At 44.7% G+C, this 288358-nt stretch overlaps 1 protein-coding gene across 1 annotated transcript; it reads right to left on the minus strand.

Moving 5' to 3' along the window:
* Nucleotides 1-3386: 3386 nt before the first annotated feature.
* TAB2 (TGF-beta activated kinase 1 (MAP3K7) binding protein 2) lies at nt 3387-110045 on the minus strand. Its single transcript, XM_088451754.1, has 8 exons — nt 109704-110045; nt 43247-43293; nt 32261-32450; nt 28110-29541; nt 9729-9889; nt 9079-9172; nt 7753-7848; nt 3387-5621 (listed from the first exon to the last, which is right to left on the minus strand). Exons 3-8 carry the CDS (start codon nt 32360-32362, stop codon nt 5476-5478), a joined length of 2031 nt encoding a protein of 676 aa, XP_088307880.1. The 5' UTR covers nt 32363-32450; nt 43247-43293; nt 109704-110045; the 3' UTR covers nt 3387-5475.
* Between the last annotated feature and the right edge of the window lie 178313 nt (nt 110046-288358).

A 288358-nucleotide genomic window follows, 5' to 3' on the forward strand; every position in this document is an offset into this window, starting at 1 on the left:
TTCTTCGTACAAGGGAGGGTTACCTTCCTAAGGTAGTGTCCCGTTTTCATGTGAATGAAGAAATTGTTGTTCCAGCTTTTCAGGCTCCAGACCTTTTTGTAGGTGAAGCCTCCCTGGATGTAGTTCAAGCTCTCCGTATCTATGTGGAGCGTACAAACTCTTAGAAAATCAGATTCTCTTTTTGTATTATATGGTTTTCGCAAATGCGGATGGCTAGCTAATAAGCAGACACTGGCGAGATGGCTACGCATGAGATATATATATATATATATATATATATGTCAGGTCCATAAATATTGGGGCATTAACAGAATTTTCAGATTTTGGCCTCTATTCACCACCACAATGGTTTTGAAATTAAACAAACAAGATGTGCTTTAACTGCAGACTTTCAGATTTAATTTGAGGGTAATTACATCCAAATCGGGTGAACGGTGTAGGAATTGCAACAGTTTCAATATGTGCCTCCCAATTTTTGAGGGGCCAAAAGTAATGGGACTATCAACTCAAAAGCTATTTCATGGACAGGTGTGGGCTATTCCCTTGTAATTTCATTATCAATTAAGCAGGTAAAAGGTCTGGAGTTGATTCTAGGTGTGACATTTGCATTTGGAATCAGTTGCTGTCAACTCTCAATATGAGATTCAAAGAGTTGTCAGTGAAGCAAGCCATCATTAGGCTGAAAAATCAAAACAAACCCATCAGAGAGATAGCAAAAACATTAGGTGCGGCCAAATCAACTGTTTGGAACATTCTTAAAAAGAAAGAACGCACCGGAGAGCTCAGCAACACCAAAAGACCTGGATGACCACGGAAAACAACTGTGGTGGATGACAAAAGAATTATTTCCCTGGTGAAGAAAAACCCCTTCACAACAGTTGGCCAAATCAAGAACACTCTCCAGGAGGTAGATGTATATGTGTCAAAGTCAACAATCAAGAGAAGACTTCACAAGAGTGAATACAGAGGGTTTAACCACAAGATGCAAACCATTGGTGAGTCACAAAAACAGGAAGACTAGATTAGAGTTTGCCATTACAGTTCTGGAACAACATCCTATGGACAGATGAGACAAAGATCAACTTGTACCAGAGTGATGGGAAGAGAAGAGAAGGAAAGGAACTGCTTATGATCCAAAACATACCACCTCATCATTGAAGCATGGTGGTGGTAGTGTCATGGGGTGGGCGTGTATGGCTGCCAATGGAACTGGTTCCCTTGTATTTATTGATGATGTGAATTCTGAAGTGTTTCGGGCAATATTATAAGCTCATATTCAGTCAAATGCTTCAGAACTCATTGGACGGCGCTTCACAGTGCAGATGGACAATGACCCGAAGCATACTGCAAAAGCAACCAAAGAGTTTTTTAAGGCTAAAAAGTGGAATGTTATGCAATGGCCAAGTCAATCCCCTGACCTGAATCCGATTGAGCATGCATTTCACTTGATGAAGACAAAACTGAAGGGAAAATGCCCCAAGAACAAGCAGGAACTGAAGACATTTGCTGTAGAGGCCTGGCAGAGCATCACCAGGGCTGAAACCCAGCGTCTGGTGATGTCTATGCGTTCCAGACTTCAGGCTGTAATTGCCTGCAAAGGATTTGCAACAAAGTATTAAAAAGTGAAAGTTAGATTTAGGATTGTTTAGTTTGTCCCATTACTTTTGGCCCCTTAAAAAGTGGGAGGCACATATAGAAACCGTTGTAATTCCTACACCGTTCACCTGATTTGGATGTAATTACCCTCAAATTAAATCTGAAAGTCTGCAGTTAAATCACATCTTGTTTGTTTCATTTCAAAGTCATTGTGGTGGTGAATAGAGGCCAAAATATGAAAATTCTGTCAATGTCCCAATATTTATGGACCTGACTGTAATATATATATATATATATATATATATATATATATATATATATTCATGATTCTTTTGCATACTTGCTTACTCTCCTGGAACGTCCAGGAACTCCGGAATTTTTTAACAGTTATGTGGACTCCTGGAAGAGAAGGTGACCCCACTGCATCCTGTCCACTTCATACTGAAAGGCGCAGGGTGGGGAGCATAATGCTGTGAGAATTAATGGTCTGTCATTTTGGCTCTACTTCCTTCTCATAGACTTGCGATTCATGGCACTATGCTCTGTGGAGGCAGGGCAAAATGATAAGCGTCCTGGTCTCCATCAGCTGCCTCTCTCCTCGGGGCACACTCACCCGGAGAGAAGAAAATAAATTTCCGCAAGTATGTTATGTGCCAACAAACATGACGTATAGATTTGAAGCCTACATTTGCAAGCCTTAAAAAGGCAGTGGATAGTTGTTCAGTTAATGGTGAAACAATCTCACCAGTTCTGCTGTAGAGCACAACAGTCTCTCATCCGGTTAGGCAATGGGTGGCACTGTAGCTGCTGTGGAACTACACATCCCAGCATGCCCTGCCAGTTTTGTGGTCAGAAATGTCCAAAATGGTGACAAGGCATGCTGGAATGTGTAGTCCCACAGCAGCTGAGTCTCACATTTACTACACTGCTGTCAGACTTCTACAAAACTCACAACACATTTTTGTTTTAGGTTTTTGATCGATTCCATAAATGTCTGTCTGACCCATTTGAACTATAATTTGCTCCTAAACAAATTACTTTGACGACTGACTTGGGCTTGATTTACATAATTTTCTTGAGTAAATGTTAGCAGAGACAGATTAAGATTAAAGCTGCAGAGCAGAACTGTACCGCAGAGTTGAAGTGGTGAGTCCGAGCAGGGGAGAGGCTACACGACAAAAAGTCTGTGCAAGCTGCATGGGAAAGAGGAGCAGACCGGATGTAGTTTGAATCCCGGCTGTGGGAATCCCGACGCCAGCATCCTGACGGAAAGTAGTGGGATTAGGTGGAGGGTTAGGGATTAGGGACTAGGTGGAGGTTAGGTTTAGGCTGCAGAGGGGTCTAGATGCCGGCATCCGGACTCTGATCGCCGGGATCGGGAGCCTTGGCATCCCGTACTCAGTGTGTACTCCGAGTGATGTGTGTGTGAAAATGTGTGTATTTGTGCATGGCTGTATATGTATACGTGCGTGACTGTTTGTATGCATACACCACCAATTTTGGGAACAGTTAATTCAACTAAAAGGTATACAGTAGATGCAATTTTAAAACGTGGTTGTCTACTTGTGCCGCCTATACATGACGTTAAAGGACATGTTGTACAAGTGTAAATCTTGCATAAACTACTTATTTATAATTAAGAGATTATACCTGCTTAATAACAATTTTAAAGAGGACAGAGTATTATGCTTTGATTGTTGTTCAATGAAAAACAAATCCACAAACCAGGACTAGTTAGAATATATATTTTTTTAATTTTTATAAATAACTTATCTGTTACAAAGACTGTTTACCCAGCTAAATCACAAAACCATGAACTCAAGATATCCAAATTAAGTTTTATTAATAAAACAAGTAAAAATTGATTTGTCAATCTTCACAGAAAACTGCAGATGAAGCTGAAAAATGGTCTTTTTAACAAAAAGTATTGCTTGTAAGTGCTTTGGTTCTGCTGTCTAGCCCCATTACAGTGCTGGAAGGCCTAAAAACATCACAAGCCTTTGCAGCACGGGTTACCTAGAAATGTATTCTGCAACACAAGGAAGAGTCGTAGAAGTAAAGCTTATCACATTTTAGTTTACTTGTACAAAACCATAAAAACAATGAATTTAAGATGTTGAATAATTTACAGTGGATGACTTCAGTTATCTAATGGCTATTTCAATATAAAAAGTTTGATAGGAAATGGTAGCCACTGATTATTGCTTTTTTATCTCAATATTTAAATAAAGCAGCAAATATGCACATTATCTGAGATGCCAAGCAGTGTATTTGTTCATTTCAACAACTGAGAGTTACTTGCAAAATGCGTGATATTCCGCAAGCTTTATCCTTTAAAAATAAAAAAAATAAAAAAAAATAAATAGGCCATGCCTTTTCGCAACCATTACTAAGTACTTTGCTGGGGATGAAATAATTAGAATGACCTAGCTGTATGGTAGATTTGGAACTTCTGTTTCAAAAGCCAGCAATCCTCTTGAAGAGGAATGTTACAGATTTCAGACCATTATAACATGGACCCATGTGTATCGGACAAGTAGGCCCTGTACTATAAAACTTAGTTAAATATACACAGAGCCTCTATAATAATATTCAGCAAAATAGTTACGTTGATAATGAGATTACAGTACTTTTAAGTGCACTTTGAAAAGTGGGCAATACAGATTTCCATATTAAAACCTGCATAATTACAGACATCAGCAATGGGGGTTTATTGCGTTCAAATAATCAATTTGGTCTAAGATATGTGATTATTAAATGTACTACGCCTTCGCTACTATTGCATAACAATTGGCATTCACTGCTTACAAAATAAAACAAAAACACATCGACGTGAGGTTTAGGAGATAAACATTTTTTGCTTGAGAGCCACCCACTGTAAAATTCAATGTGTACAGAAAATGATTGGTATACTCTCTCAAAAGACACATTGTGTCGTTTCATAGACATCAGCATATACAAGAGAAAAGTTCTGTTGGGAGAGATAACTACAATACGAAACTATGCACAATGCTTTAGTCCCTCCCACCACCCACTTAAGGCACCATTGTTTTGAGAAAATCTTTAAAAAGGACATTGATTGTGCCAAAAATTTAAAAAGGAGAAAAAAAAAAAAAAAAAGCTAACAAAGAACCCTATTACACTATACATACAGAAATACAGAGAATTAATAAAGGCCAGAACAATTTAAAAAAAAAAAAAAAAAAAAAATCAAGCCGGCTTTAGAGCTATGTACAAAATGGAAACAAACAAAAAAGCTGTGGGTAATTTCGCTGTATCGTACAGACAATGCATGCAGTTTTTCTTTAGTTTTCTTCGTTAAACTTGATTGTACTGATACTGGTTTCACAAGCCAAGGGAGGTTCCAGAGAGGCACTTAAGCCAATGAACTGTGAAGTCCTTCCTCTGTTCATGTGGCGGCAACAGGTCACAGCAAGTTGCAGTTCCTCTGTACTGTTTTGTTTTTGGTGTTGTTGGTTAGTCTTACGGACAAATAAAAAGCTGACCAAACTCTCACTTCTCTTCTCCACTGAATATATTCAAAACACTCCAGTAACTTTTGCAGAGAGATTAGCAAGAGCCCAAAACACTGGGCACAGTGAGAATTCTTCTTAAAAAGGTTAATACTGTACATGGTACAGGTGGCAGTTGGGAACCAGGTGTCTCAGTTTTAGACTGATCAGAGAATTTAAGAGAGGCAAAAGCCCAACTGCACACAATACAACACTGAGGTATTATTCTGTGGGCTGAAGTTTACCATAAGTAAACAACCAGAAGCCACACATTCAGACTTAATTACTCCTATCATTTAGAATAGTTGCGTTTGATTTTTTTCCCTTGAATTTCCAATGACACAAAAGGTATAAGGGACCTACTGGCTCAGTAATGCCTGGGCATGTCACACTGTTCACAACGGTTTAAGGCAGGGTGGTTTAGAAAAGTACATGCAGTGCAATTCCACTGAGACCCCTCATCTTCTTCCATGTCTGGAACATTCTTTGGTGTTTTGACAGTGGACCTTTGTTCTGTAAGGGAATAAAAATTGAGATGAGAAAACAATGACAGTTTGCGGGTATCTACTGTACCTATTTGAATCTACCACAAAGCAAAAGAATGGAGACAGGCCTCATCACAGAATATATTACTTAATTGTAAGGTCTTATAATTACTTCTTGTGTTAAAAATGTATTTAAGCACAAATCTAATATTTAAGTATGGAATATTTCATGTGATTTGTAGAGATAAACTTTTCCATACGTGTCTCTCACTGTTTTGGCAGTTAGTTTGGATAATTTAGTGTTTGTAATGTAAAAAAACATCCATAGCATAATTATTATTCTATGCCAGGGGTCTTCAACCTTGGCCCTCCAGCTGCTGTGGAACTACACATCCCAGCATGCACTGCCATAGTTGTAGCATGCTGTTATATCAAAAAGGTGGCAGTGCATGCTGAGATGTGTAGTTCCACAGCAGCTGGAGGGCCAAGGTTGAAGACCCCTGTTCTATGCTGTCTACAAAATGCAAATATGCTGGATCAGCTTGGGGGCCATCTTACATGATGCTCTACATTCACATGCGGCCGCTCCCTACAACCCCTCTGCCTTGTGATCACTGGTGAGGCAGGCAGGCTGACGTAGAAAGCAAGGAGTGAATATATGTGGCAAAACAGACTGACCCAAACACTACATTGACATGCAACACGAAAGAAGCAAAGACAAAACATTTTTTGCACTAATTTACAGAGTACAGGAGGCACTATGCAAACCAGAGGTGGGCAATAAGCACCCCTCCAGCTGCTGTTGAACTACACATCCCAGCCTTCCCTGATAGCAAAACTGGCACAGAGCTTGCTGGGATGTGAAGTCCCACAGCCCCTGGATTGCCACTTATTGCCCATCATTGCTGTAAACAATGAATTATATAAAAAAAATAATTTGAAGATTAATGGTCATGTGTATATGAAATGTCTTTCTAAAAATAAAACTACAGTAACAGGGAAAAGAAGGGAAAAAACATTTTGGCTCCACATTTAGTTGTGTGTGCCAGAAGTCTTCCATAAGGCACTAAATGGAAAGCAGTATATCAAGTATCTGGGTTTCGGCTGTGCTCTGTTTTAGGACTTTGGAAACTGCAGAGAACTAAAAACTAATGTGTGAACATTTCCTGGTGAGTGGGGTTGGAAACAGAGTAAAATGTAACTTGCAGAGTGACACTAGAAAATGTAACAGGTACTGTACGTTACACGTAACAAATACCCTTTATTAATCAGTAGGTCTTCATTTTAAACTTTAGAGTCTAACAATTTGGAAACAATTATTTCAGCCACAAATTGTCTTGTGGAAGATTAGTCACACTTTCAATGTTACAGGTTGCAATCCTGTCACTTGCTAGATAATTCAACTGTAATTGTAACACTATAAGATCTTGTTTGGGTCTCAGTTATGTATGTATATTTTTTACACAGAAAATGCAGTACACACTTCATTTCTATTACAGGGGAGGATAATGCATAATGTGTACCTGCATGAAAAATGCTATATGTACCTTTAGAAAAGTAAAAACCTTTATTGACTTCAATCAAGTCTCCTTGTGAACTCAAAGTGGCCGACTTGAAAATGTTAGTGAGCTTTAATGTTGCTCATTTGCACTGTGGGCACGAAGCACAATTATTTTGGAAAATATTGCCTTCTATGGTTATACATTCGTTGGAAGACAATAGATAATGTATAGGTGTGTGAGAATGTATCTATGTTCATAAATGCTAACATGATTGATGTATGTATGATTGCACTGCTAGATATTTACAATATACCATTTCCAGCCAACTGCTAACATTTCTGGGTTGTGTAGGTCAGATTATAATATACAAGTAAATATATATATGCCATGCCAGTTACCCACAAACTAAAGAAACCACATACATGTGTACAGGTGTGCTAGTTTACTGCATATACAGATGTTGTGCAGGCACAATGCATTACATCTAAGAGTGAACCAAAAACTTATTTACATCTTTACTCTAAATACAAAGTAGAAAATGAGGGTGTGCCTGGGTCTGATCAGATCATAGGTCTCAAACAGGAGTTCTTTGTTACCATCCAAAATCAGTTTTATCTGGTAAAACACTAGATCATTAAATACTTATGTTGAACTTACCAACAGATGCTGTACCTTTAGGTTTGGGCGGCACAGGGCCAAGAAATCCAATGTTATCATAAAAATTATGAATGGCACTGGGATCAAAGTGTGGCCCTAAAACGGAAACAAATAAAACAGATAATCAAAAAACTTGTGGAAAGATATAAAATGCAATCTGAAATATCTTTACAAGCAGAATGATAGCTAAAAAGATTTATTGACAAGTGAATGTTCTTATAACAAGTGTTCTAAATTGTAATAAAAAAGAATTGCAGCCAAAACGTAGATCTATATATGAGCTAAAAGCCAGACAGTGGGACAATACAACCATGGTACTGCCAGCATTACTAGCAGGTGTCCCTAACAGAACAACAAACATCTACAATGTGGTATATTTCCAACTAATAACATGGTGTATTTCCAACTCTTCTACTGCCAATTGCTTCTTCTTTTCCAGTTCAATATTCTTACTAGCATAAAATATTAAGTGAACTAAAGTTCAAACCTCTTATGAATTTGGGTTAATGCAGCAGAAAAAATAGCCCCCAAAACTACAATCTGGAGACCTAAATGGGGCATTGGATTTTCAACATGATTAAATGGAGGCTTTGGTTTCCTCTTACTTCATCCCATGTTGGGAGAAAGTGTAGTGTAAAATATAGCCAATAAAAAATGATATTTTAATTGTTACTTTTATTTTGTTATTAAGGACTTAATGGCACACATATATACGTGTGTACATGCACACACATACTATCTCTATATTCATAGATACACACAATATATGGGTTGGTTTTGTGATGCAGTCATGGACTTAGTTATGTCAGTGTATTTTGTCAGTTACCTAGATGTATACCTGTATAAATGGCTTGTTGTATTGGCAAAATATTAACATATGAATTCTTTATATAGAGAATTTGGCCAGAATTAAATAAATAGATCTGTGTACATCTCCCTCTCTAGGGGATACGTGTGCTCCCCAGAATTATTTTTACAGATGGGGGCATTATGAGGTACCCGGAGGACGAGTGAAAACTCAGGGCAGAGCAACCCGATCACAAGAGGTGAAGACCAATGTATTGGTTCTTCAAAATTGAGTTTTGATATTAATAAAATTAATTAACATATTCAATAGTTGAGTATTTTAATAGAGGCGATATGAAGTGGTTTCAAATCAATCATCACACTAGTGTCTTAATACAGCACTGTTCCTTTATTTCAGTTCTTATGAGAAGAAATAAGAAATATATGCAACAGAATTGCTGGCAAAAATCATATTCTCAAGAGCCCTAGACAGTGTATAAGAAGAGCAGGCTTCTCTTTACCCAAATGCCAGGAACTCACCTCGTGCCTGAAAAAGATCTATTTCTTTGGTGAGACAGTCTATATCAATCTGCAGCTGTCTGTTACAACTCCTTAACTGTTGCATTTCTTCCAGCTTAAAAGAGAAAGTTCAAAATATTACACAGCTGAGCTAGAAACATTTTAAAAATGAGGCAATTGTGACAGGGTATGTTAGTAGTCCCACCAGGGTACTCGCAGGCAGAAAGGAACGGGCTCAACCTTTTAGGGACTAATTCAACCAGCCGCAGAACCCACCAGTTCCACACGTTACCTGCAGAAGGGAGATTCAGATGGCAGCCTATGGAGGTGCAAGCAGAATCTGCCTACCGTAATAGGCGGATAAATGTGCGATGTGAGTTGCCGATGGCAGCTTGCGGCTAACGGAATTGGCTCTTAAAAGTTAATGCAGCCTGTTTCCTGAGAACAGAACATTATCCTGCATAGAAGTTCATAAAACATCCGATACAAACTTACTTTGGCCAGAAATTAAAACAATTCAGTGGTAAAGAATTTTGTTTATATATCTTTCTACACACAACCCCCCCACACACTAATATGTTATTTTACTGGAATAAAACTCAACACTTGGGTTACTACTGTTAAATCTTACAAATTTAACTGGAATTTTAAACAAAGTAATTAAAACTTACTGATGGAATTTGGGAAACCGAATTAGACCTATTTAGGCGTCTCCGAGTGAGATTATTTTCCATTTCATTGACCTCAGTTTTAAGTTTGTTCAGCTTTTTCTTCTGCACTTCAAGTTCTCGATGAAGTCGCTCCATTCTCGCCTTCTGATGTACCAGTAAAGCTGCAAAATAAAGTAGGCTTATAAAAGTAGGTAGAAAAGGGTAACATATACAGAATTTGTTTTCAATATTTTTTTTTTTTTTGCTAAAACATAAATGATCAATGTAATAGCCATGCATGTTACAATGTCATCTGAAATTAGTCAAAGAACAAATGTCAAATATCGAAATTAATTCGTAGTAAACCGTTCAGGAAAAGTGCAGATTTGGAAAATAGGTCCACATTATTTATTTATACTCACCATGATTACGGTTTTCTCATTAAAGTCTATGTTAGATGTAACTAGTGATTACGACATCAGTTACTCAGAGTGCAGCACCCTATTCAATGCAGGTCTAAAGGACAAAACCTTTAGGCAAATGTCGACAGCTCACTAACAGAAATTGCTTTCACAAATGAACATTTTTAATCATATATTACAATAAAAAAAAAATTCTTCAGACTGCAGGTGCCAATCAGGTGCGTACTAAAAGCAAAAAATGTCTGTTTATCTGTGTATAGTCTCCGGTAAGTGCTTTAACATGTGTTTGATCAAATATCCAAAGGATGTCCTGGTTCCTTGTTATTACTTAATCAACTCATGAAAACAAAATATGATATACATAGCTTAATATATTTAAAGAAGAGGTACATTTACTACACAGACAAAAACATATACAATAGATAAAAGTAAAAACAGCTCATCTGTAGGGGTAGATACCCCTTCCAAAGTGTAAAGGTGGGTACACAATAGACCACAGGTTCTCAAACTCAGTCCTCAGGACCACAAACAGTGCATGTTTTCCAGGTCTCCTCTCTGAATCACAAGTGAAATAATTATCTCCACCTGTGGATCTTTCAAAATGTGTCAATCAGTAATGAATACACCTGGGCAGCTGCGATTAACGCACGCAGTCTCACTGCGATAGCATGCTAATCCACTGAGATCACTGAGCCACTGTACCTACCCGCTCACTATCATTCAATACTGAGTAAAACTATGGCAGCAGAAGTCAGCGACTTGTAAATGCACAGTCTTCTCTCCCTTTTCTGCTTGCTTTCACACACGTGGTTAAGCCTCTTCATATACTTGAATTTCAGAGACTATGCAATACCAGTGATGTTTGTTTTCAGTCATTATTATTCATTCTCATCTATGTGGCTATGCTAGTCCTTTATATATGTATACAGCTTTACATGTGTACTAGCATTTATTTACCTTGTTTGAGCCGTAAAATATGAGATATGGTAAGAACTTACCCTTGTTATCTCTATTTCTACGAAGTCCATAGGGTTCCACAGGATACCTTGGGGTATAGGTGATGACGTCAGGCACGGACACCACAGAGTAAAATTTTCAGCCTCCCAGGATGCACCAGGGTCCCTCTCCTATACCCCACCCCCAAGCCAAGGCAATTCAGTTTCGTAACAAGCCACAGGCCGGAGGAGGAGAGCAAAGAGAGAAGAAAGTCTGGAACACAGAAGAATCACATTCTCACCAGAAGGAGACGGAGAAACCGGTGACCAGATCAAAGCCCATCTGCAGTACAGGTGCGACAGGGTGGGAGTCCTGGGGAACCTTATGGACTTCGTAGAAATAGAGATAACAAGGGTAAGTTCTTACTATATCTCATTTTCTACATCAGGGTCCATAGGGTACCCACAGGATACCTTGGGGATGTCCCAAAGCAGTATCCTCTAAGGGTGGGGACGCTCCTGTGCTGTAAGGAGAATCCGCCGCCCGAAGGAAGCATCCTGAGAGGCGAAGGTATCAAAAGTATAATACCTTACAAAAATATGGATAGATGACCACGTGGCTGCCAATCACCGCTGAACCGCTGAGGCGCCACGTCGAGCTGCCCACGAAGGACCCACAGACCTAGTGGAAGAGCTTCAACAGAGGATGGAACAGGAAGACCTGTGAATCCATCCTGCCAAAGTTAGCGTAGTGGCAGGCCAACCCTTTTTATGGAAACCAGAAAGGACAAAACCGAGAGTCTGATTTCCGAAATGGATTGGTACGGTCAACTTAAATTCTTAGAGCCCGAACCACATCCAAGGAGGCCTCACCAGCAGACAGGACTGGGGAAGTAAAGGCTGGTACTATAATTTCCTCATTGAATTGGAAACTAGACACCACCGTAGATAAAAAACCAGGGCAAGTGCGAAGCACTGCCTTGTTCCTAGGAAAGATGAGATAAAGGGAGGTCTACATGACAGAGCCCCCCATTCTGAGATCCTACTAGCCAAATCAGTGGCCAGAAGGAATACAGTCCTAGCCGTAAGCCATTTGAAATCCACTGAGCCCAGTGGATCAAATGGCGGTCCTCGGAGAGCCTTAAGGACCACAGCCAAATCCCAAGGAGCCACAGGTGGAACAAAGGGATGCTGAATATAACGTACACCCTGCACAAAGGTGCGGACATCAGGAAGAGTAGCAATCCTACGATGAAACCATACTAACAGGGCAGAAACCTGCACCCTCAGGTAAGCAAGGCGAAGACAGTTATCTAAGCCCACCTGTAGGAAAGCCAACACTCTGGATATCCGGAATACCCGAGGAGCATAGCCTCTAGGGCGACACAACAAAGAAAGTATGCCATACCCGATAATAAATTCTTGCAGATAAAAGCTTCTGAGCTCTTAGCAAGAACAGAGCCCCTGTTAACTATAGAGCTGGAAAAACTCCTAGACCTTAAGAGGGCAGTCTCCACCGCCACACCCTCAAGGGCAGACAACCCAGGTCTGGGTATCAGCCAGGACCCAGAGACAACAGGTCCGGGCGTAGAGGCAACAGCTTCGGAGTGTTAACTGAGAGGCTCCGAAGATCTGAGTAATAGTGCAGTCAGGCCCACGCTGGAGCTATCAGCAGGAGCGTGCCTCCTTCTTGCTATTACTGGAGGAAGAACGGATAATGGAGGGACGAGCTACACAACTTGGAAGGCCCACCGAACCTACATACGTCTACCAGAAGAGTCATCTCTGAAAGGCTCCACTTGTTCACCAGAAGATTGAACACCTCCTGATGAAGAGGACATTTCCCTGAATGCAAGTCTTGACGGCTGAGAAAGCCTGCTTTCCATCTGACGATTCCTGAATGAACCCTGCCGATTATGGCAGGGATATAGCCTTCCACCCAAGCCAGAATTCGGGACACCACTCAGTGTCGTCTGACTTCGGGAACATCCTAGGTGGTTTACATAAGCCATCATGATGGCGTTGTCAGACTGTACCTGCACGGTATTTCCGTGGAGGACCTGTCCTGCATGCTGAAGAACCTTGAATACTGCTCAGAATTCTCAGATATATATGGGAAGCGCATAATCTGCTGGTGTCCACCTGCCCTGGAACAAGTGTGGACCGGTCACTGCTTCCCAGCCACAGATACTGGCGTCCATCAACAGAAGGACCCTGTCCGCAATCCCAAAGGGGGTAACCCTTGTTTAGGTGAGCTTTCCGCAGCCACCAGGCCAGAGAGAGACAAACCTCCGGGGAAAGCACTAATAACTTTATCCTATGGGGCAACCCATCCCATCTGGAGAGGATCAATTGTTTCCAGAGGTTTAGAGTGAAACTGGGTACTCTCCACCATGTCGAACAGTGACACCCTGGAACCCAGGAACCACATTGCCGAGTGAATAGACACTCGGCGACTCTGCAGGCAACTGCGTAACTTTGCCTGTAATAGAGATCTTTTCCTCAATCACAAAGATCCTCAGATGTTGGGATATGGAGTATCCTCTGTGAGGAATCAGAGAGGACCATTTCCAGTATATCAGTCAGCCGTAACGTAGCAACATAGATATTGTCCGTTGCAGATGGCACCGAAGTATCTCTGGAGACCCTGGTAACAAAAGGGGGTCACCCGGATAGGGTAACAAGCGAACCCCCTACATCCGCAGGTGGGCTGCCATACCTGCCATGACCCTAGTAAACCGTGAGGCGCAGAGGCCAGACCAAGGGGCAATGCCAGAAACTGAAAATGCTTATCGACCACTGCAAACCTGAGGAAAACACTGGTGTGCTAAGAAAATAGGGATATTCAGGTAGTCACCCTGAATATATCCAACAACACCACAAAATTCCCAGGCTCCTTTGAATGATGGAATGCAGGGTCCCCCTCCTGAACCGAGGAACCCTTAAGAATTTGTTGAAGGATTTGAGGTTGAGGATGTCCTGGTAAGACCCACTGGGTTTCTGTACCAGAAAGAGGATGGAGTAATACCCCGTTCCCCTTTGGGGCAACGGAATAGGTACTATAACTCCTGCCTGGAGCAGAGAGTGTAACACCCTCAAAAATTACAGGGCCTTGTCTTGAATTAACAGAAGACCTGTAACAAAAAACCGTCTGGGAGGCCTTTACCGGGAGGAGAGGACATACCTTCAAGAAAATACTTCTTACCCCAGTGTCTGTGGTGGTCAGACACCAGCACTGGGCGAACTGGAGAAGCCGGGCTCCAACTCTGGGGTCCCCCGAGAGGAGGCCCGTCCCGTGAGGCTGAAGGCTTATAGTCCAACTTGGGAGTAGGACGTCTTGTACTCCAAAAGCCTGTTCTTATGGCTGAGCAGATTTCCTGGCTACTGACTGTCTTGGAAAGCTGTATTTTAGACTTACCCTGGCCTCACAGGGCCGAAAAGACGAAGCCCCAGACCCCGATGGGACTGTAGCCGATGGCAGACACGCAGACGTAGCTGCTGCCTGAGGGGCCACAATTGTGTCCAGATGAGGGACAAACAGGACCTGTCCCGCAAAAGGCAAAGCATTCCAAATGGAAACTGCATCCGCTTTCCAAGAGCGCAACCACAGGGAGCGGCGAGCCGCTACTGCTGCAGAGCCACTACTGCTGCCAAGGAGATTCTGGAAAGGAGTATGGCTATATGTAAGACTGTCTCATGATGAACGTGGCTCTGAGAATTTGCCACTATCCACCTGCTCTGCTGGAGTCAGTGTGCAGAGATCCAGTTACCGACCCAGCGCTCCATGTCTCTGGCCCCTCAGAACTCGGCCATAACCGGCCTGGAAGGGAATAATCGGATTTTAGATATATTTGCACCTTGCAATCTGTAACCTCCTTCAAGGAGGACCTGGAGGGCATGGGCAACGTAGCACTCCTCACTAGGCGTGTAACATGAGAATCTACCCGTAAAGGTAACGCCCATTCGGAAAAGTAATTATCCGCAAAGGGGTATGCAAAAAGGTCAACCGTTTTTGAGGCTGGAACCGCTTACACGGATTTTCCACGCCTCATCTAAATGATCCACCTGACCAGATAGAGGAATTACAGTGGCAACACCCTTATCCTTAAAGAAGGCATATTTGGATTTAGGTTGGGGGATATGTAATAACCAAAGCCGCACGGACTGCCCGTATAAGGCCAGGTATATAAACTTTAGACCCAGACTACGCCTCCGCTGCACTAAGGGGCTAGAGTCTGAAAAAGCCAATAATGTCACCGTCATCAGACGTCATGTCCTAATTGTCCTTAGCCGTCTAAGACCCGAAAGGCCGTTTAGAAGGCCAAAATGGTGACTCCCCCTGTAAAACGTCCATCAGGTGCAATACCATTTGGACAATAAATTCACCCACACAGGCTCCTGCGAGACCTGGGGGGGGCGAAAAACAGGATACACTGGGGTACCATCAACTGCCCAGGGACCCCTGCATGTGATGAGACAACCACTTGCTGCGATAACCCCTATGGGGAAACGCAGGGGGCGTTGCCCACAAGGGCTGTAAGCATCTTAGCCAGCCGAGGGCGGACCCTTTTTGTGCAGGCACAGTGACAGAAATGGGGCGTGATATATAATACAACATGCCCTCCATAAACCCTCAGCATCTACATATCCCTCCGCTAACTGCACATTATATCAGTACATTATAGCTGGAAGAGGACATCCTCGTTCACTTTCCGACATGAGGAGTGTGAACGGAGCATATGTGACGTCCCACACAGAAAAAAAACACGTTTACTGTGAGGTAATAAACACCCTGCAACACCGCACCGCAAGGGCTATAGCAGAAGAAGAACAGGGATAGGAAAATGGCTGACAGTCAGAAATGAAAGTACAGGCAAACAGCGCTAGCATTTAAGTCACATACAATGCAAAGATAACATCCTGCATTACAAGCACCGGACCGCAATGGCACCTGTATCAGCTTCCAGCAGCGTTTGCCATTCCCAGCACATGCAGAGAGAAAATGGCCACCGAGGAGCAGAGAGGAGGCGGGCCCGGGGGAGGAGTGCTGACACAGCCCGCTCAGACCGCTGTGGAATGGCACTGTGCAGCGGGGGGGGGACGCCGGCTGTGAGACAGGGAAGGCATTCTCCCCTGGCCTGCTATTAACCCCTGGGACGCCGCGCTTTACCGCACATGCTGCGGTCCGCTGTCCCTGGTGGTCTAGTGGAAGGCGCAGGATCAGCGCAGCCGGTTCCCAGATAGCCCCCCTGCCTGGGGACCAATAAGGACTGTTACCGGCGGGTGCCCACCGCGGGACCCCTCCGCTTACCTTGTCCCCCATACATCCGGCCACAGTCCAGGTAGCCGGGGTCACCGCTAGCTGTGACCCCAGCTACCTAACAGTATCCCCGGATCGGTACCGGCGGGGTGTAGGAGCGACAGCATGGACGTCAGTACTGACTGTCCATGCTGTAAGGCTCATCTTGTGAAGCCACAGCTGCACTCTGAAGAAATCTTCTGGGGCTATTACAGCCCCCTCTGTGAATGTGATCCGACCTCTGGCCGGACACCCACGAAACTGAATTGCCTTGGCTTGGGGGTGGGGTATAGGAGAGGGACCCTGGTGCATCCTGGGAGGCTGAAAATTTAACACTGTGGTGTCCGTGCCTGACGTCATCACCTATAACCCAAGGTATCCTGTGGATACCCTATGGACCCTGATGTAGAAATAACAGCTCATAAACAATATATGGGAGAGCCATTGATGTGATTCTACACATTTATATAGGCTCTGCTATATTGAGGTATCTACAATCCCACACGCTACTGAGTTACCACAAGAGTGAGATTTACTATGATGGTTTAATACACACACACACACACACACACACACACACACACACACACACACACAGTACCAGTCAAAAGTTTGGACACCTTCTCATTCAATGGTTTTTGTTTATTTAAATTATTTTCAACATAGTAGATTAATACTGAAGACATCAAAACTATGAAAGAACACATATGGAATTATGTTGTGAATAAAAAAAGTGTTAAACAAATCAAAATGTGTTATATTTTAAATTCCTCAAAGTAGCCCCCTTTTGCTTGGATGACAGCTTTGCACACACTTGGCATTCTCTCAATCAGCTTCATGAGGTAGTCTCCTGGAATGCTTTTGAATTAACAGATGCGCCTTGTCAAGAGTCAATCTGTGGAATTACTTGCCTTCTAAAGGTGCGTACACACGTAACGATTTTTTTAACGATTTAGCTATAACGACGTCATTATCGTTCAGTTCCTGAGTTATAACAATCAATGAAAATCGTTCAAGCGTGCAATGACCAACATAACAATTTTCATTAAGGGAAGGAACATTTTTAGTTCATAGTTGTAAAAATCGATCATTACACTTAAAATCGTTCACTTTTCAAGGGAAAATCTGACAGAAAAACGTTGGTTACAAAATCGTTACGTGTGTATGCACCTTTAATGTGTTTGAGACCATCAGTTGTGTTGTGCAGAGGTAGGGTTAGTATACAGTGGATACCACTATTTGACTACTGTTGTAATCCATATTATGACACCAGCCACTCAAATCAGTAAAGAGAAACGACAATCCATCATTACTTTAAGACATGAAGGTCAGTCGATATGGAAAATTTCAAGAACTTTGAATACATCCTCAAGTGCAGTTGCAAAAACCATCAAACGCTATGATGAAACTGGCTCTCATGAGGACCGCCCCAGGAAAGGAAGACCAAGAGTAACCTCTGCTGCAGAGGATAAGTTCATTAGAGTTACCAGCCTCAGAAACCTCAGATTAGAGACCACAGAGTTCAAGTAGCAAACAAATCAGGCCTTCATGGTCGTATTGCTGCGAAGAAGCCACTACTGAGGATGAACAACAATAAAAAAATAGTTTGGGCCAGAAACACAAGGAATGGACAGTGGAAATCTGTACTTTGGTTTGATGACTCGAAATTTGAGATTTTTGGTTCCAACCGCCGTGTCTTTGTGAGACGCAGAGAAGTTGAGCGGATGGTTTCTGCATGTGTGGTTGCCAATGTGAAGCATGAAGGAGGAGGTGTGATGGTGTGGGGGTGCTTTGCTGGTGACACTGTTGGCGATTTATTCAAAATTCAAGGCACACTTAACCAGCATGGCTACCACAGCATTCTGCAGCGCCATGCCATCCCATCTGGTTTGCGCTTATTGGGACCATCATTTGTTTATCAACAAGACAATGACCCCAAACACACCTCCAGGCTATCTAAGGGCTACTTGACCAAGGAGGAAAGGGATGGAGTGCTGCGTCAGATGACCTGTCCTCCACAATCACCCGACCTAAACCCAATTGAGCTGGTTTAGGATGAGTTGGACCGCAGAGTGAAGGAAAAACAGCCAACAAGTGCTCAGCACCTCTGGGAACTCCTTCAAGACTGTTGTAAAACCATTCCAGGAGACTACCTCATGAAGCTGATTGAGAGAATGCTAAGAGTGTGCAAAGCTGGCATCCAAGCAAAAGGGGGCTACTTTGAGGAATCTAAAATATAAAACATTTTGATTTAACAGTTTTTTGTTTACAACATAATTCCATGTGTGTTCTTTCATATTTTGATGTCTTCAGCATTAATCTATGTTGAAAATAATTTAAACAAAAACCATTGAATGAGATAAGAGTTATGGTAAAACCTCCCCCAGAACTACAGGTGCGTCTGGGTGGGTGTCCTGTGGACCCCATGGACCTCGAAGAAAAAGAGTTAAAGGAATGTCATACCATAACTCTTTCTTCTTCGGGGTCCATGGGGTCCACAGCCATTACGTTGGGGATATCCCAAAGCACTAACCCTACGGGCGGGGCGCTCCTGGCTCTCGGAAGAGAGGAGAATCCTACGCCCGAAGGAGGCATCCTGAGAGGCAAAGATGTCAAAGGAATACAATTTGACAAAGGTATGGATGGAAGATCATGTGGCTGCTTTGCATAATTGTTCAGCAGAAGCACTCCAGCGGGCCGCCCATGATGGACCTACCGCCCTAGTAGAATATGCAGTCACTGAATCCGGCACCCGCATACCAACCTGTGTATAAGCCAATGAAATTGCCATGCAAATCCACCTGGCCAGTGTCTGTTTACTGGCTGGCCAGCCACGCTTATGACAACCATAAAGCACAAAAAGTGAATCGGACTTCCTCCATTTGCTCGTGCGTTTAATATAAATTCTCAAAGCACGGGCCACATCCGGGGAAGCCTCACCTTGTGAGAGACTTGTGCCCTGAAATGCTGGAACTACCATTTCTTCATTAATATGAAATTTAGACACCACTTTCGGAAGGTAACCCTCCCTAGTACGTAGCACTGCTCTATCTTGATGAAATACCAAGAACGGCTCCCGGAAAGAAAGCGCAGCTAAATCAGACACTCTACGTGCAGATGCCATAACAAGGAGGAATACCGTCTTTGCTGTTAGCCACTTGATGTCTATTGAATTTAAAGGCTCGAACGGAGGAGCCTGTAAAACCTTCAGAACTAGAGTCAAAGTCCCACGGAACAACCGGGGAAACGAAGGGAGGCTGAATCCTCAACACCCCCTGAAAAGAGGTCTTTATATCTGGTCTCAGAGCAATTTTATGTTGGAACCAGACTGAAAGAGCTGACACCTGTACCCTTAAAGAGGCCAGGCGGAGCCCTTTTTCCAGACCACTTTGAAGAAAATCAAGCACTCTGGATATCAGGAATTTCTGTGAATCATACCCTTTCAGTTCACACCACTGAAAGAAAATATGCCAAACCCTATAGTATATACGGGCCGAGGATGGTTTCCGTGCCTTCACCATCGTCCGTATAACAGACTTGGAAAACCCTTTCTTCCTCAAGACGGAGGCCTCAAGAGCCATGCAGTCAGCGATAGCCGATGAAGATCCGGGTACCAGCAGGGACCCTGTAGCAACAGATCCGGTCTCAATGGCAGAAGCCATGGAGTGTCTATGGAGAGAGACCATAGATCTGTGAACCAGTGCAGTCTCGGCCATGCCGGAGCTATTAATATGACGAATATCTGCCTGTTGCGAAGCAACCTGCATATTCGTGATTGTAGGGCAAGGATCTTCTCCTCCGGCAGATATATTTTCTGCACCACGGAGTCCAATCTCGCTCCCAAATGACACATCAGTTGTACCGGACAGGGTGACGACTTTTCCAGTTTATGATCCAGCCGTGACTGTACAGACATGATACTATCAGCCTCAAATGATCCTGTACCTGCTGTGGGGACTGCCCCAGCTACAGTAGGTCGTCCAAGTAAGGCAAAATCCTGACGCCTTGGCGTCTGAGGCATGCCAGCATCACCGCCATCACCTTGGTGAATACCCTAGGGGCTGTGGACAGGCCAAACGGCAGGGCCTGGAACTGAAAATGTTCCTCCCCTACCGCAAAACGAAGACATTTTTGATGAGCCTGTGTGATTGGGATGTGAAGGTAGGCATCCTGTATATCTAGGGATACCATATAGTCTCCCTGTTCCATTGCCAACACAATCGATCGCAATGTTTCCATCCTGAACCCGGGGGCTCGAACAAATTTGTTGAGCTCTCTCAGATTCAGAATAGGCCGGTATGACCCATTCGGATTCTGAACCAAGAACAGATTGGAGTAAAACCCCTCTCGGAACTGATTCTCTGGCACCGGAATCACTACTTCTGATGCTAGCAAGGCAAGAATAGCCTTCTGAAGGGCAAAAGCTCTTTCTAAACCCACCTGCGGGTTTACACAAAAGAACCTTTGCGGAGGAGTCCTCCAAAACGTCAGGGCGTACCCTCGGGAAATAACTCCTCGAACCCAGGCATCCTCCGTCGTGAGGTGCCAGGGCTCTGAGAACCGAAGTAGTCGGCCCCCCACCCTGGGATCCCCCAGGGGCAGGCCCTTCCCATCAGGCCACTGGTTTATCCTGGACCCTAGATCCTGGACGTTTGTTCTGCCAGGGCTTCCTGGGTCCTACCTTTTTTGGTGGAAATCTCGCTCAGGGCTGACCTTTGGCCTTGCCCTGCGGCCGAAACCCCCGAAAGGACACCCTCCTCAATTTAGACGAGGTTGCTGGTGGCAAACCTGCCATCTTTGAGGCTGCCATGGAGGATACATTTTGTCCAATTCTGGACCAAAGAGAACACCTCCTGTGAATGGAAGGAATTCTAGGGCCTTTTTGGACCCGGCATCTGCCTTCCAATCCTTCAACCAGAGGATCCTACGTGCCACCACGGACTCTGCTGAAATCTTAGAGGAAAGTATCCCTGCATCCAAGGCGGCATCTCCCAAATAAGAAGCCCCTTCTCTAATAAAGGAGATCATACCCAGTTGCTCCTTAGAGGCATCTAGTAAAGACTCCGTTAGAGTTTTGGCCCACTCCTCAATAGCTCTTGCTACCCAGGCAGTGGCCATAGCTGGGCGGGTGGCCGTTCCTGCCAGCGAAATAATTGATTTGAGACAAGTCTCCAGTCTCCTATCCGTGGTTTCCTTCAGCGAAACTGCTGGGATTAGCAGAGTGGTACGTTTAATCAGCTGTGCCACATGTGCATCAACTGACAGTGGATTCTCCCACTTGGCACAGTCCTCTGCTGGAAAAGGATATAGAAGCACCATTCTTTTAGAAGAATGGCTTATCTTATCCGGACGGACCCAGGCTTCCTCCATAAGTTCTGATAAATGTTCAGACTTTGGGAATTCTGCCTTAACCACTTTCTGGCGCTTAAACAGGGGGGCTTTCCTAGGCGGAAGATCCCCTTCCTCGATATTTAACACCGATTTTACAGCCCTTATCAGAAAGGGGACATCGGCTACTAGGAAATGATCATCACCCTCCTCGGAGCTAGACTCCTGTGAAAAGTCCTGTGCCTGTTTCTCGGAGGAGGAGGCACTGGAGTACTCACCCATATGAGGCGATACATGGCGCCTAGATTTAGGCTGCTCTGGTTTGACAGCCTGAGGCTGAAAAACCCCTGAGGATGATGCCATAACCTTACCAGCACCAGAGTCCATCCAAGGCGGCCACATCATGGGCATAGGATGCATCTGCTGAGGCAAACCCCAAACCGGTGGTACCGGGGCAGCCAGCCGTTCCGCCACCTGAGCCATAACCTGATAAAATGATGCCCAAGGGGGCTCAGGGCCTGAAACAGGCAAACTTAATTGGTGTGGTGGCTGTCTGAAACAGTTCCCACAAAGCCCATTTTGTAGAAAGTCCTGTGGAGACAATCCTGCCTTGCAGGCTATACAGGATATCAGCAACGGGGCTCCCGCCATCTGACCCTCAGACTCCTTAGACATATCACTGCGCCACTGGTTCTGAGTTTCTATGTGCTGCTTTCTACGCTCAACCCACACACCTGTAGCAAGGGAAGGGGAGAGACAGTGACAGTATACAGGAATTACAGTTTTTTTTACAGAAGAAATAGTATCCATAAACAATCACATGTCATGCATAAATACTCCGCGAGCCATATGCATATAAGCTCTCACTACCACAATCAGCCTAAGCTTAGGTAGGATAGAGCCCTGTAAACACCTAAACCAGCAGTAGGCAAGGTATACAGGGAGACTGCCCAGCGTCCTGTAGGAGCAGCATTCAGAGAGCAACTGACATACACTCTGGCTGCCCTATATGGAGGTTGGGAGGAGCAATCCACAATCACTGCACCAGAGGACTGAACTAGCATGTGGATTGGGGGAGGGGCCGCCGGGGAAGCGTACCTCCCCTATGCTGCTTGGACCAGCCCGGTAAACTGACCTGGCCGCCGCCACAAGCCCCGGCTGGTCAGGAACATCATATCACGGCGGTCTAGGCTAGGAGACAAGCCATATGCCTCCTGACTGCAGCGCGCCTCCGGCCAGTCTCACCGACGGAGGCCGAACCGCCACGTGGTCCCGGGGGTCAGCGGCCGCCGCAACCATCTGCTTACCTGCCATCCCCTTGATCTGGCTGCGGTCCAGGGCCTGAGAGCCCCTGCCGAATCCCCTGCCATGGCTAGCGGTGCGGCGCCGGAGGAGGTAGTTGCAGCGCGTGGCTGGTGCGCCTCCAATCAGGCGCGAGGCTGCTTCCAGGACAGCTCAGACCACCCGCTGAGATAGAGAGTAAAACTTTTTTTTTTTTTGTTACACGTCTGCAGGACTGCCCACTGTCTATGTGGTGAACACACCAAACAGGAAGAACTGGATACCTGAGGCAGGGGGTGGGGTATATGAGGAGGAACCCAGATGCATCCTGGGAGCACAGAACTCGTTTGCGTTAACTGTTTGGTGACCGGGATTCATACCCCAACGGGCTGTGGACCCCATGGACCCCGAAGAAGAAAGTTGGCTAACGTAATACATGTAATGTGTGCAGCTGGACATAGGGCCGGATTCAGCAAGGATCGCAACTGCGATTGCAGTAGCGATTATGCACGCAGTCTCACTGCGATAGTATGCTGATCCACAGATCGCTAAGCCGTCGCAGCACAACATAAGGACGCCCACTTTACCTTACACACATCCGTAATACTTAGCAAGACTGGGAAAACCATCAGTAACAACAAGAAACATCGCAGCCTCACGCACACTTGCACAAGTTCTGACCATATTCAGAAATTGCTAACCTTGCGGTACGCAGTGAGAACTCAGGCTGCATATGGCATTGCAGTGGATAATTTACGACCACCCCCAGCACGGTACTTCCTGTCAATCACTCTGCGATGGGTCCAAGTTGCCACTGCAATCGCAGCCCCGATCGCATTGGCTGGTTCGTGCATGCGCAGTACACAACTACCAGCTGATTGTGCATGTATTAGCAGTTGCGATCCTTTTTGAATCAGGCCCATAGTGTTGAATTGAGTCTTCCCTACACATTCTCACCATCGATATGCAAAGAAGTTTTCTCCTAAACTTATAGAACAAAGGCGAATTATCTATTCCAGTGCTGTATTTTACAAAAGGGGTGCTCACATTATGCCCTCCGCAAGCCATGTATGGACCCTAGCTCCATCAGTCATATAGACCCACTTTACCTGATGGACTTTTTTTTAGCTAAAAATGATTCCATGGTTACAAGAGAGTCTTGTTATCCCCAAAAGCAGTAATGGTTTTTAACACAGATGAATGGCCTTTCCTGATGGAAATGTTGTAAATTTTGGTGTATTAATACATTTTTTAAATGGGTTAAAATTACTCCACTAGTCTCTGATGGGAGTTGTAGCGCACAAATGCTGGAGTTTGGACCCTTACCAATGTAAAATCGATCTGCACACATAGGAGGCAGTTTGACAATTGGGCCAAGTGTCAGGTCATTCCCAGGCCACACATATAGAATGTTCATGCAGTTTGATAAAGGTCACCTTCCAATAAAATTTAGGAACACAGCTGTGTTTTGTATTGGCTCATTCAGAATGTATTGTTTGTTGAGCAATTTATTCCCACTTGCTGCTGGACATTGGGGAAGTCTTGAACAACGTTGATCAATGACACTATTTTTATAGGGTCTATGAAAAAACCCACAGGAAAATTGCACATGGAAAAAACTCCAGTGTCATAAATGCTCACACGGGAATAGTGCTTACACAGAAACATTGCTCACGCAAGATAAGTATGCTTACTATATTAGGGATCGGTATGAAGGACCTACGGCCAGCGAATCAACTCCCGACGCCAGAGGACCGGCACCACTGATAATCCCGATAGATAAGTACACTAACTATACCTAACCTCCTCCCCCCCCCCTCCCTTAGGGTTGCATAAACTTAACCTCCCCCCCTAGTGCCTATCCCTAATCCCCCCGTTTCCGCAGCCTAAAGCTAATCCTCCTGTGGGATGCCTAAACTTAACCTCCCCCCCCTTCGGCGCTTAACTCTAACCCCCCCCCCTTCCCTTGGCAGAACCCCAACCTTCCCAGGGGTGGGTGCCTAACCCCAAGTCCTTCCCCCCGGGAGCCCCTAACCTGAACACGGCGGCTGTCCGTGCCCGCTGCCCGGCTTATCTTCGTTCGATATGCTGGGCGTCGGGCTCCTGGCGTAGGGATAATGATAGGCATCAGAGTTTCGAACCCTATAATTTGTCCCGTCAGGATTGCACAGTTTGGAAGCCGGCGGTTGGCATTTTCGACAGTCTGCTTCCTGACTGCATACCCTATATTATTGCAGAAACCGTATTATAGCAGATAAACAGTATTGAGTTAAATTAGTAAGTTATACATAATTTTTATACTATATCTGTTACATTTGGAATATGTAGTTTGTGTGTGTGTTATAGTGAAATATTTAACGTGTAGTTTATTCAGTTATACGGTGTTCAATGTAGTGTAATTTTAAATAGGAATAAATCTAGGCCACAGACTTATTTGTTTAAATTGTTGTTTTTAATATGTTTAAAGTAGCCTATTATAAGTCCCCTGTCTGTATAATCATTATTAGATTATTTAATGTCGGACCCCCATTTAATCATGGGATCCCGATTCATTCCCGGGTTTGTTTTCAACAGCTAGAAGATTTAAATATGGATAATTACCAGTTTGGTGTAGTTTATTTTTCTCTGCTATTGCAGGGCTCCTCTCTTATTATGGGTTAAAAAAAATATATATATATATATTTATATTAAATAATTGTTATTTCTATTATAGTTTTTCCTTCTGAATAAAGTTTGTTGATAAACAATTCACTTTTATTTCCTGTATTTCCCTTACAAACATTTACACTCAGGAGCATTAAAGCACTCTTCATACACAGGCCACTTTTGTATAGCAATGATTTAATAGATTTATAACTGGTCACGGTCACCGCTGCGGGTTAGCGGCTTGCTCGGCATTCTGAATGCTGACATTGGTAAGGCCGACATAACAGCTGTCGGCCTTACTATAGTCGGCATACACTGTTGACATGGTTTTCGTCAACTTAATAGTATCAAGAACAGTTGTCGACCTGTGGGCTTTTTTCATGTGCGTTTTTTTTCTGGTTATCATTTTTGTAAACTACTATATGTGGTAAATAAATATGTATTTTGTCCAACATGAAGACCCCCTTTCTAACTTTTGGACAAATTGCAATTGAGACTGTTTCTTTTTAGATGCTTGCTGCAAATGAAAGGTGTATGTGGTCAGTGCTGACTAATGGACAGATACACACACACACACACACACACACACACCTATCCTCAATATCAAATAGTCCTGTTTGCCGCACCACAGACTTAGTGACTTGGCCAAGCCTAGTGGCCAGCTATGTGCTTTTTGACAAAATAAGCAACTAATTGGCATCGCTAATGACAAAAGTACAGTGTACAAGTACCCTGAATATGAGGATACAAGTGTATGTATGTGTATATTAAATGATTGGTGAAGTGTTGCCCTCCAAGTTTACACCTGCAGTATTTAATGAAACCTCTAAAAATAAAACATTGAGGTGTTGCCTATAGTACAGTCTAGATGAGTGAAAGCTATAATCTGATTAGTTGCTAAAGGCAGCACTTTACCCCTAGGTGTCAGAAGTTTAAAAGCAGCCACTTGAATTTTAGGTACTACTATATATCTTAAAAGGGAGCATAACACAAGTTTCCTTAATCAAATATGGGACTAAAAATGTGCTTTGGTCTTACAAGTGGATTAAATTGTTTTATGGCACTGTACCTCCTGTCTAAAGTGACGGGAGATCGGTGTACAATATTAAATGGTTTTTAGGTGCCCATGTATATCGCGCCCAAATAGACAGGATTTAGCTGTGTAAATCGGATAAACCAGTCTTAAGTCCTGCTTTGCTTAATTATCGCACATCCCTGCTCGCCTGCCCAGGGGGCTGTAGGCAGAAAGGAGTACTCTCCCAGCTGAATGTGACAGGACGGAGCAACAATTGAATTGCTCTGTTGGGCGCCCGCCACCATCAGCCTCGGGCGAAAACAATTGAATTCCTCCCTATTAGTCTTATGCATTACCATTGCAATTTAAGCATCACAGTAGACCCAGTGGTTCTCAAACTCAGTCCTCAGGACCCCACACAGGTCCCGTTTTCCAGGTCACCCAGCAGGTGCACAGGTGCAGTCATTACTCACTGACACATTTTAAAACATCCACAGGTGGAGCTAATTATTTCACTTGTGATTCTGTGAGGAGACCTGGTAAACAAGACCTGTTTGGGGTCCTGAGGACTGAGTTTGAGAACCTGTGCAGTAGACCTAGCCTTATGTTCTCTTAGCTGTAATGTATACACTATGGGCCTGAGTCAGAGTTGTACACTAATGCCCCACATCTGCATTCATGTACGCAGCTACTGTGCGAAATGCTGCAGATGCTGAAGAATGTATGTGAAGGCCACCTGCGACTTTGCAAATCCAAGCATCTGCATAAAAAGACGCAACATCAGTTGCTGTTCCTTCAATAATCGGACTTCTGAGTAGCCCTATGATCGCGCAGAATAGCCACATGGACTAAGACGCCGGAGCCACTTTCACTGCATATGGGATCGCAGACGCAGGCTACAACACACCCCAAAAAAAATGTTGACACACCTGTGTTCTTTGCCGCTACTACCTGTTACCTCCCCCAAACACTCCCTGACTGCCAATCACACTGCAAGTAAATAGTCGCTGTGAGCGACTATGGTAACGTACCTTGACGCATGCACCGTGCGACTTAGACAAATGCACAGATTGTCGATAATTGCTCAACTGTGTAGACATAGAAATAGCGTACATCTCTGAAGCAGGTCCTTTGTGAAATAGAAGTGCCTAGCTTCAGAGGTGCACATTCTGTGCAATCTAGGGTTTAACAACCAGTAAAAAATAAAAACCATTCAAGATAATTGAGACTAACAAAGACCTGCATCTCTGTTATGCAAAGTGCTAATACTAAAGTGGGATAAATGTGGCTTCTATCTGGACAGCCTGAAACACAAAACAAGATATTCAAAAGGCAATCTCATACAGGAGTTGCTTTAGGCGAACTGGTCTGTGAAGATCACGCTGTGAATGTAGTCATTCTGCAGATTTTTTTTTTTTTTTTTTCAATTAAACACATTCTTCTTGTACAAATAAAAGAGAAAGTAAAGAATTTTACCTTGTGTATATGCTGCATCATCTGATCCAATGCTCGTTTTCCTTGAGTCATTAACTCGATCGTGTGCTAAAACAGGGTCCGTTAAACCAATACCTTCCGACTCTGCAAATGGTAGGAGATTTGTAGGCTCAAAGGTTGGGGATACAACCCCAGGGGAAACTGCAGGAGGTTTATTTGGGGACACTGTTATTTTAAATGTATACTTTGTGTTTGGCTGAGTCACAACAACACGAGGAGAAGTTGCGTTGTTTCCAAGTGCTCGGCTTTTAGGTGGATGATGGTGAATAAAAGCAGGACCCATGCTTACTTGCCCAGAGACATTCCTGGCTGTGGCTGCAGCACCAGGATTGGCTGAAATGAAGAGAGTAGGCTGATTCCTAAGAACCTGGTCATCACCACCAGGAGCTGAAATGTAGACCTTAGGTTGGCTGCGGCCAATCATCTCATCTGTGTTTGGTGGACTTGCAAAGTAAACAGTGGGCTGGTTCCTTGTATGACTGTTTAAAGAAGATGGGTTAGTGGAACTTCGGGAATTTGTGGAACGCAACATTGTTGAATTACTTCTTTGTGGTGGCTCAAGTTTAATTTCAATTTGGTTTTTCCTGGGACCAGTTGAGATATTTTGAATGTTGTACTGGGTGGAGGGTTGGGTGTTACCACCTGATGAATGAAGCACTGGCGCTTGAGGCGTAGTAGGTGAACTAATGGGCATGTACACGTGAGAGGTCTGGTGACCCTGCTGGTTAGATTGGGATGAGGTATGTGACGGAGTATATGAAGAAGGCAGAGTTGCCCAGGGATTGGGCTGTGACGGCTGATAAACTTGTGTGGGAATCTGAGACATCCATCCAGGCTGATGTGGTGTTTGCCGTGGTGTGCCACTTTGAGAAGTAATATAAGGTCTAATATAGATAGAATTTCCATGCGGACTGTTAAGTACAGGCGGTGGTCCACCATGTATGTGCAAAGAAGTAGGGGTATTGCGGTTAGATTGGAGATTTGGACCCAAGGTAACCATGATAGGATTGAACCTGGGTGTTTGTAAGCCTGAAGAGCTTTTGCTGCCTAAATGAAGTCCAAACTGATGGCTGGGGTTTGAAGCATGAATAGCATTCGCCATTCCAAAGACATTAAAATTGGAAGGCACATTAGCGGGTGCAGTCTGCGGCTCTTGTTGATATAGTTCATTGGACTGCCCTCCCTGAAGATGCCCATCACTTATGCTGTGAGTTAAAGTCCTACTGCTTCCATTCATTCTGCTTCCGTCCCTGCCATCATGGTATTGCGACTGCAAATCCAAATTAAGGGACGTCATGTGATTTCTTAAACCAATGGCAGATTCCTCCGAAAGAGACAAGTCCCCTTCACCATACAGGTATTTTGTACTTTCTTGTGATAGGACTGCACAGCAAGCATCCAGATTGTTGTTATTCTAGAAAACAGAATTCGTGATATAGGCATGTTAAAATTTAAATGTATTCCTTCATTACTTTCAACTGCAGGTAACGACGACAAAACAAAACACACAAAAGAATGCACATAAACAGCCACATCCAAAAACGACTGGGCAACCTCCAATCATAACTCATCTCTCTACACAGCTGCCTCAACAGTTCCAGCCTCATACCACTGACAAAGAATATAATAAGCAATATTATCATATTTTCATTTTAATTTATAATTGACAACTATACCCCTTTCGACATACAGCAAAAACCTGGGGCTTTGGCAGTGAACGCGCATCAACCCGGGTATTTGCTATGTTTGAAAAGAAACGACCCAGGTCGAAGTCCAGTGTCCATGAACCTTCGCTGTACCAGGGTTTTCCCTGGGTGGGACCCGGGTCGTCTCTAGTGTGAAAGCATCCAACCTGGGTTTTAAGAAAACTTTGTCAGTGGCTGTTCTGTGCACCTGCAGATGACAACTGCAGGCACCTGGATCATGTGACTGACGAGCAACCAGAGATAGTGGCAGCAGCAACGGACCAGCACCTTAGTATAGGCTGAATTTTTCTAAAGACTATACTCATAATTATCTTCTATTGTAATGTAAAAAATTTATTGGTTTTCAATTAAAAAAAAAAAAAAAAACTGGAAACAAAAACTTTGTAGTCTTTACTCCAAAAATGCAATTTTTATATTAGGTCGTTACTGTGGAAAAAAAAAAAAAAGCGTCTCCTTTAAATCCAGGGCAGACCCGGGTTCAGTGTGAATGCATCCGATCCGGAAATTTCTCGGGTTTTTAGTGTGTTAATGGGGGTCTCAGACTGATTACCCATGTATTTCCCAGGTCTCATGCCTGAAAGGGGTATCATTAACCTTAAATACTGAGAACAGTGTGTGAAGTGACAGGCAACCAACTCCCTACAAAAGAGATACATGGCATTGGCATCTTTCTAAACAAGTTAACCACGCCAACATGCCAAAATATGGGTAGAATATGGAGAATTTTTATCTGTATAATATTGTGGAAACCTCTTCTGTTTTATTTTCATCTTATAAAATGAGAGGCCTTGCAATGATGTTTCCCCTTTGCCCTTGTTTAATATTAAACCACATCCATGTGTCCTCTTGAGAGTTTGACAAAATGATTTCCAAAAGGGTTTTTTTTTTTTTAATGGGAATTGTTATTTGCAGGTATCCGGATGTGCAATGGGGTCAAACATGGTTCCATCATACGCAAATGCTTACATGTATAAGGTGGAGATATTTGCTTTACAGATCCTTATATATATTTTCTAATATTTTAATCTACACAAGGTTCACAGTTGACCTTTATCCTCATATAGAAAGGCACTCAAGGAGGTTTTAGAACTATAATAGCGAATCATAACCGTACCTGAAGTCTGGATAAATTTACGTTTAACATAGATCCATGTCAAATTAACTTCTAGATGTTGTTGTTACTAAATGTACATCTATTTACACATCAGTCTATACTGAGACCTCACATAGAAACACGCTGCTCTACCAGAATAATGGTCATCCAAATCCCTCAGAATGGGACTACCTTATTCCCAGTTGATTACAGTATAAATAATCTGTAGTGACACCAATATGGCCCATGATATGTTATATAATATATTGCTACATTTTATCATCGGGTTTCTTATTGAATTAAAGATTCGGACGCTGACCTTAACCTTCAAAATATTACCATAATGTCCAGTTACACCAGGAGTAAAAATCAGAGAGATAATCGTTTACCTCATTTGTTGTGTACGTCCTTGCGGACTTCGTTATGCAAGCAGAACGGAAAGTCAATTCAAGGAACGTACTGATTTACAGCGGTCAGCCATACGTGCTGCTCTGACCAATGGATTTAGCAGCCAATCAGTTGCACACCATTTTTTTTTCACTGCTGGCCATAACATCTATTCTTAAGTATCATATAAATGATTATATCTCCATACATTTTAGAGGACGTCACAGGTCCATGTCATTTACGCAATATAAAAGAAAATGGATCCATCGCTTAGGAACTAAGGAGTTAAAGAGTCTTTAGGACTCAGCTGCTGCGTGTACTGCCCTTGCATTATGCAATTTGTTTTTTTTATAATTTTTTTTTTCATTTGCATATTTTTTTTGTATATATCTTTTCTTTTACAATGTTTGATTCATTCAGTATGCTAATTAACATTACTTTGTCAATTGGAGAACTGCTTGTATTAAGATTACCTAGCACCACAGCATATTTCTACATTACCATGGTAATGAATGTGAAAGCATGACTACTACATAGCAGCGTGGTAAAAATGTCAGTCATACTTTTGAAGATGGTTTGCTTTCAGCCAATAAAGCGATCTGATTAATTCATGTCTTTAATGTGATGTTAATTGTATTTTTAGCCACTGAGTGTAACGAGACTGGTGGGGTTTCACATGGTGGGGAGCCAGGTGTCAGCATTGTTGCACAAGGTGAAGGGACTATAAGGGGACTCTGTTTCACAAAATTTTGAATACTTGAGAAAAATGTATTAAATATCAAAACATCAGAATAAACTCCTGCACTGCATAGCCTGTTATTTGGAATCAAGTGCTACCTCTCTGCCATGTATGGGTGCACCCTGCCGGGGTACTGTGGAAGGCACAGTAATAGATAAGAAAACACGCCTATACATACAAATAAAAAGGTTTGATAAGAAGCACTAACCTGTTGCATGCACCGAGAAACAACAACTTCAGGCACCTCAGGGAATTTCTGCCGCAGGTCATTTAAAACCTGAAAATCCACTTGCGAGCTTCCTTGGGCCATTCGTATATTGCCTGTGCAGAACTGTTCTTAATAGGACAGTTCTAGGCCTTGGTTGAACCCGACCTCATTTTGTCTTTGCAAGCATTTTCTGTAGAAGAGAATGCAAAATTAATAAGTAAATGGTGCAAGACCGAAGAAAAAAATAAAAATAAAGTTTCACATGCAATGAAACGTGTTATTAAATAATGATACATATGCAACAGTAACTTTACTAAAGTACAGTTATTAAATGTGAAAGGTGACTAAATTTCACAATCAACATACATACTGTATTGGAAGCCCTTAAAATTGTGCCTAAAAGTGACATTATGTGCATATTCTTTTTGGATACTGTCTTCTAGAATCTGGAGGCTGCAGAGTGTACTAGTACCGGGAACTCCTCCCCCAGAAAAACCTGAATGTTTCGTGGCATGGATTTATCAAGGTGGTTGGTTAGTGTCTGACCTTAGGATTCAAGATGCAGCATAAGCTATGGGACTACTGCACTCCAAATTGTGATTCATACACCAAAGTGTTTATTTACAGCATTTGAAATATACAGCAATGTTTTGGGCAGCAAATGCCCTTTCACAAGCAAAACGGCACTTGGCTGCCCAAAACATTGTAGTATATTTTAAATGCGGTTTAATAAACACTTTGGTGTTTGAATCACAACTTGGAGTGCAGTATTCCATAGCTTATTCTGCATCTACTATATCCTGGCACCCTTGATAAAACACTGGAGTGCCCATATCCTCAAGTTATTCATGAAGTAATAACATTGATTGGTGCCAGATAGCACAGGACACCTTCAGAGGTCTTGTGGCGTCCATGCCTCGAGGGGTTAGAGCTGTTCTGGGGGCACAAGGTGTACCTACACAGTATTAGGCAGGTGGTTTTAATGTTATGGCTGATCTCTCTGTCTATATATGTATGTATCTATATATCGCGTTGGAAGTTTAATGGTTCCTGATCACCTGCTGTTACTGCATGGATTAACATCTCTTTAAAAAATGGGATTTTGGTACCTACCGGTAAATCCTTTTCTCTGATTCCACAGGGGACACTGGAGGTGCTTACGCTGGGGTATAGAGGCGTGGATAGCTGGAGCCGGCACTTTAAATAATTTAGAAGTGTGAAGCTCCTCCCCCTCTATTCCCCACAATCCCTTAGTTTAGAAAATGAAGACCGAGAGGAGATGGGAGAACAGCAGGAGTGAAAAGGAGAGAAGATCACACAACAACAAAACCATACAACATATGAAACAAACTGAACAGGCAGGCGAAGAGTGCTGAGGTGGGCGTCCAGTGTCCCCTGTGGAATCAGAGAAAAGGATTTACCAGTAAGTACCAAAATCCCATTTTCTATTTCATCCACTAGGGGACACCCCAAAGTTTTCCCCACGGGCGGGAGCGCTCTGAGGAACCTGCAGAACAAGGCGGCCAAAAACTTGATGCAGAGGCCGCAAATGCATCATACCAGTAAAACATTATAAAAAAAGGTGTACCGATGACCAATTGGCCATACGGCACAATTGTAAGAGGAGGCACACCTCCTAGGTGCCCACGACGCACCCACAGAATGCGTGGAATGAGTCAAAGGATAAAGGAGGCTGACTATCAACATTGAAATAAGCCATCCGTCAGGCTTATTTCAACGATGATAGTCAGCCTCCTTTATCCTTTGTCAGTGTAATCCAATAAGCCAACGGCTGCGTGGATTCTGTTCAACCCTTCCGAACAGCAGCATAGATGAGAAAAAATTACTCCGACTTGTGGAAGGACGCCGTCCGAGTAACAAATGCGGAAAGCTTGAACCACATCAAGAGTAGGAGAAACACCCGAGGCCTCTACCAATAAGGCACCACAATAGGTTGGTTTATGTTGAAAACAGACACCACCTTAGGAAGGAAAGCGGCTACCGTACTGAGTTTCATCCCATCATCATGAAATACAAGGTAAGGCAGCTTATAGGACAGAGCCCCCCATTCCGAAACTCTGCTAGCCGAAGCCAAAGTCAGGAGGAGGACTGTTTCCCAAGGTAATTAACTCAATACCAACCTCCTCAAGAGGTTCAAACATGAAAGACTGAAGAAATAAAAATACCAATTTTAAGTCCCAGGAAGTGTACCGTAGGTGGTACAAAAAGGTGGCTGCACCGTCAAAACCTCTTGAAGAACCGTCTGCACTTCAGGTATGAGGGCCAACTTGCACTGAAAGAAATTGGGAAGAGCAGAAATTCCCAAGCGCAGGCCCGACTCTTATCCGGTTAGGAGAAAAAACAAAAAACAGGAAAACCGAAAAGTCGTAGACAGAAGTCCCCGACCTATACACCAAGTATTAAGAACGCCAGAGGTGATGATAATGCGCAGCCGAAACCAGGTTCCTGGTGCGAAGCATAGAGAGGATAACCAAGTATGGGAAGCCTCTGCGTCTTAAGATATTGCACAAGAGCCACCCCGTTAACACAGCTGCACTAAGTTAGGATGTATGAAAAGATCCTGAAGCAGAAGGCCCGGGCGAAGAGGAAGAGGCCTGGAAAGTCTGTTAGGAGGGACCGAAGGTTTGAGAACCAACTTCACCGAGGCCAGTTCGGAGCCACGAGAAGACAAGACCGACTCGTGATGTATTCTAGAAGACGAGGAATTAAAGAAATCGGCGGAAACAGGTGAACCAGGTTGTAGTTCCACTGAACTGAGAGTGCGTTGACAGCCTCAGACTGTGGGTCCCGGGTTCTTGACACGTATATGCTGGGAGTTGCTGATTCAATCAAGGCGCCATCAAGTCCACCTGAAAACGATCTCATTGATGTACTAATGCGTGGAACACATCTGGATGAAACTTCCCTGCTCCAGGATGGATATTCTGGCACCCTAGGAAATCTGCTTCCACTCCCGAGATGAGTACTGTCAACAGAATTACTGACTCTTGGCCCGCCGGAGAATCTGAGATACTGCCCACATGGCCATGCGACTCGAGTTCCTCCCTGGCAGTTGATGTAAGTGACAGTCGTCGCGTTGTCTGACTGAAATCTTACCGGAAGAGACCTTAGCCACTTGTGCTGCTTCTAACAGAGCATTGTAAAATACTCTAGTACTAACACATTTAAGACCCACCGTCGCTCCTGTGGGGACCAATGACCCTGAAAATGATAGTTGATGACCACTGCTCCCCATACTCGGAGACTGGCGTACATTGTCACTATTAACCAATTCCACACTCCAAATGGGATTGTTCCCACCAGAGGAGAGGAGAGCTACCCTGGTGGTCGGAGCTATCCCCTGTGATAGCTAGCAGGTCTAGCTGGAAACATCGCAAGTGTAATCGTCTGAATTGCAGTGCCTCGAAAGCAGCCACCATCTTCCCCAAGAGATGCAGACAACGAGGCAAGGACACACTCTTCAGTTTGAGGACTAGCTGAACCAGCAACCAGATATCCCGGCCTTGTCCTGCGGAAGGCAAATCCTCTGTATTGCTGTATCCAGAATCATCCCCAGAAACTGGAGTCTCTGGGCCGGACTGATATTAGATTTCTTGAAATTGATTTTCCAACCGTCAGTATTAAAGTCTAATATGTCAGAGAGGTTAACAGGTCATCCAAATAAGGAATTATGTTCACTCCTGACAACCGAAGGTGTGCAATCAGGACATAATCCTTATGAAAATGAGGGAGCTGAAGATAACCCGAACAGCAATGCCCGAAACTGATACTGCATTTTGCAATCTTGCAAAATCACTAAGGCCTAATGCGGTTCCCAAATGGGGACATGGAGATAGGCATCTTTTATATCCAGGTAAATTAGGAACTCCTCTGGTTCAAAATTCGCAAAGACAGAGCAAATTGACTCCATATTGAAATGATACATCTTCAGATACAGGTTTAAGGATTTCAGGTTTAAGATGGACCTGTCTGAACCATCCAGATAGGGCACCACAGAGAGGTTTGAATAAAACCCCATACCTCAAAGATGCACTGGAAACGGAACTAGCACTGCCGATTCTTGCAAAGACTGGATAGCTTCCAGCAGAATCCTGGCCCTGTGTGTATGTATTGGCAGGCTCGTGGTGAAGAACCGATTTGGTTCCAAACTTGTTGAACAGTCTGTAAGCGAGCTCCCACTGCAGAAGATCCCAGGTGGGATGGAAGATTGGCATGCCACCTTGTCTTGCAGCTGTATCAGAGCGACCCTACCTCTGCTGCCTCTTGTGGGAGCACCTCTGGGCCTACCACAAAAGGGCTGTGGTGTACGAACTAAAAGGAAATAGGAACCCGTGTAAGTACTTGTGGGAGCCAATGGCCTGGGATATTCCTTTGTCCAATTCTAGGCCAAAAAGCATATCACCAGTGAACTGTAAACCCTCAACAGCACTTGTGAATACTGCGTCCCCCTGCCACGAACATACCAGAGAACTCTGTGGCCAGAAATGGCAGAAGCGGATATGCGAGCACTGATGTGACCGATATCCCTGAAAGCCTCGCCCAGATAAACTGCTGACTCACGGATGTGTTCTGCTAGAGGACGTAATTCCGCTCTGGAAGCCAGAGTCCAAGCCTCAACTTATACTGTCTGGAAAACAGACATTTTGCCATTGATGGAGTTCTTAAGAACTGAATGTGTATAAATGGTTCATATTACCGTGAACATGAATGAGTAATTTTGTAGTATGCACTCAACCCCCACATGGTCTAATCTCTCTGTGCGTAATCAACTGGACTGCCCAGCATGTAACAGCTTTGGTAACCCAAGTGCTAACAAGTGTAGGTCTAAGTTGAGCTCCCGCTGCAGTATAAATAGATTGCAGTGTTGTCTCCAACTTAAGATCAGAAGGGTTCTTAAGCAACATTGCACCCAGCATAGGAAGCGTTGTATTCTTAGACGAGAAACAGACGCATCAACAGGAGGTGGTGTTTTCTACTTTTCCATCATGGATGACGGCAATGGATAAGGATGGGAAACGAAGGGGAATCTCTTATCTGGTTGTTTCCCGGTCACTGACAGCTGTTGTGAGAAAGGAAAAACAGCCAACCCTTTTATGGCTGGCAATTAATTCATTCAATAGGGTTGCAGGAACTATGTCCTCAGGTAGATTAAGAATCTGCCTGACAGACACAATTAAGGACTCCTTCCCTGTAGAGGTGGATTCCAAATCTTGGTGCGCATTATCGAAAACCTCCTTCAATTCCCCTTCCTCAGTATCCTCATGTGCGAGGAGCTCATAGTCTGACTCCTCTGACTGGAGGTATGTCGTGAGAGGCCGCTTATGAGAAGGCTTTGATAGGAAGCTGTGAATAGCAGTAGCCCCATAACCTATACCAGGCCGTCTAGAGACTCAGCCCTGCCACCCAGGGGGGTTGAGACTTACATGTCCAAGTCTGCTATAACCCCTATGTCAACAGCCCCTGGCGGGGTGGGTGCTGCAGTAATAGAATTATGTAAACAAGCATCCCATAACGTGGAGCCAATTGCATGTGGCTAAGTTTGTTTGTTGTTACACTTGTAACAAACATCTTTAGAAAAGCCTTTGCTTGTCATTTATACAATCCAGCCACACAGACAACTTTATGCAGAAAAGGAGAGACGGTATACATATACAGATATTGATAGTATACAGAAAAAACAGAAAGCTGATGTTGGGAAACAGAGGAGGACAATAACACCACACTTTCCCCACAAATTAAAATTCCCTGCTCACTGTATATACACCCTAGTTGTCTCACAGCCCTCTTTGCCAAGGATTCTGCAGTATAGGGATGGGAGCAGTAAAATTCAGCCTTCTGTAAGTATGCTGCACTCTTCCCGCACAAAGGAGAGATGCAGGCTTGTATTATCAACAAAAAACGGCAGCCCCGCTGTTTTACACAGCCGCTTGCCGCGTAGAGGAGAGAGCCCGCACTGTCTAGGCTCCGCCCCCTTCAAGGGCTGAAAAGATGGCTGCGTCTGTGGTCATTACCTCCCCCTCCGTGCTACACCGCCTGTATCAGCGGGGAAAGGGAGAAGGAGGAAGTCGCTCCAGCGCTCTGCACTACTAGTTAGCCAGTGCAGACATGTGTTAGCGCTGGACAGCGGGCGGGAGCCGGGGGATGCGCAGCTAAGTATTCACTGCGTGTCCCTTTGAAGTCTCTCTCGGCAGTGCAGCCTGTCGGCTTCAGCACACTCTTCTGTGTGTTAGAGATGTGCTGTGGCGATAAGGAGCTGTCAGTGCTTTTAGGATAAGCGCTGTGCACTCCTTCCTGATCCTAGCGATTCAGGGCGCCAGGTACCCAGACCCCACCTTTAGAGAGGTGGCGAAGGGTACCCAATAAGTGTAAAAAGATGCTTTAAAAAAATTTTTACTAAATAAAATAAATTTCAATGTATTGCTGGAGCACAGCAGATTGTGACCAGCTCCAAAGGGCACATTTTCTAAACTGAGGGATTGTGGGGAATAGAGGGGGAGGAGCTTCACACTTCTAAATTATTTAAAGTGCCGGCTCCAGCTATCCACGCCTCTATACCCCAGCGTAAGCACCTCCAGTGTCCCCTAGTGGATGAAAGAGAAACAATGTATTTGCAATCATAGGAATTCTAAACACCGTTACTATCAGACAAGTGCTATTACGTAACTGTAAAAAATATTTCACTATGGGCCATTCTCTTTTTCTCAATTTATGAACAATTATCTGAGAACATTCATTCCCAGAAGCGGTGCACCGCGATGAAAAAAAGTGAGCAGATTTTGCATGAATTGGGTAGAAATGTTATGGTACAAGGGGAAGGTATTTCTCTGAAGTGTGGGAAAGTTAAAGCTCCCCATCGACACCCAAAATCAGAGATGGCTGCATCACACCAGTCGATGACACTTCCATCTTCCATGATTAACCACCATAAGAGAGGGATTGTATTTCTGTTTTATTACTTGTCACTAACTGAATCTTGTAGGATTTGTTCTGGAATAACTGTAGATCTGTAGTGATAAATTAATGTAATCGTGTAAAGTTGATCGCTGAACTTTTATGAAGCAAATGTACTGTAAAAACAAAATTAAAGAAAACAAAAAAGGGGAGTAAAAGAACAAAAAAGAAACTGGGAGAATTCAAGTAATCGTATCAGATTGGACTTCTAATTAACAGTCATTCTAATTATTTGTAGTAGAACACAGGTTCTCTGACTCGGCCCTCAGGACCCCAAACAGTCCATGTTTTCCAGGTCTCCTCACAATCACAAGTGAAATAATTGGCTCCACCTGTGGATCTTTTAAAATGTGTCAGTGAGTAATGACTACACCTGTGCACCTTCTAGGTGACCTGGAAAACGTGAACTGTTTGAGGCCCTTAGGACAGAGTTTGAGAACCACTGTAGTAGAGGATAGTTTTTTCTCTTTGTTTTTCTAGGTTTAACATGGATCACAACAAGATTTTATTGTCTGCCACCAAGAGACTGATGGAAGCGCACTTAAAATTAAAATAAAACTGATTATTATTTCACAAGTCATTTTAATTCTATCTAATAAAGCTTCATAAGTATTTTTGAGGCCAGGAGAAAGATTTGACATTACTTCCTGTATGAGGACCCTCCATGGGACTTTCAGCTCAGAATAACCTAGGTATTGTTGGGCTTTTGTTTCACTGATCTCACCACACTATTAGACAGAAGGTGCTCTTGACAAGTCTTGGGGTGACAAAACGCCAATTTATATGAATCTATACTTATAATTAAATGGTTGTGTCTATATATCATTTATAGTGTTCACTCTAGCTCCGGCGGCAGGCAGGGCGCCGAAGCTAGAGAGGGCAACCTTGTGCGCGCGCCCAAAAAGGGGGCGTGGTCATGAAAAGGGGGCGTGTCTATAAGACGTGTCCCCTTTTCGTCATACTTGGGGGCGTGCCCGGCGCTTACGGACATGCCGGGCAGCCCCCAAGCGCTGCAGAAAGGGAGAATAGACGCCGGGCGTCTATTCTCCGGCGGTGATCGGGTCACCGCATGTTTGTCCACCCGCGGGACACTGCGTCCCGCGGGTGAGAACGGCACCCGCAGGCTGTGAGGGCAGGGCGCTTTTTGCCCTCCTCCTGGAGGGCAGGGTGCTCTTTGCCCTCCAGAAGGAGGGCAGGCGCCGCGCCCCGCTAAAACAGCCTAGCGGGAACGCTAATTTATTTTTGGAGAAATGTACTGCTTGGGACTGTGTATAAATGACAGAAGTTTTTTTTCAGAATTTTTGTTTGTTCGTTCCAGCATCAAGCAAAAACTACAGGATGATTTTGGATTGTGTTTTCAATATTGTATAGCTTAATCACCTAGACAGAATCTGAGGTATGTATCAATACATGACATCAGGGAGAGGAGAAAAAGGAAAAACCAGAGGTTTGACACGTGGATCTCAAGCCAAAAATGACTAGATGTATATAAATATTTTTTTGGGGGACAAATATACTTTTAGGGACTGTTAATGAACTATGGAGACAAAAGTCCAAATGGATATGATAGAGAAAATATACATATACACAAATACACACAGCGCAGGTAACATAAGTATTGAAGACATCAACATATTTACATCAAATGTCATCATCAACCCATACAATACATACATGCAAAGAAATCAAACCAAAGATATCCATAAAGTTATGTGTAATAATGTAAAATGACACAGGGAAAAAGTATTGAACACATGAAGAAAGGGAGGTGCAAAAAGGCATGGAAAGCCAAGACACCTGCTGAAATCTATCAGTAATTAGAAAGCAATCCTGCCCCTTGTCAGTGCAAAATAATATAAGCTGGTGAGCACTGTTGGGGACATAACCCGGAAGTGAAAAGATCATCATTTCACCATAAATCATCCACGCCTAGGTGCTCCACGCAAGATTTCTGACAGAGGAGTGAAAAGAATCACCACAAGAGTTGTCCTGGAGCCAAGAACCACTTGTGGAGAGATTCAGAGAGACCAGAAATTAGCAAGTACAATTGGTTCAAGAAAACAATAAGTAATGCACTCAAGCGCTATGGCCTGTATGCACTCTCACCATGCAAGACAACTGCTGAAGAAAAAGCATGCTGAAGCTTGTTTAAAGTTTGCTGCACAACATTTGGACAAGCCTGTGAAATACTGGGAGAATATAGCCTGGTCAGATGAGACCAAAATCGAACTCTTTGGATGCCATAATACACACCACGTTTGGAGGAGAAATGGCACTGCACATCACCCCAAAAACACCATACCAGTGGTTCCCAAACCTTTTTGAATCACGGCACCCCAGTGTATCAGCATTGTTTTCACAGCACCCCTAAGCCGAATTTTTGTTATTGAGAGATTCAGAATAAATATGTAGTTAAGTGAAGTAAATTGTGTTTACCTGTCATCCTTAGGTTCAGTTATGTGGTGGTGGACAGGTTTGCGCTTCTATTTGTCCACATATTTACATTACATTGACTATAAATAATTTGATTTGGTGCTGGACCACCAACCTGAGGCATCCCTGCAAGTGTCCCGAGGCATCCCAGGGTGCTGCAGCGCACAGTTTGGGAACCACTGCACCATACCAACAGTGAAGTTGGAGGTGGGGACATCATGGTGTGGGGCTGTTTTTCAGCATACTTCATATGATTGAAGGATGAATGGATGAATATTCTTGATAAAAATCTGCTCCCATCTACCAGGATGCTGGAGATGAAATGAGGGTGGACATTTCAGCACTACAATGATCCCAAACACACAGCCAAGGACACCTTTCAATTGGTTTCAGGGAAAGAAAATAAAGCTGCTAGAATTGCCCAGCCAATCACCTGACTTGATTCAAATTGAAAATCTATGGAAAGAACTAAAGATCTGAGTTCACAGAAGAGGCCCACAGAACCTTCAAGATTTGATGACGGTGTTGAAGAATGGGCCAAAATCACACCTGAGCAATGCATGCGACTAGTTTATCCATACAGGAGGTGACTTGAAGCTATCATTACCAACAAAAGGCTTTTGTACGAACTATGAAATACATTTCAGTAAGCGTGTTCAATACTTTTTCCCTATGCCATTTCACATTATTACACATAACTTGATTTATGGACATCTATGGTTTGATTTCTTTGCATGCGTGGATTGCACGGGTTGTTGCTGACATTTGGTGAAAATTTGATTACAATAGCCCAATTACAAAGATATTTAAATAGAAAAAAGAAAAATGTTGATGTGTTCAATACTTATTTTAGTGTGTGTGTGTGTGTGTGTGTGTGTGTCAAGACAAATACTACATTTCATAGTCACTGCTCATGTTACTTGCAACCTTTCAGTAGCCCCAAGCATTTTTGTGTGATAATCCCTGAAGTAAAAACTGCAAATATTGTTTCCAAAGACATTTTGTGATCAATGTCTGCAATATAAAATATACATCACAATATTAGATGCCACTAATGTCTTAATAAAATTAATTCTGCTGAGCAATAACAGACATCCACGCGAGTGAAGCTGCGGGCAAACGCTAGTAACACATAATCCTTTCTTCTGAAGAAAAGCCTGGAAAGTGCCCTCTATTTATTCTGAATAGTCCACAATTCATACATTTAGGCAGACAAGCAAAGTGAACAAAAATTTAAAACAAAATAGACTAAAAATTATAGAGTATGAATAAACAAACCCTAAAATTAAAAGTATTACTTGTACATGCATGTCAATCATTGCTTTTAGACTTGTATAATAACGTGACTTGTATAAACATTTTTCTTAATGTACAACAAATAAATACACACACACCTAAAATTAGAAGTTAAAGCACTAGAACGGAAATCTGCAATTCAGCTTAGTTGCCAAAGAACAGACATCGCTTAAACTCCTCTGAAACTGTACGGGTAGTTTGAGATGTACAAGTAGTTTGGGAATGAAGCCAAGCACATAACAAATGAGCATTTCACACCAACAATATTTAGGTTACAGAAGTTACCTCAAGTGCCCTTGCAGTCTTTCAGAACTGTGCCCTCACCGCATCTTCTGTAGAAAAAAACCAAACACAAATTAAAGCTTTATCATCTGCATTCCAAGCAAATATATTAACAGTAGTAATTCCACAACACACAGTCACATAGTGTACCTTAATTCAGCCGCACAAGGGTGTAAAAAAAAAAAAAAAAAAAAAAGGTCTTATCCAATTTGAAAAACCCACCCCTAACAGATTTATATCTTACTAGCTATTGCCCACAGCTTCGCCCACAATGAAAACAGCTTCTAACATGTTTTTATTTACTTAGAGGTGTTCTAGTTGCATTGCTTTGCATAGGGGTCCCTTTCGGGGAGTGGCCCAAGTGACCTGCAGTGCTATACAGACTGGTGGCAGCAGCAGCACCTTCACCCACCACTCACACCAATATCACTGTGTGTCCTGTGCACAGACTGCTATGTACCCTATCCTATTCACTTACCACTCACACCAATGTCACTGTGTGTCCTGTGCACAGACTGCTATGTACCCTATCCTATTCACTTACCACTCACACCAATGTCACTGTGTGTCCTATGCACAGACTGCTATGTAGCCTATCCTATTCACCTACCACTCACACCAATGTCACTGTGTGTCCTGTGCACAGACTGCTATGTAGCCTGTCCTATTCACCTACCACTCACACCAATGTCACTGTGTGTAATGTGCACAGACTGCTATGTAGCCTATCCTATTCACCTACCACTCACACCAATGTCACTGTGTGTCCTGTGTACAGACTGCTATGTACCCTATCCTATTCACCTACCAGTCACACCAATGTCACTGTGTGTCCTGTGTACAAACTGCTATGTAGCCTATCCTATTCACCTACCACTCACACCAATGTCACTGTGTGTCCTGTGTACAAACTGCTATGTAGCCTATCCTATTCACCCACCACTCACACCAATGTCACTGTGTGTCCTGTGTCCTAGACTGCTATGTAGCCTATCCTATTCACCTACCACTCACACCAATGTCACTGTGTGTCCTGTGCACAGACTGCTATGGAGCCTGTCCTATTCACCTACCACTCACACCAATGTCACTGTGTGTCCTGTGCACAGACTGCTATGGAGCCTGTCCTATTCACCTACCACTCACACCAATGTCACTGTGTGTCCTGTGCACAGACTGCTATGTACCCTATCCTATTCACCTACCACTCACACCAATCTCACTGTGTGTCCTGTGCACAGACTGCTATGGAGCCTATCCTATTCCAGTGAACGTGTGCCCAAAGAACCTCCCCCCACCCTTTACCAGCCACGTAAATGGCACACCTATGTCTTGCATTGATAATATCAATTTTATTTTTGTTATAGCTCAGCTTTAACCACTTAACTGATTATTTTATTCCCCAGTAAGACGCTCAGATTTTTTAATTATTTAATTAGGTTTAAAAATTATGTTTAATAGGTTTAAAAATAAAATCAAATCATATATTTATCTAGGGGATTTTACAACCCCCATCCCTATCTATAGGCCTCCATTATAAAAACTTCCCACCCCCTATAGGCAATATACTGCCCAGGGATCATAAATCCTAATAATAATACTCCCCACACCCACTAGTTATGAAAACAAATACCTGTTTTCTAAACCAACCATCCCCCCTGTAAAAAGACCATATTTCTTTGCCTCCCCTCCACCTACCCTGCGACTCATTTTTTAAAATTATTTTTCCCCTCCCCCACTGCTGCTAGATACACCCCCCTTGCTTATCCCACCAAGCCCATGGGCATACACCACCCCTCCCCCATATGTAGAGAGCAGCCGCGTGTCAGGGTGGACGGATGATCAGTCCCCCTTGCTGAAGCTGATCTCTGCACTTGTAGAGATCAGCCAAATAGTGCTTGGAGGGGAACCAAGTTCCCCTCCTCGCACTGTGCACGGTATTCCGCCCCACGTTTCCAGAAGGAATGTAGGGGGGTCCGGGGAGTCAGAGGAGATCCGTTCTGCACAAGTGCAGAACAGATCTCCTCTGCAAAAGCTGGAGGAAACAGCAGGGTGGCGTGGTCGCATGTGATGCGATGTTGCCAGCTGAAGCACTGCGGGCTAAGGTCGCATCACATGCGACGCCGCCAGTTAAACTTGATGGATGGAGATGAAACAAAGTGCAGGTTATTTTTAGGAATTTCCACTACAAAATGATGCAGTTTTTATGAAAATCAGTTCAGTAGCTTCTGCGCCAATTAAATTGTCCTGAAAGAAAGCCATGTATGTATTAAATTGAAGTTATATCTATAAGAAGCATTTGTAACATCACATTTATATGACAAAAAAAAGGACACGAAGCAATGTATAATCATGTAAATGAGGCAGATAAAAAAAAAAAAAGAACACACAGGCACACAGAAAATGAGTAGAACAACAACCAGAATCTAGAAACTGAAACAGCAGGCACCAAGAATATTACAATGATACAATCCACCCATATTATGTGAAAGCAAATGTAAGGGAGATAAACCTATTGAAGTGTGTAAACCTCCTATATCCCCTAATATTGGAAATCAAAAAAGTGTTGCAAGCAATAATACAAAAACCCAAAGGCACCAATCAATCCCGCACCAAGCGAGCTGGGGCCAACATTGTGTCTAAAGTACAAATGAGGATCACACAGAGATATGAGTTACACCCCAGAACAACACTAGATAGACTAAATAACAATTGGAGTGGATTAACTATCCCGATTCCAACGGATAGACAACAGCCAACATCAGGCAAAACTACAGTTAGATACTTAAAATCTGATATAAGCAATACAACTAGTGTTCATTTTAGCACCTTGCACCTGTCACAACCTGTGCAGTTACTTTTTCCTGCCTGGGGTGTCGCTCCCTGCTCTGGTCTTCTAGCACACTCTAGTCTGTATCTTAGCAGGTTGTTGCATCAGCCGAGTGCGCAAGAAGCACCAGAGCAGAGATCGATACCCCAGGCAGGAAAGAGGAACTGCATGGGTTGTGACAGGTGCAGGGTGCTAGAATGAACACTACAAGTGTTATGCTATGGACGGATGAATAAAAAACAAAGGAGATGTGCAACAACCCTACACTAAAGAGAAACTCGCCCTCCACCCTGTATACCAAACCCCAACCTCGGCATATCTTAAGCTGGGTAAACACTGGAGCAACCAGCAATCGGTTCAATGTTCAAAAGCGATATGCCTCCACCCTGGACTTAGCATGACTGCCAGTACACATTACTTGATTTACTGAATGATCACTTTTTTCATCCTTCATTAGTATGTATGGCGCTTCATGCAACATCATGTGATTGGCCATGCAGCACGGCCGATCACACGATATTGCACACGACTAGAGGAGTGGACAAATTGGGCATACATGCTGCACTAATGTTCCCACTAGTCTGTTTTAGCGGGGCTCTGCGATCTGCACTATTTTAATAGGGCAAAATGCGCCCTGCCCTTTTAGCGGCGCCCTGCTGTGTATTACCCACCCGCGAGTCACAGTGTCCCGCGGGTTGGGGAAGATGCGGTAACCGATCACCACCGAGTGAATAGACGCCATGCGCATGACATCTATTGACCGTCAGGGGAGAGCTTGGGGGAAGCCCAGCACCTCCGTAATGCTGGGCATTACCCCCTGGTAACATGACCTGGAGGCGTGTCACAGGTACACGCGCCTCATTGCTCAGCCACAACCCCCTTCTCGAGCAAGTGCACTTTCGGGGGGCGCAGAGGATACCCTACCCGCGAGTTTGCATCCTGCTCGCATTCTAGCAAAAACACTATGCACAATATGCCCAATTTTTCATTATGATTTTGCCAATACCGCTCCAGCCTGTACCCAGCTCCCAAACAAGCAACAATCTCCCTACTCTACCTAGTCAAAACCTCCCCCAACCTCCTCTAAACATGCTAAAAAAAATAAATAAAAAACAGAAGACAGAAAACACACACACACTGGCTGATACTTGATAGAGCTGTTCGATTATAGTTATCGAACACAAAAAAAAAAAAAAAAAAAAGGTACAGATAAAACATCAGAAGGTTACACAGTCCAGGCCCCTTAGCAAGCTCCACCAGGCTCTCAAGGGATAACAAAATAAAAAACAGAAATGAAAAATAAAATAACAGACCAGCAAGACTAGGGAAACACTCAGGAATAAACCAACAGAGCAAACACATAATGGCTGTGCAAATATCAAATATATAAGTACAATTACATTATGTAGAGAGGGGGGGTTTGGGTGGAGAAGGTACCAGGCAGGCTGGGTGGGCTACACACACACACACACGATGCATTTTGTCATATTAACTAGTTATACAATCTTGATCTTCAATTCCAATTTGCCCTCATATTTAGATAGACTGAACCGGTTGTGCTTCTGCAGAATTGCTTCCAAAAATCATTGATGTTAGCAGGAAGATGCCAAAAATGCACTACACTGGATATTTCACTTGTTCTAACTATTGAAGTTCAGACACACATCAGTTATGTAGAGTTCACTCATAAAAAGGTCTGTAACTGTGCAACACTGAAACCAGCCGCAAATAATATATTTATTTTCTTTCTTCCATTCTGTAACGAGATGGGTGTGTAAGGGGTGTAGCCTACCCTTCGCATTCAAACTGAGCTTAGCATTGCTTGCGTGGTATTATTTCAGCATGCACGTATTTTCTCCTTCATCCACCAGGGGACACTGGAGCCTCAGTACAATGGGGTATAGAAGTGTGTTAACTGGGAGCTGGCACCTTTAAATAAAAAACTACTGGTAGCTAGCTCCCCCCCCTCTATACACCCCCAGGTCAGTCTAAAAAATGTGCCCTGGGAGCTGGACGTAAGCCTCCTTAGGGCTCCGGAAATATACTGTACAGCATTGAGGACAGACAGGCAGCCTACTGCCCCTGCCTGTCTGCGCCGAGGGAGCTGCCGGGGAGATCCTCACCGCTGCTGCATGCGGTTTGCGCTGAGGTCTCCTGCTACAGAGACCTCAATCTCTAGGGTACCCAAAGACGCGCTGCATGCAGTGCAAGTCACGGGACCCAGTAGCATATGCCTGCCGCCGGCAGCACAGGCAGGGTGAAGGTTAGTGTTCCCTGGCTCCCTGGTTAGCAGAGGAGCCAGGACATTATTTAGGCGGGCATTCACAGTGCGCTCCGCTAGCGCTGAGAGCGCCATATACGGGGGGGGTGGAGCCTAAGTTTCCCTTCTGCTCCTGCCTCCCAGCAGCCTCAGCGCTTCCAGAAGGACGCTGGTGGCCATTTTATACACGCACTACAGGGTGGAGAGAGAGCTGTGCAGGAGTCAAGCTAGTACTCTGTATCAGCACTTGCATTTTTTATTCTTGTTATCAGCACTATTCGGTTAGCACTGCAAACATTATAGTTCATCTCCCTCTGTGCCCCTTTCAGATCTCTGTGTGGTATGATTGAAAAATCTGTTATTGCATTACTGTCCTTTTCTCTGTGTGTGTGGGTGTGGCGTCTGTACTAGAGACATGTCTACCAAGGGGTCTAAAGCTGCACAGAAGTCTTTCATGCAAGACTTGTGGTGAAAAATTCACACAGGGACAATCTAATGCTTCCTTACTCTGTGATAAATGTGTGTCTTTACCTCAAGATACTAATATTGAAGTCCAGCCTAGGTGGTTTGAACAATTGACTGCAGTTATATCAAATCTGTCATCAGAGCTGGGATCAGCTCGTAAGGACAGGGAGAGGCTGAGACAAACAGCAGCTGAACCAGATTGGGCTCGCTCTCTGGCCAGATCTGTTGAGGGACTTACAAAAGCAATGTCCCAGGCCCCATCTGCTGCTTCTTCTACTGGTCAAGTCCTTAGTAAGGGATTGATTCATAATCCCTTACACTGGGATGAGTCAGATGAGGAGTTGCAGGACAGTGAAGAGGGCGAGGTTCAGGAAGAGGAAACTTACATTCCTGAAGACCCCAAACCTGCATCTCAGGGCGTGGATGCTTTAATTTCAGCAGTACACCAGATGTTGCATGTAGAGGATTTAGAGGTTACTGAAAAACCATCTATTTTTGGTAAAAGATTTAAACAGTCTGTTACCTTTCCAGCATCAGAAGAGCTGGATGAGATTCTTTTTTCCGCATGGAAACACCCAGACAAAAAATTTCAAATTTCTAAGAAATATCTGTCTTATTACCCTTTCCCACCTGACAGTAGGAGATTATGTGAAACTCCTCCAGCAGTGGACCCGTCAGTAGCCCGTCTTTCCAAGAAAAAGGTGCTTCCGGTGCCTGGCGCGGTTTCCCTAAAGGAAACCTCGGATAGGAAGATGGAACACACTGAAATACTTGTATACAGTTGCAGGGGTTTTGATGCGTCCAGCGTCAAGGGTTTTATTCCAGCCTATTTGTGGTGCCCAAGCCAGACGGCTCCATGAGACCCATACTCAATCTCAAGGATTTAAACCCTCATCTTCGAGTTTTCAAATTCAAGATGGAATCTCTCCAAACCGTTATAGCGGGTGTCGACAGGAACGAGTTTCTGGTGTCCTTAGACATAAAGGACGCTTATCTCCACATCCCAATCTGGCCCCCCCATCAGGCCTTTCTTCGCTTTGCGGTCCTAGATTCGCATTTTCAATTCCAGGCCCTACCTTTCGGACTTTCGTCAGCTCCAAGAGTCTTCACAAAAGTTATGGCGGCAATGATGGCCCTACTGCATGGTCAGGTAGTCGTCATTGTTCCATACTTAGACAATCTATTGATAAAGGCCTCTTCGGAAGCTCGGCTGTTAAGGGACATTCGCTTAACTCAGAGCACCACCCTGCAACATGGTTGGATACTAAATTTCAAAAAGTCCTCCCTGATCCCCACACAGCGTTTACTATTCCTGGGAATGATACTGGACACAGTGCAGCAAAGAGCAAAGAATTTTCCTGCCTCAAGACAAAGCTGCCTCCATTCAGTATATGGTGCGCCTGGTCTTACAGCGCCGAGTAGATGGTGGCGGCCTTCGAGGCGATTCAGTATGGAAGATTTCATGCCCATCCTTTTCAACTGGATCTCCTCTCCCAGTGGTCAGGATCCCACCTTTTTCTCCATCAGAGAGTTCTCCTGGCGCCTCAGACTCGAACATCTCTCTTTTGGTGGCTGAACCTTTCCCACCTGTTGGCGGGGAAAAGGTTTGCAGTGTGGGATTGGACCCTCCTCACCACGGACACAAGTCTGGGGGGCTGGGGAGCAGTGATTCTGGGAAAGCATTTTCAGGGGCACTGGACGCAGCAGGAAGCCAGATTGCCCATAAATATCCTAGAGTTGAGAGCGGTATTTTATGCTCTCCAGCTGGTGCATCCGCTGCTGGAGGGGCAGGCAATCAGAGTCCTGCAGTGGCGTATATAAACAGGCAGGGCGGCACAAAAAGCAGAGCCGCCATGAGGGAGGTAACAAGGATTCTGCTTTGGGCAGAGGAATTCGCAGTAGCGATTTCTGCGATCTTCATCACAGGAGTAGAAAACTGGGAGGCCGACTACCTCAGTCGGCAGGACGTTCATCCAGGGGAATGGTCACTCAATCCTCAGGTGTTCCAGCAACTAACTCTGAGGTGGGGCTGTCCTCAAGCCGACCTTATGGCGTCAAGGTTAATCCACCAACTACCAGTTTACTACTCCAGAACAAGGGATCTATGGGCTGCTGCAGTGGACGCACTGATGGCTCCGTGGAAGTTTCATTACATTTATCTATTCCCTCCGTTTCCGCTCATTCCGCGTCTGCTTCAAAGAATCAAGCGGGAAGGGATCAAGGTGCTTCTGATAGCACCAGATTGGCCCAGACGAGCGTGGTACTCCCAGATACAGAATCTGTTAATAGACGAGCCGTAGCCACTGCCTCTTCAGGACGACCTCCTTCGTCAGGGCCCATTTGTTTATCGCGACTTAAGGCGGCTTCGTTTAACGGCCTGGCTATCGAAAGGGCCATCCTCAGAAAGAAGGGTATTCAGTCTAGTGTCATTCCCACAATGATTCGGGCTAGGAAAGAAGTCACTTCTCAACATTACTACTGCATATGGAAGACATATGTGGCTTGGTGTGAGAGACGTAATTCTCCTTCAATCTTTAAGGTATAACGTCTCCTTCTTTTTCTTCAGGCTGGTCTCACAGCAGGCCTTCGTCTGGGTTCATTAAAGGTACAGGTATCCGCGTTGTCCATTTTCTTTCAGAGGAAATTGGCTTTGCTTCCGGATATACAGACTTTTCTCCAGGGAGTTGTGAGGATTCAACCCCCCCTTTGTGCCTCCCACAGCACCATGGGATTTGGATTTGGTGTTGGCCTTCCTCCAGTCTGATACCTTTGAGCCATTACAGAGAGTGGAGATAAAGTACTTAACCTGGAAGGTGGTTCTGTTGTTGGCTCTCGCTTCCGCAAGGCGTGTGTCAGAACTCAGTGCTTTATCCTGCCATCCTCCTTATCTTATTTTCCATGAGGATAGGGCGGAGCTGCGTACTCAAAGGGCTTTTCTTCCCAAAGTGGTGACAGCTTTTCATATAAACCAGCCTATCGTGGTTCCGGTGTTTAAGGCTGACTCTTCTAATTGAAACTCCTTGGATGTAGTCAGAGCACTTCGGATTTACGTTGACAGGACTGCCTCCCTCCGTAAATCGGAAGCTTTGTTTATTCGGTTTGATGTGGCCCGTTCAGGTTGGCCGGCCTCCAAACAGACCATTTCTAGATGGATTCGCTTCACTATCAGACAAGCATACGTGGCGGCTTCCAAACAACCACCGGGTCCTATTACGGCGCATTCTACGCGCTCGGTAGATCCTTCATGGGCGGCTGCTCGCGGGGTTTCCTTAAACCAGCTTTGTACAGCAGCCACTTGGTCAGGCACGCATACCTTCCTACGATTCTATCGTTTTGATACTTTTGCGGCCTCCGCTTCGGAGTTTGGCCATGCGGTCTTGCAGGGCACTCAGCGCTCTCCCACCCGGGATGTAAGCTCTGGGACTTCCCCATTGTACTGAGGCTCCAGTGTCCCCTGGTGGATGAAGGAGAAAATAGGATTTTGGTCCTTACCAATAAATCCCTTTCTCCGATTCCACAGGGGACACTGGACACCCACCCTACGTTGTTCTGCCTGCATTGTTACTGTTTTTACAGGTTCAGACGCTAGTTTGCGTTTAATGTTGTCTGACTGACCTCTTCTTGTTTTCATGTATATGTGGTTTTCTTATGTATATGTTATTAATGTAGCTTTTCTATCACCTTCTCCTTACTTTCCAGCTCCCCTCGGGCACAGTTGTTTTTAGACTGACCTGGGGGTGGGGGGTGGGGGGGAGGTTATTCCGCAAATGGATTGTGAAGTCTCTTTGCTAGTTTATGTACCACTACCTGCCAAAAGCAGGAAGACATGGAGCTCAGTCACTACCTCCTGGGTAAAGGAATGAAGCATAGCCAATAATTAAAGAGTGAAATGAAAGTGACTTATAGGAGCCTGTCATTTGCAAAGTTGTGAATCCCTTGTTTGCACAGTTGCAAAATTTTTGTGTTGTGCATTTTTAATCTACTGTAATTGCTTAGGTGATTTAATGAACCTACATTCAGATACAAAGGCTGCCATGGGTGATGCTTAAGGCAGACCAGTTGGTTAAACAATAACTATCCCTTTAAATGGAATCAGTATGATTTACCGCCAGCCAGTTCAAATCCCGACAGCGGCAGCCCGACAGGGGTGAAAATCCTGATCGTCAAAGGTAAGTATTCACTAACCTAATTCTACCCTCTAACCCTCCCTTAGGGGTACCTAATCCTAACCCCTCTTCCCCGCAGCCTAAACCTAAGTCCCCCGGGGGGGTGCCTAACCCTAACCTCCGCCGGGGATGCCTAAGCCTAACCGCCCGTCCCCTAGCCTAACTCTAACCTCCCGGAGGGGGAGGTTAGGTTTAGGCTAGCTCTGATGAGACTATGCATATTTGCACCAAATCTAAACACTTAACTTCATGAAGTTCAAGATCTTCAGGCCAAGCAACATTAACTAGAGAGCAAAAGGAACGATGAATAAAAAAAAAAAAAACCCTGGCTGTTTGTAAGCTTACAAACCATAATTAATTGCTCAGAGTTTAATGGTGCATACACACTGTCAGATTTTTCCTTCAGATCTGAACGATAACGATTTAAAAATCGTTCAGTCGTTCATATGTGAAGGAAAATCTGAACGATGAACGATGCGCGTTCCAGTTTGTCATATAACGATATCGGACATCTGATGTGTTTGCAGTCAGACTTGGACGATTCCATTCATTTTAATGCAGTCAAAAATCGTTCAAAACTTTGGTAAAATCGTTCATCTGACAAATCTGACCGTGTGTATGCTCCATAAGCTACAAATATTGCCAGTGACACAAGGAGCAGTATTTTGTAAAATAGGTAATATTTTCGCTTGCAGGAAAGCCATGAGACTTTTAAACAAAAGGTATTAAGAAGTTAAGAATGCAATGGACTTGCGTCATTATTTCATACATCTTTACAAACTATCTGCTGATTACCTGAACTGTGAAGTGAATGACAGCTAGAGTTCCCTCAACAGGACAAGTGACAACTTCCTTCCCATAAGCTTAAAATTTCACAGACACCCATCTGCCAGTGAGAACCCGTCGGTATACTTACTACTGCAACCAATCAGATTCTACTTATTTATCTAGCACCTTCAAGAAAATAGTAGCGAGAATCGGATTGTTTGCTATGGGCAACAACTCCACTTTTAAAAGCCTGCACTAGTAAATATACCCCCAGATCTTTCATGTAAAATCCAGACTCCCACAAACGCACACTTTTTAAAAATATGAAAACAAATCGAAGAAATAAATATTTTAACATTTTATTTTTGTGTTGGCAAGAACACAACTGCTCACAGAAAGCAAGCAGAAAGGTCTGAACAGTTGCAACTGGCTCTGCACTACAGAAGCTCAAACTACAGCTAGGATAACCAACTATGCCCTACTGCAGTGGTGGCCAACCTGTGGCTCTTCTGTTCTGATGTGGTTCCCATGCCAGCTCTCCTGACTGACAATGACTGCCTCCTATGATATGCGTGAAGCTGTTCAGAGGCTCGTCCTTTGTTGCAGCAGTCTGCTCCACTCCAAAGGCATGGGCAATGTGGTGATGTCACGCCACAAACAGGTGGCGGAACTCAACTTGTGACAGGGTAAGAGCTGTGGGGTTTTTTATTTTAATTTAGTGAAATGTGGGGTTGCTGGAGTGGCCCGTGAAGTGGGATGGAGTGTGGGGGAAAGTGGCTGGAATGTAGTGGCCTGTAAAAGGTTCAAAAAAGGGAATACTGGAGAAGAGAGGACCAAATCCAAATCCCATGGGGCCGTTGGAGGTACAAACGGAGGTTGTAACCCGACAACCCCTTGAAGAAATGTTTGGACATCCGGCAATAATTCTAGTTTCTTCTGAAAGAAAATTGACAGAGCCGATATTTGAACCTTCAAAGATCCCAGACGAAAACCTGCTGATAAACCAGCCTGTAAAAAAAGCAGCAGCCTGGCTAAGTTGAATTCTGACGGTGGCGCACCCTTGCGTTCACACCAAGAGACATACGCCTTCCATATACGAGGATAGTGCTTTGAGGTAACTTCCTTTCTAGCCCTTAACATAGTAGGAATCACCCTGGAAGGGATACCCTTTCTTCTTAAGATAGCCCTTTCAACAGCCACGCCATCAAACGAAGCCACTTTAAGTCCCAAGGAGTTGTTAGAGCATCCACTGCCACCGCCTGTGAATCTCTTGTCCGTGAGCAGTAAAGTGGCAGTTGATGGTTCAACCTCGACGCCATGAGATCTACCTGAGGGAGACCCCAACGCTGAATCAGTTGTTGTAAGACCTGTGGATTGAGCATCCATTCTCCCGGATGAATGTTGTCGAATCAGGTAGTTAGCCTCCCAATTTTCTATGCCTGGGATGAAAATTGCTGAAATCGCTACAGCAAATTCCTCTGCCCAGAGAAGAATGCAGCTTACCTCCCTCATGGCGGACCGACTCTTGGTGCCGCCTTGTCTGTTGATGTACGCCACAGGCGTGGCGTTGTTGGAATGCACTCGGATGGGACAGCCCTTCAACAGAGGATGTGCTACCTGAAGAGCATAGAACACGGCGCTTAGCTCCAGAATGTTTATGGGGAGTACCGCCTCCAGTCGAGTACAGCGGCCCTGAAAGTGTCTTCCCCGAGTCACTGCTCCCCATCCTCTCAGGCTGGCGTCTGTGGTGAGGAGAATCCATTCCCACACTGCAAACCGCTTGACTGCCAATAGGTGAGAGGAGTTCAGCCACCAAAGGAGAGATGTTCGAGTCCTGGGTGACAGTTGAACTCGCTGGTGAAGAAAAAGGTGGGACCCTGACCACAGAGAGGAGGTCCAGTTGGAATGGACGGGCATGGAACCTCCCGTATTGGATGGACTCAAAGGTCGCAACCATCTTCCCCAGAAGGCGAATACACAGGTGAACTGACACCCTGCGATGACGCAGTATCAATCGCACCATGTGTTGGATGAAGGTGGCCTTTTCCCGAGTAAGAAATACCTTCTGCTCCACCGTGTCCAAAATCATTCCTAGGAAAGGCAGAGGCTGAGTAGGCTGTAGATGAGATTGTTGGTAACTCAGGATCCATCCGTGTTGTAACAGAAGACTCTGTGTTACCCTGATGTCCTGCAGTAATTGAGTGACTGACGGAGCCTTGAGAAGCAGGTCATCCAAGTACGGGACGCTAGTAACCCCTTGAATCCGAAGAAGGGCCATCATTACTGCCATGGCCTTCGTGAACACTCTTGGTGCTGATGAAAGACCGAAAAGTAAGGCCTGAAATTGAAAATGAGAGCCCCGCACTGCGAACTGAAGGAATGCCGGATGAGGAGGCCAAATGGGAATGTGGAGATAGGCATCCTTTATGTCCAAGGATACGAGAAACTCGTCCCGCTCGAGCCCTGCAATGACAGACTCCATTTTGAACTTGAAGGTCCGCAAATAAGGATTGAGATGTTTCAAGTTCAGAATGGGCCTCACTGAGCCATCCGGCTTGGGAACTACAAACAAGCTGGTATTAAAGCCTTGACCCTGCTGATGGATAGGGATATGCACTATTACTCAAGAAGACATTAGCTTTTCTATTGCTGCCTGTATTACAACCCGTTTGTCCGCTGATGCCGTCAAACCGGTTGTGAAAAAACGAGGAGGTGGTTGGATCTGAAAATCCAACTTCAACCCCTGAATAATGATGTCCCGGACCCACGCGTCGTGGCAAGACTTGATCCAAACAGGAGAGAAGGGAGCACGTCATGCCGGAGGCTTAACTGAAGACTTATCCTGCTGGGAGGAGGATGTAGTGGGTCTACCCCTGCCTCTGGAACCACGGGAAAAAGCGGGAGCTCCTCTGCCACGACCCCTGAATCTCCCTGGGATACGAAAGGACCGAAAGGACGGTCCAGCAAAGGGTTTCCTAGGAGGAGGAGAAGCAGATGGAAGATAAGTGGACTTACCACCTGTGGCTTGAGATATCCACTTATCCAGTTCCGTTCCAAACAGAGCTTCCCCTGTGAATGGAAGCACTTCCACGGCTCTTAGATTCCGCATCCGCCTGCCATTGTCTCATCCACATGGCTCTGCAGGCCGAGACAGCCAAAGCCGGGGATCTAGAGGAAAGACTACAAATATCTTTTGAAGCCTCTCCAAGAAAAGAAGCAGACTCTGCACAAGCAGCGGCGGTGAGGTCTCCCCAGCAGCTCCAACGAAGCAGACAGGCAGGGGCAGTGAGCTGCCTGTCTGATCCACTTGCTGATCGAGGATCCTTCATTTTTAGCAGAGAGCTCTTTGTATGTGACCAGCTCCCTTGGTACAAAATTAAGACTGACCTGTAGGTGGGTATAGAGGGGGAGGCGCTAGCTACTATTCAGATTTATTAAAAGTGCCAGCTCCTGGTTTACCAACATCTATACCCCACTGTACTGAGAATCCAGTGTCCCCTAGTGGATGAAGGAGAAAAATCAGTTATAAAGTGCTACTCCATAGGTGGTTACAGGAGCAGGCGGGACGCTGCGCTTCTGTCACGAGGAGGAATGTGTGCCCGCCACATTCAATCACTATGACTCCTCCGTTCTGCCCATAAGAATTGCACTCCTTCTCCCTGCTACTACAGCACTACCGGTGGGGGAGAAGGAGCGTGACCTCCAGAAAAGGAGAGTCGCCTCCGAGGGAGTTGTACTGACACAGGAGGAGTGACCTCAGGGTAGCTGCAGCATTGCTGACAGCAGAGGAAGTGTATGACCTTCGCTGTGCTGTACACATGTGGTGAGTGACTGTATGGTAGTGTGGAAGATAAGGCTGAGGTTCAAGTTGTGAGATTAATTCCTGATAGGAGCAAAAAGAAAGATGCACAAATCCCAGTACCTCAAGGAAAAACTAAGTTCACATTTACACCCCTTTCAAATTGCTAATGGTGGGTCGCAACCCGGGATTTCTGCATGCATTGATGTCCGGTGCGACCCACCTGAGACCCCTTTCAGACTGGCGGCCAGACCCGGCTCGATGACGTCCCCCGCCATCGCTGCTGAGCCGGCTCTTGGAGATGATCTCATCTCCAAGTGCCAGCTCTCCCTATGCAGTGAACGGGACCCGAGTCGCCTCAACCCGGGTTACCTGTTCACACCTCACCGCAAGCAGTGTTTAACTCTTGTTCAACCCTGCTCGCTACCAGAGTTGAAATGCCGGTAGTTCAACCCGGGTTATTTCAAGTGGTCCTTTTCACACTGTGCAGTAAGTCGGGTTAGTTGATGGCAGTGTGAAAGGGGTATAAGTAAAAACCAGAAACCATGGGCCAAATGTGATAGAGTGAGAGTTTGGAAAATGTGAATTTAGCAGTAAACTGACACTTTTTAAACTCCCCGAATGTAATAGTCCAAGAACATGCAAGCTTGCATGTTTGTAGACTCAAAAAAAACCTCTCATCCAGATGTTTTCCCATTTTGAAAATAAAACTCGACCAATGTGAGAATTTACTGCTAAACTCTCACCCTATTACATTTGGCCCCAAATATCAGTTTTAAGCATGTAGGTACCAATTTTTCCATGCTTTTAGCTGAATTCTCCCATTTCCATGCCCTATCACATGACCAAATCTAACAGTTCTTTACCTCCTTCTCTGCTGAGCCTATTTTAAAAGATTTTGGTTTGGTCACATTCAAACAATAATTACAAGGTACCCACACAAATTATAGCTAGATTTTTTTTTCCAGAAGACATGTGAATTCCTGAAATTAGCAATAATTTGCTTATTTTCACCCAAAATGGGAAAAAAAGTTTTTAATGAAATTGCAAGAGAGTGAACAAATTGAATTGTGTTGAGCGCCCATTATCGCACCCAAAATCACCTGGTTTAGCCACGTAAAGTGACTAAACCAGTCTAAAGTCCTGGTTAGGTCCCAAAACAAGGCCTTTTTGCACATGTCTGCTCGCCACAACAGGAGGCTGTGAGCAGAAAAGCCGGCGCCCGCGGCATTCATGCTCATTGCTCCATCGGGCACTCATTACTAATGGGCGCCCAAACAAACAATTGAATTCCCCCCCCACCTAAAAGTGAATGTGTATTTTTTCCTAACCACCAAGAAATAATACTGTGCGATTCTTGCATTGGCATTAATCCAGCTTTCCAACATATCAAAGCCATATTCTACATGTATTGTGCTTGTAAATTATGATAATTTTTTTTTTTATTTATTTCAATGAAACATAAAATGTGTAGCTATAATATGGTTGGCCAACAAGGTATACCATATTAGGGGGCAATTCAAATCAACGGGATTTGAATAGTGCTGGGAAGGGGCTCCCACAGCTATTCAATTAAACGCGCGGTTTAGTCCGACTAATGATTTGATGAAATCAGACTAAAGTGTCAGCCAAAAGGCTGTTTACCAGCTAAGCGCGGCGCTAACAACCTCGTGGCCGGCACTTTAGTCGGAGAATGACGGTTTTCGCGACTAAAGACCCAGGTTAAGTCGTTAGAATAAGCGTTCTCTGACTTTACTTCCTGTAGGTGTAAACATCGCAGTGAATTGAAGAGCTCCCTTCTGGCGCTATTAAACACCCGTTGAATTGAATCGCCCCCTTAGAATGTAGACATCCTACCGCATCAAATGGACCCTGGTATTTATGGGGAAATCTCTGGACTTCTTAATGCTTACTGTAGGGTCTTATGGTCTAATGATCAACATACAGAAATTACAAAGGGGGAACACCGTTTAAAAAAAAAAAAAAAAGAATCTCCTCTTTCAAATGAGAGTGCCCCTGTGTAAGTGCCAGGATGGGCATGAGTTGTGCCTCTGACAGCTCCACTAGTATTTCTGCAATACAGGTTAATATTGTCTGGTGATCTCAATACAATAACCACTATGAGGCCACATCATTTGAAAGTAGGGAATTTCCTCTTTTGAATAGGTGTACCACCTGATTTTATTCCACCTAGGATGGGGGAATTATTATAATACAAATAATTTCTGCAGTGCAGGAACTCTCTGGTGATTAAACATGATAACCAGGGAATATCTTCTCATGAATCGCATACAATTAAAAGGAGGGGGCTCTCTTAATGAGGGTCTCTCTCAATTTCCTTAGCAGCAAAGGGTTTAATGTGCACTATAACTAGGTGCCATTTCATACTTCTCGGAACCTACATTGTTACGATTGGGGTTTTGGAGGGCTGTTGGGACACCTGCCTAATGGTGGTTGTGGTGGGCTTTTAAGGTCTATGCAATATTTAGTTTGCAATATAGGATTTATATTGATCTGCTAAACAAGGAATATTGTGTGCTATATATGGGGATTTTTCTACACCATTTGGCGGCTGGCAAAGAATTATTAATTTGCAATAAATGTCTGGTGGTAGTGTGTAAGCCTAGCCACTTTGAAGATTATCTGCATGATGTGTTATATTATGCTGTATCATAAAGGTTTCTGAATATTTGTAAAGAAGTGTATTCAATCATTTACATTTTATCTTTACTTTTACAAGCATGTTTAGGTATTTAATTGTTAATAAGAATGTGCAGTAATAAATGTAAAATAGAAATCACTCATAAAATGCATTATTCACAGGAGCAAAACAAGCTGCATTAATTCAGACAGTGTAAGGGGAGAACAAGGATGCTTTAGATACACCAGTGTTCAAGAAACTGCAAAAGACATGTTGCTAGCAGCTTTTTGTGCAAGTTGAAAACTGCTCAGCATAAATAAGTGAAATTTGATATCTGCTTGCTTTGAAATAAAAGAGGGTTACATATTTTCCATCTCATTCATGTGAAAGACTGGCCACATGGTCTTCTCTCCAGTACCACAACATTATAAAAAGCAACCTACTTCTCACTTTAGCAGTGTAAAAGGTGCTGTCACACCACATACAGATGTGCCCAGCTAGCTTGTTGTTCCATACGCTATGTAGCGCGCCACGCAAGAAGAGCCACACACCACGCCATGAGTCGCACCACACAGAAAGTTTCGTAATGTAGCGTAGTGTATTTCTGAGAAAAAAAAGTCATAACGTGTAGTACAACTTTTTGCCCACCAGGTGTCACTTTTCCTAAACTACACAGCGCATGCGTCTGATTTCCAATGCATGTTCAGTATCACCGCCCAATGATTGGCTGACATAAGTAGTGATTCGGTACACCTTACAGTAGTACAGCGTTTTCCACATGGAATCAGGAATGTATAATAAAGCTGTAGAAGAATGTCTAATAAAGTTTGAAATCATTAACTTCTGTATTATACACACTGACTGTGCGGTTGAAATTGCACACTTGCTCCAAAGTACTGTCGGCACTGTCCCAAACTTAGACATTGTAGTGATTTCATTACTGTAGTAATGGGATGAGGCGTGTGGCCTAGGGGGCTCAATGCCTAGTCTCACTGCTTCTCCCATCTTCTTGTCCTGACAGGAGTGAGTATTTCAACAACACTCAAGCTGGGTACACACTTTTTCGATTGCAGGCTTATCGAGTAAAAAACTGTCCCCAGCCATGCAGTCTGTCCCCAGTGTGACCCCCCCGTCAGCTGCCTGTGAGCAGCATACACACTGTGCAGCCACAGTGTGTACGGGCTTCTATGGGATCGGGAGGACGAACCGATAAATATTTAACAGTACATAAGATGCAACCTCACCGATCCCAACTTTTGCAAGAGCGTTAGAAGAGGTGTATCGGCTAACGATCCTGCACCAGGACAGCGTACACACCTATACAAACCAACGTCCGTTCTCCCGATATTGAAAGAACAGGCCGACGATTGTATACAGTAGGTGTGTACATAGCTTTAAAAACAACAACCACCTCTGATTTCCATGAATCCAGTTTAAAAAAAAAATTAAAGTGTGAGAGAAGGGGGGTTGGGGGGAGAAGAATGAGCACCATCATAATTCATCTTGGTCTGCAAAAATATATTACACACACACATATTACACACACACACATATTTATTAATCTCTGCTCGGTGTGATTGCAAAATCAGATAACTGTAGAAATTTGGCTATGTGTATTGACACAAGCAATCAATAATGACAGTCTCATTTAAATGATTAGTGCAATTGTCTTCTACCTCTTCAGCACCAAAATTAAATAAGTAATTTTGGAAAACACACCCTTCTCACAAACCTATCAAAAATAGAAACACAAACGCGCTGCCAGAAGTAACCAGTTGGAACCACTGACCATTATGGTCCGAATGACAGTTTCATCCAGTCAATAAAGCAGTCTCATAATGCCCTCAGCATTAGAGACCACAACCACTGGATTCAACATTGAAACTACTACTGATGCCTCATTAAAATAACTGAAGGGATGTAGGAAATATTTCACTGGCTGCGCTGTTGGTTTGAAAGCCAAGTAGAGTGAACAGAGGTTTGAAAAAATTCAAATTACTGTCACTACTTCTTCAGGAAGCCAAATTGTTCTGAGTAACCTTGGGGCTTCACTAAATGAAATCATCGTTTTATTGGCTGAAACCACAGCAGTTTCACTAGAGGAAGCCCTATGACTTCATTGAGCAAAAGTATGGTTCAGTTTTTTCACAGGCCTTACGTATCTGCAGGAATAGTAAATGCTCACAAGGCCATTACATATCCAAGCAATGTGCACAGACATTACTTTCCTTATGGTATGGAACAAAACTGTGGACACTGCAAATGTGCACTTAATTATTGTGCAATATGTCAACAAATATCTGTTTTCTGTTTCAGTACATTTCGATATAAACAAAGGCTGTGGGATTTAATTAATTAATTTATTTTTTAAGAGGGATAAAAGGTCTCAATCAAAAGTGAGAACGAGGTAGATGCACACACACAGTTTTGTTTATGTTGTGGTTGTGACAGGATCGGGGGTATAACATATAAAGGAGCATATTCAATTAGGTGCAGGATTTTGCTTGCAAAGATTTTCGCCTGATTTTGAACTACAGCGGGTATGCATGTTCCAGTTACCTACGGCATTCAAGACAAAAAAAAAAGGGATTGCAGAATGTTATGCTGTAAATATCCTGCAGGGGAAAAAAAAAAATAATAATTTTGGCCTTGGAACACAGCGCATTCATCTATGTGTTCCAGCCGCTCCTTTGCCCAGCTGCCCACACTGCCAACTGACTGTGTGTGTGATGCTGTCAGGTGTGTATTTGTACCAGACACCAGCACACACACGCTGAGAAAACATAGGAAAACTTCCAGCATGTCGGGGAAGTGGAGGAGGATAGCGCTGCCAGAAAGTAATTATGGACTAATTAATCTAATTGGAAACTTCCAATTGCTTAGTCATTAGGGGGTACCTAAGGTGTTCAGAAGCAAGTCCATTTACAATTATTCCTAATAACTAAGGTGCTCAAAAATAAATAAATAAATAAATAATTGAGCACCCCCAAAAAATGTCTCTCTCCCCCAACAGAATACAAAAAAAAAAAAATCTCACACCGGCAGGAAAAACTCTGCAGGCCAAGATTTTTGGTGAATTGGCACCACATTGAATATGCCCCAAATGATAATGTAACTGCCCACATATTATGTGCGTCCCGTCATAAAAGTTGCTTACACGTTTCCTCCAGCTAAGGACAGATTGTAAGTCAAAGTTTTATGGCTCACAATTGTGCGGCATATGTGAAGTACATGAGAGAGTGGTGAAATCATTGGAGGCAGTTAAATGGCGACAAATGGTTGATTTTTGCATCTTTTATAAATTATGGAAAAAAGTATAGCCAGCAAGTGTATATCAGTAAATAAATGGGGTAAGGTGTATTTCGCATCAATCCAAAGCCACTACATACATGTCCCACATCATTCAAACCATTTTTCTGCTTTTTAGAGAACATGACATGTTATATACGTTATTATTCATTGGGAGGGGTGGCCTTGGGGTACTGCCTGTAATTTTTATATTAAAATAAGAAATTTACCCATGTCTGCTGCTGAGAACTAAAATCAGTGTTAACTCTATTGAGACCTGAGTTAACTAATTTCTAACTGAAAAGCAAAAATCACGCCCGCAGGTTTTTAACCCGTTCTAAGCACTTTTCGGCCAAGTCGTGTCTAATTGTATCTGCCCCATAGTGTGGTCACTCCAGGTGTAGTATATATTCATACAGGCGATGTAGATGTCAAAGCAAAACATTCATATTGCGTTTAAGAGACTCCAGTACCAATCTAAAATCAGTGACATGAGCAACATCAGACGTGTGATATATAGAACACAGAAATCATCAATAATAATTATTATTGTAGAGTGATGTCTACTATATACCAGTGATTCCTAAACTTTCTTGAATCATGGTGCCCTAGAGCAGTGTTGGCTAACCTTGACACTCCAGCTGTGGTGGAACTATATATCCCAGCATGCCCTGCCACAGTTTTAGCATGCCCTAATAGCAAAACTGTAGCAGTGCATGCTGGGTTATGTAGTTCCATAACAGCTGGAGTGTCAAGGTTAGCCAACACTGCCCTAGAGTATCAGCATTTTATGGGAACCAATGCTATATGCACAAACTTTGACAAGTGATGCTCTGTTGAATGCATTAGGTTTGAGAGAATGTTTCAGGTAAAAATTACTTGGGGGAGAAAAAAAAAATAAAATAGTATACTGGAACAAGTCTATATTCCCCCTATTAGCATATACTGAGGGAAGGGAGGCAAATGGAACATGTTTAAAAGCTCAATGTATAGGAATGAATAATTGCATTTTTATTGGAAGGCAATCAGCTAATGATATATGATCCATATTTCTGATTCTTCTGGCAATAGATTACAATTTTGACACTTTTTTGCTTTTTTTCCATTATATTTTAAGATTTTTTTTTACATATTTTAATTTTCTTGACATATTAAAAATACAGTGTGTTCTTGAAAAGAAAGACCTCCAGATACCTTAATTATAAACTCTACATTAATGATTACTTTGGTTTACAATAATTCTAGTTAATTTAAGTTTTGATTGTAGTGGAATAAGGGCCTGATTTAGCAAGGATCGCTATTCTGCTTTTAGACACGCAACACAGTTGCTAATATCAGTGGTGATATGCAAATGTTTGCATTCGCATTGAGATCGCAGACTAACATAAGGAAGCCCATTTCCCCCTACTCACATCTGCATACTTTGGCAACATAGCAAAATAATTGGTAACAGAGTAACATCGGACCCATACACACAGTTGAGGCAGGTCAGACCTCACTCAGGAATTGCTTACTTCAGCGCACGCTATGAGAGCTCAGGCTGCGTCTGGTATCGCAGTTGCTAATATATGCACGTCCATTCAACGCCGTTGAAACGCACTGGCACGCTTGTAGTAGCCCGACCACCCCCCCCCCCTCCCCGTCACCACCCACAAAAGGCACTTTCTGTCAATCACTCTGCAATCGCAGTCCCGATCACGTCTGGTTTGCAAGCACGCACTTCGATGCGTACAAAATAATTTACAAAATAAAGAGGTAAATCATCACATGGTTCACCTCTTAGGGAGCGCTTAAGCGTAGACTTCAAGATCTGATGTATATATATATATATTCAAGTAACAAAAAAATAAAAAAAATCAGCAATTATAAAACTATATTATGTATCCCACGCAATTAGTTGCATTCATAACATACGATCAAAAGATGGTTCACTTCAATGAAATGTCAGCTCAGAGTAATATTGTATCCAAATGGATTGAATGCCCCTAGTTCAATAAACCAATAACTATATTATAAAGTCATGATAGCTCCTTCTGAGAGTACAGATTATATTTCAAAGTTCCACTCCAGTGGTAATTTGCTATATCGGTACAGACTGTGGCTCATAAAACTGTCAGCAGCAGCCAGTTGAATTTTATTATTATAGCAACCAATAGGTCCCAGTATAGTTACCCAGCTCTCTCTTTGCTTGAAGATGTTTAAGGAGAGCTGCCGGTCCGGAGGTAGCGTTGGTCACACTCGTGGCACACCTCCTTGTAAGCTTGTGTGTTTCCAAAGAAGACAGTGTTGTTCAGTGCAGTCTCACTGCGTTCTGAAAGAAGCTCTTATGTCTGAAACCAGAGTGGTCTCGCTACACACTGCAGTGGCTCAACATCAGAGCCGGAGGTTTAGAATTCAATGGGCTCGACTCAATTGAGCGCGATGTAAATAGCGCCGGGAGATAGCTCCCGGAGCTATTCAATCCATCGCGATGTTAGGTCGGGGAAGGCTCGTTCTCGCGCCTTAAAATAGGATTTTGGTACTTACCGATAAATCCCTTTCTCCGATTCCACAGGGGACACTGGAGCCTCAGTAAAATGGGGTATAGGAGTGTGTTAACCGGGAGCTGGAACCTTTAAATAAAAAACTACTGGTAGCTAGCTCCTCCCCCTCTATCTCTCTCCCCCCCCCAACTGTGCCCGAGGGGAGCTGGAAAGTAAGGAGAAGGAGATAGAAAAGCTACATTAATAATATATACATAAGAAAACCACATATACATGAAAACAAGAACAGGTCAGTCAGACAACATTAAACGCAAACTAGCGTCTGAACCTGTAAAACAGTAACAATGCAGGCAGAACAGCGTAGGGAGGGTGTCCAGTGTCCCCTGTGGAATCGGAGAAAGGGATTTATTGGTAAGGACCAAAATCCTATTTTCTCCTTCATCCACCAGGGGACACTGGAGCCTCAATACAATGGGGACGTGCCAGAGCTTACATTCCGGGTGGGAGAGCGCTGAGAGCCTTGCAAGACCGCACGGCCAAACTCCGAAGCGGAGGCCGCAAAAGTATCAAAACGATAGATGCGTGCCTAACCAAGTTGCTGCTCTACAAAGCTAATTTAAGGAAACCCCGCGAGCAGCTGCCCATGAAGGACCTACCGAGCGCGTAGAATGCGCCGTAATAGGACCCGGTGGTTGTTTGGAAGCCGCCACGTATGCTTGCCTTATAGTGAAGCGAATCCATCTAAAAATGGTCTGTTTGGAGGCCGGCCAACCTGGACGGGCCACATCAAACCGAATGAACAAAGCATCTGATTTACGGATGGAGGCAGTCCTGTCAACGTAAATCCGGAGTGCTCTGACTACATCCAAGGATCTTGAATTGGAAGAGTCATCCAAAAACACCGGAACCACGATAGGCTGGTTTATATGAAAAGCTGTCACCACTTTGGGAAGAAAAGCCCTTTGAGTACGCAGCTCCGCCCTATCTTCCTAGAAAATAAGATAAGGAGGATGGCAGGATAAAGCACTGAGTTCTGACACACGCCTTGCCGAAGCGAGTGCCAACAGCAGAACCACCTTCCAGGTTAAGTACTTCATCTCCACTCTCTGTAATGGCTCAAAGGTATCAGACTGGAGGAAGGCCAACACCAAATTCAAATCCCATGGTGCCATGGGAGGCACAAAAGGAGGTTGAATGCTCACAACTCCTTGGAGAAAAGTCTGTATATCCGGGAGCAAAGCCAATTTTTTCTGAAAGAAAATGGACAACGCGGATACCTGTACCTTTAATGAACCCAGACGAAGGCCTGCTGTGAGACCAGCCTGAAGAAAAAGAAGGAGACGTTATACCTTAAAGACTGACGGAGAGAATTACGTCTCTCACTCCAAGCCACATATGTCTTCCATACGCGGTAGTAATGTTGAGAAGTGACTTCTTTCCTAGCCCGAATCATTGTGGGAATCACACTAGACGGAATACCATTTTTTCGGAGGACGGCACGTTCAGTAGCCAGGCCGTCAAAAGAAAGCCTTAAGTCGCGATAAACAAATGGGCCATGAAGAAGGAGGTCGTCCTGAAGAGGCAGTGGCCACGGCTCGTCTATTAACAGATTCTGTATCTGGGAGTACCACGCTCGTCTGGGCCAATCTGGTGGTGCTATCAGAAGCACCTTGATCCCTTCTCGCTTGATTCTTTGAAGCAGACGCGGAATGAGCGGAAACGGAGGGAATAGGTAGACGTAATGAAACTTCCACGGAGCCATCAGTGCGTCCACTGCAGCTGCTCGTGGTTCCCTTGTTCTGGAGTAGTAAACTGGTAGTTGGTGGTTTAACCTTGATGCCATAAGGTCGGCTTGAGGATCGCCCCACCTCGTTGCTGGAACACCTGTGGATTGAGTGACCATTCCCCTGGATGAACATCCTGCCGACTGAGGTAGTCGGCCTCCCAGTTTTCTACTCCTGGGATGAAGATTGCAGAAATCGATACTGCAAATTCCTCTGCCCAAAGCAGAATCCTTGTTACCTCCCTCATGGTGGCTCTGCTTTTTGTGCCGCCCTGCCTGTTTATATATGCCACTGCAGCGGCGTTGTTTGACTGGACTCTGATTGCCTGCCCCTCCAGCAGCGGATGCGCCAGCTGGAGAGCATAAAATACCGCTCTCAACTCTAGGATATTTATTTGTAATCTGGCTTCCTGCTGCATCCAGTGCCCCTGAAAATGCTTTCCCAGAGTCACTGCTCCCGAGCCAATCAGGCTTGCGTCCGTGGTGAGGAGGGTCCAATCCCACACCGCAAACCTTTTCCCCGCCAGCAGGTGGGGAAGGCTCAGCCACCATATGAGAGATGTTCGAGTCTGAGGCGCCAGGAGAACTCTCTGATGGAGAAAGAGGTGGGATCCTGACCACTGGGAGAGGAGATCCAGTTGAATAGGCCGGGCGTGAAATCTTCCATACTGAATCGCCTCGAAAGCCGCTACCATCTTCCCAAGAATGCGGATACAGAGATGTACAGACACTCGGCGATGTTTTAAGACCAGGCGCACCATATGCTGAATGGAGGCAGCTTTGTCTTGAGGCAGGAAAACTCTTTGCTGCACTGTGTCCAGTATCATTCCCAGGAATAGTAAACACTGTGTAGGGATCAGGGAGGACTTTTTGAAATTTAGTATCCAACCGTGTTGCAGGAGGATGCTCTGAGTTAAGCGAATGTCCCTTAACAGCCGAGCTCCCGAAGAGGCCTTTATCAATAGATTGTCTAAGTATGGAACAATGACGACTACCTGACCATGCAGTAGGGCCATCATTGCCGCCATAACTTTTGTGACTCTTGGGGCCGACGAAAGTCTGAAAGATAGGGCCTGGAATTGAAAATGCGACTCTAGGACCGCAAAACGAAGAAAGGCCTGATGGGGGGGCCAGATTGGGATGTGGAGATAAGCGTCCTTTATGTCTAAGGACACCAGAAACTTGTTCCTGTCGAGACCCGCTATAACGGATTGGAGATATTCCATCTTGAATTTGAAAACTCGAAGATGAGGGTTTAAATCCTTGAGATTGAGTATGGGTCTCATGGAGCCGTCCGGCTTGGGCACCATAAACAGGCTGGAATAAAACAGTTGACCTCTCTAGTGGGTCGGAACATTCACTATTACCTGAGACAATAAAATTTTTTGTATTGTCTCCTGAAATTCTCGTTTTTCTGCAACCAGAGGTAAACCGGTTCAGAAAAAACGAGAAGGAAGTTGGACCCTGAAGTCCAATTTCAGGCTGTGAATAATGATGTCCCTGACCCAGGCATCCTGGCAAGACTGGAACCAAATGTCCTTGAAGCGTAAAAGGCGCGCCCCAACCCTGGGATCCCCCAAATGAGAAGGAAGGGCGTCATGCGGCAGGCTTGGCAGCTGCCTTGTCCTGCTGAGTGTTGGAGGCGGCTGATGCTGAAGCTCTAACTCGGCCTCTGGAACCTCTTGAGAAGGCTGGACCTCCTCTGGAACGCCCTCTAAATCTTCCAGAGGCACTAAAGGATCGAAAGGAGGGACCTGTCAAAAGGTCTTCTAGTAGCAGGAGGAGCTGCAGATGGTAGGTAAGTGGATTTCCCACCTGTAGCTTGTGAGATACACTTATCTAACTCCGATCCGAAAAGTACCTCCCCAGTAAAGGGAAGGGCCTCTACCGCTCTCTTGGACTCTGCATCTGCCTGCCATTGACGCAGCCACAGAGCCCTTCTAGCAGATATAGCTAATGCTGAAGATCTGGCAGATAGATTACAAATGTCCTTAGACGCTTCCCCGAGGAAAGCAGCCGACTCTGCAATCTGTTCGGCTAACTGAATTAAGTCGTCAGTTTGCGTACCGGTCTTAATCCCATCAGCCAGCTGCAGCGCCCAGGCTTCAATGGCCTTATTTACCCAGCAACTAACTAGTGCTGGACGCATCAAAACCCCTGCAACTGTATACAAGGATTTCAATGTATGTTCCATCTTCCTATCTGAGGTTTCCTTTAGGGAAACCGCGCCAGGCACCGGAAGCACAGTTTTCTTAGAAAGACAGGCTACTGACGGGTCCACTGCTGGAGGAGTTTCACATAATCTCCTACTGTCAGGTGGGAAAGGGTAATAAGACAGATATTTCTTAGAAATGTGAAATTTTTTGTCTGGGTGTTTCCATGAGTTAGAAAGAATCTCATCCAGCTCTTCTGATGCTGGAAAGGTAACAGACTGTTTAAATCTTTTACCGAACATAGATGGTTTTTCAGTAACCTCTAAATCCTCTACATGCAACACCTGGCGTACTGCTGAAATTAAAGCATCCACGCCCTGAGATACATTCCTGAGGACCCCCAACCTGCAAGTTTCCTCTTCCTGAACCTCGCCCTCTTCACTGTCCTGCAACTGCTCATCTGATTCATAATCCCTTGCACTGGGATGAGTAAATCTCCTACTAAGGACCTGAGCAGGTGGGGCCTGGGACATTGCTTTTGTAAGTCCCTCAACAGATCTTAGCGTTCCCGCTAGGCTGTTTTAGCTGGGCGCGGCGCCCTGCCCTCTTTCTGGAAGGCAAAAAGCGCCCTGCCCTAACAGCCTGCGGGAACTGTCTTCACCCGCGGGTTGCAGTGTCCCGCGGGTGAAGAAATGTGCGGTGACTCGGTCACCGCCGGAGAATAGACGCCGGGCGCATGCGCCCGGCATCTATTCTCCCTGTCTGCAGGGCTTGGGGGCTGCCCGGCGTGTCCGTAAGTGCCGGGCACGCCCCCAAGAGGGACGAAAAGGGGATGCATCTTAAAGACACGCCCCCTTTTCGATTACCACGCCCCCTTCTTGGCCGCGCGCGCACGAACATGCCCTCTCTAGCTCCGGTGCCCTGCCTCGCGCCGGAGCTAGAGTGAACACGAAGATCTGGCCAGAGAGCGAGCCCAATCTGGTTCAGCTGTTTGTCTCAGCCTCTCCCTGTCCTTACGAGCTGCTTCCAGCTCTGATGAGATTTGATATAACTGCAGTCAATTGATCAGACCACATAGGCTGGACTACAAGATCAGTATCTTGAGGTAAAGACACACATTTATCACAGAGTAAGGAAGCATTAACTTGTCCCTTTGTGAATTTTTCACCACAAGTCTTGCATGAAAAAGACTTCTGTGCAACTTTAGACCCCTTGGTAGACATGTCTCTAGTACAGACACCACACCGAGAAAAGGACAGTAATGCAATAACAGATTTTTCAATCACACTACAGAGACCCTGCTGAAAGGGGCACAGAGGGAGATAAACTATAATGTTTGCAGCGCTAACAGAATAGTGCTGATAACAAGAATAAAAATGCAAGTGCTGATACACAGAGCTTGACTCCTGACACAGCTCTCTCTCCATCCTGTAGTGCGTGTAAAATGGCCACCAGCGTCCTTCTGGAAGCACTGAGGCTGCTGGGAGGCAGGAGCAGAAGGAAAACTTAGGCTCCGCCCCCCCCTCTATGGCGCTCTCAGCGCTAGCAGAGCGCACTGTGAATGCCCGCCTAAATACTTGTCCTGGCTCCTCTGCTAACCAGGGAGCCAGGGAACACTAACCTTATCCCTGCCTGTGCTGCCGGTGGCGGGCATATGCTACTGGGTCCCTCGACGTGCACTGCATGCAGCGCGTCTTTGGGTACCCTAGAGACTGAGGTCTCTGTAGCAGGAGACCTCAGCGCAAACCGCATGCAGCAGCGGTGAGGATCTCCCCGGCAGCTCCCTCGTCGCAGACAGGCAGGGGCAGTAGGCTGCCCGTCTGTCCTCATGCTGATAGAGATCATATTTTCAGAGCCCTAAGGAAGCTTACGTCCAGCTCCCAGGGCACATTTTTTAGACTGACCTGGGGGGGCATAGAGGGGGAGGAGCTAGCTACCAGTAGTTTTTTATTTAAAGGTGCCAGCTCCCAGTTAACACACTCCTATACCCCATTGTACTGAAGCTCCAGTGTCCCCTGGTGGATGAAGGAGAAACAGGGTTTTTAGGTGCGAGAACGGGCATTCCCCGACCTAACTTTCCGGCACGATGCTGTTTTCCAGGCGCGAAGGGCAGAAAACAGCCTCGCGCCGGGACTTTTATCGGATTTCTGCTCGCATCCCCGGAGGGATGTGAGAAGAAATCCTTAGTCGGGGTTAGCTGTGCAGTGTATTGAATAGCTCCGGGAGCTGATTCCCAGCGCTATTCACATCGCATAGAATAGAATTGTGCCCAATTGCGTGGTCTGGATACAAAGTGTCAGTATTCCCTTGACGTGTTTCTCTGTCATGTGAATGTTTCCTCAAAAGGACAGTATAACAGAGTTTCTATTGTGGTGCGTTATATACCACTTTCTTTTTAGCCAATAATACTGCTGATTATTTAATGAAAACAGATGTATCTTAAAGCCATTCAACGCTTGTTTAAAGCAGTTCATTTATATATGTCATACACTTGTTAAAAACAAGAAAAAACATTCAATAGATTAAAATAGTACTAAATATATCACTTATCGCTCATTAAGAAGTTTATCAATTCACATAATTATTTCAGAGACAGATGTGTCACCACTTAATCAGGTTCATACAAAACATATATATCACAAATTAAACATTAGTTCATATATTGGGTTATTCGTAGATGGTACATTGTGTCACAATCGTATTATCAAAGAGCCTTTATAAATGTTCTAATATACATGTGACCTATTTTGCATTATGGTAATAGTATATGCAATTGTGTTATAATGGTAATGAAAATGTACTTTAGCAATAACAAAAATAAAAAAATAAAAAGGATCAAGATAGCATGTATATTATATACATGCTCTCTATACGATATATCAAATTAAGGAAAACCTTTTCTCCTTAATAAATTTAAAATAAAAAATACTATTCTCTACCCGGGTGGGATTTGAACCCAGGACGCCTCCATGTTAAACATGATGCTTTAGTCCAGGGGTCTTCAACCTTTGGCCCTCCAGCTGTTGTTGAACTACAGATCCCAGGATGCCTTGCGACAGTTTAGCATGCTGTTATATCAAAATGGTGGCAGGGCATGCTGGGATGTGTAGTTCCACAGCAGCTGGAGGTCCAAAGGTTGAAGACCCCTGCTTTAGTCTGTTGAGCCATAGGGCTCTTACATATTCCAATTGAATTTTGTGATATATTTGTTTTGTATGAACCTGATTAAGTGGTGACACATCTGTCTCTGAAATCGTTAATATGTGAATTGATAAACTTCTTAATGAGCGATAAGTGATATTTAGTACTATTTTAATCTATTGAATGTTTTTCTTATTTTTAACAAGTGTATGAAATATAAATGAATTGGTTTAAAGAAGCGTTGAAAGCATGGCTTTAAGATACATTTGTTTTCATTTAAATAATCAGCAGTATTATTGGCTAAAAAGGAGTGGTATATAAGGCACCACAAAAGAAACTATTATACTGCCCTTTTGAGGACACTGTCACATGACAGAGAAACGCATCAAGGGAATACTGACACTTTGTATCCAGTCCGCGCAACTACCTTCATTGAATGCTAAACCTCCGGCTCTGATGTTGAGCCACTGAAGCGTGCAGAGAGACCACTCTGGCTTCAGACATAAGAGCTTCTTTCAGCGCGCAGTGAGACTGCACTGAACAACAGTCTTCTTTGGAAACACACAAGCTTACAAGGAGGTGTGCCACGAGTGTGACCAATGCTACCTCCGGACCAGCAGCTCTCCTTAAACATCTTCAAGCAAAGAGAGAGCTGGGTAACTATACCGGGACCTATTGGTTGCTATAATAATAATAATTTTTAACTGGCTGCTTCTGACTGCTATATCGGTACAGACTGTGGCACATAAAACTAATGACCACTGGAGTGGAACTTGGAAATATAATCTGTACTCTCAGAAGGAGCTATCATGACTTTTTAATATCGTTATTGGCTTATTGAACCAGAGGCATTCAATTCATTTGGATACAATGCTACTCTGAGCTGACATTTCATTGAAGTGAACCTTTTGATCATATGTTATGAATGCACCTAATTGCGTGAGATACTTAATATAGTTTTATAATTGCTGATTTTTTTACTTGATCATAATAAATTGTGATATTATACATATCTGATCTTGAAGTCTACACTTAAGCACTCCCTAAGAGGTGAACTATGTGTTTATTTACCTCTTTTTATTTTGTATGTTTAATCCTATCAGCTTAATTAATCAGAGGCTGAAAATTGGGTAGCAGCTTTGATGTATATTTCATACAGATAAACTGGTATTTATTGATATTCTAATTTAGCGCCCGGTTGTGTTATTTTAGTGCAAAATAATTGGGCGATTGCGTGCGTATAAGCAACTGCGATCCTTACTGAATCAGGCCCCAAGTCAGGAAGAGCTTCCACAAAAAAAAAATCTTGTTCGCTTTGGCATCAATGGCAGTGGTAGTATTGCATGATTAATAATGAGTGCGAAGTATAATTAAAAAGGTGGTGGGGAGATGTTAATTTTTAGTCATATAATATGGTTTTGATACAATTAACTCTCGCAAGCGTCATTACAAACCAAGGCAGTGGAGATTCCAAGAGGTGCATCTAATGGGGGGCATCCACTAGACGATTTTATCCCTGTCCAACCTCTTAACGATTTTCCCTTGAAGTTTCCCTTGAAATATGATCTTCCACTCTGAACAATTTGCAAAGGATTTGCAAAAGATTTGCAAACGATTTGCAAAAGATCTAACAATAAACTATGTTGTTTTAATCTGTGATTGAGAGCTTTCAGCTATAGTGGGCAGACAGTGGTTCATCGTTTGATCGTTCAGCATGAACGATGTGTAAACGATGTGTAAACGATTTGTAAGCAATCAAGTGAAATTGACCTGCATGTTCAGTCGATGGAGGAGACGATCAAACGACCAGCGGGAGCGCGCATCGTACATCGTTAGAAACAATTACTGCACGATTTGCAAACGATGTTCAAACGATGTTTGAACGATTATCGAACGATTTTATCATTATCGTTCAACTTTATCGTCTAGTGGATACCCCCCTTAAGAAAGATTCCTTGTGGGTATACTCAATTTAGTATCATAAATAAAACATAACTCTTCATATTTTTTTTAGGGTAAGACTAATAAAACAAACATTTTATATAATAACATTTGGGAAAGGGATATATTATATTATACAAAGATCTCATTATGGAACTTGTTAAGTGCTCCTTAAGGTGAGATGAACTGTGGAGTGGCATGTTAATACAGTTAAGGGTTAATTACCAGAAAACTTGACAGGCTAGATCTCAATATCGTATGCCGGGTATCCACTACCCGATTACATGGAGCGATTGCACAATTACGACTTTGTAATCGTGCAATCGTTCATTAGTCGGGCACACATCGGGGATGTAAATGTCGGAAACGACCAGCGATGCAAGCTCCCACTTGTCGTTTCCAACTTCAATCATCGCCTGAACATGCTGGTCAACCTGACGATAATGCCAGGTTGAGCATGTTAGGCAGTATAGGCACAGCACCAGACAGACGACTGCATGATTACAATGTCGTAATCGTGCAGTAGTTTCTGTGTCTGCTAGTGGATGTGCCCCATTAGCCTTATATTATGCCAATACTTGTTGAACACCGTGTTACTGTAGGTTCAATAATTATTCCTGTATAGGAAAACACCGCCACTATCTTTATAAGTGTTAAGGGTAGTAGCTGGTACTATAAAGAAAAGATAAAAGGGAGGTCAGAACAGTTATAGAAAGTAGTAGTAGATAATAGACAAAAATGACCACTTCTCTCTAAGGAGATTAACAGTTACACATAAGCACAGTGTTTCACTCAGTAAATTTGCACATTATGATGGCACCTTTATAGTGGCTGATCGAAGTTTCATAATCCGTTACTAAATGCAGTTTTAAATTCAGTTTAGCAGCCGATTGTTTCAAAATATTGGTAACCCTTAACACATTCAAAATGCCAGAGATCGCAATTGCTGTATTGTGGCATTAAGTAAATTATCAAGGAACATCCTAGGTCATCACATCAGGTAAACCAGAATTACTAAGTTTGCCACCAGTGATTCACCTATGATTCATCACATAGTAGTGATTTATGAATTGGCACCTGTGATCGTTCCCTTGTAATAATTGTGTGTCAGACAACACAGAATACGACAGGTTACTGGTGTACTTAATATCGGTTTACAGTTGCTGTGATTTATAAACTTTTAGGTAAATTGCTTTCTACATGATAGTGTTAGCACTGACGTTTCATAGTACTTATTGGCCACGTCACTGGGCAGCTCACTGCTCGGCCTCATCCCAACTCTGGAAGGAGGGAATGCCAGATGAGAGTGTGCACAATGTGCTGCTGCTTACCTCCTGTGATAGTGTTCCATCATGCCCGTAACAAAATGCCCCATCACTTACAAATGCTGATTGTGACTGGATAAAGTAGGAGAAAGTACATAGATGGGGATAATTTACCCCATCGCCAGAAGGTGGTTCACTCCTCGCATCGCCATTCTGTGTGCCAATCACATTTCATTGACGTGATTGAATCTCACAACACAGTACCATTGCAAAGCTGATTATAGTGTGCAGAATCAATAAGTATAGAGTCAGAAGAAGGTAGTAAACGGGACGAGACGACAGCCGGATATTATCAGAACAAAGCAATACATTGGAAGACAAACATATAGGAAAAAAAACAGTAGACGATATGTCGTCCGGTCGGACGGCATATCGGGCGCATCGGCCAGCGTGTACCTGCTAAGTCACTGGCGATGTTCTCGCCCAACATCGCCCATCAGACCTGCTGTCAGCATTAGTGTGTATGCGCTTGCCGATGCCGGTACTCCCGTCTAGTCCCGCCACTCCAGATATCGTGCTGGGTACACATCATTTAGTGTACCCCCACTTAAAACCATAAAAAACAGCATTAAGAGTTTAGAACGCAGCAGGTTTTATTTCTCATAGGTTAAGACGCACTACAAGTACTATAGATCGCATTGGTAAAGGCCTCACTAGGTCAACAAAGCGGACATTTGTTTTTATGTATTTTTGCAGCAACAGGCTTTTAAAGCACGGTGGCATGATTTTCTCTTTAAAAAACAGAATATAGGAACATATCTTTAAAATGACATCCAGCATATAGAGACCAAAACTCACTGGTTAATTTAATACACTTTTGTATCTGTGCTAGATGAATTAAACAGAGTCCTAAGGTTTTAAAAATGTTTTCCGAAAATATACTTATATTCCAGTACTGACCAATTTAACAATACCATTCTTTTACTGCACATTGAATGCAATTCATACTACGCATCTATACATAGTATAAAGAAAGTCCCTGGTAGGAATCTGTCTGTTCGGGCTAATCTCGGGAAATCCTGGACGGATTTTGATATTTTGATGCAGTTTTCACTAGAGCATTTGACGAGGAAGGTTTCATGTATATGAAACACTAATGTATGACAAAAGGAGCCGAGCAGTGACGATTTTAGTGAAGCAAGTCAATGAAAAAAAACAAACAAACAAAAAAAAACGACATCCGAGCACTTTATTGGCTTACGCTGCCTAAACCATTAAATATATAAAGATGGACTTTATTTTATACCATGTAGAGATTGATATGCATTATATTGTTTCTACAGAAAAATTTATGTAAGCCCTGTTTACGGATACAAAATGTCAGATTTTTCCCTTTTTTTACTGTTCCTATTTCATTTATGTGAAAAACTATTCTTTATTTTCAAACGAGTCCAACCCCGGTAAACATACATACATTTTTAAGATGAGCATATTATATTTATGAAGAAATTCTAAAACACTTTCACTTTTCTAGAGTGTGCACAACTGTTTCACATTGTTTCCCGTTATTTAGTGAACATGTGGCGCAAAAGGAAGGAAGGAGGAAGTTGTTTTATTTTGCATTTGATTTTAATAGGGATTGGAAGGGATTTCATAAGCTGAACACAAAATCCATTCTTAAAATCTACCAAAATCAAATGCAAAATAGATTAGTAAATGAGGGATTTGTTAAGGCATTTTCTAGTTAGACTGTAGGTGCCCACACACATACCGATCTGCACACGATCCCACGATGTGTGCGATTTCCCCTGAACTCTCCCCCGGCAGCTCCTACACACGATTTGGAGTAAAAAGCATAAGATCTATCGTGCTTCTTAACTTTTTTTATTTTTCCCCAGTGCATTATGTCCCAGATTGTCAGATCTGCCCTACTGCACGGCAGATCTGACGATGCGATGTGCGACCAGTGGGGACGCGCATCGCATCGTGATTGAGAGTTAGGACTCACGATTTCGCCATATTTTACACGATCTGTCGGAATCGGCCGGATCGTGTAAAATATCGCTGTGTGTGGGCACCTTTACATTCGATTTCAATCGATTCATAAAATTGAATACCAAATCGATATTTAGTAAATTTACCCCCAGGTAAGGAAAACCATACTTGGAGCCAGGGCCGTAACTAGGGTAGTGCGATCTGTGCCATGGCACAGGGCACCGCATGGCAGTGGGCGCTGTTCAGGCCAGTCAATTTTGTGTTATTGTCATTCTCACTTGTAGCTTCCTCTTATTTTATCCTCAGCATCTCCTGGCCTCTCCTATCTCTTCCCTGGCCCTTCTCCATGAGGCCATGGCCCTTTTTCAGGTGTGTTATCTACCTATTTAAAAAATAGGGGGGCACCAAAAAGTCTAGTTAAGGCTCTCCTTGGAGCACAGGTGTCTTAATTAGTACCTTAGCTATTTTGATTTAACCATCTGTGCTCAAGCATGGATATCACCAATACCTGGATTGTTTTTGTGCCTTGAGGACCGAGGTTGGGAAACACTGTCCTAGAGACTTACCATATACATGCTTGTATCAGCCAATGAGATACATTGGAAAACCAAACCAAAGACTTCTGATTGTTTGGCTACTACATCCATTTAAGCTAGGTAAACACTGGAGGAGGTGTAAGAAGAGGTTGTAAGTGTAGAATGTGCTGTAACCAGCGCTATTTGACACTTGCAGGGCACCTTAGTATGTATATAGCAGATAACGTAGAGAGTTGATTTTCTCTGTTATCTGCAACATAACGATTTTGCAATGGAAAACCATTCAGCTGTTACTAAAAAAAAAATAAGCACTCTGTTGTGACACATTGTTATTTCACGAATAGTCAGGATTACCTGGTATGTGTATAAACCTGCAGCGGTTTCTGTCGGGTCTGGCTGCGCACGCAATCTTGCGATGTTTGCGAGATCCTGCACATGCACAGTGGGGTCGGCCAGGAGGTAAGACTCAGCACTAGGCTGATGAACTGTGGGTCTTGCACAGATCGCCGAAAGGGGTAGTTTTCGCTCTCCCATTCCAGAGGCAGAGATGTTAATACATCTCAGCGTTAGTGCTTCACCCCGATAAGAGGTGAAGCAGGAAGAGTTATAGCGACACGTTGGTCTTGGTGAAACAATATCATGCAACATCGTCTGACAAACTGAACGTAAAAGCATCACATCAACGATCGTTAGAGAAATTTATCATTCATACAGAAACGATAATTATATAGGGTGTATACAGGAAATCGGATGTTTTCTGGATCATTTCACCTGTCATGTCAATATGAATACCAATATTACGCATTGAGAATTCATTAAAGATGGAGGGTTTCATGCTGTGTTTTTGTCTCTTAAATCATAGGTGCTGGTCTCCTCTTTAGAAAGCCCAGTGATGGTTCAATAAGAGGTCCTGTTACGGACAAAAAAAAAAAGCCTCTACTGTACTAAACAGTACCTCCTTTATAAATATGAGCTTTATAAGCATGAACACCAGTAGCATGGTGTCTCCATCTTAACAATGACTAGTCTGGGAGCTGGTTAAGTAAAATAAATAAATGCATGACCCCCATTCTCCCAGAACATTGCACTACCTAGACCAGTTTCTTGTTTTGTATTATTGCTATGGACAAGTATTGCTTACGGCTTTAGCATATAAAGGAGATATATTTCTTATGCCCTATGTTATTCTTTGAATGCTGTCAGGCTTTCCCCATTGCATTAAACAAGGATCATTTACAGGGTGGAATTTAATTCTTGTTGCCCGCTGATGATAGTGCTGGCTGCCCGACAGAGCAATTCAATTGCACGTACAGCCGTGGGAGCACACATTTCTGCCAGCAGCCCCTGGGCAGATGAGCAGGAATGTGCATTTAGGCACCCAAACAGGAGCCCGAAGCCAGGGTAGGCCCACAAGTAGAATTAGGACCTGGGTTAAGTGTCAGAAGTATTCAAATACTGCCTGGTAAGCCCGTAACTAGCCCCTACGGTGCACTAAACGCACATTTTTCCTCGCAGCCTCCGTACCTGTAAGGCAAAATGTAGTACGTGCACCTGCAATGCTTGTCGCGAGCAGTAATTGAATAGCTCCGGGCAATTAACCCAATAGCTAAATCTGTGCAGTAGAGCCCACAGCTAATTGGATCTGACCCTTTGCTATAGGGCAGAAATAAAAAAATGACTTACTTCATTAACGTGTGCAAAAATACAATGGTAAATACAACAAATAAGTTGTGGTGCTGTTCAATTAGAAAATCCATGTTCATTAAATGCAGGTTTCAGTAGGAGTTGTCACTGCTTTAAATTCACAGCCCGTGAGTATGTGAAAGTTATGGAAATATCTGGATTTTATGGCAAAAAATGGGATTTTGGTACCTACCGGTAAATCCTTTTCTCTGATTCAACAGGGGACACTGGAGGTGCTTACGCTGGGGTATAGAGGCGTGGATAGCTGGAGCCGGCACTTTAAATAATTTAGAAGTGTGAAGCTCCTCCCCCTCTATGCCCCATCAGCCCTCAGTTTAGAAAATGAAGACCGAGAGGAGATGGAGAACAAGCGGAGTAAGAAAAGGAGAGAAGAACACACAATAACTATCATACAACATATAGAACAAGACGAACAGGCAGGCAATGAGCGCAGAGGTGGGCGTCCAGTGTCCCCTGTGGAATCAGAGAAAAAGGATTTACCGGTAGGATTTTTCAAAATCCCATTTTCTCTTTCATTCACTAGGGGACACTGGAGGTGCTTACGCTGGGGACGTCCCCAAAGTTTTTTCCCCACGGGCGGGAGAACTCTGAGGCGCCTGCAGAACTAGGCGGCCAAACCGGGATGTCGAAGAAGGAAACATATCCACTTTGTAAAACTTGACAAACGTGTGAACTGAAGACCAAGAGGCCGCACGGCACACTTGTGACGAGGAGGCTCCTCTACCGGCCGCCCATGATGCACCCACAGAACGTGTGGAATGAGCCGAAATGGACGAAGGAGGCAGATGGTCGGCACTAACATAAGCCAGATGAATAGTCAGCCGAATCCAATGTGCCAAAGTCTGCTTAGACGATGGACAACCCCTCCGAACAGCATCATAGAGGACAAAAAACGACTCAGACTTAAGGAGGGACGCTGTCCTGGCAACATAGGTGCGGAGAGCTGTAACCACATCCAAGGCAGAAGAACCACCAGAGTCCTCCACCAACAACGGTACCACAATAGGCTGATAGATATGAAAAGCCGACACAATATTGGGAAGGAAAGCAGCTACCGTCCGGAGTTCCGCCCTATCAGCATGAAACACAAGGTAAGGTGCTTATCAGACATAGCCCCCCATTCTGAAACTCTACGAGTCGAAGCAAGAGCCAGGAGGAGGACAGTCTTCCAAGACAGGTACTTAAGATCAACATCCTCCAAAGGTTCAAACATGGGCGACTGAAGAAACAGAAGCACTAAGTTTAGATCCCAGGGAGCTATTGAAGGTACGAAAGGGTGCTGCGTTCGCAAGACCCCTTACAGAATGTCAGCATCTGAGGAAAGAAGGCCAATTTCCTTTGAAAGGAAAATGGAAAGGTCAGAGACTTGCACCTTTAAGGTTCCTAGACGAAGGTCAGAATCCAGACCTGTCTAAAGGAAAAGCAGAAACCGTGAATAAACGAAAAGTCCTAGACAGAAGACCCCGACCGGAATACCATGAGATATAAGCATGCCAGAAGCGATGATCATGCGCAGCCGAAACTGGCTTCCTGGCACTTATCATGGTGGGAACAACCGCGTCTGGGATGCCACTGCGTCTTAGGATATCGGTTTATAGAGCCACCCCGTTAAAACGCAGTTGCGCTAAGTTGGGGTGTTCGAAAAAAAAACCTGCTGTAGAGGATCCGGGCGCATAGGAAAGGACCACGGATCTTCTGTCAATAGGGACCGCAGGTCCGAGAACCAACTTCTCCGAGTCCAGTTCTGAGCCACGAGAATTACAGAGGCTGTCTCTTGTTTATTCCCTTTTTAGAAGACAAGGAAGACGCGGAATCGGAGGAAAAAGATAAACAAAGTCGTAGATCCACTGACTTGTCAGAGCGGCTACTGCTTCCGCCTGCGGATCTCGAGTTCTTGACACGTATACTGGGAGCTGACAATTCAGTCGTGACACCATGAGGTTCACCTGAGGACATCCCCATCGACGTATCAGCGCACTGAACACGTCTGGATGAAGCTTCCATTCTGGACATCCTGTCGATTTAGGTAATCTGCTTCCCAGTTATCCACACCCGGGATGAATACCGCCGAAAGGATTACTTACTTTTTCTCGGCCCACCGGACGATCTCAGTTACTTCTCGCATAGCCATGCGACTCAGGCAGTTGATGAAAACGACTGCCGTCGCGCTGTCGGACTGAACTCTTACCGGATGAGCCCTTTAGAGACTCTGTTGCCTCTATCAGAGCATTGTTCTCTCTGAGTTCCAACGCCTTTATGGCCCACTTCCGTTCTAGAGGGAACCCTTGAACCTGAAAGTGGTAATCGTGGACTACTGCTCTCCATCCACGGAGGCCGGCATCCGTAGTTACGATGATCCAGTTCCACACTCCGAATCTCCGACCCGCTAAAAGATTGGTGGATTGCGTCCACCAGAGAAGGCCACTCTGGTAACCGGGCTCAGACGGATCTGTCGTTGTAGAAGCAGATGAGACCCTGACCCCTGGAGTGAAAACCAGCCGAACTGTAGTGCCTCGAAAGCAGCTACCATCTTTCCTAAGAGACGCAGACAAAGAAGCTTTGACACCTTCTTTGGTCTGAGGACCAGTTGGACTAACCTCTGTGATTGATCTGATAGAAGAGATACTGATGGAGCCTTGAGCAACAGATCGTCCAAATAATGGATTATGTTCACTCCTGATGACTGAAGGAGAGTGATCATGACTGCTATGAGTTTGTTGAACATGCGGGGAGCCGAGGATATGATCTTTCAATATGGCAAAATGCAGAAAAGCTTGGTGTGGTTCCCATGGGAAAAATGGAGATAAGTATCCCTGATATCCAGGGATAATAGGAACTCCCCTGGTTCAAAGCACGTAACAACGGACTGCAGAGATTCCATTTTGAAACGATACATCTTTAGATACAGGTTTAAGGACTTGAGGTTCAAGATGGCCATGACCGCACCCTCCGGTCTGGGCACTACAAACAGGCTTGAGTAAAACCCCATACCTCGCTGATGCTCCAGAACCGGAACTAACACAGATGACACTACTAAAGACCTGATAGCCTCCTGTAGAACTTGAAATTCTTGCAAGTGGGCTTCCACCGCAGGAGACCCCAGGTGGGACGGAAAACAGTCATGCCACCTGTTTCTCAGCTGGTTTAGACTCTGGTCTACGTGCAACCGTGTGTGGACGACCTCTACCTCCTCTCGGTTCCGTAGGAGCATCTCTGGCTCTACCATGAAAGGAATGAGGGGCTCAAAAGGAATGAAACGAAGGTCCAGTATAAGGTCTTCTGGGATCTGGAGCAGTAGACGGGAGGAAAGAGAACTTACCGCCCCGTGGCTTGGGATATCCACTTGTCCAATTCCGGGCCAAAAAGTATGTCACCCGTGAATGGTAAACCCTCAACCGCACGCTGGGACTCTGCGTCCGCCTGCCAAGCGCGCAACCACAGAGCTCTGCGGCCTGAAATAGCAGATGCAGATATGCGAGCACTAATCTGACTAATATCCTTTGAAGCTTCTCCCAAGTAAACTGCAGACTCACGGAAGGTTTCTGCTAATAGACGTAATTCGGCTCTGGAAGTACCAGAGTCCAAACCTGAAATCAGCTGGTAAGCCCAGCAAACCACAGCCTTGTTAACCCCGGCGGTAACAAGGTTAGAACTAAGTTGAGCTCCCGTTGCGGTATATATAGATCTTAGTGTTGTCTCCAACTTACGATCCGAAGTGTCCTTTAAAACAGTAGCTCCCGGCACCGGAAGTGCTGTTTTCTTAGTGAGACGAGAAACACACATCTACAGGAGGAGGAGTTTCCCACTTCATCATGGATGATGGAAAAGGGAAGCTAGACGGAAAACTACGCCCAGATGCAGAACAGGTGCTTTACCCTCTGCACCATCTCTGGATACACATTAAATAGTCAGTGGACGTGGGATCTTGTTAATTTCTTTTAAAACTTCCTCCAATTCACCCTCTACGGTATCCTCTGTGGCGAGGAAATCTTCGTCCGACTCTTCTGACTGGAGAACAGTCATTAGAGTACGCTTTTGAGACGGGCTTTGGTAGGAAGTGGAGTGTGTAGGCACCGCTGTACCCATCATCTGAACCAGGGTGTCTAGAGACCTGGTTAAGTCAGCTACCCAGGGAGGTTGAGACCTGCGCGCCTCAGCCAACTCCGATGTTAAATTTGACATAACTCCTACCATGTCAGTGACCCATGGCGGAGCAGGAGAGCTAGTAATCGCCATCTGTGAATCCCAGTTACTTACAGCCTCTTTACCAGGGATGTAATCAGGGGATGTTGTCCTGCAGCACAGGAATCCAGCCTTCTGTGTCTTACACTGCAATCTCCTATATAGAGATGCAGTATGAGCTGCTGTGTAATGAAGAGTGACAGCCCTGCTGTATGCAGCCGCTTGCCGCGTAGAGGAGAGAGACCAGCGCTGCTTTTAAGCTCCACCCCCCCTTTATGCCCTAAAGGGCTTTACAAGATGGCTTCTGTTGCCATTAACCGCCACACCGCGTGTACAGCGGACCGCTTACCGCCTCTCTGCCCCGTGTGTAACAGCGGGGAGAGGGAGAGCCGGGCGGAAGGAGGGAGAGCAGGCGCCAGGTCGCGCTTGTAGCGCACTTATCCCCTGCCCCGCGCTACTGAAACAGTGGAGAGAGGGAGAGCCGGGCGGGAGGAGGGAGAGCAGGCGCCTGGTCGCGCTTGTAGCGCACTTATCCCCTGCCCCGCGCTACTGAAACAGCGGGGAGAGGGAGAGCCGGGCAGGAGGAGGGAGAGCAGGTGGTCGCGCTTGTAGCACACTTTATCAGCTGCCCCACACCAGGCTGAGCCGGGTGCCGCGCTTACTAGCGGGAGGTGGGAGAGCATAGTGCTCTGCATTAGCTGCCCAGCATTCTAATTATGTAAAACCGCTGGGCAGCGGCGGGGCTGGGAGCCGGGGGATGCACAGGTGGTTACTCACTGCGTGGTCCCCGATGGAGTCTCTCTGCAGCTTCAGCACTTCTCTTGTTCCTGTTGAGAATGTGCTGTGGTGGTAAGGAGCTGTCAGTGCTTTTCATATAAGCGCTGTGCCCTATAAAGGACAGGTCGCCAGGTACCCGGAGCCCACCTTTAGAGAGGTGGCGAACGGTACCTAATATAGTGTAAAAAGTGTACAAAATAAATAAACCTAAATAAAAGAAAATAAACATATGTGCTGCTGGATCACAGCAGATTGTGACCAGCTCCATGAGGCACATTTTCTAAACTGAGGGCTGATGGGGCATAGAGGGGGGAGGAGCTTCACACTTCTAAATTATTTAAAGTGCTGGCTCCAGTTATCCACGCCTCTATACCCCAGCGTAAGCACCTCCAGTGTCCCCTAGTGGATGAAAGAGAAATGTTGTGAAAGTGAGAACCTCTTATACATCCCTTTCAAGGAGTAACCATGCACATAGAGGCATTTAAAAAGCATAATTTGGACAATAATGAGTGAATTTCTGCAAAAAGCTCAAAAATGGGTTTAATTATGTGGGACATGTATTTATAGGTGTTGTAAAGACAGAACTTACAAAGTTTTTCCTCCAATTGTTGGGATTTAATTGTTTTGAAGCACTACATATTTTTGTCTGTATCCCAAAATATTGAAGATTTTATTCACCAAATGAAACTTCAACCATTTTCCCACCTTTAATTAAAAAAAAAAAAAAAAAAAAAAAGGGAAGAAGAAGTGGTAAGATACTTTTAAAAGCCTCAAATACTTTGCTTATGGCCTCTAATACTCATATCCTTCTATACGGTTGTCCAAGGTTATTTGCCTTTTAATGGGGTCCAGTGCACTTTACACACTTTTTCATGCACCAGCAATCAAATAATAGGTGCTGTTGTGGGGAGTTTGGAGTAAATGATCGTATAAGTAATGGAAGGAGAAGGCCCACATTCTAAAGAGGTGGGGCAGACAGACAGGGGTGACAAAGAGAGGGTAGACAGTGAGGAAGGAGCATGGAGCAATGGGTTAGAAAGTATACAAAAATAACCTTTCATGAATAATTTCCTTTGTATGACTTTTTAGAAATGCCTTATCTATTAATCAATTAAAGACTTGACTGTGAGGTGGAGTTAATTAGATTCCAGAAACAATTAAAGCTAAGAGACTTCGTTTGTAAACACCTTAGTGGGGCTTTTAACCAAATGCCATTTCACATTATGAGTACCTTTGATTCTCCTCTCCCCCCCCCCCCTCCCCCCTTCAAATGACACTTTCATGAGCATGGTCAAACAGAACACTATCGATTTTATGACAAAAACAAGAGCTATCTTATTCTAATGTAACCTAACATGAGTAAAGGGCCATTAAAGGGATTGATAGACAAGTCCATTATCATACGCCTCAATGATAAAGGCAGAGGCATTGTACTTATGAACAGTGCCTACATAGCTGAGGTTCATAGACAGCTTATGGATCCCACATGCTACAAGGAATTAAGGTATGATCCCATGTATGGTTATAAAAAGGAAATTGATGCCATAATTGCCCATGGCTTCTTCTTTGGTTGGTTAGATGAGAACACTGTCAAATTTCTAATACAGGAGTACCCCATTGTTGTATATTCTCCCAAAAGTGCATAAGTCTCTGACCAAACCCCCAGGCAAAACGATTATTTTTTTCTCGGGGGTCGTACTCTCTTGCAATTTATTGATTTTTTTTCCTTCAGCCTGCAGAACAGAACACCAGGACAGTGCTCAAGGATACAACTGATTTTTTTGTTAAGATTAGAAAATTTTGGATGTCCACTGCCAAAGTCCCTATTGCTCACAATGGACAGTTTATACACTAGTATTAATCATAAGGATGGGCTACGTGAAAAAAAGAAAGCCATTTCTGAAAATGTGTATTATACTGGTCCACCTGCGGAATATCTGTTACTCTTGATTGATGTCATCTTACATAAAAATAATTTTTTTGCAACTACAGGGTATGGCGATGGGGTTCTAATATGGCCCAGTCATGCCAATTTATACATGCATGACTACGAAACAACCTACATTTTGAACTATAGGGATCTCTCATTGAATTTCGCATTTTAGCAACAAAATTTTGCTTTTGTAGATTGGCGATGATACAAGTTTACAGGATTTTGTAGTCATTTACCTTAATTCCCTGAGCAGCACCATTAGGGTAACTTGCACAAGAAGCCCCGTTAAAAAAAAAAAAAATGTTCCCGATGTTTCTGTTATAATTGTGTACAGTGAATTTGAAAGCAGTGTTTTTAAAAAATATACAGATAAAACACACTTTTGCTAGCTGACAGTCCATCCTAATCCCCTCAAAAAGGGTTAGCCCTTTTCTCAACTTGTAAGAGTTGCAAGTATAACATCTGAAAAATCTGCTCTTCCTGGAGCGTTGAGAAAGATGGGGGAATAACTTTCTTTCACGCGGCTAGAAATACGGTGAGATTGAAGAAGCCATAGAAAAAGGTCTTAATTTAGACAGAGAGGATTTGTTACGACCCAGATCTAGGGATACGAATATCAATCTATTGATATTCCTTACTACGTAGTCTATTTCATCACGGCGGATGCGGGAAACAATCTTGAGGCACTGGCACATCTTGAAAACCAATCCGATATTGGGTAGTGTATGCCAGGAAAATATTGTTCGCATACAAACGCAGCTGCAATTTGAAAGATATAATCACCTACTCTAATGTAAGTCCATGAGTGAACAATGACAATTGGCTATCATTGAGGAATGGCTCCTTCCAGTGCATTGGCAGGCATCAATTGTCATCACATCTTGATTGGTGAATACTTTACGCATCCAACAGCCATGATACATTATTTAAAGCCTTGTATGACTTGCAAAAGTTAATAATTTGTGGTTTACCTTATTGTCTGCCCTTGTAAACTCATCTATATAGGCAAAAAGGACACTTAAGGAGCGAATATCGATGCATCGTTCCTCTATTAAAAAAGCAGCTATTAAAATAGACCAAAGCACACAACCTGTTGAGACATTTTTTTTTTTTTAGAGAGGGTCCCATTCCCTAAAGGACTTTCGCTTCATGTCCATTGATCAAATTAAACCGATGAGAAGGGGTGAAGATCATCAAGAAAAAACTACTATAAAGAAAGAAAATATATATATATATCTATATAATTCAAGACCATGATTGCATACGGACAAAATTATAAAATTAAACGTTCATGTATTTTATTACTTTGAACAAGCTCTTTTTTAACTATGAGATCCAGACTTTATACACTGATCAAATGCAGTTCACTATTAGTCAATTAATTAAGGGGCTGCTCTATTTTTGATAATATTATACTATTTTAGTATTAAGGTTTGTTTTTTTGATTGTGGGGGGTTTTAGCATGCAATTTTTTCCTTTTTTGATTATTCATGTTCAAGTTTATTGTGGGTGTCTGAGTTGGCGCCTGTCAGGCTATTTCAGCAGCTCTGTCTGTGTAACATTGCCTCTGGTTGTTTATTTGGTCTCTAATACCCCTTTCAGACATACGACCCGAGAAATTTCCTGCTCAGACCCGGGAATTTCTCCTGTGTAAATTCCCAGGTATTTGGTAAAGACTCCCCTTTCACACTACAGCGTCTACCCGGGAAATTCCCAGGTAGACCCCTTTCAGACATAAGCTGGGTTTTTTAGGTTTAAATATTACTTGCCTCTCCTCTGCCCTTCCTAGCCTATCCCCTCTCTGGCTGCCGCGGATTATGTCATCATCATCATGCAGCAGTCCAATCAAAATGCAGCCATTATAAAAAATAAAATAAAATAAATTATTTCCTATCTGCTCTGGTAGTCCCGCAGGAGTGCGGGCAGCCCGCTGAGGCAGAGAATCGCCAGCGGTCTCCAGCGCCGGTGGGTGTTCCCGGGTGTCTGGTTGGGGTTCACTGTGCCTGAGGACCCGGCGCGGAGGGTGGTGAGCAGCAGCGCTGAGCTCTGCACTGCCAATGTAAAAGCTGCTTGGTGCAGCCCGGGAGAGAAATTCCCGGGTGGCACCTTTCAGACATAAACAGGGTAATTTCCTGGGACTTAAGTCCCGGGAAATACCCTGGTCGATTGAAGGGTCGGCTACCCGGGAACGTACCTTTCAGAAATACGCAGCAACCCGGGAAATTGGCTGAGGCAGGCCAAATTCCCGGGATTCTCTGTATGTCTGAAAGGGGTATAACAGAGGCTGAGTGGGCGGTTATTTGCTGTACATTTTCCTATGCTGCGGGTACGGACGCGATTGCCGCACTGTACTTTGGGTTTGGTGTCCGCACTGGAAGCTCCTTCTGTGATAGTTTTCCGGCCAGCACGTGTGCAAGGTCTGCTACCACAGCTGGACAGGATTGACAGCAATTATGTATTATACCATGTTTAATGGATTCCAGGCACCTGAATAGTACTTTCCATTTATTCCTGGGTGCATCATGAGGCTACAGATGAAGTTATGCTGCTTATTCTGTTGGGCGCCATCTTTACCTTTATATAGTGGCTTATGTGCAGTAGAAGTTGGCTCCTTGAGAAAGATGGTTGTTCCCACCGAAACAGCCTCGGGCCATTGCTGTGATCTGTATTGGCAGTATGGATCTTGATAAGTATTTATTTTCTGCTATACATGATGAGTATTTTTTCCATGTGAATATAAGGTTTTGTGCAATATACTGGTGGTGTGCTAATCTCTTTTTAACCCTGCTTGGATAGAACACTGAACTTTGAAGATTATTAATGTGACTACAACACCCTGATTGTGAAATGGGAAATGTGTGTTTATAATATACACACACACACACACTCTGGCAGGCTGTAGCTGAACACTCCCACTCCACAATTATAATGAAGTTAAATATTAAGATACACTATTTTGCAGTGTGAAATAGGAAAACATAATTCATTGGAATACATATCTGCCTTGTGTCCTACATCTTCATAAGACCCTTCATGAATGGTTTCCTTTGTATGACTTTTTACAAATGCCGTATTTCTTAAACAATTATAGAAAAAAAAAAAATCTACATAACTACACCAACATTCGGTTGCATAAGCTACATAAAAAAAAAAAATTTTTTTTTTGTTAACTTAAAGTATGTATGAGCAGCGTGCATGGAAAAACTCATCTCACAAATGTCATTATGGGACCTGGTAATAAGGACTATTTGTCTTGACTGCCAGCAGCGGCTATGAGCAGTTGATGGTTGCATGATGGATGTTATCATATTAATGGTACAAAGGGACTATAGCACAACTTATGGGAAGACAGGGTATACTGTGGCGATGCCAATCTGCATAAGCATAAGATAAAGCTCCCACTAACAACCCCGCACCCTGACCGTGGCTATATTTTTTTTTTTTATGCAATTTCTATTGAGGTCAATGATTGAATAGCTCTCTTGGTGCATTATAAAGTTTCTGCTGGCTAATAGATCCACTCCTAACTACTACAATATTCTTTTCCACCCCCAACACAGCATGACATTACTTTATCACCGACAGTATACAAGTACCCCAAATAATAAATATCACATATTGTGCAATCACATATCTACATAAAAATGGGTAAAAAGGAGCAGAGATTGGCGCTCCTGGGGAGAGAAAGACAGCCTAAAAAATAAAAAACACCAAATGAAACAAACAATGGGTATTGTAGGTTTTCTTTGGACGCTAACCCCTAGATGTAGCAAAGGTTCCCTTATATACAGTCAGTAATTACCTTGTGCACAGGTTCTCAAAATCGGTCCTCAGGACCCCAAACAGTGCATGTTTTCCAGGTCTCCTCACAGAAACGCAAGTGAAATAATTATCTCCACCTGTGGATCTTTTAATATGTGTCAGTGAGTAATGACTGCACCTGGAAAACGTGATCGGTGTTGAGTGCTGAGGACAGAGCTTGAGAACCACTGACCTAGTGAATAGAAATGGAAGTCGATGGTAAGAAGAGAGAATTTATTAAACAATAAGAAGAATATCACCCTTATATAAAAGGGAAATTCCCCGCAGGAACATATATCTGGCACTTATTCCCCCCACAAAATGATATTTCCCAGAAAATTACAGCTCATTAGCATGAGCCACGTTTATGAAATGCAAAGTTCCTCATGTACATTAATCCATCCTTGGAAAAGCGGTACACCTCAATATTCTAATGAATGTTTCTCAGCAGTGGCAAACATAGTGCTCAAGTATTCATATAAATATACCTAAGGAATGCCAAATTCACAAAGCAAGACAGCATAGTTTGCACTGGTAAATATGAGGACTTGGGCAGCCTATGTACATGTGTCCCCATATGGCAAAGTAGTACGTTTTGTGTACGCTTTCCTCTAGGGCAGTACCCAATTAGCCCAGATATTTTTCCTGGACTGAAAAACAGGTATTTTTTTCCGATAATACCCTTTTTTTAAATTATTTTTTCTCACCCTATCCTATTTGTTCGGACGAACAAATAGGATAATTTGCACGAAACACATTGATAAGTTCACGGACCTATGTGTTTTTGCCATTGCGCTGACCAAAAAAAAATAATTAAAAACACAGTGCTTTACAAGGATAGTTCTTTGGGACACATCAGGTCCCGAATAAAAATGCCCGATTAGTGCGGGCGTCGGGCCGGACTTGGGTCTAATTGGACAGCCCCGGGGGATCCATTAGCGCACAAACAATGTTTGGGGTGTACCTAGATTTTGTGTTGCAAATAATTTGGTATAAAGTTGTAGATTGAGCATAATTATTCATGGTGAAGGTAATCCATATCTGACCTGCCTTGTGTACTTTTTCCTCAACTTTGCTACCATTTCCTGCTACTTTTTCCTTCATTATGAAAATTTTCCCTCAATCTTGCACCTTAGTTCGCAAACAGTGTAATAGGTACTTAGCTGTGCCAAAACACTAATCCTAAAGAGCAGGGATTTGAGGATATGTGTATGTGAACACATATGTAGGAGCACTGGTGCACCTAATCTTGTAGGGCTGTGCAAGTACAAGATTAAAATTTTGGAGCAAAAATCATCATCTTTTATTTACAAGGGTTCTGTAGCGCTGTACAAGGGGACAAAAATAACATTATACAGACTGTATATAAATGAAAAATGTATACATAATTACATTGAGCAGTTTACATAATTATGCTAAGAATATAAGGACTCTGTAGAGGACTCTGCTTGTTGTGAGCTCACCATCTATAGAGGATATGAGTGGACTCAATTGAAGAAGAGGGCAGGGGAGGACAAAAACTGCAGAGTTAAGTGGAAGGGTGATGAAAATATAGTTTTAAGGGAATGCTTGAGGGCGGGATGAAATTCCTGTGGAGCAAAAGAGGGAATTCCAGAGGTTAGATGCAACCCATGATAGAAATCACAGAAAGGATAGATGCGGCAAATACCAGAGCACATATTAGTCACTGTGATTATGAACAGATTTGTCAAGGTCTCACCCAAAAGATGGTAAAATGAAAACAGGGAAAAATAAAAATAAAAAAAACAAACACTCATGATAGGAGGCAATTAAAGATAAACAGCAAAATATAAATATATATATATATATATATATATATATATATATATATATATATATATATATACACACACACACACACACACACTCTCTGGTGCCACCTTGATATTAATGAAAATATAAGAATACACACAATATGAGGCGGCACCTGGGATAAATAACAGCAAAGAGCACACATTTTTTTTTTTTTCAATTGGGAGTTAATGTTGCCCTTTATTTGGAGTGCTGCTTTCTATCGTGCGTATATACTCTTCCTGCAAGATCCTGGTACACCCCTAAAGATTTATCTGTCTGGTCGGATTGTAAATCTGACAATATGGGAGCAAATGACAATTGGCCAGTTGCTCCCAAACACTGAAAAAAAACAGAATTTTGGTACTTACCGATAAATCCCTTTCTCCGATTCCACAGGGGACACCTGAGCCTCAGTACAGTGGGGTATAGATGTGGGATAACGAGGATCTGGCACTTTAATAAATCTGAATAGGAGCTAGCTCCTCACCCTCTATACCCCCCTACAGGTCAGTCTTAAACTGTGCCTGAGGAGAGATGGAAAATAGAATAATAGAGGAGAAGAGAAGCTAGAACATACATGAACAAATATGCAAACAAATCAAGCAGACCTTGAAGAAAAATGACTGTCCAAACCAGGAAGAACAATAACCAATGTTGGTGAAACAGCGCCAGGTGGGCGTCCAGTGTCCCCTGTGGAATCGGAGAAAGTGATTTATCGGTAAGTACCAAAATCCTGTTTTCTCCTTCATCCAGTAGGGGACACTGGAGTCTCAGTACAGTGGGGACGTCCCAGAGTTCCCATCCTGGGCGGGAAAGCGCTGAGAACCCTGCAAAACAGCACGGCTATACTGTGAAGCAGATGCCGCAAACATGTCAAAACGGTAAAACTTTGCAAAAGTATGCCAGCCTGCCCAAGTGGCCGTCCCGACAAAGCTGGGTTAGGGAAATACCACGGGCAGCCGCCCATGAAGGACCCACCAAGCGCGTAGAATGCGCTGTGATTGAAGTAGGAGGTTGTTTTGATGCAGCCAGATGTATTCGTCTGACAATCAGACAAGCCTATCTAGAAATATTTGCCTTAGAAGCCGGCCAGCACGGACGCGCCATATCAAATCGAACAAAGAGTATCCGACTTCCGGAGGGATGCAGTACTATCAACATAAATTCGAAGAGCCCGGACAACGTCTAGGGATCTGGAAGCTGAAGAATAGTCTTTAAACACCGGAACCACAATCGATTGGTTGATGTGAAACGCAGACACTACCTTACGCAAAAAAGATAACTGTGTACGTAGCTCAGCCATATCCTCATGAAAAATTAGGTAAGGCGGACGACAAGAAAGTGCCCCTAGCTCAGACAATCGCCAAACAGAGGCAAGCGCCATAAGGAGAACCACTTTCCATGATAAAAAATTTAATTCCACAGTCTGTAAAGGTTAAAATAGGGAAGACTGGAGAAAAGAGGACCAAATCCCATGGGGCCGTTGGAGGTACAAACGGAGGTTGTAACCCGACAACCCCTTGTAGAAATGTTTGGACATCCAGCAATGCTGTTAGTTTTTCTGAAAGAAAATCGACAGAGCCGATATTTGAACCTTCAAAGATCCCAGACGAAGACCTGCTGATAAACCAGCCTGTAGAAAAAGAAACAGCCTGGCTAAGTTGAATTCCGACGGTGGCGCACCCTTGCGTTCACACCAAGAGACATACACCTTCCATATACGATGATAGTGCTTTGAGGTAACTTCCTTTCTAGCCCTTATCATAGTAGGAATTACCCTGGAAGGGATTCCCTTTCTTCTTAAGATAGACCTTTCAACAGCCACGCCATCAAACAATGTCGCTTTAAGTCCCGATAAACGGACCCTGTTACAGTAGATCTTCTTGCAGAGGAAGAGGCCACGGGTCGTCTTATCAGTAGAAGATGTAGGTTGGAATACTACGCCCATCTGGGCCAGTCTGGAGCCACCAACAGAACCTTTACCCTTTCTCGTTTGATTCTTTGAAGCAGACGAGGAAGAAGTGGGAGTGGTGGAAACAGGTAAACAAACTGCCAAGGAGTTGTTAAGTTGTTAAGGAGTTGCCACCGCCTGTGGATCTCTTGTCCGTGAGCAGTAAAGTGGCAGTTGATGGTCCAACCTTGACGCCATGAGAGAGACCCCAACGCTGAATCAGTTGTTGAAAGACCTGTGGATTGAGCATCCATTCTACCGGATGAATGTCTTGTCGACTGAGGTATTCGGCCTCCCAATTTTCTACCCCTGGGATGAAAATTGCTGATATCGCTACAGCAAATTCCCCTGCCCAGAGAAGAATGCGGCTTACCTCCCTCATGGGTGCCGCCTTGTCTGTTAAAGTACGCCACAGCCGTGGCATTGTTGGACTGCACTCTGTTGGCATGGCCCTTCAACAGAGAATGTGCTACCTGAAGAGCATAGAACACGGCCATTAGCTCCAGAATGATTATGGGCAGTACCGCCTCCAGTCCAGTCCAGCGGCCCTGAAAGTGTCTTCCCCAAGTCACTGCCCCCCATCCTCTCAGACAGGCGTCTATTGCGAGGAGAATCCATTCCCACATTGCAAACCACTTGCCTGCCAATAGGGGAGAGGAATTCAGCCACCAAAGGAGAAATGTTCGAGTCCTGGGTGACAGTTGAACTTGCTGGTGAAGGTAGAGGTGGGACCCTGAGCACTGATGAGGAGGTCCAGTTGGAATGGATGGGCATGGAACCTCCCGTATTGGATGGACTCGAAGGTCGCAACCATCTTCCCCAGAAGGCAAATATACAGGTGTACTGACACCCCGCGACGACGCAGTATCAATCACACCATGTGTTGGATGGAGGTGACTTTTTCCTGCGGAAGAAATACCTTCAGCTCCACCGTGTCCGAAATCATCCCTAGGAAAGGCAGTCGCTGAGTAGGCTGCAGATGAAATTTTTGGTAATTAAGGATCCATTCGTGTTGTAACAGAAGACTCTGTTACCTGGATGTCCTGCAGTAATTGAGTGACTGACGGTGCCTTGACAAGCAGGTCATTCAAGTACGAGACGATAGTAACCCCTTGAATCCGAAGAAGGGCCATCATTACAGCCATGACCTTCGTGAACACTCGGTGCTGATGAAAGACCGAAAGGCCTGAAATTGATGAGAGGCCCGCACTACGAACCGAAGGAATGCCTGAAGAGGACGCCAAATGGGAATGTGGAGATGGACATAAAGGATGCTTAAGGATACGAGAAACTCGTCCCTCTCGAGCCCTGCAATGACAGGCTGCAGGGACTCCATTTTGAACATGAAGGTCCGCAATTAAGGATTGAGATGTTTTAAGTTCAGGATGGGTCTCACTGAGCCGTCCGGCTTGGGAACTACAAACAAGCTGGAATAAAAGCCTTGACCCTTCTGAAGGATAGGGACATGCACTATTACTCAAGAAGACAGTAGCTTTTATATTGCTTCCTGTATTACAACCTGTTTGTCCGCTGATGCCGGCAAACCGGTTGTGAAAAAAACGTGGAGGTTGGATCTGAAAATCCAACTTCAACCCCTGAATAATGATGTCCCGGACCCACGCGTCGTGGCAAGACTTGATCCAAACAGGAGAGAAGGGAGCACGTCATGCCGGAGGCTTAACTGAAGACTTATCCTGCTGGGAGGAGGATGCAGTGGCTCTACCCCTGCCTCTGGAACCACGGGAGATAGCGGGAGCTCCTCTGCCACGACCCCAGAATCTCCCTGGCATACAAAAGGACGGTCCAGCAAAGGGTTTCCTAGGAGGAGGAGCAGCAGATGGGAGATAAGTGGACTTACCACCTGTGGCTTGAGATATCCACTTATCCAGTTCCGTTCCAAACAGAGCTTCCCCTGTGAAAGGAAGCGCTTCCACAGCTCTTAGATTCCACATCCGCCTGCCATTGTCTCATCCACAGGGCTCTGTGGGCTGAGACAGCCAAAGCCGAGGATCTAGAGGAAAGACTATAAATTACATTTGAAGCCTCTTCAAGAAAAGAAGCAGACACTGCAATCTGTTCCACTGGAGGAACCAGATCCTCCGCCGGAACACCAGTCTTAAGGACCTCAGCAAGCTGCGTAGCCCATGCTTCCACCGCCTTGTTGACCCAACAGCTGACTAATGCGGGTCGAAGGGACACCGACGCTACAGTGTACATAGACTTTAAAGTTAGTTTCTAACTTTCTGTCAGAAGACTCCTTTAAAGAAACTGCTCCTGGAACAGGGAGCACAGTCTTTTTAGACTGACAGGACATTGAAGGGTCCACTGAAGAAGGTGTTTCGCATAATTTCCTGCTCTCTGCAGGAAAGGGATAGTAGGATAAAAGTTTACGTGAGATCTGAAACTTTTTATCTGGGTGTTTCCACACTGAGGTAAGGATCTCGTCCAATTCCTCAGACACTGGAAAGGAGGCTGCTAGTCTTTGTTTCTTATTAAAGATAGACGGCCTAACTTCTACAGGGTCCATTTCCTCAACACGTAACACCTGGCATATAGCTGCAATCAGCACCCTGAGATACAGGCTCCGCTTCCTCTGGCACCTGTTCCTGTATAGAGGTCTATAAAGACCTGGCTAAAGACCGCACCCAGTCTGATCCAGAGAAGGCAGACCTCTGAGATCTTTAAACCTCTCTCTCCCTGCGAGAATCTTACAGCTCTGTGGACATTTAAAACATGACTGATTTAATTTGATCAGCCCAAATAGGGTGTTGTGGGGTTGCTGCAGTCGTTTCTGAAACACACTTCCCACACAACAGGGAACTGGATGATAGTCCCTGTGTAAACTTCTTTGCACAATTCTTACAGGAGAAAGCCTTTTGTGCAGCCTTAGACCCATTTGAAGTCATGTTACCAATTCATTGTTCACACGCACACACAGAGAGAGACTGTTTAGAAAGAAGGGCATAGAGGGAGATTATGCTATCAACCCAGCCCAACCAGCACTGATGCAGAGACCAGCGCTGTGTAACACAATATAAAGTGCTGCAATCGCTGTGTAAACACAGTCTACCTGCTCTTCAATCACAATCTGGGCAGACAGGTCTCTCTTCAGCGTATGTCAGCAGCCTGTGTCTTCTAAATAGGCCACCAGCCTCCTTCTGGGTGCGCTGGGAGGCAGGAGCAGAACTGTGTTTTAGGCTACACCCCCTCCGTTCTGGCACCTTTCAGTGCTGTATCAGTTGCTGCTTTTTAATGCCCGTCTGTCATTTTCTCCTGGCCAGCCTGCTACTCAGGGTGCCAGGAGTCACTAACCTTCTTGCTGCCAAATGCTGTCGGCGGCGGGCTGAGTTAATGTGTGACCGCGACGAGCACCGCATGCAGCGCATCTGGGTTCCCCCCAGAGACAGTGGTCTCTGTAGCTGAAGACTCCAGTGCACTGCACAAGCAGCGGCGGTGATGTCTCCCCAGCAGCTCCAACGAACCAGACAGGCAGGGGCAGTGAGCTGCCTGTCTGATCCTCTTGCTGATCGAGGATCCTTGATTTTTAGCAGAGAGCTCTTTGTATGTGACCAGCTCCCTTGGCATAAAATTAAGACTGACCTGTAGGGGGGGGGGGTATAGAGGGGGAGGAGCTATCTACTATTCAGATTTATTAAAATGCCAGCTCTCGGTTATCCCACATCTATACCCCACTGTACTGAGACTCCAGTGTCCCCTACTGGATGAAGGAGAAATAGCCAGATTTTTATCCAACCAGACATATTGGACAGATAAATCTTTAGCTATGTACCCAGCTGCCAGTAGTGGATGTAGACAATGATAAAAACATGAAACACAGGAAAAAAACACTTAAAGGTCGCGATTCAACTCAATGCGATGTTGAATAGCCCCAGGAGGGAGCTCCAAAAGCTATTCAATGCAACGCGATGTTTGGGCGCACTAAAGGATTTCTTCCTGCATCCTCCAGGGGATGAGAGGAGAAATCAGAAGAAAAGTGCTTGACGGGTGGTTGTTTTCCGGCTTAGCACGACGCTAATAGCCTCACGGCCGGCACTTTAGTCGGAGAATGCCAGTTCTTGTGAATAAACACCCAGGTTAATTCGCGAGTACCGGCATTCTGTGACTTAACAGCGCACTGAATTGAATAGCTCTGGGTGCTCCCCTCCCGGGGCTAATCAACAAAGCATTGAATTGAATTGCGGCTAAAGTGTAATAGTCAATACGATACAGGGCCCAAAATAAAAAGGTAGTCTCTGCACAAAGTCTTTAAAGCTTATCGGAAATTGCTTTTGGGACCAGCAGCAATTCCATTCTTTTTAAGCATCACACTTCCATCTAAAAGTGGAACCCAGCGCTTAAACACCACCTCAAAAAAGCCTGTGGCCAATCATTGTGTTGTGTTGTGTTTAAGAATTTAATAATGGACACAATTAAAAACTCGTACATGAAAGCATTCCAATACAAGCTTATCAAAATCAATATAAGACATAGCAGCAAAAAAAGGTCAATACTGTGATAAATTGAATAGATTTCCAGTCCGCTTCTTCTCCCCTAGAAGATATTCCAAATGGTAACGGAAAAAGGAACCATCCAACATGCTTCATTTAAACACACACACACACACACACACACACTAGAGGTAAGCAGTTTTGTTATTACTAAATGAAACTCCTTCTCAAGGTCAATAACTACTTTGTTTCTACAATACAAAGACATATTGCACAGAATAAATACTCTAATCACAGGTGTGTACTCTTCAGAGAAGAATATTAGTGTATTGTTTGTGTGTTGCTAGGTTAGAAATAATTTTTCGTGAACAGTTTTATTTTGCCTTAAATCAAGGTCAGTTAACATGGCATTTTCCTCCATAACAAAAAAAAAAAAAAAAGAATATAGTAGTAGAACATGAAAAGAAAAGGTAATCTAGCTGGACCACTACATAGCAAACTAATGTCAGGCAGCTGGAACATAAAATGCTATGAAATTTGAGGTCTAACGACCATCAGCGATAACGATATCGCTGAACGATCTCCCGTGTGTGCTGGATGATCTATATATCGATATATCGATCATCCAGCACACTACCAACGACGGCCAACGATCGCGGGACCCTATAGTAACCTGGTCGATATCGACCAGATTGGCCTGCATGCACGGGCAATGGATTATATCATTATCGTCCATGCGTGCCCGCGCATCGCAGGTCGTTGGTGGGTTGGAAGGGACCAAAAAATGCACGATATGATCGCTATCGTTCATATTGAGCATTTTAATCGTCCCGGGTATACGCACCATTACTTTCTTTTAGCAGATAGATTAACCAAGCTAAACCCCTTTAAATTATCTACTTCAATTTTAAAGTGCAGGGACTCCCAAATGCCCTGTGAAACCAAATCACATTAGATTAAGTAGTTACTAAACACACAAGTAGGGATAGTCACTAAAGAGCATTATCCATGGTTGCTGAACTGAGTGAATTCATGGATCAAATATTTAAATCTGATCAATTCATTGTAACACTTCAAAGTTTTGTTTTTATGTACGAGCGTGATAATCGCCATTGCTGGCATTTCTGCTCGCGCCCTCCTGAGGTGGCAAGCAGAAATGTGTGAAAAGTCCTGGTTTTGAGCACCCAAGCTACTGTTTGGTCACTCTAACGAGGACATTAGAAAGATTAAGCTGCTTTAGGAGTCTAAAACCTGTCTCTTTGGGCTTAACATGAGCGATAAAGCATGGGTGCCCAAAAACAACTAAATATTGCACAGTGAGCCCCCATCACATTAGATGGGAGATCTGGTGCAATAAAATAATTGAATCGCCCCCTTGGTAGGGGGTGAGAAAAAAAAATTTAAATCTTCTTTGGGATCCAATACCTGAAAAAAGACAACAGACAAGTTACCCTACAGCCTGTTTTGAGCAACCGTCATAGAGGCTGCACCTATCAAGGCTTTCTGCTCACACTATCCTGAGGTGCGAGCAGAACTTTGCGTAAAGTAGGGCTTTGGAGCTGGTCACAAGTACTGAGCATGGCAGAAGACATTTAAAGTGGCTAATCCCATGTATTAGGGTGCAAGGAGCGCCCGTCACAACCAGTGCAGGGCTGGTCGCACAACCAACTAATTAGCTCATGGCCACTTTAGACGAGAGCTAATTCGCTCAAGCTATTAAAATCGCCCCCATGAATAGAACATTTGCATTTACACAGACATTGCAATTTCAGGCACCAATTCCAAATCCAAGGGGCAGAATTCATTACTACCAGCACCATAACAAAATTTGGGGAAAAGCCTAGCTGTCCACTCTTCTAATCATGCATGTTGGCTAGCATATATACAATCAAGCCGGACAGGAGGCTTACTGTACATATATCAGTGTGTGCGGTAGCAAAATAAACATTTCATGGCATAAAGATTAATTTCAACTACACTTTAACTGGGATTAGGTCAATAGGCAGTGTTCTCCCCAGAAATTTTTCCAGCCGGGTGGCATCAAGAAGTAGCCGGGAGGGGGCCTTCGCAAATTATGCGCGCATCGGGAAAAAGAGTATCTCCCTTACCATTCCAGCCCGACAGGTCTTGGCTGCTCCCACATTGGCTCTCAGTCAAAAGTGCCCCCTGTAGTTTTCCCCTTTATACATTGCCCCCTGTAGCTTTGCTTTGCCCTTATGCAGTGCCCCCAGGCTGAAGCAGTGCCCCCAGAGTGGCCCCTTATCCAGTGCCCCCAGATAACACGAAACTGAAATTCCAGAGGAAAGGGAAACCCATTCTCAGTTTGCAAAAAATAGGCAACCCAAAACTTAGGTTTTGTTTTTAACCATTTGCTGAATAATTTCTTACAAAAAAAAACAAAAAAAAGTCTCTGAAAATGTTTTTTTTTAATAAAATTAGGTAATACCTATTAAATACATATTTAATAAATAACAAAACAACACACCTAATGGATGCTGAACGCCACCCTGTAGGCATGTCTAGAAGACATTTGTAGCATTATCACAATCAATACTTCAGCATTTTTCATTTAATTTTCTAGATTTCCCTATAACACCACCATCCCCTGATGTGATGCTGATGGCCCCAGAAATAATACCCCCAACCCTGTGGCATATTCCTATCACCCATGTAGGCTTTGACCCCCCAGTAGCATTGCTCCACCCCCACTAGCCATATATGCCTATGTGACCACATCTATCCCAGCACACTGATCTATATCCCCCTATTTGCTCCTCCCCTTTCTAATGTTCACTCTAGGGTGAACAGCCGGCAGGGCGTCATCTGGGAGAAGAGGCATTTCTCTACTTGTACTCCCAAAAAGGGGGCGTGACTACATGTTATGCCTCTTTGTTTGTTACTATAGGGGCATGCCCAGCACTTACGGAGATGCTGGGCTGCTGCCAAGCTCTCCCATCACTGTGTATAGATGCGCACAGCATCTATGCACCGGCCATGGTTGCTAAACTGCGACTTTTCTCACTCACCATAAGGGCAGGGCTCATTTTGTCATTTTAAAATCTGTCAGGCCGTGGCGCCCCGCTGCAACAGCCTAGAGGGAACACTAATTGTGTGCGTGAGTATATATATATATATATATATATATATATATATTTATACACACACACACACACACACACACACGCAGTTTAGAGTGGACCTAGCACTCCGAGTTTCCAGCGATCACACATCAGCCAACTCTAAGTGCCATGGGGCGTTCTTCATTCCCCTTCAAGGACTTTTGCAGTATTCGTCTCCACGACTTTACCAGGCAAGTGGTTAAAGACCAGGAAAAATGTGTTAGATGGAAAAGCCTTGAGAAACACAGGAACATTGGGATTCCCACTATTTAATGAATTTAGCAGTCTAATAATTTACATACAGGGGTCTATTTATCTGCTTATTTATCAAAGCCCTGCCCCGGTAAGGCCTATGCAGAAGCCAGTAAGCCAACTCATGCATGCACCAATAAACTTAGTGGACTGGCAAGCAGTAAAGCTGGGTACACACTAAACGATGTGTACCCAGCGTGATGTCACTAGCGACGGGACCCAGCATCTGCAAGTGCATACACACTTGCAGGTAGCGACGGAAAAACGGCAGACACCATGCTGCATTTGGCAGCATGACCCCCGCTAACGATATCGCCCGTCGGACCTGAATGCAAGTCCGTCGGACGATGTCATCGACGGTGCGCGGGAGTGAGCATAGTCAGTGACATAGTGGATACACACTGGATGATATGAACAATTTGTCGTTCCGATGCTTTGGAATTGGCCAAATCGTTCATAAAATCATCCAGTTCGTAACCAGCATAAAACTTCTCATCACAGTGGCCAGTGTCTCTGAGGAAATGAGCACCAGCTGCTCTGGTCACTTTTTTGATAAATAGACGGAATGATGATTTTTTTTCTTTCTTCCCCTCGCACATGAGCAGCAATAGAAAATCTGTATTTGAGGAGTTTTTATAAACAGGCCCCTTAGCCAGTATCTCTAAGATTTATCGTCTGTTTTGCTAATATTTCACAGGAAAGGGTCCCTAAATTACTTTTAAAAAGGTAGATTTAAACTCCTGTATGCAGATCTGGCCTGCCAATTGTTTCTTCCAAAAACATATTGTAACGCAGTGGTCAGGGAACAGGGGTAAATTACCCCACATGGGGTAAAAATGTAATTCCTGGGGGTAATGGACGGACAGCCAGGCATGCATATGAATCATTCTATAATATAGAATGAGAGATATGCATGCCCGGCTGTGCTGCAGGGAGGCTCTAAGCCGGACGCCCGCTGAGAAGTTATTACCAGCGGGCGCCCGGCTCCTTCCCTGCAGCGCCGTGTTAGCCAGAGGCTGGAGTTCTCTTCTGAACTCCAGCTTCCGCCTCTATCCATGAGCACTATGGGAGAAACGTCATGACGTCTCTCCCATAGTTCCGAGGAGCAGCCGGGCGGCCAGGACGGCGGCGGATGCAGGAGCGGGGATTAAGGCAAGTAGTTTTTTTGTACAAGTGGCACTACAGGGGCATTATATGGGGGCACTACCATATGACTTCCTTCCTTTCAAATCAAGGGGGCAATGTCGGCGTATCTCAATATATTTTGGGGTAAAACAGTTCCCTGACCCCTGTTGTAACGTGATCCCCAAGTAAACTATATCTGTAGGTCAAATGGCCGATTTTAAAAATGCCCAAAAAACTATCACTTTGTAATCTTTCCATTCACTTCGATCACTTAATAAAAATATATAAAGTGGTCACATATTTGATTAATTGGTAATTAGGTTGAAGTACCAGATTCGCAAATGTGTGGTAAGCTTAACACCCTCATGCAATATAAAGTTTATATTTTTATGTTATGATTTGCAGTACCACTCTACGACAGCAATTCAATTGTTTGCAGCAGTGGCTGTCAGTGATGGGCGCCTGATTGAGCAATTCAGCTGTTGCTATACATCTACTCACACCAACCAGAAATGTGTGATAAGTCCTAGTTATGGGCACCCAAACTGCTGTTTAGGCACCCTAACCAGGACTTTAAAAAGGGTTTAGTCGTTCTATGTGGCTAAAGCAGATTTAATAGGGCTGAACAAGCGCGATAATTAACGGGCACCCAAAACCAACTGAATGGCAACACTGGGAGACCATTAATTAGCATGCCTTAAAAAACAATTGAATCGCCCCCCCCACAAATTGAACTGTACAAAATAATCAAAGGAATAGCTGTCGCTGATCACTCTAAGGTAGGGGTGGGCAATAAGCACCCCCCCAGTTGTTGTAAAACTATACATCCCAGCATGCCTTGCCACAGTTTTGCTATTTGGCCATGCTAAAAATTTTGCAATGCATGCTGGGATTTATAGTTCACCAACAGCTGGAGGGCCGCTTATTGCCCATCCCAAGCTCTAAGGCATACTTACATAAATAGTGTTCACTCTAGGGGGTATGATTACTAAAGCAGGGCTCGACAAATCCCGGGCACCAGGTCGCCATGGTGACTAAGATTTTAGCCCTGGTGACCGGGATTTCCAAGACCCCCCACCCCCGGCGCAGGGAAGCTCCATTTGCCGGGCGCCCGCCCCCTGAAATTTTACCAGCGGGCACCCGACTCCCCGCAGCGGGAGCCAGAGCTCACTCCTGAGCTCCAGCGTCCGGCTTCCCCCACGGGTACTATGGGAGACACATCATGAAGTCTCTCCCATAGTTCTGAAGAGCGGCAGATGGCAGCGGACGCAGGATCGTAGCCTAAGGTAAGTATTCTGGGGGGGTTTTTGTGTGTGTGCGCGGCACACTTAGAGGGGGCTTAGTACTGGGGGCTTACTACTGGGGGCACTATTACAGGGGATTTATTATTAGCTTGAGGGGCACTGAAATGGCATGTGTGGTGGTCTATACAAGCTTTCATATATTTTGGTAATGGATGATGGTCTGGCTCCTAAACTTTTAAGATGGCTCCTAGATTGTACAAAAATTTGTCGAACCCTGTACTAAAGTGAGTTTTTAGAAGAGGAGATGTTGTCCATAGCAACCAATCAGTAACTAATAAGTCACCAATTACGTGTTAGCAGAAGTGGTCACTACACATTTGCCATTTATGAAGGAGTGGAAAGTTTGGCGTACAGACTCTGCAGCCCTGGTTTTAATGACAACATAATTACTTGCACTTGCAGCCAGAAGCGTTTGTGATGCTGCAGCGTTTTATCTGGACACTGCCTACAAGTGATATTGAGCACCACAAAACTTGCTTTTTTTTCCCTATTTTAAATTGTTTCTAATTAGTACGGCAACTACATTTGACATGGCAGTCCCTTTCCATAACCTGCTTGCAGTCAGAGTAGTGAATCTAACAAAGCAATTGATAAATATATAAAACTTTTAATTTTCATGTGTTATTTGCAAACATGCTTTGATATCATATGTCAAAATATTGCAAGAATTGCTACTTTACCACAACCCCCATTTGACATTCCATAAATAAACCCTTTTCATAGGGGCACATTCAATTGTTTCTCATGCCCGTAGCTACTGTCTAAAGTGACCAGGAGCTATTCAATTGTTTTGGGAGTCCAATACTTATCACAAATTTCTGCTTGCACCCTCCAATTATTGAGCGCCTTAAATGTAGAACATGCGTCTTTTGGGCGCCTTAACTGACACTTAGCATGGGAGAAGCCACTTTATGCGGCTAACCTCGTGCATTTTGGGCAAGAGAGCATGGCAGTCGTGACCAGCGCATTGCTGGCCGCCCAAACAATTGAATATCTCCCTCAACTTTAGACAGGAGCTACGGCTGCCCAAAACAATTGAATCGCCCCGTTTTCTTATTTCCTAATTTTCCATATTTGACACCACTCAAACTTCTCTAGAGGGATAAGTGAACTTCGCAGAGATATGGTTAATCGGTGGGCTGGTATACTTTTATGAACAGGAGGGTTTTCAGTGCCGTTTAAAGTTATGCAGGCTAGGGGATAGTCTGATAGAATGAGGGAAATCATTTCAGAAGTTCGGGGAGACACAGGAGAAATCTTGGATCAGGAAGTGGGAGGTTGTAACCAGAGGGGAGGAAAGGTAGCAGTCGCTGACCAAACGGGCAGGGCAGGAGGGAGTATGTATGGAGATGACGCTTGAGATGTAGAGAGCAGTGGGATTGCAGAAGGCCTTATATGCAAGGTTGAGGAGTTTGAAGAGGGTTCTGTACGGGAGAGAATGTCGGTGAAGAGCTTGGCAGAGAGTGGAGGCAGATGTGAAGGGCAGGAGAGAAAGATGAGCCTAGCTACAGCATTAAGTACAGATTGGAGAGGAGCGAGATCGGAGTAGGGTAGGACAGTAATGAGAAGGTTGCAGTATTCGAGACAAGAAATAATCAGTGAGTGAATAGCTTTGGTGGCATCCTGGAAGTGGTTGGGTCTGATGTGAACAATGTTCCACAGAAACTACAGGATTGGGCGAGATATTGACTGTGGGTGGCAAAGGAGAGGGAGGAGTTAAGAATGACTCCCAGGCATCGGAGTTGGGGAACAAAAGAGATAGTGGTGTTGTCAACAGTGAGTTAGGTAGGGAGGGAGGGGAGGAAGCTCTTGGCCATGTTAAGTTTAAGAATGTGCACGGACATCCAGGAGATGGCAGAGAGGCAACTGGACATTTGATAGAGGAATGGAGAGAGAGATCAGGAGAGGGGAGGTAGAGTTGAGTGTCATCGGTGATACAGGGGGCCAAAGAAACTGATAAGTTCACTCAGGGAGGAGTACAGTGAAAAGAGCAGAGGGCCAAAGACAGAACCATGCAGAATGACCACGGGGAATTAACACCACAGAAAGAAATAGAGGAGGGGTAAGAGGTGACCCAAGAGAGAATGGTGTCAGATAGGCCATTGGACTGGAGGATGAGCAGCAGGAGAGGGTGATTCATGGTGTCAAAAGCTGCAGTGAGATCCTGGACAATGAGCAAGTGGCTCTTAGGTTTGGTGGAGAGAACGTCTTTGTGACTTTAGCCAGGGCAGTTTCAGTGGAGTGGATGGAGTAGATGCCAGATTATAGAGGATCAAGGATAGTTGTCAGATAGCAGGTGAGGTGGTTTTAGGCAAACTGTTCAAATATTTTGGTGGCAAATGGGAAAAAATAAATTGGTCAGTAGTTAGATAGTGAGGGGGTGTCAAGGTTGTTTTTTTCTCTATGAATGGATGAGGCATGAGCATGTTTGAACGATGAGGGGAAGATGCCAGTGGAGAGAGACTGTAGAGGTGAGCAAGGAGGGAGCAGGCAGTGGGGGGAAAGGACAAAATGAATGGACTGTCACCCATGGTGGGGTGGAAGGAGCACAAGGGTTGGTGACTGGGCTGGGGGTAGAGGTAGGGTGGCAGAAGAGTGATGGGTGAAGGAGATTTTGTGATGGATGGCCTCAATTTTGGAAGTGAAAAAGGAGGCAAAGATAGTGGCAGTGAGGGAGGATGTGTAGATATTTCATAGCAAGTCCACACTATGTGTTAAATAGTTATTTATGTTTCAGTACTGTAAAACACAATGCACATGCTGTCTACATGAGACAATAAGCGGGCGATTCAATTAATTGTGAATTGAATAGCGCCGGGATGGAGCTCCTGGAGTTATTTAATTCAGCGCGCCGTTGAGTCTGGCTAAAGATTTCTTCTCACACCCTCCTGAGAGTGCAAGGAGAAATCTGACTAAAGTGCGGACAGTGAGGCTGATTTTCGGTTTGGCGCGGAGCTAACACCCTTGCGGAACTTTAGTCGGGGAATGCCGGTTCGGCACTATTCAACTCCCGTTGAATTGAATCACCCCCAATGTTTGCAAAGACTAGAATTAACTAAATTCTCCCCTCAAGACAGCATTTTTACTGTGAAGATATATCATAGAAAGTACTCTACATGTACACATTTTGAATTATGTAAGTGTTTAACACAGTAAGCCACTGTGGCTCACTACAAAGTTAGGTTTGTTCTTGATTTTATAATCATTTTGGATGGTTACAGACTTTTTCCAGATTATGTGAAAAACACAAAAACAGGTGTTATGACAACTACAGCATTTTGTGTACATACCCCTTTTTAGATTTACTATTAAAATTACCTATAATCACTGATATTTGATGGCATTAATACATTTAAACCACAGAACAACTTACAAAAGAACATTTTAAAGGTATCTTTGGTCAAATGTAAATAACTAAAAGGTTATACAGGACCAGTATATTTAAGTTAGACAGACTGATACATTCACAGTATGTCACAAACACTGCGTGCAATGAAAATGTATAAATATAGACAAGATTAAGGATCTAAACAACAGCCATAGTAATGCAACTTGTCAGTAATACCCATTTCACACTGCCAGCAATAAACCGGGTTACTTCACGTAAACACACAGTAACCTGGGTTAATGTGCAGTGTGAAAGAGCACAGAAAATAACCCGTATCCCGTTAACTGCATAGGAAGAGCCGGCGATTGGAGAGGATTTCATCTCCAACTCCAGCTCGGCACGTTATATCGGTGTAGTCATCGAACCGGCAATAAGCCAGGTTGGCCCGCCAGTCTGAAAGGTGTCTCACCCGGGAGTGTGAAAGGGGTATAATATTAATAACAAATGTGACAATATGGCTGCAGTGTAAATAAACTGAAAGAGCTGGTGGATAAAACACCCTGTATGAATGACATTACTGTACCCAGAAGATGCTGATAATTAAAAAAAAACATATACTATAAATATTACCGATACATTGTCTACACCACAAGTGTTATACAAGAAAAGAGAATAAGCCCTGGAATAGCATGAAGTCACAGCCATGTGTTGCATTTTGGATTTATATATCATAGAACGAAAGAAACAATATTTGAAATACTAAGTAAAATTCATACAACAGGAGACAGATAATGGTTGAATGAATAAAAACACGAGCAATAAAAACCAAGAGCCATGCACACCTAAACCACAGCATCATGTGGGCCCAGTGTAACCTCACATACTACGGATACACAAGGAAAACAAACATTTGGATGGAATATAATAATATACAGAATTAAACTCACATTTACTATTGAACTGATGTATTATCTACTCAGCTACATGTGGGAAATACACGCACTCACACCCCCCCTCCTCACCCCGGCAGCGGACATGACAGTCACACCTGCACTCAGGTGAGGGGGAACTACACCGAGCCCGGACTGACAGCACCAGGCCTGGAGCCGGAGCCTGCAGTGATATCACCACCCACCTCCCCCTCCCCCCAACCAGGCCTTGGCCCATCTCCCCGGGCACCAGGCCCCGCTCTCCCGTACTGCCTTACCTCTCAGCCTCCGCCTCCTCCGCCGCCAGCTCTGGCTAGGGGCCGGCGTGATGGCCGCGACTCCCCTCCGTCAGTCCCCCCGATATAGCCAACTTTGTCCGGCAGGAGGGGGAGGGGGACGAGCGCTGCTTCTGCTGCCCCGGCCAGGCAGTCCCACCGTCACCTCCCCCTCTCTGCGGCAGCAGCAGCGCCCCGGCCTCACGGACGTGCCCGGCCCAGTCCAGTGGGCTCCGCCGGCGGAACCAAGCGCCCCTGACGTCAGAGCAGGACCCGGAACGCAGCGGTCCCTCCTCTCCCAGCAGCGCTGCTGGCTATGGGGCGCTGACTCCTCCGCTTCCAGGCAGGAGGCGAAACCAAAATACTGGCAGCAGTAGTAGCAGCAGGGCGAATATGGCGGCGAGATCCCGCGAGAGGATGATGGTGGCGGCGGAGTCTCGCTGTGGTGGTGACGCTGCGCTACTGGGAGACTGCGCTCTGCTCCCCCTTCCCCCTTCCTGCTGCGCTGTTGCGGTGCGGCCGCTGCAGCCGTCTGGGTACACACGGGGACATTGGTCTCATGCAGTCACTGCAGCTACCTGGCGGAGTCCCCCACACAGGGGGCATATGCAGGAACAGTCAGACCCATAGGAAGCGTACAGACTTCCTGCTGTAGCTACACGCCGATGTTACACTCATTGGGACTAGGTACAGTGCAGTCATTTGTAGGAGCTGTTATGCGCCCTGGATTCCAACCAAGACATGAAATCTACTTTTCACATAGCTACACTGTAATTTCCCCCCCCCCCCCTAAGAAAAAAAAAAAACATGCATGCTTCGGTCACCAGTGATCACGCCAAGCCCCCAAAAATGTGGGTTCCAGGTACCCTTCATTTTAAAATATTGGGGTCCTACCTGACTTTTTGGGTCCCATCTAAATTGAGGTTGTCTGCGGTGGTCGAAGTGGGAATTTTATAGTGGGGGTATGGAAAATCTAAGGTTGCACTTATGTGCGCACCAAAGGCGCGCATGCACCGGAAAAGGGTGCGTGTTCTTACGACGCTCTCTTTTTCAGTAGTATAGTGTACCACACCGTAGTACCACTTATACACATTATGCCACACAATAGTAGTGCCGCCTATGCAATGCCCACAGTAGTAGTGCCCTTTATGCAATGCCCACAGTAGTAGTGCCCTTTATGCAATGCCCACAGTAGTTGTGACCTTATACAATGCCCACAGTTGTAGTGCCCTTATACAATGCCCACAGTACTAGTGCTCTCTATACAATGCCCACAGTAGTAGTGCCACTATACATTGCCCACAATAGTAATAGTGCCCACTATACATTGCCAACAGTAGTAGTGCCCTTTGCAGTAGTGCCCCCTATTCATTGCCCACAAGAGTAACAGTGCCCCAAATACATTGGCCACAATAATAGTGCCCCTTGTATTAGTGCCCACAGTATATAGTAGTAGTGCCCCTTGCAGTAGTGCTCAGAGCAATAGTGCCCATATTAGTGCCCCTTGTAGTAGTGACCCTTTGTAGTAGTGCCCATAGTACTGGTAGTGCCCCTTGTAGGAGCGCCCACAGTAGCAGTAGTGCCCATAGTAGTAGCAGTAGTGCCCCTTGAAGTAGTGCCCATAGTAGTAGTTCCCCTCGAAGTAGAGCCCCCTTACACATAAACACACAGACAAACTCACATAAAAACATACTTACGTGAAGCCCCGCTCCGGTGCCCGCCGCCGTCCACCAGCTCCTCGCTATGCACTGTGGGAGAGGACTCCCAGAGTACACAGTGCATAGTCCTCTCCCATCAGCTTCGCGCTCTGCACTGTGGGAGAGGGAGAGACGTCATGATGTCTCTCCCCAACATGTACTACAGGAGGCGGAGCTCAGGAGTGAGCTCTGGCTGCTGGGAAGGAGTCGCCGGGCGCCTGCTGGTAACACAAACTCAGCAGGTGCCCGGCTTATGGAGAAAGCAACATCGGCGCCTTATCCATATGCCTCTCGGCAGCTGGCGGGTCAGTGCTGGAAGTGCCGGTATACCATACCATAGTATACCGGCTCACTTCGAGCACTTGTTGTCTGGAAATCGATTTAGCAGCTACAGCTCATGAAGTATGTAGCAGATGACATTGGCCCCGATAGGAAAAAATAGAAACACATTGGCAGCAACACATTAATTCAAATTCATTGCACTGCAGCCTGAGTCAGCACTGCAGTCTGCTCTGCTGTGTCAATGCATCACTGTAGCGGGAGGTGGCATGCAGCTACATGACGTCATGGCAACGCAACACCGTCTCTGGGTAGCACCAGGATCGGGCTGCATCTGAGTCACCTGGAAAAGTCCAGTGCTGCCAGACTACAAGGATGCAGCATGGTGGGTGCAGGCAGACTCACCTCAGAATTTGTGGGGCCCAGTATAAGTTAAACAAGTAGGGCTCTCCAATCAGCTGCACATGGGGATGCAGGCAGTTGCCTACAAAGGCTGGGTGGGCAGAGGCATATATGGGGAGGGTAGGTAGAGGGACAGAAGGGTGATGGGCAAAGTTCACAGATGGGGGTTGGAGCAGAGGCACAGAGGGGTCAGGCAGAGAGGCATACATGGGCAGGCAGAGAGAGGCATACATGGGGGATGGGACAGAGGCACACATGGGAGTTGGGGCAGGGGTACAAATGGGGGTTGGGGAAAAGCCACACATGGGGAAAGGGGTTGAGAGAAAGCAGCAAATATATATAAAATAGTGTGCTGGGGCCCGCTCTGTATACGCACCAGGGCCCAGCAGCAGCAACATCAGATTGGCTGCCGATCATTACAGTGCACCAGCTGCAGGCAGCTCAGTCGGCTCTGCAGTACATCGGTGTGGTGAGCAGTCTCGGGATCTTCCCTACTCACCACACTGAGCTCCGCATGGCAGCTGCACTCTATTGACAGGCAGCCAATCTGATTCTTTGCTAGGCTGCTTGTCACAAATGTAACTGCGTGCTGCCGGGTCCGCGAGTATGGACATAATGTGGTGGCACCCTACTGCAGCCACTCTGCCTCGACCCGTCCCGGAGCACCAGTCACCTGCTCACCATTAATCCCCCACCCGATACCCGCCTAAACTTACTAGAGGTTGTCTTCACTCTAAGTGCAGGGTCCGTTGTCATGCCAGGATCGGGTCATGTCCCTGTAGTGCCGCAGCATAACATCCAGTAAAGGCGCCAAAGAGGTCTCTGGCCGGCCTGACTCCACCTCTGATTTGTATTGCCTGCAGCCAGGCGAGGGTCATCAATCATTTAATGAGGAGCCAGGGATTGGCCGTGGTGGAGCCGCGTCCCCGGGGACCCACCCATGCTGAAAAAGTGAGTCCCCGGACCTCCTTATCGGGTAAAATATGCGATATAGCGCATATTTGCAATTACTGGTCACAAAGTGCAGTCTGTGCAGGTTGTATTTGTGCTTTAATTCACCATTTACATGGCTAAAGGTGCCTACACACTTGGCGATGTGCTCACAATCCAACAATGTGTCCGATTTCTCCTTGAACTCTCCCCAGCATCTCCCCAGCAGTCGTGGGCACGATTTGGTGTTAAAAAACTGTCCAATGTGACAAACTATCTATCGTGCCTCCTAACTATTCCAGTGCATCGTGACTGAGATTGTCAGATCTGCCCTACAGCACGTCAGATCTGAAGATGTGATGTATGACCTGCGGGGGCGCGTATCGGCATTGTGAGTGAAAACTCACAATATGGGCATATTTAACACGATTTGTCGTCACGATACATCAGAATCGGGCAAATCGTGTAAAAAATCGCCAACTGTGTAGGCACCTTAAGCCAGTAACTGTAGAAGGGCTCACTTGCATGGGCGTATCTATAATGGATGCAGGGTGTAGACCATGGGTAAAAGGGGGGCCTGCACCCCATACAATGCACCTGTTCACAATACCTTTCCTTTGGCCCTGCAGATATCACCAGGAACATGGGAAAAGTGCCATGTTTCCAGAGATCTGTGCCACAAACCTCACCAGGAACATGTAGCAGGCGCCATATATCCGGAGATCAGTGCATGCGCACTACAGATATTACTGGTAAAATGGCAACACAAAGGCTGCACAGTGCTCACTTGCATCTGCATTTGTCACCTAGGTTTAATGGATTTTAGACCAAGGAGAATACATAAAAAGCTAATTGTTTTCATGGGGGGTGGGGGGCATTTTAAGAGTAGAACCTGATAAAAATGCTGCCTGAAGCCCCCACTATGTATCACACGTGTAGGGTTAGTATAGGAGTAATACAGAGCACAGGCGTAGTTTTTGCGTGATGTCATAACGAACAGACAAGAAAATTCTGAAAAACTTTTTTTGTTTTTTTTGTCTCCATAGTTCATATACAGTCCCAATGAGTACATTTCTCCAAAATAATTGTATGTACTGATGCAACCATTACAACTTTATTATAAGTATAGATTAGATTACTCTATGGGAGCACAACCAACAATGTTTCTTTCAAAATAGGGAGCTTTCTTCCTTGTGATACAAACAGAATAGGGTTGTTTTTTTTTGCATACAATTTTTAATGATGTGCTAGTCTTGTGTGGAATCACCCTTGTTTCTATTACAAACATGCTCACCCTCAAGCAATTGCAATATTCTCTGTCACAAAATGTACCCACTGCAACCATTAGTTCTGCTTGTGTAATACCCTTGGGGTATTTCTTAGATATTGTAATTTCTCGTTTTCCACGTCACAGCAGAGAGGCAGATTGTCCCCAATCCCAACACAGTAAAGTGACACAATAAATAAAATTATGTTCTCTTTATTAAGCAGGAACTCTATGAGAACCAGGAAGGAATCACTTATGCAATGGTAAAACAAATTATGCACAGTAACACAGTTTTATAAATGTTATACAACAATCACAGCGAAATGCCTGTTCCAATTCTGCAACATTTTACATAAACTCATTGTAACATTTCAAATACCTTTCTCATTACACTTTTTCAGAAGAATTCAGTATGCAACTATCTATTCCTATGCGTAACAATAAATATACATACACTACACCACTAATAAATATATATAAATATACATACACTACTGTACACTACTAATAAATAAATAAATATATATATATATATATATATACACACACACACACACTATACTACTAATAAATATCCATACTGTTCAAAAGTGTTTGTCAGGTGTGAAAGAAATGCTGCAAAGTAAGAATGCTTTCAAGTAAAGCAGTGCTAATAGTTTATTTTCATCAATTAACAAAATGCACAGTGAATGAACAGAACAGAAATCTAAATCAAATCAATATTTGGTGTGACCACCCTTTGCTTTCAAAACAGAATGAATTCTTCTAGGTACACTTGCACACAGTTTTTGAAGGAACTTGGCAGAGAGGTTGTTCCAAACATCTTGGAGAACTAACCTTAGATCTTCTGTGGATTTAGGCTTGCTCAAATCCTTCTGTCTCTTCATTGTAATCCCAGACAGACTCGATGATGTTGAGATCAAGGCTGTGTGAGGCCATTTCATCACTTCCAGGACTCCTTTTTCTTCTTTACGCTGAAGATAGTTCTTAATGACATTGGCTGTATGTTTGGGGTTGTTGTCCTGCTGCAGAATAAATTTGGAGCCAATCAGACGCCTCCTTGATTGTATTTCATGATGGATAAGTACCTGCCTGTATTTCTCAGCATTGAGGACACCAAATAATCCTGGCAAAATAGCCAAATCCATTTTCTGAAATGCAGCCCCAAACTTGCAAGGAAGCTCCACCATGCTTCACTGTTGCCTGCAGACACCGCTTTCCAGCCCTTCGGAAAACAAACTGCCTTCTATATACAGCCAAATATTTCCCATTTTGTCTCATCAGTCCAGAGCACTTGCTGCCATTTTTCTGCACCCCAGTTGCTATGTTTTGTGCATAGATGAGTTGTTTGGCCTTGTTTCCATGTCGAAGGTACCGTATGGCTTTTTGGCCACAATTTTTCCATGCCGACCTGGGTTCCACTGCTTTCTGACAGTTCTGAGCTGATGGCACTGCTGGACATCTTCCGATTTTGAAGGGAAGTAAGCATGATGTGTCTTTCATTTGATGCACTAAGGGCCTGATTCAGACCCGCTCGCAAGTGGGTCGATGGTCGGGCAGTGCGCACGCGCGTGAGCCCCGAAGTGAGCGAGAAATCACTTGCTCCGGCGCTCGCATCCAAAAGGGGCAGCTGTCGATGTTGATCGACAGCTCGCCCCCTTTGGTATGCGGTTCAGGGGGGGTGGCTGGCCAAACAGGTGTTCCCGATAATAGAGCTTCCTAAGTTTCTTTGGCTGGCCACTGCATCTACGGTCCTCAACGTTGCCCATTTCTTTGCGCTTCTTCAAAAGAGCTTGAACAGTACATCTTGAAACCCCAGTCTGCTTTGACATATTTGCCTAGGAGAAACATTGCTGATACAGTATAACTACATTGTGTCTTGTTGCTGTGCCCAGTCTTACCATGGTGTATGACCTGTGACATGAAACTGTCTTCCACAACATCACCTCTGTAGCAGAGTTTGGCTGTTCCTCACCCAGTTTTAAGCCTCCTACGCAGCTATTTCTGTTTCAGTTAATGACTGTGTTTCAAACTACATATGAAAATGATCATTATCACCTGTATGGTAATCATACACCTGACTCTAGTCTTACAAAATCCCTGACTTTGTACAAGTGCACCTAGAAGAATTGATGCTGTTTTGAAGACAAAGGGTGGTCACACCAAATATTGATTTGATTTAGATTTCTCTTCTGTTCATTCACTTTGTATTTTGTTAATTGATAAAAATAAACTATTAACACTTCTATTTTTTAAATCATAGGGTCTACAGGGAGACCTTGGGGTGTAGGTGATGGGAACCAACCCAGGCACTTCACAGTTAAAGCTTTAGCTCCCAGGATGCACTGGGTCCACTCTCCCTATACCCCGCCCCTGAGCCAGAGGCACCTCAGTTGGTAATAAGCCAAAGGCCGGAGGAGGATAAGAGAAAAGGAAGACTGGTACACTCCAGAAACACTCTCACAGAGAAGGAGATGGAAACCGGTGACCAGCAATAACGCCCATATGAAGCCAGGTGCATCAGGGCAGGTGCCCTGTGGACCCTATGGACTTTGAAGAAAGAGAGTTAACAAAGGTAAGTTCTTATCATAACTCTCATTTTCTTCTTCAGGGTCCATAGGCTCCACAGGGAGACCTTGAAGATGTCCCAAAGCAGTTCTTTTAATGGTGGGGAAGCTTCTGTGCTGAGAGGAGAATCCGGTGCCCAAAGGAAGCATCCTGAGAGGTAAAGGTATCAAATGCATAGAACCGTAGAAAGATCTGGATAGAAGACCACGTGGCTGCCTTACAAAGATGAATAGCCAAGGCACCACGGCGAGCTGCCCACGAGGGACCCACAGACAGAGTAGAATGAGCCTTAACAGAAGACAGAACAGGCTGGCCTGCCTACATGTAAGCTTCTGAGATAGTCATACTAAGCCATCTAGTCAATGTTTGCTTATTCTGAGGGTGTGGACCACATCCAATGAGGCCTCTCCTGCCGAGAGGTCTGGAGACAGAAAGGCCGGTACTATAATTTCCTGATTAATATGGAAACTAGAACCAATTTTAGAAAGGAACTCAGGGTGAGTACGAAGCACCGTCCTGTCCTGGTGATATATCAGAAAAGGAGGATGACAGGAAAGAGCTCCCAATTCTGACACCCTTCTGGCAGATGCAAAGGCCAGAAGAAAAAGAGTCTTAGCTGTTAACCACTTAAGATCCACTGAATCTAGTGATTCAAATGGAGGGCCCAAAGAACTACTGCCAAATCTCAAGGAGCCACTGGTGGGTCAAAGGGAGGTTAAACCCAGAGGACAACCTGGAGGAAGGTGCGGATATCCGGAAGCGGAGCAATTCTACGCTGGAATCACCCTGACAGTGCAAAGACATGCACTTTCAACGAGGCCAAGTGCAGGCCAAGGTCCAAACCAGCTTAAAGGAATGCCAGTATTCTGGAAATTCGAAACACCTGAGGGTTGTAAGCCTTTGTACGACACCACTGGAAGTATGTTTGCCACACTCTGTGGTAGATTCTGGCGGAGGAAGGTTTATGCGCTCTAAGCATCATGTTGATGACCGATCGAGAGAATCCTTGTCTCAAGAGCCATACTGTCAAAGACAGACGATCCAGGTAAAGGCAAGGACCCTGAGACAACAAGTCCGGACGATGAGACAGCAGGAATGGAGTGTCGATGGGGAGACTCTGAAGATCTGAGTACCAATTACGTCTGGGCCAAGCTGGAGCCACCAGCAGAACAGTGCCTCCGTCTTGCTTGAACTTCCGAAGAACTCGAGGAAGCAGGGAGACAGGAGGAAATAGGTACGCAAACTGGAAGGTCCATTTTACTGACAGAGCATCCACCAGGCTTGCTTTGGCATCTCTTGTTCTGGATTCGTACACTGGTAACTTGTGATTTGTGTTGGGAGGCCATGAGGTCTAACTCTGGAAGACCCCATTTGTCCACTAGGAGTTGAAACACCTCTTGGTTAAGAGATCATTCCCCTGGATGCATGTCGTGATGGCTGAGGAAGTCCGCTTCCCAATTGAGAACTCCTGGAATGAACACTGCCAAAATGGCTGTGAGAAGAGATTCTGCCCATGTCAAAATGCGTGACACTTCTTTCATTGCTGCCTGACTTCGAGTGCCTCCTTGATGGTTGATGTACGCCACTGTGGTGGCGTTGTTGGACTGAACCTGCACAGGCTTTCTGTGAAGAATGTGCATTGCCCTGTACACACCAAGAGAGGGACAGACGCACCTCTGGAGAGAATACCATCGTCTGAGCTCTGATCCAGTGGGGCAATCCGTCCCATCTGGAGAGGATCAGCCCCTGCAGGGGCCTGGAATAGAACTGAGCATATGCCACTATGTTGAATGTGGACACCATGGATCCCAGAACCTGCATTGCCGAGTGAACTGACACCCGGCGATTGTGGAGACATCTGCGTACTCGCAGCTGCAGCGTAGAGATCTTTTCTGGAGTCAGAAAGATTCTCTTCTGGTGAGAATCCAAAAGGGCTCCCAAATGAACCATCCTCAGTGAGGGAATTAGGGAATTAATCAACCACCCGTGTGTTTGTAGACAAGCAACTGTTAGTTGCAGGTGGCGGTGAAGCACTTCTGGAGAACTCGCCAACAAGAGGAGGTCAACCACCCGTGTGTTTTGTAGACAAGCAACTGTTAGTTGCAGGTGGCGGTGAAGCACTTCTGGAGAACTCGCCAACAAGAGGAGGTCAACCACCCGTGTGTTTTGTAGACAAGCAACTGTTAGTTGCAGGTGGTGGTGAAGCACTTCTGGAGAACTCGCCAACAAGAGGAGGTCATCCAGATATGGTAGGTGTCGGATACCCTGACTCCGCAGGTGGGCAGCCATCATTTTGGTAAATACCCTTGGAGCTGTGGATAGGCCAAAGGGCAATGCCTGAAACTGGAATTGTTGTTGCAGTATAGCAAACCGCAGATAACGCTGGTGAGAAGGCGCTGACTTCCGGAACGCCCGCCGAGATCCCAAGATCAGTACTGGCATCGCGGCACCAGAGGGGTGGCGGAGCGGACAGTCTGCTGCTGTGCGCTCAAGTTGCTTTTGAAGAAGTAACTAAATAAAATAAAGAAAAAAACTTTAGGGCTGATGAACAGCCGCCCTGCAAAATGGTGACCGACTCCAACTCCGGGCACCAACGAAACTGAGGTGCTGCTGGCTCGGGGGCGGGGTATAGGGAGAGTGGACCCAGTGCATCCAGGGAGCTAAAACTTTAACTGTGTGGTGCCCAGATTGGTTGCCATCACCTACACCCCAAGGTCTCCCTGTGGAGCCTATGGACCTTGAAGAAAAAACTGTATATATCTATAGATCTGGAAATGAGTGTTTAACTAGTTGCTTCCCTGGGCTCCTTTATTTAAATAATTCACCTTGAGGGGACCTATCTGCGCAGTACTGGGTATTCCTTGCTATGGACAATACTGATAACCCGATTTACATATAGGAGGAGGTTTTATCTAAGTCCTTTTCTCTGCAATCTATGTTGGTATAGGAGTCAGCACATCCCTGAGCTATCAGGTAACTAGCAGTACCTCCCTTCTGATTTTGAAGTAAATGTTTATCCTGTCAGCCTGGGTTGACACTGCGACCACCCTCTGACAGGAGTACTGGGAGACACAGATCCTCCACTTCAGGTGCCTCACCAGGAAAAAGCCACTCTCAGCACCTGCTCTCCAGGTCAGTTACCTTAGCTCTGCCCTCATCAACTGCCACATGTCTGACCACCTAACACTGGTCATATGACCTGCTCCTGACCTCTTCAGCAGCTGCAGAGCTGCTGGAAATAGTGCTCTGCCCATGAAATGGCATCCATATGTGCTGTAGTATGATGCACAGTGTCAGACATAATGCCTCGTCTAGCTGGGTATTACACTTTCACAAGCTAACCTGAAACACCCACAACATCCACAAACAGCACACCAACCAAACAGTGTGTGGACAAGAGGAGGATGCAGAAGAGGAATGTCCAGAGAAGGCAAGCCTGAGGGTACATTTATCTAAGCGTGTACTATGTTTAAAAAAATGCCAAGTAAAGGTTTGTGTTCATGCAAAACATCTACTTTGTATTTACATTAATTATCCTACAAATGTGCACTTGTGATGATCATGGGAAATGTAATGTTACCTCGCCATCACATCTTCCAGAAGATGTCTGTTTGTGTAGGAATATTAACAATGAACAAAAACAACACTGTTTTTAGCTAGCTTGCACCTTGTTAAAACAAATATTGGTTAAAGGTTTTTAAGATAACAAAAGAACAGTTCCTATTAGGAATAGGTTAGAAGGTTTGGCTGCATACTCCACCAAAGGCTCATGAACTAATGGTATTAAGAAAAAGAAATGTAGAAATATATTGTGACTTTTATAATATAAAGACTAAAAATACTATTCCCCCAAAAAGAATTATAGGCATCAATAAAATGATCTTAATTTGATATCCCTTAATTGAGAGATGTCAAAGTATATGTTTATTGTGGCTCTTCTTATGTTCTGAGCAGAGATTTTGCATAAAATGAATGCAATTTGAGCAATCTCGCCAGCCAGAGTACATCTGACGACTTGTATGTTTCCCATGAAAAAAAATGGGGATGACGACTTCTATCCTGTCGAGAGTAATCAGGCGATTACAATCTCAATGAGAACTCTACAGAGAATTTGCACTTCTCAAAATTTGGAGTCTATTACATTCCCTCCTCTTGTTGCATCATAATCACAGGAGTACTCTCAATGGAAGGGAAATGATTAATAATGAGTAGTTTGAGTAAAGATATATAGAATTTATTAACTGACTTGTAAGTTGGAATGAAGCTTCAGCGTGTACAGTATGCTACTGAGCTAATTACTTGTAATATTTCTAACGGTCCAATGAAACAAGGGTTAGATTTCATAGGGTGGACTACTACTGGGGCACTATTATTATCCTTTATTTATATGGCGCCACATAGGTTCCGCAGCGCCTTACACAGTACATAAATGAGCACACAAGAAAAACAGTTAATAGTAATACAAAACAATGTAGCACAAGGACAAGGTTATAAACTCAAACTGCAAAACATAAGCAGCAGGACATGAGCAACCAGGTGTTAGGTGCCGTTGTGGGGAGTTAGGAGTAAATGATACTATAAGTAGGGGGAGGAGAAGCACATGAGGGATGAGGGCCCTGCTCGTGAGAGCTTACATTCTAAAAGGGAAGGGCAGACAGACAGGGGTGACACAGAGGGGAAGATAGTGAGGAAGGAGCATGGAGCAGTGGGTTAGGATATGTGCTGCGGAATGTGTGTGTATAAGATGACCTGATGTTATGCAGTGGGGTAACGTGGGAGGGTTGAGCAGGGCACGTCCCCGGGGGGGGTGGGGGTTAAAGGTGGGGATGTGGGGGGGGGGGAGCGGGTACATATTACATGGGCCCAGGCTTCCTGATGGGCCCAGCAGGGGCCCGGGTCTGATGTCGCCCCCCCTCCCTCACAGCAGCCCAGCACACAGCGTGTGCTGAACTGCAGTGGGAGACTGCTCGTGACTGCTGAGCAGCAGCCACAGCAGTCTCTTATGCCCCCTGGCTTTGCGCCGGGCTGAGGGGGCTCAGAGCGCTGAAATTTTTTTTCCCCGCGGCTCTTGGCGGGCCTGCACATGTCCTGTGCACTGTTGGACCGGCGTTGCGCGGGGGGCTGCAGTCCATGACACTGGTTGTGGCGGTTCGCACTACACAGTGACAAACACCACCGCCAGTTCCGGGGGCACTGTATAAGGGGCACTCCATAGGGGGACCACTATTGGGGGCACTGTATAAAGAGCACTGCATAGGGGGAACCACTAATGGGGGCACTGTATAAGGGGCCCTACTAGGGAGCACATCATAGGGAGACCACTACTAGCGACACTGTATAAGGGGCATTACTGGGGGCACTGTATAATTGGCACTACTGGGGGCACTGTATAAGGGGCACTACTGGGGGCACTGTATAAGTGGCACTACTGGGGGCACTGCATAAGGGGCACTACTGGTAGCACTGTATAATGGTGCACTCATGAGCTCCACCTTCCGGCTCCCACAGTGGGTGATGGGAGAGATGTCATGACATCTCTCACTTAGTGCAGAGCGGGCTGGGAGGACGGAGGACCGGAGAACGACAGGTGTGGCAGGAGTGAGGATTCAGGTAAGTGTTGTGGTTTTTTGTGTGTGCCCTATATATGCAAGGGGCACTGGTACTGCATAGGGGGGGGCACTGCATAGGGTGGACTACTACTGGGGGCACTATATAAGGAGCACTACTGGGGGCACTGCATAGGGGGGCCCACTACTGGGGCCACTGCATAGGGGGGACCTCTACTGGGGGCACTGCATAGGGGGGACCACTACTGGGGGCACTGTATAAGGGGGACCTCTACTGGGGGCACTGCATAGGGGGGGACCACTACTGGGGGCTCTGCATAGGGAGGACCACTACTGGGGGCACTGTATAAGGGGGACCACTACTGGGGGCACTGCATAGGGGGGACCACTACTGGGGGCACTGTATAAGGGGCAATACTGAGAGCACTTCATAGGGGGAACCACAACTGGGGGTGCTGCATAAGGGGGACCAGTACTGGGGGCACTGCATAGGGGGGACCACTACTGGGGGCACTGCATAGGTGGACCACTATTAGCAGCACTGTATAAAGCCATTACTGGGGGCACTGTATAGTGGCAGTACTGGGGGCACTGTATAAGGCTGCATTACTGGGGCACTGTATAAGGGTGCATTATTGGGGGCACTTTGTAAAGGGCACTGCTACTGCATTGCATAAGGGACAATATTACTGGGGGCATTAAGGTGCATATGGAATGGAAAGCAATGTTCCCAGAGTGACTTGAAACAGTGGTGTGACATGTTGACACGCCTCCATTTTCCATTGGCCATGGCCCTTGTTGCATGTGACCACGCCCACTTTTTTGACGCGTGCCATCGGCTTGCGCACATACTTTGAGGGGATGGGTGCTTCGTTTTTCATCTAGCCCTGGGCTCCAAATACCGTAGTTATGATACTGCTTTAAAGTAAATGTGTAATTGAAAGCCAGACTGTCCCTAGTAGATAGTTTTGAACAATCAGTCTTTTCCTGTCAACAGAGTTCTTCTAGTGCTTGGAGGAAGCTTGAAGTTTCTTCCTGACCATGTTCTAGACTTTACACAGCAGGAACAGTATCAGTCAGTAAAGAGGACAATTTAGGTAGAATAGAATGACACCCATAATGGATAAAGAAGTGAAGATAAGAAGTAGACTCAAGTAGGTAAATTTACTAAGCGGCGGTTTGAAGTAATTTCAAACCCACTGGAATACACTGTGGATTGACAGCAGGTTCTATTCACGATAGGTGGTATTCACTAAAGATCGTTTTGACCTTTTTCATAGAACCTGTCATATATCCCCGAAGATTTATATAGCCCTATCCCACTGCTATCCTGCCGCTATTCTGCCATGGTTACAAGCCTGCACAGATCCCACACTGTGTGATTTGATAGGCCGGTGTCTGAGCGTTCATTGGCGGAGAGAGGTCAGCCGCCGCCTCTCAGCCAATGAACGGCTCCCTCCATTGAACTCAATGATGGGAACCGCAGTATAAATGCTTTTGGTATGATTCACCGGGTTCAAATCCCGGCAATGTCAGCCCTACAGGGGAGGAAATCCCGATCGTCCTAAAGGTAAGTATAAACTAATCTAATTCTACACCCTAACCCTCCTTTAGGGTGCCTAACCTCCCCTCCTGTGCCTAACCCTAATCCCCCCTCTAAGTGCCTAAACCTAACCCCCCCTTCCCTGCCGCCTAAACCTAAGTCCCCCGGGGGGGTGCCTATCCCTAAGTCCCCCCCGGGAGCCCCTAACCAAACCCTCCCCCCCCCTGGCGCCCAGCATCACTTCGATCGGTCTCCCGGCGTCGGTAAAATGACAGGCATCTAGATTTAGATGCCTGTCATTTAACCCTCACTGGGATTAACTAGTTGGGAAGCCGGCTGTCGGCATTGCAACGGCAAACTTCCTAAACGTATACTGTATAAATTTTAGTTACCCTGTGGCTCTCCATTGAGTTCAATGGAGGGAGCCATTCATTGGCTGAGAGAGGCGGGGGCTGACCTACCTCAGCCAATGAACGCTCAAACATGGACCTTCAAAGGAGGAAGCCGCGTCTGAGCTCTTCATTCAGGAAGTAATAACCATCCTAACCAGGATGGTTATTACTTAGTACAAGGGTCGCGTTTTTCGGTATAGGAGATGGTGAGTATGTTTTTTTCCCACAGGTACCCTATGGATTTTCTACTGGCGAAGGGGACCAATGCTACAGTTTTACATAGGCGAGTATGTGTACATGTTTGTGTACATGTGTGAGTGCATGTATGTTTATTAAACTTATACTGTGCACGGTGTGTGTGTGTTTCCACATTTCTTTACAGGTGAACTACAGGTCCCAGTGGGCCCTTAATGCATTGCATGCTGGTACTTGTGGTTCTCCAAGTACCAGCATGCAGGGGAGGCTTGCTGGAACCTGCAGTTGTACTGTAAAGACAATGTTAAACATATTATTCTTTTACACTACATTGACACAATCAACCCGCCACCCACCGCCCAGAGATGGCGAGGATAGCTCCGGGCTATCAACTTAGGCTAGGCTGCCCTGGAGAGGGGGACCCTATTATTGGAGCGGTCCCCAACTCCCCAGGGATCCCTGGCCTGGGCTGACTAGCGGTCAGGGCTGATGCTGCGGCTGGGGGGCTCGGTGATAGGGCTCCCCTGGCTGTGGCATCAGTCCCCCACTAGAAAGGGTCCAGGGCTGGTTCTGTGAATTACAGGGAGACCCTACGCAAATTTTTCCCTGTAATGCCAGCAACAGAACTGGTTCCCATAGCCCAGTGCTGGTTGAATTAAGTATAGGGAGACCCTATGCAATTTTGTCCCTGTACGTAGTCAACCAGGATTGGGTTTGAAAAGTCTGGGGCTGGTTGTGTTTTGGGGGTGGACCTCATGTCAATTTTTTTTAACTTTTAACTATTTGCTTGTTACAGTCAGATACATGCAGGCATCTCACTGATGTCTGCATGTATCTGTGTGAAAACAAACTGCTCACGCTGAAAGTGAAAGCATGAAGCAGTTCTATGCAGTCGGGGATTTGCAGTTCGGTTTGAAGTGGGATTTGCTGTTCGATTTGTACATGAACATGTCAAATCGAACAGCAAATCACTCTTCAAAACCGAATCAAATCGAATTTGTTTTGCAAATCGCAAAACAAATCGACCATTAGTAAATCTGGTAAAATAAATGGGGTTGTAACAATGCGATTTGAGTCGGTTTCAGGTGAGCTAAATCACACTTCAAATTGACCGTTAGTAAATTTACCCCCTAGTGATAAAAACGGACAAATTTGCGGCATTATCTCATGCGATTTCAACCCCAAAAGATTAAAAAAAATCACCCGAGTTTAATGATAGTAAATTCCCGATTAGCATAAAAGTTATATTTTCACCCGAGATAGCAATCTTGGATCAACACGAATCTTAGTAAATTTACCCCCATGTGTCTCCCTGTTATACTTTCACCAGCCCTAGATGTTCAGCCTAGTGCTTGTTGGTGAAAAATGTGGGGGTCTCCTTGTTATTTTTCATTACCAGCCTAATGTTGGATAAATTGATTTAAAAGCATCACATTCTGTGAGCAATTAGATTTATCATTATCCATTAATATATGATATTTCAATTTGAACAAAATAAATAAACAAACAGTAAGTAATAAGTTTGATATAAAATAAAGAAAAGTCCAATCCAAAACGACTCAAATTATACCTTTTTCCAAAATATAATTTAATTTTCATAACATAGGCCCTCATTCAGAGCCGTTCGCTATTTGCGGTCGTTCGTTTAAAAACAAGGGGTGGCTATTCAAATGATCCGTACGCACATTGCAGTCTGTTCACACCTCTAAGTCTGAACGAACGAGCAAAACATACGCTCGTTTATTTGTTAAAAACGCCCCCTGGCCGCTCGCACCATACGTCATGTCCGCTATTTATTAGATTAATCGAGTACATCGACCAGCGTATGAACTGCTCGCTATTCTTGTGGTTGGTGTTTGCTACCACAAATTTGCGAGCAGTTCTGGCTCTAAAATAACCCAGTGACGTGGTCATTGACGCTGCTGTTTTAAATATACACACCCATAAAACGCCCGTTTTGACCTTTAAGCACGCCTGCGTTCGGATCTCCACTCCCCATTTTCAAGCACCTTCCCCTGTTACCACCCACATACGCCTCATTCTGTCACTCAAAATAGCAGGCACTCGCTATATAGCGTACAAACGATTTTCGGCCGCACTGACTGGTTCGCGCATGCGTACTAAAAAGCGTACGCATGCGCAGATGTGCAAACATCGCTCGGAACGAGCGTACTGCCGCTAACGAGCGGCTCTGAATGAGGGCCATAGTCTCACAAGAGGAAAATGATATATTGTTTAAAATGAATTGCTTAATGAAGTTTAAAGTCCACCTAACCCAGAAATCATTTAAAAAAAATCTTCTTTTCCAATGCACAATATTCTTTTAATAAATGATCTCAATATAATGAAAATCAAATGCATAGTGTAGACCATTATACTATCATACTATAGTGTATACCATTTTTTATCGTACAGAGCAGTTTTATATCGCACAGTAGGTTATATTATCCTGAGAGTAATTTGGGACAATGTGTGCTAGCACAGTAGCACAATTCAGTGGGTTAGAATCATTTATCACCTAGCTACGCATCAGCTTAAAACTACACTAATTAACTCACATAAAAACGTTTTGAGGTGGTTACTCTCCTTACCTCGCCTCTCCTTTCCTATTTATTATTTTGTTCTCATGGTGGTTCTGCAACCTGTCACTAAATATTATTCTTGTTTATTTTTACACCAGAAATGATACCTTTGTTTCAATAAAAAAAATAAAACATTAACATGCTAAGATGCATAAGGGAGTATAGTGGCAAAAAAGACCCAGAAAATCAATAAATTGCTATGTCACTTAAGCCGGGTTCACCAGTGACGACCGACAATCGTAACGATTTGCCTTCACTCTGGACATCGCATGATTGCCGGTACACACTGTAGTGATTAATGAATGACAGAATGATCACTCGTGTGCAGCATACTGCATACACGCTGCCTGATATGCACAATTTGTCGTTCCAATTTGCCCAAATCAACCAATTCAGAACATTATCACTCCAGCAATAGAAACTATGGCCCTCATTCAGAGCCGTACGCTCTGAGCAGAGCGCACGCTCTGAATGAGGGCCGGGCTCCATTTTCATGGAGCGTCCTCCAGGACGCTCGTATAGCTGTGGGTCACCACCCACAGGCTATACGAGCGTGCATTGTGATGGTCGCGATGGTCGAGACCATCGCGACCATCGAATTTGCGAGCCGGAGCCTGCGGTTGAGGTTTTCAACCGCAAGCTCCGGAGTGATTTTGGCTCTATCAGAGCCAAAATCACTCCCACTGACATCACTAGTGATGTCAGTGGGCCGGCTTCTGACGGGAGGCGTTCCCGTGGGAACGCCCCCGTCAGGGAGGCACGCCCCCGGCACGCCCACCAAAGGGGGCGTGCTGTCAATCAACATTGACAGCACGCCCCCTTTGATCGGACACAACGAGCGAAGGACTTTCCTTCGCTCGTCGCGTCTGGCGCATGCGCACGACGGAGCTCCCTCCGTCGTGCGCATGCTCAGTCCATAACATCGACCCACTTGCGAGCGGACAGCCGCTCGCGAGTGGGTCTGAATCAGGCCCTATATTTGGAGCTCCTTCTACCCTTCTTCTAGTTTAAACAAATGTTGCATGAACATAATATATATATATATATATATATATATATATATATATATACCTATTGACTACATGCTGTGCAGATGCCTTTCTGGACTGTCTTGACAATGACCCTCGGGTTGAAACGTCGAGTTGTGATACTTACCCTGTGGAATTAATAAAGCCTTCATTTTACTTATACTGGTGGGTGCCCTCTTTGGCCCATGACCATAACTTTATATATACAGACAACCCCACAAGTGCGGCACTCAGGCAGAAGGTGAATGATCAATGTTTCAGTTTACCACATCAAACTGTCTGGTTGTTTTTACGGAGTCTGAGTGCCGCACTTGTGGGGTTGTCTGTGAGTACTATTACTGTGAAGGCACTGGATCAAGCTATATCCTATTACACTGTGAGTGCCAGATAAATGAACAATATATAAATATATATAGAGAGAGAGAGAGAGCCACTGACAGTTGATAAAGGTGAAAATCAAATGTTGTGACGAGTTAACAGTAACATAATATTAAATAAAAATATGTATTTAAAATGAAATAATGAAATAATAATGGATTAATTATGAGCTATACAAGATACTATATAAAAATGTAGATACTTAATAATAATAATGTGTAAACATATAATAAATAAAAGATGTACATGGAATATACAATTGAAAAATAATAACATTAATAAAATAATTAGGGTTAAAAGGATCCCATTAAGCATTGTATTAAAGAAAATCATTAAAAGCCATTAAAAGACAACGAAAGAACCCAAATAATTTGTCCACATTGTTCAATGAAAGGAATCATATTATATCTTAGGAATATAAGATCATTAGTCTGTTTATGCAAGTTTTTTTTTGTCAAAGAATTCTTCTATATTATGAACTGCTTTTAAACTTTTATGTAAAGTACATCTTGAGCAAAAGCTATACTTTACCATAACATTTTTAATAACTTTAAACTGGTATTTACATTTTTGGATCCTAGTCCTTAAATTGATGACTCATGCCTCAGAGTATAAGGATATATTCCGACATTTAAAAAAATAAATAAAGTAAATGATATACAAGATGACAGTACAAAGGTTTTAAAAATAAATAAATAGATAAAATATGCTAATGTTGAAGTATTTGGGCTAGGAATAGGTCCTCCAAATTAAAGCTGCTATTTTTGTTACAAATACATAGTGATGTTTAATTCGAATTGTGAAAAGAATATTAGGGTGATTACATATCAGCAAGTGCTGACAGAGCTGTAATATAAAGAGAGGCAAGTGTGTGTGAGACTCTAAGGTTATGGTTACCATGTCAGTCATGTAAGTCAAACTATTTATATAGATAGATTGTAAACTCTCTCATGAGCAGGGCCCTCTTTACCCATTGTTTTCACAGCTGCATTTATTTTGTCTACTTTATATCTCCCTTTTCCATGTATGTCAAGTTTTCCCTACTATCCAGCAGTGACAAGGGTATAAGTTCAACATGTTGACATTCAGAATATCGACATGGACAAAATATCAACATTCAACATGTCGTCATGGATAGAATGTGAACATTGTCATAATATCAACATTGTGAATCATGTTTGGTTGTGAAAAAACAGTCAGCATTGCTCAGACTCGTGTGTTTTTCAAGCTCAAAAATATGGATTGACTAACATTCGTGTTTGCCCGTCTGTTTTCTTCCAGTGGTCTAACCCATTATGGTTGATAGTGATGCGTGTCACAATTGGTGTCTGCGAGTTACCTGTCTCAGGTGGTGATCGGATTTCAACGGAGGCCGGCATGACTGGAACCACAGATGATGTAGATGAACAGCTCTTTTATAATAAGAAGTGGGTAGCAGTGAGAACTGCCTTTGATGATGAGTGACTGGAACTGGAAACTTGAGACGTTGGAAGCTGGGTGGCTACATGGAGCGGCTGGATAGCCGTGGGTAAACGCTGGTATCTGGGTAGCTATGTGGAGCGGCAGGATCGCCGTGGGTGGACGCTGGTATCTGGGTGGCTACGTGGAGCGGCCGGTTAGCCGTGGGTAGATGCTGGTAGCTGGGTGGCTACGTGGAGCGGCTGGATAGCCGTGGGTAGACGCTGGTAGCTGGGTAGCTACGTGGAGAACTGATGAGCTTGGAACTTCACTCTAGACTGGAACAACGTGGACAGAACTTATGAGCTTGGAACTTGACTCTGGACTGGAACAATGTGACAATGGCAAAGGGAAATCAGGTAATGCTGAGACGAGGGTTAAACAGGGTGATCCGGAAATGCTGTGACAAGGTTGGAACTCAGGTGCAGGCTGGATAGGATAATTGGGAATAACAGGTTTCAGGAAGGAATGGGTAGGTTTGGGAATTTTAGGTTCAGAGAGGGAGTAGGTAGGTAAAAGGAGCAGGAGTTGATCCACAGCAGTAAGCAAGGCAGGGTGACACGATGCAGGTTACAGAGTGCCAGGGACCAACCAGGAGTAGGACTAGCAGCAGAGCACAGGCCAGGTATTGCTGTAACAGGACGTCTGGATGCCAGGTATTACTGTAGCAGGTTTTCGGGATGCACCAGGGGTTGCTGTCAGCAGGCTTACTGGATTGCCAGGTTTGGCTGTAACAGGTTTTCTGGAAGCACCGGGGGTTGCTGCCAGCAGATTTACTGAATTGCCAGGTTTGGCTGTAACAGGTTTTCTGGAAGCACCGGGGGTTGCTGCCAGCAGATTTACTGGATTGCCAGGTACAGCTGTAACAGGTTTCAGGGATATACTTGAATGCAGAAACACCATGAACCATACACCACGGGAAGACGAGATGTTCAGGCCCAGAATGCTATCAGGGGAGGAAACATATACCCTGGGTCTGGCAGCAATTGGTGGATACGGACAGGTGATCTGGCAGTAGCATTCTGAGTGGTGGAAGGCACAACATGCAGAGGGAGTATTCATCTCTGCAGCTCTGAGAATCAGAACCACACCTGCGATTCCAATCAGGGCTAGCAATGCTCACAGACAGAGGAGAGGCCAGGTGCAATAATCAGAGCAAATCCTCCAGGCAAATTATACACACAGATCCATGGGGGAGCTGACAGGGGTAAGTCCCAAGGCAAAAAGGTGACAACTAGACAGGGTCGTGACAGTACCCCCCTCTTTATGGGTGGACTCCAGACACCAAAACAAAAACTTTCTTCAGACATCTTACCAATTCTCAATTTCTTGGGATACTTGGAGTGGAAAGTCTACAAAGGAGATAGTTCAAGACCTTCGCCGATTCTTCTTTTTGCTGCGAGAACGTTTTGTGCCAACCAACGGACCAGGAATCTTTGGTAACTCCTGTGGAAATATGTGGCTGGGAAGGACAGGAACAGAATTTTGGGAGGAACAGTAGCAGAAAGGGGACAAGGAGGTGTGTGCACAAGTCATGTTCTGGGTTACAGATTCAAAAGTGCTACTCTCTTGGGATGCCTGGAATTTGGCACACTGGCCCTTGAAAACTTGACCTTGTTCGGATTTCAGAGGAGTGGAGGACGAATTCTTGGTAGCACAAACAGAGTGCTTGGACAATATTTTGGAACTGAGAACTTCGCTAGAATTTTGGTTTACAGGGTAAGGACCAAATTCTTTGACAACAGCTTCACTGAAAGTCTTTATATTTTGAAGCATTGGATCTTTGGAGTTGTAAATAGGCTCAACCCAGTCCCAAGCTTTACCTTGAAAAGATGAGATAACAAACTCTACAATATTAGTAGACTTGACTCCACATGGCAGAGAAGAATTCATCATACCGAAGAATTGTTTCAATAAAGCATAGTATTGAGATAAGTCCCCATCAAAATAAATGCATGGTGAAGTATCTGACGAATCCTGTGTGTTCAAGGATTGTGGAGCACTTTCAGGTGCCAGGCAGGAGGAAATTTGAGGATGCTCCGATTGATGAGGAGTCGAAATAACTGAAGCTGACCGATGTTCGGAATTCGGACCAATTGATGGAACTGGAAGGAGTCCTGGGGAGCTAGAGACAGTAGCATCAACAATCAAAGCTGAGAACAGGCTACAGAGATTATCATCTTCTGAAACGATATTTGCAGGAGACACTGACCAGGAATCATGATCAGATTTTGTAGCACAAGACACTTATCCCTGATAACAGGAACTTGAAACCCCCTCCTGAGGCATGAGACTTGAGACCACCTCCTGGGGCGCGAGACTTGAGACCCCCTCCTGGGGCGTGAGGCTTGAGACCCCCTCCTGGGGTGCGAGACTTGAGACCCCCTCCTGGGGCGCGAGACTTGAGACCCCCTTTTGGGGCGTGAGACTTGAGACCCCTTCCTGGGGCACGAGACTTGAAACCCCTTCCTGGGGTACGAGACTTGAAACCCCTTCCTGGGGTACCAGACTTGAGACCCCCTCCTGGGGTACCAGACTTGAGACCCCCTCCTGGGGTACCAGACTTGAGACCCCCTCCTGGGGAATGGGAGTTGAAACCCCTTGCTGGGGTGCAAGACTTGAAACCCTCTCCTGGGGTACAAGACTTGAAACCCCCTCCTGGGGTACGAGACTTGAGGCCCCTTGCTGGGGTGCCAGACTTGAGACCCCCTCCTGGGGTACCAGACTTGAGACCCCCTCCTGGGGAATGGGAGTTGAAACCCCTTGCTGGGGTGCAAGACTTGAAACCCTCTCCTGGGGTACAAGACTTGAAACCCCCTCCTGGGGTACGAGACTTGAGGCCCCTTGCTGGGGTGCCAGACTTGAGATCCCCTTCTGGGGTACGAGACTTGAAACCCCCTCCTGGGGTTCGAGATTTGAGACCCCTCCTGGGGCTGCTGACTGGAGTCCCCTACTGGGACAAGCAGAATCCAGGCTGGGACCGGAACAGGCAGAATCCGGGCTGGGACCGGAACGGGCAGAATCCGGGCTGGGACCGGAACGGGCAGAATCCGGGCTGGGACCGGAACGGGCAGAATCCGGGCAGGGACCGGAACGGGCAGAATCCGGGCAGGGACCGGAACGGGCAGAATCCGGGCTGGGACCGGAACGGGCAGAATCCGGGCTGGGACCGGAACGGGCAGAATCCGGGCTGGGACCGGAACGGGCAGAATCCGGGCTGGGACCGGAACGGGCACTGAGACGTTGATACTTGTAACCACTGCTGGAGTTGCAAAGGAAACAGTCTTTAATGAAGTGGTCAGAACTCCCACAATAGAGGCAGAGCTGTAAATCTTTGCGCCGCTGGCGTTCGGCCACAGAGAGCTTGGGGCGTGGGTAACTACGATGTCTGACATTACTTGGTTCGGAAGAATCCTTGTTTCTTAGGGATTCCAAGGCAGAGGTTTTAGTCGAGACAGAGGCAGCTCTAAGAAATTCAGGAATGATCTGAAAAATTTTGGTGAGTAGAGCCTGAAGCTGTTCCAGCAGTCGATGGAAGGTAGTTAGGGGTTCAGGTAAGGTTTGGGTAACATCTAGCCGGTTATTCAGGATTTTCAAAAGCTGTAGCACTTGATGCTGTACGGCCTCCTGTGAATCCAAGCGGGTGACCAGGTTACGGAAAGCATCTAGTCCCTTAATAGGTGCTTGATCCGCCACCATCGTTGGGCCTGAACATTCTGTCACAATTGGTGTCTGCGAGTTACCTGTCTCAGGTGGTGATCGGATTTCAACGGAGGCCGGCATGACTGGAACCACAGATGATGTAGATGAACAGCTCTTTTATAATAAGAAGTGGGTAGCAGTGAGAACTGCCTTTGATGATGAGTGACTGGAACTGGAAACTTGAGACGTTGGAAGCTGGGTGGCTACATGGAGCGGCTGGATAGCCGTGGGTAAACGCTGGTATCTGGGTAGCTATGTGGAGCGGCAGGATCGCCGTGGGTGGACGCTGGTATCTGGGTGGCTACGTGGAGCGGCCGGTTAGCCGTGGGTAGATACTGGTAGCTGGGTGGCTATGTGGAGCGGCTGGATAGCCGTGGGTAGACGCTGGTAGCTGGGTAGCTACGTGGAGAACTGATGAGCTTGGAACTTGACTCTAGACTGAAACAACGTGGACAGAACTTATGAGCTTGGAACTTGACTCTGGACTGGAACAATGTGACAATGGCAAAGGGGAATCAGGTAATGCTGAGACGAGGGTTAAACAGGGTGATCCGGAAATGCTGTGACAAGGTTGGAACTCAGGTGCAGGCTGGATAGGATAATTGGGAATAACAGGTTTCAGGAAGGAATGGGTAGGTTTGGGAATTTTAGGTTCAGGGAGGGAGTAGGTAGGTAAAAGGAGCAGGAGTTGATCCACAGCAGTAAGCAAGGCAGGGTGACACGATGCAAGTTACAGAGTGCCAGGGACCAACCAGGAGTAGGACTAGCAGCAGAGCACAGGCCAGGTATTGCTGTAACAGGACGTCTGGATGCCAGGTATTACTGTAGCAGGTTTTCGGGATGCACCAGGGGTTGCTGTCAGCAGGCTTACTGGATTGCCAGGTTTGGCTGTAACAGGTTTTCTGGAAGCACCGGGGTTGCTGCCAGCAGATTTACTGAATTGCCAGGTTTGGCTGTAACAGGTTTTCTGGAAGCACCGGGGGTTGCTGCCAGCAGATTTACTGGATTGCCAGGTTTGGCTGTAACAGGTTTTCTGGAAGCATCGGGGGTTGCTGCCAGCAGATTTACTGGATTGCCAGGTACAGCTGTAACAGGTTTCAGGGATATACTTGAATGCAGAAACACCATGAACCATACACCACGGGAAGACGAGATGTTCAGGCCCAGAATGCTATCAGGGGAGGAAACATATACCCTGGGTCTGGCAGCAATTGGTGGATATGGACAGGTGATCTGGCAGTAGCATTCTGAGTGGTGGAAGGCACAACATGCAGAGGGAGTATTCATCTCTGCAGCTCTGAGAATCAGAACCACACCTGCGATTCCAATCAGGGCTAGCAATGCTCACAGACAGAGGAGAGGCCAGGTGCAATAATCAGAGCAAATCCTCCAGGCAAATTATACACACAGATCCATGGGGGAGCTGACAGGGGTAAGTCCCAAGGCAAAAAGGTGACAACTAGACAGGGTCGTGACAATGCGATCACATGCGACCCGTGTTTGTACGATACACTCCGCAACACAATTAAACACGAATGAACTCGGAAACAGGATAAACACGAATGAGCTTGGAAACACTCCCTTTCATTTCTCATTGGTTGAAGTCAGCACATGCTACTGTGTCATCCACAAACTCATACAAATACGCCCCAAACTGATCAGAACAAGTGCATTGTACTGGGTTGTTGTGTTAGGAGTTTGCACTGGTGGAGTTAGGAGAGTTTATTGTGATTTTGCTGCAGGGATTTGGTGTTGGATTTTAGAGGTGTTGGTTTGTGAGTATAATTTTGTGTTCTTCATTGTTGTCTTTTTTTTGTGTGTCTCATATTTATTTCTGCATTGTTTATTTCATTTTGTCTTGTCACTGTTTGTGTGTACCTGGGGTGTGTGTTAAGTGTTTAGCGTTAGTGTAAATTTGTGTATTTTCTTTGTTTGTTTGTTAAGTGGTCTGTGTTTTGGCATGAAAGGTGAGATGAGCAGGGCAACGGCTCAGGAGGTGTAGGGAGCAAGTGATGTTAAGGAGGAGGTTCCTCAGGAGCCCAAGTTAGATTCAGAAGTGAAGACTGATGAGGCATCCGTCCAGCCCAGTAAGACCAAAACCGGGCGGATCATCAAATTCACTTTTGGAGAGAATATGGCATTGGTCATTGAAATCATGAGACATCATGACACATTATTTGGCTGCCCGTACTACAGTGCAGCATAAAACATACATCTGGAATGGGGTTGTGAGGTCTGTCAATGCTGTGGGCCATTTCCGTCGCAACACTGAACATTGCAATAAGTGCTTCAGTGACATTAAAAGACGGGTTAAAGATAAGATGGCCAAGGAGAATAGGGCAGCAAGGCAGATAGGTGTTGGCTCTCCTTACCAAGCTGACTATCTGGACTATGAGGATATGTTGAAGGTTGTTGCCCGAATGCATATGCGTGACACCGATGCCCCCCAGGCGCACTGGTGAGTCTACATGTGTTTCTAAAAAATGTTTGTAATGTGTATTTTGTGTTTGAACTTCTGGTCCCAAAAAAACAACCATATTCACCCTAAAAGTGACATTACACTGCTGCCTGTTTGTTGCTTCTTGATTATGGATTGCACACTTCTAAATACTGCTGTTGCATTATCATGGCCCTGACATGTAGGACCTACATGTAGGACACACTTTTGGAACTTTGCAGTCCTTCTAGGTGACTGACTTTTTTTGTAAAGTGATCCCTTGCACACATTACCAAGATCAGCCTTTCATATTCTACCATACAGGTTTTTAAATGTTCTGTTATATGACCCACAATATATATTGTTTAAAAATGACATGGCTCTCTTTACATTTCATTAAATCATGGTATGCATACTGAGAAAACAAATGTATTTATTAAGATTTGACATTTTGTTTCATATTCACAGCACAACTCCCATTGCCCCAAAGATGGACCAGTAGCAGGCTTCAGGATGAGGAGGAGGCAGGTAAAAATTTGTCTTTGGCCTTCAAAATAAATTCAGAAGCTTATTTGTGGATTGCTGCAATGTTTCTGGTCTAGGTACATCATCTATGCCACATCCAAGAGTCTATCCACCATGGCAAGCAGCTGAGTCACCAAGGTGGTCCCTGTCGGTCTCATCAGGGGAAACTTTAGGTCCTAGTTTGCAACATGCTGATGGTAAATTTGTGAACATAAATTTATACACATTAACATTGCACACTACAATATTAGCTCCATTACTACCACACTTGCAAGTGTTCTGCTGGCTAAGGCCCGTATTCAATTAGAGGCGAAAAGTCAGAAAAGTTTCGCCTGTCTGACTTTCCGCCTCCTTCGCCTGTTTCAGAGGTGAAAACTTTACGGGTTCATCCCCACTGTTCGCACTATTAAATTCCTAAAAAGGCGAAAACAGAAAGCGGCAGAAGCGGACCAGGCGGAAAATACTGTCAGAATTTGGGAAATCACTCTGTACCCCCAAAAAAGATGCACTAACATAGGGAATCGAGATGTGTACTAATAGCCCAAATAAAAGTGTTTGGTGTATTTAAGTTGTTTAAATTGCTTCTTATTAGCGTCTTTGCATAAGTGGTGAAGAATGGCATAAAGCAGTATTTCTTGGTGAGCCAGGACAACCCACCACAACTCATGATTTTTTGTTTCGCCTTACACACAACCTGTACATTGTGGAATGGGAATCATGGCGATTAAGAAAGATCTGGGCCCTATCCAGAGGTGGTCTCAGCTCAATGTGTACACAGTCAATAGCACCCAGAACATTTCTGAGATACTATAAAAAGCTACCCTGACATCATGCAACTATGACTCCTGCCTAGGGGAGCAGATACAGGTGTTGCTCCGAGCAGTCAGTGCAGCCAGGACCTGGGTCAAATAACACAAAAATTGCTGTGATATTCTAAGGATTGTACCAGTGAATGATTGAAAGGAGCCAGTAGCAAAGAAATGCAATTCAGCAAACAGTTTGTGCAGCCCAGATACCGCGTGTTACCGCCCAGTGTCTGGGTCAAGATGACTCTTGACGAGGTCATACAGATGCATTAAGTTGGTACGATTGAGGTGGAACACCTCCATGACCTCACCATCAGATACTGCATTCAGGTTTAAATGGCCACGGAAAAATCTAGGTCTACTTAAAATGTGTGGTACCTTAATATGCTGCACATCCTGCTCTGGTAGCTTCTCTTGGGTTCCTTCCAATTAGGTGATAAGGGAATGCACATAGCTGCAAGACCCAGCTAGAGACAAAATGGTCTATTTACTAAGCCTGGATGGAGATAAAGTCAACAGAAATAAGGCACCAGCCAATCAGCTCCTAACTGCCATGTCACAGTGTTTGAAAAATGGGAAAGAAAAAAGAAAGCAAGTACTCTTTCAGTTAGGGGCACTAGTTCTACTTAATTTTTTAAAATAAAACATAACTTTTAATGATGATGGTTAAAAACCTCCGCAGAAGAAAATATAGGACAACATATAAATACAATTACAAACATATAAGTATGAATATAGGCCTGAAATTGGCCACAATAATAGATAAAGTCAGTGATCCACGTATGTATGTATGGTTATACACACTACTCAATGAATACGTGAAAATCAATAGGACCACTGAGTCATATCACTGGATATTATTAGTAATCAAATACCATGGTGAAAATATAACAATAATATACATATAATTCTGAGGATAATTCCTTTGTATTATGTGTGAGCATACGCCAGTCGCCTGCAAGTGCCTTCTAAATCATCCGTCTCATAATTGAAACAATGCACATAAACCTTGGTTCAAATAGGATGGTATATAATCTTGTGTGCATAATATATAAGTTCATAAGTAACATAATCTCATGATAGCATACCACCAAAAAGTGATCAAGTGCAAAAAATTGTAATATAATCTGTTAACATACATGAAGGCAATACACATGAAGAAATGTAGTGTGCCACTCATATATCAGATTGTCATTATATCATGGTTGAAAGCAGATATAGGCACAGATATCAATAATTCACAAGATTTCTTCCACTAACTGTCGCTATGAACAGCGTGGTGTACTTGTATGTATAGAGCAATATAACGTGATCATAGGGTTGGTATGTACTAAAGTTCAGGCACAGTTAAATTAAAGGAAGTAGTATAGTCAAAATACCACTCACTAACAGCAAGGGGAAAGGTGGCTACTGTGTCCCATGCACTGGAAGTATAGAATGGGACATGAGCGGACCCTCCACATATACTATGAGGGTATGAGATAGATGGCACCTACTATTCTCCCAAAGTACACGTCCATTGCTAAATAGTCACCATGGTAACGCGTTATACTGCGTTCCACAGTACCGGAAATAGAGGCTGGTGGCACGCATACCAGCGCTGAGCAGTCAGCGCTGCTATTCTCTGATCTAACAGGAAATGCCTCCTGGTTACCATAGTAACGCGCTACACAGCGCTCCAGGGCAAGGGAAGCAGATGCTGGTGGAACGCACGCCAGCAGTCAGCGTGGGTCCTGTGATACGTTTGATCCCTTGGTCTGCCTAAAGGTGATATACTGTGACTACTTATCATCATGTGTGCATACTAATGTCTGTATTTGATTATTAATGTTGTTCTTGACATTGGAGGGTGGGATTTGACTGATTGGGGTGGGTATATATATGTTCCATGTATCAATTGCACTTTGATTCTTGACAAAGGTCCATGCTATAGGACCGCAACGTCAGATTACATGCTGTTTTTGTAACTTTGTGTAAGGATATATTAAAGAAAACTTTTATGAACTCTGGTGAGTGCACCCCAGAGTTTTTGTTCTCCAATCTATCTGGATTAATGGGACGGAGTCCTGTATGGGTTGGTCACCCTAGCAAGCTGTTCTAAAACAAGTCGTAAGTGCAGACCTTTTTTTTGGTTTTATATATATATATATATATATATATATATATATAATATATATATATATATATTTATTATAATGCAAGACAGAACAATTTAAATATCCGAAAACATGGTTATTATCTTTTCATTATTGTTATCACGATTTACAATATACAGTTATCTATTTGTACAAGTGTTTTAATAGGTTTGACTACCTAATAAATGAGCTAAGTAAATTCCTAGCAAATTAATAGAAAGCTTCTAAGAGAATCCCTCAGCAAGGGTTACTGCCAAACAGTATTCAGCCTTAGGCAGAACCGCTGCTTACTCAGCAATATTTAGTTACAGCAGTAGGTCATGTTCCAGATGTAAATGTCCCCCCGCCTACAAATAATATACAGCATTCTTTAGTGACACAGGGCCTGATTCAGCAAGGATCGCTATTTTGCTTATACGCACGCAACGCAGTTGCTAATATCAGCATTGATATGCAAATGATTGCGTCCGCATTGCGATCGCAGCCTATCATAAGGACGCCCACTTCCCCTTACTCACATCCGTATACTTTATCAACATAGTGAAATAATAATAATATCGAGTAACATCGGACCTATACGCACACTTGCACAAACCCGGATCTTACTCCGAAATTGCTAACTTCCACGTACGCTATGAGACCTCAGACTGTGTACGGCATTGCAGTGGCTAATTTGTGTACGGCCCTGTAACGGCTCTATTTTTTCCGAACACCCACCCCGTCACCACCCACAAACGGCACTTCCTGTCAATCACTCTGCGATGGGTCTGCGTAGCCGCTGCGATCGCAGTGCCCATCGCAGCAGCCAATTCGCGCACGTGCACTGCGAAGCATACGCATGCGCAGTGCGAAACAATCGTCAAATTGCGTGCGTCTTCGCAATTGTGTACAGTAGTGAATCAGGCCCACTGATTGCAACGCATGATAGACCTCTACTGCTCATTGCCTTTCAAGAAAATGTAATTTAAAGAGTTTTACTTCAAGTAGTACAAGAGCAGCTTATATAATCAAACTTGAAGCTTGTATGGCAGGAACTTCACACTTCTGCAATATGATCTGTTCCGCTGTGCTGTTCCATTCATATAAATATCACATCATCATGATTTCTGCTGCAGACTTTCATTACTATTAACTAATTACTGACAATAGTCTATTCAGTGCTATGGGCCTGATTCAGACTGGGACGCTCTGAATTAGGGCGTTTTTTTTTTTTTTTGGTGCGGCCTCCGGGCCGTTCGCATAGCTGTGGGTGGCCACCCACAGCTATTGCGAGCGGCCAGGTGATGGTCGCGGTGGTCTCGACCATCAGGGCTTATGACGAGACCCTTGTGGTAGGGTCTCATTCCCGCAAGCCCCAGTGAGTTCTGGCTCTTAATAGAGCCAGAAGCTCACCACTGACATCACTCGGGAACACCTCCGTTTGGCCAGCCACCCTCCCTGCCCGCCTCCAAAACAGTGCGAGCTGTCGACAGCTGCCCCCTTTTGGAGCGAGACCCGGAGTGACGGAGCGCCCGTTGCTAGCCGGGTCTCGCGCAAGCGCACGTCGGAACCGGCTCTGGCGTGCTCATGCGCAGTGGTCAAACATCGACTGGCTTGCGAGCGCATAGCGCTTGCGAGCGGGTCTGAATCAGGCCCAATGTTTCTAGGAGCAAAAGTACAGGGTATTTTCAAAATAGGTTATGCTTAATTATAAAACCCAGGTAATAAACATAAATAGTAAAAATTGGATATATTTAAGCAATGCGTGAAACAGGTACTGTAGTGTAGTCAGTATAAAATTATAGAACCAATTTCGTGTACAGATGTTTGAAACTAAGGGCTGGGCACAATGGGCCTGATTCAGACCCGCTCGCGAGCGCATAGTGCTCGCAAGCGGGTCGATGTTTGGTCCCTGCACATGCGCCGCCTCCGGCGTACGCATGCGCGAGCACCAGCGAGTGACTGAAGTTCAGTCCCTCCAGGACTCGCTACAAGACGGGGCGGCTGTCGATGGTGAGTGACAGCTCTCCCCGTTTTGTAGGCGGGGAGGGGGCTGGCTGCACAAACACAGGCGTTCCCTTAGAAACGCTTGCCGTTTGTGGGCGGCCTTACTGACATCACTCGTGTTGTCAGTAGTGGACTTCCTGCTCTATTAGAGCAGGAAGTCCACTCGGGCTTGCGGGAGCCGAGACCCTCCCGCAGGGTCTCGACGCAGGTCCGATGGTCACGATAATCGCAACCATCACCAGGCCGCTCGCACTAGCTGTGGGTGGAAGTGAGCTTCCTGCTCTATTAGAGCAGGAAGCTCTCTGGGGCTTGCGGGATCGAGACCCTACCACAAGTCTCGTCGCAAGCCCGATGGTATCGATGGTCGCGACCATCACATGGCCGCTCGCAAAAGCTGTGCGTGGTCACCCACAGCTTAGCAAGTGGCCAAGAGGCCGAAACCCAAAAAAACCCCACCCTGATTCAGAGCGAGCGCTCGCAAACAGTGAGTGCCTCTGAATCAGGCCCAATATTAGCTTTGCCTCATCCCTTTGCAGTCACTATGTTTGGAGACAGACAGTGACATGCACTTTATCCTGTACTCAGTGTCCTATCCTCCTGTCCTGAAGATAGTACTAGTACAGGTTGAGTCTCCCATATCCAAATATTCCGAAATACGACTGAGAAAGTGAAACCTTTGCTTTCTGATGGTTCAATGTTCACAAACTGTGTTTAAAGCACAAAATTATTAAAATACAGTATAAAATAACCTTCAGGCTCTGTGTATAAGGTGTATATGAAATATAAATGAATTTCATGTATGTACACAAACTTTTATGCACAAAATTATTAAAATACAGTATAAATTAACCTTCAGGCTCTGTGTATAAGGTGTATATGAAATATAAATGAATTTCATGTATGTACACAAACTTTTATGCACAAAATTATTTAAAATATTGTATAACATGACTTGCAGGCTGTGTATAAGGTGTATATAACACATAAATGCATTCTGTGTTTAGATTTGGGTCCCATTCTCAAGATATTTCATTATGATATGCAAATATTCTAAAAGACGGAATATTCCGATATCCAAAATATCCCTGGTCCCAAGCATTTTGGATATGGGAGACTCAACCTGTAGTCGTAATCCTGGCCTTTTTCAAACCAGTGATCAGGCACTCATGAAGTTGTGCACAAAAAAATTATTTGTTTAATATATACCAATACTACAATTTGCAGTAAGCATTATTGAACATATTTGTAGCTACTCCGTCAAGACATATACCCCACATGTGTCTCAGCATCTAGAAGAATCCTATTATCAGATTTAGACCTTGCTTGCAACATTGTAGATTTATATTTCTCACCACTAAGGAGAATCCTAAACTCTATATATAAAATAAAGTCCCCGGTTTAGCGGTCTGTCTGTTCATTTGAGCTAATCTCTTGAACCACTGGGCAGTTTTTGATGGGATTTTTACTATTCTATACAGCATTGGTCGAAGAAGGTTTAGGTGTATGAATGGGAGATAGTCAGCATCCTGGTGGTTGGGATGCCGATGGTCAGAATCCCGGCACCGGAATCCCGGCAGCAGTCGGAATACTGGCTCCAGAACACCGAGCGCTGACATCCCGATGGTAAGTATTAAGGTTAGGGTTAGGTTTAAGGGTCAGCCACTAGTGGGAGGTTTAGGGATAGGCTGCAGATGGGAGGGTTATGCTGTGGGAGGGTAGCTTAGGGTTAGGCTGCGGGAAATATGGGTCAGGGGTAGGGGGAAGGTTAGGGGTTAGGGTTTCTGTTGAGATTCTGACTGTCGGGATGCCAATGACGATATTGGACTGCCAACATCCCGATCACCGGGAACCTGTAACCAAACCGTATGAAACATTTATCTATGACAAAAGGGAGTTGAACGATGACGATTTTAATGAAACAAGTCACAGAAAAAAAACAAGCACCAGCTGATAGCCAGGAGCTGGCCAGGGTGCTGAAACAGCAAGAGAGCATCTGAAACTGAAAATAGTCCCTGCTATAATGTAATTTAATCCTCACAGTTGTTTTTGCTGTTATTAGTGTAGCGAAAAAGCAGATTTTGCGTCCGCATGGGCATAACTGCACATGATTGCGTCAGCAAACTCCGTAACTTTCCCTTATAAATGTACTGTTATTTGTGTAAAGGAAATTACAAACCTTTGAAGATGGACAGAAAGGTTTAACCAGAAGTTATAGGATGATTGTTTGCCTGCCAGCCATAATTGTGTCAACATGTATATCTCACATAAGATAGATGACCCTGGAAAGTACCAGCCATTTGACCAGGCTCTGCTAGGAGAAGTCATTAAGAGCTTTGTGTATTGTTCCTGAACAGAGATCAAACCAGTGTTGCTTATACCAGAGACACACTGTCTTCCAAGGGTGTGTATTTCCTTACCTAAGACCAGGGGTATGTTTATTGACATAAGCCTTGGAGCTAAACTTCAGAAAGGGCTGAAAGGTAATTAAGAACCCCTGCCCAAATGATAGAGAAACCCTGTAGTCCAGCTAGAGGGACAATACACTCTGAGCTGACAAGGGTTAAAATTACCCCAGGGACGGGGTTGAGGAGGGGTGCTGGAAAAGTAGGATAAAATACAGGCTCACTGGTCAGAAGGGGTGATTCTCTGCTTGAGGCTGTCAACAAGACACAGGGCACCTGAACTCATTGGGGAGGCCTCACCTCAAAGCTGTTCTATCCGTCGCGATCTGCATGGTTTGTTTTCTACCATTTTATTATTTTCTTTGGTTTACTGGAAATTGCGATTAACTGTGTTTGCGACTTTTTGTCCTTTGTCATTTTTGTGCATAAGCTTTGAAGATATTTCTTGAATTAAACTAAACTAATTTTAGTTCTTGGAATCTGTGTTTTTATGACCCAAATGCCTCATGTTTGGCATGTTACCTATGTTTAAATATTGATAAATTTTGTGCACAGGTGAGAGCAGAAGCTTGCCTTACGCTTTAGCGTTAAATTGGTCTTCTGCTGGTGGCAGATACCGGAATTAATAACCACACACGCTGAGCTAACTGGTATAAGTCATGGGCGGCGATTCTCAGATTGACGTATCTGGAGAGATTGGCCGGAGGTCCGTGACAATTAGTATGAAAAATATACTGCGGAACCCATGAAGAGTGTTAAAATCAATATCTTTTTGGGAAATACAAAGCCCATTAGGTCACGTTTTCATATTAGTTTGCTGGTTAGATTGTACTATCAAATATTAGATAAAGAGATTTACCTCTATTTTTGGTCACCTGACTTTGGGCCTGATACATTAACAATCGCAATTGCCATTATGCACGTGATTGACAGGAAGTGCCGTTTGTGGGCGGTGACGGGGGTGGTTGGCGAAACACAGGTGTTCCAGTGCATTTGAACACTGTTGCATGGGCGTGCATAAATTATCCACTGCGATGACGTATGCAGCTTGAGCCTGGTTCAGCAAGGAATGCAGCTGCTAATACGCATGCAATCGGTCAATTGTTGCGTACTGCGCATGCGTATGCATCGCAGTGGGCGTGCGCAAACTAGCAATTGCGATCTGAACTGCGATTGCAGAGTCTACACAGACCCAGAGCACAGTGATTGACAGAAAATGCCATTTGTGGGTGGTGACGAGGGGTGGTCGGGCGAACGCAGACGTGCTAGTGAGTTGCAACGTCGTTGCAGGGACGTGCATAAATTATCCACTTCATGGCCATACGCAGCCTGAGGCCTCATAGCGTGCACTGAAGTGAGCAATTCCTGAGTGAGGTCTGAGCTGCCTTAACTGTGCATATGGGTCCGATGTTTCTCGATGTTACCGATTATTTTGCTATGTTGCCCAAGTATACGGATGTGAGTAAGGGGAAGTGGGCGTCCTTATGTTAGGCTGGATTCGCAATGTGATTGCAAACATTTGCATTTCACCGTTGATATTAGCAACTGCGTAGCGTGCTTATTAGCAGAATAGCGATCCTTGCTAAATCAGGCCCCTTGAGTACTCATAGCGTGCAATGAAGTTAGCAATTCCTGAGTAAGATCAGAGCTTGTGCAAGTGTGCGTGAGGCTGCGATGGTACTTGATAGTACTGATGGTTTCGCAGTCTTGCTAAACATTACTGATGTGTGTAAGATGAAGTGGGCATCCTTATGGTATGCTGAGACGGCATAGCGATAGCAATGGATTAGCATACTATCGCAATGAGACTGCGTCCGTAATTGCTTTTGCAATCGCAGTTGCGATCCATAATGAATCAGGCCCTTTGTTAACGGATACGAGAAGATTCCTGACTTTGAAGTTGACAGGATCCAAAAGTGTGGGGTATTTCCTGACTTGACATGTCTTTCTTTAATACACCTATTGTAGCTGCTGATAGTTTTGTTGAAGATTTTGCAGCAAGAAGGGAAGAAATTGACATTTCATTAGTACATTTTTTGTAATATAATTTTATAACACTCACATATCATAAGAAGTTTGTGGTCTTTCAACAAGTTGGAGGATCTGTGATGATGGTCTTTATAATTCTATTTTTTATTTAAAAAGAAATGACAAAAATTCAGTTTTGACTCTCTAATCAAGGGCCATATCCTATTAGCTGTGATAAACTCTTTTTTCCCTGATAAGTATTTGTTTGAGGAAATGTTTCAACAAATATGGTTATCAAGAAATCCAATTAAATGCTGTTTTCGCATATGTGAAAACCTTCAGATAGGGATTATTGCAAATCTGCATTTGAGACTCCTGAGCAGGTGACAAACTGTGCTAAACCCCTATTGTTGGTTAAAAATGGACACCCCCCCCCTTGGACACCCCCCTTAATGATTAATTACAGTAGGTAAAAAAAAAATTAATTATCAAAAGTTGTCCAACAATGACGTCATTTTTTGGGGGAAATATTAAACAATGATTGAAAATTGAACTTAAAGTAGTGGGATCAGTTTTATGGGGGTGCTGTATGGATGGGACATGGGTTTTCAGGATTGCAGTTGCAAGTGACAGGTCAATTTTTCACATTTTTAAAAAATGCCCTATTAAGACACAAGAATATAACAACACCCATTTCAATTTACCCCAAATTTAATTACAGCATTTTATTTGGCCAAAATAACTTTTAAACAGTTACAGAAAAATGCTTATAACAGCCATTTGACAAAATTTACAAAACCCAAACCCTTTTATTATTGCCATTAACAGACCTCTATATTGTTACCTAATTTTTTACCTTTTTTTTGGTGTACATACTGTTTGCCCAGTTTGGTGTACATGCTGTTTGCCCAGTTTGGTGTACATGCTGTTTGCCCAGTTTGGTGTACATGCTGTTTGTCCAGTTTGGTGTACATGCTGTTTGCCCAGTTTGGTGTACATGCTTTTTGCCCAGTTTGGTGTACATGCTGTTTGCCCAGTTTGGTGTACATGCTGTTTGCCCAGTTTGGTGTACATGCTTTTTGCCCAGTTTGGTGTACATGCTTTTTGCCCAGTTTGGTGTACATGCTTTTTGCCCAGTTTGGTGTACATGCTGTTTGTCCAGTTTGGTGTACATGCTGTTTGCCCAGTTTGGTGTACATGCTGTTTGCCCAGTTTGGTGTACATGCTGTTTGCCCAGTTTGGTGTACATGCTGTTTGCCCAGTTTTCACGCCTGTCATCCCTGCAAGCTTTTATCCCCAGATGCGTAAACACCGATTTTATAAAAGTATTGCACAGTAAAAAGAGCTGAAATACATGCGCTAAGTGACATATTACAGCATCTTGATTATTGTATTGCCGCTTATTCACACATATTCAGATTTTCTATTTACACATCACATACCACTCATTACATTGAGCGCTACTTTGTTCATATATTAAGTACTTTTTATGTGTTAAAAAGTAAGGAAGCAGCTATAATCACGAAGTGTGCACTGTTATATATATATCCAAAATTGCCATACATGTATGTATGTATTCTATAACCATTTTTTTGGTAAAATTCTTTTTAATGAAACATTGTACCCCTTTTGTAATACCCAGTCTTTGAAGTGATTATTAGATTGCTAAGGTTATGCTATAACTGTTGATAATTGCTAGAAGCAGGGGACGACAGATTAACGGAGTGGGAATCCTGTTACCGAGCCTGCGCAATTGTTAGTTAGATACAGGATTGATATTATCAACATAGTCCCCCTTCACCTACTGACTATTAGTGTTCTTAAACACTGCATCACAGCCTGCATGAAGTTTTGTGAACACATAAAAATGTTTTATTTTTATAAAACAAACAACTGCCCACCAACTGTGTTAAGGTGGTGGCCCTTGAATTACTGACTGTTATGGTGCATACACACGTAGCAATTAGCCATCGGTACGATATCGCTGGCTGATCGTCCTGCACCCTCCCTGGTGTGCTGGATGATCGATATCTATGCCGAGTTGATATTGTAAATGTGGTGTAAAAGATAAAAGTGAAAATATTGTCGTTTGCAATAGAACTACAGACATACTCACCTAGTATCCCTGTAGCCAATCACGTCTCTTTCTCCAAGTAGCATCCACGGATATCTGAAAAAAAAACATACTCACCTTATCCTACGCGTTAATCCGCGTGAATTACCGTGACCCACGTGTGCCCAGTCATTGCAGGAGCTGCCAACCAATTAGCGGGCGGCTCCGTAGGAGCCTGTTTCTCCCATAGACTTCAATTTTTGGGCAATCTCCATTGAAGTCTATGGTGGGAACTGCTACATTGTAGCCTTTGATAGTAACCGCAAGGTTAATTGAGGGGAACCTTGCAGGTTACCATCAAAGGATACAATGTAGCTGTTCCCTCCATAGACTTCAATGGAGATTTCCCACCATTGAAGTCTATGGGGGAGACAGGCTGATCGTGCACAGCCTAGCAGCGGGCAGCTCCTAAGAAGGCACCTGCTAATTGTCTGGTGGCTCCTGCAATGATTGGGCACACATGGGCCCCAGTCATTTGTAAACACATACCATTCCGCCTATCGTACTGGATCGGGAGTTTTTGGTTTGTTATCAACGCATAGGAAGAGGCGAGCATGTTTTTTTTTCCAGGTATCCGTGGATGCTACTTGGAGAAGAGGGCGCAATTGGCTACAGGGATACTAGGTGAATATGTGTGATAGTGAGTGTGAGTGTGCACGTGAGTGTGCATGTATATTAAAGAAAATTGTACTATCACGGTGTGTGTACTGTGTTTATTTTAATATTCCTTTTGCAGGTGAACTACAGGTACCAGCGGGCCTGTAATGCCCCACATGCTGGTACTTGTGGTTCTCCAAGTACCAGCATGCAAGGGAGGCTTGCTGGGACCTGTAGTTTTATTGCAAATGAAACATTTGTCCGCTGTATTTTAAAAACCAGCGCAGGCTCTACAGAGCCACTTGGCTAATTATGTTTTTTGGGAGGGGGTGCACATTATTTTTTATTTTAAAAAAGTAGTTTTATATGTACACACAGAAACATGCACGTATCTCATGGATATGTGCTTGTTTCTGTGTTACTCTGACCTGCTCAGGATAAACTCGCTATTCTCTCTGGAACATTTTCTTATTGCACATGTGGAGCAGAGCTACTGCATAGATACATTTTCTCCAGTGGCGTAACTAGGGTATTTGGAGCCCAGGGCAAATTTGAAAACGGAGTCCCCACCCCCCCAATGTGTGCGCACCGAAGGCGCGTGCGGCAAAAAATGGGCGTGGTCACTTAAAAATGGGGCGTGTCAACATGACACACCCCTTTATTTTCACACTGAACATTCCTATCCATATGCACATTAACACCAGTAGTACCCCTTATACAGTACCCCCAGTATGCAGTTGTGGTCCCTCTTATGCAGGCCCATAGTAGTGCCCCTTATACAGTATCCCCAGTAGTGATCCCCCTTATACAGCCCCCAATTAGTTCCCCTTACTCAGTACCCCCAGTAGTGGCCCCCCCAAATGCAGTGCCCCACGTAGTGTTCCCCCTTATGCAGTGCCCCCAGTAGCAGTCCCCACAATGCAGTGCGCCCAGTAGCGGTATCCCCTTATGCAGCGCCCTTTATATGGTTCCCCCAGTAGTAGCCCTGCTGCCCTATGCAGTGCCCTTTATATAGTGCCCCCAGCAGTAGCCCCCCCATGCAGTTTTCCCAGTAGTGGCCCCCTTATGCAGGCACCCAGTAGTAATCCCCCCTATCCAGTGCCCCCTGTAGTGGCCTTTCCTATTATTGCCCTCAGTAGTGGTCCCCCGAGTGCAGTGCTTCTAGTAGTAGGCCACTTTTATAATGCCCCCAGTGGTAGTTCCCCCCCCAAGTAGTAGTCCTCAGTAGAGGTTCCCCCTCCTGATTAAGTGCCCCCAGTAGTAGCCCCCCCAGTAGAGGTCCTCCCAATAATGGTGCCCCCAGTAGTAGCCACCCCTCCCCCGTTGTACCCCCACCCCCAGTAGAGGTCCCCCAGTAGTAGGCACCCCCCTCCCCCATTGTGCCCACACCTCCAGTTGAGGTCCCCCAGTAGTAGCCACCCCCCCTCCCCCGTTATTCCCCCAGTAGTGCAGATAGGTTAAAAAAATATATATATATAAAAATATACTTACCTGAATCCACGCTGCTGCTGCTCCTGTCCACGACGCCGCTGCCGCCCGCCAGTCCTCCCGGGCTGGCGCGCTCAGCATTATGGGACAGACGTCATGACGTCATGTCGTCTGTCCCATTACCCACTGCAGGAGCCGGACGGAAGCCCGGCTTTTGCAGTGGGTGCTGCAGCAGTCAATGAGAGTCTATCTGACTCTCATTGGCTGCGGTTTAACACACGCATCGCCGCCAGCGCTGGCGGAGATGCGTGTGTTATGCACAGCCTGAGCCCACCTCCTAGTGCTATTGGGCAAGCGCTTAGGGGGAGGGAACGGGCTCAGGTGTGCAGCACAGGACCGGCGCTGGAAGCCTAGCGCCGGTCCTGTGTAAATGTGTAGCACTGACCGCACTCATTACGGTCGGCGCTACACTGGCTAACTAGGGCGGGCCGGTACTGTGGCCGGCGGCACCCCCCCGCGCCGCTGGTCCAACGGCGCCCAGGGCAGGCACCCCGCTCGCCCTGCCCTAGTTACGCCACTGATTTTCTCACACTCTTTGCCTGACTCAGACCTGGCTGCTAAGCCGCGATTGCTCGCACCCGCTTGAATCGATCATATACAAAACCAGCATACGCTCGCAAAACACAATGCAAAGAGATATACGCCCAGCCAGAATTTAAAACCACCCACCGTAAGCTGCTAACGCACATCACATCTCTGCTCGCGATGCATTCACTTCTGACGTCTGCGGACTCTTCATTCCACATCCAATATATCGAAACCAGGCACAGGACATTTGCTACCATACGATGTACTTGCCTGAGCAAACGATGTGCGTCTGCTAATAGCTTGTAGTTATGTATGTAATTATAGTTTAATGGCATCTTTGATCTTCTTTAGCTATTGTTTTGTTTTTATCTTAAACTTGCTTTGACTATTTTGGTGTTTTGTTTTTAATTAAAGAAACACACACACGTCTCTTTTTTTTCCTTTTAGTTTCTTATTAATATGCAATATATGTATATCTGAAACATATATACACAGAATTTGTAAAAAATCTCTCTCTCTCTGTATATATATATCTATATATATATCTATATATCTTCTATATATCTATATCTAGAGATATAGATATAAAGATACTGTATATAGATAGATATATATATAATGTGTCCTAATTCAGCTTCAGCTCTTAGCTGTCACTATATAGGCTTGGTTTTCAAAATTTAATTTCGGTTTACAATGTTTGGCTGTTTTTTTGTATTTTTTAACATTTTTTTTTTTTTTTTAAAAACTGTATGTAACAATATATATATTGTGACACAGTCAGGTTAGGGGGGTCCCTCTCCTGGGTAGAGGACTCCTTCCTTACACACACAGCAGCTGGGAAACAGTACGCCAGACTGGATTCGAGTACAAGCTGGTCGGCGCCAGTCTTTATTGTGCAATGTCAGAAATAACATAAAGGAAACAAAACATAACTCCTAGCCCTGTCGGGGCACTAACTTCACAGGTGGTTCCTTCACTACCAGAACCTGGCAGGGCCTAATGCCCTCACCAACAACCAAGGCACAGCACAACACTTACAGATAGGTTTTCAAGTGTCTCTGAGCAAACTCCCTATCTGCTCTCCCAGGTGAGACACTCAGCCCTAAACATACTAGGTTTATATTGGCCACTCTCAGGTGGAAACCTTAACAAGCCTGTTACCAGGTTGCAAGGCCCAAAACCTGGAGTGGCCATGGGTGGAGCCCTCCCTCTCCTCTCACCCACAACCCCCAGGTCCCAAACCGGCTTTTCAAAAAGCCGAGACTCAAGCCTGCTACACTGCAGACTTTCTCCTGGGGGTTTAAAACACATAAGACAGGAATCTGGGACAAATGTACCTGCCACAGACCACTTTACCAGTGATCCTATCACATATCCCCCCAGTTGTTTCGACCTGTGGGGCGGAACAACTGAAGCCGCCAAACAATGAATGCGTGACAATGCGTCAGCATTGGCCAGCTGGCTTCCTGGCATGTGTTCCACTGAAAACTTAAAAGTTTGTAACGCCAAGAACCATCTCGTAATTCTCGCATTACTGTCCTTATTTTCGGACATCCACTTCAAAGGGGCATGATCAGTGATCAATTTGAACTTTCTTCCAACCAAGTAGTACCTGAGAGCCACTAACGCCCACTTTATGGCCAACGCCTCCTTCTCCACTGTGGCATAGTTTCTCTCATGCACATTCAACTTTCTACTTAGATAGAAAATAGGGTGTTCCTCACCCTCCTTGTTCTGGGACAGGACCGCTCCTATACCTACTTCTGATGCATCGGTTTGTACTATGAATTCCCTGTCAAAATTAGGAGTCATCAGGACTGGTTGGGAACACAACGCTACCTTCAACTCCTGAAAAGCTTTTTCTGCCTCAGGACTCCATTCTACCATGACTTTTTGTTTGCCTTTAGTCAGGTCAGTCAGTGGGACTGCCATGGTGGCAAAGTTGGGTATAAACCTCCTGTAGTACCCCGTAATTCCCAAGAAGGCTCTCACCTGCTTCTTATTCAGAGGCCGTGGCCAGTTTTGTATGGCATCAACCTTATTGACCTGAGGCTTTATCAGGCCTCTGCCAATGGTGTATCCCAGATATTTTACTTCCTCCATGCCTAGACATCACTTTTTTGGGTTAGCTGTCAAACCTGCCTTATCGATGGAGTCCAACACTGCTTGTACCCTGGGTAAGTGAGACTGCCAATCAGGACTATGAATGACCACGTCATCCAGATAAGCAGCCGCATACCGTCTATGGGGCCTTAGAATCCTGTCCATCATTCTTTGGAAGGTAGCAGGTGCCCCATGTAGCCCGAAGGGCAACATCTTATACTGAAACAAGCCTTCTGGCGCTGAAAAAGCTGTCTTTTGTTTGGCGCTCTCGGTTAACGGTACTTGCCAATACCCTTTGGTTAGGTCAAGAGTGGTTAAATACCTTGCCGTCCCTAGTCTCTCAATCAGTTCATCCACTCTTGGCATCGGGTAGGCATCGAATTTTGAAACACTGTTCAACTTTCGGAAGTCATTGCAGAAACGCACACTCCCGTCGGGCTTTGGAATCAACACAATGGGACTTGACCATTCACTATGTGATTCTTCAATAACCCCTAACTCTAGCATATTTTTTATTTCTTTCGACACCGATTCTCTTTGTGCTTCTGGTAACCTATAGGGCTTTAGATTAACTTTGACCCCTGGGTCAGTGATTATGTCATGTTTAATGACCGAGGTTTTCCCAGGTACGTCAGAGAACAGCACCCTATTTCTGATCAGAAACTCCTTGACCTCTTGTTGAATTGCCGACAGGGTTTTTGCCACTGTCACTTCGGGAACTAAGGGCCCTGGATTTACTGGAGGGGCTCGGACGGCCGACAGTACCGTTCTATCTTTCCAGGGCTTTAACAGATTTATATGGTATATCTGTTCCGGCTTTCTTTTCCCCGGCTGGTAAACTTTGTAATTGACCTGTCCCACTCTTTCTAAGATTTCAAAGGGCCCTTGCCATTTAGCCAAAAGTTTATTTTCCACAGTGGGAACCAACACTAACACTCTGTCCCCAGGAGCAAAGCTGCGTAACCGGGCATTGCGGTTGTATACCCTCTGCTGTGCCTGTTGAGCCTGTTCCAGGTGCTCTCTCACTATCGGCACTACCGCAGCAATTCTCTCCTGCATTTGAGAAACATACTCAATCACCGTTTTGTAAGGACTAGACTGCCCCTCCCATGTCTCTTTGGCAATGTCTAGTAACCCCCTTGGGTGTCTCCCATACAACAAGTCGAAGGGTGAAAACCCGGTGGAGGACTGGGGAACCTCTCTTATTGCCAACAATAAATACGGCAATAAGTAATCCCAATCCCTACCATCCTTGTCGACCACTTTCCTAAGCATGTGTTTTAACGTCTTGTTAAACCTCTTGACCAGCTCATCGGTTTGGGGGTGATAAACCGAAGTTCTTAACTGTTCAATTTTGAACAGGCGGCATAACTCTTTCATGACTTTTGACTTAAACGGTGTACCCTGGTCAGTTAGTATCTCCTTGGGTATACCCAGCCTGCTAAAGACATGAACTAGCTCTCTGGCAATGGTCTTGGTTGACGTATTGTGCAACGGGATCGCTTCCGGGTACCTGGTAGCGTAATCCATTATGACCAGAATATACTGGTGTCCCCTGGCAGACTTCATTAAGGGTCCAACCAAATCCATCGCTATTCTTTCAAACGGCACCTCTATAATAGGCAATGGAACTAGTGGACCCTTAAAATGTGGCCTGGGAGCATGATACTGACACTCAGGGCAGGATGTGCAAAAATCAGACACCTCTTTATGAAGCCCGGGCCAGAAAAACCTCTGCATTATTTGCTCAGTGGTTTTCTCTACCCCTAGATGGCCTGCCGTTATATGACCATGGGCCAGATCCAACACTGTTCTTCTGTAGGCTTTGGGAACTATTAGTTGTATCTTCCCCCTTCTTAGTCACCTGATATAACAAATCCTGACACATTGCCATGTGGGGATAGGACAAAGGACTATCAGGGTCTACGGGTTTACCATCAACTACTTTTACATTCTCCCTGGCTTTTACCAAAGTAGGGTCATTCAACTGCTCCACGGCAAAGACCTCTCTTCTGACCTCTAATTCAGGCAGACGATCACCTGGCCCAACAACACTTCCCACCTCAATGGGAGGCACATCAGTTGGCGGGCCACCGTCACGCTCCGCATTCTCTAGTTCGCCAATCATAGTAGAAAAAGGGAATAACTCTGACTCAGAAGAAACTCCCTCCTCCACTACATCGACAACCTTCTCAAATGGATCGGGGTTGTTCACCTCTGGAACAAAACGTCTTTCCCACAACTTCCAGAAGTGAGCAAAGTCTCTCCCCAATATTGCATCGTACACCAGACCATGCACCAAACCCACAGAAACTATAGCAGAGCCACAGGGTGTCTCCATGTTCACCTCGGCAGTAACATAATATCGAGTATCCCCATGTATGCAGGTCACACCAACAGTTTTCCCCTTACACCTCAAGGGGTTCACCAGCTCAGCTTTTATAAGTGTCACCAAGCTACCAGAGTCTAACAGTGCCTCTACTCGGTTGCCATCTACTGTGAGTACACACATGTGCTTATCAGTCTCAGCCTGCCGGTCAGCCGTACAGGCTGTCTGTGCAAAGAAAGACCCCCTGTGGTAGACATGAGCAGTATCACATTGCATAGGTTCAGTTGTAAGTGAACAATTAGCGGCAATATGGCCGAAGCCACCACATCGGAAACACTGAGTCATATTAATGTCTAGTCGTTTACGGGGCAAGAACCTTCCTGGCCTGGCAGGCCTGTCTCCAGGTTCTACACCCTCAGTCTTAGGTACATTCCACCGCCCTACACCCTTCTCCCCTGGAACAGTCTTACCAGTGTCTGTGGGAGTTCGCCGGTGCGCCATCGGGGCTCGGTGGGGCATACTCATCAGCTCCTCAGCCGCCACGTACCTCTCCACCAGCTCGACCAACTGGTCCGCGGACTTAGGGTCTGCATGGCTCACCCACTTGCGCAGAGTCGCAGGTAACGATCGCAGGTACCGGTCCATCACGACCCTTTCCACGATCTGTGGTCCCGTCAGCATCTCGGGCTGTAGCCATTTTGAGGACAGATGGACGAGGTCATGCATCTGTGAACGTGGAGGCTTGTCCCTATGGAACTCCCAGCGGTGGACCCGTTGGGCACGAACAAAGGAGGTGACTCCCAAGCGAGTTAGGATCTCCTGTTTTCATTTTTTATAGTCCTTGGCATCAGCCAGGCATAAGTCAAAATAGGCCTTTTGTGGCTCCCCAGACAAAAAAGGTGCCACCAGACTTGCCCACTGCTTCTGGGGCCAACTCTCCCTTTCGGCCGTTCTTTCAAATGCGGCGAGATAGGCCTCCACATCATCGCCCGAAGTCATCTTTTGGAGGAAGTGACTGGCTCATACTGAGTGAGTGGGGGTGGGAGGACCAGCATTAACCTCTCTGGGCCGGGCGACCAGGTGCTGTACCACCTCTCTTATGGCCTGGCTGTTTTCCGCTAAGGCCTGGCGGGTTTCCTCAATGGCGACCTGTTGAAGTCTGTTAGTCTCCTGCTGAGCTCTGGTAGATTCCTGCTGAAGTTTGTTTGTCTCCTGCTGAGCTGCTGTAGCTTGGAGCAAGGCCTTAATAATGTCCTCCATTTTGTCCTGGGGTGTAGGTTGGAAGCTGAACCTTGCCTTTCTGAGCATTGGCTGACGCCTCCTCTATGGGACTCCAAGAACACAGTGTTATTTCCACACTCACCAATTGGGTGTCTGTCCCTTTAATTTTTAAATGGAAAGTTTTCCTCTTGCTGCAACTTCAGTGTGTGTGGGTGCCCGCATTCTCCACCATATTGTGACACAGTCAGGTTAGGGGGGTCCCTCTCCTGGGTAGAGGACTCCTTCCTTACACACACAGCAGCTGGGAAACAGTACGCCAGACTGGATTCGAGTACAAGCTGGTCGGCGCCAGTCTTTATTGTGCAATGTCAGAAATAACATAAAGGAAACAAAACATAACTCCTAGCCCTGTCGGGGCACTAACTTCACAGGTGGTTCCTTCACTACCAGAACCTGGCAGGGCCTAATGCCCTCACCAGCAACCAAGGCACAGCACAACACTTACAGATAGGTTTTCAAGTGTCTCTGAGCAAACTCCCTATCTGCTCTCCCAGGTGAGACACTCAGCCCTCAACACACTAGGCTTATATTGGCCACTCTCAGGTGGAAACTTTAACAAGCCTGTTACCAGGTTGCAAGGCCCAAAACCTGGAGTGGCCGTGGGTGGAGCCCTCCCTCTCCTCTCACCCACAACCCCCAGGTCCCAAACCGGCTTTTCAAAAAGCCGAGACTCAAGCCTGCTACACTGCAGACTTTCTCCTGGGGGTTTAAAACACATAAGACAGGAATCTGGGACAAATGTACCTTCCACAGACCACTTTACCAGTGATCCTATCACAATATATATATGTATATATATATATATATATATATATATATACACATTTATCAATGTTTGGTTTCGCTATGCATTCAGGGCCTGGCACAAAGGTCCCAGGTATGGGAATTACCTGCTGCATTCCCTTTTTTTATAAGAATTTGGAATATGACAGACATACATCCACAAACTGTGTTTGTGGTACATTTTTTTTAAATTATTCATTGATAAATGTGCAGCTTAATCATTAACAATAGCTATTTTGATATAATAAAAAAAAAATTTTCCCCAAAATTAAAGTTTTATTTTTTAATTTTTTAACACATAACAAAAATAAAATCTTAATGCCCTCCTTATCCTTATGCGGGCTAGACACTCCCCCAAAATGGCCACACACTGGGCCATCACCTCCAGCTCCCTCCGTATGATATCGGCCAAGTATTCATGTGGCACATCTGAAAATAAAACCAAAAAATTAATTTTAATTTTATTTTAAAAATAAATGTATACTCAATCACCCATGCATGCTTCCTATGATAAACCCAGCACTGCAAGCTATGTGTCAGTGCTGGCTTTTTTTTTCAGGGGGGGGGGGGGTAGGGGAACACCATCTGCACAATTAACCTGATAGCAATAATCACATTTGAAAAGTGGCCTGTAGCCTGTCTTTATTTTACGCTACAATTTAATACACAAACAAGCTTGTACAGTGAAATTACTCCCTTCAACCTAAATGTTGTAAAGTTTTTATGCAAATACAAATGTGCTTTGAATGTGTGTGTCAAAGTTTTTTATGTCTTGCATGTACCTTCAGCCGCAGGTCCTTTCAGGGCTGGCTCCTGTGATGAGGCTGCCCTATTAGAGCCACCAGAGCTTTCTGGAGAAGAAGCTGTTCCGGGGCTGAATTTGTAGAATGGGATGGTTCTGGGGTGGCAGGGGAGGGAGGGGAGGACTGGTGGGAAGAGTGAGCAGGGTAGGGAGGGAAGGGAGGGGATGGACGGGAGGACTGATGGGAAGAGTGAGCAGGGGAGGGAGGGGAGGACTGATGGGAAGAGTGAGCAGGGGAGGGAGGGGAGGACTGATGGGTAGAGTAAGCAGGTGAGGGGTTTTAACGTCCATGCAGTCTTCTGGCTCATCTGCTTTGGCCTACAAGATAATGGTTTTGAAATATGAAAAGTGTTAGGAGTTGCATGACCCATAATAAATGTTTTAAACATTCACTTTAAATGCGTGTGTGTTTCTATGTTTTTTGTGGTTATCCAAATCTGTATCTCAAAACATATATATAAAAACACATTCTAAATGAGAGAGAGAAAGAGAGATTTTGTGCTGTTGCATTTTTAAAAAATAAATCTAAAATTTTAATAATTTATAAAACACTTGAGGAATGTAAAAACTAGGGGTGTGCACCGGCCACTTTTCGTGTTTCGTGTTTTGGTTTTGGATCTGGATCTTTCTTCGTGTTTTGGATCTGGATTGGTTTTGCCAAAACCACCCTTCCGTGTTTTGGGTTCTGGGTTTTGTGTTTTGGATCTGTATTTTTTTGAAAAAAAGCATAAAAACAGCTAAAATCACAGAATTTGTGGGTTTTTCTGCTCCTATGCTATTATTAACCTCAATAACCTTAATTTCCACTCATTTCCAGTCTATTCTGAACACCTCACACCTCACAATAGTGTTTTTATGTCCAAAAGGTTGCACCGAGGTAGCTGGGTGACTATGCTAAGAGATACAAGTGGGCGGCACAAACACGTGGTCCATCTAGGAGTGGCACTGCAGTGGCAGACAGGATGGCAGTTTGAAAAACTAGGCCCCAAACTATACATAATGCAAAGAAAAAAAAGAGGTGCAAGATGGAATTGTCCTTGGGCCCTCCCACCCACCCTTATGTTGTATAAACAGGACATGCACACTTTAACAAACCAAACATTTCAGCGCCAGGGTCTGCCACACGACTGTGGCTGAAATGATTGGTTCGTTTGGGCCCCCACAAAACAAGCTGGCAATTAATCTGTCCCTGCACAAACTGGCTCTACGGAGGCAAGATGTCGTCCTCATCCTCCTCATCCACCGATTCCTCACCCTCTTCAGTGTTGTGTACATCCTCATCCTCACAGAGTATTAATTCGTCCCCGCTGGAATCCACAACCACAGGTCCCTCTGTACGTTCTGGAGGCTGGTCTCCCTGGAAGAGTTGATAATTCATTTTATGAACATCATCTTCTCCACATTTTGTGGAAGCAACCTCCTACGCCTTTTGCTGACAAGGTTCCCGGCTGCACTAAACACTCTTTCGGAGTACACACTGGAGGGGGGGCAACTCAGGTAAAATAGAGCCAGTTTGTACAGGGACCTCTAAATTGCTTCTTTTTCCTGCCAGTACAGGTACGGACTGTCTGACATGCCTACTTGGATGCTGTCACCGATGTAATCCTTTAACAGACAGACGCACGCTTGTCGCTGCTGCTTTGAGGATGCAAGTGCGGCTACAGCCCACACAATTCACAAAGACAGAAAAAAAAAGAAGAATATTTTTATTGTTTGTGGAGCGCACTTTGAGGGTTACACCACCCTTTAACAGACAGACGCACGCTTGTCACTGCTGCTTTGAGGATGCAAGTGCGGCTACAGCCCACACAATTCACAAAGACAGAAAAAAGAAGAAGAATATTTTTATTGTTTGTGTAGCACACTTTGAGGGTGTCACCACCCTTTAACAGACAGACGCACGCTTGTCACTGCTGCTTTGAGGATGCAAGTGCAGCTACAGCCCACACAATTCACAAAGACAGAAAAAAAAAGAAGAATATTTTTATTGTTTGTGTATCACACTTTGAGGGTGTCACCACCCTTTAACAGACAGACGCACGCTTGTTGCTGCTGCTTTGAGGATGCAAGTGCAGCTACATCGCACACAAGTCACAAACACATTAAAAAAATAGTTTTTTATTTTTTGGAGCACTTTGAGAGTTACACCATCCTTTAACAGACAGACGCACGCTTGTCGCTGCTGCTTTGAGGATGCAAGTGCGGCTACAGCCCACACAATTCACAAAGACAGAAAAAAAAAGAATATTTTTATTGTTTGTGTAGCACACTTTGAGGGTGTCACCACCCTTTAACAGACAGACGCACGCTTGTCGCTGCTGCTTTGAGGATGCAAGTGCGGCTACATTGCACACAAGTCACAAACACATTAAAAAAATTGTTTTTTATTTTTTGGAGCACTTTGAGAGTTACACCACCCTTTAACAGACAGACGCACGCTTGTCGCTGCTGCTTTGAGGATGCAAGTGCGGCTACAGCCCACACAATTCACAAAGACAGAAAAAAAAAGAACAATATTTTTATTGTTTGTGTAGCACACTTTGAGGGTGTCACCACCCTTTAACAGACAGACGCACGCTTGTCGCTGCTGCTTGAGGATGCAAGTGCGGCTACAGCCCACACAATTCACAAAGACAGAAAAAAGAAGAATATTTTTATTGTTTGTGTAGCACAATTTGAGGGTGTCACCACCCTTTAACAGACAGACGCACGCTTGTCGCTGCTGCTTTGAGGATGCAAGTGCAGCTACAGCCCACACAATTCACAAAGACAGAAAAAAGAAGAATATTTTTATTGTTTGTGTAGCACACTTTGAGGGTGTCACCACCCTTTAACAGACAGACGCACGCTTGTCGCTGCTGCTTTGAGGATGCAAGTGCGGCTACAGCCCACACAATTCACAAAGACAGAAAAAAAAAGAACAATATTTTTATTGTTTGTGTAGCACACTTTGAGGGTGTCACCATCCTTTAACAGACAGACGCACGCTTGTCGCTGCTGCTTTGAGGATGCAAGTGCGGCTACAGCCAAACAATTCACAAAGACAGAAAAAAAAAGAAGAATATTTTTATTGTTTGTGTAGCACACTTTGAGGGTGTCACCACCCTTTAACAGACAGACGCACGCTTGTCGCTGCTGCTTTAAGGATGCAGGTGCGGCTACAGCCCACACATTTCACAAAGACAGAAAAAAAAAGAAGAATATTTTTATTGTTTGTGGAGCGCACTTTGAGGGTTACACCACCCTTTAACAGACAGACGCACGCTTGTCGCTGCTGCTTTGAGGATGCAAGTGCGGCTACAGCCCACACAATTCACAAAGACAGAAAAAAGAAGAAGAATATTTTTATTGTTTGTGGAGCGCACTTTGAGGGTTACACCATCCTTTAACAGACAGACGCACGCTTGTCGCTGCTGCTTTGAGGATGCAGGTGGAATCTAGACGGGATTTGGAACCGGGGACACACTACCTCCATCAATTGTCTAAATCCCACTGCACTAATGACGGATACCGGACGCACGTCTAACACCAACATAGCAGTCAAGGCCTCAGTTATACGTTTTGCTTCAGGATGACTGCTGTCGTACTTCATCCTCATCGCTAGGGACTGTTGGAGGGTCAATTTTTTAGTAAAAGTAGTGATGTTCCTACTTCCTCTCTGGGATGATGAACAACTCCCAGCAGCAGCAACAGCACTAGGAGGAAGTGGTTCTTGATCTTTCCCTATTTTATTTTTATCGGAGAAAGTTTGGTCCTCCATTTATGTTATATTGATATATACGTGCGGCTAAAGCGCACACAAACACAGAAAATATTTTTTTATTTTTGCTGGAGAGTAGTGCACTTTGTGGGTTACACTACCCTTTAAGAAATGAGCCAGCCGGCTCTTTACTTATGGGACACAGGCGCAAGCTTGGCGCTGCTCCTTTGTTGATGCACGTGCAGCCACAGCGCACACAATTCACAAACACAGAAAATAATTTTTTTTTTGGTTTGGACTGGAGTGTACTTTGGGGGTTACAGCACCCTTTAACGGTCAAGCCAGCCGGCCCTTTACTTATGACACAGGCGCACGCTTGGCACTACTTTGTTGATGCACGTGCGGCTACTGCGCACACAATTCACAAACACAGAAAATAATTTTTTTTTTGGTTTGGACTGGAGTGTACTTTGGGGGTTACAGCACCCTTTAACGGTCAAGCCAGCCGGCCCTTTACTTATGACACAGGCGCACGCTTGGCACTACTTTGTTGATGCACGTGCGGCTACTGCGCACACAATTCACAAACACAGAAAATAATTTTTTTTTTGGTTTGGAGTGTACTTTGGGGGTTACAGCACCCTTTAATGGTCAAGCCAGCCGGCCCTTTACTTATGACACAGGCGCACGCTTGGCACTACTTTGTTGATGCATGTACGGCTACTGCGCACACAATTCACAAACACAGCAAATAATTTTTTTTTTGGTTTGGACTGGAGTGTACTTTGGGGGTTACAGCACCCTTTAACGGTCAAGCCAGCCCCCCCTTTACTTATGACACAGGCGCTTGCTTGGCACTACTTTGTTGATGCACGTGCGGCTACTGCGCACACAATTCACAAACACAGAAAATCATTTTTTTTTTGGTTTGGACTGGAGTGTACTTTGGGGGTTACAGCACCCTTTAACGGTCAAGCCAGCCGGCCCTTTACTAATGACACAGGCGCACGCTTGGCACTACTTTGTTGATGCACGTGCGGCTACTGCGCACACAATTCACAAACACAGAAAATATTATTTTTTTGGTTTGGAGTGTACTTTGGGGGTTACAGCACCCTTTAATGGTCAAGCCAGCCGGCCCTTTACTTATGACACAGGCGCACGCTTGGCACTACTTTGTTGATGCACGTGCGGCTACTGCGCACACAATTCACAAACACAGAAAATATTATTTTTTTGGTTTGGAGTGTACTTTGGGGGTTACAGCACCCTTTAACGGTCAAGCCAGCCGGCCCTTTACTTATGACACAGGCGCACGCTTGGCACTACTTTGTTGATGCACGTGCGGCTACTGAGCACACAATTCACAAACACAGAAAATCATTTTTTTTTTGGTTTGGACTGGAGTGTACTTTGGGGGTTACAGCACCCTTTAACGGTCAAGCCAGCCGGCCCTTTACTTATGACACAGGCGCTTGCTTGGCACTACTTTGTTGATGCACGTGCGGCTACTGCGCACACAATTCACAAACACAGAAAATTATTTTTTTTCTGGTTTGGACTGGAGTGTACTTTGGGGGTTACAGCACCCTTTAACGGTCAAGCCAGCCGGCCCTTTACTTATGACACAGGCGCACGCTTGGCACTACTTTGTTGATGCACGTCCGGCTACTGCGCACACAATTCACAAACACAGAAAATAATTTTTTTTTTGGTTTGGAGTGTACTTTGGGGGTTACAGCACCCTTTAACGGTCAAGCCAGCCGGCCCTTTACTTATGACACAGGTGCTCGCTTGGCACTAATTTGTTGATGCACGTGCGGCTACTGCGCACACAATTCACAAACACAGAAAATATTTTTTTTTTTGGTTTGGACTGGAGTGTACTTTGGGGGTTACAGCACCCTTTAACGGTCAAGCCAGCCGGCCCTTTACTTATGACACAGGTGCTCGCTTGGCACTACTTTGTTGATGCACGTGCGGCTACTGCGCACACAATTCACAAACACAGAAAATAATTTTTTTTTGGTTTGGACTGGAGTGTACTTTGGGGGTTACAGCACCCTTTAACGGTCAAGCCAGCCGGCCCTTTACTTATGACACAGGCGCACGCTTGGCACTACTTTGTTGATGCACGTGCGGCTACTGCGCACACAATTCACAAACACAGAAAATAATTTTTTTTTTGGTTTGGAGTGTACTTTGGGGGTTACAGCACCCTTTAACGGTCAAGCCAGCCGGCCCTTTACTTATGACACAGGCGCACGCTTGGCACTACTTTGTTGATGCACGTGCGGCTACTGCGCACACAATTCACAAACACAGAAAATAATTTTTTTTTTGGTTTGGACTGGAGTGTACTTTGGGGGTTACAGCACCCTTTAACGGTCAAGCCAGCCGGCCCTTTACTTATGACACAGGCGCACGCTTGGCACTACTTTGTTGATGCACGTCCGGCTACTGCGCACACAATTCACAAACACAGAAAATAATTTTTTTTTTGGTTTGGACTGGAGTGTACTTTGGGGGTTACAGCACCCTTTAACGGTCAAGCCAGCTGGCCCTTTACTTATGACACAGGCGCACGCTTGGCACTACTTTGTTAATGCACGTGCGGCTACTGCGCACACAATTCACAAACACACAAAAAATATTATTTTTTTAGCACTTGGGGGGAGCACCCCTGATGGACAGAGCACCCCCTGGACAACACTACAGCACCCCTTTAGGACTGGGACACTGCACAGGACTTTGGAGTGGACACAGCCCCTATGGAGAACTGACTGCACAACACAGTCCAGCCAGCCCCTATGGACTTTGAAGTAGTGGGCACAGCCCCTATTAACAACAGCAGCACAGCACAACACAGCCAGCCCCTATGGACTTTGAAGTAGTGGACAACAGCAGCACAGCGCAGCACAGCACAGCACAACACTACTCTGCACTACACTACACTACACTACACAGCCCAGCCAGCCCTTTATCCCACCTTCCCTCTTCACTGTCCACAGCCGAGTGAGAAAATGGCGCCGACGCGGGTACCTGATATATGATCCAAAACCCGCGAGACTCGGAAGGCGGGATGATGACGTTTTGCCTCGATTTCAGATCCGAGTCAGGCGGGAAAAGTCGAGCCTGACTCGGATCTGCCTCGGATCGGGGGGGTTCGGGGGGGTTCAGATTTCAGAAATCCGAACCCGCTCACCCCTAGTAAAAACACACTCACACACACTTGTAATTTAAAATAAACAAGTAGATAAACAAGATGGCTGCTCCCTGAAGAAAAAAAAAACATGCAAAGCCTTTAAAATTACAACATAAACAGTAATATATATTGATGTTTTAATTTGAAAATAGCACTGCAAGTGCATGCATTCACAGTGCGGTTGGTGGTTGCGGTTGGTGACGAACGGCACTGCAGGCCTCAGGCACCGGTCCATAACATTAGTTAGTATTTGCAGCTCCCTGCGGGTGAAGCTTTCGGCTCTCATGATGGCAATGACAAATATTACAGTGTGCAAACTTTATATAAACTATGGTGCATAGTAATTTACTACATCTATATCAACATAACACCATCCATACAGCATATGTCTCACCTAATCCCACAGCTGGCATATGCCTGTGCAGCATTTTGTACACTCCCAACACTCCGCAGTTCCTTGTAAAAGTGAGTGTAACTTGGAGGTGCGGTTTTATAGGCGTGTGTTTGTGTGTTTGTGTCGGTTGGTCGCATGTGCACTGCGTAAGCGGAAGCGCAAAGATTGATGATCTTGGATTTTTACCACCCAGATTTCTCCACCAACTTTATGGAAGTTTATGGCCAAAAATTAGACCTGGTTAGTGCCCCTGGAACCCATACAAATAATAATTTGAGCTTGTATCTTGCCATCATATGTGCCAGACATATTTGGAGGTGAATTATGATTTGTAGGAAGTGAAGGAGGGACATTTGGTGAAGGCACAAAATTCACAACCCACATTTGCAAGTGTGTACCCATTCCAAATTCGTCCAGAAAATCGTGTATCTATTCATTTCATTTTATTCTGTTTATTTTGTTTTTTTTATTTTTTTTAATTTAAAAACCATATTTAAAAAAAAAAATTGTTTGTATGAACAAATAAAAATGTACTGTTTAAAATTCAATCAAAGTCAGTGAATTGTCTTTTTTTATGCATTTATACCTTCTAAAAATGACAACAAAACCTCTATAGCTGCTATGGAACTACAAATCCAAGCCTGGCCTGGCACAGTATTGCTATTAAGGCATGTATATACTCTGGAATGGCATGCTGGGATGTGCAGTTCCACACCAGCTTGAAGGGAGCATAAAAAAACAACTATTCCACAGTTTTCCCTATTACACTTTAAACACAAAAAAACATAATTTTGATTGTATTTGAATATGATAAAATATGGGGACAATTATTAGGGCAGTTAAATGTATTTGGTATCAAGGAAATGGTGGAGACCTGCGCTAGGATAATTATGTGGCTGTATATGTTGCAGTGCTTGCTGCGGACCTCTCTGGGGATACCCACCCCAAATTTTATAGGATAAACAATTGTGGATAGGAGGTCGGCGCTACACTTGGTGTAATACGTAAAACTGACACAGTAGATGAAAGTGTAAAAGGGATTATTTTATTAATTAATAAGATAGGGGGTCACAATGCCCCTTGCGTGTGTAACTTATTGCAGAGTGGTGAATCTCAGTGGGAGAACTGGATTCGGGGCAGGGTATATGCAAGATGGCGATGAATCTCAGTATAGGAACTGGAATTCGGGGCAGGATATATATAGGATGGTGGGGGTATGTATCAACTGGGATACAGGGCAGTCAGTGATACTACCTAGGGTAGTATACCATGGAAGGTGTAACTGTGAGTCAATTCGGAGTCCTAAACGCGGGGTATCCAAGTCTGTGTCTGGCGGGGCGGCGTCCCGTTCCCCCAGGTGCACAAAACTTACCCTCGATGTGCTTGTCTCTTCACCTCCGGGGTTAGTGAAATCCTCTTCTCCCGTCTGTGGTCCTCCGGTCCTTGGCTCCGCTGTGTAGAGCAGCGCGTGTCAGGACGCGCTGCTGGACGAGCTGTGTCCCTACCGGCGGTCTGCGAGACTTCCGGGTGTATGCACTCTCGCGAGATTGTGCAACTCCTGGGCTCAGCAGGCACTGCACAGCGGCTCGACTCGTCGCTGCGAGGAGACTAAGGAGTGGGACTCCGCTGTGATGATGAGTCTCTGATAGAATCGGAGTGATCGGTGTGTAGTTCCCAACGCGTATCGGCTTGTGCCTTCCTCAGGGGTTAATGATTGACCTCTTAGTTGTGGTTTATATAGTCTGTTGCGGCCGCCATCTTTGTTATGGTATAATTAGTCATGTATGGGCAGCGGCCATCTTATTTGTGGGCATATAGATATGTATGGCATCAACGTTAGTTATCCCATACTCTCCGTACGTAGGTGAGTGGTCAAAACTATACTGTGCCTAAAACTCTATGCACGTGTATTTATACATCTAATTGCATGTATAAATACATGTCACCATATACTTATTCGTGGTACCAAACTCTATATGTACCCTGTTTATACGTACATGTAAATATTGATGGTACCAATCTATTGGTGTGGTAATTTACACCATGTTGGTATACAATCTCCGTGTTCAATATAAAAATAAAGGATGGGGGGAAAGGGGAAGGGGGGAAAAGTGTATTTTTTGATGGTGGTTTATTGTGTTATAACGGACTTCACTTCATTATCTGCATTGAGGCCATATGGTGTCAGGGTTTCAAGTGTGTATATCCACTTTAGCTCTTCTCTATTGAGTGTACCCTCAAAGTTTCCTCCTCTCCAATTCTTTTCTATGTGGACAATACCCATATATCTCATTCCTTTAGGATCCTGTCCATGTACTTCTTTGAAATGTAGGGACAGGCAGTGTGTTTCTAGTCCTTTCTTTATGTTGCAGCGGTGTTCTGATATACGTGTTTTCAGGAATCTTTTAGTCCGTCCAACATATTGGAGGCCGCAGGGACATTGAATCAAGTAAATGACCCCAGTACTGTTACAGCTGATATGCTGCCGTACTTTGTATGTTGTATTTGTGACATTAGACTTAAAATGATCAATTCTCTTCGTTGTGCTGTGTCCCTCTCTACAGTTCTTACATGCACCGCAAAAATAAAATCCTTCCATGATGTTCGTATTATCTAGAGTAGTTTGTCTTGCAGGTTTAGTCCTAATTAGGGATGTGCAGGCTCGGATAGGTTCGAGTTTGCACGTGGAGTTCGGATTTTTCCCTCCAAAAAAACGGAACTCAGAACGAGGCAAAACGTCATCTTACATGGACGAACATCATCATTCCTGGTCTTTTGTCCAGGAATGATGATGTTCGTCCATGTAAGATGACGTTTTGCCTCGTTCTGAGTTCCGTTTTTTTGGAGGGAAAAATCCGAACTCCACGTGCAAACTCGAACCTATCCGAGCCTGCACATCCCTAGTCCTAATGTGATTCCTAACTAATTTTTGTTTTAGATCTGGGGCTTTTCTAAAAATTAGTTGTGGTCTGTCTGGTAGAAGATCCGAAAGGATATCATCTTCTTTCAGAATATGCCAGTGTTTAGTTAAAATTTTCCTAAGATGTTGGGTGTCTCTGCTGAACCTGGTGATACTCATCACAGCGGAGTCCCACTCCTTAGTCTCCTCGCGGCGACGAGTCGAGCCGCCGTGCAGTGCCTGCTGAGCCCAGGAGTTGCACAATCTCGCGAGAGTGCATACACCCGGAAGTCTCGCAGACCGCCGGTGGGGACACAGCTCGTCCAGCAGCGCGTCCTGACACGCGCTGCTCTACACAGCGGAGCCAAGGACCGGAGGACCACAGACGGGAGAAGAGGATTTCACTAACCCCGGAGGTGAAGAGACAAGCACGTCGAGGGTAAGTTTTGTGCACCTGGGGGAACGGGACGCCGCCCCGCCAGACACAGACTTGGATACCCCGCATTTAGGACTCTGAATTGACTCACAGCTACACCTTCCATGGTATACTACCCTAGGTAGTATCACTGACTGCCCTGTATCCCAGTTGATACATACCCCCACCATCCTATATATATCCTGCCCCGAATTCCAGTTCCTATACTGAGATTCATCGCCATCTTGCATATACCCTGCCCCGAATCCAGTTCTCCCACTGAGATTCACCACTCTGCAATAAGTTACACACGCAAGGGGCATTGTGACCCCCTATCTTATTAATTAATAAAATAATCCCTTTTACACTTTCATCTACTGTGTCAGTTTTACGTATTACACCAAGTGTAGCGCCGACCTCCTTTCCACAATTGTTTAAATGTATTTGGTAGCTGTGAACAAATCACAATCATAAACAAAAGAGTAACCTGAAAAATAATTGAATTAGACTTAACAACGCATCTACATAGGAATTATACAATGCAATGAGTTGCCCCTGCTACTCTATTATTTGTGACAGCAAACAGCAGCAAAGAGAACCATCAACTGCAAACGCAGCACTTGTGGTAGGCCCTAGGCTAACGTAGGCACTGCGAGTGCTGCAGAGAAAAACACAGCCAGGTGACGTGTGCAGTGACAATGAAATTTAATCATGTATTCCCATATGCTGGTGTAAAAACACCCAGCGACGCCTGTTATAGTGTAAGCACACCCTGTTTACACAGAACTGTCCCGGTCACTACTTACAGACGTCCCTTTCTGTCACTCAAACTAGTGCACTGGTAATTTGCACAGAGCGATCATTTGGCGATCACAGTGGCTGACTCGCACACCTGCACTGCGATGCATACGCATGCGCAGACGAGTAATAATCGCCCATAGCGAGCAATCAGAATTGCAGTGTCTTCAATAATACTACACATTGGTTCCTTTATTCTTTTTGATATCTCTCTATGGGCTCTACTACAATCCACTGTCCTCCCTCACTGTAATGCAGGGCTTGACAAATCCCGGGGGGCCAGGTCGCCATGGTTACCAGATTTTGCTACCTGGCAACCAGATAATCCGGGGTGGGAGGAAACAGATCCTCATCAGCCCCAGCGGAGATTCGGGGGCTTGACTGTACAGCAGCAGCAATTTTCATGTAGACTGCAGGAAGTGAACGTCGCCAATACTGTAGATGCTAACTCACCGTTCTCCTACTCCAGCTGTATAGGGCTCTCCAGTAAGAGTGTCTATGTGTGGCCCAGGGCTTCAGAGGGGGTAGCTGTGAAGTAACATGGGCATGCGGGGGTTTGTTTGCCGAGGGTAGCTGCGCAATGGTGTGGTAGTGGGAGGTGGTTTGCCTAGGGGTAGCCGAGAAGTGGCATGACTGCGGGAATTGTTTGCCTGGGGTTAGCCATGCAGTGGGATGGCCGCCGCAGGGAGGGGGTGGTATACCTAGAGGTAGCAGAGCAGTGTTATTGTTGCAGGGGGTAGTTTGTACAGGCGTAGCTGAGCAATGGTGTAGGCACGGGGGTTGTTGGCCCAGGGGTAGTACTTGTGACACCCTTTTTTTATGTTAATTTGGTCTGTTATTACTGGGGGTGGGAGCTGTGCACAACTAGGTGAGGGGGCCAACCATTTTACATCAGAGTTCAGACATACTACTGCCATTTTGTTGACTATAGTGTGTGTAGCTGCAGCAGCTGAGTAGCACACAAAGAGAAGCGCTCCTCACTGCTCTGTAATTTAATTAATAAGACTTCTGCACCTTTATCCTGCGCTATATACTTTTGTCCAAATGCTATTTATTTAAATATTAAATTACTGTACATCTGGGACCTACTGTGGCATAACGTGAACTTGGGTTTTAATGTGTGGCATTATATGTATTTGATCCTAATGTGTGGTATAAAATGCATTTGGGCCCTACTGTGTGGCTTAATGTGCATTTGTGCCCTACTGTGTGGCATAATGTTAATTTGGGTTCTACTGTGTGGCATAATGTGCATTTGTGCCCTACTGTGTGGTATAATGTGCATTTGGGCCCTACCATGTGGCATAATGTGCATTTGGGCCCTACTGTGTGGTATAGTGTGCATTTGGGCACTACCATGTGGCATAATGTGCATTTGTGCCCTACTGTGTGACATAATGTTCATTTTGGTTCTACTGTGTGGCATAATGAGCATTTGGGCCCTACTGTGTGACATAATGAGCATTCGGAAACCAACTATGAGGCATAATGTGCATTTGGGCTCTAGTGTGTTTCCTAATATGAATGTAGTCCCTACTGCATGGCATATTTTGAATTTGGGGCAGGTATGGGCATGTGGCAGAATCTGATGACCATTGAAGAGGCATGTGTCGCAATCTAATGGCATATGGGGAGGTTGAGGGACACTGATGGAGCATGTGTGGTGGGCTATACAAGTTTTCATATATTTTGGTCACTGACGGTCTCGCTCCTAAACTTTTAAGATGGCTCTTAGATTTTACAAAGAATTGTCAATCCCTGCTGTAATGTGTGTACCCCACCACCCCTGTGTCTTTCACCTTCTCTGTGTACCCCACCTCCCCTGTGTCCCTCACCTCCACTGTGTACCCCACCACCCCTGTGTCCCTCACCTCCTCTGTGTACCCCACCACCTCTGTGTGCTTCAATTCCTCTGTGTACCCCACCACCCCTGTGTCCCTCACCTCCTCTGTTTACCCTACCTCCTCTGTGTGCCTCACCTCCTCTGTGTACCCCAGCACCTCTGTATGCCTCACCTCTTCTGTGTACCCCACCACCTCTGTGTGCCTCACCAGAAGCAGGGAGTGAAAAGTGCAAGGTTAAATAGGGATATAGAGTATGAGTGGTGCAGGGGGTAAGTAAGGGAAGGCGAAAGAGGAGGAGGGGTGGCGCGAGGCATTAGGGAAATGCTGACACAACCCTGTTCTTTTGTTTCAGTCTAAAAGAGACATTACCAACAAAGTCTTAGACAAATACATATATGAATAGACAGACCACACAAACAAAGACTTATACCTAAGTAATATAGTGCAAGTTGTCAGAAAAATCAACCTACTCCAGTAAGTTTACAAGCATAACAAGAAACTCACATAATTGTGCCGCGTGCGTGCCACAGCAGGACGCAAACAAAACGGTTGCTATGTAACTGAGCTACAGGGTGCCATAGCGGACAAAAAGAGTCATCCTGTAAAGGCATATAACAATGTGAAACCACATAAACACTCACATCACATCATAAAAAAAGTTGCCATATGTCATATGAGTCTGGTGGTCTGTCTATAAATAACAGCATTATCAGATATCCATTATCCACACAATATCTAATCTAGATAAATCACAGATTACATTGGATTAAAAGAACACCAATATAAAATGATACCGTCCCCAAATATGGCCATAGACTGTATATTGAGCGAAGAAAAAAACGTATTGATAAAAATAAAAAAATGTAAAAAATCATCCAAGGAAGCATTCCCTCAATCGTGTATAGAGATGTACTAGAAGGTCAGTCTCGAACAGTTCAATCCAGAAAAATCCCCAAATTAACTGAGTCATTAAGTCCTCGTGGCCACACTGTATCCAAATCATGGATCCATCTAACTTCTTAGCGGAGCAATAACTTCGCTCTATTCCCACCTCTAGTGGGTGGTGGAACCCCATCTATTATCATACACTTAAGAGTAGCAAGTGAGTGTTGTAATTCTAAAAAATGTTTGGCTACAGGCTTATCCGTCATGCCTGATGACAAACCAGATCTAATTGACGACCTGTGGTTCGCCATTCTATCACGAATACAACGTATTGTCTTTCCCACATATATAAGGGAACATGGACAACTTAGTATATAAATGACGTGATCAGAAGTGCATGTCAAACGATGGTTTATTTTTATTTTTTCGACCAGTGTGTGGATGATGGAAATAGCTACCAGCAGTCATGCTTCTACATGTAGTACAGTTCGTACAACGGAAACATTCCATCTTGATGGTATTCAACCATGTTGCAGTGCTCTGTAATTGTATTCCCTCAGGTCGCAACAAGAGGTCTTTAAGGTTCGGACCTCTCTTGTAGCTCTTCACTGGTGTTTGTGGAAGACAGTTCTCGAACGTCGGATCCGAGGCTATTATTGGCCATTGAAGCTTGATGGCTTTCCTAATCAAGGGACCTGCTGTATCGAATGTAGTTGTAATAACAAAAGGATCTAAAGATAAATTCCTCCTTCTTCCACTGTTTCCATAAAGATAGATCAAGGGCTTTAGTGTGGCATTTGTTAATCGTATCAAGCGTGTAACCCCTCTCACTGAAGCGTAGTTTCATCTCTGTCAGTTGTAATTCAGCAATATCAGTGTCAGAATTATTACGCAATACCCTAAGAAATTGTGATATAGGTAAATTCTGTTTCAAAGATTGAGGGTGATGACTATTAAAAGAAAGCAATGTATTGTGATCTGTATCTTTCCTATACAGTCTATGACCATATCCACTATCGGTGGCAAAAATCGTCACATCAAAAAAATTAATACACTGAGCATCTGAAGTTAGTGTAAATCTAATAGGGGTATCCAATTTGTTGAGATAGGATACCATATCCTGTAGAGTATCCTCTGACCCACACCAAATAAAGAAGATGTCATCGATAAATCCACGATAATGTGTAATATTACCTCCAAACCACGGGACAATGTATGTATTCTCATAGGCATCCATATACAAATTTGCATACAATGGCACGATGTTACTGCCCATCACAGTTCCCGCGGTCTGGAGGTAATAACATCCTCCATATTTAATGAAGTTACATGTCAAGTTAGCTCTAAGAGCTCCATCAGAAATTCTATCGGTGGACCTAGAGTATCCATACTTAGCAGTGCCTTTCTGACAGGTCTATCCCTTCCCGGTGAGGTATCACCGTGTAAAGGGATGACACATCCATCGTGACCAATAATGTATTCTGTTGTCTAGGTATTTTGACAACATCCTTAATGAAGTCATTAGTATTTCAGATAACTAGCTATGTTTTTTACACACGGTTGTAAGAAACTGTCCAGGTATTGTGCTATTGGTTCAAAAAGTGAATTGCAAGCCGATATTATCGGCCTACCAGGGGGATTCACTAAAGACTTATGTATCTTCAGTAGAAGATATAGTATAGGACAAATCGGAAAATCATTTCTCAAAAAATCATTTGTCATCTCATCAATCCAATTATTATCCAAAGCTAAGTCTAAAAGTGAATCCAACTTGTTTTTAAACCTTACAGTAGGGTCTCCCTGCAATTTACAGTAGGTAGTAACATCGGACAATTGTTTCTGGGCCTCATTGTCATAGTCACAGGTGTCAAGCAGGATCACTGCACCACCTTTATCCGCAGGTCTTATGGTTACAGACATATTTTTACGTAAGTTATGCAATGCAATCTTCTCAACTGGAGACAAGTTATATCTAATTCTCTTCTGTTGTTTAAGTGATTTCTGTAAATCCTGATCAAGAAGCCGTGAGAATGTCTTGATACTAGGATTCACAGAGGGTGGGTCGTATGTACTCTTTTTTTTAAACATCTGTAATCGCGGATTTTCTCTAGTATCTTTACATTTTTCTTTAAGTCTTAATTTACGCATAAGTTTATATCTATCAATTGACCATCTAAAGTTATCAAAAAGTACCGTAGGTACAAACGATAAACCTGTGGTCTGTCTATTCATATATGTATTTGTGTAAGACTTTGTTAGTAATGTCTCTTTTAGACTCATGTGGTTAATGATTAGTCTGGGATGATTTGGATTGATTGGATACAGGGGTATTTAAGGGGGGTGGGGGAACTTGGTTATGAGATCTTGACAAAAGTCCCAGGGAGGAATTAAACATCGATAAACACTGATGGCTTTCCTATGAATTAAATGATCTATTTTCTACGTCTTCTAAGTCTGGTGAGTGCTCTCATTATTGCTGTATGGATTTGGAGCAGCTATGCTTGAACGAGACTGCGACCCCAGCATGATCTAACATGAATACGTGAGTGTGGACCTTCTAATACTACATATTTGGACATATTGTTCTGATGTCCTGCACCCGTTGGAATTGTTTCTTGAGCTAAGTGGATTTTTCTGTTACTCTATGTCTTGCTGTAGAGACTGGCTTCCTCACCAAAGTTTTTCTGGAGGACTATATTTGAATACAGATTGCTTTGTTGAGTGATAATTTATTTTTCATTTTTTTAATTATTTTTTCATATTTTTTTATTATTATTTTGTTGTCTTTCTTCTGAGCCGATTTGAAAAATATATATATACATTTACTTGTCTTGAAACTATCGGTGGCATAATTGTTAGTGATTCATGGAGAATCTAGTAATGGCTGAACTTTTGTTTAGTGCAGAAAATGACCAATTAGTGCTCACAGATGATGATGCAACACGTGTGTTGTTTGAAACAAATGATTTTGATATCTTGCCAGTTGAAAGTCCCTTAGATCTTTACCACAAGTTACTACATTTGGAGAAGAGGGAGATTGATCTATTATTACATGGGCAATTTTTGTCTGATTATTTTCGTAACAAACAATTACCTAGAGGTTTCAGGTTGAAAAGTATTCCGATTTTTTGTAGTAAATGGTGCTCAATATTAAATAAGTGTTCTTTCGACCTCTTACTATTGGTCATAGAGGAGGTGGGTGTTGACCTTAAAAAAATACGTTCTGAGATTGCTACCTTCTGCCCGGGTGCCATAACCCAATTGAAAAGTGATACATCAGATACCTGGATAGAAAAACTGAATAGTCAGATTGAGTAACATCGCAAAGATTTAATAGCTTTTAAAAGGGCTAAATTGGAGAAGGTTAGGAGGGAATATCAAGACCATCGAGTTTATATATGGTTAACAGGGAGCGATACTCAGACACCTAGATATAGGAATAGTAGATTTCGTTCTGAACACCGTTACCTTGATAATTATTCCACAGCATCCTCCTCAGATTGGGAGTTTTCTGACACTCAGTGGAACTCTAAACCACTAATACCTCGAGCATACACTCGCTCACAAGCATCTAGTGTGCCTTTAAACGTAGAAGGCCCCACCGGCAGGGCAAACACAAAAATCAAAAAGAAAGAACAGATAAGTTATAAATTGGATGAGGCAGAAATGAGGGTACTTTCATAAGGTTTATCGTTTGTACCGACAGTACGTTTTGATAACTTTAGATGGTCAATTGATAGATATAAACTTATGCGTAAATTAAGACTTAAAGAAAAATGTAAAGATACTAGAGAAAATCCGCGATTACAGATGTTTAAAAAAAAGAGTACATACGACCCACCCTCTGTGAATCCTAGTATCAAGACATTCTCAAGGCTTCTTGATCAGGATTTACAGAAATCACTTAAACAACAGAAGAGAATTAGATATAACTTGTCTCCAGTTGAGAAGATTGCATTGAATAACTTACGTAAAAATATGTCTGTAACCATAAGACTTGGGGATAAATGTGGTGCAGTGGTCCTGCTTGACACCTGTGACTATGACAATGAGGCCCAGAAACAATTGTCTGATGGTACTACCTACTGTAAATTGCAGGGAGACCCTACTGTAAGGTTTAAAAACAAGTTGGATTCACTTTTAGACTTAGCTTTGGATAATAATTGGATTGATGAGATGACAAATGATTTTTTGAGAAATGATTTTCCGATTTGTCCTATACTATATCTTCTACCGAAGATACATGTCTTTAATGAATATCCCTGGTAGGCCGATAATATCAGCTTGCAATTCACTTTTTGCACCGATAGCACAATACCTGGACAGTTTCTTACAACCGTGTGTAAAAAACATAGCTAGTTATCTGAAATACTAATGACTTCATTAAGGATGTTGTCAAAATACCTAGACAACAGAATACATTATTGGTCACGATGGATGTGTCATCCCTTTACACGGTGATACCTCACCGGGAAGGGATAGACACTGTCAGAAAGGCACTGCTAAGTATGGATACTCTAGGTCCACGGATAGAATTTCTGATGGAGTTCTTAGAGCTAACTTGACATGTAACTTCTTTAAATATGGAGGATGTTATTACCTCCAGACTGCGGGAACTGTGATGGGCAGTAACATCGTGCCATCATAAGCAAATTTGTATATGGATGCCTATGAGAATACATACATTGACCCGCGGTTTGGAGGTAATATTACACATTATCGTGGATTTATCAATGACATCTTCTTTATTTGGTGTGAGTCAGAGGATACTCTACAGGATATGGTATCCTATCTCAACAAATTGGATACCCCTATTAGATTTACACTAACTTCAGATGCTCAATGTATTAATTTTTTGGATGTGACGATTTTTGCCACCGATAGTGGATATGGTCATAGACTGTATAGGAAAGATACAGATCACAATACATTGCTTTCTTTTAATAGTCATCACCCTCAATCTTTGAAACAGAATTTACCTATATCACAATTTCTTAGGGTATTGCGTAATAATTCTGACCCTGATATTGCTGGATTACAACTGACAGAGATGAAACTACACTTCAGTGAGAGGGCTAACACGCTTGATACGATTAACAAATGCCACAATAAAGCCCTTGAGATCTATCTTTATGGAAACAGTGGAAGAAGGAGGAATTTATCTTTAGATCCGTTTGTTATTACAACTACATTCGATACAGCAGGTCCCTTGATTAGGAAAGCCATCAAGCATCAATGGCCAATAATAGCCTCGGATCTGATGTTCGAGAACTGTCTTCCAAAAACACCAGTGATGAGCTACAAGAGAGGTCCGAACCTTAAAGACCTCTTGTTGCGACCTGAAGGAATACAGTTACAGAGCACTGCAACATGGTTGAATACCATCAAGATGGGATGCTTCCATTGTACGAACTGTACTACATGTAGAAGCATGACTGCTGGTAGCTATTTCCATCATCCACACACTGGTCAAAAAATAAAAATAAACCATCGTTTGACATGCACTTCTGATCACATCATTTATATACTAAGTTATCCATGTTCCCTTATATATGTGGGAAAGACAATACGTTGTTTTCATGCTAGAATGGCGAACCACAGGTCATCAAATAGATCTGGTTTGTCATCAGGCATGACGGATAAGCCTGTAGCCAAACATTTTTTGGAATTACAACACTCACTTGCTAATCTTAAGTGTATGATAATAGATGGGGTTCCACCACCCACTAGAGGTGGGAATAGAGCGAAGTTATTGCTCCGCAAAGAAGCTAGATGGATCCATGATTTGGATACAGTGTGGCCACGAGTACTTAATGACTCAATTAATTTGGGGATTTTTCTGGATTGAACTGTTCGAGATTGACCTTCTAGTACATGTCTATACACGATTGAGGGAATGCTTCCTTGGATGATTTTTTTTAATTTTTTAAATTTTTTTATCTTTATCAATACATTTTTTTCTTCGCTCAATATACAGTCTATGGCCATATTTGGGGACGGTATCATTTTATATAGGTGTTCTTTTAATGCAATGTAATCTGTGATTTATCTAGATTAGATATTGTGTGGATAATGGATATCTGATAATGCTGTTATTTATAGACAGACCACCAGACTCATATGACATATGGCAACTTTTCTTATGATGTGATGTGAGTGTTTAGGTGGTTTCACATTGTTATATGCCTTTACAGGATGACTCTTTTTGTCCGCTATGGCACCCTGTAGCTCGGTTACATAGCAACCGTTTTGTTTGCGTCCCGCTGTGGCACGCACGCGGCACAATTATGTGAGTTTCTTGTTATGCTTGTAAACTTACTGGAGTAGGTTGATTTTTCTGACAACTTGCACTATATTACTTAGGTATAAGTCTTTGTTTGTGTTGTCTGTCTATTCATATATGTATTTGTCTAAGACTTTGTTGGTAATGTCTCTTTTAGACTCATGTGTTTAATGATTAGTCTGGGATGATTTGGATTGATTGGATACAGGGGTATTTAAGGGGGGTGGGGGAACTTGGTTATGAGATCTTGACAAAAGTCCCAGGGAGGACTGAAACATCGATAAACACTGATGGCTTTCCTATGAATTAAATGATCTATTTTCTATGTCTTCTAAGTCTGGTGTGTGCTTTCATTATTGCTGTATGGATTTGGAGCAGCTATGCTCGAACGAGACTGCGACCCCAGCATAATCTAACATGAATACGTGAGTGTGGACCTTCTAATACTATATATATATATATATATATATATATATACATACTATAAAATAAAGTCCCTGGTAAGCATCTTATCTGTTTGTCCGGGCTAATCTCCAGAACCACTGGACGGATTTTAATGCAGTGGTCACTATTCTATAGAGCATTTGTGGAGGGAGGTTTAGGTGTATGACACATTAATGTATGACAAAAGGAAGCCGAGCGGTGATCATTTTATATATATCATTTTACATATAATAAGAAGTGGTCAGCAACTTATAAACAAAGGAAAATGTAAACCGTGTATCAGATCAGAGTGCCTTAAAGTGCCATAAAAAAGACAAAGTACTAAGTGCTATATGTGCAAAAGTACATATGTGGTTAGAACATCGCATAATTAAAAGATAGTAAAAAATGAAACATTTATTTTTGGCCCAATAGTTAATAAAGTATATAAACGAGCACATAAATTGAGAAAAGTACACATTTATTTAATTACAGTTGTATGTATAGATTAAAAAAATATAATAAATAAAACAAGAGACATAAATACAAAGATAAAAGACAATGGTTCTGGATGAGGTAAACATAAGTGCATAAATAATCTAACAACAGATGCAAAGCTTATCTTGTTTTTAGAAGGAGAGGTTCAATTTGTCAATGAGGTGCAGGCTACCAACGCGTTTCATCACTGGTTGACTTCTTCAAAAGAAAGTGGAATTATGGCGCTGCCTCTTGTAACTTGTTAAGTGTATCTTATGTTAGTTCTCAAATCTTAGATTTTGTATTCAGTTCACACCATGTTCCTCCTTAAGTCAGATGGCTGCTGTGTCCTTGTACTTTGGCCACTTGGTTCAACTGTAGATTTCTAAGTTAAAACAAGGGGGGCGGAAAGGACAAGCGTCTGATAGTGTGGTATCTATGATAATAATTTTTTAGATGATATGTGCTCAATTTATATGCATACTGCATGTACGCTTGTCATTTTAGCATATCAAATGTCTTTCAACATCAATCTGGACTCCCCACTGGAAGATCCTTCCTCCACACCTCTTTCAGAGTTCAGGAAATCACTGGATAGTTTGCAGCAACCTTTTCTAAGCAAATAAATTCCCTCCATAGTATAGTATATTGTCAATAATAACCAAATTTATTATGTATATACAAAAAGGAACAGAGTTTTAAAACGGTGCTTATATTATTTTCCTGTAGTAATACTCCAACTTACTACAGGAAATTAAGATAAGCACCTTTTTAAACTCTGTTTCTTTTTGTGTATACTGTGTAAATAAATTTGGTTACTATTCACAATATACTATGCTATGGAGGCAAAACTACAGCAAGTTAAGAAATCGTTACTCTGGAATGAAGGCAAAAATGAAAAGACTAAGAAGAGGATATCAGAATCTATAAAAAAGAAAGTAGCCAAAATATTGTCGAGTTCTGAAGACGATTGTTTCTGTATAATGTGTGCAAAGAGTTACAATCTGTGGAAACCTGGCCAGGAGTGGGTCCAGTGTATTGCTTGTAAATGGTGGGCTCATATTGCTTGCGTAAGAGGTGATACAGTAGCATTTACTTGCACTAATTGTGAATTAGAAATTGTCAGTGAAGACAATGAATGATGTCTGTCATTGTCATCAGACTGTCAGTGTTCAGCCTAGGTTGTCCGTTAGTCACCACTGCGCCGGCTTCCCCTGACTTCTCGGGTGGTCAGAGATTGGACTACTGTAACCTTCTCCTATCTGGCCTCCCCAAATCCCATCTCTCTCCTCTCCAGTCTATCCTTAATGCTGCTGCTCGGCTCATCTTCCTCTCAAAACGCTCTGCATCTGCCTCCCCTCTCCTACAAGCCCTCCACTGGCTCCCCTTCCCCTTTAGAACCCAATTTAAGGTTCTCACACTCACTTACAAAGCCCTCAGCCATTCCTCTGCCACTTACATCTCTGATCTCATCTCCCTTCACTCTCCTGTCTTCCCTCTTCGTTCAACAAATGCACGCCGCCTTTCATGCCAGCTGATTACTTCCTCCCACTCCCGCCTCCAAGATTTTGCCCGTGCTGCTCCCCACCTTTGGAACTCTCTCCCGCTTCCCATAAGACTCTCCACCTCTCTACAATCCTTCAAATGGGCTCTCAAGACCCACTATTTCATCAAAGCCTTCCAGCTCTCATCTTAACTTGCTGCTACATACTCCTTCCTCCCTGCCTACCCCATATGTGTCATCCCTGTTTGTCTGTCCCTCCCCCTTAGAATGTAAGCTCCTATGAGCAGGGCCCTCTACCCTCTTGTGCATCTCCTTACTATACCTTCATCTACTTCTTACTCTCTACCAGGGCAACTAACACTTGGTTGCTTTGCATTGTTGCTTATCTGGGTGTTATGGTAGTGAATGTAGCAATGTATATTATCCATGTCCTGTAATGTATTGTATTGTACTGTACTGTAAGTCACTGTAAATCAATCTATTTGTTTATGTACTTTGTAAGGCGCTGCGGAAAACTTGAGGCGCCATATAAATAAACGATAATAATAATAATAATTAGGTGCGGCGGCGGGTAACGCGCTGAGGATTCTGCCTTAGGTGCTAATGGATTCCATGGGTGACCCTTTGTCTTGGATATTGTGGTTTCCATCATGGGCACCACCATGACCGTCCTTCTCATGTGACAGTATCTCCACCAATGGTAGATATGGTGTCTTGGTGTCTTGGTCAGCTGACGCTGTCTTCCTATCAACTGCTACCTATGGGTATATATCCAGCCCCAGAACTCCAGGAAGTTGCCTGAACAACATTTGTCATCTCTAGTGTATACTAGTTGTGTCCTCGTTCCAGGTTCCCTTGTTACTACCCTCGAGTATTTCAAGTGCTACTACTCAGTGCAATAGTGCATCCGAACATCTCTGCCTGTGTGGTACTTCAAGTGCCATCTCTCAGTGCAACAGTTCGTCTGTTAGGTGTCATGGCTGCCGACACTTGAGACTCCTGGAGGGAGGCAGGCCTACTAGGCACAATAAACTGGGGTGGGCTTAGGAATGACCTTTCCATGAAACTCAGTAGCACAGGATAAAAGTAAAATATAATTTATTCACAAAAGAATTATAATCAGTAAGGTCTCATATAAAGTCTCAAGCAGCACAGAGATTCATATATGCAATAATAAGTATAGGAGAGAATCCAAAAATATATATGCAGTCTTTAACATATAAGAACTAACATGGCAGGGAACCCAGACTTCAGTATGAGGCTAACACCTCAGGATGGCATTGAGGACCTTGGGCAGGGTAGAACCCTGTAGTAATGGAAATCCGGAGCAAAGTGAGGCCTGCAGAATAATATAGTTCCGGGACAGGGCCGAGACTGCGGTGCAGTGAGGGATGAAGCAAACTTGAGCCTTCTGGTATAATGAAGACGAAGCAAGGTTGAACCCTGTAACATAACTAGAGTACCGAGCGGGGTTGAGCCCCGTGATGCAGAGAAGATTATAGCAGGGTTGAGCCCTGTAATGTAGCAAGGGTTCGGAGCGGGGTTGAGCCCCATGATGCAGAGAAGATTGTAGCAGGGTTGAGCCCTGTGGTGTGGCTTGGGTTCGGAGCAGGGTTGAGCCCCGTAATGCAGAGATGACACTGTAATGGTGCAGTTGACAACTGTAACAAGGATGAATTCAATATCCACAGGAACTAAAAGACAACAGGTAAAGTGCAGCAAAATGATGAAAGCGCAATGATGGAGCAAAAAGCAATACTTAGACAATAGGAATGCTGGGCTCTGTAGTGCAGCAGATAACTGGCATCAGAAGTTCATCTGGAATATAACAAAGTCCACAGAAATCCACAGGCACAGCTGGGATCTGGCAGGAGTCCAAGAAAAGTCCTGAAAGCAATGTTGCACAGACACTGAGACACAGTTAGTATCAAGCTTTACACTAGAGGTCTGTGATTCATAGGACGTTTCAGAACATGTGACCCAAATGGAATCAGATTTGAAATAATGAGCAATATAGGAATCCCACAACCTGACAACACCTGGGAAACAGATGATCACTTTAACACTCTATCCCCTGAATGAGAAGCATGCCAGCAAGCAGGATAGCTCCTCCAACGACCACAATGGAACTTTGGCAAAAGTAGTCTATCTTTATGTACTGAAATAGTCGCAGTCCTGTCATTAGGATCTGTGGTTAGCAGATCATTTTGGTTGCAGTTCCCAGTCTTAGTTGCTACCAGGATAGTGTATTTAATCCTGTCTTGTCTGTGTTAGCTCATAGCCTGTCTTTCCTGTCTGTCTGTGTGCTGATCTCATGTGTTCATTAATTACTGTCTGTCTGTGTGCAGTATCATCTGCACACTAGTTAACTGTCTTGTCTGTGTGCACAGGCCAGCTGCACACTGGTCGGTCATTAGGAAGGCTGCAGTGCTTGCTCTGATTGGACCCTGTATCTGTTAAATTACAGCCAGCCCTTCACTCCATGCTGGTGATTGAGTTTCACGTGTTTCTGGTTCTGGCATTGTCTCCTGTATCCAGTCGAGTATCCAGCCCTCTTGTTATCTTGTATACCTGCCGTGTGTGTCATCTTGGCGGCATGGTTCGCTTACCATCTATCTGCCATTTGTGTCTTCCAGGCAGCACAACTCACACTCCTGCGTCCTTGGTACACAAGCCAGTGTACTCACACTTGTGTCAACCCAGCAGCAAATGCACCAATCCAGCCCCCTCAGTGCGCAAGTCAGTGTACTCGCGCTTGTGTCAACCCGGCTGCACAGGCCATAATCCAGCATCATCAGCGCACAAGCCAGTGTACTCGCACTTGTGTCAACTCAGTGGCACAAGTCATAATCCAGCATACTTCCTCCAGTCATCTGTTACAGCAGCCAGCCAAGACACTTCCAGCCCTCAAGTCTGCTACCAGCCCAAAGGCCGCATCTTATCTTCAGACCTACAGGCCACAGCCAGCCAAGGCACTTCCAGCCCTCAAAGCTGCTACAGGCCCAAAGGCTGCATCTCATCCCACTGGTCCAGGCTTCAACCACTCTAGCCATATCAGCAGTTTATGCTACTACATGGCCGCATCAAGCCAAGGTTATACTAGCCCTCAAGGCGGTTGCAGGACAATACACTACGAAGTCTTACCCCAGGCTTAGCAGTATCCTACCATCACTGATGTGTGCAACACCAAGTGTCACTTCTTGGTGCAACAGTGTGTCCTACCACCTCTGCCTTTGTGCAACTCCATGCCACCTCTCAGAGCAACAGTGCATCCTAACACCTCTGCCTGTGTGCATCTACAAGTGCCACCTCTCGGTGCAACTGTGCATCCTAACACCTCTGCCTGTGTACAACTCCAGGTGCCACCTCTCAGTGCAACTGTGTGTCAGAATGCTTCTGCCTGTGTGCAACACTAAGTGCCACTTCCTGGCGCAGCAGTGCATCTTAACACCTCTGCCGGTGTGCAACTCCAAGTGCCACCTCTCAGCGCAACAGTGCATCAGAACACCTCTGCCAGTGTGTATAATACCACCTCCTAGTGCAACAGTGTATTTAACATTTCAACCTTTGGGTACATCAAGTATCATCTCCTGTCACAGTAGTGCCCCTTTAGAGGCATATCACTAGGGCCACCATCTGTGTGAGTCTCTATACCCAAGGGTTTTGGATACCTGATCAAAGGACTGTGACCTGCCTGCTGGGTGCAGCTAAAACCCATATCCTGATTGGTGGGGTCACTGGTGAACACCTCCCAGCAGGTTAGACTCTGCACCTATGATTCTGTGGATGAGGAGATCATATATTCAGGCCCCTATTGATACCTCATTTAAACCTCTATGCAATCCTACCTTTACCTTCTAAAATCCTGCCTATACCTTCTAAAATTGTTGCAATTTAGCGTAATGAGTCGCACAGAAAATACATGCCTTCAGACTTTGAATGTTCCAAAGCACAAAAAGTTATTATTCAACATAAAAAAACAGATGATTACACGCTGTGATCTAAAGACAATTAGCGCCAATAAATCATACAGACCCAAGGTACAGTTGTTATATACACACGCGCTCCAGGCCCAGATACCAGCATCAGCATTAGAAACCTCTGTCAACAGCACAGCAAGAAGACTCCAGACTAGGGTCAGAGAGTGCACATATATACTCTTGCAGGGATAGGCAATACAATAGACAAGTTTGGCATGATTCCATTGGCTCTTCTGAAAGGTGTTTCTGTTACAGGATAGTTTATAGGACAATTTCAAATGGACACAAACAGCCTCCAACCGACCTTTGTGTCCTTTTTCCCGCTGCATGCTAATCTAAGCTGCTAACATAACAGAGTACATTTTAATGTTTTAACTCTCTATAGTCCATAGTTTGCAGATGCAGGTTCCGATCTTCTCACCGATGGTAAGGGAAATCTGTGGAGACACAGTGGATCAGTACAACACCAGAGAACGGTCTGCTTACCATGTACTAAATCTTAGATATCAAATAACCTTTATTACACAACATTTATAATCACTGAATAAACCTTGAATATTACACTTTAATACTAGGGAACCTTTCATGTAACTGTGCAGTGTGTAAGTATTGGGGAATTGGGAAAAGACGCTAGTTAGCGTTGTGCGACTATATTTTTTGTGGAGTACACTATGGTGCGTGTTTTGCAGTTAATTATTTTATATGTTTTAGTGACTGTCTATATTTACATGGTGAGGACTTTTTAACTTCTTTCTATTGCGTGGGAATCTCACGACGCTAAATAATAGCATCGCCGTATGTACTTATAGTGGCGAGTTTCACTAAAATGGTGCTGGGTGGCCAGTTGCAAAATATCGTCTCATTACCATTCGCAAAATGGCGTCATGCAGATCTGATTTTAAACCGATCTCAGCCAATTATCCGGCTTCGACAGTCCACCCTTTGATAGCAAACAACATGCTATCATACTCTTAGACTTTTATAATTAATTTTAGGCTTACGTTATGACATATCATTTAATGTTATATTATGGGATGGCACAAGGTGATTCTTAATCCATGAATAATGTGTCTCTAGGAGGGGACATAAAACTACCATTATACGCACACCGCGGATCTTGGGAGATCATGGGGAAGATGTGGGGATGCACCAATCCTATAAAGGAAGTCTTGAGGGGGAATAGGGACTTACATTATTTGAGATGTTTTAAAATACCATTTTAATAATACATTTTATGCATGTCTAAATATAATACATTATACAATGGTATTTCCTAGTTCAGGGTTGTAATACAGTTCTACATTTACTTCAGTATTCATATTGTCACTACTGACCACCAACATAATTTCGTTCTTCCAGTTTATCTTATCTTTACATTTTCCACACTTCAACACAGTAGCAACACACATGACTCATATGCCAATTACTATGATGACAACCAGTATGAGGATCAGGAGTTTACCTATGCTTGCAATCATTTCCTGGACCCACTCTCCTAGACTTGAGAACCATTTCACTGGGTACAACCATGAAACCCATTCCTCTACCTTCTCCTCTACTTCAGCCACTGAAGCATTATGGTTCTTTCGAAATTCCCATTTTAGCTGCAGAATTTCATCCATCTTGCGGTCTATCACCTCCTTGGGATCGCTGGTATCATTTGTAATGTAAGTGCAACATTTTACTCCAAATTGGGTGGCCAAAGTTACGCAATACCCTCCAGTGACAGCTGTTAGATAATTTAACACTAGTCTGTGTTGCACCAGTTCTTTCTTGTATGCTTGCAACTCCCTACCTGTATACCTGAATGTGTCATCATACATCGCAGTGATATTATCTATTAATTTAGCAAGATCTTGGATATATCTAAAATTTAGCGATCCTGGTGGGATCCAGTGCTACCAAAACTTGAAAGCCAGTTGTCTCCCTAATTAACTGTGTGGCTTTATGCACATCACCAGGTATCATATTTCTTTTGCCTCTGTATTCATACTGTGTGTGAAGATACGGTGATGGTGTGTTTTTATGAATACCAAGCATTTCAACATGTGTAACTACTCTTCCCAGATAACATAAACCTTTGGAACTCAGAGAGAGCCACTTATGCGCTTTCTTTCCACATATAAAATATACATCATTGGGGAGAACATAAGGAATAGTATGCATCATGATCATTAGACACATTTCCCTCACAAATAATCCTATCTCAGGTTCTCCCATCTGGCAAATATATGTTTCTGGTTGTATAACCTTAGCACAGTACCCTTCTGGTATTCTACCAACCATTTCTGTGGTGGAACTCAGGGCCTGATTCAGACCCGCTTGCGAGCAAGCAGGTCGATGGTGGCCCAGTGCGCATGCGCACGACGGAGCCGGCTCCGTCGTCCGCATGCGAGAGACCTGGATAGCGACGGGCAAACCTCGTACCAAAAGGGGTGTGCTGTCGATGTTGAGTGACAGCACGCCCCCTTTGGTGGGCGGGCCGGGGGAGTGGCTGCCCAGATGGAGGCGTTCCCATGTGAACGCCTCCATTTGGGGGCGGCTCCACTGACATCACGGGTGATGTCAGAGGGAGAGATTTCGGCTCTGTCAGAGCCATAATTTATCTGGAGCTTGCGGCAACGAGACCCTACCATAAGGGTCTCATCGCAAGCCCTATGTCGTGATGGTCACCCACAGCTATGCGAGCGGCCAGGAGGCCGCTCTAAAAAACAAGAACACTGGCCCTGATACAGAGCGAGTGCTCTGTCAGAGCGTCCGGCTCTGAATCAGGGCCTCAGTGTATATTTATACAGGAAGTGTCTTCCACCTGACCTAATTTTGCGTAACAGTTCATAATTCATAGGCTCACGGTCAGTTCTTTGTGATAAGGTCATTGTCTGATTATTCCCAGTCACCTCCCAACTCCCTGGTTCATTGGAGTTGGTAATGTTTAAACATAAAAGTGATTTATCTACTTGGTACTGGTGGAGTTTAAAATAGGGTGGTTTGGTATTAAGAAATTTTCCGTCCAGTTCTTCCCTTTTTGTAATTTTAGAATTTCAGAGATATTTAATGGGAAGGGCACTAATCCTACATTATGCTGTCCTTGGCACGTGAGAGCACACCCAACAGTCGGTTTGGTTCAAAATTTGGCCCACCATGGTGTGATAATCCTCTAAAGGATACCCACCCCAATACTGATTATACTTGGATTGACACCGTTGGATGCATCTCTCATCAATTAAGGACCCATAGAACTCACACATACAATAATCCTCAGACGATAGACCTTTACACTGTCTCTGAGTATCCAAAATAGCAGATCTCCTCCTTTCGACTCTACTCCATCAATACTGCCATCAGCTCCCATCTCCTCTATCGGTCCCCCATCACAGAAACCTGAAATCCCCAAACAAACCAGGATGATGGAACCTCTGGAAGAGAATATAAAAATGAACACAGCAGACCAGTCCATTGCTGCAGCAAGGACCTGCAAATTTCTTTAGCTCAGATATCTCACTGCAATCTTTTAACCCTCCTGGAACAAGCTAACGATCGACAGGTCCATGTTATCAGCCTCGTCTCCGCCTCATTTCTCCACCGGTGGTTGACCCTCTTGCAGTGAGTGGAATGGACCCAGGTATCTTTGTCGGCTACCTCAAAGATGTGGTACTCGTCAGCAACACCTGATACGGACCTTCCCAACGATCAGTCAAACAACCTGAACGCAAAAAATTTCTGATCATAACATATTCTCCAGGTTCAACATCATGACAGTTTGTTTCAGGCATATCATGGGACAACAATTTCAGTTTCTGCTGTTGCTGTTTTAACTGTTTACTCATTGTTATAAGATACATTACAGTTACCTCGTTGTTACCTTTCAAATCTTCCTGCAGACTTATAATCAAATGAGGTTGTCTACCAAACAGTATTTCAAAGGGGCACAGATTTAGAGGGGGTCTTGGAGTGGTCTTTTTGCTATGTAGGACCAACGGTAATGCTTCTGGCCATCCTAGTCCAGTTTCTGCCATGATTTTACGTAGTTTGTTTTTAATAGTTCCGTTCATCCTCTCCACCTTGGCACTGGCTTGTGGTCGGTAGGGGGTGTGAAGTCGACTATTCATACCCATCAGCTTACACATATTTTGAAAAACATCACCTGTGAAATGAGTACCCCTATCACTCTCGATCATTTTAGGGATACTGTTTCTGCACACAAACTCCTGAACAATTTTCTTGGCAGTAAACGCAGTAGTATTAGTGGCAGCTGGGTATGCCTCAACCCAATTGGAAAACACATCACTGCACACTAATACATGCTTCAGATTCCTGCAGGGTGGTAATTGGATGAAATAATTTTGTATTACCTGGAAAGGTCCGTCAATCGGGGGAATGTGGGATGGTTCGGTAGGGATCGTTTTCCTAATGTTTTTCCTCAAGCAAGACATTGCTCTCTTTTCCACTTGAGAAGAAAAACCCAGTGCACACCGGTATGCTCTCACCAATTTGCACATACCTTGCTTTCCCAAATGAGTCAGACCGTGCGCTGCCTCAGCCAGCCTGTGGTAGTATGCCTTGGGAGCCACTGGCTTACCTTGTCCATCCCTCCAGAGTCCAGAGGACTCTTGCCCACATCCCTTGGACCTCCAGACTGACTTTTCCTAGATAGAACACAAATTTTGCAGCTCAATTAATTTCAGCCTATCAATTGTTTGGAAAGTCATGATTTGTTCAGTTGGTACATTCATTTTTAACCCTGCTGCCCATTTTGCAGCTTCGTCTGCCCTGTTGTTGCTCAGTGATACCGGATCATCTTCACATGTATGGGCTTTACACTTAATTACTGCCACTGCCTTTGGCAATTGAATTGCTGTTAGTGTTCCTTTTATATGTTTGGAATGTGCAATTGGTGTGTCTTCTGCTGTCATAAATTTTCTCAGATGCCATAAGGCACTGAAATCATGTACTACCCCGAAGGCATACCTAGAGTCAGTGTAGATATTAGCAGATTTAAATTCCGCTAATTCACATGCTCTCTTTAGTGCCACCAGTTCCGCCACTTGGGCCGAGTGTGGTGGTCCTAAAGGTATGGCTTCTATGATGTCTTCGTCATTTACAACAGCATAACCTGTACATAACTCTCCAGTGTCAGTCTGTCTATGACAACTCCCATCCATGTAAAATGTCACATCTACATTTTCTAAAGGTGTATCCCATATGTCAGGTCTAGCAGCAAAGGTTTGATTCAGATACTCCATACAATCATGTGCATCAATATACCTGCTGCTGCCAGCAGCTCACCTCTCTCCACCCTTTGTGAATCATGTTGCACATATGGTAAATACGTAGCTGGGTTTAACGTACTGCACCTTTTGATGGTGATGTTTGTAGGTGCTATTAAGGCTAGTTCCCATTTTGTGAATCTAGCTGAGGAGACATGTCTGGTTTGGGCAGAGTTTAGCAAAGCAGATACAGCATGGGGAGTATAGACAATCATATCATGGCCTAGTACTACATCCTCACTCTTACTGACCAATAGAGCAGTTGCTGCTACACTTCTTAAACACGATGGCAGTGATCTTGCCACAGTGTCAAATTGTGCACTGTAGTATGCTACGGGCCTACTTGCATCACCATGTTTTTGTGTGAGGACACCTGCTGCACAACCATCGGCTTCCGTACAATACAAATCAAAAGGTTTTTCATAATCAGGTATTCCCAATGCAGGTGCTCTTGCCAGACTATCCTTAAGATTAAGGAAAGCCTACTCTGATTCCTCTGTGTGTATGACACGATCGGGCTTTGAGGAAGAGACTAAGGGCCTGATTCAGAGCCGCTTGTAAGCAGCTGCTCGTTCGCTCCGAGCGATGTTCGCACAACTGCGCATGCGTATGGGTTGTAATACGCATGCGCGAACCAGTCATTGCGGTCGGAAATTGTGTGCTCGCAAAATAGCGAATGCCTGCTAATTTGAGTGACAGAATGAGGCGTTTGTGGGTGGTAACAGGGGAAGGTGCTTGAAAACGGGGAGTGGAGCTCCGAATGCAGGCGTGCCAAACAGTCAAAACGGGCGTTTTAAGGGTGTGCATAATTAACAAAGCAGCGTCATCGACCATGTCACTTGGTTCTCTTTTAGCCTGAACTGCTCGCATGATTGCGGTAGGAAAATCCAACCACAAGCACTGCGAGCAGTTCATACGCCTTTCGATGTACTCGATTAATCTAATAAATAACGGAGATGACGTAGGATGCGAGCGGCCAGGAGACGTTTTTTACAAAATAGCGAGCGAATGTTTCGTTCGCTCGTTCAGACATAGAGGCGTCAACAGACCACAAAGAACGAGCGCTCTATTTAAATATCCGGCCCCTTTTTCTGAACGAGCGAGCGCAAATAGCGTCCGGCTCTGAATCAGGCCCTAAGTTCTGTAATGGCAAGGCCAAAATAGAAAAACCTGGGATCCACATTCTGCAGTATCCACACATTCCCAAGAAGGTATGAATTTGCTGTTGATTCTGCGGCAGTGTCATGTTCTGTATGGCCTGGATTCTGTCATTTGTGAGATGTTGTAAACCCCTGAGTTAGGCAGTGTCCCAAATACTTAACCCTGGACTGGCATGGCTGTAGTTTGTCCTTGGCAACCTTGTGTCCTGTTTGCGAGAGATGAAGCAAAAAAAGTTTAGTATCATTTAAACATGACATAAACGAATCAGAACATAACAATAAATCGTACACATATTTTATTAGAACAGATCCATTGGCAGTTTGAAAAGATTGTAAACAGTCGTGTAAGGCCTGGGAAAAGATACTGGGGCTGTCTATGAAACCTTGGGGCAATTGTGTCCATGTGTATTGTACACCCCTGTATGTAAAGGTGAATAGGTACTGACAGTCAGGATGAAGAGGCACAGCAGAACAGAGGTCAATGACAGTGAAATGGGTTGCATTTGGTGGGATCTGCATGAGAATGAAAGCTGGATTTGGCACTATGGGAAATTGGCTCTCTACCACCTTATTAAAACCTCTAAGGTCTTGTACCAGCCTATAACCCCTCCCACCACTCTTCTTTACAGGAAAGATGGGACTGTTCTCTACACTAGCTGTACGAACTAAAATTCCCTGCTGTAACAATCGCTCAATTATGGGATAAACCCCTAACTCTACCTTGTGTTTTAATGGGTACTGGGGAATTTTTGGAGGTTGCCTACCGCTTTTTAAATTTACCATTACAGGACTTACATTTGCCATTAATCCAGTGTCCTGTCCATTCTTGGTCCAAAGTGAATCTGGAATTTGGGATAGCATTTGATCTACCTGAGATGGATTTTCACTTAAACCAGTAGAGTGATACATTATCCTTTTGGGAGTGTCCAACATATCCCTCACCTCGTGCGCAACTCTCTCTGGAATATCTAAAAATACACCATCAGGGGTACAATATATGACACATCCCATCTTACATAACAAATTCCTTCCCAGTAGGTTAGTAGGAGCCGCTGCTGCCAGGAGAAAAGAATGCCTGGTATGCAATGGCCCAATAGTGACCTCTGTGGATTTTGTTAAAGGATAATGTTGCACTTTACCAGTTACACCCATTGCTGGTACTGTCTCGTTGGCTACCTGTAAATTAACGGGAGATTTTATCACTGACCTGGTCGCGCCTGTGTCTACAAGAAAAGGATATTTAGTACCAGCTACATCAACCATCATTACCGGTTCTTCCCTAGCCTAGTACTTCCCGTTAACCTGACTATCTGTAGACTACAGGTATGACCTGACCCCTAGCGTTGACTCCCACTCTCCAATAAAGCATTTACGGCCACAATTGGAGCTGGTGTCTGTTGGACATTTACTGTTCCCTGTGTATATCCCTTAGGGGGATATCCAGGTACTTCCTGATTAGGGGGTCCTACCCTCTTCACGGTACAGTTCCTACTTACATGCCCCAGTTGGTTGCAATTAAAGCACTTTTGTGAGTGGGGTGGATGAAGGTATTTCTGTGTGGGTTGAGCGGAAGGGAAAGATGGTGGGTGTGGGTAAGGATATTGAGGGAAATATGGTGGTTGTGGATAGTATGGGTCTTGTGGTTGTATGTAATAAGTGGGATAGGGCTGTGTTAGCGGTGGTGCAGGATTTGTGAGGATGCGTAGCTGTGAAGGTGCAGGTGCAGGTGTGTCTGCTGGCTGTGGTGTTACAGTAATTCTTTCTAGAGCTTGAATAATTAAAGCCATTAATTTCTCGCTCTGGGTCTCTCTCTTTTTAGAGATGTTCTTATCATGTTCAATAGCGGATTCTATGAGGGTGTCTACAGTGACTCCCCTCCAGCCAGGCTGTGAGGTCTGAACTCGGTTCTTTAGGTTCTCTTTTAGACCATCCATAAGTACAGTGACAATCATTCCCCTGTGGTGAGTGCTATCTTTAATATCTTCTAACCCAGTGTACTGGGTGATAGCCTGCAGACCTCGGTTACAATAATCCTCTGCAGATTCACTCTCTTTTTGTTTTATGGTGAAAATATTGCTCCAGTTAACTACTGAAAATATACACCCAATTGAGTTACAATGCTGGAAATGTTACCTTGGTTAACTTTGTCTGTTAAGGGAACATCTCCATCCAATACACAATCCATGATAAATTTTGTCATGTCGGTATTGCGTGGAAGACAAGCCGTTAACACCACTCGCCAATCTTTATTGGTTGGCTCGTGAGAACTATCCAAATTTTTAAAAAATCTTTGACATTTGGCTAATTCCATTTTAGGATCGGGGAAATCATTCATTATGGAATTTAGCTCCGCTCTTGTCCAAGGACAATGCATTGCTACCTCCCTTGTGGGCACTACACCGTTCGCATCCGCATTCCCATTCGGAACAGTTATTGTGTGGATAGGATGCAGACCGGTTGCACTGCTACTTTTGACCTTATTAGCTGGCTGGGGGTTTAGTCTATTACTGCTACGTATAGGGTTAACAACTTCCTCTACGGGTGCAGCGGATGTTAACACTTCCTGTACTATCACTGATGAAGATGGCGGCACCACTTGTGCTTCTTGTGGTGGAGCATCTAACATGTGTACAGCATGGGAAATGACAGACATAACAATAGGCTCATCATCCGCATCATAAACATTTTCCTTATGATTACTTAAGAGAGGGTACAAATTACTGCCGTAATTTTAAACACTCGTTATATTTTACCTTTTTCACTCGAGAACGCACCATACTGATGCTATCTCGGACATTGTTCAATACATCCTTATCAAAGTTATCAATTCTGGGAAACAGTCTAACACTTCATTGTCATCTTAAACCATACATCATAGTACCGAATTGCATAAGCACTGTACTTAGTATTTATAATACGGCATGCCGACCCAAGTGGCGCCTCCCACAGCAGCACATCATCATCTAACATCTCTACTGTTTGCGTGGCTCCCATCTTGGGAAAACCCCTACGTTTTTCAAAAAAGATTTAAACCGGTGTTGAAGCCAGATAATTGGCTAAGACAGAATCTGTTTACAATCGGAGTCTGCATGACACCATCTTGCGAATGGCAAACTAGACACCATTTTACAACTAGTCGCAAAACGCCATTTTTTAGCTATAACTAAAATAAAATCCTTACATTAAACATTCAGGGTTGACAAGACGGGTTTTGTGGATTTGTCTGTGACAAATGATTGAAGAATAAACAAAGATACAGTGAGCCTTTGCTCTGCACACAGAACAGTATGCCTATGAAAATTGAACCACAATACAGACATTGATATATTCAGACAGAATGAATTAGGAAACCATTGTTAGGCATTTAAGCTATCGATAGCCATTGTATGCCATTAGTATCTGATGTGGTTTAAGCTAAATAAACCAGTGTATTTATGTCTGAGGCTTAAACGAATTAGCCTTGCCTTTGTGATTTCATTAGACATCGTTTGATTATCTGTGTAAACCCCATTGCCTGTCATTTTTGTAAATCCAGACAAATAATGTCAAAACCAAGAAATTCATAGATATATATATATATATATATATATATATATACAGTTGCTATTTCATACACACGAACGCATACCCGCACAGCGCTAACTAGCGTCCTTTCCTCATATTCCTAATGCTCACATATTACACAATTACATAAAAAAGGTTCTGCATTAATAAAGGTTATTTACCAAAGTGTTATTTATATTTGCAATGATGTGAAGTGCATGTTATATGATATTTATGGTTTAGTACATAATAAATAGATCATGTTTGGTGCCATTCTGATTCCGCTGTGTATTTGCAGATCTCCAGTACTATCGGTGGGGAAATCGCTACAAGCATCTGCAAGTTATGAACTATAGTGAATTAGGTGATAGAATGTACAATGTATGAAGTGTTCATTGCTTAGTTATGCAGCAGGAAAAAGTGTACAAAGAGCCACTGGGAGGCTGAACTTCTAAAGTACAAACAGACCAATGAACTATGTCGTAACAGAAGACCAAAGAAGAAGAACCAATGAAATAATACCAGCTCATGTCCATTGTATTGCCAATTCCTGAAAGAGTATTTATGTGCGCTCTCTGACCCCAGTCTTGAGTCTTCTTGCTGTGCTGTTGATGGAGGTTTCTAATGCTGATGCTGGTATCTGGGCCCAGAGCGCGTGCGTATATAACAACTGTACCTTGGGTCTGTATGATTTATTTGCACTTATTATATTAGATCACAGCGTGTAACTATCTGTATTTTTCTTTTTTCTTGAATAATAACTTTTGTGTGTTGGACCACAAGTGCCAAAGTCTGAGGGGATTTATTGGGGTGTGCGACTGGTCATAGCGCTACTTAGCGCCATCTATGTTTAGAGGTTTATAGGCACGATTGTCCAGAGGTTCATAGGCAGGATTGTACCAAGGTTTAATCAGGTTATAACACCGGTGAAAGACACTCAAGACACTTTCACTTACCTGTGGACGTCTTGGAAACAGGGCGTATCCACAAACCCTATGGAAGAATATCTAGATGCTTCCACGCACCTATGGAAGAAGCTGCTTCCACGCAGAATCCCTTTTTGACTACCTTTCAACTGCTAGGGGGTAATACTTACCCTTTTTTTCCAGTTGATTTCGTCCACCCTCTCTTCAGTTCACAATCACAGTTTAGCCAAAACTATGCGGTTCAATTACAGTGCTCAAATAAGCCTAACTGATTACTGAATACTGTAATCACACTGAGAGCCGAACCCTGACAAAAATGACAACCCATATACCTGCTATGTGTATAGTAAATGGTAAGCTACTACCGAGTCACTAGGCCGTCTCCTACGCCTAACACTACGATACCCTTAACATTTTAGGAACCGTGTTACACCCTAAACCAACAAATGCTCACTGGTACACACTTTTTTCCTGCACAGAAAAAGAATACACGTTCACCCAGCTATTGGCAACACTGATAATGCAATCTCAACAGCTTTGTTTAAAACACGTGGCAGCCATACATGAAATATATATACGCTATTTTACGGCTAGTCGCATACACAATAATGCGACTACTACACAACACGTATTATGACTTTTACACTATAGTGCAACTTAGTCGCATACACAATAATGCGACTTCCTCTTTTTAACACACAAAACAACAAAAAAAAACTATTGATGATGGAAAACAAACTTTTTCCTCCCTCGTCCCTGGATTCTCAATCAGCGCTCCTAAAGTCACAATAACAGGTAGTGGGCTCTCAGCATCAACAGTGGTAACAGATTTCGAAGGCACAATGCGTTCTCCTGTTAGGCGCCTCCACCCTTTTGCTGAGAGATCGCTACTGAGCGTTACCGAGTGACCGGTGGCATGATAACACTGTGAGCCCCCAACTATTGATACCTCATTTAAACCTCTATGCAATCCTGCCTATACCTTCTAAAATTGTCGCAATTTAGCATAATGAGTCACACAGTAAATAAATGCCTTCAGACTTTGAATGTGGTTCCAAAGCACAAAGTTATTATTCAAAATAAAAAAACAGATGGTTACACGCTGTGATCTAAAGAATATTAGCGCAAATAAATCATACATACCCAAGGTACAGTTGTTATATACGCACGCGTTCCAGGCCCAGATACCGGCATCAGCATTAGAAACCTCCGTCAGCAGTACAGCAAGAAGACTCCAGACTGGGGTCAGAGAATGCACATATATACTCTTGCAGGGATAGGCAATACAATAGACAAGTTTGGCATGATTCCATTGGCCCTTTTTAAAGGTGTTTCTGTTACAGGATAGTTTATAGGACAATTTCAAATGGACACAAACAGCCTCCAACCGCCCATTGTGTCCTTTTTCCCGCTGCATGCTAATCTAAGCTGCTAACATTACAGAGTACATTTTAATGTTTTAACTCTCTATAGTCCATAGTTTGCAGGCGCAGGTTCTGATCTTCTCACCGATGGTACCGGAAATCTGTGGAGATACAGTCGATCAGTACAACACCAGACATGGTCTGCTTACCATGTACTAAACCTTAGATATCAAATAACCTTTATTACACAACATTAATAATCACTGAATAAACCTTGAATATTACACTTTAATACTAGGGAACATTTCATGTAAGTGTGCAGTGTGTAAGTATTGGGGAATTGGGAAAAGACGCTAGTTAGCATTATGCGACTATATGTTTTGTGGAGTTCACTATGGTGCGTGTTTTGCAGGGAATTATTTTATATGTTTTAGTGACTGTCTGTATTTATATGGTGAGGACTTTTTAACTTCTTTCTATTGCGTGGGAATCGCACAACGCTAAATAATAGCATCGCCGTATGTAGTGGCGAGTTTCACTAAAATGGCGCTGGGCGGCCAGTCGCGAAATGGCATCTCATTGCCATTCGCAAAATGGCGTCACGCAGATCTGATTTTAAACCGATCCTGTCTCAGCCAATTATCCGGCATCAAACACCCCTCACCTCCAATTTCTTCCACAACCATGGACCTCTGCTTTCAATACTCCAGTGTCAAGCATGACAGTTTGTTCAGGCCAAATTGAAGCTTCTGGGTCCCAGGGAAGAGAGGCATTACAGGATCTCACCTCATGTATGGAAAATCAGGAGGCAGCGCAGCATCAAGTGGCCCACTATTTCCAGGAGCTCTCAGGACAACTACTTTCGATACAGGCTACTGTAGCTACTATACTTCCTCCTCCTGCCATCTTTGCTCCTTCGGATCCTCCGGTTCATTCTCAAGTTGCAATGCATCTGAACTCTATTCTCCAATTGGCATCTCCGGAATGCTTTGATGGTAATCCTTGATGGTGCTGGGGGTTTATTATTCAATGTGAGATACAATTTGAGTGTCTGCCACAGAATTTTCTTACATCTATGTCAAAAGTGGCATACTGTATGTTATTTCTTTGTTGAGAGGAACTGCATTGGACTGGGTTTCCCCTCTATGGGAGTGAGCTGATCCTCTGGTGTCCAATTATGAAAACTTAACTTCTTTGTTTAAAATAATTTTTTATGAACCTGGCTATTCTGCCTCAGCCTCTTCAGACCTCCTTTGTGTCTGTCTGGGGACTCGCACTGTATGACAATATGTAGTCCAATTCCAAACCATCACCTCAGAACTCAAGTGGAACCAGGAAGCTCTCAAGGCAACTTTCCCCTATCGGCTTTCTGAATATATTGAGGATGAACTGGCCTCTCGGGATCTTCCAGAGTCCTTTGCCAATGTAATATCGTTATGTATCAAGATTGACCTACGTCATAGAGAATGATTAGCGAGTAGATGATAAGGTTATCGCTTTCAGGATTGGCCATTCCCGTGTACCCAGTATTCTTCTCCTGTTTCCAACAAAGACAAGCTCATGCAAGTTAATAAAGCTCTGTTGATCTCAGCTGAACGGAATCAGCGCTTCTAGAATAAGCGTTGCCTATATTGTGCTGCTCCAGAGCACATATTCATGAATTGTCCTCTTCTTGCGGGAAACGCGAGACCTTAACTGAAGTCGGGAGCGTTCAGTTAGGGGTTGTGATCAAGCCTTCCCAGTTAATGGATAGTCATTTACGTGTGTCCCTTTCCCACAAGTCCTGAACAAAGAATCTTAAAGCCTTGTGGATTCCGGTGCAGCTGAAAATTTTATTTTCGAATCTTTAGTACGAGCTTTGTGTATCCCAGTTACCCTGTTACCCAAAAAGTTGTCTCTTTCTGGAGTAGATGGCAACACCATCCTGGGAGAGTTTATATAATCTATTTCTCATCCAGTATTACTCAAGGTAGGATGTCTTCATCAAGAAATGCTGGAATTTTTTGTCCTCCCAAGACCTCATATAATCTAGCTTTGGGGCTACCTTGGTCAAGGAAACATAATCCTACATTGGATTGGTCCAATATGCAAATTCTGACCTGGGGACCAAGGGTCTGATTCAGAGGCGCTCGCTGTTTGCGAGCGCTCGCTCTGAATAAAGGCTTTTTTTGTTTTTGTTTTTTTGTGTGACAACCCACAGCTAGTGCGAGCGGCCTGGTGATGGTCGCGATTATCGCGACCATCAGGCTTGCATCAAGACCCTGCGGGAGGGTCTCGGCTCCCCCAAGCCCGAGTTGACTTCCTGCTCTAATAGAGCAGGAAGTCCACTACTGACATCACGAGTGATGTCAGTAGGGCCACCCACAAACTGCAGGCATTCCTAAGGGAACGCCTGCATTTGTGCAGCCACCCCCTCTCCCCTCCTACAAAACGGGGCGAGCTGTCAATCAACATCGACAGCTGCCCCATCTTGTAATGAGCTCTGGAGCAGCAGAGCTGCCGTCGCTCGCTGGGGCTCAGGCATGCACATGCCGGAGGCAGCGCATGTGCAGTGGGAAAACATCGACCCGCTTGCGAGCACTATGTACTCGAAAGCGGGTCTGAATCAGGCCCCAAGTTCTTTTCAAGGATAGTTATCTTGTATGATTCCGGTCCATACCCATTCAGTTGATGTCAGCTCTGTTGTCAAATTTCCTGTTCCTGGAAATTCGGGAGCTTCCCGTTTACCAGTCGCATCGCGATTTTGCCGATGTGTTCTGTGAACAAGCTGACGACAAGTTGCCTCCTCATCGTGATTGGGATTGTGGTATAGAACTCTATCCAAGTAAAAAGGCTCCTAGAGGTCGTATTTATCCTCTATTGGTGCAAGAGACAGCCAAAGGGTTTATCCGGCCATCTACCTCTCTTGCTGGAGCAGGGTTCTTCGTTGTAGGCAAGAAGGATGGAGGGCTCAGGCCTTGAATCGACTCAATCAAATTACTGTTAAAAATCGGTATCCCTTGCCACTCATCTCCGAACTCTTTGATAAAGTCCATGGGGCTCAAGTCTTTACTAAACTAGACCTCTGCAGAGCCTACAACCTAATTCGCATCAAGACAGGAGATGAATGGAAAACTGCATTTAATACGAGGGATGGTCACTTTGGATAACTTGTGATGCCTTTCGGATTAAGAAATGCACCGGCAATATCCCAGGGTTATGTAAATGAGATTTTCAGGGACATTCTCTATAAGTTCGTAGTAGTCTACTTAGACAACATTTAAATTTTTTCTGAAAACCTACAAATGCATCGACTTCATGTGTGAGAGGTTTTATCACGCCTCTGAAATCATTGTCTTTTCAGGAAGATTTCTAAGTGTTTGTTTGAACAATCTTTGGTACCTTTCTTAGGTCATATTATTTCTGGGAATTTCCTTCAGATGGATCCTGACAAACTAAGAGCCATTTCAGAATGGCCCCAACCTTGTTCATTAAAAGTAACTCAGCGATTCCTAGGATTCTCAAACTACTACAGAAGGTTCATTTCAAATTTTTCCACTCTGGTGTCTCCAATCACAGCCTTCACCAAGAAAGGGGTTAATCCTCTCCGTTGGCCTGCTGAGGCTGTGTTGGCATTTCAGAAATTGAAAACAGCATTCTCTACAGCACCAATCCTCCGTCAACCATAGCTTGATCAACCCTTTACTCTGGAGGTTGATGCCTCCTCAGTTGGAGTAGGAGCAGTACTGTCTGAAACCGCCAAAGATGGAAGAATGCATCTGTGTGGGTTCTTCTCACGGAAATTCTCTCCTGCTGAGAAAAACTATACCATCGGAGATCAAAAATTACTGGCGATGCGCCTGGCACTGGAGGAATGGCGAAACCTTCTTGAGGGAGCTAAATTTCCAGTCACCATCATCATAGATCATAAAAATCTATTGTACCTTCAAATGGCTCGTCGATTAAATGTCAGACAGGCTCGCTGGTCACTTTACTTTTTGAGATTCGATTTCAAGCTACAATTTCATCCTGGCACTTTGCACAAAAAGGCTGATTCACTATCTCGGTCATTTATATCCACCCAGATGCAGGAAGATAAACCTCAGATTCATTCAGTCTTAGATCCTATTGTCTTTGCTCCTAATCAAATCCTGTCTCCTCCACCTGGAAATTTTTTTGTGGTTTCTCATCTGTGGAAATAACTGCTAACATGGGATCATGCATCCCTCTTTGCTGGTCATTCTGGAATCCACAAAACTTTCAAATTTCTTCAAACATCATATTGGTGGCCTACTATCAAGGAAGACATTCGGAGCTTTGTTTCATCCTGTGTGAAATGTGCTCTACATAAAGTCTCTCATAAAAATGTGTCGAAGCCAGATGGTTGGCTAAGATCTTAATTGTAACAATAATATCTGCACGACACCATTTTGCGTTGTCCGCATGCCGCCATTTTGCGTTGCCTACACGATACCCCGTGTACAGCGCTATATTATGATTATTAGTGTTGTGCGTCTGCCACTGACCTAGGTTAAAAGTCCTCATTATATAAATACGTACATTTATTAATACATATAATATGAACAACCCCGCAAAGCACATACCATGGTGTACTCCACAAACATGTAGATGCACAAGGCATATGAGTGTCTTTTCTTAATATCCCTACACCGACACATTGCATACTTACACAGAAAGGTTCCCTAGCATTAAGGTTAATATTAGAGGTGTTACTTGTTATCAATTATGTTGTGAAATACAGGTATTTGATATCTAGGGTTTAGTACATGATTAGCAAACCGTGTTTGGTGCCATTCTAAACCACTGTTTATTTGCAGATCTCTGGTTCCATCGGCAAGGAGATCGCAACGTGCATCTGCAAATTATGAATTATAGAGAGTTAGGTATTGAAATGTACTCTGTAATGTAATGTTTATTAGCAAGTTTAGACTTGTTCCTCGGTGGGAAAACACACACAAAGAGCCGTTGGAGAGCTGAACCATTACTGTACAAATTGACCTATGTACTACATCGTAACAGAAAAGCCAAGAAGAAAAACCAATGGGATTATGCCAACTCATTTCCATTGTATTGCCACTCTCTGTAAGGGTATATATTCAGGCACTCTATTTCTAGTAGTCAGTCATCTTATTCTTTCTTTTGACGGAGGCTTCACCTTTGATGCCAGGAAATCTGGATCCAGAGTGCCTGCGTATGTATTGACTGTACCTTGTGATTGTATAACCTTTGCGCTAATTGTATTATAGATCAAGGCGTGTAACTATATGCTTTTATGTGAATAATATCTTTTTGTGCTTTGGAACCACAATCAAAGTCTGGAAAGCAATTATTTCTTGTGCGACTTACAATGCTAAATTGCGACATTTGGGTATACAGATCATTAGGTATTCATAGTTGGGGGCTCAGAGAGTGATGTCATGCTACCAATTTACATGGTAACACATGGTTATAGATCTCTCACCAAAGGGTGGACGGCGCCATACGCAGGAAAGGACGCACTGTGTCCAAAAACCTGCTACCACTTGATGTTGAGAGACCGATATCCGTTATTGTGTGAGTTCAAGGAGTGCTCATTAGAATCCAGGGACAAGGAAGGAAAAGTTTGTTTTCTTTGATTGATAAAGTTTTGTGTTAAAAGGGTAAGTCGCACAATAGCATATGCACATTTCCTGTATTGCTGCCACATGTTCAAACGGTCATTGTATGCATAGCATCATTGCTTGTTAAACCCCTGAATTATACTGCTATATTAAGGGAAAAGGTTTTATTTGTTTTCTGAACAGAAAAGGTGTGTGAAATTAATACGTGTGATTGTAATGCAGAGGCTACTGTCTGGTTAAGCCTAATTGTAAAGTGAAGGCTACTGTCTGGTTAAGCCTAGGTTGAAACTCAGTAGGTGCCCGACGGGGCCATACAAACTACTGGGCCAGTGTACAAAGCAGGAACATTGTGGCTATCGAGAAACTAAGGGGTTTCTTGGTTCGACACCCATTAATCGCAAAGTCCATTGATCAGTTAGATTCTTTGGGCAATGCGATCAGACCTCATAGTTATATAAACTGTGATTGTGAAGTGGGTTGTTGTGGGAGTGAAACTGCTGGCAAGGTTAGGAGTTATTGGAACTTCTAGATGCTACCAGCTGGGAATAACTCAAAGTAGGAATCCAAGTGGTGAAGCTTGAGGTGAATTCATCGCAACTAAAATAATTTGCTAGGCGGTTATTTTACGTTTATGCGCACGGACCATATTGCTTATTGGGAAAGTGGTGCATAATGGGATGAAGCGAGCGGCTGAAGCTTGTTTAAATTCACTGCAGGTAGAATAATTTACAATAGGTGATTATTCTGCTCCTCGTTGTGAAAGATGACTGTAACACCCTGCGGGCCAACTGTGCATAACGGGAGGGAGTGCGTGAACGTACTGTAGCGCACTGAAAATCGTTCACCAATCGAAATTCTCTAGAAATTGCTAAGCGTTTTCTCAGATGGGTGCTAAGCAATCTCTGGAAATGGTCGATGATGTGCTGCTAGTGGAAGGGCCGGTTGGTTCGGCCAGGTATGTTATGATTACAAAGTATGGTGCGTACACTACAGCATACTGCGACATATGGGTCAAAATGACCAAGAAATGTAGAAAAGCTTTTCCTAAAATTGGTAGCTTTGATTCAGAGGTACTGAATAATGTTAGAGAAAGTATATGTTTAGGGAAATCTCTAAAGAATAAGAAAAAGTTTAATGATTGTTTGAAGTTGTGGTAGCACGAGGGGAGCATGTGGCTTAGTGGTGTGCACGCGACACAAACTAGCATCACATGCACGACGCAAGGGAGCGCGCATGCAATGCTAAATAGCGTTGTGTGTACACCACAAGGGTGCGCGCACGCACAGCAAGGTAGCGTTACCAAAGGTAATGTTAGTAGCACATGCCACCACCACCCTATGCAGATGGGGGTGAAGGTACAGTCGATCTCAAAAATCATAAAAATATAACAAGTAACTTGTACCCTCTCCTAAGTGACTATAAGGAACATGTTTATGATGCAGATGATGAACCTGTTGTAATGGCAGCTCTTTCCCATGTTGCCCAAATGTTAAATGTACCATCACAGCAAGCACAGGTAGCTGCCCCGCTAGTACCAGAAATGGAGGTAGCCCCACCAGTGCAGGAAGTATTAACACCTGCTGTAACAGTAGCGGAGGTTGTTAATACCATACGTAGTAGTAGTAGTAGGCTGATCTCTCAAAGAGGCAGCAAGGCCAAAGGTAGCAGTGTGGCAGGCATCCATCCCATCTGGACAATAACTGTTCCCAATGGTAATCCGGATGCAAATGGAATAGTGACCACCAGGGATGTTGCGATGCATTGTCCATGGACGAGAGCGAAGTTACATTCCATAATGATAGATTTCCCTGACCCTAGGAAAGAACTAGCAAAGTGCCAGAGATTTGTAAAGGATTTAGGTCATGCTCATGAGCCAACCAACAAAGATTGGCGAGTGGTATTACGGGCATGTCTTCCACACAATACTGAAATGAGACAGTTTATCACAGCCTGTGTATTGGATGGAGATAGTCCCATAACTGATGAAGGCAATCAGGACAACATAACCCGCATTGTCACCCAATTGGCCGTATTTATCCCATTAATAGTTAACTGGAGTAAAATTTTCACAATTAAGCAGAAAGAGAGTGAGATTGCAGCAGACTATTTTACTAGAGCGCTGCAGACTATTACCCAATACACAGGTATAGAAGATATAAAAGACAACACACATTACAGGGAAATGACCATAACTGTGCTTATGGATGGTCTTAAAGACCCTCTAAAAGCCAGGGTTCAGACCTCACTTCCTGGGTGGAGGGGAATTACAGTAGACACACTCAGGGAATCTGCAATTGAGCATGATAAAAACATCTTTAGGAAGAGAGAAATGCAGAGCGAGAAACTAATGGCTGTTAGTATTCGAGCTCTGGAAGGAATGCAAATATCACTGCAGCATTCTTATCACACACAGCCACAATACACCCGTTCCACACAACCTCCAAACCAATATCCCTTCATACAACCACAATCTTTCTACACTCCCCAACCCACACAACAACAACCTTTCAATACACGTCAACCACGAAGGTGTTATATTTGTAACAAGGTGGGACAGATAAGTAGGTTTTGTAAAGCTAGAAATTGGGGACCGCCAAACCAGGGAACACCAGGATACCCACAAGGGAGGCACCCACCACAGTTAGGACAGTTCCATTAATCACCTGCTCACATTGTCGCAGTAAATGCTTTATTGGAGGAAGACAGCCAGCTCTAGGGGTCAGGTCACACCTGTAGTCTACAGCCAGTCAGGTTAACTGGGAGTACTAGGGAAGAACCTGTAATGATGGTTGATGTAAAACATTCCTTTCTTGTAGACACAGGGGTGACCAGATCAGTGATAAAATCTCCATCTGATTTACAGGTGACCTGCAAGACAGTACCAGCAATGGGTGTAACGGGTAAAGTGCAACATTATCCTTTAACCAAATCTGCAGAGGTTGCTATTGGTCCATTGCATACCAGGCATTCCTTTCTCCTGGCAGGAGCGGCCCCTACTAACCTACTGGGAAGGGAGTTATGTAAAATGGGACGTGTCATTTATTGTACCCCTAATGGTATGTTTTTAGATATCCCAGAGAGAATTGCGTACGAGGTGAGGGATATACTGGACACTCCCCAAAGGTTAATGTTTCACTCTGCTGTTTCAGATAAAAATCCATCTCAGGTAGAGCATATGTTATCTCAGATATCAGGGTCCCTCTGGACCAAAGATGGACAGGACACTGGATTGATGGCAAATGTAGCTCCCGTAATGGTAAACCTAAAAAGTGGTAGGCAAGCTCCAAATATTCCCCAGTACCCTTAAAAACCAGAGGTAGAGTTAGGGGTGTATCCCATAATTGAGAGATTGCTCCAGCAGTGGATTTTAGTCTGTACAGCTAGTGTAGCCAACAGTCCCATCTTTCCTGTGAAGAAGAGCGGTGGGAGGGGTTAAAGGCTAGTACAGGACCTCAGAGTGGTTACTAAGGTAGTTGAGAGCCAATTCCATGTAGTGCAGAATCTAACTGTCATCCTTATGCAGATTCCACCATCCGCAACCCATTTACTGTCTTTGACCTCTGTTCTCCCTTCTTCTCTGTCCCTCTTCATCCTGACTGTCAGTAACTATTTGCATTTACATACAGGGGGGTACAATACACATGGACATGATTGCCCCAGGGCTTCATAGACTGCCCCAGTATCTTCTCCCAGGCCTTACACAAATGTTTCCAATCTTTTCAACCTGCCAATGGATCTGTTCTAATACAATATGTAGATGATTTATTGTTGTGTTCTGATTCATTTATGTCATTTTTAAATGATACTAAACTACTGTTGCTTCATCTCTCACAGACAAGACACAAGGGGCCTGATTCAGACCCACTCGCGAGCGGCTGTCCGCTCGCAAGTGGGTCGATGGTCTGCACTGAGCATGCGCACGATGGAGGGAGCTCCGTCGTGCGCATGCGCCAGACACGACGAGCGAAGGACTTTCCTTCGCTCGTTGTGTCCGATCAAAGGGGGCGTGCTGTCAATGTTGATTGACAGCACGCCCCCTTTGGTGGGCGTGCCGGGGGCGTGCCTCCCTGACGGGGGCGTTCCCATGGGAACGCCTCCCGTCAGAAGCCGGCCCACTGACATCACTAGTGATGTCAGTGGGAGTGATTTTGGCTCTGATAGAGCCAAAATCACTCCGGAGCTTGCGGTTGAAAACCTCAACCGCAGGCTCCGGCTCGCAATTTCGATGGTCGCGATGGTCACGACCATCGCGGCCATCAAAATGCACGCTCGTATAGCCTGTGGGTGGTGACCCACAGCTATACGAGCGTCCAGGAGGACGCTCCATGAAAATGGAGCCCGGCCCTCATTCAGAGCGTGCGCTCTGCTCAGAGCGTACGGCTCTGAATGAGGGCCAAGGTTGCTAAGGACAAATTACAGCCATGCCAGTTCAGGGTTAAATACTTGGGACACTGTCTAACCCAGGGATTATGACATCTGACTACTGACAGAATCCAGGCCATACAGACCATGACACTGCCGCCGAACCAACAGCAAATCCGTACCTTCTTGGGAATGTGTGGATACTGCAGAATGTGGATCCCAGGTTTTTCTATTTTGGCTTTACCATTACAGGACTTAGACCCTCATTCAGAGGTGGTCGCAAGAAGCGAGCGTTCTCTCTAAATGAGGGCGGCCGCTTCACGTTTCAAGTGCGGCGTCCTGGTCGCTAGCTAAACTGTGGGTTAACACCCACAGCTTTAGCAACTGACCAGGTTGAAGGTCGTGATGGTCAAGACCATCGCGACCATTGGGGCTTGTGATGAGACCCTAAGGTTGGGTCTCGGCAACCACAAGCCCCAGGGAGCTACCTGCTCTCATCAAGCAGGAAGCTCCCCACTGAAATCACTGCTGATGTCAGTGTGGCTGCCCACAAAACAGCAGGTGTTCCATCAGGAATGCCTCCATTCATGTAAGCCTACAAAACGGGGCGAGCTGTTAATCAACATCGACAGCCGCCCCTTTTGTAGTGAGCTCCGGAGCAAGAGAATTTCTCTCTCACTCCGGGGCTTGCGCAAGTACAGTGTGGCCGCTGCACATGCACAGGGCTTTAACATTGACCTGGTTGCGAGCGCTCAGCGCTTGCGACCGGGTCTGAATGAGGTCCATAGTCTCTTCCTCAAAGTCTGATTGTGTCATACACACAGACGAAACAGAGCAGGCTTTCCTTAACCTTAAGGGTAGTCTGACAAGAGCACCTGCATTGGGAATACCTGATTATGAAAAACCTTTTGATTTGTATTGTACGGAACCTGATGGTTGTGCAGCAGGTGTCCTCACACAAAGACATGGTGATGCCAATAGACCCGTAGCATACTATAGTGCACAACTGGACACTGTGGCAAGATCACTCCCAACATGTTTAAGAAGTGTAACAGCAACTGCTCTATTGGTCAGTAAAAGTGAGGATGTAGTAGTAGGCCATGATATGATTGTTTATACACCACATGCTGTATCTGATTGCTGAATTCTGCCCAAACCAGACATGTCTCGTCAGCTAGGTTCATTAAATGGGATCTAGCTCTAATAGCACCTTCAAACATCACCATTAAACGGTGCAGTATGTTAAACCCAGCAACATATTTACCATATGTGCCTCAGGATGCACAAAGGTTGGAGAGAGGGGAGTCATTGGCGGAAGGTGAGTTCTGCGGGTATATTGATGCACCTGATTGTATGGAATATTTGAATCAGACCTTTACTGCAAGACCTGACATACATGGTACACCTTTAGAAAATGTAGATGTGACATTTTACACGGATGGGAGTTGTCATAGACAAACTGACACTGGAGAGTTATGTACAGGTTATGCTGTTGTAGATGATGAAAACATCATAGAAGCCGAACCTCTTGGTCCACCTCACTCGACCCAAGTGGCGGAGCTGTTGGCACTAAGAAGAGCATGTGAATTAGGAAAAGGCAAATCTGCTAATATCTACACTGACTCTAGGTACGCCTTCGGGGTGGTACATGATCTTGGTGCTTTATGGCGTCTAATAAATTTTATGACAGCTGCAGGCACACCAGTCGCACATTCAAAACATATAAAAGGACTATTGACAGCGATTCAAATGCCTAAGGCAGTGGCCGTCATTAAGTGTAAAGCCCATACATGTGAGGACGATCCGGTGTCACTGGGCAATAACAGGGCAGATGAAGCTGCCAAATGGGCAGCAGGTTTAAGATTTAATTACCAGTTGATAAAATGATGATGTTTCCAATGATTGATTTGCAGAAATTAATTGAGATGAAAAATTTGTGTTCCATTCAGGAAAAGGCAGTCTGGAGATCCAAGGGATGTGAGCAAGAGTCCTCTGGACTCTGGAGAGATGGACAAGGTAAGCCGGTGGCACCCAAGGCATACTACCCAAGCTTGGCTGAGGCAGCGCATGGTCTGACTAACCTGGGAAAGCAAGGTATGTGCAAGTTGGTAAGGGCATATTGGCGTGCACCAGGTTTCTCTTCCCAAGCCAAAAAGAGGGCAGTGTCCTGCTTGACATGCTTGAGGAAGAATGTTGGAAAAACAATACCAACTAAGCCATCCCACATCCCTCCAACAGGCAGACCTTTTCAGGTAATAAAAATTGATTTCATCCAATTACCACCCTGCAGGAATCTCAAGTATGTATTAGTTTGTACAGATGTGTTTTTCTAATTAGGTTGAGGCATATCCAGCTGCGACTAATACTGCTGCGTTTACTGCTAAAAAGATTGTTCAGGAATTTGCATGCAGGTACAGTATCCCTAGAATTATTGAAAGTGATAGGGGTACTCATTTCACAGGTGATGTCTTCCAGAACATGTGTAAGTTGATGGGTATTAATAGTATACTTCACACCCCTTACCGACCACAAGCCAGCACCAAGGTGGAGAGGATGAACGGTACTATTAAAAATAAACTGAGTAAGATCATGGCAGAAACTGGACTAGGATGGCTAGAAGCCCTACCACTAGTCCTTCATAGCATCAGGACAACTCACAGACCCCCTCTCAACTCGTCCCCCTTTGAAGTACTGTTTGGTAGATAACCTCATTTGATTGTAAATCCACAGGAAAATTTGAAGAGTAACAACAAGGTTACTGTAACATCCTTGAAAGTGGCAGAGAGAGTTACCTGGGTCCACTCCACTCACTGCAAAAAGGTCAACCAACCGGTGGATATATAAGGCGGAGTTGAAGCAGATAACGTAGACCTGTCAATTGCGAGAATGTTCTGTGAGGGTTAAGAGTTGCAGTGAGACACCTGAGCTAAAGAAATTTGTAGATTACTGTTCCAGCAATGGAGTGGTGTGCTGGGGTTACCTCTGTGTCTTCCAGAATTTTCATCATCCTAGTTTGTTTTTTTGATTTCTGGTTCCTATGACGGAGGACAGATGACAGAGAGGTGAGCTGATGGTGATATCGATGGAGTGGAGTTAGGAGAAGGAGTGCTAAACCAATCGGGGGAGTATCTGACCAAACTCAGTACAGTAATTGTTAAGAGATCTATTAGCCTGGAAACACGGAGACAGTGTGAAGATTTATCATCTGAGGAATATTGTATTTGTGAGTTTTGTGGGTCCCTAATTGATGAGAGATGCACCCAATGGTGCCAACCTAAGTATAACCACTATTGGGGTGGGTATCCTTTAGAGGATTATCATACCATGGTGGGCAAAGTTTTAAACCAGACTGACTGTTGGGTGTGCTCTCACCTACCTCAGGGACAACATAATGTAGGGTTAGTGCCATTCCCATTAAATGTTTCTGAGGTTTTAGAATTACAACAAGGGAAGACACTGGATGGAACATTTCTTATGTCCAAACTACCTCATTTTAAACTCCACCAGTACCAAGTAGATAAATCACTTTTGTGTTTGAACATCACCAACTTCAACAAACCAGGAAGTTGGGAGGTGACTGGGAATAACCAGACGATGACCTTCTCACTAAGAGCTGATAATGAACCTATACATTTTTAACTTTTACGCTCAATTAGACTAGGTGGGAGACACTTCCGGTATCGGTATACACTTAGTGACACCAAAGAAATGGTTGGTAGGGTACCAGAAGGGTACTGTGCCAGGGTTATACAACCAGAAACGTGTGTTAACCAGATGGGAGAACCCGAGAGAGAAACATTTGCTAGGGAAATGTGTTTAATGATTATGATGCATTCTATCCCTTATGTTCTCCCTGATGATGTGTATTTTATATGTGGAAGGAAAGCGTATATGTGGCTCTCTCTGAGTTCCAAAGGTTTATGTTACCTGGGAAGGGTACTCCCAGAGGTTATGACCCTTACACATGGTGAAATGATTGGTATTCATAAAAACACACCATCACCATATCTTCACACACAGTATGAACACAGAGACAAAGAAACATGATACCTGGTGATGTACATAAAGCCACACAGTTGATTAATGAAACAACTGGCTTTCAAATTTTAGTAGCATTGGATCCCACCAGGATCACTCGGGGTACTTTAAATTTTAGGTATGTTCAAGAACTTGCTAAATTAATAGACAATATCACCGAAATGTATGATGACACATTCAGATATACAGGTAAAGAGTTACAGGCCTATAAGAAAGAACTTGTGCAACATAGACTAGTGTTAAATTGTTTAACAGCTGTCACTGGAGGGTACTGTGTGACTTTAGCCACCCAATTTGGTGTAAAGTGTTGCACATACATCACAAACAATACTAGTGACCCCCAAGAAGGTGATAGACCGGAAGATGGACGAAATTCTGCAGCTGAAGTGGGAATATCGGGAGAACCATAATGCTTCAATGGCTGAAGTAGAGGAACAGGTAGAAGAGTGGTTCTGTTGGTTGAACCCTGTAAAATGGTTCTCTGCTATAGGAGAATGGCTCCAGGAAATGGTTGCTAGTGTAGGTAAACTCCTGATCCTCATATTGGTTGTCATCTTAGTAATTGGCTTATGTGTCAGGTGTGTTCCTTCTGTGTTGAAATGTGGAAAATGTAATGCTAAAGTAAGCCATGAGAATGAAATCATGATGGTGGTAAGCAAGGATAGCATGAATACCAATGTAAATGAAGAACTGCATTACAATCCTGAACTAGAATGTACCATCAGATGATGTATAGATTTAGCCATGCATGAAATGTATTATTAAATGTTATCTTAAACATCCTAAATAATGTAAGTCCCTATGCCCTTCAAGACTTCCTTTATAGGTTAGGTGCATCCCCACATCTTTCCGACGATCTTCCTATCTGCGGTGTGCATATAAGGGTAGTTTATGTCCTTCCCAGAGACACGTTATTGGTGGTTTAATGACCACTTGTGCCATGCCATAATATAACATTAAATAATATGTCATAGAGTAAAAAAAAAAGAAAAAGTAAGATCAGAGTGTGATAACGTATTGTCTGCGGTCAAAGGGTGGACTGTCAAAGCCGGGTGGTTGGCTAAGACCTAAATTGTAACAATAATATCTTTACAACGCCATTTTGCATTGTCCGCATGACACCATTTTGCATCGCCTACACGATACCCTGTGTACAGCACTATATTATGATTATTAGCGCCCTGCGGCTGCCACTGACCTAGGTTAAAAGTCCTCATTATATAAATACGTACATTTATTAATACATATAATATGAACAACCCCACAAAGCACGTACCATGGTGTACTCCAGAAAAAACACATAGATGCACAACGCATACGAGCATCTTTTCTTAATATCCTTACACCGACACATTGCATACTCACACAGAATTAAGGTTAATATTAGAGGTGTTACTTGTTATCAATTATGTTGTGAAATACAGGTATTTTATATCTAGGGTTTAGTACATGATAAACAGACCGTGTTTGGTGCCATTCTAAACCACTATTTATTTGCAGATCTCCAGTTCCATCGGCAAGGAGATCACAACATGCATCTGCAAATTATGAATTATAGAGAGTTAGGTATTGAAATGTACTCTGTAATGTAATGTTTATTAGCCAGTTTAGACTTGTTCCTCGGCGGGAAAACACACACAATGAGCCGTTGGAGGGCTGAACCATTACTGTACAAATTGACCTATGAACTACATCGTAACAGAAGAACCAAGAAGAAGAACGAATGGGATTATGCCAACTCGTTTCCATTGTATTGCCACTCTCTGTAAGGGTATATATTCAGACGCTCTATTTCTAGTAGTCAGTCATCTTATTCTTTCTTTTGACGGAGGCTTCACCTTTGATGCCGGGAAAGCTGGATCCAGAGCACCTGCATATGTATCGACTGTACCTTGTGATTGTATAACCTTTGCGCTAATTTTATTATAGTTCAAGACGTGTAACTATATGCTTTTATGTGAATAATATCTTTTTGTGCTTTGGAACCACAATCAAAGTCTGGAAAGCAGTTATTTCTTGTGCGACTTACAACACTAAATTACGACATTTGGGTATAAAGATCATTAGGTATTCATAAATGGTTGGTCCACTTTGTCCTCTACCAGTTCCAGTGGCTCCATGGACTCATCTCTCCATGGACTTTATTTCAGAGTTGCCACGGTCTAAGGGTCATAATACAGTGTGGGTAGTAGTGGATCGAGTTTCTAAAATGACAATTTTTTTTCCTTTGGTGGGGCTTCCATCTGCCCCTCAACTGGCAAAAATTTTTGTTCGAGACATCTTCTAACTATATGGTCTACCTAAGGAGATAGTATCTGATCGGGGTGTACAGGTTGTGGCCAAATATTGGAAACCACTGTGCTCTACGTGTGGAATAAAATTAACATTTTCCTCCGCCTACCACCCACAAACTAATGGTCAAAGGGTAAACTAGGAACTGGAGACTCTTATTAGGCTTTTTGTTTCTTTTTCTCAAGATGACTGGGTAGACCTCTTACCTTGGCTGAGTTTTCACACAACTACAGATATCACTTCTCTTCCAATTCTACTCCATTCTTCACCATTTTTGGAAGGCATCCTCGAGTTCCAGATTTGCAAGGTTTATCTTCTGTAGAGGTACCAGCTGTAGACAGTCTGGTAGATTAATTTTCAGTGTTATGGAAGAAAATTCACTGCTTCTTGAAGAAAACATCCAAAAACTACAGACGCTTTGCTGTTCCTCTCTTGAAAGTTGGTGATAGAGTTTGGTTATCCTCCTGGAACATGCGGTTAAGGGTACCTAGCATGAAGTTTGCTCCATGCTTTATTGGGCCTTACCATATTCTCAAAATAATGAATCTTGTGGTGTACAATTTTAGGGTTTCCTCCACAAATGAAGATTTCCAATACTTTTCATGTTTCTCTTTTATGTCCTTTGATCCTCAACCGTTTTCAACATTTTTCTCCTAAGTTACCTCAAGTACAGACTCAACAGCGTACCGAATTTGAAGTTAAAAAAATCCTAGATTCTCGTCATCAGTTCAACTGTCTTTAGTACCTCATTGATTGGAAGGGGAACGGGTCTGAAGAAAGAGCTTGGATTAAAGCCTCCAATGTTCACGCTCCTCAACTTGTTCAAACTTTCCATAGGAGGTTTCCTGATAAACCTAGTGGGTGTCCGGAGTCCACCCTGAAAAGGGGGGAATATTGTCAGGGTTCAGCCTAGGATCGGCTGTTACTCACCACTGTGCCGACTTCCCCTGATTTCTCGGTCTGTCAGACATCAGATGCGGCGGTGAATTACACGCTGTGGATTCTGCCTTAGGTGCTAGTGGATTCCATGGGCGGCCCTGTGTCTTGGATATTGTTTTTTCCGTCATTGGCGCTGCCATGACAGTCCTTCTCATGTGACAGTTTCTCCACCAATAGTAGCATGGTCTTGGTCAGCTGATGCTGTCTTCCTATCAACTGCTACCTATCAATATATATCCGGCCCCAGAACTCCAGGAAGTTGCCTGAACGTTTGTCATTTCTATTGTATACTAGTTGTGTCCTCGTTCCAGGTTCCCTTGTTACTACCCTTGAGTATTTCAAGTGCTACTACATCTCTGCCTGTGTGCTACTTCAAGTGCCATCTCTCAGTGCAACAGTGCGTCTGAACATCTCTGTCTGTGTGCTACTTCAAGTGCCATCTCTCAGTGCAACAGTGCATCCTACTATCTCTGCCTTTGTGCAACACCAAGTGCCACTTCTTGGTGCAACAGTGCATCCTACCACCTCTGCCTGTGTGCAACTACAAGTGCCACCTCAAAGTGCAACTGTGCGTCAGAATGCCTCTGCCTGTGTGCAACACCAAGTGCCACTTCCTGGTGCAGCAGTGCGTCTTAACACCTCTGCCGGTGTGCAACTCCGAGTGCCACCTCTCAGTGCAACAGTGCATCAGAACACCTCTGCCAGTGTGTATAATACCATCTCCTAGTGCAACAGTGTGTTTAACATCTCAACCTGTGGGTGCATCAAGTATCATCTCTTGTCACAGTAGTGCCTCTTTAGAGGCATATCCTTCAGGCCACCATCTGTTTAATCTCTATTCCCAAGGGGTTTGGATACCCGATCAAAGGACCGCGACCTGCCTCCTGGGTGCAGCTAAAACCCATATCCCATTTGGTGGGGTCACTGATGAACACCTCCCAGCATGGTAGATTCTACACCTTTGATCAGGTCTCGTCAACGTCCAATTTCTGTGGATGAGGAGATCATATATTCAGGCCCTTCACCTCCGATTTCTTCCACAACCTCGGACCTCTGTTTTCAATACTCCAGTGTCAAGTGTGACACAGACTTTATACCAAATGTATGCCAAATGTGATTTTGTCATAAATGTACAAAGTTTTCTAATGAACGCTTTTTATATTAAGACTTGGTATAGATTATTTTATGTGGTTGTGGAAAACAATTTTCCGCAACCACATAACAACTTACCTCAGTTGGGGGCAGGTTGTTACAATTATTTTTGTTCCGAAAAACATGTTAATATTATTGGATGTAACTTACAGCCAATAAAAATAGAAGAACACTGTTTTGTTTGTAAATTTTTCTGTTTGGTTGTGATTAAAGATTTTTTTTAAAACATGTTTTTATTAAACACATCCAAATTTTACAGAGTACAGAGAGTGTTAATAAAGAGAATGTCCACATAGAACAATAAAAATAAAGTATGACATGGGGGATTAAAGATTTTTGAGATACTATATGAATGTCTGTATTTTGTAACAACTAGCCCTACCTTCCCCTACGCAAAGGCCCTGGATTCACATTTAAATGGATTGATTACAGATATTCTCACTTCTAAGGGTAACACTTGGTTGTTATGGAATGTTTTACAAAAAGTCCAATCTGCAACCCTTGCTATTCATTGTATATTATATTATATAAAAACACTAAATGGTTCTCCCAAACATATATTCTCTAGTTTAAATGTGAAATTTTATTTCACATTGTGGGGAAATATCTACACTAAGGGGAGTATTTATCAAAGTCCCCTAAAACTGCAATCATACTAAACATTACTCCTGCTTTTAATGTGCAGGGGACAGACTGAGCAAATATGTTTCTTTACATTGTGATAATTGGGTGGATCTACTTCTATGATCGGAATTCTTCTATAACATCCAACTTCATGTCCTAACCAATAAAACACCCTTCTTTGTTGGAACTGGAATGCTTCCAATATAGCAAGTACCACTGCTCTTTCATCTGGAATACCAGCTATATATTTTCAAATTACGAAGCTACAAAGCAGACTGAACTGAAACGCATACTTTTCTCATAAAAACACACTTTTCTTCAAACAATTTATTATTATAAATGTCATAGATTCTCTCTAAATGTGCAAACCGGTAACAAAGTCTGACTAAAAAAAAACCCATCAAGTTCATTCTCTTAATTCATCCATCATTTACTCAGGACCTTTTAAAAGCATTAGATTTTTGGCTGATCTTGACACCATTTCTTCATATTTCCAATGCCGATTGGTTTCCCTTTGGAAACCAATACAAATACTGGCCAGTCGTGCCCCATTGTTGGGTACTTCCACATTCTAGTAAACTATCAGGAGTTGTGTGTGCAAGTGTATGTGCATGGCTTCATGCATCTTCCCCCTGCTGGTGATTTGGGTACTGCTGTGGATATTCCAGATCACCTGGGCAGGTAGCTTAAGTATGGTTGCATAACCACACCTCAGTCATATTGGTTGCAGTGGTCCTGGCTCTTAGGGAAAAGACTGATTGGCTTTTATAGTACCGGCAACTGTAGTTTCCATTGCCTTTGCAGTTTCTTTACTGTAGATCTATATGGTGCCTGGTTCTATTTTCAACATTGCTTAAACTTCTAAGTGTTTTCTGGATTTCCACCTGCTCTAACCTATTGCTTGAACTTTAATTTTTTATTCTGAACTTGTTGTGTTTTAACTTTGACCATTGCTACCTATTGTTACAAATCGCCAGTGCAACTTGTCACTCTCCAGCACTTCGCTGATCACTCCTACCACTTCGAACGGCACCATCGATTGCTAGGCGATCTGGACACCGGAAGATGCCGGAAGACGCCAGGTGTTCCTGGGAACACGGGATGACCTTCCGTGGCTCCTGTTTCTGGACTCTGTTCCTGCATTTCTCCTAGTTTCACCATGGCCTCCCCAAGGCCGCATCAACTCAACAATTCCTCCAGCTGTTATAACCGCATCACGGCGAACCAAGCCACACCATGGTCTCCCCAAGGCCACATCAACTCATCAATTCCTCCAGCTGTTATAGCCACATTACGGAAAACCAAGCCGCACTGCTGTCACCCCAAGGCTGCATAAACTCATCTTCCTCCGGCTGTTATAGCCGCATCATGGCGAACCAAGCCACACCACGGTCTCTCCAAGGCTGCATCAACTCATCAATTCCTCTAGCTGTTATAGCCACATCACGGCAAGCCAAGCCACACCACGGTCACCCCAAGGCCGCATAAACTCATCAATTCCTCCGGCTATTATAGCTGCATCACGGCGAACCAAGCCACACCACAGTCTCCCCAAGGCCACATCAACTCATCAATTCCTCCAGCTGTTATAGCCGCATCACAGCGAACCAAGCCACACCACGGTCTCCCCAAGGACGCATAAATTCATCAATTCCTCCTGCTGTTATAGCCACATCACAGAAAACCAAGCTGCACCATGGTCTCCCCAAGGCCTCCTCAACTCATCAATTCCTCCAGCTGTTATAGCCGCATCACAGAAAACTTAGCCGCACCACTGTCACCCCAAGGCTGCATAAACTCATCAATTCCTCCAGCTGTTATAGCCGTATCATGGCGAACCAAGCTGCACCACTGTCACCCCAAGGCCGCATAAACTGATCAATTCCTCCAGCTGTTATAGCCGCATCACGGCGAACCAAGCCACACCACGGTCTCCCCAAGACCACATCAACTCATCAATTCCTCTGGTTGTTATAGCCGCATCACGGTGAGCCAAGCCACATCATGGTCTCCCTAATGCCACATCAACTCATCAATTCCTTCAGCTGTTATAGCCACATCACGGCAAACTAAGCCGCACCACGGTCTCTCCAAGGCCGCATCAACTCATCAATTCCTCCTGTTGTTATAGCTTCACCAAACTAAGTCGCACCTCGGTCTTCACTAGGCTGGAGAAGGGATACATTTGGCTGAATGGTGGAAGAATACTGTGACTGGACTGGCTGGCGGGTTCTTGCTGATGGGCAGTTATATGGAGGCAGTGGGCTGGTTGGGAAGGAAGGGGGTAGACACTGGGATGGGGTAGTAAGTGAGATGGTGGAGAACACTGGGCTGGATGGGGGGCACTGAAAAGGATGAGAAGGGGGCAGTGATAAAGGGATGGGAAGGGGGATCACTGTGACTGGAATGTTTTCCATAATACCTGTGCCAAATACAATTGCACATAGTACATGTGCTGGGGTTTTGGAATTGTAGGGTCTTTCCAGCCTCCTGCCCCTTGTCTATCCAGCCTCCTTCTGCCCCCTTGTCTTTCCAGCCACCTGTCCCCCTCTTTCCAGCCTCCTGCCCTTCTATCTTTACAGACTATAGCTGGCCATACACGGTAAGATTTTCTGTCCAACCATCCAACTAGTTGGTTGGTTGGAATGAAAATCTGGTAAGGTATGAAAGCAAATGACAATCAGCAATTTGCTCCCAAATGCAGGAAAATGGACAAAAACTGTTGTTTGAACAAATTGTTAGAACAAACATTTAACAAACTTGTCTGAACGACCATTTTAATCTATTTTAGGGCATTTAGGAGCAAATTGCTGATCATCATTTACTCCCATATGTTACCAGATTTTCATTCCAACCAACCAACTAGTTGGATGGTTGGACAGAAAATCTTACCGTGTATGGCCAGCATTTGACTATGTCCCCCTCTCTTACCATGTGCATGGTCCTCTCCCACACAGCTGGCGGCTCCTCTTTGCAGCAGCAGGGAGTGTAACATGATATCACAAGGTCAGCATCACGCTCCCAGCAGTCCTGCAGGTAGGAGGAACTGTCACGCAGAGGAGCATGATCTTGCTCGGTGGCGCAGTTCCTGCATAATGGTGGCGGGTGGTATGATGTTCCGGCTGCAAAGTTAACTGTACACCGTACTGTTAAAATAAAATAAAAAGCTCCTAATCGACAGGGAGGGGCACGTGCCTTGGTGCCCTCCCTGAATCCGCTAATGTATTAATTTATAAAGTACTAATAAAACTACAGAAATGCTTAAAAACTGCATAAACTAAACTTTAAAAGCTCTTAATCAAAATTAGCTGTAATATTGTTAATATAAGATAAAATATACAGTCTCTTAGGGAAATAGGATGTTGATGCTCTCTGTTTGTACAGTGCCTCATGGTCTCCCTAAAGAGGAACCAGTCATAGTCCCTCATCATTGCAGGGTCCCAGATAACTGAAAGCCTGGCTTTCTTTATCCAGAGGTTTCACGTAATTCTTCATTAGGCCCAACTTAATGTGAAGTGGAGGTAATATGATTGTATGATGCTCAATCAATGGAGTGTACTTGACGTTTTTCTCTCCAGCAACCCAGGTTTCTCTCTCTGGCCACTTTCTTGTGGTATACTGTAGTGAATTTAGTGCCTCTGCTGTCCCATAAACACAGAAAACAGTAGTATCTTGGGAATCCACCTTGGAAACCTAACAGCAGTGCAGCTACCTTTAAGTCACAACAAAGATTCCATCCATGATTCTTAGGGGTAAATTGTGAGAGTTTTTAGAAGTGAGTTTTAGAAGAGATGTTGCCCATATCAACCAATCAGATTCTAGCTATTATCTTCTAGAAGGTGCTAGCTAAATGTTAAGTAGAATCTGATTGGTTGCTATGGACAACATCTCTTCAAAAATTCACTTCTAAAAACTCTCACTTTAGTAAATTTAGGTTTAGGGGCAGTCCATTGGCAGAATGTGCAAGCTTGGCTGTATATCTTGACTGCCATTCGGATGCCCTGCCAGTAAAACCTCTGGAGCACCCTATTGATAATTTTCTCTTCTCCAAAATGTCCTCCCTTCAGGCGTATATATGAGCCGCTGCTAATACCAAAGGAACATGTACCCATGGCACCAAGAGCTGATTAATTATTTTCTCTAATACCACTGCTACCCTATATAGCAGGTTCCTTTCTATTACAAAGTATGGTTCTTTCTCAGCCAGTCTCTCAGCCTTACATACTCCATTCACTCTCACAATATTCTTGTGCGCCCACCCTAATGCACAGTCTTTTAATTGATCTCCAGAAAAGTCAGTTCTGAACACAGGAGACCAATCTTATCCATCGAACTGGCCACGTTCTTGTTTTCATCCAACCTTCTTTGACCAGACCTTCTTCCTCATGTCTACTAGAATGTGACACTGGTCTGTTTGCAGCAAAAGCCTGGTACCCAGACTCCAGATATTGCTGTTTCTCGGCTTTGTCCTCTGGTTCCGGAATGTGAGTAACAGGATCATGTAGGGTTGGACGTCTGGCCAGTGATTCAGTTGCCGACATGTCCGGACTGATCCGGTCAAGTAATATTTCCCAGAACAGGGAAAAGACTCACCCTAGAATAAGGGGGTATGGCAGCCTTGGCGCTATTGCTGCCACTTCTTCCACCGTTTGTCCCCTCATTGTAACAGGAAGATAAACATGGTAATATTCCTCGGTGCCCCATGGACACACAGTACTTTTACTGGCGGTAGCCAGACCGTTAGGTTCTCCGGAACTAGAATGCTGGACACCAAGGTGACTTCACTGCCTGAATCTATCACCGCCATCATCTCCTGTTGCTATATCATCACAGGCACCCAGAACCACAGTTGGCTACCCACATATGAGGACATGGTCAAATAAACAGGGTACACAGGGCCTAGTTGCCTGATGATTTAGACAATTCCGCTGAAAGTGCTCCACTTCGCCACACTCAAAGCACCCTTCTGAGGTCACCTGGCGGTCTGTGCCAACATCTTTTGCTTGTTTTAGCCTGATGATGGCCTGACAACTTTTTCTGCTGTCTAGCCCATATTTCCCAGGGCGTAATAACGGTCACCCAGCCAAAGCTGACAGACCTATACATCAGCAATCAATTGGGGTAATTCCTGTTTTGCAGAGGATTGTGTAAACATAGCTGAAATTTATTGGGGTTCACAGATTGCCAACATGTTGAAATTCACCGACCAATTGGGGATGTAGATTGCTAGTGTATAGTAATCAGCCTATTTGACAACTGTTACTAATAAAATGATGAGCCTTTCATGTTTGGCAGATCTGTTATTTGTTGAAAATGATCAGCAAATCACTTAAATCACTTAAAATATCTGTAATGTATGTTTGTATATTGGTGGATTAGAGAAATGTGACATCACAGGAACAAAATGCATAATAATTGAATCGTTGTTTTCTGAATGCTGATGTATGGGCCCCATTGCTCCCAACTTCTAACCACACGCTCCCCTTTCTCAGCGAATATGAAGACTGCTAAGTTTGTTCAGTATTTACCATTTTTGAGGGCCGAGGATCCCTTAATCAGTTTCCATGTATTGATTTAAGTAATATCAAGGCCTTTACTAGGGGTGTGCAAGTAGTGCATCACACAGAACGCAGTGCCCTATGGGCGGCACTGATGCTCACCCACAGTTCCTGCATCTGGCTAGCAGGGAGTCTGGGCAGCACCCTACAGCCAGAATCTCTGCAGCAGTGCCGCCTGGCACTTCATACGTGCACACTGCTGCCCTTACAGCCTACCAAGCATCCTGAAGATGCTCTGTGCATTGCTGTAATACTCAGTGTTTGTAGCCCCACCCTATGTGTGATGTCTTAGAGGGGACGCGGCCTGCACCGGGTACCATGAGCTATAGATATGGCTCTGAGTACTACAAAACATAAATAAATGCAATCAGCTTTTCTAGTTAATATTTCCTTAATTATTTATTATATTCTCATTGTTTTCAGTTGGACAGATCATACATTTCATTATAAAATGGCTTGATTAAATCAAATCAAAATTGATAATTTATAAGGAAAGATAATATGTCCTGCACTATATTGTTATTACAGTTACTTTAAGTAATATAAGTTACAAAGAAAAACACAGATTTTGACATTTTAAATCTACCATTATGGGGGAGATCTCTATTCCTCTATGTGAGCCAAATTTCCCCTTTGTTTACTAATCATTAAAAAAGTGTATTCTAATAATTAGAACTATCCTTATTCCACTGCAATGTTTTCTGTGGATAACAGTCAAATTCCTGTTTGTCTAAGTACTGCAGCTGCGTTAAGGTACATTACTGTAGTCCAGGGGCGGATTGAGATGGGAAACCAGCCTGGGAAATTTCTGGAAGCAGCCGTAATGGGGGAGGGTGTGTGTAGGGGGCAAGGTTTGTGTAGGGGCGGGATCCCTCCTCATAGGGTACGACTCTTAGTCAGTGGCAGTTACGGTCTTCCTCACATCTTTTGCTGCAGTTGTGTCCGACTCTGTGCTAATGCTGCTACAAAACCCTTCCGTGGTGTCCATGCATCCAAATGTGCAAGTACTGAGACGCCCACTGTCAGTGTGTACAGACGCTGCAATCATGCTTTGTGTGTCTTTACACACAACTATCAGTCACACCACTGCAACTTTCACCACCAGCCCTATGCTAGGTTTAGATCATCCATCTGTGTATGGCCTCCAATGTGGGCAATTCAGCATCTCTATTCATATCCACTTTCATCAACACTTCCATGTCACTGCATTAACACACCCATGTCACTCCAATAACACGTCCATGTCACTCCAATAACACTCCCATGTCACTCCAATAACACGCCCATGTCACTCCAATAACACGCCCATGTCACTCCAATAATACGTCCATGTCACTCCAATAACACGCCCATGTCACTCCAATAACACGTCCATGTCACTCCAATAACACTCCCATGTCACTCCAATAACACGCCCATGTCACTCCAATAACACGTCCATGTCACTCCAATAACACGTCCATGTCACTCCAATAACACGCCTATGTCACTCCAATAAAACGTCCATATCACTCCAATAACACTCCCATGTCACTCCAATGACACGGCCATGTCACTCCAATAACACTCCCATGTCACTCCAATAACACGCCCATGTCACTCCAATAACACACCCATGTCACTCCAATAACACGCCCATGCCACTCCAATAACATGTCCATGTCACTCCAATAACACGTCCATGTCATTCCAATAACACGCCCATGTCACTCCAATAACACGTCCATGTCACTCCAATAACACTCCCATGTCACTCCAATAACATGGCCATGTCACTCCAATAACACGCCCATGTCACTCCAATAACACTCCCATGTCACTCCAATAACACGCCCATGTCACTCCAATAACACGTCCATGTCACTCCAATAACACGCTAACACATCCATGTCACTCCAATAAAACTCCCATGTCACTCCAATAACACTACCATGTCACTGCATTAACACGCCCATGTTACTCCAATAACACACCCATGTCACTCCAATAACACGCCATGTCACTCCAATAACACGCCCATGTCACTCCAATAACACGCCCATGTCACTCCAATAACACGCCCATGTCACTCCAATAACACGCCCATGTCACTCCAATAACACGCCCATGTCACTCCAATAACACGCCCATGTCACTCCAATAACACATCCATGTCACTCCAATAAAACTCCCATGTCACTCCAATAACACGCCCATATCACTCCAATAACACGCCCATGTCACTCCAATAACACGCCCATGTCACTCCAATAACACGTCCATGTCACTCCAATAACACGTCCATGTCACTCCAATAACACTACCATGTCACTGCATTAACACGCCCATGTCACTGCATTAACACGCCCATGTCACTCCAATAACACGCCCATGTCACTCCAATAACACGTCCATGTCACTCCAATAACACGCCCATGTCACTCCAATAACACGCCCATGTCACTCCAATAACACTCCCATGTCACTCCAATAACAAGCCCATGTCACTCCAATAAAACTCCCATGTCACTCCAATAACACACCCATGTCACTCCAATAACACGCCATGTCACTGCATTAACACGCCCATGTCACTCCAATAACACGCCCATGTCACTCCAATAACACTCCCATGTCACTCCAAAGCAAGCCCATGTCACTCCAATAAAACTCCCATGTTACTCCAATAACACTACCATGTCACTGCATTAACACGCCCATGTTACTCCAATAACACACCCATGTCACTCCAATAACACGCCATGTCACTCCAATAACATGCCCATATCACTCCAATAACACGCCCATGTCACTCCAATAACACGCCCATGTCACTCCAATAACACGTCCATGTCACTGCAATAACACTACCATGTCACTACATTAACACGCCCATGTCACTCCAATAACACACCCATGTCACTCCAATAACATGCCCATGTCACTCCAAAAACATGTCCATGTCACTGCATTAACACGCCCATGTCACTCCAATAACACGCCCATGTCACTCCAATAACACTCCCATGTCACTCCAATAACAAGCCCATGTCACTCCAATAACACGTCCATGTCATTCCAATAACACGCCCATGTCACTCCAATAACACGTCCATGTCACTCCAATAACACTCCCATGTCACTCCAATAACACGCCCATGTCACTCCAATAACACGCCCATGTCACTCCAATAACACGTCCATGTCACTCCAATAACACGCCCATGTCACTCCAATAACACGTCCATGTCACTCCAATAACACTCCCATGTCACTCCAATAACACGCCCATGTCACTCCAATAACACGTCCATGTCACTCCAATAACACGCCCATGTCACTCCAATAACACGCCCATGTCACTCCAATAACACACCCATGTCACTCCAATAACACGCCATGTCACTCCAATAACACGCCCATATCACTCCAATAACACGCCCATGTCAATCCAATAACACGCCCATGTCACTCCAATAACACGTCCATGTCACTCCAATAACACTACCATGTCACTGCATTAACACGCCCATGTCACTCCAATAACACGCCCATGTCACTCCAATAACATGCCCATGTCACTCCAAAAACATGTCCATGTCACTGCATTAACACGCCCATGTCACTCCAATAACACGCCCATGTCACTCCAATAACACTCCCATGTCACTCCAATAACAAGCCCATGTCACTCCAATAACACGTCCATGTCATTCCAATAACACGCCCATGTCACTCCAATAACACGTCCATGTCACTCCAATAACACTCCCATGTCACTCCAATAACACGCCCATGTCACTCCAATAACACGCCCATGTCACTCCAATAATACGTCCATGTCACTCCAATAACACGCCCATGTCACTCCAATAACACGTCCATGTCACTCCAATAACACTCCCATGTCACTCCAATAACACGCCCATGTCACTCCAATAACACGCCCATGTCACTCCAATAACACATCCATGTCACTCCAATAAAACTCCCATGTCACTCCAATAACACTACCATGTCACTGCATTAACACGCCCATGTTACTCCAATAACACACCCATGTCACTCCAATAACACGCCCATATCACTCCAATAACACGCCCATGTCACTCCAATAACACGTCCATGTCACTCCAATAACACTACCATGTCACTGCATTAACACGCCCATGTCACTCCAATAACACACCGATGTCACTCCAATAACATGCCCATGTCACTCCAATAACACGTCCATGTCACTGCATTAACACGCCCATGTCACTCCAATAACACTCCCATGTCACTCCAATAACAAGCCCATGTCACTCCAATAAAACTCCCATGTCACTCTAATAACACACCCATGTCACTCCAAAGCAAGCCCATGTCACTCCAATAAAACTCCCATGTTACTCCAATAACACGCCATGTCACTGCATTAACACGCCCATGTCACTCCAATAACACGCCCATGTCACTCCAATAACACTCCCATGTCACTCCAAAGCAAGCCCATGTCACTCCAATAAAACTCCCATGTTACTCCAATAACACTACCATGTCACTGCATTAACACGCCCATGTTACTCCAATAACACACCCATGTCACTCCAATAACACGCCGTGTCACTCCAATAACACGCCCATATCACTCCAATAACACGCCCATGTCACTCCAATAACACGCCCATGTCACTCCAATAACACGTCCATGTCACTCCAATAACACTACCATGTCACTGCATTAACACGCCCATGTCACTCCAATAACACGCCCATGTCACTCCAATAACATGCCCATGTCACTCCAATAACATGTCCATGTCACTGCATTAACATGCCCATGTCACTCCAATAACACGCCCATGTCACTCCAATAACACTCCCATGTCACTCCAATAACAAGCCCATGTCATTCCAATAACACGCCCATGTCACTCCAATAACACGCCCATGTCACTCCAATAACACGCCCATAGTAAGTTAAATCTGCGTCTAATTAGCCAACCCCCTGTAACCACCCAGGAATGTCCAACACATTTCCATTTCTAATACACTTCTTCGTACATGCGGCTGAATCTGCACTGCAACTCTGGGCCTGATTCAGAGCCTGATGCTATTTGCGCTCGCTCGGGGCCGGATATTTTAATAGAGCGCTAGCTCTTTGCGGTCTGTTGACGCCTCTATGTCTGAACGAGCGAACGAAATATGCGCTAGCTATTTTGTATAGACGCCCCCTGGCCGTTCGCATCATACGTCATCTCCGCTATTTATTAGATTAATTGAGTACATCAAAAGGCGTCTGAACTGCTCGCAGTGCTTGTGGTTGGATTTTCCTACCGCAATCATGCGAACAGTTCAGGCTAAGAGACAACCAAGTGACGTGGCCGATGATGCTGCTTTGTTAATTATGCACACCCTTAAAACGCCCGTTTTGACCGTTTGGCACGCCTGCGTTCGGATCTCCACTCCCCGTTTTCAAGCACTTTCCCCTGTTACCACCCACAAACGCCTCATCCTGTCACTCAAATTAGCAGGCACTCGCTATTTTGAGAACACACGATTTCCGACCGCACTGACTGGTTGGCGCATGCGCATTACAACCCATACGCATGCGCAGATGTGCGAACATCGCTCGGAGTGAACGAGCGGCCGCTTACGAGCGGCTCTGAATCAGGCCCTCTGTACAAACACCATTGTGATACATGCACAGTGCAACTCAGACATAAGAGTAGACAAAAACATAACTCCTCTGCATCCAACATCGCCAGTGCAAACCAGCCTGTTAGTAGAAAGCGTGTCCAGAGGGTATCAGAAGCTGGTTCCTGGTTTGAATACAGACGCACAGCGCTTTCTAATAACACGCTTGTTTGCCCCTGATGTGCCAATATGTAACCTTTCTGATGTACGTGTGAATAATCCTAAGTAAACCAATGTGCATTTAACATATTACACTATCTGCGCCCCTTATTTATTTTTACCTTTGAGATTATATATATATATATATATATATATATATACATACACAGAAAGTAGACGCAGACGGCACTCCGCATCCACTTTGTATATCCCCATATATTGAAAAGGCACCAGACGATGCTGTTAGATACTTACAGAAGTGCCAGGTATTCAGTCTCCTATAAATAAATATATACTGTATATACTATCATAAACGGTCACAACATGCCTGCATCATTCTGCGTCCAAGTCCTCACTGCAACCTCCGTCAGTAACCTAATTTGGCGCGTGTGCAGTACGACTGACGCATGCTCAGTCCAAAATAATTTGCTCAACTGTGCAAAACATCAGAATGCATCCACCTCTGAATCAGGAGCTGATTTCCTCAGCAGTTGTTCATTTTATTCCCCCGGGCCCAATTATAGTTAATAATACGCTTGTGGTTGGTCTAGCTTCATGTTGCCTAAAACCCTCTCATTTGCCCTCTTATAGCTTCATCTCTTAATTATACATATCTCCCTTTAATTACGCTGCAGTGTACACAGTGCTTCAATAGTCCACCTTAGTATTACACACAGCAGCCTCCAATTTACCACTCAGTATATACAACAACCCTATAATACCTTTCAGTATACACAGTGACCTCCACCATAATAATCGCCAGTACACACAGACCCCCATATTACCCCCCAGGACACAGGGCACCTCCATATTACCCCCCAGTACACAGTGCCACATATTACCTCTCAGAACACTGAGCACCTCCATATTAGCTCACAGTACCCACAATGCCCTCATATTACCCCCCAGTACATACCATGCCTACATATTATCTCAGTACACACAATGCCCCCATATTACCCCAGTACACATAGCACTTCCATATTACCCCCCAGTACACACAGCACCCATTTATTAACCATCAGTACACAAAGTGCCCCCATATTACCCCCCAATACACACAGTGCCCCCATAGTACCTGTTATTTTTCCTCCTGTAAAAACTGAGCAGGGAGCCGGGGCAGTGTTGTGAGGGAAGGTAGCACAGGCAGTGATTCAGTCGAGGAGCAGGCCAGCAGGAAGAAGATGGCTGATATGTGCAGCCCACTTTGAGCCCTGTGGTAGGTTGGCTGGCCCCTTGGGAGAGGCCAGCCACTGTGAAGCAATGTCGTGCAGCCAGCAGCCAGCCCTGATATGTGTGGTGCTCTGTGCTGGCTGGGTCGTTTGCTTCATTCTGCGAGGGCACAAGCTCACAGCCGTGTGGCTACCATGGAGGAGGAGTGGTCAGCGTGTCCGGCAGCACTAAGTTCTGCTGACCTGCGAGAAACCCCAGGGAGGAAAGGTAGGGAGCTGGGCCATGCACTTTATTCCATAGAGAGACTGCGCTGCATGTTGCATGGGCCGGCCCAGTCACCAGACTAAGGGCCTATTCATCATACCTAAAAATTCGATGGAGGTAATTAGGTTTAGAACTCACATGGAATTCTACCTAATTTCCGGAGGAATTCAGCATTCCTCCTCTCCATAATTATCTATTCCGAAAAGCTGTCATTTTTGCGATGACAGCTTTTCGGGAAATAGATAGTTTTCCCTCTCTACACTAACTTACCACAGCTTTAATCCGTGCTGCGCATGCACTGTTACATCTGTAAAACCAGCGAACGCGCAGCACTACCTACAGCTGTGGTAATTTTGTGTCTGTCCCTCAGGGGTGCAAGGGAAATCCCTGGTGGGCACCACTGCCTGAGAGCCCCACCCCTTCCTCTAATGTCAGATTCCAGACTGTGCACTCATATTATACATTGTTAAACTATTAGAGGGTTTATTACATGGTCTCTAATGATGCTAGTACAGTGTTTCATAATACGAACTATGAAAGGGTAACACGTTGTTAATTATGGCATTTCTCAGGAACCACTTGTGCCAAAGAACCCTTTTAAAGTATCATCCCCTACACCCTTAAAAATATAGCATTACAAGGCTTTCATGTTCTATCTGGTTAGTTACTTTAGTTCATTTCTGTAATAAACTAATGTACTGACAAGCAATGTGGGACTCTGGGCCTGATTCAGCAAGGAACGCAAAGGAGAGAACGCACGTACTCGGCCGATGTTTTTGAACTGCTCATGCATATGCATCACACTGCGCATGCGCGAAGTAGTCAGTGCGATCGGGTTATGGCACGCAGACTACACTCAGTGTGTATGCAGACCCTTCAGAAATTGATTGACAGGAAATGGCGTTTGTGAGTGGTGACGGGGGAAGGGGGGGTGGTCAGGTGAACGCAGGCATTATAACGTCATCATAGGGGTGTGCATAATTAAGGCAGTGCTGCGGCATACGCAGCCATACCGTAAGCTGTACACAGGAAGCGGGCAAAATCGTGCGGCAGGTCAGGCCAACCACTATTGTGCGTATGGGTCTTATGGTTCTCGAAGTTACCAATGCTTACGCTACCTTGCGTACTGATCAGGCTGGGAGTAAAGGGAGATGGGCGGCTTAGTATGGGGCTGGGCGTCTGCAACTTGTGCTGCGGTATGCATTGATTAGCATATTCTCGCAGCGGACGGGTGCGCACATCTGCACCCGTGCATTCCTTGCTGAATCAGACCCTCTGTACAGAACCGTTCAATGTATAACAATGGCTTCTACCATTGCAATATTCTATATTTAGCACTCGAAGAATGTAATGTACATGGTTGTAATGAGGGGGGGGTGCTGCTAACCCATACTTGCCTACCCTGCCGATTTGGTCGGGAGCCAAAATGACACGATCAAGTGGCCCCGCCCGGCCACTCCCCCTTGTCCCGGCCATGCACCCCCGCCCTGCCGATCTGCTCCCTCCCGGAAGGAGCAGCCAGAAAGTCGGCAGGTATGCTAACCTGAATAATGTGGCAGCGTGGACTGCATCTATTTTAAATGTGGGTGAGATCAGATCAAGTGACACATTTTATCTCCTTCAAACACAAGATGCTTCTGGACTTTTATTTAGAAGGTGGATACCATTAATCTATGTTTTGTTTTCTTCATTTTCCAGTAACCAGTGAACAACACTCGGATGAGCAACAATGTGAGTTCCAGCACATTTACACCAAAATATGTATGTGAGACTTGTGAGATATTTGTGTCAGCGCCTTTCTGGAGTAATATGACACACTTAGGAATAATACCAGAAGCCAGGATTCATAATTAGTAGCAGAAAGAAAGCTAACAGTTGTGCCAATATTTCATTTTTTTTCAAAGAATCAGCAAGACTATTAAATCCTAAAAAGTTTTTATTATTTTAAGGGTTTAAGAAAACACTTTCTCCGAGACTACTCCCAATGTTCAGTTAAAATAAAATTCTTCTGTTATTATGGAGGATTCAAAGTTTATTAGCATCCAATATAGTTTTTGTTTTCAAAATATATTGCAGTCAGGACCGGCAGTACCATTAGGCAGCTGCACCTGGGTAAAGGGGGCTTAGTTTGCCTACTACAAGAATGAAGGATGTCCCAGAAGAGAAGAGGCATCCTTTATGATGCTGTTGGTCAGGGGCGGATTGGGAATTTAAAGTGGAATAAATTATGAAAGTGGCCCTATGTGTGCGCGCCTGAAAAAGTGGGTGTGGCCTTGCAACAAGGGGTGTGGCCTCGTGTGAAATGCTATGCCTGCAAGCTTCTCCCCTATTTTCATCATGCTGTGGGCATAGCCACCGCTTCTGGAGCTAAAGAATATGCCCCAGTCACTCTCTCCAGTGAAAAAATACAGCATGTGAATAAGTATTTTCTTACCTATATGATTTCGCTGCATAAAGGAAGATCTGAAGAAATTGATCCTCCCAGGACAGGCAGTGTCTTGAGTCAGTACTCACTATTCATGCAGGACATCACATGGTCAGGAAGCTGCCTGTCAGCGTAGGAAAAAAGCCAATGTCATCAACATGCAGCAGAAGTTCTTTCCAGCACCATCCCCCTGTATCTCGCCAGCACCATCCCCTGTCACTCTCCAATACTATATACCTGGGTCTCTCCAATACATCCCACTGTCCATCGCCTCTTTGCCCACAGGGCCTTCTCCTTTTTGCCCCAGCACATCTCCTCTCCCAAAGTCAACTCTCTCCCCACATCACAGCGTCCTCCCACAGCACAGCAAAACCCTCTCCCCTTACAGCACTCCTCATAGCCCCCTTAAGCACAGCCCCACACAGCACAGCCCTCCTCATCACAGTCTCCCTCATAGCACATCCCTCCACAGCACAGCCCCTCATCACAGCCCTTCACACCACAGCCCCCCTCTGCCAGTGGCGTAACTGGGGCAGGGCGAGCGGGGCACATGCCCTGTGCGCCTTGGGACCGGCGGTGCGGGAGCGCTGCCGGTCATGGTACCGGCCCAGTGAGCGCGGTCAGCACTACACATTTACACAGGACTGGCACTAGGCTTCCCAGCGCCGGTCCTGTGCTGCACAGCCGAGCCCCTTCCCTCCCCATAAGCGCTTGCCCAATAGCGCCAGATGGAGGGTGGCAGGCAGGCTAATGCTGTGTTAATCAGCAGCCAATGAGAGTCAGATAGACTCTTATTGACTGCTGCAGCACCCACTGCAAGAGCCGGGCTTCCTTACGGCTCCTTCAGTGGGTAATGGGAGAGACGTCATGACGTCTCTCCCCTAATGCAGAGCGCGGCAGCCCGGGAGGACTGACGTGCAGACGGTGGCAGGAGCCGGAGCGTGGACCTATACTACTGGCACTAATGGAGGGGACCTATACTAGGAGCACTAATGGAGGGGATCTATACTGGGGGTACTAATGGGGGGGACTAATGCTGTGGGCACCACTGGGGGGGACCACTACTGGGGACACTCCATTGGGGAACACTACTGGGGGCACTGCATAGGGTGGGCTACTACTGGGGGCACTATATAAGGGGCTTATACTGGAGGCACAAGGGACCCTAGACTGGGGGCACTGAATAGGAAGGACCACTACAGGGGGCACTGGATAGGGGGGGACCACTACTGGGGGTCTGCTTAAGGAGGACCACTGCTGGGGGCACTGTATAAGGAGCCCTGCTGGGGGCACTGCATAATGCGGACCACTGCATAAGGGGGATTACTACTGGGGGCACTGTATAAGGGGCACTACTGAGGGCCTGCATAATGGGGACTACTACTGGGGACATTGCATACTGGGGGTACTGTACAAGGGGCACTACTGGGGGCCTGCATAAGAGGGACCACCACTAGGGACATTGCATACTGGGGTACTGCATAAGGGGCACTACTGGGGGCCTGCATAAGAGGGACCACTACTGGGGGCACTGCATAGGGGGGACTGTATAAGGGGCACTACTGAGGTTAAGGTGCATATGGAATGGAAAGGAATGTTCAGAGTGACGAGAAAGGGGTATGTGTGTCATGTTGACATGCCCCATTTTTAAGTGGACACGCCCCTTTTGACCACGCCCATTTTTACACGTGCACGCACATAGGGGGGAGGGTTCCATTTTTACATTTGAACTGGGCTCCAAATACCCTAGTTACACCACTACCCTCATATGACAGCCCCTTCACAGTACTCCTCACAACGGCCCCCCACAACACAGCCCTCCTCATGACAGCCCCCATATGACAACTCCTCACAGCACAATAGCCTGCATAGCACAGACCCTCTGCACATCATAGCCCCTCACAGCATAGGCCCCCTCATCACAGTCCCTTACAGCACAGTTCCCCGCATAGCAAAGCCCCTCACAGCACAGTCCCCCTCGTATGACAGCCCCCTTCACAACACAGTCCTCCTCACCAAATCCCCCTACAAAACAGTCCTCCTCACCATGGCCCTCACAACATAGCCCTCCTCACCACAGTCCCTCACATGACAGCCGTCCTCACCACAGCCCCTCACATCACAGCCCTCCTCACCACAGCCCCCAAAACACAGCCCCTCACAGCACAATTGCCCCATAGCACAGACCCTCTACACAGTACAGCCCCTCACAGCACAGTACCCTGCATAGCACAGCCACTCAGCAGAGCACCTCACATCACAGGGCCCCTCAGCACAGCCTCTCACAATACAGCTCCCTCACCCCACAGGCCCTCACACCCTAGCCCATCATTACAGCCCCCCTTTAGCATTGCCCCTCACAGCACAGCACAGCCCTTCACATCACCTCAGCCTTTCACATCACAGCCTCATCGCACAGCCAATCTCCTGTCTGCCAGCACCTGCTGCCGATTCCTGTATAGCGGGGGACTAGTGAATGCAGCAGGGGACTAGTGGCAGCAGCGGGGGTTTTGCAGCGCTATGCTCACCTTTACTGCTGGACACGGATCTGTTCTGATGCCTCCGAGGTGCACGGAGTCACTTGTGCGCAGCTTCTTCCTTCCTGGACTTGGAGCCACTGCCTCTTCTTGCGATGTAGGCGGGCTGCGCTATTAAGTATGACAGGCAGCCTGTCATGTAAGAAAGCAGTGACTTAGTGGTTAGGGGGCAGGCAGGCCCGCCAAGAGCTGCGGCGGGCACCGGTAATAGGGGGCGTGGCCTAATCACGGGAGGCGTGGCCACAACCCCTTGTCGAGGAAAAAAAAAACACTTGCAGCGCGCTGGGGAGGGGGGGCGCTCTGAGCCCCCTCAGCCCGGCGCAAAGCCAGGGGGGGCGCGATCAGTGTGATTGCTCCCTCGCTCAGCAGCCACGAGCAGTCTCCAACTGCAGCTCAGCACATGCTGTGTGCTGGGCTGCTGTGAGGGGGGGAGCGGCGCTAGGGCCCCTCAGGAAGCCCGGGCCCGGGTAATCTGTACACGCTCCCACCCCTCTCGGCGCCCCTGGGGTCAGGGCCACAGGTGACAAGTGGCCCCACAGACCAATCGGCCCACCAGGAGTCTTCCCGCTGAAGGTAATAGCCAATCCACCCCTGCTGGTGGTGGCAGCAGAGTGGCTACAACAGGCAACACTGACATGTCTTGTGTGCTGTCACTGTGCAGCCAGCTTGGCACCTGTGCCCTGCTGTCTTCTCCTCTTCCTTCCCACGCTGGCAGGCATTGCAATGCTCCACTTCCCTTGAACTGGTCTATGCTGGGAGCTGCAGGATGAGAGGATCTAGCATCCTCCCCCACAGGTCTCCATACAGTCTGCAAGACAAAGGCAGTGGACAGTGCTGCTACTGGAGCTCATCATGCAGAGATTAGCAGTGTCACACCCTGGGTTATCTAGCAATTTGGAACTATACATTTCAAATGCATTCCCAGCTTTTAGTGATATAGTTTTTTTTATAGTGTAGATGACACCACTTGTTAATCAGATATATTTGATATTATGTAACAAGGACATGTCTGTTTTATCATCCTTATTAAGTACTAGAAGTGTTAGAATTAAACATAAGCGGAATTTGGGCCTGATTCAGCAAGGATCGCAAGTGCTAAAACGCACGCAGTCGACCGATTTTTGTGATATGCGCATGCTGATGCTTCGCAGTGCGCGTGCGCAAACTAGCCACTGCAATCGGGAATGAGATCTCAGTGTGTACGCAGACCCATTGCAGAGAGATTTACAGGAAGTCAAGTGGGTGGTGACAGAGGGGTGGTCGAGCGAACGCAGGCGTGTCATTGTGTTTCAACGCTATAACAGGGACAAGCATAATTAAGCCCCTGCAAAGGGAAATGCAGCCAGTCCTCTAGATACTGACAGGACGTTTAGCAGTTTGTGAGTGAGGTCTTAATTGTGCGTGAGGCTCCGATAGTATTCAATGGTACCGATGTTTTTGCAGACTTGCAAGGTATTACGGATGTGAGTAAAGGGAAGTGGGCATCTTTATGTTGTGCTGTGGCGGCGGCATTGTGATTGCAGTCATTTGAATAATTTTGCAGCAGAACTGCGTATACGCTTGCTGTCGCGATAGCATCAGCGATCCTTGCTGAATCAGGCCCTTTGTGACTTTTTTGGCTGCAAGTTGGATTTTCTGTAGTGAAGATGCATGTCTTTTCTCTGTCACAGTTGCTCTGTGGGCCTGATTCAGAAATGGACGTTAATGCGATCACGGACGTGATTTCATATGCAACACAGCACCGGAAATATGCTAATGTCTGCAAAGATCCAGTGGTGCCGAGAGGGGGGGCGGGTACTATTTACCTGGGCCCGGGCTCGCTAGAGGGGTTCGGCGCCACTTTCCCCCTCCCTCCCTCCCTCACTCTTCCCACCTACACAGCAGCCCAGCGCACAGCGTGTGCTGGGCTGCAGTGGGAAACTGCTCGCAGCTGCTGAGCAGCAGCCGCAGCAGTCTCCTAGCCTGCGGGGGGCAGCGATCACACTGATCGCGCCCCCCTCTGGCTTCGCGCAGGGCTGAGGGTCTCACAGCGCCCCCGCTACCCCAGCACGCGCTCTGCAAAAGTGTTTTTTTTTCTTTAGCTCAAGAGGTGTGACCACGACTCCCATGATTAGGCCATGCCCCCTTCACCTGGGCCCGGTTGGGCTCTCTACGCCCCTGCAAAGATCACCCGAGCATAACGACGCCCACTGCTGCCTTCTTCACTGCATGCAACGACGCATACATATGTAAATATTGGTAACATTGACGGACATCGGTAGCCATCTTATCTTTGCGGCAGGTTTGACCTGCCGCAGCCTAGGGAGCTCTTCTGACACACAGAGCTGCATATGCAATTGCAGTGGCTAATTTATGCACGCCATGTAACAGCGTTTGAACGGACAGACCCGACTGACCACTCCCCAATCTCACAGAGGATGAGATCCTCTGTGCATCCGTAATCGCAATGCGATTGCAGCACACACGTGCGCAATGGCGAACAATCACTCAATCTGCATGAAAATGGCATTAGTGTCCATCTTTGAATCAGGCCCTGTGTACAACTACAGTGCTAGAATGGACATGTATGTGCATGTGAAGGCTCAGGCGGAGCATGTCGGGGGGAGCATGGGCGGTATTGTGTAGTACTGCAATCAGCGGCCCCGGTTACAGTAAAATATATTGGAACATTCCCCCACATTTGACTAATCCTTTATCCACACTTAAATATTCTCTTTCTTTGGAAAAATTTAATATGTGTTAAAAACGTCAAACAACAAAGGAACAATACAGATGCACCCCTGTCGTAATTGCACTCACTTCAAATACATTTCAACAGCATGCTTCCCTTTAATTCAGGTGACACAAGGGGCTAAGGGCCTGAATCAGACCCGTTCGCTAGGATGCGTTCACACATAGCCTGCCGATGTTTGCAATCTGCGCATTCGTATAAGACACATTGCGCGTAGCGAACTAGTCCATGTGATCGCGAAGCGCTCGCACCCTGTACACAGATGCTCCGCTAGAATGAGTGACAGGACGAGCCGTCTGTGGGTGGTGACGGGGTGGTCAATGTAAATAGGGGTGTGGTGGTGCGAACACAGGCGTGTCTGTGCTTCTGAACGCCGTTTCAGGGGGGTGCATAATTAAGACGCATCGTCAGCATACACGTCACATGGCTGAATTACACACAGCAGCACTCAAAGTGCTTGCGGTACGGTATGGTCAGCCACAAGTGCTGCGTATGGGCTCGATGTTACTCGATGTTACCGATTGTTAAATACACTTCCTGGACATGACGGGCAAAATTTACTAAGCGGCGGTTTGATGGCGGTTTCTATTCTATTCTAAACCCGGCGGTTTGGTGGCGGTTTCTAGTCTATTCTAAACCCTGGGGGTTTGGTGGCGGTTTTGCAGCGGTTTCTAAATGACAGCTCTGTTCTATTATATTCTAAAATGTGTTTTGATGACAGTTTTGCAGAGGTTTGGCCTTAGTAAATCTGCAGATAGCAAAACCGCCGCCAAACCACAGTCAAAACACATTTTAGTATAGAATAGAACAGGGCTGTTATTTAGAAACCACTGCAAAACCGCCACCAAACCGCCGGGGTTTAGAATAGAATAGAAACCGCAGACAAACCGCCGCTTAGTAAATTTTGCCCAACGTATATTACTAAGGGAAAGTGGGCGTCTTGTGAAAGGCTGGTGGGCGTCTAAATACATACAGCGAACGCACGGCAAGACATAGTGGGCGTGCTAATGTCTTGCTTGCAAACGCAGGATTTGCATATTTCGGCTGCTGACGGCTGTGTGTGAACACATCCTAGCGAACAGGTCTGAATCAGGCCCTAGATTCACTAAGCAGCATGCAGGGGCGTATTTAAAATGGGTGCACACCACACCCATATTTTTTAATACTTACCCGTCCGAAGTCCCACGTTGACTGTAGCGCTGTGCAAAAACATGGAAAATGGCCATTGCGGCCATATTCCAGGTGGTTTGCGCATGCGCAGTAGGAAAATCTCTGGTAGACTCTGGGTATAGACTAGTGCCCAGAGTTTACTGCTGCTGTGACGTGGCCGGTCTCAACCTATTCAAGACCAGGTAGATCATATAAATATAATCTACAGAAAAAGGTAAATGCAATCATTTGGGCACTAATAATGCAATATAAAATTAATATATATTAGGGGTGTGCACCGGCCACTTTTCGTGTTTTGTGTTTTGGTTTTGGATCTGGATCTTTCTTCGTGTTTTGGATCTGGATTGGTTTTGCCAAAACCACCCTTCCGTGTTTTGGGTTCTGGGTTTTGTGTTTTGGATCTGTATTTTTTTTTAAAAAAGCATAAAAACAGCTAAAATCACAGAATTTGTAGGTTTTTCTGCTCCTATGCTATTATTAACCTCAAAAACCTTAATTTCCACTCATTTCCAGTCTATTCTGAACACCTCACACCTCACAATAGTGTTTTTATGTCCAAAACGTTGCACCGAGGTAGCTGGATGACTATGCTAAGCGACACGAGTGGGCGGCACAAACACGTGACCCATCTAGGCGTGAAACTGCAGTGGCAGACAGGATGGCAGTTTGAAAAACTAGGCCCCAAACTGTACATAATGCAAAGAAAAAAAAGAGGTGCAAGATGGAATTGTCCTTGGGCCCTCCCACCCACCCTTATGTTGTATAAACAGGACATGCACACTTTAACAAACCAATCATTTCAGCGCCAGGGTCTGCCACACAACTGTGGCTGAAATGATTGGTTCGTTTGGGCCCCCACAAAACAAGCTGGCAATTAATGTGTCCCTGCACAAACTGGCTCTATGGAGGCAAGATGTCATCCTCATCCTCCTCATCCACCGATTCCTCACCCTCTTCAGTGTGTACATCCTCATCCTCACAAAGTATTAACTCGTCCCCACTTGAATCCACCACCACAGGTCCCTCTGTACCTTCTGGAGGCTGGTCTCCCTGGAAGAGCTGATAATTCATTTTGATGAACATCATCTTCTCCACATTCTGTGGAAGCAACCTCCTACGCCTTTCGCTGACAAGGTTCCCGGCTGCACTAAACACTCTTTCGGAGTACACACTGGAGGGGGGGCAACTCAGGTAAAATAGAGCCAGTTTGTACAGGGGCCTCCAAATTGCCTCTTTTTCCTGCCAGTACAGGTATGGACTGTCTGCCATGCCTACTTGGATGCTGTCACCGATGTAATCCTCCACCATTCTGTCAATGGTGACAGTATCATATGCAGTGACAGTAGACATGTCAGAAATTGTTGCCAGGTCCTTCAGTCCGGACCAGATGTCCAAACTTGGTCCTGCCTGCCCTGCATCACCGCCAGCGGGTTGCTTAGGATACCTAAGTTTTTTCCTGGCAGCCCCAGTTGCAGGAGAAAATGAAGAAGGAGCCGTTGACGTGTCACGTTCCGCTTCAGCTGACAGTGTGTTCACCAGCAGGTCTTTGCACCTCTGCAGGCTTGTGTCGGCCGGAAAGAGAGACACCACATAGGCTTTAAACCTAGGATCGAGCACGGTGGCCAAAACGTAGTGGTCTGATTTCAACAGATTGACCACCCTGGAATCCTGGCAAAGCGAATGAAGGGCTTCATCCACAAGTCCCACATGCCGAGCGGAATCGCTCCGTCTTAGCTCCTCCTTCACTTTCTCCAGCTGCTTCTGCAAAAGCCTGATGAGGGGAATGACCTGACTCAAGCTGGCAGTGTCTGAACTGACTTCACGTGTGGCAAGTTCGAAGGGCTGGAGAACCTTGCACAACACGGAAATCATTCTCCACTGTGCTTGAGTCAGGTGCATACCCCCTCCTTTGCCTATGTCATAGGTGGATGTATAGGCTTGTATGGCCTTTTGCTGCTCCTCCATCCTCTGAAGCATATAGAGGGTTGAGTTCCACCGCGTCACAACCTCTTGCTTCAGGTGATGGCGGGGCAGGTTCAAGAGTGTTTGCTGGCGCTCCAGTCTTCGGCACGCAGTCGCTGAATGGCGAAAGTGGCCAGAAATTTTTCGGGCCACCCAAAGCGTCTCCTGCACGCCCCTGTCGCTTTTCAGAAAATTCTGCACCACCAAGTTTATTGTGTGAGCAAAACATGGGACGTGCTGGAATTTGCCCAGATGTAATGCCCGCACAATATTGGTGGCGTTGTCAGATATCACAAATCCCCAGGAGAGTCTAAGTGGGGTAAGCCACTGGGCGATGATTTCCCTCAGTTTCTCTAAGAGGTTGTCGGCGGTGTGCCTCTTACTGAAACCGGTGATACACAGCGTAGCCTGCCTTGTAACGAGCTGGCATTTCTGAGATGCTGCTACTGGTGACGCTGCTGCTGTTGCTGCGTAAGGTGATACATCTACCCAGTGGGCTGTCACAGTCATATAGTCCTTAGTCTGCCCTGTTCCACTTGTCCACATGTCCGTGGTTAAGTGGACATTGTGTACAACGGCATTTTTCAGGACACTGAGGACACTTTTTCTGACGTTTCTGTACAGTCTCGGTATCGCCTGCCTAGTGAAGTGGAATCTAGACGGGATTTGGAACCGGGGACACACTACCTCCATCAATTGTCTAAATCCCACTGCACTAATGGCGGATACCGGATGCACGTCTAACACCAACATAGCAGTCAAGGCCTCAGTTATACGTTTTGCTTCAGGATGACTGCTGTCGTACTTCATCCTCCTCGCTAAGGACTGTTGGAGGGTCAATTGTTTAGTAAAAGTAGTGGTGTTCCTACTTCCTCTCTGGGATGATGAACGACTCCCAGCAGCAGCAACAGCAGCAGCGGCAGCAGTAGGCGTAGCAATGCAGGATCCTCCGGAGGAATCCCGGATAGGAGAGTCAGTCATGCCAGTGACATGGCCTGCAGGACTACTTCCGATCCTAACTAAGGAGGAAATTGACGAGGAGGGAGTTGACGGTGTGGTTTGCAGGCGCTTGGATACAACAGGACAACGGGATTTAGGTGTCCCTGGACTGCTTACGGTCTTAGCCAAAGTTTCTGAACTTGACAGTAACTTTTTATGAACGCGCTGCAGGTGCCGTATAAGGGAGGATGTTCCTAGGTGGTTGACGTCCCTACCCCTACTTATTTCACCTTTACATATGGTACATATGGCAAGACAGTTGTTGTCCGGATTTGGATAGAAATATTGCCAGACCAAAGAGGTGGAATGTTTGGTCTTCTGCCCAGGCATGACCGTGATGGGCTTTTTCATCCCACGGACAACAACTGTCTCCCCCGGAGCCTGATTTAAACAAACCACATCACCATCAGAATCCTCCTCGCCAACTTCCTCCTCAGCGCCAGCTACACCAGTATCCTCATCCTGTTGTACTTCAACAGTGACATCTTCAATTTGCATATCAGCAAGTGGACTGTGGGTGCTCCTTTCAGCACTTGCAGGGGGCGTGCAAATGGTGGAAAGAGCCACCTCTTCCCGTCCAGTGCTGGGAAGGTCAGGCATCGCAACCACCACCACACTTGGACTCTCCTTGGGGATTTGTGATATCTTCTTAGAAAGCACAGTTCTTCGCTGTGCTTTTGCCAGCTTAACTCTTTTGATTTTTTTAGTGGGAGGAGGGCTTCCATCGTCATGTGAAGCTGAACCACTAGTCATGAACATACCAGGGATCGACCTTAGCCGTTCCTTGCCACTCCGTGTCGTAAATGGCATATTGGCAAGTTTACGTTTCTCTTCAGCTGATTTAAATGTCTTTTTCAAGGTCATTTTCCTGAACTTTGCCATTTGGGATTGTATGTGCCCTCTACTATGACATTGGGCATCGGCCTTGGCAGACGACGTTGATGGCATGTTATCGTCTATGTCATGACTAGTGGCAGCAGCTTCAGCACTAGGAGGAAGTGGTTCTTGATCTTTCTCTATTTTATTTTTATCGGAGAAAGTTTGGTCCTCCATTTATGTTATATCGATTTGATATATACGTGCGGCTAAACACAGAAAATAATTTTTTTTTGGGTTTGGACTGGAGTGTACTTTGTGGGTTACAGCACCCTTTAACGGTCAAGCCAGCCGGCCCTTTACTTATGACACAGGCGCACGCTTGGCACTACTTTGTTGATGCACGTGCGGCTACTGCGCACACAATTCACAAACACAGAAAATAATTTTTTTTTGGTTTGGACTGGAGTGTACTTTCAGGGGTTACAGCACCCTTTAACGGTCAAGCCAGCCGGCCCTTTACTTATGACACAGGCGCACGCTTGGCACTACTTTGTTGATGCACGTGCGGCTACTGCGCACACAATTCACAAACACAGAAAATAATTTTTTTTTTGGTTTGGACTGGAGTGTACTTTGGGGGTTACAGCACCCTTTAACGGTCAAGCCAGCCGGCCCTTTACTTATGACACAGGCGCACGCTTGGCACTACTTTGTTGATGCACGTGCGGCTACTGCGCACACAATTCACAAACACAGAAAATAATTTTTTTTTTGGTTTGGACTGGAGTGTACTTTCGGGGGTTACAGCACCCTTAACGGTCAAGCCAGCCGGCCCTTTACTTATGACACAGGCGCACGCTTGGCACTACTTTGTTGATGCACGTGCGGCTACTGCGCACACAATTCACAAACACAGAAAATAATTTTTTTTTGGTTTGGACTGGAGTGTACTTTCGGGGGTTACAGCACCCTTTAACGGTCAAGCCAGCCGGCCCTTTACTTATGACACAGGCGCACGCTTGGCACTACTTTGTTGATGCACGTGCGGCTACTGCGCACACAATTCACAAACACAGAAAATAATTTTTTTTTTGGTTTGGACTGGAGTGTACTTTCGGGGGTTACAGCACCCTTAACGGTCAAGCCAGCCGGCCCTTTACTTATGACACAGGCGCACGCTTAGCACTACTTTGTTGATGCACGTGCGGCTACTGCGCACACAATTCACAAACACAGAAAATAATTTTTTTTTGGTTTGGACTGGAGTGTACTTTCGGGGGTTACAGCACCCTTTAACGGTCAAGCCAGCCGGCCCTTTACTTATGACACAGGCGCACGCTTGGCACTACTTTGTTGATGCACGTGCGGCTACTGCGCACACAATTCACAAACACAGAAAATAATTTTTTTTTTGGTTTGGACTGGAGTGTACTTTGGGGGTTACAGCACCCTTTAACGGTCAAGCCAGCCGGCCCTTTACTTATGACACAGGCGCACGCTTGGCACTACTTTGTTGATGCACGTGCGGCTACTGCGCACACAATTCACAAACACAGAAAATAATTTTTTTTTTGGTTTGGACTGGAGTGTACTTTCGGGGGTTACAGCACCCTTAACGGTCAAGCCAGCCGGCCCTTTACTTATGACACAGGTGCACGCTTGGCACTACTTTGTTGATGCACGTGCGGCTACTGCGCACACAATTCACAAACACAGAAAATAATTTTTTTTTTGGTTTGGACTGGAGTGTACTTTCGGGGGATACAGCACCCTTAACGGTCAAGCCAGCCGGCCCTTTACTTATGACACAGGCGCACGCTTGGCACTACTTTGTTGATGCACGTGCGGCTACTGCGCACACAATTCACAAACACAGAAAATAATTTTTTTTTGGTTTGGACTGGAGTGTACTTTCGGGGGTTACAGCACCCTTAACGGTCAAGCCAGCCGGCCCTTTACTTATGACACAGGCGCACGCTTGGCACTACTTTGTTGATGCACGTGCGGCTACTGCGCACACAATTCACAAACACAGAAAATAATTTTTTTTTTGGTTTGGACTGGAGTGTACTTTCGGGGGTTACAGCACCCTTAACGGTCAAGCCAGCCGGCCCTTTACTTATGACACAGGTGCACGCTTGGCACTACTTTGTTGATGCACGTGCGGCTACTGCGCACACAATTCACAAACACAGAAAATAATTTTTTTTTTGGTTTGGACTGGAGTGTACTTTCGGGGGTTACAGCACCCTTAACGGTCAAGCCAGTCGGCCCTTTACTTATGACACAGGCGCACACTTGGCACTACTTTGTTGATGCACGTGCGGCTACTGCGCACACAATTCACAAACACAGAAAATAATTTTTTTTTTGGTTTGGACTGGAGTGTACTTTCGGGGGTTACAGCACCCTTAACGGTCAAGCCAGCCGGCCCTTTACTTATGACACAGGCGCACGCTTGGCACTACTTTGTTGATGCACGTGCGGCTACTGCGCACACAATTCACAAACACAGAAAATAATTTTTTTTTGGTTTGGACTGGAGTGTACTTTCGGGGGTTACAGCACCCTTTAACGGTCAAGCCAGCCGGCCCTTTACTTATGACACAGGCGCACGCTTGGCACTACTTTGTTGATGCACGTGCGGCTACTGCGCACACAATTCACAAACACAGAAAATATATTATTTTTTTAGCACTTGGGGGGAGCACCCCTGATGGACAGAGCACCCCCTGGACAACACTACAGCACTCCTTTAGGACTGGGACACTGCACAGGACTTTGGAGTGGACACAGCCCCTATGGAGAACTGACTGCACAACACAGTCCAGCCAGCCCCTATGGACTTTGAAGTAGTGGACACAGCCCCTATTAACAACAGCAGCACAGCACAACACAGCCAGCCCCTATGGACTTTGAAGTAGTGGACAACAGCAGCACTACACTACACTACACTACACTACACAGCCCTAACTCCCACCCTCCCTCTTCACTGTCCACAGCCGAGTGAGAAAATGGCGCCGACGCGGGTACCTTATATAGGATCCAAAACCCGCGAGACTCGGAAGGCGGGATGATGACGTTTTGCCTCGATTTCAGATCCGAGTCAGGCGGGAAAAGTCGAGCCTGACTCGGATCGGACTCGGATCGGGGGGGCTCGGGGGGTTCGGATTTCAGAAATCCGAACCCGCTCACCCCTAATATATATGTTAGATATACTGATGAACTCATTAACCATTCAAGCAGCTCCTATTCTGTAATCACTAAAGCAAATATAACAAACATATAGTATATAGCAATATACTTATAAAGAGTGCTATAACAATAAATAATGTAATACAATATATTATATATTTAATGGAACATATTTATTTATTTATTAACAGTTTCTTTTATAGCGGAGCAAATTCCACTGCGCTATACAATTTGAATCAACATTAACATTTTACTGGGTTGTAAAAGACATACATACATATATACATACGTAAAAGACATACATAAGGGTAAAAGGGCCCTACTCGCAAGCTTACAATCTATAGGGAAAACATATATGCAACAATATTCAAATGATAATCAATGATTAAAAATGACACAGATAATGCCCGGCAAATATTTTTGCACTGGGCAAAATAAAAAGATAGTCCGCAGTATGGAATCTGCTCATAAACTGATTTCAACTAAACGTCAAATGACACAGGGAAAAAGTATTGAACACATGAAGAAAGGGAGGTGCAAAAAGGCATGGAAAGCCAAGACACCAGCTGAAATCATCAGAAAGCAATCTAATATTTATATAAACAACTGGCTTCAATCCATGACACTGCAGTGCCTTTGGTATGTGACCAAACTATTTAAATAAAAAAAATCATACAAACTCGGCACTCACCTGCTTATATTCCAAACTGTAGTATGTTTAAATTCAGGGAATGCTGGTTCCAAAATATTGCAATAATTTGTCAAGCTGAACAACCACGTCCTCGTCTCCCCTTCTTGTCAGTCTCTACACTGACAAAATATGAGCATTGCTCTGCCTAATTTTGCTTCATCTATTACATACAGTCAGGTGCATAAATATTGGGACATTGACAGAATTTTCATATTTTGGCCTCTATTCACCACCACAATGGCTTTGAAATGAAACAAACAAGATGTTCTTTAACTGCAGACTTTCAGATTTAATTTGAGGGTGATTACATCCAAATCAGGTGAATGGTATAGGAATTACAACGGTTTCTATATGTGCCTCCCACTTTTTAAGGGGCCAAAAGTAATGGGACTATCAACTCAAAAGCTATTTCATGGACAGGTGTGGGCTATTCCCTCGTTATTTCATTATCAATTAAGCAGGTAAAAGATCTGGAGTTGATTCTAGGTGTGACATTTGCATTTGGAATCAGTTGCTGTCGACTCTCAATATGAGATCCAAAGAGCTGTCACTATCAGTGAAGCAAGCCATCATTAGGCTGAAAAGTCAAAACAAACCCATCAGAGAGATAGCAAAAGCATGAGGTGTGGCCAAATCAACTGTTTGGAACATTCTTAAAAAGAAAGAATGCACCGGAGAGCTCAACAACACCAACGGACCCGGAAAACCGCGGAAAACAACTGTGGTGGATGACAGAAGAATTAATTCCCTGGTGAAGAAAAACCCCTTCACAACAGTTGGCCAAATCAAGAACACTCTCCAGGAGGTAGGTGTATATGTGTCAAAGTCAACAATCAAGAGAAGACTTCACAAGAGTGAATATAGAGGGTTCACCACAAGATGTAAACCATTGGTGAGCCTCAAAAACAGGAAGACCAGATTAGAGGTTGCCAAACAACATCTAAAAAAGCCATTACAGTTCTGGAACAACATCCTATGGACAGATGAGACAAAGATCAACTTGTACCAGAGTGATGGGAAGAGAAGAGTATGGAGAAAGAAAGGAACTGCTCATGATCCAAAACATACCACCTCATCAGTGAAGCATGGTTGTGGTAGTGTCATGGCGTGGGCATGTATGGCTGCCAATGGAACTGGTTCCCTTGTATTTATTGATGATGTGACTGCTGACAAAAGCAGCAGAATGAATTCTAAAGTGTTTTGGGCAATATTATATGCTCATATTCAGTGAAATGCTTCAGAACTCATTGGATGGCGCTTCATAGTGCAGATGGACAATGACCCAAAGCATAATGCAAAAGCAACCAAAGAGATTTTTAAGGCTAAAAAGTGGAATGTTATGCAATGGCCAAGTCAATCCACTGACTTGAATGCGATTGAGCATGCATTTCACTTGATGAAGACAAAACTGAAGGGAAAATGCCCCAAGAACAAGCAGGAACTGAAGACATTTGCAGTAGAGGCCTGGCAGGGCATCACCAGGGATGAAACCCAGCGTCTGGTGATGTCTATGCATTCCATACTTCAGGCTGTAATTGCCTGCAAAGGATTTGCAACAAAGTATTAAAAAGTGAAAGTTAGATTTAGGATTGTTTAGTTTGTCCCATTACTTTTGGCCCCTTAAAAAGTGGGAGGCACATATAGAAACCGTTGTAATTCCTACACCGTTCACCTGATTTGGATGTAATTACCCTCAAATTAAATCTGAAAGTCTGCAGTTAGAGCACATCTTGTTTGTTTCATTTCAAAGCCATTGTGCTGGTGGATAGAGGCCAAAATATGAAAATTCTGTCAATGCCCCAATATTTATGCACCTGACTGTATATTTTAAATACAAATAAATATATATATATATATATATATATATTAACATTTAAATTGTGATTATTATTTAGATTGCATTTGGAAAGATTTTGGTATGGCCTATTTCCCACGAAAGATGATGGATTGTACCTACTTTGTGCTGAGTTTGCCGTATCTTCTAAGGTTCCAGACCATGCTTAATACATGCAAACCCAGCATAAGGCATGAGCAGGGTGCTTAATAAAAGCATAATACTGTATGTGTCCTTCCCAAAATACTCCCTATCTCTTCCCAGAAGCACAGCACGATCTGGCCAAAACTTGTTGATTTCTTACAGAATGGAAGTGGAATGTATCAGTCCAGTTGGCCACCAACAGAGGGCCTTATTTAGAGGTGGATGCAGATACAGCTGTGACTGCATCTTCTGCCGAAGCAGCGACTACATCTTTATGCAAATGCTGCTGCTGATGGTCTTACTACTGAGACACTGGCTGCAGCACTAATACATTGCTGTGCCTATTTAGGAAAACCATCAGTTGCACCATCGAAAATTGCACCATCCCTATGTAAGTGTAGATTCTCAGTATGAACATCGCCCTCTGTGACGGTGCAACAGTGTCTTTAGATGCAGTCAATGACCACAAGCCACCTGGGTCTGGCTAAGCAACAGAAACGCCCACTGAGAAGGCATCTCTAGGTGTGCAATTTTAAATTACATCTGTGATTGGTAACTAATGGGACGCATGCGCAGTGCAACTCGAATGCACAGACCGAAAACATCGGCCACTAGCGCCGGACATCGCTACTGCCTCCACCTCTGAATCAGGCCCAGAACAGCAATATTTTGCCAGGCCCATCCTCCATTCACACAATTCATTCCTAAAAATCCAGTAGAATCCAGGTGTAGTTCTCCAGTGGCTTTTAGGATCTGAAAAAAAAGAATGTTACGTTCTGAAAAAAGGGCTGCAGTATCCTTCCAGACCCATACTTAATTATCACAATCCTATCCTGAGACTCAGGACACGCTGGGACACAATGTAACTAGGAAGATATCCATGTCCTTCTACTGAGTACATTCCATGTGGTCCATAACATTCCATGGCAATTTCTTCCAATGTGAATATTTTACTGACAAATGTATAAACATTTGTAACATGTACAACTATTTATAGGTAAGAGTATATTAATAAGTTGCTCATTTTATATGTAGTTTGTGTAAATTGATGATTTGTTTTCAAATTTGTAACAAACATATATAATCCATTAATGCCATATAAACATTTTAGTATTGTAAGAAGATTGAAACATTTAGCACAATGCTTTTTGTAGTTAGCCACATTTAGGGCCAAATGTACTAATCCATAATTTTCAGTTTTGCCTTTAAACTAATTTCTGCTTTAAATCTAATGACTCTCTTGCCCTAATTGAGCCGACTCCCCAAATCACCCTTAGTATAGAATAAAGGTGTAGATTATGGATAACAATGAACTGGTAAATATATAACTAAGACATATACATTTTGTTTCTAGGGACAAGATCTGTCCCCTCACCTAGTCTACAAGCCTGGCCATCTTCTCTTGCTGACTGCACCTCCATTAAACTGAATGTTGCTCTGTAAATCACTCTAAAGATGCCCACACACCAGGCGTTCGGGTCACGATTCGATATCGTGTCCGATTTCTCCCCCTGCAGTCGTGGGCACGATTTGGTGTTAAAAGCTATCCAAATTTACCCACGATCTATCGTGCCTCCTATACTATTCCAGTGCATCATGACTGAGATTTTCAGATCTTGCCTGTAGCAGACAAGATCTAAAGATGAAATGTACGACCAGCGGGTACACGCATCAGCATCGTAATCGTAAGTAGAGACTCATGATTAGGACATATTTTATACGATCTGTCGTCCCAATGCGTCAGAATCGGGCTGATCGTGTAAAATATTGCCTAGTGTGTGGGCACCTTACCAAGAATGGAACATCAGAGATCCCTTCCCCTCTGTGCAGTGTTAATCTTGGTGATGAAAAGAAATACAGTTGAAAGATAGCACTCCCTATGTGACCTCTAAGTGTAGGAATGCTGCAGCCAATAAAGAAGAGTGTGCAGGAACTTCAAAGATTAAATAAATACTGTATTTATTTATTCTTGGTGACCTACAGCTATTCTTCTCTGAGTACAGTGCTCATATGAGATGGCAGATAGGAGCAGTACAGGTGCAAAGAAACTATACCCATCAGCCATAACATTAAAACCACACCTAATATTGTGTAGGTCCTCAACGTGTTGCCAAAACAGATCTGGCCAGTTGAGGCATGGACTCCACAAAATCTCTGAAGATGTCCTTTGGTATCTGGCACCAAAATGTTATCAGCAAATGCTTTAAGTCCTGTAAATTGCGAGGTGGTGCCTCCATTACTCAGATTTTGGCTGCCAAGTCAACATCTTGAACTTTTTATCATGTTCCTCAACCAAATGTTCAAATAACACTTTAAAAAGATAAAAACAAGGGCCCTCATTCAGAGCCGCTCGCTAGCGGCCGTACGCTCGTTCCGAGCAATGTTCGCACATCTGCGCATGCGTACCGTTTTTAGTACGCATGCGCGAACCAGTCAGTGCGGCTGAAAATCGTTTGTACGCTATATAGCGAGTGCCTGCTATTTTGAGTGACAGAATGAGGCGTATGTGGGTGGTAACAGGGGAAGGTGTTTGAAAACGGGGGAGTGGAATTCGAACGCAGGCGTGCTTAAAGGTCAAAACGGGCGTTTTAAGGGAGTGCATAATTAATACAGCAGCGTCATTGACCACGTCACTTGTTTTTTTTTAACTCAGAACTGCTCGCAAAATAGCGGTTGAAAAAACCAACCACAAGAATAGCGAGCAGTTCATACGCTGTACGATGTACTCGATTAATCTAATAAATAGCGGACATGACGTATGGTGCGAGCGGCCAGGGGGCGTTTTTATCAAATAAACGAGCGTATGTTTTGCTCGCTCGTTCAGACTTAGAGGTGTGAACAGACTGCATTTTGCGAACGGATCATTTGAATAGCCACCCCTTGTTTTTGAACGAACGACCGCAAATAGCGAACGGCTCTGAATCAGGCCCAAGGTTCCAAAGCAATATATCATCAGGTGCTTATCTTAATAGTTCATTGAGGCAAGAGGCAGCTTCCCCTATGAACATTTTAAAACAGTATTGTTTTTCCTGTGCCTATTTTACTATATACTGTTTATTTTACTTTTTTATTAAATCCTCCTATTGCATTATATGTTTTACCCTATATCTATCTCATGTGCATAAGGGACATATACTATATGTATTATTTACAAACTTTGCACTTTATCATATGCACTATTTGCACAGGGGATCAGTTAGACCTGGGGGTCACTGGTAGAGCTCTTCAGAGCACATGGAAGCTCATTATTTAATTTGTGTTTATTCTGTCATATTATATATTGTTTGTTTTGATTAAAAAGATACTTTTACCACGTCACATTGACACTGCATTTTTATGGTACTATTTTTGCACAGCACTTTATTGCATATTTAAATCTTAAAATGCCACAGTACTAGTACGCCAGTCGCTAAGACCTTATATACTTACGCATATATATATATATATATACCTCATATATATGTTTTAAACACACCGGTCGCTATATAAATTTCACAATTTGCACATATACATATATATACTCTTGGATACCTGGTATGAATGTCGGTGTGCCTTCCTTAAATACAATACAGCAAGCAGATGTCCATGGCAAAGGACCAGGCGGCACTCACACGGACTTGGTGAAAGAAAAAAAATAGGAAATAAATTAACGTTTTTTGATTTCACCAATCCGTGTGAGTGCCGCCTGGTACTTTGCCATGGACACCTGATTGCTATATATATATATATATATATATATATATAAATTTAGACTACAACATCTCACTGTCTTTGAGCCTGTTTCATTATGGATCGCAACTGTGATTACGCACGCTGAAGGCCGATTGTTGCGTACTGTGCATGCATCGCAGTGTGCATGCGCCAAGGCATCACTACGATCGCAGACATCACGCAGACACATTGCAGAATGGTTGACAGGAAGTGACCACTTGGGGATGGTGATGGGAGGTGGGTCGGTGAAACGCAGGGGCGTGCATAAATTATCCACTGCGTTGGCATACTCAGCTTGAGCTCTCATTGTGTACCAAAAGGTTAGCAATTTCTGAGTAAGGTCTGACCTTGTGCAAGTGTGCATGAGGCTCCGATGTTACTTGTTACCGATGGTTTCGCAGACTTGCAAGGTATTACGGATGTGTGTATGGGGAAGTGGGCGTCCTTATGTTGTGCTACTATGGCATAGTGATTTCAGACATTAGCATATTTTCGCAGTGTGACTGCATGCGTAATCGCAGCGGTGATCGCACTTGCGATCCATAATGAATAAGGCATTTATGTATTGTATTTACGAATAATTCAACAGAACAGGTTCTGGTGTAAATTTAGGATTTTTCTTTTTACTTTCTTAAGCTCACATGCCCGCACATGTTGGACACGCCCCAATTCAGTACAGGTGAGGAGGGCACCAAAACATACCCTTGCTCCGGGCACCAGGGCTTATAGCTACACCTCTAGGTCCTCTTAATGTAAGGAACTGATGAGGTTATGAGTGTAAGCGTATGTTTAGCATAAGGTCATGTTTGTTTCAGGGTTCATTATCCTATGATAAATGTAGAATAACATAACATTTAAAACTGACACATTACCAAGCTACAATTCAATAAGTCTCCTTCAACTAAACAGCGTTAGTTTTAGATTTTAAAGTACAAACTTTTAGATTGAGATTATTTTATATATTCTTTGATACTTTAGCACCCTCTTTGCTAACATATCTTTAACTTTATTATTTCCATCACTGTGGTCAGCATACATGTAATTTAGTGTTTTTCTGCCTAGTGGAAACAGTTGGAGATTTAGAAGGAATGGAAAATATATGATGAAAAGCAAAATGGAAACATTTTATGCCTTTCATGTAAAAGGGGAATTTTATATTATTTGGTTTTGCAACATTCCTATTACTCCATCCTGAGAACATTTGTGGATAGTGTTAAAATCATTTAGGGTTCACTATATAAACTGCAGCTGAGCTACAGTCTTATTAAATTATATTTTCTTAGGTTTATAGAATGTTATAGCATTAGTTATATTGGCTCCTATAGCCTACTACTAACAGGTAAGTCTGGGCAGTGTTTTTTCTAAGTATATCATGTTGTGGATATATAGCACCAAACACATTTGCTATTGTTTTTTACAGGGGTATATCTAGCGGTCTGAGCACCCCTGGCAAAGTGATGGACTGGCGCCCTCCTTCCTCAATATTTTCTGAATAATTACAGTTTATCTCCATAGCCATCCCCCTGAGGGGCAAGAGAGAGATAGACTAAGGGACAGGAGAGTGAGCTACTGAGGGGCATTAGAGAGAGAGAGAGACTGAGGGGCAGGAGAGAGAGAGAGAGAGAGAGACTGAGGGGCAGGAGAGAGAGAGACTGAGGGGCAGGAGAGAGAGAGAGAGAGAGAGAGAGAGAGAGACTGAGGGGCAGGAGAGAGAGAGAGAGAGAGAGACTGAGGGGCAGGAGAGAGAGAGACTGAGGGGCAGGAGAGTAAGATGCTGAGGGACAGAAGAGTAAGATGCTGAGGGGCAAGAGAGTAAGATTCTGAGGGGCAGGAGAGAGAGAGAGACTGAGGGACAAGAGAGAAAGAGACCGGAAGGCAGGAGAGTGACGCTGAGGGGCAGGAGAGAGAGAGAGAGACTGAGTGGTAAGAAAGAGATACTGAGGGGCAGGAGAGAGAGACTGAGGGGACAGACACAGGAAAACACGAAGGATAGATAGTAGGAAACAACATTCATTCAATGCCAGTAATAAATGTTATAAATAAGCCTTCAATATTCTGAAAGTTATTGATGTGTGTCCCCACCAGGAAGAGGTTCTGCAGCAGCTGACCCCCACCCACCAGAAGCGGTTCTGCAGCAGCTGAGAGTCCCCCCCCCCTGGGTTATACCTTTCAGTCATGCAAGGTCAGTTGCTCAGTGCCGTCGATGGATGCAGGATCCCGGGGAAGCATCCTTGCTCCTGGCTAGTCGAGCTGTGCAGCAGCCGGGCCGCCATGCTGCGGGTGTGCGGCGTGATGAGGAGCCCCATGGAGATCGATGCCTGCCGTGCAGCAGCCGGGGTGCCATACTGCGGGCGTGCGGCGTGATGTGGAGCCCGCAGAGGTCGCAGCCTGCCGTGCAGCAGCCAGGGTGCCATAATGCGGGTGTGCAGCGTGATGGTGGCCCACGGAGGTCGCAGAATCTCACCTGCAGGAGAGCGTGACCATGGAGACCAGCAGTAGTGAATGGCCCAGCCAATACCACAGCGTCTGCATGATCCCAACCCGCCAGGCAGCAGCCAATGGCAGCATGGCACAGAGGGGGAGGAGGAGACAACACCAATGAAGGCAGCTCAGGCCAGGTCACCAGACACTAATCTATCCCTTGGCCATGTGTGGCACTGCCGGACGGCGCCCCCCCTTGGCCGGCGCCCCTGGCAAGTGCCATCCTGGCCAGTGGGTAGATACGCCCCTGGTTTTTTACATGGTCGCATAAATAGTGCTGCAATGTCTTTTTGCTTTGCAGAGCCACTTAATAATAGAAAGAAAGAGGAATATATCCCATATTTCTAACGTAAACAACCACATCAAAATATACACTTGATGAAAGTTATTATCTCCAAATCAGTATAAAACTAGAGACTCTTGTACAGTATAAGGGGTCATTTGTAACTGGAACTGTTGGTTCAGACACATTTCATTCAGATTGCGCTGAAGTTCAGCACAGCCTGATTAAAACGTGTCGATGAAGCTGGCACTTGTTTTAATCTTCCATAAAAATGTTTCTTTGTATCACTGCAGTTGAGTTGGACTTTCATATTTGTTTTTACCCAGACGTGTATATTATTACCAGTTTATTTCTTACCTGTTATCTTATATAGCACACACATATTCTGCAGCGCTTTAGAGAGAATATTTGGCCATTCACATCAGTCTCTGCCCCAGTGGGGCTTTCAATTTGTATTCCCTACCACATGCACACACACACTAGAGTAAATTTTTTGTTGGGAGCCAATTAACCTACCAGTATATTTTTGGAGTGTGGGAGAAAACCGGAGTACCTGGGGGAAGCCCATACAAACACACAAACTCCACAGAGTTAGGGCTGTAGTGGGAATTGAATCCATGACCTCAGTGCTGTGAGGCAGTAATGCTAACCATTACACCGTCTGTGCTGTCCAGTATTCTGACACATACTGCTTTAAGGCCCTGATTCAGAGGCGCTCGCTATTTGCGAGCGCTCACTCTGAATCAGGGCGGGCCCTTTTTTTTGCCCAGCCTCCAGGCCGCTCGCTAAGCTGTGGGTGACCACCCACAGCTTTAGTGGGCGGCCTGGCAATGGTCGCGATTATCGCGACCATCGGGCTTGCGATGAGACCCTTGTGGTAGGGTCTCGTCCACCGCAAGCCCCAGTGAACTTCCTGCTCTAATAGAGCAGGAAGATCACTACTGACATCACGTGTGATGTCAGTAGGGCCGCCCACAAATGGCAGGCGTTCCTTCAGGAACGCCTCCGTTTGTGCAGCCACCCCCCCCGACCCGCCTACAAAACTGGGCGATCAACATCGACAGCCGCCCCGTTTTGCTGTGAGCCCCGAGCGAGTGAAGTTCTCACTCGCTCCGGGGCTCACGCACAAGCAGTGCGCATGCCGCGCGTGCGCACTGCCCGACCATCGACCCACTTGCGAGCACTATGCGCTCGCGAGCGGGTCTGAATCAGGCCCTAAGCCTCCACTCAGCTGTGTACGGCATTCAGTGGTACACTGAATACCCTGATCTAATGTACTGTATGTGGAGTAATCTAATGGCTGCGGAGTGACATTTATCTTAATATAATAAAAACTAACTGATTTTAGGACATATATAAACCTTTAGAACAAAATTCTCTTTCTAAATGACCGAAGGAGATTCAAGGAGTTCTTTGATATTGTTTTACATATCAGCAATTAATTAGGATTATTAACACCTGTCTACTGTTATATCTCATACTAATGGTTTTAGTGCCTCATGATGCATTTGATTACTCTACTAACATCTACGTATATGATTGAAAATTAACCTGCAATGATACTCTAGACACTTTATTATTAATTTTGTTGAATCAAATATTGGTATATTCTGTATTTAGTAATGCTTTTATAGTAAAATTCTTTTATTTTATTAATTATTTTTAAAAGAAGAATTTTACAACAATACATCAAGCAGGAAAAGGCAGGCGATTCCTCACAATCTAAACAGTGGTGCAAACTGGCAAAAGCAGAATTGACCATAAACGTGTATATTGAACATATAAGTGAAAAAGAATCAAAAAGTGAGAATAGGAAAATAAAAGTCAAAAGAGAGGAAGGAAGGGGAGGGTAAGGGGGGAGGGATAGATACAATCCAGGTATGCAGCTAGTGCAAGGAGAACAATGGATCATGATCTCTTCAGAAATACCCAGTTAAATGATTAGGCCCGTGCACAAGAGACTTATATGTGAGGGAGGTCTTGAAGTCAATCCAGCTAAACTAGATTGCCATAAACTAAAGGTGGGTACACACCTGACAGATATATCTGCAGATGATGGTCGTTCATACACACTTAACTGCCATCATCTGCTTGTGCCCTCGTGTCCCGGCGGCCAGGGGGCGGGACCCGGCGGCTGGTGGGCGGGTCAGGGGCGGGTCCCGCTCCTCCTTGCAGCTGCCTCTTTATGTGTACTGGCGGTATGCCGACCACCTGTACACACCTGCCGATGGACAGATATATCTGCAGAGATATCTGTCCATCGTCTGTGCAGCAGAGCCAATGTGATATGTCAGTGAGCGACAACGTTCAACGACATATCGAGGGTACACACTGGCCGACGTGCAGCAGATATATTGGCTGATCAATTGAGCGGCCAATGTATCTGTCAGTGTGTACCCATCATAAGTGTCCCTGAATCAGAGGTGGACTACTTTGCGTAAAAAGTGGCACCATCAGTCACACATTGGTCGCACCATCGAACACTGCACCAGCTCTATGGAGGTGTAGAATTGTCCATCTGAACATGGCTGCCAAAATCAGTGCAACTGTGGAAAAAGTCACTGACTGCGACACACCTTTGACACACCTACATCTGGCTAGCCATAAACCTGTCATCAACCTACGTCCCCCGGTGGTAACCATCAGAACACATGCGCAGTGCAACTCGGACACATGCCTAGACTTAAAACATTGGCTGCTGTTGCGTCTAACATCAACACTGTGTATACCTCTTAATCAGGCCCAGTGTATTTATCGGATGTGGAGAGGAAGATATCGTCCATGACTATATAGGAATCAAGGTGCTGGCACCAATCCCAGGCTAACAGGGAAATGTGAGAGCGCCAATGCACCGGAACCACTGCAATGCTTCATTATTAAGCAGCAATTTTTTATAGCTGGAAATAGGGATATCTGAGCAGGACAATAACCAAAAGTCAGGGCCTGAAGAAACAGGGTATCCCAGAATTTCTGAAGTCGAGGCTATAATTTCCAGCCAAAATGGATCTATGAGGTGGTAGTCCCACCATATGTGAATCAATGTCCCTGCATCTTTATGGCATATCTAGTAGAAGGGACACAGTGGGAAAGAATTTATGCAGGGTATTTGGGCAACACCTTGTATTGGGTCTCCAGTACCTCTTTGCTAAAGGAACAGACATTAGTGTCTTGATAATCTTTCTCACAATTAACCTGTATGCCCATAGGTATGCGATCCTTATCCCACATTTCAGTAAAATGGCAGGTTGTAAGGAACAGACTGCTCAGATGGCAGAATTTTATAGATATCTGAAATCATATGAGTAGAAGCAGTTCAATCCCTAGCAAATGTGGGAAACCCACCAAAGGAGGAATCAAAGTGGTGAATCTGTAGAAAGACCTATTATACTTTGTCAGTATGAGGGTATTAGTACAAAGCTCCAGGAAGGACTTAACCTGCCATGTGAAATGAAATGACATATTCTATAGATCCCAGCTGCCAACCAGGTGAAATTAATTGGTCCAGAGGTACCAGGGAGAAAATGGGAGTAAGAGGAGACACTACCAAGGAAATGCCGTTTATATTCTACAGCTTCCTCCAGGTCTCCAGGGTAGGGCCAACTGTCAGATGGGTAGTGCACATGATTTCAGAGCACCAAGAAAGCATATATTAGGGTAAAGATGAAGATAAGGTCTCCAGTTCCATCCAATGTTTTTCCTGAGGGCCTCTGGTGCAATCCAAGACCCGACTCAAGATAAAAGCCTGATAATAGGTTGAGTTAATGAGCAGCTGTTTTCCACCCTAAAGCCTCTGTCGGAAGAGTACTGCATGTCTGCACCTAGGTTTCCTATCCCCCCTCCCCACAATGTTACGTATTAGGTTATGAACTTCTGACAAAAAATTAATATGGAGTCTAACAGAGGTCATCTGTAACAGCTATAGGATACAGAGAAGACTATTTATAGGGCCCAACCATGAAAAACATTGCAAAGACCATTGGCCTAACTCCCTACGGAGCATGGGTTTGGGGTTTAGAGAGAGTAATTGGCTAATAAGACTGGGCAGAAGAGTAGCTAAAGATTTAATATATGACTGATGCCATTTAAAATAAAAAAAAGTACAGAGGGCTGTTACTGCGTACCCCGTAGAAGTGACATTCATGGCAGTGGACTTGGCATAATTAACTTTAAAATTAGGCAAATGACCAAACCACTTGAATTTCTGTAGCAGATTAGGATGAGATTTGATGGGGTTTGTGACCACAGCCAGTAAGTCATCTACAAAGAGGGCAAGATGTTAGTCCATCAAAGCCAACCTGCACTCCAGAAATAGAGGCAGTAATAGGGAGCGCACTACACCCAAACTGCTAGTTGCTGTGCACCAGGCCAACAGAATCTAGGGCCTGAGGTGTGAAGGAGTAGCCAGGTTGTCGGTTGTACACGCCAGGGAAACCAGTACCACTACCCCGAGTTATATGCTCACTTATGTCACTTTTACACTAAATTCCTGGGTCTGACCCAGTATTTGGAACAAGGTTCAAACCGGGTCTGACCTGTGACAGATCTCCTTCAGAACGCGACGCCGCCCCTGGTTAATACCGTGTTGGCGCCATTCACACGGAATATCCGGAATTCTCCATCTTTTAAATGGGACGATCCGGGTTACCCATTTACACTGCAGGGTTACACAGGTCGTTCCCATGTTAAACCCTGCAAACTACCTGTGTTGGATTGCCAGGTCACTCGATCGCAGTATGTACAATTGATAAATTGGTGGTTAAGTTTCAGCTGGGCAGTGGATGTAAGCTAACCATTGCATACACCATGCTGCCACAGCGAACAAGTACAGATAATAAATAAGTATAATTGTGGCTGTCCACAAATTGCCTGCTATGACAGATGAATTGTATATGACACAATCTGAAAATAAATATTATTTTCTTACCTCTCTTGGGAAAAGCCATCCGCCTCGGTGTCCTCTGCTAGGTGGAACAGATTGGAATTTGCGAGAATTCTCGAGTCATGTGCTCATCCGGGCCACCCAATAAAGACATCTGTGAAGCTATAAATAATGTATTATAATAATAATGTATAATAAGTTTTCAAAAGGACACACCTTAGTACATATGTACACATTATAAAACACTCACTGGATAAAAATTTTTTTTTACTAATACTTGTGGTCCACAACGGCCTGTAAGATGATGGAATGCCAGCCTTTTCTATTATACTAGTCTGCCAGGTTGTCACGGGGAGCAATGATGGGGTGTATGTACCATATATGGCACCTTGGCACCTGTGCACTTTGGATACCCACGCCTCAGAAAACCTTGTATTGCATCCCCTAATCGCTCTCCTTGCGGCAGGTTGATGAACTGGTGGTAGAAAGTATCCAGCGATGCCTGCATCACCTCGTGCACTATGTTGCAGACTGTGGCTATCCTAACTCCAAACAGGCAAGAGAGTGTATGGTACTCTCATGGGGTAGCATACCACCACAATGCAATGGCTAGCTTCCTGCTTGGCTCTATAGGTCTCCTAAAGTTGGTGGACTGCCTTGAAATTGCTGGGGTCAGTAGGTCCGGGATCGGTATGAAATACCGCCGGCCCTGTGGCCGGCAGTTCGCATCCCGGCAGCGGCAGGCTGACAGAAGCAGAGTTCCCGGCAGCGGAAGCCCTACAGCGCTGGAAATCCCGATCGTCCGTAGGTAAGTAAAAACTAACCTAACCTAACCCCCTAACTCTAACCCTCCTTAGGGGTGCCTAACTCTAACCTCCGGCCCAAGTGTCTAAACCTAATCCCCCCTCTAAGTGCCTAACCCTAACCCCCCCTTCCCCGCTGCCAAAACCTAAGTCCCCCGGGAGGGTGTCTAACCCTAAGTCCCCCCCCGGTGGTGCATATCTGTAACCCTCCCTCCCCCTAGCCTAACCCTAACCCTCCTGGGGGGTGCCTAACCCTAAGTCCATCCCGGGTGCCCTAAACCTAGCCCTCCCCCCCGCGGCTGTCCGCTCGCGGCGCCCGGCATCCCTTCGATCGGGATGCCGGGCGCCGGTCTCCCAGCGTCGGGTAAATGAAAGGCGTCTAGATATAGATGCCTGTCATTTAACCCTCGCCGGGATAAAGCAGTCGGGAAGCCGGCTGTCGGGATTAAGACAGCCGGTTTCCCGATTGCATCCCGTAGGTACAGCAGGTAATAGAACATCGCACGCAACATCCAAAAGTGGGACATCCATTGCATGTCCTGAAAAGCTTCCACAGTCACCATGAAAGCTTCTCCATGCTTGTGGTCTTGAGCCCACAATCTTCGGTCAGTCAACATGTTCAGTATGAGAATAGTGGTCACGGTGGAGGATATGAGGCCTCTCCTCCTGCGCATATATTGTCGTCGAATCGTTGCCTTCTCAGCCACAAAATGAGCCCTCTTCCTGAAACAACTGTACAGTATGCTGCATAGTGTCAGAAGCTGCATCATGCTCTCACTGGCTGAATGAAACAGCAGGAAAGCACAAATACTCATGAGCTCTGGAAAACACACAGGTAGGCCATCGGCCAGGGCTGCCAAGAGAAATCTTGGGCCCCGGTACAACAACTTTCCGGGGCCCCCCCTTGAGGGGGTGTGGTCAAAACAACTGAGGAGGATTACTGTGATGGGATGGGATTCATTAGCCGGTAACACCATGGGGTGCATGTCACGCACAACCTCTAGGGGAACAAGCTGCACCCTGTGTGTTTGTGTTCAGGATGCTGCAGCCAGCGGGGTACAAGACACAGTGACAGCAAACAGTGTCACACTGATAGAACTGGGCAACTGACATTGTTGCTGCATGTGACATGCATGTTCCATGTACTGTTTGTTTATACTGTATATACACTGCTGTGGGTGTGTTCTTGGTCACATACAGCACCCTCCCTAGCCTGTCCCCTCCATAGGCAAAGGGAGTTCTATTTGCCCTGAAATCCCCTCCACTGCCTGGCCTAGTACAAAGTACACTCCAGTCCAAACAAAAAAAAAAATTATTTTCTGTGTTTGTGAATTGTGTGCGCAGTAGCCGCACGTGCATCAACAAAGTAGTGCCAAGCGTGCGCCTGTGTCATAAGTAAAGGGCCGGCTGGCTTGACCGTTAAGGGTGCTGTAACCCCCGAAAGTACACTCCAGTCCAAACCAAAAAAAAAATTATTTTCTGTGTTTGTGAATTGTGTGCGCAGTAGTCGCACGTGCATCAACAAAGTAGTGCCAAGCGTGTGCCTGTGTCATAAGTAAAGGGCCGGCTGGCTTGACCGTTAAAGGGTGCTGTAACCCCCAAAGTACACTCCAGTCCAAACCAAAAAAAAAATTATTTTCTGTGTTTGTGAATTGTGTGCGCAGTAGCCGCACGTGCATCAACAAAGTAGTGCCAAGCGTGCGCCTGTGTCATACGTAAAGGGCCGGCTGGCTTGACCGTTAAGGGTGCTGTAACCCCCGAAAGTACACTCCAGTCCAAACCAAAAAAAAAATTATTTTCTGTGTTTGTGAATTGTGTGCGCAGTAGCCGCACGTGCATCAACAAAGTAGTGCCAAGCGTGCGCCTGTGTCATAAGTAAAGGGCCGGCTGGCTTGACCGTTAAAGGGTGCTGTAACCCCCAAAGTACACTCCAGTCCAAACCAAAAAAAAAATTATTTTCTGTGTTTGTGAATTGTGTGCGCAGTAGCCGCACGTGCATCAACAAAGTAGTGCCAAGCGTGCGCCTGTGTCATAAGTAAAGGGCCGGCTGGCTTGACCGTTAAAGGGTGCTGTAACCCCCGAAAGTACACTCCAGTCCAAACCAAAAAAAAAATAATTTTCTGTGTTTGTGAATTGTGTGCGCAGTAGCCGCACGTGCATCAACAAAGTAGTGTCAAGCGTGCGCCTGTGTCATAAGTAAAGGGCCGGCTGGCTTGACTGTTAAGGGTGCTGTAACCCCCGAAAGTACACTCCAGTCCAAACCAAAAAAAAATTATTTTCTGTGTTTGTGAATTGTGTGCGCAGTAGCCGCACGTGCATCAACAAAGTAGTGCCAAGCGTGCGCCTGTGTCATAAGTAAAGGGCCGGCTGGCTTGACCATTAAAGGGTTCTGTAACCCCCAAAGTACACTCCAGTCCAAACCAAAAAAAAAATTATTTTCTGTGTTTGTGAATTGTGTGCGCAGTAGCCGCACGTGCATCAACAAAGTAGTGCAATGCGTGCGCCTGTGTCATAAGTAAAGGGCCGGCTGGCTTGACCGTTAAAGGGTGCTGTAACCCCCAAAGTACACTCCAGTCCAAACCAAAAAAAAAATAATTTTCTGTGTTTAGCCGCACGTATATATCAAATCGATATAACATAAATGGAAGACCAAACTTTCTCCGATAAAAATAAAATAGAGAAAGATCAAGAACCACTTCCTCCTAGTGCTGAAGCTGCTGCCACTAGTCATGACCTAGACGATAACATGCCATCAACGACGTCTGCCAAGGCCGATGCCCAATGTCATAGTAGAGGGCACATACAATCCCAAATGGCAAAGTTCAGGAAAATGACCTTGAAAAAGACAATTAAATCAGCTGAAGAGAAACGTAAACTTGCCAATATGCCATTTACGACACGGAGTGGCAAGGAACGGCTAAGGTCGATCCCTAGTATGTTCATGACTAGTGGTTCAGCTTCACATGACGATGGAAGCCCTCCTCCCACTAAAAAAATCAAAAGAGTTAAGCTGGCAAAAGCACAGCGAAGAACTGTGCTTTCTAAGAAGATATCACAAATCCCCAAGGAGAGTCCAAGTGTGGTGGTGGTTGCGATGCCTGACCTTCCCAGCACTGGACGGGAAGAGGTGGCTCTTTCCACCATTTGCACACCTCCTGCAAGTGCTGAAAGGAGCACCCACAGTCCACTTGCTGATATGCAAATTGAAGATGTCACTGTTGAAGTACAACAGGATGAGGATACTGGTGTAGCTGGCGCTGAGGAGGAAGTTGGCGAGGAGGATTCTGATGGTGATGTGGTTTGTTTAAATCAGGCTCCGGGGGAGACAGTTGTTGTCCGTGGGATGAAAAAGCCCATCACGGTCATGCCTGGGCAGAAGACCAAACATTCCACCTCTTTGGTCTGGCAATATTTCTATCCAAATCCGGACAACAACTGTCTTGCCATATGTACCATATGTAAAGGTGAAATAAGTAGGGGTAGGGACGTCAACCACCTAGGAACATCCTCCCTTATACGGCACCTGCAGCGCGTTCATAAAAAGTTACTGTCAAGTTCAGAAACTTTGGCTAAGACCGTAAGCAGTCCAGGGACACCTAAATCCCGTTGTCCTGTTGTATCCAAGCGCCTGCAAACCACACCGTCAACTCCCTCCTCGTCAATTTCCTCCTTAGTCAGGATCGGAAGTAGTCCTGCAGGCCATGTCACTGGCATGACTGACTCTCCTATCCGGGATTCCTCCGGAGGATCCTGCATTGCTACGCCTACTGCTGCCGCTGCTGCTGTTGCTGCTGCTGGGAGTCGTTCATCATCCCAGAGAGGAAGTAGGAACACCACTACTTTTACTAAACAATTGACCCTCCAACAGTCCTTAGCGAGGAGGATGAAGTACGACAGCAGTCATCCTGAAGCAAAACGTATAACTGAGGCCTTGACTGCTATGTTGGTGTTAGACGTGCGTCCGGTATCCGCCATTAGTGCAGTGGGATTTAGACAATTGATGGAGGTAGTGTGTCCCCGGGTTCCAAATCCCGTCTAGATTCCACTTCACTAGGCAGGCGATACCGAGACTGTACAGAAACGTCAGAAAAAGTGTCCTCAGTGTCCTGAAAAATGCCGTTGTACACAATGTCCACTTAACCACGGACATGTGGACAAGTGGAACAGGGCAGACTAAGGACTATATGACTGTGACAGCCCACTGGGTAGATGTATCACCTTACGCAGCAACAGCAGCAGCGTCACCAGTAGCAGCATCTCAGAAACGCCAGCTCGTTACAAGGCAGGCTACGCTGTGTATCACCGGTTTCAGTAAGAGGCACACCGCCGACAACCTCTTAGAGAAACTGAGGGAAATCATCGCCCAGTGGCTTACCCCACTTAGACTCTCCTGGGGATTTGTGATATCTGACAACACCACCAATATTGTGCGGGCATTACATCTGGGCAAATTCCAGCACGTCCCATGTTTTGCTCACACAATAAACTTGGTGGTGCAGAATTTTCTGAAAAGCGACAGGGGCATGCAGGAGAAGCTTTGGGTGGCCCGAAAAATTTCTGGCCACTTTCGCCATTCAGCGACTGCGTGCCGAAGACTGGAGTGCCAGCAAACACTCTTGAACCTGCCCCGCCATCACCTGAAGCAAGAGGTTGTGACGTGGTGGAACTCAACCCTCTATATGCTTCAGAGGATGGAGGAGCAGCAAAAGGCCATACAAGCCTATACATCCACCTATGACATAGGCAAAGGAGGGGGTATGCACCTGACTCAAGCGCAGTGGAGAATGATTTCCGTGTTGTGCAAGGTTCTCCAGCCCTTCGAACTTGCCACACGTGAAGTCAGTTCAGACACTGCCAGCTTGAGTCAGGTCATTCCCCTCATCAGGCTTTTGCAGAAGCAGCTGGAGAAAGTGAAGGAGGAGCTAAGACGGAGCGATTCCACTCGGCATGTGGGACTTGTGGATGAAGCCCTTCATTCGCTTTGCCAGGATTCCAGGGTGGTCAATCTGTTGAAATCAGACCACTACATTTTGGCCACCGTGCTCGATCCTAGGTTTAAAGCCTATGTGGTGTCTCTCTTTCCGGCCGACACAAGCCTGCAGAGGTGCAAAGACCTGCTGGTGAACACACTGTCAGCTGAAGCGGAACGTGACACGTCAGCGGCTCCTTCTTCATTTTCTCCCGCAACTGGGGCTGCCAGGAAAAAACTTAGGTATCCTAAGCAACCCGCTGGCGGTGATGCAGGGCAGGCAGGACCAAGTTTGGACATCTGGTCCGGACTGAAGGACCTGGCAACAATTTCTGACATGTCTACTGTCACTGCATATGATACTGTCACCATTGACAGAATGGTGGAGGATTACATCGGTGACAGCATCCAAGTAAGCATGTCAGACAGTCCATACCTGTACTGGCAGGAAAAAGAGGCAATTTGGAGGCCCCTGTACAAACTGGCTCTATTTTACCTGAGTTGCCCCCCCTCCAGTGTGTACTCCGAAAGAGTGTTTAGTGCAGCCGGGAACCTTGTCAGCGAAAGGCGTAGGAGGTTGCTTCCACAGAATGTGGAGAAGATGATGTTCATCAAAATGAATTATCAGCTCTTCCAGGGAGACCAGCCTCCAGAAGGTACAGAGGGACCTGTGGTGGTGGATTCAAGTGGGGACGAGTTAATACTTTGTGAGGATGAGGATGTACACACTGAAGAGGGTGAGGAATCGGTGGATGAGGAGGATGAGGATGACATCTTGCCTCCGTAGAGCCAGTTTGTGCAGGGACAGATTAATTGCCAGCTTGTTTTGTGGGGGCCCAAACGAACCAATCATTTCAGCCACAGTTGTGTGGCAGACCCTGGCGCTGAAATGATTGATTTGTTAAAGTGTGCATGTCCTGTTTATACAACATAAGGGTGGGTGGGAGGGCCCAAGGACAATTCCATCTTGCACCTCTTTTTTTTCTTTGCATTATGTACAGTTTGGGGCCTAGTTTTTCTAACTGCCATCCTGTCTGCCACTGCAGTGTCACTCCTAGATGGGTCACGTGTTTGTGCCGCCCACTCGTGTCGCTTAGCATAGTCATCCAGCTACCTCGGTGCAACCTTTTGGACATAAAAACTATTGTGAGTTGTGAGGTGTTCAGAATAGACTGGAAATGAGTGGAAATTAAGGTTATTGAGGTTAATAATAGCATAGGAGCAGAAAAACCTACAAATTCTGTGATTTTAGCTGTTTTTATGCTTTTTTAAAAAAAAATACAGATCCAAAACACAAAACCCAGAACCCAAAACACGGAAGGGTGGTTTTGGCAAAACCAATCCAGATCCAAAACACGAAGAAAGATCCAGATCCAAAACCAAAACACAAAACACGAAAAGTGGCCGGTGCACACCCCTAATATATATATATATTATATACATATATTTATTTAGTTTCCAGGTTCCGGCACTCACAGGGTACTGCAAACACTGTCCGGGTGCCCTCCAACACCTGACTTGAATCACCAAGCCACTGTAATAACAATATCCAAAGGCAGCACTCCGGAGAAAAAAAATCACTCAATAGTCCAAAGCTGTGAACAGCAGCGTTTCAACGTGTTTATGTGCGCTTTTGTCAAGCTTGCTGCCTTTGGATATTGTTATATATATACATATATATATATATATATCATAATTATCCATACATTTATATATATAGTACATACACACTTCTATACATATGTATATACATAGATGCAATATATACATATATATATATATATATATATATGTATATATGTATGTGTGTGTAATCAGCATGATTCTGAACAGACTTAATGGTAATGGATGCATATTTATATTCAATATAGCAGCACCAAACTATCACTCACAGGCAGCCACTGCGCTCTTCCCTCGCCCCGATCCGACGGACAAACTCTGCTACTGACACTGCGCAGCTGCGGCCACAAAATTCAAGAACATAACCTACGTCGGCTGCCCTGCCTGTCCCTCTCCCAGTGCAGTGCCCGGAGCCTGGAGAAGAGACTCGCGAGATGATGACATCATCATCTCGCGAGACACAGCAGTAGCTCCGCAGCCCCGCGGCAGCTGCACACAGGTACACAGTGCAGTGCAGAGCTAGGGAGATTCTAGGTGGATAGTGACTCACCCAACCAAATCCTCCTGCCGGCCCGCCGCTCGCTGTCTGTTGCCCGCTGCTTACCCGCGGGGGCATATTAAAAGTGACTGAAAAAAAATTTAAAATAAAAAAGTGAATGGAACTGGTGTGGTCCGGGCCCCTTGGCATTCCCGGGCCCCTTGGCATTCCCGGGCCCGGGTAATTTGTACCCGCCCCCCCCCTCTCGGCGCCTCTGCCGTCGGCCATGAATTCTGCTATGCTGTGAGCAGTTCCCACCCCTCCCTTTGGTTCCCATTTGTGACCTCATCCATGTGAGCCTGTAAGAAGTCAAATTTTTAATGACATCCATAGGGTTTTACAAGGCAGACCCGGGTTCAGTGTGAATGGGGCCGACCTGGGAATAACTCAGGTAGAAGGTGCAGTGTGAAAGGGGTCCGACCCGGCTTCAAAATCCCGGGTCAGAGCCAGGTTTGAGATGTGAAAGGGGTATAATTAGTGCTGGCTGCACATTGGTCAGTGCTAGATACCTTCTTATTACTTATCACTGGCTGGTCACTTGTCAGTGTTTGATGCTTGCGTATTTCAAATCAGTACTGAATGTTCTCTTTACTAGTCAGTGCTGGCTATTCTCCAGTTCCATTACAGTAATTTTTGCTGTGGCTGCATGGAAATCCTGATACTCTGTCCTTATTATTCATGCAGGCGGCACTAATGCATATGTGTACAAAACTATCTCTTTGACAGAAATTATTTATTTTCTTTAGTTGATGGACCATAATAGCTACATGCTATACTTTGAAAGGGTTAATAAAGGTGTAGTCTGTTTTTAAGGATTTAAAGAGTACACTGCTTGCCAGAAGCTTTGATTATTTCCAGCTTTGGTAACACCTGCCAACAATTGAGCAATATTTCACTGGCAGAAGGTTTTCTCTTGCTATTTGCTCCCAATAAATGAAGGTGTAACAATCAATGTGTGCTCCACCAGGTATGTGTTACCAGGGCCGGATTAAGAGTTGTGGGGGCCCCATCGATAAAATTGCTACGGCCCCACACAACGACTACTATATCCCTTGTCTCCGGACTCTCCACTGACCGGCAAAGAAGCAGTATACTACTTCATGTCCGCAACACTGCTGGGAACCGACTCCCAGCAGCATTACGTACATGATCTAGTACACTGATAGGAGCAAATGTAGGATTTTGAGTGGGGGGCTTAGAGAGAGGGAGGAAGGCAGGCAGAGAGAGGGAAGGGAGTGAGACATAGGTATATTAAGCTGTCTTCGGGTACATACCGCAGTTGATTACCGCGATATGTACCTAGAATATTGCAAATGACAGTTCTTCCGGTAAGAGCTGTCTTTTTGTGATGGCTCCGGACAGAGAAACTTCTGGGTTTAACACCCAGAAGTCCTTCCGGCATCCTTCTGCGCATGCGCAGAAGGCCGCAGGGAGTGATGGAAGGGATCCTATCGGATTCCTCCCAAGGGGGAGCGTCCTGAGAAGAAGCCCATAAGCTTCTATGGGGTAACGCCACCTGAATATGCGTTACCCATTAGGACGAAGCATTCCAGTGAGATATATATGAGATAGATAGATAGAGATAGATATGAGATAGATAGATAGATAGATAGATAGATAGATATGAGATAGATAGATAGATAGAGATAGATATGAGAGATATGAGATATATAGATATGAGAGATATGAGATAGATAGATATGAGAGATAAGAGATAGATATGAGAGATATGAGATAGATAGATATGAGAGATATGAGATAGATAGATAGATAGATAGATAGATAGATAGATAGATAGATAGATAGATAGATGAGATTGATAGACAGACAGACAGATAGATATGAGATAGTGAAATACATGAGATAAATATGAGATAGATAGATATGAGATAGATGGATGGAATGGGGGCAGACACTTCACGGCAATAGGCCCTGCCCCCTTTCAATACACCCGTGAATCGCGACACTCTGTCAGTGAGGGGGCGGGGCTTCCATCCTCTGCTGCTGTCACTCAGTGCAGTGCAGTGCTTTATGCTGCTGGGCCTGCCGGCTGTGATCGGGAGTCGGCCACGGAGAATGTTTGTGGCAGTGTGGGGGCCCCCAATGTGTGGGGGACCCCTATAATCCGGCCCTGTGTGTTACTATTTACGCATTCATGAAAATGTTGGGGGTTCTTTTCTAAAGCCTATTTGGTAGATGGCTCAAAGCATGTCCCCTTAAAAGAATTGGATGAGGTCCATTTAAAGTAGACCCTAAAGTAGTGCAGAAATGCCTCTAAATCTATACTCCACACCTTAAAGCTTACGGTCAGAGGTATTTTGTATCAGATTGGACCCAATTTCACGCACTTTCTAAGCATCAGGCAATTTTATGAAGGTTTTTTTTTCAGAACAAATAGGGCTTTCTATTGTTAGTATTTGGAGTAAATAACTACAGTATATTTTATTTGTAATACACAGAGAAATATGAAAAAAAGAAAAGAAAACAATTTTGACAAATGTAGTGTTCATAGAAATGTACTTTAACATTAATACCCATTTTACATCAGAGCAAAAACCTGGGTTATTGCCGAGTTGGGCTTTAGTGGAAATGGCTCCAGAGAAAATAACCCAGGTCAGTTGACCCGGCAATCCTACCCAGAAATCGAGCAGGAATGGACACAGGTAGGTCCCAGGTAGTGGAAATGGTCGTGACCCAGGTTATTTGACCCAGGTGATGTTGAAAGACTGTGATTGGAGCTTCACTGGACGATAATGTCATCAGTCAGTACCCCGCAGAGAGACAGCACATGCAGACATCGCAGCAGCAGACTGAGCACAGAGAGCCCTCACCAGTCATTTCTGCAGCCACTTGTAGTACAAGAGTCCTGCAGAGAGTACAGACAGCCCTCACCAGCCTGCACCAGCCATCTCCTCAGCAGCCACTGGTTACCCATCCGCCTATCCCGTAGCTTGAGCCGCAGACTCCCAGGCTGACTCGCCTGAACCTCAGCTTAATAAATAGTCCCTTGTCTTATAAAAATGCAGTATTTATTACCTTAGCACATACCTGCCAACTCTTTTAACAGGGCTGACCCAGGTTCAGTGTCAACGGCGCCTATCCCGGGTCGAAGCACAGTGCAAATGGTGCCTGAAGCCAGGTCCAAAGCGGGGTGGACCATGTTTAAAATCCCGGGTCGACTCAGGATTTAGGTGTAAAAGCAGTATTATATCTCTTATCCACAAAAAACCTGGGTCCGACCTGGGTTTTCAGACATGGTTCCAACCCAGGTCAGACACCGTTTACACAGCACCATCGATCTGGGTTATTCTCAGGTCAGCCTAGTTCACACTGAACCTGGGTCTGCCCTGCTAAACTTGTGAGGTCATAAAAAGTGGGAGGTGACTGCTCCACAACTACCAATCAGCTCATTTTAGGCATGGCCCAGGTCGTATAACCAGGGTTGCGCCGTTTACACTGCACCATTACCCAGGTCCATCCTGGGTTCGACCCTGGTAGCTACCTGGGTTGAATTGCCAGGTTACTTGACCCGGGTTAATTTTCAGGGACTCTTTTACACTGAGCAGCGAGTTAGCTAGTTTCCTGAGTAGTGCAGTTCCAAAAATTTGAACTGTGTACTTTGATAAAATGTTTGATACGGACCCTCAGCTCTGTTTGTTAATACCCATTAATGTTGCTGTGTTTGTTACCAATTGTAAAGTGCTAGCACAATATAAATAAATCTTAAACTCTCTGGAGCTACAAGCCAGCTTCCATTAAATCCATTTTGACTGTATAGTATGACCTGGGGCCAAATGTAATAGCTTTCAATTTCCCAAAAGTTCAGCATTTTTGGCAAGTTGGCCAGTGTCCATGGGTATAAATCAGTAAATTAAAGTAATCTGAAGGTGGACAATATCTTTTCAAATCAAAGAAATTGTAACCTCAATGATGTTCTTTGCTTCAATAATACATAATGAGAATTGCATCATATATAGAGAATAAGAGTAACTATATTGTATAGTTGGTCATTCGTAAAATTAGAGATATTTCAGAGGCTAAAAATTACAAGATTATTTGAGAATGCTCAGAGAAAATAGGATAGTTGGAAGCTACTGAAGTCACAGTGCACAGCAGGAATTATACAGGCATTTTTGTAGTCTTTAAAAATGAAACCCAAATAAATCAGTCCTGTATCACAAGGGATAGGCTCAATTTCATATTGAGTAAGAAGAACTGGGTTACTACTGTAGTGGTCATTATCTATAGCTAGAGACATATGGTAAATCACTTATAACTGATAGGTAACCTATATAGTAATGGTGATCTAATATTAATACACTAAACATATAGACTATACTGAAAGTCTTTCTAAAACCACATCAGTGTGTCAGATATTCTTGGACTTATTACGTTTTGTCAAGGAATAAAACAAGTCTGAGATATGTACTGTTAATGTATTATAACCCTGGTTTAAACTTTAAATGTGTGTTTTCTGCAGTTTGTATGTTTGATTGGAAGATGCTTATGTTTATCTATACAAATGTATTAAATGATTTGAAAGGATAATAAAATTTCTGTTCCCTTCAAACTTGCTGTATAAAGTTAGCAAGCTTGTATTTTTTGTCACATAGAATGTGTGCACATAATGAGTTATATTCTTATGTATTCTACATCATACTTGCTGTCTTTTAATCTGCACTCCCCGGGAGAAGCAGGGGGCTACCCGAAAAATCGTGAGCCTCACGCGACTTCTGGGAGTGTAGGCAAGTATGTTCTATATTGGTCAGAAACAAGAGATGTGCACGGACATGTTTTGGTTCTAATTCATCATTGTGTTTTGGCACAAAAACCCTTAAGTATTTTGGTTAGGATTTGATTTTGGGTTTCTTATAAATCAATGAAAATCAATAAAAAAAACTTGATAAAACAGCTAAAATCATGTAATTTGGACCTGTTTGCAATCCAAAACCCAAGTTCGTTTTTTAAATCCGAGTTCCGAACTCACTGCAGAACCAAACCGGGAGTCTTGGAACCCCAAAGTGATTCTGAACTTTAACTCAATTAAACTCGGAACTAGGGATGTGCGCCGACCCCCGTGTCTTGGTTTTGGATCTGTATCTCCTTCGTGTTTTGGATCTGAATTTGGTTTTGGCAAAACCACCCTTGCGTGTTTTGGTTTTGGTTCTGTATTTTTTCTAAAAAATCATAAAGACAGATAAAATCATATAATTTGGGCCAGTTTTTGTTCCTACAGTATTATTAAGCTCAATAACATTTATTTCCAGTTATTTCCAGTCAATTGTGACCACCTCGCAACTCACAATATTGATTTCATCGAGTTTAGGCCTAAAGATTCCATCTAACTAGCTGGCTGACTAAGCTAAGCAACAGCAGTGGGTGGCACTAACATGTGGCAGTTCAACTTCTAACATGGCACAGAGTGGCACTGCAGTGGTAGACAGGATGGCTGTTTAATAAACTATATGACCCCATAGGAAGTTTAAAAACCAAGAATGTTTTCATTAATCAAGAACTAGGTCAGAGGCCCGAGGGAGTTGGAATATAAGGACTAAAGTCAGGGAAAGGACAGAAGGATTGATTAGTTTTTAATTTATTTATTTTAATGTTTTGATTCTTAAAAAAATGTATGAAGACATCTTTGATCTGGAGGAGGTTTTTTAATACAACTAATAGAAATGTGGTGCCCTTACTTGTGGAGATGCTGCTGTAAACAGACATTTATTTTGTGCTCAAGGAAGTATGTTAGGGATAATGGGACCAAGACTTGCTGTTTACATCAGAGGAAAGCAGCCTGTAGCTCTCCAGCTAAACTAGAACTCTCAGCATCTGTGATGTTTGCTGGGCCTACTGGAAGTTATTTGTCAACAACAGGAGGTATGCCTCAGTTTACCTCAGACTGCTTTACACACTGTATGTAGTTTCTCGATATATTTGGCATTCAGCAACCACATGTAGAAGATTTCAGTGGCTGTGACAGTTCAACTTCCAACATGGCACATCAGGAAACAAATTTTTTTATTATTCAAGAGGCCTGAGGGAGTTGGAGTATGTATGCAGTTGAAGGCAGGGAAATGAAGGGTTGACTAATAGTAAATTTAGTTAATTTTTTTGATTCTGAAGCAAATTTATGAGGGAGGAGGAGAGGAGGCATTTATAAAAATATTAAATCATTCACATCAGTCCTTGCCGCAGAAGAATCCTTGAGTGCTGTGCCTGCTGCTACTGCTGCTCCTGGGAGTGGATCTTCATCCCAGTAGTAGTTTAAAAAAACAAATGACTGTTAAACAATCCTTTGCAAGGGGGAGCAAGTATGGCAGCAGTCATCCAGTTGCACAGAGGATCACTGGCGCTATAACATCTATGCTGGTATTAGATGTGCGTTCAATATCCACCAATAATGCAGTGGGTTTTAGTTTTTTACAGTTAATTGAGGTCCTGTGTCCCTGCTACTAAATCCCATCTAGATTCCATTTCACTAGAAAAGTAATTCCCAACCTGTACAGGGACTTTAAAAAAAAATAATTAGTGTCCTCCAAAATGCCATTGTACCCACTGTCTACTTAACCAGATATGTGGACAAGCAGAACAGAGCAAATGCAAGATTACATGACTGTAACAGCCCACTGGGTGGGTGTATTGCCTTCAGTGGCACCAACAGCAGCAGCATCTAAGAAACAACAGCTCATTCAGAGGCAGGCTACTCTGTGTATCACTGGTTTCACTAAGAGGAATACCGCTGACAACCTTTTCGAAAAACTTTGGGAAATCATTGCAAAATGGCTTACCCCACTTGGACTCTTCTCAGTATTCATAGTTTCTGACAATGCCACCAATATTGTGAGAGCATTATAGCTGGGTGAATTCCAACATGTCCTATGTTTTTCTCATGCAATCAACTTGGTTGCGCACATTTTTTTTTTTAAATGACAGGGCCATGCAGAATATGTTCTCTCTGGCCTGAAAAATGTCTGGACATTTTCACCATTCAGCAGGCGCATGTAGAAGATTGCAGCACATGCAAGAAATGTTGAATTTGCCCTGCCACCAGCTGAAGCAAGAGGTAGTTACAAGGTGGAACTCCACTCTTTATATGTTTTAGTGGATGGAGGGTTAGCAAAAAGCCATCCAAAGCTGCACAGCGAACTATGACATAGAAAGAGGAGGGGGAATGCACCTTACTCAAGCTCAACCATTCAAAGTAGTCACCTGTGAAGTGAGTTGAGATACTGCCAGCTTGAGTCAGGTAATTCCCCTAATTAGACTGTTGGAAAAGCAACTTGAGAATCTGATGGAGTAGATGAAACGAAGCGATTCTGCAAAGTATGTAGATCAACTCCTTTATTCGCTTCCCCAGGAACCAAGGGTTGTCAGGACCTTCCAATCGGATGAATACATTTTGCCGACCATGCTCGATCCTAGGTTTAAGTCATATGTCTGTGTCTTTCCAATGAACACAGATCTGAAGAGAAGCAAAGACCTGTTGGTAAGCAAATTGTCAGCTCAGGTGGCACGTGATGCAGCGATAGCTCCTCCTTCAGTTTCTCCAGCAAGTGTGGCTGCCAAGGAAAAACTAAAAAACTAAACTTTCCCAAAAGACCCACTAGTGATGCAGGTGAGTCAACACAACCATGTTTTGACATCTGGTCGGGGCTAGAAGAGTTGCCTACAATTAAATTAATGAGACTTCTACCGTGACTCCATCTGATAAGGTCACCATTCAAAGAATGGTTGAGGACTATTTTTAATGATAGCATCCAAATTGGCATGTCAGATAGTCCATTTGATTACTAGTAGGAAGAAAAGGCAGTTTGGAGGCCCTTGCACAAATTGGCTTTGCTTTACTAGAGCTGCCCCCCCTCCAGTGTGTACTCCGAAACAGGTTTCAGAGCAGCCGGGAATCTTGTCAGCGATCGGCGTCGAAGGCTACTTCTTCAAAATTTGGAAAAGATGATGTTCATCAAAATGAACAAAAAATTCCAAGAGTAAGACCTTTACCGCCAATTACGTCCAAAAATTACAGAGGCACTGGTAATGGTGGATTCCAGCCAGGGCAAATTAATATTGTGTGAAGAAAGATGATGTAGACACTGATGAGGGTGAAGAATCGCATGATGATGGCAACAACATCTTTCCTCTGACTGCTTGTTGGTACTCTTTTAGCCAAAGTTTCTGAATTTTTAAAAACATTTTTGATGGATGCGCTGCAGATGACATAACAGGGAGGAGATTCCTAGATGGTTAAAGTTCCTACCTCTACTTATTCTGACTTTACAAAGGGTACAGATGGCTTGACAATTGTTGTCCAGATTTGTGCAGAAATAATTCCACACATAAGAAGAAGTGGATTTTTTTGACATAACAATAGGCTTTCCTTATCATGGACATCAACTGTTGCTTCCACTGGTGTCTGATTTACACAAACAACATCCTCATCAACAACATCATCATCATCCTCATCATGCTGGTCAATCTGCCGATAATGACAGATTGACCATGTTCAGGGATGAGGGAGGGTGCCTACACTGAATGACATATCGTTCAGTGTAGGCACTGCAGGGGAAGAGGAATGACTGTACAATGTTGTAATCGTACTGTCGTTCCACTATTTGCTATTGGATATGTGGCTTAATAGTGTCATAAGATTTTTTATGAATAAGAAGAAAAGAATAACACATTTCCGAACAGTGGCAGGCTAGGCCGGGGGGCAGGGTGCCATCTGCCCCCAAGCCGGTCCATGCTGGATCGGTCCCATGGCCGGCACAAACACACTCAGCAAAGCATGCATTGTAGGGAGGCGCCAGGCTAGAGAGGCGCTCTCCTTGCCTGCTGCAACTGAGTTTAGCGTTTATGTTGCCGGCTGCCTCTCTGCCCCACTGGCCGGGTCCCTCCCCTCTCCCCCCCCCCTCAGTTCCCCTACCCTCTCCTCAGAGGCAGAGAGCACCTGAGCACATACTTTGCCAGCCCGCCAGTTCAGACACGCGGCGGCACTGTCACCACCAATCCCCCGCTGCTGCTGCCGCCAGTCCCGCGATGCCGCCGCTAATTCACCTGCTGCCAGTCTCCTGCTGTGCAGGACACGACATGTGAGTTGGCTACTGGTGGGGAAATGAGAGGCGCTGTTTTGGGAGCCGTGAAGTAAGGGGCTCTGCTGAGGGGGGCCTGTGATGTGAGGGACTGCACTGAGGGGGGGCTGTGCTGAGGGGGGGCTGTACTGAAGGGGTCTGTGATGTGAGGGACTGTCATGTGAAGGGCTGTGTTGTGAGGGGGGCTGTGCTGAAGGGGGATGTGATGTGAAGGGCTGTGATGTGAGGGGCAGTACTGAGGGAGGGACTGTACTGAGGGGGGCTGTACTGAGGGGGGGCTGTACTGAGGGGGGCTGTACCGAAGAGGTCTGTGATGTGAGGGACTGTCATGTGAAGGGCTGTGACATGAGGGGGGATGTGATGTGAGGGGCTGTGATGTGAGGGACTGTACTGAGGGGGCTTTTCTGAGGGGTGTGTTGTGGAGGGCTGTACTGAGGGGGGCTGTACTGAGGGGGTCTGTGATGTGAGGGACTGTCATGTGAAGGGCTGTGCTGAAGGGGGATGTGATGAAGGGGACTGTGGTGTGAGGGGCTGTAGTGTAAAGGGGGCTGTGCTGATGGGGCTGTGATGTGAGCAGCTGTGATGAAGGGGACTGTCATGTGAAGGGCTGTGATATGAGGGGTTGTGCTGAAGGGGGCTGTGATGTGAGGGACTGTCGTGTGAGGGGCTGTGCTGAGAGGGACTTTGCATAAGGGGCACTACTAAGGGCATTACTGGGGGCTCTGCATAAAGAGGCATTACTGGGGGCTCTGTATAAAGGGCATTACTGGGGGCTCTGCATAAGGGGCAATACTGGGGCCACAACATAAGGGGCCTTAGTGGGGGCTCTGTATAAAGGGCATTACTGGGGGCTCTGCATAAGGGGCAATACTGGGGCCACAACATACTGGGCATTACTGGGGGTTCTGCATAAGAGGCACTACTAAGGACATTATTGGGGGCACAACATAAGGGACATTACTGGGGGCTCTGCATAAAGGGCACTACTAAGGACATTTCTGGGGGCACAACATAGGGGGTATTACTGGGGCACTGCATACTGGGCACTACTAGGGCACTGCACTGGGTCTGGGGAAGTGGGGCTGAGAGATGTACACAGGGTCTGGGGGTGTGGAGCTGGGAAACGCACACTGAGTCTGGGGGAATGAGGCAGAGACATACTGGAGCTAGGGAATGTGTCTTACTGCTGTTTGTTAGATACTGAAAGAGGACCATAACCTCTTTGAGTAAGTGCTAAAGGTATTCTGTTTCGTTGTTAATTGGGGCCCTACTGTATATTGTCTCTGGTTCTGAGAAATATCCACCATTCTATTTTCCTCTTATAATGTTTTATTTAAGTACATGTATTGAAACTAACGCCCCTATTTGAGCCATTGATTAGGACACGCTCTCGCGGTCGGTCTGCGTGTGAGACCTCGCAATCTCTATTTAAGGATAAGCCATTGTTTATGGGCCAGTGCCCTGGACTTGCCCCCCAGGATAAAAGTTGCCAGCCAGCCCCTGCTTCCGAACAATAATAGCGTAGCTAGCACACACACACAAAAAAAGATCTTATTTTTTATTTTTTGAGGAATGAAAATTTTATTTAACTTTTATTTTTTTTACACTGGGGAAGAGACCCATGGACAAGGAGGCAGCCCCTTGATGAACAATACAGCACCACTTTATGGACAACAAAGCACCTCTGCGGAGTGCGAACAGACCACCTGCAGAGTCACACATACGTGGATGATAAACTGCGGTCTGGCCGGCAGTGTCACCTAACAATAATCTTTTTTACACTGGGGAAGAGCACCCCTGGAAGAGGCAGCAGCCCCTTGATAAATAATACAGCACCTCTTTATTGAAAATATAGCACCCCTTCAGAGTGTGGATGGAAGACCTGCAGAGTTCCAAATACGTGGATGATAAACTGCGTAGCTAGCACACACAAAAAATGAAAAAAAAAACTTTATTTTTTTATTTTTTGTGGAATGATAATTATTAATTTTAACTTTTATTTTTTTTACACTGGGGAAGAGCACCCTTGGATGACACAGCACCCCTTTATGCAGGGTTGTCTTAACAGCAGTGTGGGCCCTGGGCAAAGCAATGCACTGGGGCCCCTACCCACCCATTCACGGGAAAAAAATGTTAATGGTCAATAAAATTAAAGGAGCAAGGAGCAAGTTAAGCAAAGCAGGCTTAGGCAGAGATCCAACAGGCAGGCGGACAAGCTCAGGAACTCTCTCTCAGCTTGCGCTGAGAAACACGTTGCACTGGCAATGCAAAGGAGCTCTGAACTCCCTTTTATAGCCAGTGGGCATGTGACACGCCAGGATTGGGGAACTAGGTCACATGGCCAAAAGCAAGATGGCGGCGCCCATGCCGGACAAGAATGGAAACACCGCCAGGCCTACCCAGCACAGAGTGACAATATGCCCACACAGGACCGCGCACAGCTAATGCTCCCTGCCAGGCACCAGCACCACCACCAGACGCCCCCCGCCATAACATCCACACAGGTAACACCCGCCGACCACCATGCCGAGAAACCCTGGTTGTGACAGATTCTACTCAGATCCCCTATGTTTGGGTGGGTCCAGACCCGCTCGTCTCTACTCGGAACCCCTAAGTTCGGGTGTGTTCGTATTTGAGGAAAACCGAACCTCATATATCTATCTATCTATCTATCTATCTATCTATCTATCTATCTATCTATCTATCTATCAGAAACACAGTTTATTTCAATCCACATAGTGTAGAGAGGTGTGTATTTTCATTAAAGGAGTAGTCCGTACTTGCCAACTCTCCCTGATTGTCAGGGAGACTCCCTAAAATAGTAGCAATCTCCCTGAAGAGTTTGGCAATCTCCCTTATTGCACCTGACCCCAATTATGAAGTTATATATATATATAAAATTACAGAGATAAGTATATTCAAATGGGATCATTAGAGTCATTTTACGGCACTGGTTATAAGACACAATGATCACTATGACTACATGCTTTTTCTGAAAAGTATCAGTGTGTTTTTATCACCAACTAGATTTTACTAATTGCTTTAGGGCTCATTTACATTTGGATGCAAATCAATTTTATGGCACGCCTCTCAGATATAGAAGTACACGTCCACTTTACCGCCACGCTCATAGGTGTTGCTTTCACAATCTCCCTGAAATGCTTTTTCAAAAGTATTCAAACATGGGTTAGTCCCGTATGACTGACAAAAACAAGAATAATTTTGTTTTTCTAGCTCTAAGGAAAGATTAGATTGTGACTGTAGAATGTTTGACATAACTGGCTGAAAATAAAACAGTTTGGAGCCAAGCTACCTTTTCTAACCTCTACCTTTGCATAAGATAATTTATTTAACTGTAAATTATGCATGACATATTAATTGACATGTGATTTTTTTGCAGCCCAAAACCATAAAAAATACTGTGTACTACTAACATAAATCTGCGTGAAACAATTGCAACAGTATATTTGTGTCAAGTAACATATGATATTCACTTAACCAGTTTCATCTTCTCCCTGTACCAGTAAAGCACAAGAATTATGCTCAAATAAATAAAGTCTCCTTACTATTATGATAATTACAAATATATACAGGAGATTTCTAGTTCATTTGTAATACACTCCTTCTAGAGATACTGGTATACTCACAGGTTCGGTTTACCTGAATGTGGTAGGTGAAGAGATATTCTTACTCTTTTATGATCTTCGCATTTGTCTCTTACCTTTATATCCTCTTCCTTACTTTCTACCAGGGTTGGACTGGGACTAAAAATACTCTTATACAGGCCCCCAGTAGTGCCCCTTATACAGTGCCTCCAGTAGTGATCCCCCCTATGCAGTGCCCCCAGTATTGGTCCCCCTTATTCAGTGCCCCCAGTAGTCATACAGTGCCCCTGGTCAGTAGTGCCCCTTACACACAAACATACATAAACAAAACACTTACCTGAATCCCCACTCCAGCCGTGCTTGCCACTGTCTGCTCCTTCGTCCTACTGCTCGGTCATCTCTCCCATCAACCACTGCAGGAGCCGGAAGGAGGAGCTCATGAGTGCCCCCAGTAGTGCACCCTTAAACAGTGCACCCAGTGGTCCCCGAGATCTCATCCTGCAGGTGATTGAAACATGTTCCATAGTCAGACATTTTGTGTTTGGTACTGTTAGGTAAAGCTGGCACTTCATTAGTGTAAATCACACACAGAGAAAAGGGAAGGCATTTTCAAAATTGGCCAAGCCCTAGCTTAGAAGTTGTAGATGTTTAGATGGAATTTACTGTAGGAAATTTTTAGGACAGGGGTGCTAAACCCAGAGGACGACACATCTGTGCACACCAAAGCTACCATTTTGGGCCCCTGTGTATATTAAGAGTATTAGTGTTCCCATAAACATTGTAAAGTAAAGGGCATGGCCTCACTGGGAAGGGGCATGAACACATAATAGTACCGCCAATCACATCACATTACACCACACAGTAGTGCCCATTATTCATGTTACACAACACATTAGTAGCGCTGTATAACACATTTTGCCATGCAGTAGTAGTGCCTTGTAACACATTATGCCATGCAGTAGTAGTGCGTTATAACACATTATGCCACACAGCAGTAGTGCTTTATAACACATTATGCAATGCAGTAGTAGTGCCCCTTATAACACATTATGCCACATGCAGTAATACCCTTTACACATTATGCCACTCACAGTAGCAATGCCCCTAATACATTACAATACATTATGCCACACACTGTAATGCCCTTTCTAAACTATGCCACACACTGTAATGCCTTTTACAAATGATGCCACAAACAGTAGTAATGCCCCTTACACATTATGCCACACACTGTAATGCCCTTTACAAATTATGCCACACACCATAACGCCCCTTACATATTATGCCACACACCGTAATGCCCCTTACACATTATACCAGTGGTTCCCAAACTTTTTTTAATCACGGTGGCCTAGAGTATCAGCATTGTTTTCATGGCACCCCTAAGCCAAAAGTTTGTTATTGAGAAATTCAGAAAAAAATGTAGTGAAGTAGTAAAGTGAAGTAAGTTGGGGCTACCTATCATCCTTAGGTTTGGTTATATAGTAGTGGGCATGTTTGTGCTTCTATTTGTCCAAATATTTACATTACATTGACCATAAAGACTTTGATTTGGTCCTGGACCACCAACCTGAGGCACCCCTGCAAGTGTCCCGAGTCACCCTAGAGTGCGGCGGCACACAGTTTGGGAACCACTGCATTATGCCACACACATTATGTAACACACCGTAATGCCCCTTACAAATTATGCCACACACTGTAATGCCCCTTACACATTACACTACATGCCGTAATGACCCTTACACATTATGCCACTCACCAAAATGTCCCTTACACATTATGCCACATAGAAATGCCCCTTATAACAATATGCCATGCATAGTAATGCCTACACAAGGCAGCCTAATTCTTACCAGGCTGGGAGGCTGCTTCATATCCAGGTGCCCTTGGCTGCAGCTGCCCCGCTACCATGTACTGCTCATTGTCAGGGGTTTTATATTGCCATGACCCATCTCTTACGGTTGTGGATAGATCCTTCTCTTACTGGCGGCAAGCAGTCCTGGCACTTTCAGGTACCATTTACCGCACATGCCCCTATTCCTGTTTACTAGAGTGCTGATCTGGCCTCTATTGTCCAATCTTCGGCACATTGCAGCCCGATAGGCAGTATTGCCGGTCGGACCTGCAGATGGCTGGACCGGCCAAGCTGGCCATCGGCCCTTCTGGCATTTGCAAGAAGTGCCAGATGGCCAGTCCGGCCCTGCTTTCTGCCCATGACAGAGAGACAAGGCCCCCTATTTTCTGTATTTGTGTAATTCTTTCCGTCTAGAGAAACCCAGTACAAGATAACTACTGTACTGCTTTATTTGCATGACACTTCTTAATCTCAATTGATATTGTACATTCATAGGATAGTTTACACCTATTAAACACAATGGATGTAAATACATTTACCTTTATTTGTCAGGAACACTTCACTAAAGAACTTCCAAGAAGGAGCTTTTTTTTGGATCACTTTAACAGTTAAACAGGTAAATTATGATAAAGTCATACCGAATAATGTGCTACCTTATTTACAATACACAATGTAGGTTTGCTACTTTGCAGAACTGCATTAAATTATACTTGTATGGTAACTCTTAATAGCTCCCTTGCAAAAAAGGAGAGTTATGGTAAAACTTACCTTGGTTAACTCTATTTCTTCAAAGTCCATAGGCTCCACAGGGCGACATTGGGGTGTAGGTGGGACCTGGAGGACCGGACACCAACAGCAAAGCTTCTCAATCCCAGGATGCTCTGGTCCTTCCCCCTATACCCCGCACACAGCCTGAAGGCACTTCAGTTTTGTTAACAAGCCCAAGGCAGGACCAGGATAGGAGAGAAGGAAGACTGGCACACTGAAGAATCACACTCTCACACAGAGAAGGAAACAAGTGACCAGGAGAAGAAAACCCATAGAAGCCAAAAGCATCAGGGTGGGTGACCTGTGGACCCTATGGACTTTAAAGAAAGAGAGTTAACGAAGGTAAGTTTTACCATAACTCTCATTTTCTTCTTCAGGGTCCATAGGGTTCCACAGGGAGACATTGGGGATGTCCCAAAGCAGTTGATCAAGAGCGGGAACACTGATAGGAGAACCCTATGCCTAAAGGAAGCATTCTGAGAGGCAAATGTATCAAAGGCATAAAACCTGAGAGAGGTGTGGACAGAAGACCAGATGGCCACCTTGCTTAGCTGTTCAGCTGAGGCGCCACACTAGGCTGCCAACGGGGGTCCCACAGAGTGAGTAGAATAAGCAAAGACTGTAGTCGGCACAGGAAGGCCCATTTGCATGTAAGCCTGTGAAATAATCATGCAAATCCATCTGGCCAGAGTCTGTTTCTTAGCTGGCCATCCCTTCTTGTGGAATTTATATAGAGGGAGCCCAATTTCCTGATAGAAGTAGTAAGGTCCACGTATATCTTTAGAGCACGGACCACATCCAAAGAGGCCTCACCTGCCGAGAGGTTTGGTGAACTAAAGGCTGGAACCACAATTTCCTCAATCAGGTGGAAGCGAGAAACCCCCTTGGGAAGGAAGCCTGGGTGGATTCAAAGAACAGCCCTGTCCTGATGAAATATCAAAAAGGGGGAGCGAAATTAAAGCGCCCCTAAATCCAATACCCTACGGGCAGATGCTATAGTCAGAAGAAATAGAGTCTTTGCAGTGAGCCATTTGACATCCACTGATTCCAGGGGTTCGAATGGAGGTTCCTGAAGTGCACTGACAAATCCCATGGAGCCCCAGGAGGGACAAAGGGAGGTTGTATCATAGAACACCCTGCATGAAGGTGTGAACATCCAGTATAAGAGCAATTCTCCGCTGAAACCAGATAGACAAAGCCGAGATCTGCACTTTCAAAGATGCTAGGTGGAGGCCTAGATCCAATCCAGCTTGAAGAAAGGCAAGAATACTAGAAACTTTAAAGACCTGAGGGTCATAGTTTCTTGGAGCAACCCATTAGAAATATGTATGCCATGTTTACGTGCTTTTAGCATGGTCTGGACCACACAGCTGGAAAAACCCTTAGCCATTAGGAGGGATGCCTCAAGAGCCAAGTCATTAAAGACAGACAGGCTAGGTCCTGATGGAGACATGGACCCTGAGACAACAGGTCTACTCATAGAGGGAGCTGAAGAGGATCGTCTATGGAGAGCCTTTGAAGATTGGAGTACCAGAGACGTCTGTGCCAGGCCAGAGCTATTAACATGACTGTGCCTTCCTCCTGGCTGAACTTTAGAAGCACTCAAAGAAGCAGGGATATTGGAGGGAAGTTCCATTTCACTGACAATGCGTCTATGAAGGCCGCATCAGGGTCCTTTCTTCTGGCTCCAGAAATGAGAAGTTTGTTGTTGTGTCTGGAGGCCATGAGATCCATCTCCGGAAGACCCCATTTGTCCACTAGAAGCTGAAAGACATTTGGCCCTGGAAGGAGTGCTGGCCAGTTACTGCACCCCACCCTCGGATGCTTGTGTCCATGGTGAGGAGAGCCCAGTCTGGGATCCTAAAGGGATGACCCTGGTTCGAGGCCTGGAGTGAAACTGGGCAAACTTCACCATGACAAAGGTGGACACCATTGATCCCAAGGCCTGCATTGCAGAGAGAATTGATACTCTGCGACTGTGGATCAGCCTGCGTAGTCTGTGCTGTAATCTTGTCCGTTGTTAGGAAGATTCTCTGAACTCAAGAGTCCAGGAGGGCTCCCAAATGTACCATCCTTTGAGAGGGTGTCAGGGAAGACATTCTCAAGTTGATCAGCCAACCGTGCATTTGTAAAAAGGCAGTGGTTACCTGCAGAAGGCTGTGAAGAGTCTCTGGGGAGCAAGAATTCATCCAAGTATGGGAGCAGTCTGGTCCCTTGACGACAAAGAGAGGTCACCATAACTGCCATGATCTTGGTAAAGACCCGAGGGGCCGTTTTGAGGCCAAATGGCAGTGCCTGGAATTGATAATGTTGCTGCAGTGTAGCAAACCAGAGATATTGTTGATGAGAAGGTGCTATAGGTACATGTAGGTAAGCGTCCTGAATGTCTAGGGTTACCATAAAATTTCCAGGCCCCATAACTAGGATAATAGAACAGAGGGTTTCCATACAAAACCTGGGCACCCTGATAAATTTGTTCAGAGACTTGAGGTTGAGGATAGACCGATGAGACCCATTGGGGTTCTGAACTAAGAAAAAGGTAGAATAATAGCCCTTGCCCTGTTGTGAGGAGGGGACCCGAATTATTACTCCTGAATTCAATAAGGATTGAATGGCTTTTTGGAGCAGTAGGGCCTTGGTTGAGTGTCAAGGAGGTCCTGTGCAAAAGAGCTGTTGGGGGGGATGCCTCAGGAAGGGTAGGGCGTATCTGTGGGAGACCACTTCTCTTACCAAGGCATCTGACGAAGTTTGATGCCAAACTTGGGCAGGGAGAGGCCCGCCCCACCAGGCTGCAGGCTTGTCCTCAGACTTGGCAGGTGGACATATAGTAGCCCAGGCTTGTTTGGCCCTAGGCTTGGAGGCCTTGGCTGACATCTAATGCCATGGAAAGAACTGACCCTTGGCTTTGCCTTGACCCTTGGCTTTGCCTTGACCCTTGGCTTTGCCTTATATGCAGAGGGCAGGAACGCCGTCTTGTTAGTTGCCAAAGTAGTCACAATTTTGTCCAATTCTTGACCAAATAGGATGTCTCCTGCATAAGGCAGAGATTCTGAATCTGAATCTGCTTTCCAGAAATGTTGCCAAAGAATACGGTGGGCCACTACCAAAGTGGCAGATATCCTGGAGGCCAGGAGAGCTGTATCCATAGCTGCTTCACCTAAGTAGGAGGCTGCATCTCTAATGTGAGATATGTAGGACAGCTGTTCCCTCAAAGCATCAGGGGGAAAAGTCTCTTCTAAGGCCTCTGCCCCACTGTAAATGGCTTTTGCCACCCAGGTCGTAGGCCGAGCAGGACAAGTAAGAGCTCCTGTAAGAGAGTATATAGATTTATGACAAGCTTCTATACGTCTATCTGTAGTCTCCTTCAAGGAGGATGCAATATGAATAGGCAAGGTGGCATTTTTAACCAAGTGTTACATGAGAATCCACCATTAAGGGAACTTCCCATTTAGTACAATCAGTAGCTGAAAGCGGGTAAAAGGAACTGAACCATTTTGGAATTTAAATCCATTTACCAGGCATATTCCAAGCATCACTCATGTGATCATATAGCTGGTCAGAGTGAGGAAACTCTGGTAAAACAATCTTTTGTCGCTTAAACAGTGGTTGTTTTTTATTAGGAGCGGGCTCATCCTCTTCTATTTGTAGAATAGTTTTAACAGCTCTCACAAGAGCAGGTATATTCAGTTTAGAAGGTGGCTCCTCTTCTCCTGAGATGGAGTCAGAGTGAGAGAGATCTGCATCTTCTGCCTCCCCAGATGATATCTCAGAATCAGATAACTGTATGGATTGGGAAGATATCATAGTACGTTTAGTAGGCTTAGTGGGTAAAGGTTTATCTTTCTGCAGCATTTGCTGAAAAACCGGTATTAGCCAAACTCTGTACTGAGGTAGACAGTAAGTCTATCCATGAATGAGGTCCTCTCTGGCTAAGCAGTACTTACAAGACACCAAAGTAGGAGGAGCAGCATCAGGCTGTTTGTTATTCTTTGCTCTGCCAGCCATAGCCACAAGAATAGTAGAATACACAGTAGGATACAGTGCAATGAACACCTTGCAGTATGTGTAATATGGCACGATGTAGTGTGCAACCTTCACTATATATGGCACAGTGTAATGTGCAACCGCGGTATATAGTATGTGATAGTCCTTATACGTATTTAGCAGATGTGAGGTACAATGAACCCCCAATACCTTAGTATGTCAGGGTATAGTAGAAAAAAGGGACAGGTATAACTGACAGTATAGAAAGTAGAGATTAGCGCTAGCACAAGTCACATACAAACACAGAAAATAAATTAAATGTATGCAATAAGCACTAAAATCAACTACACAGACCACAGTGGCTGGTAGGATATAGCGCTGTATAGGTCCAGGGAACCTGCTAGGTAGCTAGCACAGGTTTGGTGATGGGGCGGCAGCACAGACTCGCCCATTTGGTAAAAAATAAATGAAAGCATAAAATGAAAGCTTAGGCTGCTTAATGCAGCCCTCTGTTATAATGGTTGCCAAGCTCCTGCCAGACACCATTGAAACTGAAGTGCCCTCAGGCTGTGGATGGGGTATAGGGGGAAGGACCGGAGCATCCTGGGATTGAAAAGCTTTGCTGTGGCTGTCCGGTCCTCCAGGTCCAACCTACATCCCTATGTCACTCTGTGGAGCCCTATGGACCCTGAAGTAGAAATATGATTTACTATATCTAACTCTAAAATACAAACACGAGAATACAATTTCATAAATAATGGCGCACACTACTAGCTTCAACTAATAATTTTATACTGCAGTATAATCGCTCAACTACAATTATATGTATGTCCTCTAGGGTCTCAATCTAGGTTATAACTTTGTTGGTGCACGAAGATTTCCTTTGGTTATTGTAGTAGTTCCTGAATAGGCACTTGACTGACTTAAGGGGCATACACACGAGACGATATCTATGAACGATAATGATATTGTTCAACGATATATCGTTCATATCGTGCCATGTGTATGCAATGAATGACCAATGATGCGCGCTTCTGCTGGACGATAACAATATCTTTGGTCGTCGGTATATGCTGGCCAATTTGAATGATATCATCAATAATTGCCTGTTCAGAGATGTGGCAGGATGACTTCACTGAAAGATATCTGTCATAGATATCTATCAGTGTGTCCTGCACTACAGAATGTTCAAGCGAAATTTTTCAGCCAGAGATATCGTTGATGCAGCACATTGCCCCATGTGTACCCGGCTTTAGAATTGTAGCTTTACTTGGATTTAGCTGGGTTTTGAGTAGATGCTGTTTCTGGTTTGGAGTTCACACATGGACCATAAGAGGCTATGGGCCTGATTCAGACCCGATTGCTAAGCTACGGATGCACACTATGGGCGATTATCGTCCGTCTGTGTATGCGTATGCATACACTGCGATCGGGAATCGTGCGCTCGTAGCCCAAAGACTGGCCGCTACTTTGAGTGACAGCGCCATTTGTGGGTGATAACAGGTGCTTGTGAATGGGGAAGTGGTACTGCAAAAGCAGGCGTGTCTGGGCGTCAAAACAGAGTTTTATGGGTGTGCATAATTAGCAAAGATGAGTCATTGTAAACGTCACTTGGTTGTCTTTCAGCCTGCAGTGGTCGCAGTGCTTGCGGCAGGGTAAGGTCTACATCAAGCGCTGCGTGTAGCGCCGATGGTCCTCCATGATACCGAATATTTATACACTTCCTGGAGATAACGTGTGTTGAGAAAGAAAAGTGGGCGTCTTTATACCGGCGTGCGTTCGCTCTGCCATCGCTCCCTAAGACATAGAGGGCGTCCTTACACCAGACAGTGCGATCGCAGAATTCGCATACCCGGCCACTTTTGGCTGTGAAAGAGTGCAGCTTAGCGTCCGGGTCTGAATCGACCCCTATGTGCTATGTGCTATGTGCTGTGCAGTATAATTTGGCAGCAGTTACAGAAGTTATTACAATATTTTCTATGAAGTACTGAAGATAATTCTATGGAGGGGAGCAATTATACACCCTGGCTGGTGATATAATATCTGTATTATAATAGTCTGATAGCTGTAGTCTATAAATCACCAGCTTTATGTGTATTCCTGTTATACATAGGACCTTTCCTCGCTGTAGGTGTAAATGCTGAGGCACTATTACAGAGATGGCTTTGGTTTGATCTCTTTTCCTTACTGGGATAAAAGGTCACTGTCTGATGACAAGAACTGAGATATCATTTGCTACTTAATCTGTTGTAGTCTCTGGCAGGGATAAATGTAGTTTTGACTTGTATTTGGGCACTTCTGTGCTACTCTTACTCTCCTGCACTCCAAATGATGGACGATGCGCGGGCACGGATGGTTGATAACGATACTGACCATCGCCCGTGCATGCAGTCCAACCTGGTCGATATC

The sequence above is a fragment of the Taudactylus pleione genome, unplaced genomic scaffold (genome assembly GCF_031769625.1).
Source record: "Taudactylus pleione unplaced genomic scaffold, aTauple2 ptg000006l, whole genome shotgun sequence".
In the NCBI taxonomy this organism is placed as follows: Eukaryota; Metazoa; Chordata; class Amphibia; order Anura; family Myobatrachidae; genus Taudactylus; species Taudactylus pleione.

What these genes read in the sequence shown, in the direction of transcription:
- TAB2 (XM_088451754.1), bottom strand. Translation starts at nt 32,362, where the DNA reads ATGGCCCAAGGAAGCTCGCAAGTGGATTTTCAGGTTTTAAATGACCTG. An exon ending in CGGTTTCCCAAATTCCATCA is followed by an intron (nt 9,173 to 9,728) that starts GTAAGTTTTAAT and finishes TTCTCTTTTAAG; the next exon opens with CTGGAAGAAATGCAACAGTT. An exon ending in AGATCTTTTTCAGGCACGAG is followed by an intron (nt 7,849 to 9,078) that starts GTGAGTTCCTGG and finishes TTTCCGTTTTAG; the next exon opens with GGCCACACTTTGATCCCAGT.